Genomic DNA, 243793 nt, shown 5'->3' on the forward strand with positions numbered 1-243793 from the left:
AGCTGTCTTGAGATACCGTCGTATTCCTGGACCCAAACACGGATTAAATGTACCAGTACATTACACTGATACAGTATAATTCACAATTGCTCCCTCAAAGTAAGAAGAATCACAAGACATAATGTCCGCTGGGCCTGTAACAGTTCCCTTTATTCAATTTATTCATCAATCAATCTTTGGCTTCTTATGTCCACCTTTTACTTTCCTTTTTTAATTCTCTTGTGGTGCCATTGCAAGGTTTACTTTCTCAATAAGATATAATTGATAAACGATACGTATTTGTAAATGAAATCCAAAACTTTGAAGGATAATATCTACCTCAGAAAGAGAGGGAAGCACTAAACTTTGGATATGTTAAATAATACATCAGTTCAGATTGCATTTCTTTGGAAATTAAGAGAGTTTACAACTTCTAGATTTTCAACAAAGCTGAAGCATGTATGCATGATAAACATAGGTGTTACAGTAAGATTATGTATGGCGAATTCAACAGTATCCTAACGTTAAATACTTTAAGGCACTCTGTTATAGTACATAGTGTGGAGTCAGTTAGACTGCTAACAACAGGGAAGGACTCGTACCCACACGACTCATCAAAGAAAATGAATAAATACAGTAGTATCATGATACACTTTAAATAAATAAATACAGAGGGCTATAATCTAGACACTATTCACAAGGAACTCATTCACAACACTTGTGTTTTTTGTTCATACAATCTTTTTTGTGTCAGCTTGACCATTTTCCCATCAGTTATGATTTTGCAGTTACCTGTAGACTGCGACAGCATCTTTTGGGTGCCACAGAACTTATGTTTAAAGCTATAGGTGTAAATGACCCTTCCAGTGTGACCTTGACTACATGAATTGGGTGCTACACGCACACAGAGTAACATCACCTGATGCTTACATTTCCATAACCCATAATTTATCATAAAAGTCTGATGATCTATGACTCTTTTCAAGGTCATTATTATTAAGGCCTATCAGATGAATTAAGAATTACCGTAAAATCCGGAATAAAAAACACTGTCTGTTTCTTGAGGGTATTCCAGGTATGCATAAATAAAAACGTCCATGTTATTTCAACGGATATTTTCATTTGAAACACATTCAAAACACACAAATCATAGCCTACCATCTGTTTTCGCCATGTCCAGTTTGCAATCCTGCTAGTTACCAGTGCGATAGTTGAGCTCAGCCTATGGTAACGTTGATTGTTGCAAGAGTGGCGATTATAGCGCCATTGTCTGGGTAAAATACCATAACACAATAAAATACTTCTCGCTGCATTTTATACTGGTATGTTGTTCGCACCTGATGAAATGTATTAAAAGTGCGCCTTATACACCAAATTTTATTGTAGCTCTGCAGTACAACTGCAGCCCCGGAAGAAACTGTTGTGTTGCTTGAGCTTCTAACCTAAAATGATAAAAGTGAAGCTGGTGTGCAAAATGTTGTAAATAGGATTAATAGTCAAGACAATACAAATAAGAACAAAATGATAAAAATCCACTAAATCTACAAACTGCTAAAATGTGAAAATCTTTTCCTGCTTTGATGCAACTAAAGAAGAGTCCTAACACAAAGTGAACTATGTTGACATACAATCGTGAACATGAACACAATGAATTCTTCTGCTTGTCTGTTATCTTTAGTGTAAATTTCATACCAGACACAAAGGAGGTAAGTAGAGTTCACTTTTTTTATCCTTATAAAACACATTTCCAATTGTAAAAACATTTTATATCACTGATACCATTGTTGGAGGGAAATTGCAACATTTAATTCCCTCCCAACTCTCCTCTTTAACATTTCTTTCCAGCTCTGTAGAAAGTCTCTTCTTCAAAATTGTCCCCTTCCACAGTTATTTTCCTTCGATTTGCCAGATGCCATTGGCTTTACTAAGCGAGGTGTTGCTACCGTGTGTGGAACTTGTCTCAGCCTTCATGGCTTGCTCAACTGCATCTGCCAAAGGCAACTTGTCCTCTGCTTCCGTCTCTCTGTGGTAGAAGTAGTTGAAGTTGGAGACAATGACTGGAACAGGCAAAGCAATGGTCAGCACACCTGCGATTGCACACAGGGTGCCCACCATTTTACCCCCCATTGTAATGGGACACATATCTCCGTAGCCAACTGTGGTCATAGTAACCACAGCCCACCAGAAGCCATCAGGTATGCTGACAAACTGTGTGTTAGGCTCGTCTACCTCAGCAAAGTAAATAGCACTGGAAAAGAGGATGACTCCAATGAAGAGGAAGAAGATGAGCAAGCCCAGCTCACGCATGCTGGCCTTCAGAGTCTGTCCCAGGATCTGCAGCCCCTTGGAGTGACGTGAGAGTTTGAATATACGAAACACCCTCACCAGACGGATGATACGCAGAATAGCCAAAGACATGTTCTGTCCTGAGCTCTCCTGTGGCGTTGAGACCAATTCTGTCACCACAGTTACAAAATAAGGGATGATGGATATAATGTCAATGATGTTCATGAGGTTGTGGAAAAATTCACTTTTGCTAGGACAGACCAGAAATCTCACGCACAGCTCAAAGAAGAACCATGCGATGCATGCGGACTCAATGATGAAGAAGGGATCGGAGAAAGTTGTGGGCTTTACAGCAGATGGCGCCGCAGAAGTGTAAAATATGGACTGGTTGAAAGGCATTACCGCTGTGGGCACAATTGGATCACTGTCATCTCGAAATTCTGGCAGCGTTTCCATGCAGAAAATAATGATTGATATGACAATGACAAAAACAGACACCAGTGCTACACCTCGGGCTGCATTTGAGCTCTCTGGGTACTCAAACAGCAGCCAGAATTGTCTGTACATATCATTATCAGGTAGAGGGATCTCGACATCCTTTATAAATCCTTCATCTTCTCTAAATTGCTCCATGGCTTCGTTTCCAAGCTCATAGAACAGCATTTCATCTGCAAACACATCCAGGGGAACGTTAGCTGGCCGTCTTATCTTACCCCCGGACTGATAGTAATACAAAATCCCATCAAAGCTGGGCCGGTTCCGATCGAAGAAGTACTCGTTCCTCATTGGATCAAAGTAGTCCATCCTCTTTCGAGGATCTCCCAGAAGTGTATCAGGAAATTGGTCCAATGTTTTGAGCTGGGTCTCAAAACGAAGACCTGCAATGTTGATGATGACTTTCTGGTCTCCATCGTCCAGGCCTCTTTTATCTACAAAGAGATCCTCGCAGCACTCCTTGGCAAGCCGGCTGAAAATCGTCTCACTTTCCTTAGTGCCCTCACTGCTTAGCAGCAATTTCCAGTTGGTGATCATACTGGCGCAGCTACTACGTCCTTGTCTGTTTGGAGTTGGCATAGTTGGAGACTGTGGTACTCTAAGTGTCTGTGTCTGTGGAATGGGCGAAGATGAGGTGGACTCCCACATGTGGGAGGGCACTGGACTGTGGTGGGAGGGTGGAGAAGAAAGCTGAGGGACTCGCAGAAGGTAGTTGCTGCCAGGACTGCTAAGTACCTGGGGAATATCCACTGTGAGGGCTGTAGTCTCATCGGCATAGGTGTCTACCTCATCCTCAAGGCTGGCATCAAGGTCACCCAAGCTCTCAAAGTCTACCAGGGCCACCTCCATGGCTGCAGTTCAGCCAGTGTAAAGCCTTTTGGCCCCAGGATAAAACAATCACACACACAGATGGGCGGCTCAGTCACCAGAATCAGCAGCAGAGAACCAGAGCAGTCTTCAGCAGCAGTTACAGTAGCAGGGCGAATTGAAAGCCCCCTCTATTCTTGATTCCCTCCGACACCTGTAGAGAGACACAGAGAGAAAGAGAGTCAGTGTGTTCTCTCATTAGTTAAGGGTTTGATTTGTGGTTTTTGTCATGAGGTGATAACAGCGTGACTTTGGGAAGCAAATGTTTTATCATGACTCCTTGTTTCTTGTTTCTCTCTGGCAACAAGCGGTTGGAAAAGGATGAGGAATAAAACAACACGATGAAGACAAGGCAGCTAGAATATGGAAAGGAAGAAAAGAATATGACTGGAGATGAGTTTTTGCAAGAACAAAACTTCTTGCCACTTCTTTCCTGAGTTATTGTGGAGGCACTGTGATGAGTCATGTAACTGTGAAAGAGGCAAAGAGCAAACAAAACAATGGAGTAACTGGATTTGAGTGTGGCTAATGGAGGGTTTATTTATATTGCCTAATAATTACGCTATTTTAACTCCTACTCCAACTGTACATACAAGCATGTGCAAATACATACATCTTCTGTTACATAAACAGAACAGCAAACCTATCACCTGCTTAAAGGCAAGGAACTCAAGGTACACAGCCTGAAATGACCCCAGCGTAGGTTAGTGCAGGGTAACCGGGTTTGTGCATATATTAGTGCATAATTAACTGGCTGTTAGAGGCCTACCTTCCACCACTCACAAGGGCTTGTTTTTAAACTGCTCTGTGCCACATCACTTCTCCTAGGTAATCTACTTTTCTGTGCCATTGAGACCGGTGTTTTGGTTCAACGAGTGACCATGTTAACTGGTGACTTTTAGCCGAATGCGTCTGTGGTTGTTGCACTAATGGAGAGGGTACTGGGAGGGCTGCACATGCGCCCTGAACAGTGGGGGATCAAGGACACCTCAACGCAGGAGCTGGCACCTCTCCAGCTACCAGCCCCAATTCCACGCTTGGTCCATACCGGGACTTGAACCAGCCAGTTCAGCCAACCAGTTCCCAAGCCAAGTCCCTACAGACTGAGCTACCGTCTACCCCAACAGGAAAAAGACAGGAAAACAGGAAGAGAGCAAGTCGCTCGTTAAACCAAACCGCCGGTCCCCTTAAACTGCTCCTCATCGGTTGTTTGGGAGTATTTCAGGTATAAGGCAAATTATGTTGAGAAAGAAAGAATAATAAACAAAGAGCACATGAAACCTGTGTCTGCACTGCACTTTGGCCATAATCGTGCAGTCCTAGTGCTGATGAGGCCTGCAGATGTTTAATTAATGACTCCAGACATGAGTCACCACCTAAACCCAATCCCAGTAATACCAATCCAGCTGGGAGAGAGCGAGAGGGAGAGAGAGAGAGGGCCTGTTGAATGAATAAGGAGGAGGACGCAAAAATTGTTAGGAAGACGGATGTGGGTGGATGCATCGGGTGGGCTAAGGACAGAATGCAAGAGAAGGAAGGTGCCAATGAGAGAATGAGAATGGGAGTTGATGGGTGGGCGGATGGAGAGACAGGATGATGAGAGAGCAGCCATGAGGGGTGGTTTCTCAAGAGAGGAAGAAACGCATGTCGAGGAGGGGCAAAAGAAACAAGATTGCTAGAATGAATGTTGTTTTTAGATGTCGGAAATAGGACTGTAACACTTGATAAAAAGCAGACATAGTGTATAAATATAATTGAATGAAACCCTCCTCTCCTCCGCTGTTGAGCCACATGATCAAAGTGATGTCGCTTCACTCGTTGAGCAAACAAAACTTTCTCATGATCCTAAGATAGAAGCTACAAACCAATAGACACTCTTAAAGCTCTTCAATCAAAGCCTGAAATTGGCCAATGCTACTGTTTTGCACAACCAATTCTTAATGTTTTTCCAATAAATCAAGTTGCCATCAATATTTAATTTTGCTTAATGTAACTGAAAGAAGTGCCGACCCTCGAATGTCTGTCAATGAGAGTAATGGCAAGACGTATGACTGCTCTGGCTCTCCGAATTGACAAATGCTTCCCAAAACACATCAAGAAGGTTGCACTGATGCAGCTGTTTCTCTTTAAAGTGTAAACTGCCAAGATAAGCACATGCACAGACATCAAACAGGCAACACACACCTTACCTCCCTTAGCAGGAAGTCAGACAGAGTGCATCATTTGCTATAAAAAAAGAAAAAAAAGAAAAAACAGGAGGAGAAAGGGTCCTTCCCAAGTTCTGCCACTGCTGCAGCTTTCTGCCACCACCTCAATTGGCATCAGAACGACTAATCTATCATAGACTTCTTTGGGTAACCTTACGCTGGAGTAGAAACTAGAGCTGGGGCAAAGGCTACTAGTTCACACACACCAACACATGCAACGAACAAGCACACAAGCAACAGAAGAAAGAAACAGCAGGGAAAGAAATCTGGCATTGAATATTGCTACATTGTGTGTGTGTGCATTTGAGTCTCATGGTGTTTGCCATCCAGCCGTCTCTCACTGATGTGTGTGTATGTGAGGGAGTCAAGCATGGAGAGATCGGAGGATCTTATCGCACCGTTCCAGTCTACAGGTCATTGAACACATCACACACAAGGCGTATCTATATCGTACTTATTTACAGTATCACAATAAATAAGTGATGTTACACAACTCCATTACCATGTTCAACATGCAGGGGTGGAGAGATTGATAAAACAGTGTCCTTGTTCAGAGGAACCAAGGCTCCATTCCTCACCGTGCACAGCTTTCCACCTTTCACTTTCAGAGCAGACCTCCATCTATTCTTTCTTTCTGAGCTGCACACCATGACAACATGCATTTTTAATGCGGTTCAGGCTAGTCTTCCATCACCATCGCAGGGGAAAAAGAGGAGAAAGTGGACCTTTTAAGGGGCCAACAGTACTTGCCAAACACAGATGATCCTCTGTCCACGGAGCAGCACTCAGACGCACTGGACCATACCTCCCTGTCCTCACACTGTAAAACATATTTGTACACACAGGCATGTCAGGAAGCTTCCTCCCCACTCCCATACAACTACAGCATGTGCAGACAACTATTCAGGACACTCATGTCATCGCTGTTTAATCAGCATGTCTCGATCTATGTTATATATTATCTGTGTGTAATTGCTACATTTTAAATAATTCATTAAGAATTAAGAATGAAAAATCAAACTGTGCCTGCAGAAGGATTTAATGAGGCATTTTTTATGCTCAGCGTCAGTGGTGTCATTATAAGACTTTGTCATGAACACTCGTTAACATTATAACTCATCGAGCCTTTTAGAAACAGAGTAATAACTGTGTAACTGTGATTCTGCAAATATAAAATCACAAAAACAATGTAAGGTATTTAATCGAGGCCTGATTTTAAATGAATCCAGACATGTACATTAACGTAGTAATCTCGAAGATTTTCACTTGTCTGTTAAGTCACTATCTATCGCCGAATGAGGTAACACAATGGTGATTGGCCTTTGCATTTGCAGAATTTCGTACTTGGTCACAAGCAGCACCCCCATCACCCAGCAAAGGGTAGGCGGAGCTAAGCGGCTGCTTTTCCGGTCTCTGCAAGTATTGCGAGTAAACAGTAATCTTCTATGGGTGAACAAACAAAGAAAAGATCGATTACTACAGATACAACAAAAATAAGCGTCAAACAAATTCAACGCTCAGATGAAGGCAAACCGTCTAAAAAGGACGGATAAAATAAGATAATCCTTTATTCGTCCTACAGCGTGGAAGGTTACAGTGTTACAGCAGCAGAGGGGACAGTGCAACATTACAATAAACGGCATATAAAAAGTAACTAAACAAGTGTATCCTAAAAAATATGTACAGAGCTAATAAGATAAAACGTAATAGACCCAGTGAAAGCGACCGTCAGCGAGGAAAATCAAGAGTTTCAACTGGTACAACCGGAGCCAATCATGGACGCCACACGTGCAACACTGTCTGGATATCTGGTAAGTGTGCTCCCGCAGTTACCGTTTATCGCCACAGGTGCCGCCAAAGAGAACGAAGTCGAGATCTTAGAGATTACCACTTTAATGGACAATACATGATAACTTTGTTTAGATTTATGCATACTATATACTTATTTACAGTTGTTTTAATCTGGACTGCATGTGCAGTTGATAAAAGGATCAGCAAAACTAAAATTCTTCTTTCTGTAATGAGATTGAAATTGATCATTTTTACATTCAAAACCACACAATCAAATGAAATACACTCTTGTTGACATTGTGAAATTAATATAAGATAACCCTATCAATCCATTTCCATTGAATTAATAACATTATAACCGATAAATGCAGGCTGTCTATGCAAAAGTACAATGATTTGTCATTAGTGGACGATGGCCTGGTTTGGGGACGAACAGGTCTTACAATTCAAAAGAATAGAGAAAAAATGGGGCTGATAAATATATAGTGTAAATTATTATACATATACATTAAATTGTGTAATATAATACATCCACATATCCATGGAAAGACTGCAGTGTGGACAAAATGCTTCTTCGGGGGGCACTGTGACCTTGACTCGTGTTGTAACAGCGTTAAACAGAGGTGTCATATGGGGCCCACGCCACCCCATGGTGCTCGGACTATTCTTGCCATGCTATTAATACACAGGGAGAAGTGGGAGAAACCCATGGGAGAACAACTCTCACTACATGTCATGCTCTAATACACACAAATACAGACGAGTACTGCACAAAGTAGAAAAGATAAGTGTGATGGGAATCCGCATGAGAAATATGGTCTCGCATGCTGTGCTGAGCAACTGTACACTTTAGTAAGCTAACCGCTGTGACTTTACCACATGTGTGTAAACATGAACAGATGTTCAGGCAGATCGAGCTTAACTACAAGCCAATCCTTTGCTAGCTGGTGGGAAAGAAGAGCATGTCCGAGTCCAGTGTGGTTATGAGGACACAGTGTTCACCTTACAAATCCAAACATTCACTGACAGTTAACCTTTTATGGTTTGAATTAGAGTCAGGTAATTGCTTTATAAACCACTGCAACACAGATGTCTCAGCATGCATCAGTCACATGCAGTTATTCCTCATAATGATCTAAAACAAAAATATAGTGCAGGACATTAAATGCATCTTTTTATAATTCACATCATCACTAAGCATGATACTGTGAGGACTGATCTACTTCTGCAGTCCTATGCAAAGGTACAAAACACACAAGAAATGCACTCTGTGCTTTCACAGTGGACATAATTGTCACATTTATGCCCCAAGCCCATTAAGAAAAAGCACATCATGTTGTTAGTTGACTTAAAAGCTCTTTGTTGAGAACCATAAAGTCTGTAAAAGGCATCATGTTCCTAAACGTCCTGCTCTTACGTTAGCTGATGTGTTTTCATAAGTGTTTTTGTAACACATTTTAGGCCCTACAGCTTTCCTTCGAATTCCAGTTGGCCTTTTGTTTTCCACATTTAAACCTAAAATATGCTGCTTATCAACATGCTTGTTATTCTTTTCTATGAGTTTGTCAATTTTTGCACGTTTTTGATGGCTTTAATTTTACCTTTCTAATTCATTTAATACATGTAACACATTGTTCAATATTGAGGTATACTGTACGGTACTACTGCACTATATACAAATACGATGTAACTGTATAAACTTCATACTGTGCTGTTAAATGATGCAAATTTGCTTAAAACAGCCTCTGCTGCAGCTCTTCTAATTGCACATGCTTCCAGCCTAAAACACATCACAAACTGAAGCCCAACACACTTCGCTCAGAATATTCATCATCACATGAATAAATCTGTGACAGATGTTTGCAGCTGAGCAGAGTCAGAGACTCTGTAAAAAGGGCTCACACAAGTGTCCGGGCCGTACAGTTACAACTTTTCACTGCAGACTGCATTCTCACTTTGATTTACAGTTGAACCCAGGATGGTTGACCTTGTGTGCTGGACCCTTTGTTAGGCTCCCGTGATGTGCTGGTGTGGGGTTTCTGGCCGTGTGAGGGCATTGGTTGGTAGAGCTGGTATTTTTGGACCAGAGTTTTGACCCTATTAAGCAGATTAATACAGGCTGGGGAGCTCAGTGCTATAAGCCGAGGGATCTCTTCTGTCAGATCAACACAGATACTAGCGAGCCATCACAGATAGGCACACAAACACTAAAAGTTACACACACCCACACACACGCACACGCACACACACGGGGAATACAGTATAAGGCTGCTTCAGTCGCCTTTTTTTTTTATGTATCTGTTTTATCCTTGCAATGTAAACTAGAGTAAATCTAAGGTACGGAAGTGAAATGGTCAACTAAAAATTAATTTCCCCCTCATTTTTAATATATATCCATTCATTATATTCAGCAATTTTTCAAGCAGTAAAGGCAAACACACCCCACTTCTTGCTTCTTACATGTGAGGAAATGATCATTTGCTTTGTCATATATATTGGTGACTAAGTTTCTTTTAGTTTTCTGATTGTTGGTCAAGTCAAAAAATCCTTTTCATTTCAATACGTCATCTTAGGGGGCTGCGCGGTGGCGCAGTGGTCAGCACTGTTGCCTCACAGCTAAAAAGGTCCTTGGTCAAGTCCCGGTTCAGATGAAGGGGGCCTTTCTGTGTGGAGTTTGCATGTTCTCCCCGTGCATGCGTGGGTTCCCTCCGGGTACTCTGGCTTCCTTCCACGGTCCAAAGACATGCTAGTTAGCTTCATTGGTGACTCTAAACTGCCCGTAGGTATGAGTCTGAGCATGAAAGGTTGTCTGTCTCTATGTGACAGTCCAGTGTGTACCCCGCCTCTCGCCCAATGACAGCTGGGATTGGCTCCAGCCAACCCCGCGACCGAGGATAAGCGGTATAGATAATGGATAATTGGCTGGATGTCATCTTAGACATTCTCCACTATTTTCTTCACTTGACAAATAAAACAATTCATCAGTCAATCCTGAAAACATTCTGCAGACTCATCAATAACATGAAGTTTCAGCCCAAATAAAAATGTCATGCTCACCCACGTTTCCCTCAGGCATAGATGGTGATGTTGCATATTAATATAACACATAGAAGATAAGCGGCGGCTGTGGCTCATTGGTAGAGTCTGTTGTCTTTCAATCTGAAGGTTGGGGTTTCGATTCCTGACTGCTACAGTCACATGTCGAAGTGTCCTTGGGCAAGACACTGAACCCCAAATTGCTCCTGAAGGCACAGCCCTCGGTGTATGAACGTCTATAGATCTCCTGATTGGCGATGGGCATAGTGTCCTGTGCCGCGAGTGTGAAGGAATGAATGTGACATGTAGTGTAAAAGCACTTTAAGTGGTTGGAAGACTAGAAAAGCGCTACATAAGTAAAATCCATTCACCATTTGTTCTCCATTATGGTCATAAATCTTGAGTGTTTATAGGACTACATTTTTATAACACTAATTCATCACAGTGCCGCTGTGCACACTCAAAATGAGTCAGTTCTGTTCATTATTAAAAGCAACACTTTCAGACAGTACAGATGGCAATTGAGAGAATATTTTTAATTATCAAGCATCTATTATCCCAATAACAGATTTTTTGAATACCATCACCCTCTCCCTCTCTCCTGAGCTTTTAAATCACTTACTGAAAAATGAATTACAAATATCCATTTGGTAATGCAGTTCACACAACCTGAGCCAAACGCTGCTCCTTATTAATGGAGCTAAAAATAGGTCCATAACGGACCTTTCATTATTTTCAGTGTGTTGCAATCATGTGATGTTTGTTCTGTGTACGTGAGCACGTGTGTATGTGTTTGTGGGGAGGGTCATCCAAGGAGAAAAGAGAGCAACACACAGATAATGTGGCACGTTTTGAAAATGTGGGAGTAAGACAAATGTGGTAAATGTACTAATGTAATTGTTTTTTTTTTACCTTTTTTACCTTATTACATGCTGTTTTACCCATTTAAGTTATACCCTGTGGTATATCATATACTTTTAGAATAAGGTTATCTAGGAAATGTTCTGAATAATCATTTACTGTTGAATGGATACATCGTATCGTCAGTCCAGTAGTAATATCACAATAACTTATGACACTCTTGACATTTCTGAAAGTGAATAGCGTTTACCCCGCACATTATAAAGGCCTGTGTCCACTAACGACACTTTTTGCGCCCATGACCTCAATTATCAGAGCGCTCCTCACAGTGCTTACTGTTGCTAGGTTACGAAAGTTGTCTGGTGTCACTTCCGCTTCCCTCGTTAGTTAAAACATAAAAACAATGGAAAGGAATCGTGTCCTGGTGTTAGCAGCAGCTCTACACCTGGAAACTGTATCCTTGAAAAAACAAAAGGATTAGCTTAACCTCCACCATTGTTGACAAAGTTAATGTCCCGTCCCTTCTTGATTTTGATTGGTTGGTGAGGGAGAAGTGACATTGACGAGCATGACGGTGTTCCAAAAGTTTAACAATTTTTAACTGAGAGTGCTGTGAGCACAGCAACAAAAAACAGCGCTGTAATCGCTGTAATCGGTGAACTGAAACAGCCGTTAGTGGACACAGACCCTAATTGCCCCATTGTCATCAGGGTAATTTAATTCATATATAGGGTATTTGTATTGTCTTATAAATGATCCTTCTGCTTCAACCTTGGATGTTTTTAATCATCCTGTTACGTGTCGCTCTTCTGGTTTTGCACCGGTCACATGATATAACCTTCGTCACCCCGCCCTCTCTCGTGGTGAATGTTCCTGACTGTACCTGCTGTACTCAAACATCAGCTCAACTGCGACTTCTTGCGAAAATTTTACTACTACTGCTACTACTGCTGCTGCTAATTTTATTAGGTGGCTGGCAGGAGAAAGTTCACAAATTTGGGGTGAAAGGTTTGGCCGTTTCCGTTCACGCATGCAGCCCACCCAGGAGAGCAGTGCTTGTTTGAAAGAGGCTACTGATTAAAGCTCAAGTGAGGAGTTTTTAACTGGTTATGAAACAGCATTAAACGTGATGCCTCTAAATGAACAAAAAACACTTTCAGCAATAAGATTGACTATTGCTACATAGTTATTTTTAAGGCCTGTTACCGTTGCCACTCGGTCAGTGTTAGATGAGGTGATTAACAGCACGCTGCTGAAACAGCCTTTGTTTACATTTTCCCTGGCAAAGACTCACAGTAAGTGATACGTTTGACTGTTAAAAGAAAGCAGGAGGACATTTTTAGTCAGAAACAAAACTTCCACATGTACAGGACAACATAATTAAAGAGACAAGAGGCACTGTTACCGCTGACACTGGGTCGGTTCTCACAGTAGCTTTCAAGAAGATTAACCCAAAAGTAACTGTAGATTGGTTATTATCCACCGCCAAGCCCAGCGCCATGTGGCTGGAGTAACGGTTAAACACCAAAAATACAGGGAGTGAAAGTTCAAACTAAGTAACACATGATATTGGACGACTCATCACACTCAATTAAAGAAAAATCCCTACACCGTGTGTCTTTGGAGAGCAGCTTTCTGTCTATGTGCCGTCTCTCTGTGAGGCATTCAGAAGATGTAAGCTGCTGATGCTGACATGGGTGTGTCTGCAGGCTGCAGGCCAAGCCCCAGCGCACAGCAGCTGGGACCACAATCCTCACTTGGCCTTTTGACAAGACACACACACATGCACGCACGCACACACACACACACACACACACATGCACGCACACGCACACACACACACGCACGCACGCACGCACGCACGCACGCACGCACACACACACACACACACACACACACACACACACATCACATCCTGATGAATCAAAAACTTCCTGTGGAGCATCTAAAAACAGCTCATAGTACGGGCCTAGTTTAATCTTGGCTTTAGATTAGGCATTAATACAGCATGATCAACAGGTACAGGCTGCTGTCCTTCGCTTAGTAACACAAATATCTCTGTAGACAAGACTGACAAGACTTAAGGCTACTGTTTTCTATAATAATAAATATTCATGACTAAAATTGCAATATGATTCTTACTAAAGGTCTCCAGGATTCATCAGGACTGAATCACTTGATTGAAATCGATAAACAGCGACCAAACAACTGAACAACAGTCACCAGATACTGATTCACATGTTGCTAAATCCTTATTGGTGACATCACCTCTTTACACATTTGCCCCGCCCACTTCAAACAAGTGAGAAGAGAACAAAAAAACAAAAAAGAAAGTGTTATCAAATCTCCTAAAAGGTTAGCATAATCTGTTATAATTATGTTTGACCTCAAAAACAATGAGACACACTCTCCTCCCTCCCACCACCAACCCAGGATAACCCCCTCCGATCATAACCTTGGCATTCTTCCTCTACAGTGGGGATTAAGCCCGTCTCATTTACAGGAATATTATGTTATTTTTGTAGAAGCCTTTTTTTTTTGTGCCGCATCCAGACGAGGAAAATATAGCCATCTGGTCTGACTCTCTATTACATATCACTAATCTTAGGTGGTGGCGGACAGACAAAGTGACGCACGTGCACGCCATCCACACAAACACAGATGACTCGATCGCCACATCTGCTTAATATAAATAACATTAATTATGACGCTTTTGGTCGATAAGTCGCCTTTGTTCTGGCTCACAAACTTGGACATCATAGACTGACTCATTACAGTCCTCTTGAATGTTGTGTTTGTACTTTTTGTTTTTTTGCCCACTTCTGTAGATCAAAATTCCCTTTGGAGCACTATTAAGATCGGGCACGGATACTGGTGACGTATTTATACAAGATTTTAAATATGTAATCACTGGTGGCATTACATGCTGCGAATGGTCTGTGTCATCACAAGATAAACTATAAATGGCTTTTATATAAACTTTGCAAACTTAAGCTTAGTTTGTTATGTGTTTTGCAGGTTGGCGCTGGATGGAGGAGCAGTGGAGTGAAAATTAGAAGCTTTATTACTCAAGGAATTTTAATTTGGAAAGTTTGAGTCACAGTCAGAACCCGATATGTGCGAAGATGAGCGACGGCATCCGTTAGAGGTTGAACAACACCGCATGAAATCTTAACTCAAACAGTGCGGGCTCTATCACAGTGTTTTGGACGTGTGTACGAGCAGCAGCAAAGAGCAGTCTGCAGAGGCAGGTGATCTCATCAACCAGAGACAGGAAGTAATAAGTGGAGCTCTTCAATTTCTTTCATGTTCAAGTTCAACCTCCTCCTTTGACATATACTTTTGTGACAGCTGTGAGAGCCACTTTGCAGTTTAAGATTTTACATGAATCATGAGGTTTACTCATTAAACTCTGAAGTCACAAAGACAGACCTGTTTCTGGGTCATATGGGAGTTGCTGCCTTTCTTCAGTCGTGAACAGTTTAACAAGTAAAACTGATTTTAAAACGAGTTTGAAGAAATGTGTAATGTCACAGAACACCAGCCCCTCTCCAGTTAATATATTATTTGCTGTATAATATAAATGTATGATCATTATTTCATTGTTTAGTCACAGTACACGCCACTTTCAGTAGCACCACTGTCATTTTCGGCTTTATTGCCTGAATAGATTTAATGTGGGTACTTTGAGAGACTTTTAATAAGTTCATTAATGTTGACTGAAATCAATTCTACTGTCTAATTGTTTTTTATATTGTGTGATATTTATTATTTTATAATTATGTTTCTGTTTATATTATGTGTAGAATTTAATGTCATGTACATGTGTGGACCTCAGGAAGAGTCTATGCTACCTTGGTAGTGGCTAATAGGGATCCAAATAAATAAATAAAACGTCTTTGCAAACAACCGAGATATAAAAAGTGGTAAAAGACAGCCTGTTCAACTTTTATACACTTAAATCAGTGATGAAAATATCTCGAGATTTGGCAAATTTCTGACTGTAATGGAAATAAGCCACGCGCCCCTCCTCTCTAATGTACTTGCATACGTGTTAACTTTTCCCCTCCTTCATTCATTTAGAAACACTAAAGAGCTAAGTAACAGAAATAAGATGTGAATTCTCTGTTCTTAAAACAGGCAGGAGCATCGCGCGACCGCGCAGCAACTGGTTGAATCACAAAACGCGCGGTGACGATGCATCACTTGTTGCAACAGACTGTTCGAGAAGAGGAAAGTGGCCTACCTTTAATACCGTGTCGATCCTTCTCACTTCCGGGCGTTGTTGGTGAAAGTTCGGTGCTCCGGGCCGTGCCGGAGGCATGGTTAGTGCGCACTGGATCTGGATCGGTTGCCCACCACGCGCGTCCTCTCACCCCCTGGTTGACCGCACAGACAGCAGGCACGGCGGAGGTGCCCCCGCCAATCACCCTGGGGCCAGATGTGAGAGTGATATAACAACAGCATGGTTACGTTTAATTTGGCCAATTCCCCGCTTTCAAAATCCCTGTTTTTCTTCGTCCTCCAACCAAAGCTGTGTTTCTCTCTTTCTCGAGGGGAGGAGAGAGGGAGAGAGAGAGAGGGAGAGAGAGAGAGAGAGAGAGACACTAAGCAGATTAAAAAAAGGTTGTTTCCTAACCTCTGCCAGTCTGCTTTATGCTCTCTTGACCACCATCAGACATGAAAACTTGGTCTACTCATTTCTAACCAAAATCTGAAGCACAAGCTTTCTCTTTTTTTGGTCACATCAAATGCCCTTAAATGATTGGTGATTGATGATGGTTCACAAGTCATATTAAAACACTGCTGAAATGTCAGATGCAATAAAAGCGGTCTCTGTAATTCTTCCGTCTGTCCAAACTGTGGAGACATTTTGCCGTAAATCAGGTCTGATGTAAAAACAATGACAAAGTAAATCATTCACTGTGTTGGTGTCTGGTTGTCTCTCTCTTCCATCTAATGCCACATCTTTCTCAGCCCCAACCAAAGGTGACTTAAGTGACATCACTTGAGGCAATTCATTAGATTTTGCAAAGCTTCTCGAGCCAAAAAAGGCCTTAATTCAACTTTTTTCACGTATGCAGAAGTTCCTCCCCTCCCTTTTTAATATTCTATAACGGTATTTCACTTTTGACAATCCCACCTGCACCACTGCGTTATCTTTTCATATCACAAGATACCATATTGCATTTCTTACGGGCCGTGCGAAGGGCAAACTCCCCCTGGATTAACAGGATTGATTCACCGCATTGCTCACTGTCATTATATTAATATCCTCTCATCGCTGTTTAAACGGATGCGTCTGGCACAGATGCGACCACTGGCTGACCCCTGCAACAACCCTGCAGCCTCGGGCAGGGGAGGGGGCTGCCTCTGTGTGCCTCCTGCGCGAGCGTGTATCAGTGCAGGTCTCGTTGGAAGTAATGTTCTGTGTGCACAGGCTGCCCTCTGCAGGACTCTGGTGGCACTACAATTAGAGACATTTAAACCTCCAGCCTTTTGTTAGCAAATGTACGGTTTCGGTTTGTTTCGGACTTTCATGAAAGAATGAACAAGTCAAAAGAAAAACATGTGAACTCGTTTATTTTGATGTATCTCATCTTATATTATTTGGAAACATGTGCCCAGAGGCATACTGAGTTGACCTCTATATATTGACCTCTATGTTTTCCCAGTGCAACAGACATGGATCTGTTGACTGCAGTGCAGAGCCATAGATTATTTATGTAACAAATCTATTAAAAATTGTTAATTAAATCATTTGTTGTCTTGTTTAGGCCATATCCTCTAATTAATTTTGCCCCATCTTGCAATTTACACGTCCTCCTGGTTGGTCAAGTAGTAAGTAATAACCTTATAAATAGATCCGACATATTCCACTGCATGTATATATATCTCAATGACAGCTTTGCACGCTACGCCCACTGTTTATGTGCGTTTCCACCAACTCAATCTATATTCATGAGTAGCGCCGTCTTCCTCTAGACTGCGTGTCTCAACAGGCCTGATCTCCTGCTCTTCTCTCACTCGCTCACACTTGTGTGTTTTTCCTATCCCCCTCCAAAGCTGTTACCGCCAACACTCTGTTTCTACTCGGTTTTTTTTCATGTAGAGTCACAAAAACAGGAGGACAAAAAAACAGGGAAGGCAGCTACGAAGACAAAGCGGATAATGTGAAAGAGATTGCAGTGTCTAATGTCGTTATTTCTCATTAGGGGAATTAAAAGGCATACTTGTTAATACATACTTGTTGTCCTGTGGATGCTATTATGCTAATTCCAAATAAAGACTTTTATTTTCTCGGGTTTGGCGTTTGAACAGATGGTGGGAGAATAAATGAGCCCTTGAGTTTGAGATACAATTATCAAAGCTAAGTAACCATCGTCTGCTAATGCTCTCCAATACCAAACTCCATGATGTGATGCACTCTAGATGCATACTTGATCAATACACTAAGAGGTATAAAAACGAGAGCTTATTAGTGTGTTTATATGAGCGCTGTGAGGAAGCCAAACTTGAACCTACAAGATAGAAAACTAAAAACACACCTGGAAAGAAAGACACACGATACCAGAAGCGACCAAAGAATGAAAGACGCAAGAAAAAAAAAGGAAAAATGAGACAAAGAGGAATTGAAGAATGTGGTTTTTGATGTAATGAATTATTTATGCGGGTGGGATATTTTAAGACCCCTATATCATGTCTGTGAGCAATGAGTGGGTGGAGATACAGAGAGGAGTAGAGGAAGTGAGTATCATTCGCCTGTTCTCTAACTGAGGTGACTATAATTGTACTTAGCTGCACACAAAGAATTATAAAACTGTGATGTTTTCGTCAAAGAGGGGAACTCTCTGTCCTCTTGTGAAATGCTTGGTTATCTGGCATGAAGGGATTCAGATCTTGTCTGGTGAATCACTGTTAATAGTTTCTGACAGTTTTAAACGGCTGCTGAGCTCTTTTTACTTTGAGAAAGCAGGCCAAAGAGAAGTGAAACAATGCTTTTTTATACACAAATGAAAGCAGAACAAGAAGTATGTGTTTTTCATTTTTTACTCTTTTCATCACTTAAAGGAGCAATTCACCCCTGAAAAAAGCCACTGTCAGTCAAAGCTGGTGTTCTCTGTAATCGATAGAAGCAATGATATTTGAAATTGGCGCCATAGCTGTGGAGAAAGCTGTACAAACAGCTCATGGTTTCGGCCATTCTACATTCCTACAACACCCAGCGTGCATTGCGCCCCTCTCTCTGAAAGGAACAGCCCAGCGAGAGACGCTGGAGTGAATTGCTACTGTTTTCGCAGCAGGCAATGGCTCAGAGCGGTGCAGAATCCGAAATGAGACGAGAATATACCGGTGGATCGTCTGAAAAATCTACGGGTCTGCAGTCTACATTTCAAACCTGATTTTGAATGTGACATGAGATCGGAGGCGGGCGTCCTAGATTGAGGAAGTGTAGTTTAGCGAGTTCCATGGCCTCCACCAGATGACTCTTCTTGTGTAGTCTGGTGGAGGTTTTCCAGGGCCCATTGGAGAAGCGGATAGCATCCTCCAAAGGCACTTTTTTTCCTACCACAAAGGCATTAGCTCCCCATAATGGCATGATAGGACTGAGGTTAAGAATCAGCGAACTGGCCCTTTAACATTTTGTTGGCTTAAGAAGAAGAATAGGCCTACTTGAGAAGAAGACGTCTTCAAGAGGAAGTAAAACTTGTTGGATTTGGTTTAAGAAAAAAAGCTGCAGTTCCCCTCTAATGGGTAAAGAAGGATCCTAGCTTGTTATACAGACACATCTGCTCACATGCAATGAATCATGGACACTGCAGGCAGGCAGGATAACAGAAAGGATGAATGAAGGAGTGTGTGTGTTTATGTGTGATTCACTGCATCAATCCATGTGGTCCTAGAGGCGTAAAAAGTGAGTCAGAGCTCAGCGTTAAAGGCCACCTCAGAACAAGTCCTTCATCTCCTGTACACTCAGTCAATGAAAATCAACATGTGGCTGACTGTCGAGGGCATCTCTTTCCAGCGTCATTCATTTGACTGAATCATAGTACTGCTAAACCTTTCAGTTTTCATGCTCACTATTAGCACTGAAACCTTTTAGCTAAGTGGTATTTAGCCATGTTTTCATCCCTGATGTTAAAAGAGAGAATGCCATGTTTTCAGCAGCCTGCACAGAGATCGTCTCCGGTGTAACTGAGTCTCTGTACCTTAACACCTTTGTTTGATCGTGCATAATTCCTGGGAGTCTTTTCTTTAATGTCATATTTTCAGCAGCCGCACAGAGATCGTCTCCGGTGTAACTGAGTCTCTGTACTCTAGACAAAGTTTGCCTCTTTAAATATACAGTAATTTTGAAGACAGCATGCCAAGGGGCACAGTTTGTATTCCTTAACACCTTTGTTTGACCGTGCATAATTCCTGGGAGTCTTTAAAGGTCATTGTAGTGCTTGGTTGTCTCGGCTATGTTTATTAGCTTGTTATCTCTTTAAACTTGTGTTTGTTTTGCTTCCACGTGCTTAATCTGGTTGCTGCCTGAGATGAAGACAGACGGAGTACAGCAAAGAAACAGCATGCCCGAAAATATTTCCTGTCTGATTCATGGGAACTCATCTTATATTTCACACATGGATCTATTTCTGATTTATCTATTGGATTAACTTTCAGTCACCTGCACAGATCAGACAAAATAAAGAATTTAATGCCATAAATTTGAGTATTGTGCATGTGTCACTAATCTCACATGGTGAACAACACCTTCGCTAATCACACAGCTTAGTGTAGACTGTTGTTCAATGCATCTTGTAAGCTAAAATAATATTGAACACTGTTGCAGTGCTGTGTTTGGCTGTAAGTAAAGGTGTATGATGGAGAGCAGCCTGCAGAATGTGGGTCAAACTCGTAAATCAATGCAGCTCATTAAATACATCGACAGGCCGGAGCTCCCCAGTAGCCTTTTTCTTTTCTCATACGTCCACCTTCTGTGCTCCTCAAACCCTGCTCCCACTCCGCCCACTCTATTATACACATATTGTATTATGTTATAGCCTATATTTTATGTATGTAAACATTGTAGTTTGCATTATATTTTCATTTTCTGTTCAATAGAAACTATACTGGTGAGCAGAAAATCTCGACTCTATACCAGGTAACACACACAGTCCTGAAGGAGATAGTCCCATAAACACAGAGGGAACCTGCTGTATGTGCTATTAATAGCTCAGGTTAATACACGGGGCTTCCACTGTGGGGAGAGGGAAGTGATGAAAAAAAGGGCTTCCCCTCCTCCACATGTACAGATGTACACACAGTATGGCTCCCCCCTATGGAACCTGGTGTGCTATAAAGAAAGTTCAGGTTGACAGGCCATTAACTAGGCTGCGTATTAGGTTGCAAATCAGCTCGTACTGCAATGTGCAAGTGTTAACAGCCTGTGAGGCATTCACTTGGCCTATTAGAAACGGCTCGTACAACACACAAATACAAGTGCGCTCCATTAAACTGACAGGTCTAAGGAGAGAAGGTAGGCAGGAAAACCTATTGGCAATTTATTTTATCCTTTTCTTGTGGCCACTTTAAATCATTTTGTAAATGCTGCCTTCAAAATAAAAGCACAAGGCCTTTAGCGAGAAACGGGGCAGGAAACCTCTTTCAATTTCAATATTTTCTTTTGTCCACTTCAAATCATTTTGTAAATGTTGCTTTCAAAATAAGAAACCTCTTGTCAAAATGTCAATTTTATGTTTTTCTTTTGTCCACTTTAAATCATTTTGCAAATGTTGCCTTCAAAATAAAAGCGCAAGGCCTCAAGCAAGAAACAGGGCAGGAAACCTCTTGTCAAAATGTCAATTTTATGTTTTTCTTGTGGCCACTTTAAATCATTTTGTAAATGTTGCTTTCAAAATAAAAGTGGTGTGGGCAAAAACGTTCTGCCTCTGAGCCGGCATTGGAGATAGTAACAGAGGCGTAAACAGCGGAGCAGACAGGGTGGAACAGTGCCGTGTGTGTGTGTGTATTTGAAGTAAGCGCAGTTTGTTTACACTTCATGCATGTTTTGCTTCTGCAACCCCGAACGTAAAAAACACACAATAGGTCGGCTTTACGCCGGCGTTGCTTGGCCCAATGTAAGATGGCAAAGGCTGCGTGATGGCAGAGCTTCATTACGGCGCTGAGGCGGAACCGTAGTGTAAAAAGAGCTTGAGAAACAGGGAAGGAGACCTCTTGTCAGAATGTCAATTTTATGATTTTCTTGTGGCCCCTTTAAAACATTTTGTAAATGTTTCCTTCAAAATAAAAGCGCAAGGCCTTTAGCGAGAAACAGGGCAGGAAACCTCATCAAAATGTCAATTTTATGACCTTCTTGTGGCCACTTCAAATCATTTTGTAAATGTTGCCTTCAAAATAAAAGTCAAGACGAAAGCAGGGAAATATCTCTAACACACATTTTAAGGTGGTATAAACCACAGATGTGTGATATAGATGAAAAAGTGGCTGCCTGGCTGGCCTTAAGAGTACTTGTGTGAGCTCCTGTTTAATACATAGCTAATCAAACAGCAATCAAAGGATCAATACCCATCAGTTATCTGGAAGGCTGCCTGGATACTGTCCTGAGCCGACATACCGGAACCCAGCCAAATGAGATGGCCAGAGGGAGCATTATACTCCTGCTAATATCTGTCTGAGAGGAGAATCAGATCATCCACTCTGCATTACCCCGGTGCTTAGAGCTGATGGAGAGGCAGAGATGGAGACGGATGCAAACAAGAGAAGATGTGTGGGAAAGGAAATATGAGAGCGGCAAAAAATAGAGAGGGAGAGCGAGCGAGAGCAAACTCGAGCAGGGGCGAACGAGAGCAGAAGGGAAAGACGACGAGAGGTGAAGCGAACATGTCAAGCTGCAAGAGGAAGCGTTAAGACTCTCTGAAATGACACTGATAGAGAGAATGTTTGTACTTGTCCCACTCTGCGCTGAACCAGGAGTCAAGAGCGTTTCGTACTCCTCCTCTCTCTGCCTCTCTCTTGTTGGTTTTATAAATAGACCACTTGGCTTTCACAGCAAACCACGGAGAGAATAAGATCCACTTAAGGAGAGATGCGGGACATAAAACCATTGAGGAGGGCGAGGGTCAATTCCAAGATACGTTCTGTAATGGACCTCAATTTATGGTGCATGTGGAACGTGAGATATGAGACAAAGGAATGAAAATCCACTCACAACAGGTGAAGCATGCTGAAAAAGACACACTAGAAGCCTGAGGTTATCATAAAGATGTTATTATTCATTATAGTTTTTTAATTTACATTTTTTTGATAAAGAATGCATCTCTCTCTAGATATTCTCCAATAATCTATCTATACATTGGTCCTAGTGAAGGGCATGGCAAGCATTCACATCCTTATTCCTTGGTATAAAAAAACAAAGGCTTTATACAGACAGCTGAGTGCCAACATTAGTAGAGACCGCAACACACTGAAGAAGCTGAGCATGATCTAAATCTCATATACACATATGTAAGAGAGGCAAGTAGCTGCAGAAGTATGTATGAGGCGGTTGTCTGAGGATAAATGAGTCATACAGACAGATTCTATAGACCAAGGCCTGCATGTGTGTTTCAATCGAAGCTCAGCCCCTGCACGTTGTTGGGCTCCAAGGTGAGCTCACATTCAAATAGAAAAACATAGTGAAAAAAACAAACAATATACATACAGTGTCTGATGACACAAATAAGTTCAAGTTCTCATAGAAATCATATTTCCTTTTTTCATATATAATACACGTCCATTTGTATTCCCTGGAGCATATTATATGTTAGACATATTAACAGACTATACACCTTTAGTTTCTTGGATTAATCAGCAAGCATACACTTTGATCCCCTGCTACACAGGAATCTGTACATGGCAGAAGCTTGTTTTAAAGCTGAAGCTTTTAAGACATCATTGAAAGCAGCTGTAACTCTTAGATACATTGTTTACATGGCTACGTGTTTTCACCACCAGCAGCGGCTGTAAGTCCGTTCACTTTGTGGCCTTGAAGTTTGATAGAAACAAAATAAAAATGTCCGTCCTCACAGCAGACGTGGCCACAGAGGTGTATAATCAGGCAGTGTGTGTACACCGACTGTCCGGCGTGTGTGTATTTCTGTTTCTTGAAGTACAGCAAATGTGTGTTTTCCTTGGTTCAGATTGTCCTGATGTGCCGTCCTGTTGGTTTCTCCAGGAGAGGAGAAACTGACAGTGTCACTTCAATTATGTGCTTGGTAACGAGAGTGGAAAAGACGGCAGTAGAGACAGAGCTTTGGAGCCACATGAAGTCACATGAGTGTTCCAGTACACAAGGAGAGTTTAGAAAAGTACAAGTACACGTCAGAGTACAAAGCAAAGGAGGGCGTGGGCAGTGTTTATATTCACTGTAGTCTATTCCAAGCAACTTTCCCTGGCTGATAGTGCAGCTCCTCTGAGTGTTAAGATTCCTTAGTTTGATAAACTATATGCATGTGATCAGTATATTCAAAGGCCGTGAACGATAGCCTGCGCTAGGATGGAGTAGAATATACAGAGCACCATATAGTCGTTCTGGCCTGAAGAGGAGCACTGTGTCCAAATTGTTCTATAAGCTACACACTCAGCTTGTATGAACTGTATATAGAAGCTCTCTTCATCTCTTTCATTCTCTCTCTCTCTCACACACACACACACACACACACACACACACACACACACACACACACCGCAAATGTACACAAACACGATACACACAGTGTGATTGACCTACACATCAGCGATAAGGGCACTCAGACGGTCCCTCTGAGCTTTATGATACACTCGGCTGAGCAAAAACTCGTCTGTTTGAGTCTCGGTGCATCGGCAGGACTGGCAGCAGATACTGTTGTGCTTTCACTATGAGGCACAGTCACTGGGGTTGTGATTGCAACTGACTCTAAAGACTGAAGGCAGTGGGACATCAGTGAATATGTGACTATTGATCAGAGGTTAGGCTACTCATCCCACCTAGCTTTTCTTACATTAGCACTGAACAGCCCTCTCTGGGTAAATACTTCACATGGATCATGACTCGACAATATTTCAGATGACGCATATGCAAAGCTTGACACATCTTTCATACAGTATATTGCACACAGTGTTAGTACCTCTACAGATATAAGAGTATATTTATGTCAATTAGCTTTTTAAGTATTATTCATACTTACTCATGCTACAATGAATACTTGAAAGGACATGCAGCACTATGATAGCAGAAGAGCATCTGTTTGATAAAAAGCTGATGGACACTAAGCCTGCATTATGTCAGCAATACTGTTTGTGTTAGTGGAATGATTTTAGAACTTCAGGAGGACCAAAAAATGTTAAATAAATACTGAGACAAAATTAATCTCTTTTATGACGCAGGCCACAGTGTGCCAGGTGGCGGCACATTTGTCTTACAGACCTGATACCTGACAAAGAAACACTTGTTATTAAATCTAACAGTCAAATAAGGTAAAGCTCCAGAGGCAGGCAAAGTTGACTAATTGTTATCTATTGATCAAGGTGGGAAATAATAGAAAACAGGGCTTGTACGACTCATCGATTCGATTTTACCTATAAGCTAATGAGCTTCTTGATATCACAAGCACTCTTCCAGCTGCCGTTAATGCTGAAACCTGCTTTTTATCCAGCAAGACTGAAGAATACAAAGCTGGCATTGTCTTTCTGTATAGACGGACCTTAAAGGTAAGAAAGATAAGAAAGATGTATTTTCAGTTTATCACTGAGCTCTTTCTTTGGCAGTGGGCTTTTAGAAAAACACCATTTCAACATCTTTAGTTGTAAAACGCCTTCTTTTCAGCTACTTAAAGGGGGGGTGTTATGCTAATTTCAAGCTTCATATTTCACTCTGTGACACCTGTAGAGCAGCTTAGCATAATCTACAGTTAAAAAACTCATAATTTTTCTCACACAGGTGCTCTGTGCAGGCCCTCGAAACGAGTCAGTCAGCTCTGTCCCTCAAAGAAACCCCGCCCCTACAAGCCCGCTTCTGATTGGCCAGCTCTCCAACGTCTGCTGAGGCTCGTGTAGAAAAAACTGTGTGAAACCTGGCGTTCACAGCAAGTCTGAGCTGAGAAGCCTGGGGATTACTGCAACATACTTTTACCTACAGATTTGAAACTTGACCCATGTTTAGTTTGGACATCCAACATTGTAACATTATGTCTTAAAATGTGAAACAGCATAATACCCCCTCTTTAACTTTACTGCCTTCAAATTAGCTTCTGACAAAATAACAACAAACTAAAATCTCGCTGTCGTTTCCTGCTTAATCTCATTTGCTCTATTTCTACAAACATGGAATGCTATGAAGTCAAGAACATCATCAAACCGAACATTTCTCACTGCACGTCTGTTACAGTGGACCGGGGTGGCGGCTGGAGAGACACTTAAAGGTGCAGTTAAGAGAAAATGGAGAAATAGGCACTCAGAACACTACAGAGAAAATATTCACTATGTGTCTACATCAGGTATTTTACCTGTCGAAAAATGTGTTGCGAGGCAAACAATCATCATGTTGGCATCCATTACAACACAAATGAATGCACGTCAATAAATAAACAAGACATTCACTCTGTTTAGAGAGACGTTTCTTCTAGCCGGCATTGGCTGGAGACAAAAAAAAAAGGCAGAGTCATGGCGAGAGTGTACATACTGTAAATCCACTCGGACGTCACCAAGAGAAATTGGCAGGAAAAAGAAGGTGTTGTGCTGTTGTGGTCCAGGATTACAGCACAGCACTGTCGTTTATCTGTTGGTCTCGACAGAGCTTCTCCAAGACTCATATCTAGAAGTGAGGGCCAAGGGAGGAGCGCTCGTGCCCTTTTCTCGGCCAAATAACCACTTTGCCAAAAACATATTAGTATTGCTCTCTTGCTTTCTGTTGGTAATTCCCCTGACAGAACAGCTGTGATATTAGTGATTTGGTTTTTCTCTGAGTCAGGACCTTGGCAGTTAGAGCAAAAGTTGCTCAGGAATGCTAATAGTATGGCCTGCTATCAATCACAAGTTTACATGTGAAGATACATTTAAAAATAAAAGTTACATCGATCTATATAATTGTTTTTCGTGCATCTTCTCCCAGCGGCAGTATGGGCAAGTTTTCCCTTTATTAATATTGATTATTACTGGCTAGGCTACTACTTGGCTACTGTTGCGAGCAGGACGACTACTGGCACAATGGTAAGACTATCTCCATGCAGACACTGACAATGTCCTAAATAAGACGAGTGGCAGATCTATGGTATATGCCATGGAACGTGGTAGAACATGAGGACCGCTCTACCAACCTTTCTCGTTGTTAATCTGCTCTTGATTCCCAAACTGGGCGCCAGAAGGTCAATGCAGGGGGTCACACCTTCATCCTCCCATCACAGTCCCTGTAGACCCCAGCTGACTTGAACCACCTACAGTAGCTTACATTATACATCTGTACGCATCTTAGTGATGTTTACATAGTTAGTGTTGGCCAGGGTGCAGTTTCCTGTTTTCATGGCTTCTGGTCTGAAGTCCTCAGTGCTGTGGTTCACCGCCTCCTGGATCTCCACATAGTCCGATTTACTGAGGGTGGATCCACTGCCACTGCGACCGCTCTTCTTCAGATCGTCCGCCGAGCCGACTTTAGGCACACTTGGGATATTCAGATACTGCGCCTGCTCTTCGCCCTCCGTCTCCCTGTGGTAGAAGTAGTTGAAGTTCGACACAATGACCGGTACAGGCAGTGCGATGGTCAGCACACCGGCGATTGCGCAGAGAGACCCCACAATCTTTCCTCCGATGGTTGTTGGGACCATGTCTCCGTAGCCCACGGTTGTCATGGACACCACGGCCCACCAGAAGGCCTCAGGGATGCTGCTGAATTGGGAATGTGGCTCGTCAGCTTCCGCGAAATAGACGGCACTTGAGAAGAGAATCACACCGATGAACAGGAAGAAGATGAGCAGGCCCAGCTCACGCATACTGGCCTTTAGAGTCTGTCCCAGGATCTGCAGCCCCTTGGAGTGACGTGAGAGTTTAAAGATACGAAACACCCTGACCAGACGAATGACACGAAGGATAGCCAAAGACATAGCCTGTTGACCTGCCTCCCTGTCCTCTGGCCTCTCTGCTAGCTCTGTGCCCAGGGTGATGAAGTAAGGGATGATCGCCACGATATCAATGATGTTCATGATGTTTCCAAAAAATCCAGCTTTACTGGGACAGGCGAAAAACCTCACTAGGAACTCGAAGGAGAACCAGATGATGCAGAGGGTCTCCACGATGAAGAAAGGATCTGTAAAATATGTTGAGCCTTCATAGGTGTAGGTGGCATTGGACATGGACAGGAATGGGTAATTATACATTTCCTCTTCATCATTTCGGAAAACTGGCAGCGTCTCCAGACAGAAGCTGACGATAGAGATAAGAATCACCATGACAGAGATGATGGCAATGATGCGAGCAGGACCTGAGCTCTCCGGATACTCAAACAGCAGCCAAACTTGTCTCTGAAACTCGTTCTCTGGCAGAGGCCGCTCCTCTTCTTTTATAAAACCTTCATCCTCCCTGAAGATTTCCATAGCCTCCTCACCCAATTCATAAAAGCGGATCTCCTCAGAGAAAATGTCCAGCGTCACATTAACGGGCCGGCGCAGCCTCCCTCCTGATTGGTAATAATACAGAATAGCATCAAAACTGGGTCGATTCCGGTCAAAAAAGTATTCGTTTCGGAGAGGATCAAAGTACCTCATCCTTTTCTTTGGATTCCCAAGCAGCGTCTCTGGAAACTGGGAGAGCGTCTTAAGCTGCGTCTCAAAGCGCAAGCCTGAGATGTTGATGACGACCCTCTCGCAGCACTCATGATCCGGCTCCGGGTCGTACTGGTCATGAGGCTGACCCGGCTGTGCTGCTGCCTCGTCCACCGTGTCGCTGGTAGCAACCGTCATGCTGGAGGGAGATGGGACCTGCAGGATTCAGACAGGGTGGGGCCACGTCGGGCCGGGAGGAGAGAAAGCCTCCACGCAGTCGTGGATTGGGAACAGGCAGATCTGCCTGCAGCGAGCTACAAGACAGAAAGCAGAGAAAGACTGCAACAATGAATGACATTTGCAGGAAAACTCATTTTAAACATGAATTTAGATTTTGAGCATGCATATTCTGCCTCTTCACTGAAGCATTCGTTTGGTTAAACGTGACATCCTCCCTGAAATGCTGTGTTATCTCAAGACCTTCCTATAAAGCAGGACAGTTGAAAATAACAAGCAGAGGGGTCAGAAGCATTTGGGCGAAACTGGCTCCATTGTGTCTATGTGTATTAGGTTATGAGTTCCCTCTCATATGAGCACACTGAAGGATCAATATGCTAGCCAGTAATACTGTATCAGCTCTCACGGGGTTCAATTACAACCAACGAATCTGATTATATGCTGAGTGCTCCGTACAATCTCTGAGATAGATTTCCCTTCTCTGGATGTGCTATGCGACCAATATTCCCTCCCAAAGCCCAGAAAAACATCATCAAATCATCGATGGAAATAATAGTTTATCAGTAAATAATGTGTAGGGAGGTTTTTCATTGCCAGTGGATGATATATCTCTATCTATAACTCAGAGTTGTTTGAACAGCAGCCTATATCCTGACCCTAAGACGTCTCAGGCTACTGCACAAAAGCTGTAGGCTATGTATGAAGATGTAAAGGGGAGTGGATACTGGCCTTATTTGAGGTCAAACTATTTTACCTTCACACAGCAACAGATGCAACAAAAGCAACAAATTCTGAATACAAAATCAAAAAGTCCTACCTATTAGCTCTGGCACGTGCTAGACTTGTCCACACTGTGTCCGTAGGTGGTACAGGACCCAGCAGAAGTGTCCGGTCAAAAGTCAGCCTCCCCGGTCAAAGCAGCTCCGTCCTGCCGGCCATATATCACCCCAAACTCCGGCTCTGCAGCGACGCAGCGATGGGAGTGGGAGAGGGGACAAGGCGTGAGGATGCAGGAGTTACCTCCCTTCGCCTGAGTGACCAGCAGACACATGCTGTGATGCAGCTAGGCTACAGGTTGAAGCTGGCGGAGGGGGGCGATGATATTGTGATGGGAGTGAAGCTAGGCAAATCTTAAAATGCTGGCAGCGGTAAAATATGACGCCCCCGGTTCAGAACAATACGCCGCAGCCTGCAACAACAGCAAAGGTAATCCTGGTATCTGCAGACTTATTGTGGAGGGGAGCTGTTGCTGTTAGTAGGCTGTATTAGGGAGGCGCACATGCTCTGGTTCGTGATTCGTGTAAATCGAAATCACCTGTTTGAGCCCCCAAAACATTCATTCGTGTTTTAGCTCGTCTCAATCTAATTTTCTAATTTATCTCCACGTCAATTCCGCACTCTTTTTCCTGATGGGGAATATCCATATGAACACACCAAAGACGCACATTAGTAACAAATGAAGGCTTATGTTCACAGCCCATTCCATGGAGTAACGCAGTCCTCTGATGGCGTTCAACTATTTTCTTTCATCAATTTGAGACAAAGCAGCCAAGTTCATGCACTGGGATGTTCAAACATTAATTTGCGGCGTTGTTGTTGATTGGCAAGCGCGAGTGAGTTAGTTTGGAGTGGCAGGTGCCAGACATGCTCAAGCCATTTGCAGCCCTCTCCTGTGAGGATCACGGACAGCCACAATAGTCTCCATGCACTAAACAAAGCAGCATAGCATTATCTGTCGGACTACAACATTATTTCAGATAATGGCATGCACGGAATTCACCCTGATTCTCTCGGTGCGCTGACGCACGTATGTTTATCCAGTTTGTCTCCTCTCACAAGGTGCCGTGAGGTCGTGAGTCCATTCTTTTATATGTGTCCTCCTTCTTCCCTTGTTTGTCTGACCTCTCCAGCGGCTTTCATCTCACCACGACCAGCTGTTGTCGAGCAGCCGGATCTTCCCATGTCTCTCATATTTCACAATAATTCACCATAGTTGAGACGCGTGGGCTGCAGTAGGGCATCGCAGCGCATACTAACAGCTTCTTGCGCGCCTCGCCCCATCTCTGCGCCCCCCCCCCCCCCCCTTCCCCACTCCTGTCCTCAGTGCTACACATTAAAGGGGAAGAAGCATCTGGATGGAAACTGTTTTTTAACAAAACATAGGCGTATCAGTAGAGAACAAATAACAGCAACATTTAAAGGTAGAAACAATTACAAAGCCCCCACAGAAATAAGCATTTTAATATTGTTTTCTTCTGTTCTGGAAGGATCTAACAGGTCAGGAAAAGAAATAAAAAGAAAAAGTTTTCCATGATTCAAATGAGAGCATTAAATTGAGGAAATAATTACTATGAATGCCTTTACTCATTTAGAAAAGTACAGCATGCGCTCACTCACTACGATTTGACCTTTGTGTGCCACATGTGAGGTCCATAATATATGCATACAGAGGATGCAGAGGCAGGCTCAATTTGTTGAGTTGCTGATTATGCTCGGATCATTTACAGACCTTCATACTGTATCACAGCCCGCTAACTACTGCACAGTCCCATTAAGCACGTGCAGGCACACACACACATGCAGAGGAGTGATGCTAACAGCCTCTTAATGCAATGACAAACTAGACGAAGTTCATGTTGAGAGCCCGATGATTATACAGTCAAATGAGGTGATTTTGAAAGTTTTCCCTGCCCCGCTTTGCTTCGCAGGTTGAAAATGGGCCAGGTGGAAACCCAGATATGTCTGCAGGCTTGAGCGTATGAACATGAAAGAAAAACTCCACAACTCCCAGGAGAGTCCACGAGGAATACCACTCACAAGTCCTCCCCCTCATGTGTTCCCCTTGCTCTGCCGTTCTGCACTGCCCAAGGACATGTTCAACATGATATGCAATCCTTCTCCAATCAAAATGTCAAAAGTGCTGATTAAGATGATGACAAGGGACGGCAGGGAGAGCAGCAGTCGCTCGCTCAGAGCTGATAACCACTCTGCCACTGTGGCTGAAGGTCTCAATGAGGAGCTATCGACACTTTTACATAAGTGGGGCTGATTGATGACCAGGAACTCTTTGAGTCCTCGTTGTCCGTGAATGTAAATGAAGAGGGCCCAATTCTGCCAAGAGCCCGGCCACCAATATCCAATGCTGGGTGTCAGCGGAGTAATGATTTATCACCCACCACCACATTCACGGCAATCATCTATAACGCAGTTTTACTGGCGGGACGGGGCACTTAGAGTATGGGATATGGGATTGAGCTTGATTGGGTTGGGGGAGGGGTGAGTCATATCCTGTGTTAAAGGAATGGTTATTTCATTCTTGCAGCTATTTTGCATTTAAAATGTGCACACACTGGTAATGTTACATTCATATTCAGTTTCCACAATTAAGCAATATCACTTGAGAGGGAGTGCTGTTGTACTGAGCACAACTTCTAGTCTTATATTACTGTGTACAACAGTTCTACAGGTGGCATATGTTAGTAAAAGGTAATAAGAAACAACAGGTGTTTTTGAGTTTATTTAATCATTAGTTTGTTTCTATTTATGAAATAAGAGTCTGTTGACTTATGTGGCATGTAAGATGTCAAGGTACCACCAATCTACAAAAAACATCTGCTGTAATGGCGGAGTGATACGCATAGTAAAAAGTCCCAGTGTTGTTACACTCTACACTCACCGGCCGCAGCATTAGGTACACCTGAGAAATCTCACGTAATCCAACACACCAGCTCAGACAGAAGATTTACTTTTATGTTGCCTGTAATGTACAGGCTTTTTTCTAAGCCGTGTTTATTCGATGATATTTCAGCGTCTTCAGCGCACTACATTATATACTCTGGCCCCCTCGTTTATGTAAATAGGGTGGACAAAAACTTAGAGACACGTCTTAATATGATTTAGTTCAGTACTTCAGTACAACGACAACGACAACGACAACGACAACGACAACGACAACAACAGGTAAATAATAAAATCATTTTGCAGATAGATACAATATGTCTGATACAGTTAAGTATAATGTTAATCCATGTAATAAACAGAAACAGATTTAAATGTTTCAAATATGTTACGGACACAATTTGATACAGGCGATGTAACTGAGCCAGTTTCTCTGAATCACCGAGCATCTATCGACAGCATGAGTTTACAAACTGTGAAGCCAAGCCTTCCAACGCAGTCAGCAGACTGATCAGCAGCAGTGGCCTTAGAGTCAGTTGATTGACATGTCCAATGATGATAAAGTCATGCATTAAATTATGACTAAATGTCCATAAATCTGCTGTGACATTATAGAACAAAGACGGTCCTTGTCATTCCTTGATTGCAGAGGAATCAAACTTTTAAGGTTTTCGTCAGTGTCAGTGTAGTGCATTAATTGATCACTACGGTCATGGTTCATTGCAAACAGCAACGCTAAAGCTGCATGCTTTTCATGCTGCTAAGTTCACTAAATGTTACGAGATTTATGGTGCACGGTGCATTTTAAATTCACTAGTGTTATGTACATACTGACAGTTGACCTGGAGTTATTTAGAGCAATTAACCAGCCAGCCATTTAGGTCCTCAATTGTCTCCGGTTCCCTTCCACCTTCAGCTCGTGCCAAGTCTCTAAATGGCACCATTGATTCCGTTTAGTGTTCGACCGAGCAGACCAGATGGAACCTCACAAAGAAACTTCAGACTGCTCTCCAACAAATGACCCCACATGAAGGCTGCGACCACAGCTGCACGCTTATTTACTCTATAGACATCTTTTTTTAATTTCAGGGACCCAGGCTGAGAGGGAGGCCGAAAATGTCTAGACAGAAGTGATTGTGTTGTGTGACTTTTGTTTGGGCTGTGGATAAATAAAATAATGTAGGGAATAAAGTGCAGGGAGTAAACAGAACTCAATAACACAGCCAGAACCCATTATTCCCATGATCCAAGCACATTCAATTCACTTACTCAGAGAATCATTTCCCTGAAATCCCACACAAACCGTTCGGTTGGGACATTTTGTGAAATTATCTGGCCATTTGCATAGCAGTGTGTGAGTCAGCAGACCTGCACGCCTAAAATCTCCACCCTTTTCTATGCAGCAGAACATGTGGAGGAGAGAGAGAGAGTGAAGAAGAGACGCGGGTGTTGATCCAACTTATGACAGCAGACTGCAGGGGAGGAGCTTTTTCCAAGGATGACCTCTGCTGGCGCTGCAGCAGGTGATCACTCACTTACAAGCTGCTTCACACGCACACACACACGTCATAAGTACTGTATTGGCATGTGCATGCACACAGCACCAGAGCATGTGCACACCCTGAAGTACACATTCAGACAAAGTCATACTGACCTATGTTTCTTTATTGCTCCAAGACAAGAACCTTTAAAAGAGAAACGAGCAACCTTTATGCACACACACAAAATGACACCGATGAAAGCTTTAAAAACTCGCCAAACTTAAGTTAGCTTGCTTCGACGCTCCTCTCTCCCCCCCCCTACGTGTCCCCGTGGGGTCCCTCTATATTTAGAGACTGACCTTGGAAGTTGTCTACCTGCCTGTTGAGAGCAGCCGGGCTGATGATGATCACAGCTTTCATGATGAGATATGTCCTTACCCTCGCAGTAGAGTACTCGACTATTGATTCTGGATGTGGTTTCACTTTCTCTTGTTTTCCCAGCCTTCGAAAACAAGGAAAAATCAATGACCTAACTCTGGCACACAAAGGTGTGGCTTTGGTTAGAGAGGAAACTTTTGGGGCTTATTAATGACATCTATAATGCATGACTAGCGCGGCTCAATATGTACGCTATATGCAGAGATCTTTACAATGAGGCTAATGGTCATTTAAATGGGATAAAAGCTTGAAATGATGTTGGATGTGTGTCACAGAGAAAGAGGGGGGATATGAGGAGACTAAGGTGAATGCGGTCAGCAGGAAATGGAGTGTGTAGAAAATGAAAATGAAGGGGAGGGATGGAACAAAAGAGGTGGAGAGGGCAGCCGATAAAGGTCACACTGACAGAGTGATGAGTCATCTAGACGAGCACAGCAGCTTCTCCCTCTCTGTTTTACTCCATCACTCTCTCCTCCATCTGTCTGTTTGTTATGACAGCAAAAACTGAGACGACGAGCAGCAGATTATCCAACAGCTGACAAAAAAAAATCAAATGTGTGTTTGTGTGCCTTCATGTGTTGGTGTGTATAATTCTTTTTGCATGTTTAACACATGTCTCGATATTAGGATTCCCACCTTGTAGGGCATCTGGCTGCAAAAACTGGAAGTGGAAGAGACCAATCAGCATCCAGAAATAATGTGGAAGCACAAGCAACAGCATCATCATCCTGAGGAGCTGCCCTTCTGCAGCTGGCTCTGCGAGTGAATGTGGAAATATCACTAAACTGGAAAAGTCCTAAAACAGAAGTGAGTAACGTGTGCTGTAGGTGACAGGTGTGATGAACAGCATTTTGTCATCTTATTTTATGTTTGTAATTAAAGGCTTATTGTAAAAGATATTATGATGTTATTGTTTTTTTAAAGGCTTTTTGAACACCATCACTTAATACACCATTGAAAAGTCAGAAAAAGTGCATGTACCCTTTAAAGCTGCGATGATAAAAATCACCTCACATTGTTAGCTGTTCGGTTTACACTTCTTCTGGGTTGTTTCCCTCACATTGCTTTTATAACTCTGCAAGCCTCTAAAAACCCTCTGTAAGCTCAACCTTCTCAGCTCAAAAAGTAGAGCAACACGGTTAGCAGCTAGCTAAACATAGTTTAGCATTTAGCAGCTAAAGAACCACAAACAACCACTTTGAAGATGGTGGAGACCAAAAATAGAGCAAAATAAGAAACAACTTACCGTCTTATCTCTAAATGTAGGAGTCTAATAAATGCTAATGTTGAACTAAAACTGCTGGATGTACTTTTTTACTAACAAGTTTACTATGTTTCCAACACTTATATCAGCCGCCCTAAATGAAGGTTCTTGATGTCAGAGGTCATTTAAAGTGATAATCTCAAGATCTCAGTTTCATTCTCTTTGGTGGCACCTTATGGCGATAAAGAGTAATTTAATCATAAATCAATCAAATTTTATTTGTATAGCATCAAAACATAACCAGAGTTATCTCGAGACACTTTAAAAAAAGAGCAGGTCTAGACAGTGCTATTTGTTATTTTATTTAAAGAGAGGCCCAACATGAATCACCATGAGTAGCACTTAGCAACATTTGGCACAGTGGCGAGGAAAATCTTCCTCGAGGCAGAAACCTCGAGCAGAACCAGACTCATGTTGAACAGCCATCTGCCTCTGCCGAACAGTGGGATAGAAGGAGATGCAGGATAGAGACAGGCAAAGAGAGCAACAACAACAACAACATATGTCCTTGCTACGTCAACAACAACAGGTAATACATACTTATGGTTATGATGCCAATAATAATAGTGTCACTATAGTATAACTGAAACAGTGTCACATGTATCCACGGTTGTCACGCTTGTAACTCTTGATTTTCCTCGCTGACGGTCGCTTTCCCTTTTAAGACTGTTTGCCTTCATCTGAGAGTCGAATTTGTTTCTTTTTCTTTGGATTTTCACTTATTTTTGAAGTGGTATCTGTAGTCATCGATCTTTTCTTTGTTTGTTCAGCCATCAGAGGCCGGAAAAGCAGCTGCTTAGCTCCGCCTACCCTCTCTGGCAGACCAACCACTGCTGGGTGATGGAAAACATGTCACTAACTGGGCGCCGCTTGTGATTTTTTTCCGTGAAAGTCACCACTGACGGCCATTCCATGATACTGCAAATACAAAGGCTTTCGTCATAGGCTCAATCACCATTGTGTTACCTCATTCAGTGAGATAGTGACTTAACAGACATTCATTTAAATTAAAATCTTCGAGATTATCACTTTAAAGTCCTTAATCTTTACAGAGATTTTAGATTATCCTTTCATCACATTAGCAGTCGTTGGCTGGTAGCTCCGTAACCCTCTATATGCTACAGGCTGATATTGGCTCATGAAAGAGTTTTGTTGGCATTGTCATAACTCCACTCAGACCTGCTGTCCAACTAGACTCCCTACATGGTGGGACTTGATCTCCCTGTGGGAAAATACACTGATCCTCTGCCAGACTCACACACTCAAAAAAATGCATTTACAAGAACCCCCTAACACACAAGGACACACTGCCAACCCCGGCCATATGCACATGAACGCTGCAACAGTTGACACTAACACAGCTTGGTCCCTTCAATGCACCTGCAGAGGGCTGAATCTGATCTATATGTCTATTCTCTTTAACAACAACCCTCCCTTGTTGCTATGGAGACTTCCTGCTGTAGCGTGTTGGCTGGCGGTGAGCTTTGATGACATCATAGGGTTGTTTTTTTTGTTGAGATCTTTCAGGCAGTTGTATTTTCCACTAAGACGTGTAGTAATGAAGCCAGGAAGAGGCAGGAAATGGCAAAGAGCCAGAGAGAGAGGAGAGGGGTCTTTGTCCATTATTGTGCTGTACTGATAAACAGTGCGAGTATTGAGTCTGGAACTATCACATCATTTTCAATATGCCGTACAGGAAGGCGGTTTAATCCTCATGAACGCACAATAGCCTAGAGAGATGGCAGAGTTATTAGCGAGCTGGTGGGCTTAGTGTGGCAATAAAGCACACTTGCTCATACACAGGATGACAGTGTGATGGCTGTAAACCTCAGGGAGAATGTTAATATTTACCTCCTCTGCACAGGGATGATGTGTGCAGTTTTCCACTCGCCTCGTGCACAGCTCCGATCTCTGGAAGGCCCCGACACGAGCAGTCAAATGTTTTCGTAAGATACGTCCACCGTCTCTCTTCCAGGAGATGAAGAAATTCCCGGTGCTTCTGAAGTTGAATTCTCAGAACAGTGTCTTTGACCTTTAGTATCTTCCTTCTGTTTATTGATGTTGACTGTATGTCCTCATGAAGGACTGGCCCAGTGACCCTGTTTCAGAGAGCACTACAATGGAGGCTAGTGTTGAGCGATTTTCTGGAATTAGCGTTCAAAAGGGCTGCGAGGAAAACATCTTTGTTCACTTTTAAAAGACCGTCACTGTATGAGGCTCTCAGAAAAAGAGATAAAACACAGGCAGTTTTGATGCTGCTCATGTTTGAACGATTTTTTACGTTAAAATCAAGGACAGAATTACTTACTTACTTACTTTTAATTCTAATTACTCTATATGAGCTACAAAAGCAAACCAGACCATCAGCGACAAGATTGATTATTTCTATATAGTTATTTTTAATGGCTGAAGCTGCTGGCGGGTGGTAGGTGTCAGACAAAGCGATTAACTGCACGCTGCCTTTGTTTAGATTTTCCAGGGCAAACATTTAAAGTGAGTGGTACATCTGACTGTTAAAGAAAGCAGGATGAGATTTGTAAGCATGTACAGGACAAAATCAGCAAAGAGATAAGAGGTACGGCTTTGTCCACAGGGGGCGCCAAAATCAACACAAACCGAATGTTCCTCACAGGAGCTTTAAACTCTTGATTTTGTAACTTTTTTGTGCAAATCTTTAATTTTTTTTGCCCATAATTCACACTTATCCTTTAGAATAATGTAGCAAAAATTAAATTGTTACTAAAAACACTGTATAAGAGTGAATGCAGTGGATTGCATCTACAGGAACATCCACACAGAGATGGCTTTGTTGCCGATGCCTGTAGTCATATCTGACATAATCGAAGTGCACTATACATGCACTTGATGGGTAATAAGGTCAGTAATTGGACCTAGATTTTTTTCCCAGACATAAATGAGCGTCTCTGTAATTGAGTGAAAGCAGACTGCAGCTAAATAAAGACAGCACAGCTCGTAATCTGTTTATGGGTCATGTTTAAGACAGCACAGAATAACACAGAACAAATTCTGGTACACACAGCCTTCCCCCGAAAAACACCCTGCCCCTTGCCGGAAAACACCAGTGCACTCTGGGATAAAAGTGAGCCATTCACAGGCATGTGTGTGTGTGCGTGTTTGTGTGTACGTGTAATGCCTCAGTGTTGTTCTCTGGTCAGGGGGAAGAGCTGCAACCAGCACACGTACAGTATGTGTGCTTCACATATTAGCGACACAGAGCACACAGAGCTAAGAAAGGCATATGGCTAACAGTCTTTGATTAGAGTCACAGTTTCATATCAGTAAATCACACTTGGCCTCAGTTTTCGGCATTTTTGACTTGAAGCTGTTTGTCAGTTATTGTCCGTAATGAATATCATTACCTGGAAACATGAACGTAGAAATAAAGTCCAGGATTGAAATGTGCTTTGCAAAATTGCTGGCTGTTTCCTGAATCTGTTCATTAGAATTGTACATAGAAAGCGGTGTGGAGAAATGCCACACCGAGCTACAAAACTGTACGCAGAATATGTGTATTTTTGTCATTCCTGTGATTGCATTGTGTCGCATTTTGATTGAGGAAGGATCGACTGGATGGGGGGGACCTGCTAGGCACCGTTTGTTGGAGGTCCTGGTTTGGAGAAACCAGTCAGGAGAGGGGGAAGAGAAACTGATCCAGTGGGAGTTCTGTCTCATCTCTTGACTTTGGCCCATCAGGCCCGACAGGAAGACCAGAGTCATTGCATCCTTAAAGAGGAAAAAGAAAAGCATCACAGGTTAATGGATCATCTATAGAGCTCTAAAAGAGAAAACCTTTACAAGCCATGTAAAATCCAGAATATCAGTTGCACCAGAAGATATAAGATGCTCTGTTTTTGGGGTTATCCCAGAGGGAAAAGGTTTTCTATAGCTTTATTAATAATGACGTGTATACAAGTTATTTCAACACTATTTAAATTTCATTTAAAACGCGCACAAATTTCAGCCTACCATCTGTTTTCGCCATGTAGAGTTTGCTATCCTGCTAGCTACCGGTGCTGTAGTTAGCGGTAGCTGGCAGCCTACGGTAACATTGATTGTTGTGAGGTTTGCAGTGGCGATCATGATGGTGCATGTCCACTTAAAACAGCAAGGACAACACAAAACAGCTCTGCGGCATATTGTAAATAGGAGACGTTGTAGCAGCAGGAAACAGTTTAATGGTTTGACTTCACCACTTAACAGCCGACAACTTCAGCTGGATTATAGCGCCATCGTCTGGGTAAAATACCGTTACACGCTAACATACCTCTCTGCATTTTATGCTGGTATATTGGTCACACCGGTATATAGGGCACAGGCACTTTTTAGATGAAAACAAAAAGTATTGAAAGTGCGTCTTATACACCGAACTTTGCGGTAATTGTCAGTGAATGTTATAAGAGGTCATATTTACTCTTCTTATTTATTGAATTGTCTATTTACCTCAATGGGAGGCAGTCTAGTTGGGTTCATCAGGGGTTCCAGGAGGTCTGTGCAGAAAAATGGAACAACTTTCACCTGAGAGAGAGAGAGCGAAAGACAGAGAAAGAGAGAGAGAGAGGGGAGGAGGAGGAGGAGGAGGAGGAGGAGGAAAACAAAAAGCACAACTGTTAGAGCCACACAGCTTAGCCAGACCCATCACACAGCTCGGTGGTTTTATTAACAATGCAACGCTGCACCACTTCTCCCCGCCGTCTCATTAGCACTCATGCAAAAACCAAATCATCAACATTGTCAGTTCAAAAGGGGAAAGGAGGAAATGGATGAGACAGACTTTCCAGCATCAAGAAGGACACCATCTCCCTTTAACCTTCCCTCAGTGACAGCCACATTTTGTCCTTTAAGCTGTCTCTTAGTGGAGCAGATGTGCATCATGTTTAGCCTGTTTAAAAGCTTCAGCTAAATGTCGACACTGTGGTATACTTGAAGAAAGATGAGTCGGGCTAAAGAGAGGTTATAAGAGCCTAATGGAAACAAATGTTAGATCACATGAGCTGCAAAGAGGCACATTAGCAGCTGACAGAATCATAAATTAAAAGATAAAGCGTGCATGACGCAACGTTATATTATGTCTGTTTTTCTGTGCGTCTCATCCTGCACATGCCCACGAGAGTCGCCTCCAGACTGACCTGATCTAGTTAACGATAAAAAGTAGCTCCTCTTTCTTCCACAATATATCTTGCTTACTGATCAATAGACGAGGGTTTTCCTCCACTCAAGCTTTTATGTGACCTCAAAAATGAGCAGCCCGTTTAACTGACGTCAAATACGGAGCTATCACTGAAAAATATGAAGTCAAGGTCAGGGGTCAAAACGGAAAGGAATAATCTATGAAGAGGTCATTCTCTGGGACGTCCCATTTTGCCTTCAGGGTGCACCAGCTAATGAGACTGCCCTGATTATCACTCAACCATGACTGGAGAGGTGTCCATAGTATAAGTGTAGTACTGCACACATGTGCACACACACACACACACAGAACATGTTTGATAGATCCTCCGCCTCATCCTGCCTTTTTAAAGTTTTATTCCCCATCACCCTCGTGTCTGTTTCAGTTAGAGTAATCACAGTCTGGGAGGACACTGGACATAAATCTGCAGGGAGAGCAGCGCTGCAGTTTCAAAGAATATGGCACAGGAACAAAGGCAAAGAAGACGCTCAAAGGATTACTCACTGGGCCTTACATTTTAAGTTCAAACACTGAGTCTGTATATAAGCTATTTGCTTTAATCAGGAGCTATTTCGTATTGTTTTTATTAAATAAAATATAGCACAAACCCCCTGCATAAGAAAACTGTTTAAATTAGAACCAGCAACAGGGTGTATGCAGCAGTAACAGTGTGCTTCATGTTTCACTGAGAGAATGACACAAAGCTAATAGGAGCCACCTGTTTATTTTTAGGACAAAATATTGGCCACTAGTGGGCAGCACTGAGGCAAACTGGGTGGGCATGCTGTTAGTGCCCTTATTCAATTCACAGACAAAGTCAGCTGAAGGTTAAAGACATCCTGGGCACACTGCAGGAGCATCACAGATGTTATAGAAAATAGACTCACAGACTCAAGCAGTCTAAAGGTGCGCATACCCGCAACTGATGGTAACTATAATGTTAAGCATTAATGACAAAAATACTGACCCCTTAATTACATTATATCGTGTTTTTAACTATAAAACCCTTTAAAGTAATCTGTAAGGAACTGTTTTACCCTGCCCATGTGAGTGGAGACGCAATATCATGAAGGCACCCATCATTCTCTTGAGGGTCATTCCCTAGATTGGAAAGACCTGCTTGAATCGACTTGTCTATAAAACGCGTGTGTACATTTGCAAACAGTAAAAACACGGGCGTAATGGCTAATGGTAAAGAGATAATTCAAAGAGAAAGAGGCAGAGCTAAGAACTTACCAGTTTCATCAGTGGGAGAACAGCGCCCTCTGCCGGCCGCCCGGAGTATCACACTCCAGACAGCCAGACACAACGTGCTCCCCAGTCCATTCATAATTCCTGACGCGCTCCCTCTCCCTCCGCTCCTCCGGCTTCATATATATGGCTTGCTTCATTTATAGGGGGCAGTTCGTGGTGGTAGCTATTTTTAATCACACTCTCTGAGTCAGTGTTGAAGCCACTGAGGAAGCTTGTTGATTAGCGGCGGTGGCGCTGGGCATGTCTGGGCTTGTGTTTTACGCACGCCACAGTCTTATCACAGACTGAAGACAGACTTAGATGGGCATCTTCGATATAGCTCCCAAGCCATCTGGGAGGTTACTGTGGAAACAAGGGTGCCATGGCAACGGTGACCGGGGTTACCGCGGAAACGACCGTCTCCATGGCGACTGCATCACAGCGGGCTATATTTGAGGCATCCAAAGGGAAGTACGCGCCATCTTTGATCGCTGCGTGCGCGCCGTGTTTCTCCTCTCACGTGTGTCTCGCACCGATAATGAGACCCTGGCCCCCCCTGTGTTTATATGGCGCCGTTTACGCACTTAACAGCCCGCGAGGACAGTTCACATCGAGGAATTATGGGGGGTTATTTTAGTAAGACAGAAGCATTTGGACTAGACTTTAACGCACAGTAAAGGCAGAGCACAGAACGGTCTAATTGAATAATATATGCAGAACTGTGTTTTCAGACATTACATGTGTTTAAACACACACACATATTTAAATGATCCTGAATATTATACACAGGCTATGACTGACGAATCACGATTCATAACGCATGTTAATACAATGTGAGTGTCCTTACATATGTACTCATCTTCACAGTTATAAAGCTTCTATTACTACCTGTTGTGTTCATATTTTGGCTATTGCACAGTGCACAACAGGTCGATCGCCTCACTCAGACAGGGAAAGTAGGGCTAATACTTTAAGGAGCTCTTTCTCTCCAAGCGCGAATGGAGCCACACAGAATTATGGATTCAGATCACTGAAATGAAAAATCCTGATTTCTTTGAATGGAGCACAAAGCAGCGTCTCTGAACACACAGGGTTTGCCCTCTTTCTTTTTCTCTTTCTTCCTTTATTCCGCTGCTTCCACACGCTCGTGCGCAACGACTGTGCGTACACACACATCCTCTTCCTGTGTTCAGAGCCATGACTCGTAATGGGCTACACGTCTGTGAAAATCTTCTTGTTTATATTGACACAGTTCTGAGAGTTGTTTTGCTGCGTGCTGTTGGTGTTAGTGGGGAAGTTAGGCTGCTGTTTGAACGCGCTGTTGATCGCGTGCTCCTCTATCACCATGTACTCGCTCTTGCTGAGAGAGGAAGAGGAGCGAGTCTTCCTCAGCTCCTCTGTATCAGCGAGAGGCTGACAGCTGCCCACGTGCAGGTACTGAGCCTGCTCCTCGCCCTCCGTCTCCCTGTGGTAGAAGTAGTTGAAGTTGGAGACGATGACCGGCACAGGCAGGGCGATGGTCAGCACACCAGCGATGGCGCACAGAGACCCCACAATTTTCCCCCCGATTGTCACGGGGTGCATGTCCCCGTATCCCACTGTAGTCATGGTAACAACAGCCCACCAGAACGCGTCCGGGATGCTGTTGAACCCCGACTCAGGGTCGTCTGCCTCAGCAAAGTACACAGCACTGGAGAAGAGGATGACACCGATGAACAGGAAGAAGATGAGCAGGCCAAGCTCGCGCATGCTGGCCTTCAGAGTCTGTCCTAAAATCTGCAGCCCCTTCGAGTGACGCGAGAGTTTAAAAATACGAAACACCCGAACGAGCCGAATTACGCGCAGGATGGCTAAAGACATGGCCTGCTGCCCGTTCCCCTGCCTCTCTGCCAGCTCTGTGCCCAGCGTGATGAAGTAAGGGATGATGGCCACGATGTCAATAATGTTCATGATGTTTTTGGAGAACGTGGCTTTGCTCGGGCACGCGAAGAAGCGCACCAGAAGCTCGAAGGAGAACCAGATGATGCACAACGTCTCCACCACAAAGAAAGGGTCTGAGAAGGGACTGATGAAATAAGGGAGTGTGCCATTTATCACAGGCGCAATAGTGATCGGGTCCCTGTTGTCGTCCCTGAACTCTGGTAATGTCTCTAAACAGAAGATGACAATGGAGATGAGAATGACCAGGACAGACACTATGGCGATGCCCCGCGCGGGACCCGAGCTCTCCGGGTACTCAAAGAGCAGCCACACCTGTCTCTGAAACTCATTCTCCGGCAGCGGCCGCTCCTCCTCTTTTATGAAGCCCTCATCCTCCCTGAACTTCTCCATAGCCTCCTCACCCAGCTCGTAGAAGCGGATCTCCTCAGAGAAAATGTCAATGGGAACATTTACGGGTCTTCTGATGCGCCCCCCGGACTGGTAGTAATACAGGATGGCATCAAAGCTGGGTCGGTTCCGGTCAAAAAAGTACTCGTTCCTGAGAGGATCAAAGTACCTCATCCTCTTCTTGGGGTCACCCAGCAGCGTCTCTGGAAACTGGGAGAGCGTCTTGAGTTGCGTCTCGAAGCGCAACCCTGAGATGTTGATGACCACCCTCTCGCAGCATTCATGATCCGGTTCGTATCGGTCCAGAGAGTGGTGGCCCGGGAGAGCCGCCGACTCTTCCAGCATGTTATCACACGCCACCACCGTCATCACGTCGGCCTCTGTCTCGGTGTATCCGTGGTTCACCAGGTTGTCGCCCCGGGTTTTGGTCGCGCTCGGCGGGGGTGATTGCAGGAGGCTGAGGTGGTCGTCCATGCGCGGTTCAAGACGCATACAGGGGCCGCCGCCTCGCCCCCTCTGCGAGCCCCGGTCAACCACAGCCGCCGCCACAGCCTTGTCTCCTCCGCCGTCTCCCTCACTCTCTCTCCCTGCGCTTCACTTTCACTCTCTACTGTTGCTGTTCCCGCCCACAGGGAGAGATCTGGGTTTATAAACAGGCCTGCCACCCGCCCACGGCGCGCCAGCGCTGGGTACCTTTCCCTGTCCTCCGCCAATCGCAGGACGCACCGATGTACACAAGAAGCAACAGACGGGCGTCATTCAACCAGGGTTTGGGCGTGCCCGCCTCCCGCTGCCCCCCTCTCCGTCTCGTAGACATGCGCTCACACACATGTACGCACACACACCATGCGAGTCCAAAGAGTCTTCTTTATAAAACAAGGTCATTGCCCACAGATAGGACATTTTCAAAATAGGCTTCTCATTAATATATCAGAAGCTCATTTATTTCCGGGACTGTTTAGTAAGACCCAGCAGCATTACGCGTTACCTTTGTTACATCTTTTGTTCATCCAAGGAGCAGACCTGGGCGTGTCAGATTGAAATTAAATGCATTTGGAAATTGAACATTGTACATAATTCTTCTCTCGTTAGTTTCCTAATTAACGCACAGAGTAATGATGAGTGGAACAAATCAATGTGTAATCTGGAGTAGAATTGATGGCTGCTTCCCAAAGTGGCCATGCTACGTGTTAAAGTGAAGATGAGGAAACAGGGAGGGCGGGGCTGGGAGAGAGAGGTCGAACAGGTCAATGTGAGAGAACGAAACCTGGTGTTAAAGTAAAAGCACGTCCACATTTTTGCAGACAAATAGTACCATGTTCTTCATCAGGCACTGGCATCAAGGGGAACGCACAGTGCTACAGCATGCACACACTGGCCGCATGTAATATTTAAGAGCTAATATGGTGAATGTCAAAAGGGCAACAACAGCACACAGCATCACCGGTCCTGTGAGAGATCTGTTAAATCAAAATCACACAATCACACACTAAGACAAATACAAAACACATTACATTTAAATAGTGTGATAATTTCCCCTCACAAGCAGATATTGTAGGTTGGTGCATTTTTAAATAATAAACTGACTTCAAAATATTTTCTTAGTCCTCACTTTGCCCCGTTAGTCTCCTCTGAATGTTCCAAACTAGTTCAGTTAGCAGACTGTACCGTCCAGTGACTTTAGCTGCAGGGATTTTCTGGAGCGATGCCCCTGGGGGGGTGGTGCTGTCCAAGGTGCTGAAATGAAAAAAACAGAAAGTTATGAGGGAAAAGTTTTTCGTTTTCTTTTACCAATTACAATCTATGAAAGAGCTTACCTGCAGGTATAGAATCACGCTCATTGATTAAGTCAACATGAGTGGGAGGAGCCTAACTACCACTATAATTACACTGAGGCTGAAGAGAGCAAGTGAGAAAGGTCCATATCTCTCAGCTTTAATCAGTGGCATCTAGTCATCGGATCTGAGCTGTGGTTGAGACTTCATCCATCCATCCATTATCCATACCGCTTATCCTGTTAGGGGTTGCAGGGGGGCTGGAGCCGATCCCAGCTGTCATTGACCCTGCACAGACCGCCAGTCATTCACAGGGCTGACCAAGGACTACCTCATATTCATGGGCAATTTTAGAGTCACCAATGACCCTAACGAGCATGTCTTTGGACTGTGGGAGGAAGTGCCCGGAAGGAACCCACACATGAACGTTGAGAACATGCAAACTCCTCACACAAAGACCCACTTCTGTGGGATTCGAACCGGGAACCTTCTAGTTGTGAAGCGACAGCGCTAACCAGCGTGCAGCTTGTGACTTCATTGGGAAAAAAAGTTTTTATTTTAAAATAAGGTTGAAATAGGAGCACTCAAACTTCTTTATACTACATGTAGCCCATGCTTAATGAACAGATATTAGCACATGTGAACCTGATTACATGTACGGACAGAGAGTGGAGAGAATTTAATACTTATACAATACTCCAAGGATTCAAGGAAATGAGGACAAGGTGAAGACATTTAGCTGTTCTTCACTTCTACAAAGAGCTGCTCTGTGTTTAGGGATGTAAGTCAGTGGAAGGTCTAAGTAATTCTGCCAATGCCAAACACTTCAGTTTCCTCTGTGTGTGTGTGTGTGTGTGTGTGCGTGGGACGGTGTAGGTGTGTGGGAGGTGGTGGTGTATATGTAAGCCGAGAATAGAACGAGAGACGGGAAGCATGAAAGTTGACTGCTTAGTAGGCTGAATATGCTCAACAGTGTTATAAAGCCTCTCAGCAGCTCCCTTTAAGTCTGCCACAGATTGATACTCTGTGCACAACAGTTGCGCATGCAAACACGGTCTCAGACAACATATCGACAAGTGGTAGCAGCATCATACCAAAGGCAGAGAGGATGAAAGAGACGTAGGGCTAATTGTGAGGGACGACTGTGTTTACTGAACAGCAGCTTCCTCCAGATTAGATTAAAGGAGCAGTGGATGACCGGAGTAATCTGAGAAATCTCCCAGTGACATGGGTAATATGTGGCTACACCCAACCTGACACATGCAGCCCCACCCACACACGCCCACACATGTACACTTACTTAATTATCCATACAGGCTGACCTTACATTCAAAAACTGTTATCATAAATGCAACAAGACTAAGCAAAGTCCTGAGAAAAGTGAAAAGCTTCACTTACCCACACTGTGTTTTTGTATGTAACCACAAGGGGGAACCAGTACAGGTTAGCCCAAAGAAAAAAATAGTAAACTGTAACTTTGGTTTAGCTTGTAGAGACCAGTATTTATGAGTAGAGAGAGAGACAGAGACTGATATTCCACAACATTATATACGAGTCAGTTTTTTCTGTTTGTCACTCTTGAGAAAACTTCTAATAAGCAATATTAAAGGGATAGCCCGGATACTTTTAAGTAGGCTTCCGTAAACCACTGACCCAAACAGCTGATCTGATACTGTGTGCTGCATGCGTAGTGGTACAGAGCCGTTGTATGTATGAAAACAGAATCCCAAAGGAAAGGGCTTTCTGAAGTGAACTTTTATAAGTGTGTAAAGTAAGTGTTTCCCATGAACCTGTTTACACTACAAAAAGAAACCCATACAATCTACTCAATAAATGAGGTAACAATTAGAGTCATTTTTACCCCATGTTTTTGTTAACCGCATTTACTTACTAATATTCAGGAAAGTGAGCCAGTGTAACGACCAAGAGAAGGCTACAAATATACATTTTTTGTCATAGACAGTGAGGCCGACTACAAATCGTCTGGTATGTCTAACTTTTAAACACTTTAATTCATTCTATAATGGACTGCAAAATGTTGAACAGGAATCCTACCTTCAACCGATGATGGCGCTCAGACACTCCAACCCTGGCCTGCAGCAAAGAACCAACTTTGTGGTACAGGCCCAATTTCTTTGGGTACATTTGATTATGTTATTTTGTGTTGCATTTGTTACTGCTGAAAATTAGGTAATGCAGGTACACTTTTAATATATTTCACTTGCTGACATATACTTTTAGTATAATTATGCACTTTGCAACGATTTTAGTTACTATCCTTAAGAGCCGGCTGGCTAACAATCATCTGCTGTACATAGTACACTCACGATTGATAAGTACCTTCATACAATCCCACTTCAAAAAACGTAAACTATTTGTATGCTACAACATCAAAATGCTTCTGACATGTTCATGCATCAATATTGCTTTTATTCTATAGTATAATTAGTCTTGATGCATGGTCAATACTTATTCTACATGCTTTTTGTCGAGGATATTCTTATACTTGCTTGTGATTAAAATATTTTTACATTGTAAGAGTTGAATCTGTCTTCCACCACTGTGGCCTTGCACTATTTTTCTCTACTGGCACAGACGTTGACTCGAAAAGTGCTCTGTGTGTTCATCTGGATGCTGGAATCACAATTAATGGCTACCGTAAAACGATAACACAAACAGTTTAACAGAAGCTTTGCAGAGGAACAAATCAACATTATGTCCATTAAGAGGAGGGCTGCAGTGAGAGAAAGTCTGGGTTCAAGTGTTTACATTTTGACACTTGTAGGTATGGTGCTGTATAACTTAAATGACAATGATTGGTAACGACTGTGACTGAGACTCTGACTCTTTCAGTGTGGAGCCTGTTCTCCTATTGAGGCCACATTGAAGCTGTCTTGTATTAAAAGGGCCAGTCGGTCCACAGAGAAAAAGCTCAGGGACAGCCACAGGGCCTTTTAATGTGGTTTCCACTCCCTGTGTTAAATATAGGACCACCCCAACTCCCTTATTAACCTACGAAATGAGGCTACCTTGCACATTGCACTTGAATGCTTCAAACTGACTGAAAGGCATTGAAACAGGCCCAAAGAGCATGTGAGGGGGGGAAGTGGGTCATTCTGCAGGAAGAACAGCTCAGCTGGCTGAGGTCATGGACATCTGGTTGCACTTGAGAAAATGGGCTGGTTTGGATCTTCTGCGAGGGATGCTCAGCAGCATTTATGCACACAGTTCCTGGAAGAGGGGTGAAGTTAATGTCTTGAAGAGAACACTGAAATTGGGGATCACGTACCTGGCAGCCTGTCCCAGCGTGTACTGGTCAGCATGTTTGTGTGCTTAGAAGCTTCAACTCTGAAGTAGACAGCATGTGCATTTGTTTCTCTCAAAAAGTGTTTGATTTCAGGCCATCTCACCAGGTAATATCAACCTTCCCTCATTATCAGTCACCAGTCTTTTTCAATTATTGCTATAATGGAACATTGATTTAGCTTGTTTTGTTTTCCGAGTACCTAATGAGGCTAGGCTGCCCGTCTAGTCAAACACATGTTTCTTTAGTTTTTGTTCTTTATAGGATGTTTTTTCATGTCTTTACAATGGGTCTAACAAAGGTGCTATGCTAATACCTTGTGTACCAATCGTACATGCTGAACAAAGCTGGATCCATAGCAAAAACAAGGCTCACGCTAGCAGCTCTGTGAGGCTTTACTCGTGTGCTATGAGCTAAACACTAATAACATAACTATATCATACTCATAGCAACCATAGACCGTATAGAAGAAGGATGACATGACAGCTCGCTAAAAGTGAAGACAAAACATTTTGAGCGCCCCCTGCTGGTTGGCTGCAGTATAGGTCATAAAGCCCGCCTCCTCCATGTTAACAGATGGGACATGAGTCAAACTATAAAATCAAAATACACCCAAATACATTTTTCTCAAACATGGTTTCTGTCATTATAGTTAGTTCTTATCATGCTGGTTTACGTCCAAGTGTTAATTTTTCTGACAAGTTTAGTTGTAATTATTAATTATTAATTAATTATTTGATGCTGTAAAAAGGATGATGGACAGCTCTGTTGACAAATACGGCTCCTGCAGCCGATCTGTTCCGGATAAGCAGAGTAGAGGAGGAACGGCGAGAGGAGACGTACCTAAAAAAATCACTACAGTCATTGGAGTTTATCTGTGAACGTCTGCTTCAGACCAACACAAGAAGCTGTTCTGCTGTTACACACACCAGTGTGAGGGATCTTTGCTGTTTATTTTTGGTAAATTAAGTGTGTGTTTTGGTTAGCAGAAGTGGCTACGCCAGCTCCACCCGCATATCTCTACTGCGTAGTCTCTGGCTCCAAATTACGTCACCCTCGCAAGATGGCTGCGCCCGTCACGGGGGCTATTTTGGCATCAATTTCATACAATTAGAGCAGATGGAGAAGCGTCGTCCATCTTTATATACAGTCATTAATACGAACCAATTATATTCTTCTCAGGTAGAATGTTTTAGCATGCACACATTTGCTAAACTCATAGTACTGACTGTGTTACTGATCAAACGTCATTGGGTAGCAGGTTGGAACAAGCAAAAATATTAACGGACATTGGTGCGAGGTCAAAGGTCAGATGATTACAAAGTGCTTATGATTCATATCAGCACAGTGTGCATCACATTTATGGCCATCCAAACATGTCACTTTAAAAATAATTCATGAACTATTAGTTTAACCTGGAACGTTGTAATAAAGTAATACTGCTATTTTACGTGTTTCTGCATTATACCCGAGGAGGGAATGACGTGAAGGAGCACATGTGGAGAATAAATCTAAAAAGAATCTTGAATGTGGTGACTGGATGGAGCCGAGACTTCCCGTCAGTGTAGCTCTGGAAATAAATGTCAGTTGATCACATCTCCCCTGAGCTGTGGAGAAAGTTTAAGTGCTTCTCTGGTTATATTCCCCGGGAGACGCCTCGGGGAATGACAGGACGACTGATGTCAGAGAGAGCGAGACGGGCAGGCAGACAGACTCACTGCTGATATATTGTGAATTAAAGATATCTGTGTTCTGAGTCGAGTTTTGCAGGGTTTAAATAGAAAATCTTTAAAGTAATCTTTCATCTGTAGTGAGATGCAATGACAACCATACTCAGTCTTTGTAATTACCCCACAGACAACTCATTAAATCCTTGTACTCTATCGAGGTTTTAATCACTCCACTTTACAAGCAGTGTCTTCCTGTTACTCAGCCAGTCGCATGCCCTCAGCCATCCCACATCCTCTTCCTCTCCACATGCACATAAACAGTAAAAGCACACAGGGGTGCTGTAATCTGAATATTCACAAATGAAGAGGAGGCCCATATGGACAAAAGCACCTGTGTGTGTGTGTGTGTGGACTAATTAATCAACTGCTTATATTAGCATAACTATAGTTATCAGGGCCGGAGTGCAGCTGCACACGACGTAGGCACAGGGGAGGCAAACAGGAGGAGAGGCAGAGAGGCAGAGATGACAGGGCCATCTGCGGAACAAAGCCTGACTGGCCAGGAGCTGCACCAGGTCCTGCTGTAACCCCGGCAACAGAGAGAGAGGGATGGGGGAGAAAGGGTGGAGGAAGCGGGAGGGACAGGGCTGGCTGTGGCACTTTGTTATTGTTTGAGCTGGGAGACAAACAGATAAACTTATAATGGTTGTACGGGTGAGGCATGCACATGGACCACCACCACGCTGTTGCACAAACACAGCACAGTGCGGTTGCAGTTTTTTCCGCCGTCTTGAAGCTGACGTTGCCTCTTAAGGAATGTGCTTTTCAGGTTGTATGGGATCAAGCATGGGTTCCTGAAGAGTTCCTGCATGATTGGAGTGTCACAAATATGAAGATCTAGCTGCAGGCGATATGTATGCATTATAGATACAGTCCCACCAGAGCCCATCAGCTGGAGCAGGAGAGAGGGGCTTCCCTGCTTCACACACCAACCATCACTTCCATTTACAAACAGAATGAGGACAGAGACAGAAAAAAAAAACACCTCCACATTAGCAGGAGAAAATACAGCGAGGCTGAAGCTGATGGAAGTGAGAACAGTAATGTGTTATCCATACTGAAGCCCTGGAGACCACGCAGGACTTTGATGAATTATAAACCCTTGTAATTATCTATTAATTAGAGTGTTTGTCTCGGTGTTCTGCCCTACTTAGACACCAAATCTTTCTCAGACTGGAGAATCGGATTGAATACGAGGAACAACGACGAGAACAGCTGCTGAATAATTGCATTAGACGACAGTATGTCAGGCTATAAAATATAAACCAGAGAACGTATTCTTTGGCAGATCTTGGTAGTTAAGAGCTGGGGAAGACGTGTGCTTAAGAGTCACAAGATCAGAAAAACTGGAATGGAAGAGCCTCATCACATCCCTCCTCCTCCTCTCCACGTTGACATTGCTCACACTTAAAGTTCACGCATCATCTTCTCCCCCTCTGCGTCTCTCACCTCCACCTGTCCCTTTCCGCACCTTGTAATCTTTTCCTCATCTGCCTCGCTTTTTAACATTTGGGTTCTCTCCTCTGAGGCAAATACATCATCTACCTCCCCTCTGTTTGTCTACATCCATTTAAGGCCTGTCCGAGTTCTTTAGGACTAAAATCACATTATACAACAGTTAGTTCTGACCGAGTAATCTGATTGGACAAGAGGCATTCCATGAGTGCTCATATAGAGTATAACATCGCTGGGACTTTTCACTTTGTGTATCACTCCGCCTCAGCAAGGTGTTCTGAATACTGTTAATTAACATTACAGCAGACTGTGTATGTCTACATTAATGAAGCCGGTAATCACACAGCAGACTCTTATTTCACTGGTTGATGATGAATCAAAACATACAGATAAATGTACATGATAAAAAAACAGCTGATCTGTGGTAACCTGTAGACACAGAGTGTAGGAGAATGTTTGGGTTGCTTGGCAACAACAGTCCAATTTCAGTTAAGTTGTGGAACTAGTTGAGTTGTTGGAGCAAAAAACACACTGTTTACTAGTATTTGCTGCTCATATAACTGTTGCAATGTCACACTGGAGGACTTGATTTTATTCCTACGTCCGAATCACAGCCGTGATTACTTTCAGTCCATCACTCCCTCTCATGTGATATTGCTTAAATATCCTCTTGGATATTAGACCTTGTAATACATTATAAAAAGGACAGATAAAAAGGACATCAAAATTAAATATGTTATGCAATATCTTGAAACATACATTTTGTATTGAACTGAATGGATTGACTGTCACAAACACTTGTCAATAGACTTTTGAAAATATAAAAAAACGGAACATATTCATGCCCATCTGTGTTAATGGGTTTACCTCTGTGTGGCTTGTTCTTCTCTGCTCTGCTGTCTGAATGTTTATCCACCAAGTCTCTGCTCAGGAAAGCCACCGTATCCCCAGTTGGTCCAGATGGTTGTTGGGACACGCAGCGAAATATTGCATGCTCGAGTGCATCCACAGAGTCCCACAGTCCTCCACATTACAGAGTAAGTGTCTTCTCTTAGCCAACACACGAATCCATTTCAGATGTTAATGAAAAAAACATTGCCTGTAATTGTCGCCGGTGAGTTTTTGGTTTCGTCTTGGCAAACGGGTAAACAGATGATTCTGTTACAATAAAATACAACAAGAATATGAAAGTAGATTTTGCTTAAAATAATATTTATACACCTCAAACTAAATAAGAGATTGGGGTGAAAACAGAAGAGAGCAGCCTTTATGGACCACTTGGCCTCCACTACTCTGAGCGGAAAGTTGTGTTAAAGCCCCCCTCCAGTGAAAATCAAGTGTTAAACCTTGTAAACATCTCCATGTGGTGTTCTTCATGTGCTACAAGATACATCAGGGACAACATGAGCAGTCATCTCCATGGCTGGGCCTGTCTGCTTTTAAACTGCAGTGCACCAAGGACAGGCTGAACAAGACGTTTTCAGATTGGCAGGTTTGAGACGTCACAAACCTAAGGAGCCAATCCCGTTAATGGACGGGGTGACGTTATGCATATGTGCGACCTATGGCGACCACTTCGGCGATGCGCGAGTGTCGTCATAGTTTTTGCAATCTCACTACTGACTGCTAACGTTAACGTTACTACTACTAATAACATTTCAAGCTACGTTTCAACAAGTTGCCGCTAAACGATGGCAGAGACGTGTTTTGTTTTCAGCCGTAATTTTACGAAAGGAGACATGGTTGGAAATTTGCGTAGTGGGCGGGGACTAGGAGATAAGCCACTTCTCTTAGAGGAAGCAAACTTACGTTAAATGACCGCTGGGTGATGATGTCAGAATGTAACGCACCATCTTTGACTGCCAAACTGTCCATCTGCAGCTTTAAATACGTCTTGCAGAAAGAATCGCAACACCTGTTGAATACAGGCTGAGGCAAAGATGGATACACGCTGCGATTAACAGTCAGCTGGTGCATCACTGTTCTTCTGCTCCAAGGGACTCTGATCGAGCTTTTCTAATCCTCTCCAAGTGGCATATCGAGCAAAGAGTGTGTTGTTGTGCTTGAGAAAAGCTCAGCACATTGCATGGTAGCTCGCTGCCATCAGAGTGTGAACATGAATGGTGAAATAATAGCAAAGCAGCCATTTACCAGCCAGCTTGGGAGGAAGAGTCTGGGCATCACCAAAGACTTAAGGCTTCATCCTCTGGGGAAGAGGAGCGCCTGTAGGAATGCAAATCCAACAAGTAAATGTGGAGATTTCACAGGATTCCTTCCTCTCGATGCCACAACCGCTTCTGACTCATCTCTGGATCTTTCCACCGAGCCTTTTTGCGCGGTTATGGCGTCAGCAGGTGAAAGGTTACCTGATCCAATACTCCATGGAATGAAAAGAGGCAAACTGCAGCATGATGGAAGATGGCTTCCACTGTAGACCACCCATCAGCCCCATTTCCATATTTCCCTTTGGTGGCGTCTCCTCCCCTGCTGTGTGTTTTACTGATAGATGAAAAGGAAGGTGTGTGAACTCCAGGATGTGTGTGTGTGTGTGCTGGAGGGAAGGTACCATGGGAGGTCCAATACCTTGTAGAAAGACTTCCTGGACTCCACAGCAGCAGAGGCAATAAGTCATTAATAGAACAAAGCTGACACACACACACGCACTTTGTGGCTGGAGCTCCTTGGTGGCCTCTCTGGCCTCCATGTCCGCTCTCTCTCAGGCCGCACCTCCTCGCTAAGTGGGTCGGCGTGTCTTTGCTGACGGCGACTGCAGGATGGATTCACTTTTTTTCCTTAAGTTTGCGTCTTTCACCTCTGAGCACCTCGTAACATCGGCATATATTAATCTTGTGTCATCTATTTTTACAGTCGCCATCAAGTCCTGTATTCAGACATCAGACCTCTGCAGTGGATCTCGTCCTTTCAACTCCTGTGCGTGCATGAGAGTGTGTGTAGAGGACATTTGAGTAAACCCTAAAGTAATTGTTAATCCCCTTCAGTGCAGGGTAACGCAGGTAACATACAATCCTGCAGACTCAGCAGTCTGTTTAAGTGACAGTTTACTTTCATTAACATATTACAACACGTGTGATGAGTCAGCTCTTTGTCCCCGATAAGTTAAGGTCATTAAGGAGGTCTTTGCAAAACCTGCTGTGATTATTATATTTATGTAAATGCTCACGACATTTGACTTTATGTTCATTCGCTTTATTGATTGATACCGTCAAGGTTAAGTTTGCATGATGAGAGTTTATGGAAGGAAAGTATCGACAAGGGTCGACAGTGAGTCACTTCTTTTACATCTACTTTGCTTTCTTTGAAAAAAAATTGCAGATTAATGTCAAAGTAATAATCTTGAAGATTTTCATTTAAATAAATGTCTGTAAAGTCTCTATCTATCGCTGAATGAGGTAACACAATGGTTAAAAGCCTTTGCATTTGCAGTATTACAGACTGGGTGTCTCTGGCGACATTCACAGAAAAAAATCACAAGCGGCGCCCAGTTAGTGATGCGTTTTCCATCTCCCAGCAGTGGTTGGTCTGCCAGAGAGGGTAGGCTGCTTTTCCAGTCTCTGCAAGTGTTGCGAGTAAACAGTAATCTACTATGGCTGAACAAACAAAGAAAAGATGGATGACTACAGATACAACTTCAAAAATAAGTGAAAATCCAAAGAAAAAGAAACAAATTGGACGCTCAGATGAAGGCAAACAGTCTAAAAAGGAAAGCGACCGTCAGCCAGGAAAATCAAGAGTTACAACCGGAGCCAACTGTGGACACACATGCAAAACTGTCTGGATATCTGGGTGCTCCCGCAGTTACCGATTATCGCCACAGGTGCCGCCAAAGAGAAAGAAACTGAGATGTTCGAGGTTACCACTTTAATATTCATAAAAGCGTCTTCATTATTCATAATATGTAAGTATCCCTCTAGCAGTAATTGTAGAATTTGTAAAAAAATAGCATGGGGTATTATTTTAAAGCTGAAGTAATAAAAGGAGAATGTAGAACATTTGACTCGTTTTTTTTATTTTTTTATTCAGGTGCTTATTTTCTATTTCACACTTTCTGGCTTTGCCACTTTTTGGCTGTTAAAAACATCAACTTTGTTTGTTCTACTCTATGAACTTTATGGGTCATAGAGGCAATACATACACACTTAGGTGTAGACAAAATTGGATTGATTGCTTAACAAGATTACCAGATGGAGGTTAAATCTTTGAGACTTTTATCATAATTTGGAGGTATAAGAATACAGACACTTGACAGATAAAGCAGGTATGCACTCTTTGTAATATTATTTATAGAGACCAAACGTTAATGTACTCATGACCTTGCACTTGGGAACAGTGGCAAGGACAAGCTTCCTTTTAGTTGGCAGAAACCTGATTGGTCGAGAAAGACGGACAGAGAGAGAGGCAGAAAGATAGAAACAGACAGAGCACTCGTTTGCAGCCTAATGTGAGTGTGATGAAGAAGTTAACATTGTATTTGTTATAACTTACAGCACAATCAAATTAAGTTGTTTCATGAACATGTATAACGTATAGTTGTTACTCTTATTTAGTGCTGAATCTTTAGCTTACGATTATAATATATTACCTTTTATCCGTATGAATGGAACAGGAGGGTAAAAGGTTCAACTGCTGTATGTCGTGCACCACTGAGTCCCACTGAGACTGCTACAGATTAACCTGCGTGTCAGAATCGACTGAGACTTCAATAGCAGCTCCTTTCCTGAGCTGTCAATACACACAATGATTGTGCAGTCACACACACACACACTGAACACAGTTCCTGTTAGTTGTTTATTGTCCCCCCATTGTTTTCTCCTCCATCGTGCTTTCTCTCCTCCTTGACTACTGCTCGCTCATTCATCAGACTCATCTTCTTTCCATCTGTCTTCATCCCCCATCAGCGGCCTCTCTGAGGTGTCGCCTTGATGAATTATTCACTTGTGGCATTTAGAAATCTCTGCCCTTGTGAACAGAGAACACACATTTAAATGTGTGTGTCATATAAACCCTGCCCTCGGCATGTGATACATCCTCTCCCACACTGCTACGTCACATTTGGGTTTTTCTGGGTAAAATTTTCACTCACACATGGACTTTGGGACACTGCGGTGGCTTTTCAAAATAAGAAGATTATACACCAGGTTATTTGACAAAACATTACACTAAGGGGACAATATAATATCACAAACCTTTGCATCTATCCGGCTATCAGAGCCGTTTCCCAAAGCGATTCCTTGTGAATGCAGTGGAAATAAATGGACAGGAAGGTCTGGCACTAATTACAGTAAAACAGGAATATTGGAGGAAATTGTATTTCCACTTGGAGAGTTTGAAGGTGGAATTTGGGCAGTTAATTCCCACCTCACATAGCCGTCATGCAGCTTGACTTTTACTGGAGAATAAACGCATCTGTAATTACGTGTGCGTCTTTCCATCACCACGGCTTTACCACCACACAGCCGAATGTGAAACTGTTCGCTTAAAACAGTGAAAATTCTCAGCGCTGCTCTTTTGTCAGACTCTCTTTGTCCTTTGGCACATTGTGTGTTTGATTCTGGGCTTGTTAATTAGACACACAAGCTCCGTGTTCCCTGTTGTGAGAGGCGACAAGGCGATGAAAGAAGTAACCCAGTTTCTCACAGCTTACCGCACAAGGCTGCTGATATGATTATCTCATGCACACACACGGTTTTTATTGATATTATCCTAATTATTATCATTCTTATTGTTAATGTTATTGCAATTCATCACTCAATTACTTTGTTTTCATCCATAATTTGACTGTTGAGCTGATGCAACAAATGATTTATCCCCAGTGTGGCTCCGTCAGGAAAAGCCAACCGGAGAAACTGCACGGAAGCTAAGCTAATATATCCTACCTATGCAGCGCACGGTATCACAACAGCTTTTTGGGTCAGCGGTTTGTAGAAGAGACAACAAATAACAGAAAATACAATATTATGGAAACGATGAAGTGCCGTTCACAGTGGGGGCAAGAGGATATCGTTTTCCTACGCATGCCGTGACGCGTATTATGCCATATGTCAGCTGTTTGGGTCAGAAAGTGTGCTGGCTAGCAGAGGCTGAAATCAAACTAAGATATCAAAGTTGGTGCTTGTTTGTTTCCGGCCTGTTCAAACAGAGAGTGTCCTGATTACCTTGGAGATTACTCTGAGTTCTGTTGGGTGATAATGGGCAACACTGAGGCAACTATACGTCTGCACAGGATTATGCAAAAACAATGCCAAATAAGCCATCTAAACTCTTGCTAAAGAGCACTACTGTACCGTCAGGAAAGCTAACGCTTAACAAAGAAATGAATGAAACAACTCGCCAAACAGCCGCAAAAGTCTTCCCCTGTCTCTCGGTCAGCCAGTCTCATCTGTAAAAGTACTTCCTGTGCAACCTCTGGCTCCCCCCGTGAATGGCATTTTGGTGTTTCCGTAATATTGTATTTTCTTTTGCTTGTTGTCTCTTCTACAAACCGCTGAACCAAACAGCTGATCAGTTACGGTGCGCTGCAAGTGTAGGTATACAGGGCTGTTGTGCGGAGTGAGACGTGTGTGTAGTGCAGAGAAAAAGGGCTGTTGATGACAAGGTTAAGTGGTGAGAAAAATATACGACGCACGCTCAGTAACGAGTCCTACATATAAAAGCTTGTTAAGTGGCTAAAGTACATGATACTCGTGACCCCGTCTGCAGTGGTGCTTAGCTTAGCTGCCGTGTAGGAGCTCAGGCCATATTGACTGTTATCTACTGTACGTGTAGAATTACTATTGATAAAAATCTCATACAAGCCCACTTCAAAAAACCTGAACTATCCCTTTAACTCACTGTACGCTAATGAGTATACTATTTTCGTAAGTGGCATCATTCAGAGATGACAAAGTCAGTTCTGGTGGCCTCTGTCCTGGGACCCTGTGCTATTTACATCCAGATAAAGAGGAGGAAAGAAGGAGAGGAAAGAAGAGAGGAAAACAGTAGAGAAAAGAAGAGATGAGACAGAGAACATAAAGTAATAGTATAAGGCATCCGTGTTCTGTCCCCTTCTCAAGCAGGTCAAAGGGCTAATAGCATTGAGACTGCGGACGGCCCGAGCAACCGGAGGAATCAGAGCAAACAAAAACTGCAGCACAAAGAAACCCACATACACATACATGCTGCTGAGACACACGCTCACTCACCGCAGACCTCCCTGGCTCCCCACTTTGACAGATGACTTCCTCGGGCATCGAGGGGATGCAAGACTGTGAATTGAATTTCAGAAAAAAAAAGGAAAAGTACACGCGCACACTAATGCACAGATGTGCACGTCCACACACACAGCACACAGAATGACATTGACACAAAAATTGAAGCTACAGTGCCCTCAATCTCTGTGAGACCGAACGTCATTTTGTCCTCCATTATGCCGCTCCATCCTTCCTTCATTTCGAATCCGTTGTCTCTCTCAATTTCCAACTTACTCTCCACTCAACCGCTCTCCTCTCATCCCAGGCTTATCTCAAATGTATCTTGTGTGTGGACGCATGTGATTTGTGCATACGTATGTGATCGTGTTGTTGTTTATCTGAATGGAAGGACCTGCGTTGGAAATATTAAAATAAGCAATCTGCAGCACCGTACTGAAGCTGCAGGAAGCATGATTGTTCTCGGGGAAGTAATTTCAGACGCATGAAGCAGAACGGAGGCCTCAAGGTTGTAATTCGCACTTTCATATCTCTGCCTGACCCCATTTACATAAGGACATAGTGGCTTAAGGGTTTCACCGCTGAACTCGTGGGTTATAAAGGAGGGAAGTACACCTGGGAGAAAGGAGGCCAACAGGTTCACTGTTAACCGTTGAGATAATTCGGCATCCTATGCAACAAGTGCTTGTTGAAGGTGTTTGGCATGTGGAGTTGTATCAATTTGTCTTTGCACAGTTTAGAACTAGTTTCAATTTATAAAGGTGTTTGTCTTTATAAAGGTGTTTGTCTGCTTTTTGCAGATGATGTGGTTCTGTTGGCTTCATCACACAGGGAGGTATTCAGCAGACATTGGGGCGGTTTGCAGCCAAGTGTAAAGCGGTTGGGATGAGGGTCAGCACCTCCAAGTCTGAGGCCATAGCGCTCCATCGGAAAATAGTGGAGAGAGCCTCAAGTGAAGGAGTTCAAGTGTCTCGGGGTCTTGTTCACAAATGAGGGTAAAACGGATTTTGAGAGGGAGCTGAGTCTGAAGGCAAAGCTTTCGATTTACCAGCCGATCTACGTTCCAACCCTCACCTATGGTCATGAGCTCTGGGTAGTGACCGAAAGAATGAGACCGGGGATACAAGTGACTGAAATGAGTTTCCTCCGGAGGGCGTCTGGGCTCAGAGATAGGCTAGGGAGCTCAGACGTCCGGGGGGAGCTAGGAGTAGAGCTGCTACTCCTTCGCATTGAACAGAGCCAGTTGCGGCGGTTCCGGCATCTGATTAGGACGCCTCCTGGGCGCCTCCCTTTGGAGGTTATCCGGGATGTTCCAACTGGGAGGAGACCCCAGAGCTCGCTGGAGGGATTATATATCCAGTCTGGCCTGGGAATGCCACGGAATCCCCCAGGAGGAACTGGAAAATGTTAATAAGACTGGTCCAAGGACTGAACTTGGAAAGGGTGGAAATATACTGGCCTGAAACTAGACTTAAATTAAGTTATCATTTAATGACCGGCTCCACAGTGTGCTTGAGTTATAGCAGTCTAGCAGTCAACTAAAGATGCATCAAAAGGCCACTTGAAACCAATTTGCTCAGTGCCTTGTGAGCCTCTACCCAGCTGTGACCTTCAGAAGGACAACCAAAGAGGAAAAGAAATGATACCTATGGAATCAGAGATGGAGGGATAAGAGGAGGAAGAGATAAAGGGAGCGTGTTTGGGGTGGGGGCAGTCATTCCATTAAACTGCTGACTCTCCTCTGGCCTGTAATGGCCTTTACCATAGCAACAATGTCCAATAGAGGTATGTTAATAATGTAGCAGACAGGAGAATAAAGCTGCCAATCAAAGAGCTTCAGTCCCCACAGCACTGAGTGAATTATTCACCACAGGCACTGATTAGAACTGGGAGAGGGAGCGAGAAAAAGAGGGCGACAAAGGTGTGGAGAGCGTGACAAAGGAAGGGGAGGAAGAGAGACAGACGGAACAGGAGAGAGGAAGAAAGAAAGGTATTGTTACGTAACTGTGGAGTTAAAAGGGGGAGGGCAGTGGGTTGTGGCTCAATTCAAACAGCTGAGGATAAAATAAGAGTGTTGTCGAAGGAGAGGCTGAAACCTCATGGAACAAAGTGCGCGGCTCTTTTATGGATCCGTGTGTAAAAAACCTGTTGTTCAGACAATAACGTACTGACTCACCTCTGTTAACCTTTTCTTGACTGCTGCCATCTGTGCTCCGCTTTGTTCCTCTGCGCGCCAAGAGCTGCGACAGATGCTGATCAGTCATAGGTGGAAATGAACAAGAGGAAGCGTTGGTAAACCTGTCATCTTCTCGTCACTGAGAGGAATGCAGATCTCAGATGAGCAGCTGCAAGCACGGGAAGGGACAATGACACGTGTGACAGTCATTCACGCGAAAGAGAGAATGTTCGCTAATCAGACTCACAAAAACAGATACAAGTGCAAAAACACATGTAGGATCTATTTTTTCTTCCTCCGTATGTCTCTCTCTCTCGCGCCACTTCCTGCCCTTTCAATTCGCAGCGCTTGAAACACAACGCTTCCTGGCAAACCTTCAGTCATTAGGATGCAATTAGCGACTTAAATACGCCGAGCTCATGTGTAAATTTAGCCTTTATATGATCTCTTCATACTAGCGAGGGCAACGCGGGGATGGAAAGACGCTGGTAATTATAGAAGCCTGTGGCACTAAAGGAAATGTGCCACATAATTGTTTACACGTGCATGCACTCCAGACAGACATGCAGGAACACACACACACAGTTTTTTTCCACAGGCAGAGGTAAATTTAAGCTCAGACTTCAACAGAGTTTGAAACACTTTTGTCTCTTTTGCTTTCATTTCGATTAACTTATAAGAGGTTTGACTGGCGATTTATGAGCTATGAGTTGTCTAAACAATAAAAGTTAGATATTGTTCATTAGTTTTGACATTCTTCGCATGTGTGCGAAAACGCACCCGTCCACATGTGCAGCAGCGCTCCAGCTTTCATGAGCCAGTTTACAGTTTTTCCAGGATTGTGACGGAGCACTGTTGGATGAAACATCCTCTCCCCACATGTTGGGGGTGCGTGTGTGCGTCTGTGTGAGTAAGAGATAGAAAGAGACAGAGTGTGTGTGTGTGTGTGTGTGCGTGTGTGGGTGATAAGACGCTGCAGAGCTTTGTTTTTGTCATAATTACACATGGTGGAATAACGCCTCACGCAACCAGATGGAGTCTATGTTTGAGAGCTACACAATCAAACGCCCCTTCACAGTCCGACATTTATTTGTTATCAAGCAGCTTTTTTTGAGTAAATAAATCCAACACAAACTTTCCTGCTCACTTATTAATAATTCAAAATGTCCAACACAAGAAAAGGATTGTTTTAGATTCATTTAAGATTGCTCAACTTGACTCCTGTCTCAGGTGTTTTTAACTCCCCTAACAAGAAATGTCAAACCTCAGCATCTGTGTGAAGTTAGTATTTGACAGCATCCTGCAATTAACCTCACCAAAGGAAGATACAATTACAAACTCCTATAATCCATTTCACGAACTTCATGTGTAGTTATTGTTCTTTTATTTGTGTTGAGTACAGGAAGGTGAAGCTTGTTCTGCTGCAACCGAGGCACCAGTGCGGTGGACATAAAATATGATTGCACCAGGAGCATGTTTCACAGACTGATGCTAAGGTAGCATCAGTCACAAACTTTGTGATTTGTGTGTGTGTTTGTGTAGTTTCCCCCAGCAAAGGTATCTATAATATATTGGATGCATACAACCATGTACTCAGGTACAACCTGTAGCAGCAAAGAACTAGAATCAAGATACAAATGGAAAAAATTGACAAGAAAGGCCCAAATGTTTCAGAGCATACATGAAGAAGAAGCATGTCCTAAGTCCTTTGCACAATCATTTGCGGGACAGAAAGGGAGGACTGGTTTAATAACATTTAAAAAGTGACTTTTAAGGCATCATTTGATCCTCAATACGACTGGTTAATGTTTTTCGTGCAACAATAGCTTAGATTAACTCTCTGTGCTCCAAAAGATATTTAAAAGACTGAGCCGTTTGCATCATCTGCTTAGTCCTTGGATGTGTTTCTTTTAATGCAACAGCCTCTCTACTTTTTTTGTTGTGTACCTCAGATTAAAAAAATCCACTTTGCCTTCATGCCTGCAGCCTGAAAATGAAACCTTCAGAGCTACGACTTACAGTGCGTCTTTAGACATTAACCTGTAACCCGAGGAGTCAGTGTGTAAGATAAAAAGACCCTTAGTCAGATGACTTAGTCAGATGACTTAGTCTGTGTGGCCACAGCAGCCTCCACATTACTCAAATAACTGTACCTGCACTCAGAGAGCACATGCACAGCCTGAACTGGACCCTGATGTTGGGTAACACATTTATGTGTTTGCGTCATAGGTGTCACCTTGTAGCAGCCTCTGCAGGCCTGACCCTCTCTCCTGTTAGAATATTACCATTAATAAAGTGATAAGAGGCTCCATTAGGGGAGGCCATGTTATGACAACAGGAGGAGACGGATGGATAGGGAGATGGCCGACCCTGAGCCTGATGTGCGCATTAATGCGGCCGACCAGTAGTTTACCGAGTGAGGCCCGAGTGTCCCCCGCAGATGGACTGACGTAAATACACACCCCACAGAGAGATATGCACGCGCATGCACTCGGAGAAAGATTAGAGTGGAGACAGTTACCCTCTCACTGAACTCTATCGCAGAGACTCCAGAGAGATCAACAAATGCAAAACCTGTAGGCTGAATAAATCACATCAATAAAAGAGGAAAGCTCGGTTTTAAGAGTTTAGTAATTATCTTGTGGATTAAGAAGCTTAAACCAAGGCTATAGAAAGCACAAGGGCTCAGACTGACAGACTAAATCGTCACCTTTTTCCACTGAGGTTGACACAAGATCCACTGCTGCCCCCTAGTGGTCTAAAGGGGAACTGAACAGGTTACACTTAAAGTTAAGATTAAGTGAAAAGTGCAGAAGATATCTGCCATCAGTAAAAGACAAGAAGGAACAAGTTAAATAGAAAAATAATGGCATTAAGGAGAATGAAGGGGAAAATATGAAGGTAAAAAAACAACAAAAGAAAAGAGATGTAGAGAGAGAGACAGCCCGCCTTTGTACTCCACCACAAAAGCGCAGACAAAGAAGCATGGACACCTGATCACCAAGGTCTTGGACCAGAGAGAGAAAGCCTGCAGGAATAAAGAGAGAGACAGACGAGGGCATGAGGTGCATTTGAGTGTATGTGTATGTCTGTGTGTGTGTGTGTGTGAGAGTGTTTTATCTGGGGAAGGGGTGAAAGCCAGGAAACAGGTCCCCATTGTGCAGCAGGGAGTAATGAAGGCGGTAATGAGGGTTTGGGTTTCCAGAGCTGCCCATTACAAGCGCACCACGGCCGGGCCCGAGAGAGCAGAGGAGGGGTGGGTGCTGGGTATCAATGAAGACAGGGGAGCTTGATCTAGATAGCAGTGAACAGCCGCCAGGCTCAAACTACCACACAGGGAGTACAAGTGACCCCAAGGATTGTGATAATACAAGATTATGGATGATTATGATTGAATGATTTGAAAGTGTTAAAAATCACTATTGTAATATTTCTGTTTAAATCTCTCGTCTGAAATTGTATGCTTTCTGCAAATGGCATATTTATTTCATTGTGTATCTGTAGTAATATGATCGGCCACCTGGGGGAGGCAAACAACACTGAAAAATATGATAATGAACCTTCATAAGTAACATTATCATCATCATCAGGTAATAGCTTATTTATTGACCTAGCACCAAAGCATACACATGTACACACACTGACACTTAATATCACAGAGCGTCATCCCAAGTACGTCTCAGCGTCCCCCTAAACCCAAACCTTAACCATCACAACACCCAAACCTGTACAACAACTCAGTGATGCAAGATATACTCTTTTACTTTACATTGCAACAATGTGACACTAATCATTAAAAAGCAAAAGTCATGCACTGAAATATTCAGTAAAAGCATCAAAAGTGTTTCCTATGGAGCATGATTTTATTTATTTTTGTTAATGATGCATTAATGTGTTAGCAGCATTTAACTGATGTTTAAAGTGGAGCTTGTAACAAGCAGTGTATGTTGGGTGCTTTAAATTCCAACAAAGCATCTAATCTTCATGGTGATTAAATCTCTGTACATTGCGCTTTGTCTCTGAATTGTATACAGTAACATTTGGCACACTCCCTTGGTAACGTACTGTACTTTCCTGTACAAAATATGCAGCTCTGTCATACCAAATATGTACGTCATACATATTTTATATATGTTCTTAAGTAGAATTAAAAAAAACCATAAATATTGAGGTAGGACTGTTGTAAACTGCCATTTTACCATAAGGCACAAGTAACACCAAGTCAAATTCCTTGTATGTGTAAACCTTCCTTGGCAATAAACCCCCCGATTCTGATCACTGTAAATTACTACCTCATCATATGTATATACTGTATGTAAAATTGTAATCTGCCAAGTAAATAATTAAGTGGTCACATGAATGTTGTGGTGATAAAAAGTCTGTATTACTCTTTGAAATGTAGTCCAGCAAAAGTAGCCTAAAGTACCACACACATGTATTAAGTTAAATGTTTAATAAAATGTACTTGGTTAAGTTTTGGCAGCGGTGAACTGCAAGAAACTGCAAGATGTCCCCACTTTTACAAAATGTCCCAACTCCTAACATGTTAAATTTCACTTGGTCCTCTAAAGACAGGTAGATAGGAATGGGCCGTCTTTATCGTCCTTGTGCAGAGGATGATACCGGGAATACAAATGCAAACACGCCAGGGTTAAAGGGAATCAATGAAGAGTTGATGAACAGATAAAACACACACACATACACGCACAAAGCCACAACTTCCTCTTCCTCTTCAATAGATAAACAACCTGTATAATGCAAACACTATATTTTTCCTAATCTGACAGGCTGAAAGGCCATGGCAGACAAAAAAATAAGGCGTTAATAGCAAAGTGAGGATGGATTTATGTATAATACATGTGTACTTTCTGTATGTATACACAGTGAATTAGAGAGCTGTCATCTTTATGAAACAGGTCTGTGGGCAGTCGGCCCCGCTGGCTGGGAAATGATGAAAGATTCAACAGCAGCGTCGGTCGCTCACAGAGGATAATCTGACCTTTAGTGATGTCAGTCCGAACATGTGACTCTCTGACGGCTTTAAAGTCTGCCTCCTCTCTGTTCCCTCAAGGTGTGTGTCTTAGAGACAGTCCTAGGTTTACAAGTGTTTGTCCGGAGACACAAATTCCATCTGTTCCATCTGTGTGTGTGTGTGTGTGTCTGTCAGAGCTGTAAAGCCTTGGATGTCACCTTGTCATCCCCCAGCTTGGTTGTCTTTCTGTGTAAACTCAGGAGACTGACACTGAGACTGGAGCAGAAACAAGCGAGTGGAATGTAAGCATTTGGGAAATGTGAGAACTTGTCTGCGACTTGCTCTCCGTGTGCACTCCAAAGTACCTTTATGGTCTGTGCTTTTGCATGAGTGTGTCTGAATGTGTGTGTGAGCCTTAAAGTTTGTCTGACTTGTTTTTACATAGATTTTTGTTGCTCCTGATAAAAATCCAAACATGACGGTTATCTTTATGGTCACAATTTTAAAATATCAACATTAACACTCACATGTTTAAAATCAAAAGGGAGGGAATGTGACCTGGGTTACAAACAGGAGGTAAAAAAAGTTACACCTTTAGGTCATCTGGCATCCTGCCAGGACACTTTATATCACACTTCAAAGAAGACTGTATGCGAGTGTGTAAATCATTACATTGTGGGGACAGAATCTGTTCACGTCATCACATGTGCAGACTCGTCTACCATATGGGGACAAGACCTCAGTCCACATAAGGACAGCTATTTATTCAAGGATTAAGGCTGGGTTCTAGGTCTGCTTTTGTGCGCTTGTGTTCATTACACATTAAGGGTCTAAAACTCTCACAAGTCCACAAAAGACAGGACTATTTTAGCACTATTAAGGCTGTAGGGATGCCGTTGTTGGTCGTCGTGTTCAGAACTTTTCTCTGGACTGAAACATCTCCAAAACTTTTACATGAGGTTTCATGAAATTTTGAGAAATTCATTGTTTTGAGGATAAATGAATAAAATATATCAAAAACTATACGAGGGATAAATATGATATTGATACATCCATGCTTTTAACGACTCATTGTAATACTTCATATATATATACTATATTTGATCCCCTGACTCATAATCTCTATTTACAGATTCTACAGAGAAATGATTTCCAGGAAGGTAAGTGTTCTGTTTGAACTACGCTTGTAGTCTGAGTAATACTGACCAATCACGTATCAGCAGGCTGCGGCGTATGCAGGAAAAACAGTCCGTGAGGAGAGCAAAAGCAGGCGGAATGTAATGCACCGTAATGACATCCCTGCTCCCATCAGCGTGATCTGACGACAATTTAGCTTCTTATTAATCTCTATAAACAAACATCTGCAGCAGCTTAACTAACAATCCGTTCTAGATCTAACATTTAACTTGAGATGAATTCCCTTGACGCTGTTCAGCGTTAAGATTTCCCAACTTCCTCGAATGCATCAGATCGATCCGATCTCCGTTGAACAAACAAGCTTTTTAAAAGTTTTCTTCTCCTCTTGATGACAGACCTGACAAAGCTTGAATTTTTACTTTTTACAAATCTGCATCATGATGTTGAAATTTCGGCAAAGGTAAGACCCATTAAAAACAAGTAAATCACGAGAGAACAGTTTCTCTTTCTGTAACAATGCAACACGCGGAAAAGGAAGTCTTGACGGGAAGTCTATCATCGCTTAAAGCCCGGCACGTTCACCGGTGTCGCCAGAGGCTATATTGTCTCTGACTATAGCCAATGGGATTAATCAATTTGTCCTATATTCATTCTTATGTCCAGATACCTGCAAACATTTCCCTATAACTCCCTAATATACTGTACTTTCCTGTACAAAATATGCAGCTTTTTGACATCAAAAGCCATTTTAATATCTATGTTTTTATTTCATTCTGTTTAGGTAGTACTGTTGTTCACTTTGTTGCATTTTTTCTTCTTTTTCGTATTTTATGTTTACCATGATGCACCAGTAACACCAAGACAAATTTGGTTGGAATTTGACAAGATGTCCCCACTTTGACAAAATGTCCCCACTTTGACAAAATGTCCCAGCTCTTAAGAATCAAAATTTCACTTGGTCCTCATAAAGATAGGTAGATAGGAATCATTGTCATTATGCAGAGGATGAGGCCAGGAATACGAATGCAAACACGCTAGGTTTAAAGGGAATCAATGAAGAGTTGATGAACAGATAAAACACACACACTCACACACACAAAGCCACAACTTCCTCTTCAATAGATAAACAACCTCTATAATGCAAACATTGTATTTTGCCTAATCTGACAGGGTGAAAGGCCAGATACCTGCAAACAACTCCATCAGCTTCAGCTAATGAGCAAATGTTAGCATGCTTCTCACATAACCTTCTTAAGATCAGCATTTCAACATTGTAATTGTCTTAGCGTGTAGCACCCTCACTGTGCCCGAGTACAGGCTCACAGAGGCTCTAGCATTTCTAAGTGAGGATGTTTCAAGGCTTTAAGACTTGCTGTTTATATTACTGTAAGAATTAGGTTTTGGGTTAAGGTTGGGGTTTGGGTTAGACATGCAGTTGGGATGGTTAAGATTAAGGTTTATACCTTTGGAATGCATGCATCAAGACGGGGTCACCCATAAGTATACTGCACGAGTACAAACAAAACATAAATCTGTTCACATACTCACAGGAGAAGACTTGCCTCCCATATGAGGACAGAAATGAGGTCTTCATGAGGTGAACATTTTTGTTAATCACTCATAGTGTGTGCATGCATTGGCCTGCTGAAAGGAATCATAAATAACACATCATCAACCTAATACAGATATAAATGGTGACCTCGAGTCTACCATATAACATATTTTTTCCATAGAGTACAACCCCTGCTGCATAGAACAACAGAATGTCCCCACATAAAGCTCAAACTAAATATGATCTGTCTGAATCTCTTGATCTTTCCAGAGCTGTAATTTTAAATGTAACATGCCACGGTAATTGACCACAAAACGGTAACTAAATTGCAACTTCTACAAGCAGAACCATTAGTTCAGCAGAAATATTGGAAAAGGCAGAGAAAAACACCAACCTGAAAACAATTACTGAGGGCAGCAGAGAGAGCGGAACAGAAACAACATGGATTTCAATATATGGTTACTTAGCTTTTTGGCCACTGTCCATACCACCCATAATCCCCTGATGGCGTACATTTATATAACTTTGAAGCAAAGCCCGTCTGATTTGGTTTGAGCTATAAGGCTGCCTGGCTAAACAAAGCCATTTTGGGGATAAACAGTTTGATCAAAGGAAGTTAATTTATCATGGATTCTTTGTGATAAATAACTTATTCAATTATGGTGCGATTGGTAACTTTTTCCACTTTGCTTATTGCCTTTTTGTGTGTTGTGTCCATAATTTGATACGCTCCAGATGTGTGTCTGAAAGTTGCCACAAAATTCTAGCTAAACAAGACACCAACCTCCATGTCAGCCTATTAGCTCTAAAATAACCACAAACACTCAGATCCAACACCAGCAGCCCCACTAAACAGCTCCCAGTTATAAATGTCCCTCTCATTCTTCTCTTCAGTCATGCTACTCCTCTATTAAGGGTCCTTGTGGCAGAGGGGCTGCCCCATCCAATGCCTGCGTCCCGTTTGATCCCATCCTCAATTTCAAAGGGAGATACCTGATCCTCGCCCTGGGTGAGGTGGGTGAGGTAGGAGGGGGGTGGGCACGGGGGAAGGACAGTGGGCAGGGAATACAATGATTGTAATAGATGGGTATACGCTGGATTCAGGTCCCCTCTCACTGCCTTTTTCTCTCTGAAGGATTGTGTTTCAACAGACAGGTAAAGATGGACAGGCGGTCAGGTGGGTTAGGGTTGAGTTGGTGGTCTTCTCATGTGTCGAACCCTCTACATCGGGGGCCTTATTTATCAACCATGTGTATTCAGAAGCTGGTGTGTAAACATTTAGTTCTTGTGCTTGTGTTCAAAAGTCTTTGTGCTAGAAAAGTGAAATCAAGTGAACTTTGATTTCCAAATCAGACACAAACCCTCAAGATGTGGCTAAAATTTGTGGCTGCAGAAATTGAACACGGGAAATTCCAACATTTTTTGGTGAGTTTCTGGTTTCTCTTTCAAAAATGAAAAGACTTTGCCAAAGTCAAACACCCATGACTTTATTTCGAAAACAAGGGAATTTTTTTATGGTGAAATATTTTTCTTTTTGCTACTATGCAATGTGTCTTTGGTTAACCATCTTTTTCAACCACTCACAAAGGCCCTGAAAACATACTTTCACAATTAGCTTTTTACTACAAGTGTTGTGATCCCACATAAACACACAATTTTCTGCACAAATCACAACAGATTGGGTTATTCACATGGGAGTTGTCCGTTTCCACTGTGGTCAGGTTTTCATTACTCTCTGTGCAGATGCACCAGTCTGGATTAGGCAATATTTGAACCAAAATCTGACAACAGTTGTGAGGATGTTTGCTTATACGGCCACCATTGACATAAATCTGATCAAACTGCATTAAAAAAATGTTGATACAGATAATTTGGAGTTTTTGAGTGCAAATTGATTAAAGAAATAATATTAGGTACTCCCACATTAAGGCTAAAAAAATATAAATAAGATGTTGGTGACCATATATGGCATTTTGAGGGTATGGCTATTTTACATTACGACATGCTCAAGTAGCTAGATGTAAAATTGGTGTAAGTTTTTATTGCTTAATTGTAAGGAGGGTGTTTCTATGAATAATCCAACATACATTAGGCCGTTCCATGTGCCCAGAAAACTCATACACACTGTATTAAATGAGGCCCCAAAGATCACAGCTCTGCTCTCATTATGATTATCACATTAAAGTTTCTCCATTTCGCCTTTCCTTTTATTTTATGCCTTTTTCTTTCTCAGCATTTTCTCATAGCGTGTGAAAAGTGCTTTTAATGAAATTCTTGAGTCAGAGCGAGGTCAGGTTGGACGTGTTATGTTCCTGGACCCTAGGGGCCTAATGTGTTCTGGAGCAATGGTAGGAATTTTTACAGTTTCGAAAACAGGCCCAATCGCCTTCCAAGCAGGTGGAATTTCTGCCAGTGGATGTGGCTGTTTTTGCACTCGGGCATGATTGCAGTAATCTGAGGCGCTGGCTACATGTGTCAGACATGTAAACAGATGATTCACACTTGTTTGTTCAGACGCAAACACAAATGGTGTGCAATCACACAGCATATACAGTAAAACATATCCTTTACATTACATAACACAAGAGGAACTGGTTGTCTCCTACATTGTTTTGACATCCGAGCATCGGGAGTCATTCAGGGTCAAACAACATGACAGCTATGAAACCCCCCCAAAAATATCAAACTTGAATTAAATCGTTTCAGATGGACACAGACAAATTGTTTATTCCAGATAATCCCCTTGATTCATTATTTCCTCCATGTATATCCTAAATCAAAACAAGCTATAAGCTCTTCTTTCCATGCCTTATAAAGCAAAGAAGAAACCTAGTAGTTTATGAGGACAGGAAGCTATTCAACAGTGTACTGGGCATCAACATTACACTATGACCTAAGTGGTCCTACAAGGATCAAGAATAGAACTAAAGAAATACATTAAAAAAGATTTGTGTGTGCTCGACAGTTTCAAACAATCTGACTAAGATAAAGAAACTCCTCCAATATAATATCAATATTACACTCCTATATAAACAGCCATATTTTAGCCTTTGTAATCGCTGGGGTTAGACTGGTCTATAAAGGGATCATGAGAATCTGCGGTACTATGATTCCTGTAGAGTCTTAAATCACCCGTGCATGCATAAAAATTCTGAGCGGCCATCACATGGAAAAACTGTGTTGTTATTCCCTGTGTGCACACATGTGTGTGCGTTCGTGTGTGTGAGGTGCATGTGTGTGTTTAAAAAGGTAAATCATGCAGGGTCAGACCCAGAGGTGTCTCCAGGGCAGGTTGCACCACTATGTCACAGAGTCAGAGACGCCAAACATGCACCTGTGTCTGGAGCTGTGCCTGTAATCTGCACACAGCTGTCCTGCAGAAAAATGCATTTTTCTTTTACTCCAGTATTAATTGTATCAATATTTATGCAGAACCAAAGTCAGTTTGACACTTTGGATTATGCAATAAGCAGCTGAAAAGCCACATGTTGGCTTTAAGGTTAAGAGAGCTTACTCATGCAGCGATCCACGGTGGTCTGTTTCCTTCACTTTATGAGGTGAATTAATGAAACGCACAGCAGCTCATTACGTGAGGCCTTTACAACATTGGTTAAGTCGGCAGCAACTGGCTTCTCATATTGTACAGTATGCATTCTCTTTTACATGCACACACATGGCGTATTTCATAGAAGGTTAAGTAATTATCTGTGATTAAGTTGTGAGAAATTCCTCACAGTGGAAATATAATGTTACATTAATTATCCTGAACTCCCACCAAGCAATTACATCACTTCCATTTCAACTAATGACATTAACATCTTAGCTCTTTTTCATTGTGCTCATTGTGTCTGGTTTCTGCAGAAATTCCTTATGCAGTACCCACAAAGCATTGCGGTTTGACACGAATGCGCTTGTTTAGCTAAATAGGGGCAGTAATGGCATGACTGTGGCTAAGCAGGCAAACGCCTGAGCTTTACAAGACCCCCTCTGTGTCATTAGCATTGTAGTGTACCATATCACTGCCTGTCATGCCTGAAAGCCTTATGTTAGGCGTGACAGCGTGTGCATTCATTACAGCAGCGTTAAAACCATTAGGTCAGCGTGAGGGTTTATAAAAGTCTGATCACGATAAGAGCAAACAGATCGGTCTCACTTTGGGGTTTTATGGTGCTGCGTAATCGCGCCTTGTAAACAGTTTATTTATCCAATTAAAAAGGTAACGAGACACGCTGAACAAAGAGCAAGTTGGGGCTTTTCCAAAACTAATCTCATAATTTGTCATTATGGAGTATGTTTATTTTACTTTTGCCTCATAGTCTCCCCTCGTCTCCAGCTACATTCCTCCAGATGGGACAGGGTGTGTTTGAGTCAGTGCTCCAAGTTCTTGAGCAACTACTGCACATCACCTGACATATCAAAAGACACTGTTTTCTCCACGTTATCGTGCTCCTGAGACTTTTGTGGATGAATGTTGCTGCTGAAAAAAAATCAGCAGTTACAAAAATCCAGGTGATTTAGATTAACTGGGAAACAGGAAGTTCCTCGCTCTGCTCCGACCTGTGTTATGGTTTCCAAATTGAAACTCAAACCCGCAGAATGCCATACAGCAGCACAATGCAGCGCGCTGCCCATGCTGTGCTCAGCATATGTGGGCAGGATTGGTTTACTAGAGTCCGATGTTTTATTTAGCATGTGTCAAAGTGGTTGTGTGTGTGTGCGCGCATGTGTGTCAGTCATAAGGGCATGTACCCGTGTGTTTAAAAGAACATCAAGGAACACTAATCAACAGTCTATTACAAATGTGATTGATGAACTTTGGCAGACTACTGCAGCCAAAACTTGCACAGGCCACATCGCTTTTGTGCAAGTGTGTGTGTGTGTGTGTGTGTGTGTGTGTGTGTGTGTGTGTGTGTGTGTGTGTGTGTGTTTCTGTGTATCCATATGCTGATGATATTTTATTCAGCAGATGTCACTGCCCCTGGTCACACTCATCTGAACAAGAAGACACACAGATGCAACATAAAACCACAGGCTTGGATGGCTCTCTTGTAATAACCCTGACATCATTAAAAATAAAGGGTGGAACATGACAATTACCACCTATTAGAGTCCGTCTCACTCAGCCGCACACAGTCTGCATGGACTACTTAGCCATGGCCGATGGTTAGAAGGCCTTCTGTACAGACTGAAGGAAAAGGGAATTTTGCTTTTAAGGTTTGATGTCTGAATTATAGTGTGACAACTTTGTACATACAGAGATTTTGCAGATCACCTGAAAGCTTTTAAACCGTTTTCTCTTCCCTCTTGAGGACCTAAATAAAACTAATTAAAGATGTAACGTGGCCATAAATGTGTTTTACAACATGTTGACCAGAATCTTCGGAGCAGGAATCCTCCAGCGAGCCGCCTTAAGAGGAGGGAGGAGGCCTTTGGTTTGAAAGCTGTGCTCTTTGGCCAAAATGCTGCTCAGAGATGAATCTCTGGGTTACATTAGCTCAGATCTTTGTTTATCTCACTGTCCACTTCAAAACTGACTCTGATGGATATTTGTCTCTGTAGATATATGTGCATCAGGTATCTGTTATTTTGATCTTTGCTACTATTCTTCTTCTCTTGCTCTTTCTTTCTCCAAATCCACTTTTTTTGGTTTATTTGTTTCAACTTTTATGTTCTCGCTGTTGATCTTTCAGCACACTTAATGTTTCTACGGCTAGATACTAGACTGTAGGAGTTATTGAAACTTGAAAACCATTAACACCAGTGTTTGGGAAGCCGTGTAAACACTTGGTTCAAAGTTTATCTCACACACAGTGTTTGGTACCAAGCAGTGCAGTTCCACTGAAAAGGTTCATAAAAATGGTTTGTTATCAGAAAAGTAGCCACATTTCCAAGTTGTCCAGTGATGTTTCAGCCCACGCAGAGTATTAATTCCAAATTTACGATGAGCTAGAGGGCTTTAACAAGAGCCGGGAGTACAGCATGTGCCAAATTACTTACTCAGGACTGCAGCATGCCTGCAATTTGAGATACTGATACGACCATTACCAAAGCTCAAACATTACCAAATGCAATACCATAAATCAGAAGAAAGGAACCAATCAAACAACACCCGCTTATCCACTAAGTAAAGTTGTTCCATTACCGATATCTGTATTGGCCTCTGACGCTGCCAAAAATATGGTATGAGGTATCGGTAAGTATGCCAGTTTATGCGTCGCCCCCTTACCACAAAGACCCAAAAATCAACTGGATTTAGGATGGAAAAAAAGGTATTGGAACATCTCGACTTTAAGGGCATACATAAGCACATTTGCTTCTATTAATACAGTCAATATGGGAACATAGTTGCCAAGACTGTGTCTGGATTGACATATACCATTAGCGTCTGGTGATATGGAAAGTTACCAGCTCTGGATGGATGACAGCGCTTGTTAGACTTTGTTTAACTGATTGCCTCTGAGAACATTGTGGCAATGATTTTGTATGGCTGTCTACCCAACCGCAGACATCAGGAATAAGCTTCGGTACTTGTGAGTGTGAGACACAGCTATAAACACATGTTAATGGCCATGGACACCTGTGAATACTTCACTGTAGGGCCTCTTTCTCAGTATCCCTCCTCCAAAACTGCCCCAATCACATCTGCGTCTGTCAGAGTCGGTGGTTTTCCATGTGATTATTCTTTGCAGGATATTCCTTGTGAGTCATCTCCGTGTGTGCGAGCTCCCACACAACACACTATCCCTCCTGCAGACTGGAGATTGAGACCACCTGGTCACAATCAGTCAAGGCCAGGGGTTAAAATCATTGTGTCTTTAGCGTGGTGGAAAAGGCTCATGGAGGGATTGGCGAGGCAGGCAGGAGTATTGAGTGGGACTTGACTAAGCATGATGCAACCACACTCACCAGGCTTGAACACCTTCAAAATTCCTTCATCCGTTTGTCGAGTCTACCTCTGACACATGCCAGGCACTCAGCTATGACGGATGTGGCTACTATGTCATCCCAACTTTCCCAAGGTATAGTTATCAGGAAGGAATTTCTTGGCTCCAAGTAGTGTGGATTGAAAGTTTAAAAGAAACGATACTTCCTGTGAAGAAACTGGGCACCGAGCTATCTGATGCTAAGATATTACATAAAGCCTTTAAGTCAGGAAGTAACGCTCATGTCACAGCCTATGGTATCTGCTGTCATGACACACTGGTGAGCCCAGGTAATCACCTGCAGATGTCCTCAAATACATACAGAAAGGAACATTTGGGATTCCTTAGGATTTCTTTTCTCAAACCATCAGAGGAGCCATCAGATCGACGCCGACAAGAGCAGACAATGGAACAAAAGATAGCAAAACTGGAGTTGATCCCAACGATGGCAGCAATTTCCTGCCCTCTTTGCTGGCCTGTTACTGAGGCTTAGTCCACCCCCCGCAACCCACCATCCACACCGCAATGTGTCAATCTCAAGGTAAAAGCTGGAACTAGTCAACGACAACGAAAACAAAGATGGTCTTTTTGAGTAGCGCGTTTTCTTTTGGCAGATCTGTGATTCCATAAGTGCTCGTAGGTAGGATAAGTGCCAATGGAGCCTATATGGTTCTCTGCAGTGCGTGGAATGGTTTTGACAGCACCCAAGTCTCACCACTGAACATACTGAAGCAATGCTGATTACCTCTGTAGTATGGACCCTGAGAGTGTCTGTGTATCTGCAGATGCTTAACAGTTTGACAGTGCAGAACCATCACTGTTTGCACATGTACTTTCAGCCCCAGGTAGAGCTTTAGAGATTTCTGGAAGATGTTGGCTGAAAATAGCAAACAGTCCCTGTGTTTTATCCTCCACTTTCTTGCCCAGCTAAGCCCAGACAGAGACTCGGTGCCATATCTGATGTGGCAATATCAATCAGCCGGATTCTCAGCTGGTTTTAATGGCCACTTTGTCTCTGTGCCATCTCATTCTAAGTTAAGTTTTTGTCTGTCTTCTGTTTCTCACCATCCCCTCTTTTATTTGTTTCTCTCTCCCCTAGCTCCTTTTTCTATCAAGATATAAACCAGAGCTGGCACCAAAGGCAGCGCACAAGAGGAGGTTGTTGCTACAATAAGCATCACATTACAAACAAAGGAATAAATGTGTGAAAGCCAAGGCTGTTCGCTGTATTCCCCCCCACTCGACATGTGGCCGACACACTGCAGACCCTCGACGTGGCAGCAGGAACACGTGACATCATCGGCGAGTCGCAGGACATAATGCAAACAGGACATTTGTCATTCAGACACTGTTTTGTCAGGTTGATATGGGCCGAACTTCATTCACTAATTTCATTCTTTTGGGGGTGCTACATTGCTTGCTTAAAATATAGCTCTTAGTTTTTCATTGTATTAAAATGTTTATATCTGTACATTCTTGGTTTACATATAAATCGGTTCAACCTCATTAACTGACAGGCCAGATGTTAACCGGACATGTTTCAGCTCTTGTTACATCTTTTTCATGTTATTCTGAATGTGTCTTTGAACAACATTTCCCTTTACTGAAATGGAAAATAAAGTTGAAACTTAAATCTCATCTTTTGTCTGTGTTTTTAGGCCACAATTTGTGACTCGTTCTTTTGAATGCCTTTATTTTGGATTTGAGCGTCATTTTTGGCAAACAGAGGTGTGCTTGAACAAGAAGGAGTTATTTACTACAGCTGGGTTGCTGCTGAAGAGCTGACCCTCGCTATGAACTCCCCAACCATAAAACAAACATAAAAAAAACATTTAAAACCACAGGCCACAAGCTGTTTCTCATCCGACAAAGGCAAAATCTGCATCTGATTGTGTTGACATTGAGTTTGTGGGTCATCTAATAAAAGTAGGTCAAGATAGATTTCTGGTGTGTCCACTCCTCTTTGAACAACAGACTAACTGTGTGGATGATGTCACATAAATATATGACTCAGACCTGCGCATCATTATTGATCCGGGCACTTCTTATTTCCATCCGTCACTTTCACACGGACATAAACACACATATGCACATGGGCATGCACATACACAGGCTTCTATGTGCTTTGGTCTATGGTGATGTCATTTTACAAACATTCAGCCCTCAACGCTTGTCAAGATTGCAGAGATAAAAGCACAGGAAGTTGGTAAGAGACTGTAAATCTTGTCCACAGGCAGAGAAGTCCTAACTCTGGAATTCCATGCGCGACGATACATTGTTATCCAGGTTGCCCGTTTTATCGTGTGCTCTTCTGCACAGACCTCGAACAGTAGCTGTCTACAGCCGTGAAACTCTAACTCACTGTGAACTCTTGCTGACTGGAGAGTCAAGTTACAGACTGGTCTACTGACATGTAAAGCATTGCAAAAATGTCCATTTACAGATACAAATTATGAACGCAAGATTGATGGCTAAACGTGACATTTGTACTATTTTAGTGTCCGTTTTTCTTCGCCGCTGAGATGTGGTGAAGTTAGCATGGCTGAGAATAAAAGGTGTAAAATACAGCTTTGCAGTTGGTGGAAGGTAGTAACGTTTTGGCAGACTGTGGTCGCAGGGTGGTTGAGAAGTGGTCTTGTGTGGTCCCACCGGGTTAGGATGGAGTTAGTCAGGGGTTTGTGAATGGAGTGGAGGAGACATCTTTATGGCGCGGAGGCCCTCTCTCACCCCTGGACAACACTAAACACCGGGAGAGCTCGGTTCAGCAGACCGCCGGGAGATGCGGAACATGACGTGTGTGGATTTAAATGTGTGTGAGCACGCATGTGTGAGCCGCCTCCTCCATTAAGAGTACAGTCCATCTGCAGATCGCCATACTTTGAAAGAGCAGCATTAGAAGTTTGCTGAGCCTCCAGTCTGAAATGATAACGTTACTGTACTACCCCATATCACAGCAAATCAAACTTTGGACTTAAAGTGTTGTCTATGGCAAAGAGCGAGTGGAAAAACACAGCAGCAATTACTGCGAAAGAAAAGCTTGGCCATAAACACAGGCTGGAAATGCTTACCGCAACGTCCAAGTGTAACACGGTAAGCAGCTCCCCGCTCATCGCGTCGACGCAGGATATTGAAATCTCTTTGTGGTCCAGAATGAAATGATTATGAAACTGTCCTCATTTGAGAAAAGTGATGAACGGAGGGTGAAGCCGTGACATAATTTTCCAGTTAAAGAGGCTTAAGTCAGCAGCCATCTTACTCCAGTGACCTGCGCTGATTAGAGTATTGTCTGGCACGGAGGCAGGGTGGGTCTGCCAAGCTCTAACCACCCAAGAACCTTGTTACACACACACCACACACATACACACAAAGTCCAATGAAAACGGCTCCTTTTTATCTTTAAAGTTTGAGTTTAATCGGACTTCCTGAAGATAGAGCTACTCCCCAAATCCGGGAAAATCACACCTAAAATGGCAAGGTTGGATCAGTCTGGTTTCCACATCATTTCCCGTCATTTAGGATCAATTAGGTCCTTCATTCCATTCTGCTGACGTTTCCCCCATCGACATGGGATTCAATGGGGTGAGTAGGATATTGTAGGACGTTTGTAACAGTACAGACATGATCAGTATTTTCTGCAGCACAAAGCAGATTAGACTCAAACCGCTGTGGGACTTCCTCCACAAATACTCCAACTGAGCCTCCGCTGAGATCACAATTGTTTCTCAAATATATTCAAATCAGCCCTAATCCCAAACCAATAAGCCGGGATAATTGCAGATGGTTTTCTCACTCATCTTCCTGCGTGTTTCCATTACACTTTTTCTTGCCACCCCGCCCCTTCATAGTCCTCAGCGTAAAGAATCCTCCGGAGTGTCTGACCCCACCTCTCCCTCCCGTGTAAAAAGTACATCAAATAGCTCAGAAGAAGAACAGACAGATGTGTTAGAGGGGAACATCTGTCCAGAGATCTCCAAATGTCAAATGGAGGTGCCAAGTGCAATGAAACTCAAAGAAAGTTTTTCCTCAGAGGACTGGAAAAGAAATAAAGCCAGGTGAGAAGATACAAAGGATTCGTGTACACGAGGGCTCCTCTCAGCAGACAATTAGAAACCAATTTCCTCTCAAAAGGCTGAGTTTCTCCAACTTTGCCCCTTAATAACTTTGGATGCTGCGAGAGTATTTTTGGGATGAGTTTTCGAACATGATCCCGAGCTGACTTTTGGAGTCTGAAGAAAGAAGGATATTCTGGACTTAGACGTGAATGACGGCTCGAGGGATGACATTTCAACATTTTATTCAAGGGTTAGCATTTAGACATTCTGTTCAGACAGAAAAACATTCCACCGCTCCATTTCACTGGCTGACAGCTGTGGAAAATGACGCTCACCATAATAATTAATGAGAACAGGAAATGTTGTGATATCACTACGATGAAGTCCGGCAGGAATAAAAACACAAGTGGTCCCATGATCAGACAATCTGTTAACAAGCCAAATTGGAGGAGATCACACCAAACAATAACGCAATACTCTGAACCCTCACTATTCAGGAAAACAGTGTTTGTGAACCTCTTAGCAAGTGCGTTGGTACATACAATGTAATTATTAGGGATGGATGTTTGAGCCAATATGATGAACTTAGGATCAAAGTCAGTAAGACGCTGTTTCCATCAACACTGGCTAAATAATGATGCCAGAGTGAGTAGTTCCACTACTTCCGAAAGTGCTGCGTTTTAGATCACAGTGAGTATGACTAACTAAATGGATCACTAATGAGGTAATGTCTAGCGGCTCTTTATGGTTTTTGGAGATAAATGAGTATAAGTATAGTGTTTACCATCATAGTGTAGCGTGTTAGCAAAAGTTGTGAACCAACCTACTAACAGCAACATTTTAATCCCTTCAGTCACATAGCACAATTTGCAAAATAAACCACTCATAGACCAGAATTCATCTGTTTACTCCACCTGCAAGCTAACAGACTTGCTGCATAAATTATTCTGAGAAAATATTTTGGACTTTTATGGGTTTGTAGACTCTGATAATTTATGTTTATCTATTTATCCCATTAATGTAGCAGGATCAGCCTGAGCTTTATGCTTCATGATTTGTGCGCAATGCAAGTACGCTACAAGATGTTTTCCATGCTCTACCTTCTGTCACAACCAGCCTATAGTCTTTGGTAACATGTTTTACCAGACACATTGTGAAGAGTCCCTGAACTCTGGTTAGCTCTTCCCATGATGCACCACAGCACCAAACAAATGACATCCGCCTCAAGTCTATGCAGTACACACTGCATTTTCTGCATTTGTGTTTTATGGCTCGGAGATTCCTCTGTGAAAGACCTTGTCATCGAAGGCCTTCTTGCTCATTTCTCTCACTCCATACTTCTTTCTGTTCTCTTTTCATTCTGTCCCTCCTTCACTGTGGAGCTGTAATGGCTTCAGCAGATGCTGTTTTGAAGTAGCAGATAGTAGCTACTGTGTGACAGAGGATGTGTCCTGTGTTCTGGATTGTTGTTTATGGCTGTAACTAAGCCCTGTAGGCCTGTACCAGCCCTGCTGTCTGTCAGGTATCTGCTGCAAGCCGCCACACACAGAGGAATCAAGGAGCTTAAAGGGGACATACAAGTGGTTTTGCACAAGCAGCCAAGTAAATCCTTTGTGCGTATAACTTACATTACTGACACCCATTTCCCAATGCACCCAATTGGGTTTTTAGTTTTCAAAGTGTTTTTCTCGACATTCTAAGGGCCCAATGTTTCCTTTTTGAAAGCATACCAAAATTAGATTCATGTGGAGGGACTTGAAACCTGCAAATAAATCTATTGCAAAGAAAATAAAATGTCAACAAATGTTGTAGTTTGTAGTACTGTTAAAGTTGTGCTCTTTGAATTTTTCCTGTTGATGCATTTATGTACAGGAATGAAGTTGGAAATTGGCGCTTCACCATTCAAATCCAACATTGCTTTCTAAAAAGAAGTTGGATCATTGGATAAAGTACACCAACAATTCTAAGCAAATTGGAAGCTGTACATAGTCAGGATGCTCATGAAGAGTGATCCAATGTAGGTCAGAGCAGCCATTGGTAGAGTAGTGCTGATAAAAGTTGTGTATCCCTTCATAGTGTCTTGAATAAAAACTTGGCAGGCTAAAGTAAAGTGTGTCCACTCAGATTTACTTTGAGCGTATCTTATACTAAATCTTGAGGGTAGAGGGATCAACATTTTTATTGGTTTTCAGTGGAAGACTAATACTGTATAAAAAACAGTTTATTCCTCTAATTGTTTGGAAACATTCAAGAGTTTCGAATCACGTTTCTAAAGCAGCAGCGGCAAGAACACGTGCATTTACCAGAGTTCACAAGAATTCTTAATATTGCCGATGCCACTGTTTATCTCGGTGGCCAGAGCCTTTCCAGTAAACCCTGCGCTTGGTTAGACCTAAACAAATGACAAAAATAGTCCCGAAGCTTCAGCATGGTAGACCTGGTGTGTGTCCCTCTTCATTTCCTGTGAGTGTACGCTGGTGTGCATGAGAATAATTTGTCTCAACTCACAATTTATACCAGTCCATTGGCGGCTCCAGAGCAAGCTTGTGAGCTCATTTCTATTACATGTGGTGTGTTATGCTGGTATTTCCCATCTAATCCCCTTTGCCGACTCAAACTGACACTGATCTTCTTGTCTAAGCATACCAAAGGACAGCTCAGGACAGAGGAATGAAGCTAAAAGCCCATAAAACCTTGAGATCAAACACACTGTTCATTTTCAATATGTTTGTGTGAGTGATGAGGGCCATTTTGGATCTGCGTGTCCGACCCTTGTGCAATGTCATTCCTTCCCAGGATCGTCTTGTTAACTATCAAAGTTCAACACAGCTACACAGTCACTGAACTTAACTTCACCTTGTTTGTGTTGACCTATTGGAGATTTTTACATTCAAACATCGGACAAATGATGGCTGGCTTGCTTTGAGATTTATGGAACTCACTGGTCGTCCTAGAAGTCTGTATTATTGTAATTGTCTTTTGCACCAAGTAGCATGTATACTGGCTCACCATAGCTGGCTTGTGAGCCTGTTCAAGGTCTATCATATATTTATTTATTCATCATCCAGTGAATAGAAGCCAGGATTGTTGTTGGCTTTTCCCTTGGGAGGAATTTCTTTGGTCTCAAAGCATCACTGCAGTCAGTAACAAACACTCCAAGAATGTCCCCTGTGGGAAACAAAGTTAAACTAGTTCACTCACCAGCTAATGAAGCAGCCACGTGAGTAGACTGTTTAGCTTTGATAACTTGGCATTTGCTAACCCCTTGATCCTCTCCGGCAACACCCACGCATCCAAATACAATAACTTCGGGCTCCAAAAAAAACCCCAACATGACAGTGGCCAAATCCTGAACCCAAGCCCTCATTTACACAGTCGGAGAAACAAATGGGTGACAAATGTCCACTATTTGTACAGTCTATGGTTTAAACCCAAAGTCATTTCCAGATTTACATACATGATACAACATGATAGATCGGGGAACATTTCACATCTGAAGCCCATGTTACATTAATGGTCAGACAGAAAATCTGTCTGAATGGGAGCTGGACCAGACACTTCTGAAAGAGCAAATAAAACATGAGCTTGCAGCTCTGCCTGGTTGGTTTTGTTCCCATTGAGATTGGAGAGGGTGTGTCACACATCACATGACTTCATAGAGTGAGCGTGCTTTGACTGTTGGTTGGAGGTGTGGGGGGTCATGCCTTGAGGTTTTGTGGGGGTGGTAATGAAGCATTTCCTCTAGTGTGATCTCCAACAAGCATACCGATCTTAATTTCTCTCTGATGCATTCCAGCCCGGTACAGTAATCACCCTCAGGGTTTCTCGCACGGCTTTCACCTGGTTGGAAAACAATTCAGATTAGTCAGAGGTGGAAACACCCTGGGATCTCCGTGGCGTCATGAGGTTGTCATAAAGGCCGTCTGATCACAATTGTTCTCCAACAACATTTGGTTTAAACATTTATGTTCCTTAATTTTGGTGTTTTTTATGCCCTGAAAGAGAAGCTCTGCTTTATGTAACCTGAGATCACTGATTCACTTTGACATATTGGGATACTGTCCAATCAAGATGGCCAATTACTTTTGGCAGTAATGGCGTTTCTGGTTGGCCTGACAGATGCTGTTGGACAGTCTGAAGACAAGCTCAGTAGCTTATGTCAGTCTCAGACTTTTACTATACAGGTTGTGTTTGAACTTATGTAAATGTGCAATGCAATAGTGTACATGGTGACCCAGTTTAACCCTTTAAAAGACTCTCTGCGGGGATTCAGATGGAATAAGCCAATCCAGTTGCTGCTTTGTTCCTCTCCCAGGTGTCTTTTAACTCACCCCTCACAACTAAGTCTGCCTCCCCTCCTCACCTCACCCTTTACAATCCATCTGAAGCCCCAGCCTTGCCTCTCTGCTCACCCCGACTCTTCACCCGCTTGTCAATCCTCGAATCCACCTACAACTTGTCTTCCCTGCGATCACTTTCATATCGTTTTAAAAACACTGCTGAAAAGTGGGTGTAAGTTGGCCAGGTCGAAAACGTATTTGCCAATCTGCTTCCAACAAATTTCTATCACCTTCATAATTGGATGGATTCTGTTATCACTGATCACACGATAGGAGCATGAATAACGAGAGAGAGTGGATGAATGACGCCGACACAAAAGCTGTTATTATTTTGAATGGGTGTACATAACTCTTGTATAATACTGGCATAACTACTCAAATTAAGCTGTTACCAAATGCTCAAAATATCACGTTTTTTATTTGATAATGTAAATATATATCCCAGAAATTTTACAACTTGAAGTCAAGAAATTAAATTCACAGCAAACTTAATACTACAGTATTTAAGCTCTGCCATGCCATGATCATGCAATGTCCCCTTCATTCAAATGAAGCAAATGACAGTTTAAAGACAACATAAAATTTAAATCAGTTTTTATGGTACATCTATGCCAGCCTTACGATCATTCCTTTGTATGAACTGTTACTACCTTGGTATCCTGGGAGCATTTATGACACTCAATTAAATCACAATTTTTACATGTGCTCAGTCACCTGGCAGCAGATACTGATAATAGACAACGCCCATTATGTCATCAGCTAAACTGAGAGTAAAGCGGTCTTGAAATTGACAGATGACAAAAGAAACGTTTATAAAGAGGCAAACTACTTAATGAAATAAGTAATGCTGTCGTCATTAAAGTATCAAAATAACTTTACGACAAATGTGAGTTGCGGTTTTATTGAGACACGTCAGGATATCTAAAGACAGTAGTTTTTGTCCACTTGGGAGACAACATTCATTTGAAGTCTTGTTTGTGTACACCAATTAAAAGAAGACCAATACTCCCTCCTCTTTTAGCTCTGTTTTTGGTCTCAACCAATCCCCAAGGGAAATATCTGGCTCTTCAAGCTGCCAAGTGTTAAACTATGTTGACCATCTCGTTATATCTTCTCGCATTGATCAGTATGGAAAATACGAGGAGATATGTTTAGACATGAATGAAGACATCTGCTTGGTGTCATTTTAAAAATAGTTTCAGTAGTAGTCACGTTTGTATTTTGTGTGATGAGGAGTGTTTGTTGGCGACTGCACAAAAGGAAACACGTATCTGCTTGTGCTGGCAGTCAGAAGTTACGAGGAGTTAATGACCACAAACGTGAAGCGAGAGTGAATGGGGAAAATTTTCTTTGACAAATTGAAGGGAAACAATTATTAGTGTGTAGCGTAATGTGTAGACATCAGGCGACATGCCCTGGCATGTGACGAGGTAGGAGGTGAGTCACTGAAGTTCCACATATGGGAGAAAAGTGGCGACGTTGGAGACTCACATCTGTGGAATTTGTAAAAAGGGAGATGGAATTTGTGGGAAGAACTGATGGGAATTGGATTTTGCCAACAAAAAAAACCCATTAAGGATCAACGTCCTTGAGCTATCTGGTCTGTTTGATTGCCGCTGTAAAGTTGACAACAAAATACATGTTGCTAAGCGAGTGAGGACATGAGCCAAGTGATTTCCTGCTCATGGCTGCTTCCATGTTTTCGCTCTCTAATTCCACATGGCAGATGTAGTGTATGCAGCTCCATGCATCCTGGGTTTGTTCCCAGATTTATGTGACTTTATTAAAACCATAACTGGCTCCTGTCATTGACCACTTTTGTCAGACTGTATGCGGAATATACTGTATGCACTTTAGAATGATATCCAACCACGACAATGTGTTTTGAAGCAGAGATCTAAGCCTACATGTGTATGAGTTGCGAGCTGTGAAGTAACGTACCCTGAGGCCAGGGTTCCATTACAGGACACAATGCCCTCTGTGTGTGTGAGAAACAGCCAGCCGCTAAACAACTTTCTATAGACTTATTCGGACACTTGTAACCACCAATGGAGTCACAGTAAGACTGGAAAGCTGGCAAATGTAGTACATTTTCTTTTTCAGGCATTACAACATCATAAATAAAATCTTCGAAAGAGTTTTTTTCTTATTTTATCTTAATATAATTCGGAAGATAAACAGCAAAAAAAGTTGTTGAGAAAATGTCTGTATCCAAATGTGGACAATATGGGAGGTTTTACAATTTCGGTTAAAAATATGGAATTTTTTAACTTAAAAAATTGTGATTATTTTTGTCATAACAAAGAGTCAAAAAGGGAGTCCAGCTGTGGGACTCTGATATGATCTTAAGACTTGCATGTGATGCAAAGACTTTGCTCTCATCCCTTCACTCTGGCATGGACCCAGACGCGAAATTAAACCAAGATGTTGGTAGAGTTTGCCAGAGTCTCTGGGAACGGGTTCAGTAGCAGTGGGGCATGTCGCAGAAACAATGGTGAGAGAGGCTAAAGGTTAATACACTGAAATACCCAGCACACAGAACCACAGTAACAGACACAGGCGCACATAAACACACACAGGGACTTTGGTTTTAATGATGTGCTCGGTTTCCACTGAGAGGAGATTACGGTTGAAGGGCAAACTGTGGGAACAACTGCAAACTATTCAGCTTGTGAAAAACGTCTTGATATTATATGAGCCAAACGTGTATTAGAGGTTGTTTCTATAGGTTCAGGTTTGACTGTGCCTTTGAATCCATCTGCACAGGCGGCTGTGCACGCTGACTATGAGTGTGAGCGTGGCTGTTTGCTAGCCAGTGTGTATACCGCGTGGTGGGACAATAGGAGGATTCTGCCGAGCGAGGCCGTGGGAGGAAGGGGACAGAAGAGTCAATGAGTGAAGAGGCTTCTGGGATGCGTCAGTGCAAGGCCATGATGAGGGTGTAGGAGGACGAGCCTTCTAACTCAACAATGCGCAGAGGAGCAGCCATTCAGCCGCCTCGCAGGAAGACACGCACACAACCATAGGCACACACAGCCAACAAAAGGCGCAGGTGAAATTAAGCCATTCATCCACCTTTTCCTGTGACATATGGATAACTGGGCCAGAAAGAGTCAGTCAATGACTGATTCTTTGGCGCAGCTTTTCTCTGACTAGTCAGGAAAAGAGAATTAAGGTTATGGGAAATGTTAGGAGAGATGTGTCATTAATTATTGAGTAGAAAGGGAAAAAGAATAAAAAGGAAAAGGTAGGTAATACTTCGTGGATGATCTTATAATTTATATAAAGTACAGAGGAAGCAGGGCTAAAGAGACATGTCAGATTTACAGTGTAAAGGAGTTTACGATAGTTTCAATAGTTAATTCTCACATCATATCCTTTATAAAAGTGTAATGTACCAGATCAGGAGGCCTATGTGGCCATGTTGGACACGTTTCTCGTTCGCCCTCTAAATTAATAATTAAAATCCTTCAAAGTAAATGAATTAGAAACTTTATAGGACAAAGATTTCATGATGAAGGTCTCCACTAAAACACCTCAGCTTCACGTCACAGGTTTTTCAGGTTTGTAAATACTTGAATTAAAAAATGAATTGCCAACAATAGAAAGCAAGTGCAATTTCAAATGCTTTAAACAACCTTAACAGGCCCTTCAATTAACGTTGTTGTAACATTACGTTGTCAAACGTCACAGCGGTAGCGGACTGTGCGGATTTCTGTTCTGTGTTGCTTCACACGTAACTCATATTTGTTCCACTCTCGTAGCTGTTGTCTGGCGTGATGGTAACTTGTGCTCCGGCTCAATAAACGCCATCAGCTCACAGAAGCCTTCTCCTTCCACAACACTTAATGGGAGCATATCTCCAGTCACCATGTTCGTTATTAGCAGGCTAATCTTCTCCGCTCTGGTATCATCACAACGGTGTGTGCTAACAGGGCTAGCAAATGATGTGATGCGAGACTGCCTGTTGTCTGTTTAACACCACATATCTTGTACAGCGCGTTATGGTCGTCTTTTTTGTCGAACTACTTCCAGACATCTTTTCCTGGTCACAGCTGACATGGTGCATGTAACCGAGTTAAACTACTTTAGCCGAAAACAATGCATACGTGGGTGTGCGAGTTGTGTAACGTTACTCGAATAATGACGTCAACAACGAGTACTCGAGTACTCAATTATTCGTCCCCATCCCTACTATGTATATGGTTCACAAGGGTGGTCTATGCATTATCCCAGAACACTGGGAAGACAGGAAAAGTTTTGATATTTTTTTGAGTAACCTAAACACCCCAACCCTAAATGTCAGGGATAATGTACTTTAAATACTTTAAACCAAAACTATGAATGGTTTTAAACCACTAGGTGTATGAGATACAGTTTTTTCAGTTCCGGTGAACTGGCCCTTTAAGTTGACTTGACATCCTATCACCTGGATTAGAATCTTACTAAAGGCAGACACATGACACTCAAATTACAGTACTAAGTATGACATCATGGTTGGAACGATTGATATGAATGGGGATGTGTGCTTTAAACACAAGCGTGTGCGTGCGTTTCAGGAGGCCTGTGTGTCCCTGAGAGGCATCGTGTGCTTGACAGAAACCTGTCGGTCCACTTCCCTCAGATGTTATTGAGACACATATTGAGCGTGGCTTAGGATTAGCCTGTTGTTAAGTGCTTGGAAGAAAACACTGACGGTATTTAGATGTGGATTTTATGCTGGTGCGCTGCACTGGTGCCCTACGGCTGCACGTCAGAAAAGAATTAACTTGCATATTCTTCTGCAGATTATGTGGTATTGTGCAGAATGCACCTAAATAATTAGGCACTGCGGTAATGTCAGAACAAGATTTCAAGTCTTTGCAGGCATTTACTAGAATTTATAGAGCTGTAAATTGAAGACCACACATTAAGGCTGGATTGTGAGTCATGCCAGTTATTATAAACACACACACAAACACGTGCACTGCAATGATTTATGACACAAAAACCCTACAAACCACAAACAGCCTCTTTCTCATATCAGTGGGAAGGGTGTGTTAAATTTATTATTTTCTAAATAAAGAGTCGACAAAATTCTCGTCATTATTCAGTTGTCTCTCACTTATACACATTGGTTATGGGGGTTCACTTATTTCTGTAATTCAAACAGTTTAAAAAGTTAATAAAAAGATTCCACAACTTTTAATACCTTCACCCTAAACTTCAGAAAATCGCCTCAGGTGCAGAAACCTGATCAACAATGCGGTTTTAAAAGTCACCTGTGTTTAAGTCTCGGCCTGTAACAAGGTCAAACTCACACACAGATCCTACGAAGCCATCACAGTGTTGAAATGCCTGAAATATGAGGATATTTGTGCACTCCTGACCTCCTCTCCACCCTCCTCAGCATTTCTCACCCTTAACCAACCCCAGAGCCGGGTGCAGGGTCGGAGTTCACCGACTGGGGTTTCCCCTTTCAGACTGAGCCTAGATAACAAGGAGCGAGGCAGTTTTGACAGTGCCACAAGTTCGTACACACAAACACACACACACACACGCACACACATTAGAAATGTCAGAAACAGAGCTGCACAAGCTTTAGGGAAATGCCCATTCAGGTTTGAACTCATCAATTGGGGTCAAAATTCTTGAGCAGAGCGAGACCCCTCTCATGTTTTTACCTGTGTTGTTTCTGCCAGGGCCCATTTGCACCCAATAAAGTTCCCTCATTGACACCGCATTTGTGTTTCAGCTCAAGGTAAAAGAATTTCAATTTTCCCAGGAGGAGGAGAAAGGGATGGCACTGACACACAATCCTTCCTTTCTCTCGCTTTTTTTTTTTTTCTCCTTCCTTCTCTGTCTGTCGGGGCAAAGGGTGGGATGTCTGTCTGCTCAGCGCCAGGGGCTCTGACAGCGATACGGTTCAGGTCAGAGAGAAGCTGTGAAAGCGAGAGAAACATAGAGTCAGGAAGAAGGTGAAAAGGCAAGACGGGAAAATAAAGATGCATAAACAAATGAGGGAGAAAAATGACAGGCGAGAGAGTGTTGTGATACTAGAGCCTGGAGGCCTCGCTGAATGCAGGGCGTGGCTGATCTCCACCAGGGTGAGGGGATATCTTAGCAGCACGGTTTGCTCTATTTCACTTCTTCATTTGCCATTGACAAGTAGCAGGGATGAATTCCTGGTTGCAACAGACCATCAAAGATCTATTCTTGTAATTCCAGGAATTTCTTTGAACGAAAGACATTTTTTCAATGTTTGACTGCAAACGACGCGTATGTACGATATCAGCCGTAAGAAGTGGGCATGTACCACGTTTCTGAGATGGTTGATTAGCTGTTAAGATGATCTTACCTTTACAATCATCTTCAACATATAGGACGTTGGTGGTTGAACATTATGCACGGCAATCTAGGATTCCATCGGCTATCGTCTCACAATGTCACAATGGTAAAGCCTCTGTGAGCAGGGGCCACATTTTTGGGCCTTCCGGTGCAGCTAGAGAAGCAACAATGGAACTCCGTGGCCAAGACTTGTGTTTCCGTGCTGGTCATCGTCTACCGTCTGGCTAGCAACTCGATTTGGAATTGAGAGACGACCTCAATGACCGTTTGGTTCCGGGATTTCATTAAAGTGCATGATACAACGAGGCCTGTGAACAGGAACAAAAACGACTCTGATACTCCTGTCCCTTACCCATAGTGTGATAGAGATTACATGCATGGCCGAGGCACATTGCACTCCAACTACATGTCCAAGGATAGCCGTGCGAGTTTTAGCAATGACTCAGGTGTGTCTTGGGTGAGTTTTCCCTGCACAGGCCAAATCCAGACCCCACGATTAGATGATGTCAAGTCTGAAATGAAAAGAAGCTGAATCATCCCCGGGTGAAAGTGAATTTCCACAGACTTACACAAAAGAAACCAAAGTCGATGAAACTGGAAAGAAAGAATGAATAACAGCAGCTAGGTGTAAATTACGAGCAGCTGTGTGGTTTTTTTCCTCCACGCAGCACGTGCAAAGGGTAGGCACTAGGACCTGCAGTGAGCCGCACGGGGAGGGAGGGAGCAGCTGTGGGACTCCTCTACTAAACTTTTAGAACAATCCATTTCCCAAAGAGTGTGGGAGGGAGACAGACAGAAGTAGATGGCCCGAGACCTGGATTCACAGCTTTGAAAGCAGGAGCGGGATTTTGGGGAGTTTGGGATAATTCTGCCCTCGGCCTGGAGAGAGAGTGAGGTGGAATATAGCAGAGTTGATTTGGAAGTTGTCACCCAGTGGAGAGAGAAGGAGCATTAAGAGGGCGGTGAGTCCTATCTTGTTCTTTTAAAACTTTAATTAAACTTTGTGTTAATGCTTGAGGTGTGTGTGGGACAGAGAAATCAAGAAACAGTCTCTCTCAGAAGATTTACACTCAACTTTTCTCCTTACCTGTCATTAAGTGAAAGTGGAGCCTCTGAATTGAGACTGAGCAGCAGCAGCAGTCAGACCTCTGCTGCAGGGAGAAAACTCAAGTTGACTACCACGCGCAGGAGGTGGAGAGAAAAATTAAGCTGGGTTATGAATGTAAAGTTTGTTCTTTGAGTTTTCAGTCAGTTTCCGCAGTTTTCCAGGTGTACATGGATGGAGAATGAGAATGGAAGAGGGGGGAAGAAATAGAGACTAGAGGTGAGGATTAGGGGAAAAAGGGGTTCTCCAAACTTCAATGTGAACCAGTTCACTGTTCAAAACTCTCCTGGGACATCAGGTTACCTTCTTTCTCTCCCTCCCTCTCTCCTTTCTATCTCTCCGTCTCTCCCCCTCTTTTTCTATCTGTCTTTCTCTGCGCTCATGTTACACAACCCTTAAAGGACCTGTAGATTCTGATGAGCTCCAATGTCCAACATGAAGTTTGCAGCTGAGGTTATCCTTGTGTACGTCTGGGTGGGGCCTGGTGCTTGTGTGTGTGTGTGCAGCTGATCAATTCTTTAAACTTTTATGTATATTTGGGTGTTATTATGTGTGTATGTAAGCATGTGTGCTAAACACAGACCTCATGCCTGCCACTCCTACCAGGGAATTCCTTACAGGGCTTTGACAGGGGAGGAATGTCACCGCGGACCAACATTTACGCACACAAACAAACATCACACATAGAAGGCTTCAACAGGGGCCCCCAGTTGGTCAGCCGCGTTAGAACTTTATGTGCAGGTGTGTTTTTAACATAGTCTCTTTCCACATGATTGTGTGTGTACATCTGTGTTGGATAAGACAACGCATTGAAACTTTCAGCACAGGCCGGAGAGCGAAGCTCTCCAGAGAAATGTGCTCAGTTCTCCACAAAACTAAATTGTCTAAATTGTTTACGAGCTTCAGTTTTGCTGCCAGTGTGTGCCGTTGGGGAGCCAAGTGTGTTTTCATCACCTCTCTGTTGGTCCACAGAGGAAGTGGGAAGAGAAAGCTGCAGCGGCCCGGCTGTATATCATACATGACATCCCAACAGATACAGTCCATGTGGTTAATACTTGACGATTTAGATGATAACCTGTTAAACAAATAGATATGCAAACATTTATGTGTTGATACGCTTAATAAATTGATGTCCTGTGTCCTTAAAAGGCTTTGCACAGTCGAAGCATACAGTCCTTACCATGTAAGAAAACATCACTGTTCTGTCATTATCAGGCAGCTAGCAGCAAGCAACACCAACAACAGAGCGGCTATCACATTAAATATAGAGTATATATGCAGTAAATATAGTAAACTTACCACATGCATCTTGTCTCACACATGAAGGTGCACTTTCATGTCACATTTTTAGGGCATACCTACATGTGGCTTGGTTTGTAATTGCATTGTCTCCCGTCGCTTAAATATAATTAACAAAAAAAATTGTTTAACATTATTTTAAAATCACATTATTTTTAATGCTTTGATTTGAGTTTCAATGAAAGAAACCTGATACTTTATATATTCTTCAAACCAGCGAGTTGACCCAACAATACAGTTAAAAAAAGCTTTGTCATATAAACTACTGTATGTGTGTGTGTGGAGGGCAGATGGACAGTGCTGTTTTCCCCCCACAGACAAAGATGTCTGTGATTATTCATGACCCTCTCAGGTTTCCCTTTGAAGCTGAATTACAGCTTTCCCTATGTTAGCACCTGTGTGTGCATGAATGTATGTATGTGTGCGCGTGCATGTGTGTTTCTGACTGAGAGAAGAGAGAAGAAGGGAAAGACTATAGCTAACAATAGCTACATATAGTAATAAGTAGTTACTGTATGAAAAATATATCAAACTCAGTTATTATTGTGTTCGTGTAAACGAATGCCTTTCTATCGAGTTCACTTTACCCAATATCCATTGGTTATTTACACAAACAAAAATATGGAATTCTAGATCCAATTTATTTAAACTTTTTTTTCAAACTTCAACGTCTGTTTCTAAGTTATTGTTCATTAAATGTGTATGGCCAAAACGACCCACATTTACAGGTTAAAGTTAGGTCATTTTCTTTATTAAAAGTATATAACCATCCCACCAAAGTATGACATAGCTTCTGAGTTTTAAGTGGAAGTGCACCATTTATCAGCCATTACATCATTACCACTGCACCATTTTTAGCCAGCCTGGCTACGTGCTTGTCAGCTGAGTAACTGATGGATGCGTTTCCTTTTCGTTCTGTGTTTCGATGCGTTAATGGACTGAAATTATTCATCATGGGTCTCACAAATTATTGTTCTCCTATAATGGCAAAAATCTGGTAAATACAAGTTGTGCTATTCAACACATTTTTACTTGATGGCAGTTTTCCTACGTAGAGTTGTGAGATTGTGTCATCGTCCAAGCACGTATGCACATCTCTGAGAGTGTACTGACTCAGATTATGACAGGTCCAACCCCCCCCCTTCTTAGACACATAAAAGGATGTAAAAGTGTGAGCTGTCTAGACTGAAGATCGTTGTATAGAACACCTGTGCAGGGGAGAGGCTGTGACAGCACACCTGGGTTGTCAGTTTAACTGTGGCTACTTAACCTGAGGGCCCGACGCTGACCGCCCAACCCTTAAAGTCAGATTATAAACAACAAATATCCTAAAAACCAGGTTTGATTCTCTAAAGATATTAAATGGTCCTGCAGTTGTTTGTCTATTATCACTCTCAGAGGTGTATCGCACACATTGTCCGAACACCCTAACTTTAAAGCACTGTGCTGGATTCTGTGTGTCTTATTTTCCACTTTTGTAAACCTATTTTTATTGAACTTTTAGTCCTAGATTAACCATTAAAAGTAGTGTTAAACACCACTCACTTGCAGCATATGAGACCTCATGTCTACAGTGATTAGTAGTGATTGGATTTAGGGATGGGAATCACAGGGTAACTCACGATACGATACGCGATACGTAGCCCACAACAACAATAATATGACGATACAGCGATAATTGACAAGCCAATCACATAATGATACATCACGATATCTGATAAACATCTTTGGCTAATTAATTTCGGATCATGTTAAACTTATTCATGTCATAAGCGCCACTGCGAGGAGGTAGTTCACGCAGTGAGTCAAAATGAGCGCCATTTATTTTTTAATAAAAATATATATACTTAGTGTCAATACTTGTATTGCAAGTCAGGATGACCATAAACGTATATTGCCACATTAGATATTTTGTCCCACCCCTAATTGGAATTATGTGAAGTGATTTAATAGACATGTTAAAACACATAACTACTGATGCCCTGGAGAAAGTGGTTGGTATGGTAGATAACATACCACATAATGTAGTAATACTAGTGTTACTCGAAAATCTGGAAAAATGCCAGCTGGCATCAAAAACACTAATTAGGGGTTAGCGCGCACAGAAACATGATGTCTGATTATTTCATCCTATTGAGGTCTCATCTTAACAAAATAAAGTCCCATTTGTTTCTGAGCCGAGGCCCAAAAATTGTATCTTCGAGCACGTACTTTGCGTTAACCCATTACATTAGCAAAAGTGTCATAAGCTCCAAGAGCTCACCGAATGATAGAGAGGCTTTTTTTTTTACCTGAAATGTATTCATTTCAAAATAAAGCTAATGCGTTTTGCTGAAAAAAAAGGCTACAAAACAAAAGCACACATTTCATTTTTAGTCTTTACTTAGTTCCTGAATTAACACCGTAGAAGAACAAAACATACCGTTAAGGAGAAGAAAGAATCTTTCTCTCTGTCTGTGTTAAATGGTGTTAATGTTTGAACATCCAGAACAAAGCTTCCCTGTTTGGGGGAAAAAAGAGCAGATGATAATCCGTGGGTCAAAAACTAAACCCAGGCCCTGCTTTGGTTGTCTGAAGGGTCACTAGCGCTGCAGTCTGGCGCAGGTCAGAGCACAGAGGGGGGTAAGAACATCTGGTGTAAAGTGAACCAGCTGAAGTGTTCAGTGGGAGAGGTAAGAGGTCACAGTGTGGGCCTGGGGTGACGTCTGTGTTTTTGGAGGAAAACTGGAGGTCAGCGCAGGTCACTATCCTGAATCTTGTGGCACAGCAACAGAGAGCAAAGGGAAGAGTGAAGGATATGGAAACGTGAAGTCACCTCTAGAGTTTGTTTCTGCAGTAATTCTTGTTGACATTTCCTTTACAAACAACATCTCACAATGTTTAGGGAAAAAAAGAATTCAATGGAAATCAAGCTAACTTTGTTTGACAATTGTAACTTTCAAGGTTTGGACAGGATTGTTGTCAGACTTGAGCTGGATTGTTTTGCACCTTTTTTCCCCATGTGGACCTGGTTTTAAGCCCCTTCACACAGCACTGGATCAAGCATAATACACTCCTGTGTTTGGACTATTCCATACATTGAAAAGTGAATCCAGGTCTGTTAATGCAAGTCGGCCTTTGTGTTTGACTGTTGAAGATCTGATTTCGACAGGTGCTCGATCAAAGGGTGTAATGTTTGCCTGTGACTGCGTGTTTCTGTTTCAATGTCTGTGCACATGCGCGTGTGTGCGCTGTATATGCTTTAAGAATGACATCTAAATGTGCAGACATGCCTGCTCATTCCACATTAAATGCCTCTATGACTTTCAGCTATGGCTGTCTCTTATGCATGTTCACGCAGCCCAAACACACAGTAGCTGATAAATCACTGAATTACCCGGGCTTTTCTTACTGCAAGAATAACAATGTTGAGTTCTTAATCTGTTGATTTAGTGCAAGCCTGATGTTTTGAATTTACCGCAACTCCTTTTTTATGTGCGTGTGTACACATTTGGATTGATGTGATGACACCGTCTCACTCTCACTTTTCTTTCCCTTTATCCCGATTGGGAGGCTTGTCTGGACATGAACCTCTCCCTCGTTGCCATAAACAGAGCAAGAAAACTTTTGAAATTGTCAAGGCCTAAACATTTAAAAAGCATTTGCTCTCAACGGGATTTTTTCGGCCAGAAAATATGTTTATTACAACTTCTTCCAAATTGAGAGGCAAAAATTTTACTTTATTAAAATAATTTAAGAGATACAACCCACCAATGTTGGAATGTGGTTCGTACATTGGTCTGAGTACGTGTGTGTGTATGTATACGTGTCTGTGTTGGATACTCATCAAACACTTAAACACGCCTTAGCCCCAAGGATACAAGTGAAGCCACTTATTATGCACTTATTCGGATTATGTTGATTGGGGAATGCACAGTATGCAGGAAGATGAGCCACTGGCCGCAACAGATTGGCCTCCTACACAATGAGCAGAAATTTATGAGTAATTCTTGTTGTAGTTGTTTCAGTCAGACCAGTCTGTCACCAAGTTTTTCTTTTAGTTCAAACTTCAGGACTGATGGTTTGTGATGAGAACTTTTGATAAAGATGCTGCCTTAGGAGGCAATTTCTCTTTCCTGGATTCTCTGTTAAGCCTGCGCATTAGGCTCCACAGTAAATATTAATTCATCTAAATCCTCGCTGCAGGTCACATAAACACACACACACACAAACACGCAGACGTGCTGGAAAGTAGCCACTCTTATCTTTTCACCATAGCTCTGCTCACACTCTGAACATGGCATGCTGCTAACAGACAGAGGATGGGCCTGGGAGGTCCCACACAGACAGGTGGTTGACATCAGCCACAGAGGGGAAAAAAGAGGGAGAGGAGGAAGATATGGACTGAGGGAGGTGGATGACAGAAAGACGTGGAGACCACACAGAACAGAAAATGGCCGGGTCAAGTCTTTAGTGAGAGGGGTGAGATGGTAATAAAAAAAAAAACAGTGGGCGCGACGACAGCATCGCATTTTTAAACTCTTTGGAGGTTTAAGTACAGTTCTGACAAGGCCAGCTATAACAGTACAGCGGTCTGTTTTATATGGTTAAACAAAGAAGACAGCTGAAACCTTGTTCGGTACACTTTTAATTAGAGTTGTTCCATTATGGATACCTGTTCTGATATCCGCATAACATACTGCCTAAAATGCAGGTATTAGGTATATCAGGTATTGGCGAATAGTGTACCAATTCCGATACCATAACGCATTAGCCCTCCCCCAAAAAATCAACAGGTTTCAGGTTAATTATTATGTGATGGTATCAAACAACAACATCGCAATGTAGTGGAGAGTGTAATGTTAGTCATGGCTACTAAATCAGTGTCTATCCTGATGGTATCTGAGGGATTCTCTGTATTGGTCAACACATGGTGGTATTTGAATCTGTACCAGGGAAGGAAAACATGGTATGGGAACATCCATACTTTAAATCTTGACTGAGAGCAGCACAAAATGTATGGTCTAACCAATAGTTGTTGCAATATTCTGGTATCAGCTAATCAAACAGCATGGATAAAAAAACAAATCAAACAAAATTAGGATTTAAGGTTAGTTGAAACATGGCGGCAGGATGTCGTTATGTGAGTGAGGTCTTCTCCTATTTTGGTTCAGTCCTAGAGTGAGATCTTCATGTCCACATGCTTCAGAGCTGCCACACTGGCTGGTTGACCTTTAACCCAAAAGACGTTCAACAAATTTGATCCATATGACACCATTTCAAAATGGAAGGCCTGGCTCAATGCTCGCTAATAGTCAGAGAACTTTAGCTGTTCTGTAACAGCCACTCAAATGCTGTCCACACCTTTATGTCACTTTGATTACTTCATCATAATATGCCTCAAAAAAGGGACTTGCCCAGTACCTTTTTCTTATTGATTAGCTCTTCCTCCAAGATACCCATACGAAGTGGACAATATTTATAAGCTTACCGTGAAGCACAAACAGTTTTATTACAGTGTACCAGTTGGAACAATAAGGGAATACCAATCATGCATATTCCAATGTCTGACGCATCATATACCCAGTTTGCTTCTATGGGCCCACACCCATGCTTATGGCGTCAGGCAAGAGTGTAGCACCAATGAAAAACTTGGGTTTCTGAGTGAGCCGGTCTGTCTCTATACGCCCACGTGTCGCTCTGTTCTGTAGCAAATTTACCTGGGTGACTCATTCACGATCGCTCCTCTGCTGTTTTGTTTGCAACTGCATGTAGTCAAAGTGTCACATGCAAATCCATACGCTTGATTTCTTTGAGGGTACGATCTGTAAACGGCGCATTCAGAGTGGAGATATCAGAATGTAAGATGAGTCAAATCACGCTCAAGATGATGAACTGGATGACTCATACCAACATTAGTCATTGATCTTAATCAGAAGCACTGCTGAGATTTATTTATGTGTTTTAGGCAATAAAGTTGAACTCCCCTGGATGATCAGTATCAACATGAAAATAAACCTCTGCTTGGACAACAGACATCCTTTTGAAGGCCTGTGGTCAATGCCCTAGGAGTAAATAATCATGAGCTACAACAATGACATTTAGTTTTTTGCCTTGTCTTTGTCTGTGAACGCTGTTGTGAAGAAAGACATAATTGGGAAAGTCTTGTGTGTCTCCTGATCCCCAACTATTTGCAACTCCCTGTAGTCTTCAATCCTCCTCCCTACTTCCTTGTCCTTGAATTCCTCTTTGTTTCCTTCTCTGCTCCCCTACAACCTTATCCTTCCTTGCCCTGCTTCTTCCTTTCACATGCTCCTTTATGTTCTGGATTCCCAGGACATCTCATTGCCCATCCATACCCCACCCTCCATTACTTGCCTCTCCTCGTCCCTTGATGTCCAATCCCTCCCTCTCCATCCCTCCATCTAGATCTCTCTCCGTGGCCAGACAGACATTTTTGTCTCTGGTCCTCCTCCTCTCAATGCTTCTCTGTGGGATCATAGATTCTCACAAGGAAGGGGGAGTTACAACTACGTCCATGCCAAAAGATTAACCACTTGTCATGAGAAGATTGTTGAATGTCAAGGTCATAAAAACTAGGGGTCTGGAAAACATGTTCATCATTGTGTTCATCCTGCCTTAAAGGCCTGGAGGACCGGCCTCCCACGTGTGCTGGTCCAGTGCAGGGAGAGGCTGGGTTGCCTGGGGAAGGGCCAAGTCACAGAGAGGGGTTGAATAGGGAGACACAAACTTTAAATAACAAAGGCACGGTGTTCTGGTTGTGGTTTTGCCTCATTGCCAAAAGAACCTCATGTCTTGAGTTTTGCAGGGGTCCAAGACAGCAGGCAGAGTTCATTAAGAGGACATTAAGCAACATCACAGCAATGAAATTCATTGACTTTGAGGGCCATTTTAAAGTAGACATTCAAATCAACTCACAGCAGTTGTGTCAGAAAAGTGCTCGGATGTGTTCACGTTAATGTCTACAATTAGAAAGTGTTAAACTTTAACCTGAGCAGCACTGACTTTTGGAGGTACAGACAATCTTGGTTGACCAATGCTTGAATTGCAAGACAAACCAATCAAAACTGAACACTTGTGTTTCTGAATTTCAGGAACTGTGCAAGAACACACCTGCCTCTTTATCGAACCAGACAAAAGACTTGGCAAAACATCACCTTGCAGATGTAGGTACCATGTTTGAAAGCCTGAAACAGAGCCATCTACTGCTAACAACATTTGCATGGTAGTTGATGTGATGATGTTTGGTACATTGGGGAGTTGTGGAGCAGTAAATGCTGCCACTAACAACATGGAACACAGAAAAAGACCCTTGCTCTGCCACTGTAATGGGGTGAAATATGTCAAGCCAATTGTATCTGAAGATCTAAAGGAACAGGCTCTTTCATGTTGCCATAGTGTCTTAACTACACACATTCAGTTCTCTTTCCCATTATAGTACAACTTTGAGCACACCTTTTCAGGAACATCCCCAGAAACCTTTGTAGTGCATTACATACTGTAACATATCAAGTATCGAATTTTCTGAAAAATGCAAGTAACCATATTAATAAACAAAAAACTCCCAGAGATATTTGTTGGTGTACAAAGAGCAGCATTGTTTCACTTTACAGTTTCTATTTGCCACTCATCCCGTTTTCCTCTAAATGCAATTACCACTGAAAGTTTGCTCTCAGCTAAAAATGTTGTGTACTTTGGATTTCCTTCAAAAAACACCACAAGGATTCAATCTTTCTATTATGATGAATCATTGTTCCACTTACTGTAAGACAATGTGTGACAACAAGGGAAAGTCTGAGGTTACACTGTAGTCACATCTCTGCTTTGTCTCAGGGTTGCCCTTGCACGTAAAAAGACAACTCTGGAACAAATATTGTGCTAAGAGTTGACGCCAAGTATTTACCACATGTGGCGTTATGTGTAGCTGAAGATGTGTGCAATGTCAGCTGAAAACAGATAAAATTATGTTCTTTGGGGCTGAGAGATGCAGTGAACGCCAAACTTAAGGCCTGTGGTTCCTGGAACTGTGTTCTTTAATCTTAGATGGGAACGTGTGACTTGTCTATGACAAAGGGCTGTCCATCAAAGAGAAAGAAGACACAACGATGACAAGGAGACTTCAAATTCCCATGTACTAATTGTCTGAAAGGTGCCGAGGATTAAAATTAATGACAAGGTATTTACATTTGGCTACGATGCCTGGCAATCTCTCCCCTCTTGACTCAACACATTAACATCTACTTTTCTTGTAGAAGCCAAAGTGGAGCCATATGTAGACGCAGGTCCAACTGTTTTAATTATCCCAGTTCCAAGGCAAATTCCTTCCACAATGAATTGAAGTCCTATTGTCTGTGTTTTTGGCATTTCTGTAGAGAAATCCCATTACAGCTTCTGAAGCAGTAGCCAATTATTTGTATCCTGCATAACAAAACAATAAACAAACAAAAACACAGACTAGGTTAGAGATTGCCAAGTTGGAAAAGAGACAGGACAATCATTTCCCCAGTGCGAGGGCTTATGGACATGATCAGAAAATGGTTGTGTAATTTTCCTACAACACGAGGAACTGATAAAGGATCCACCAGAGCAGCCTTCTGCACCTGCACACATTTGCTTGCAAAGTGTTGAAATCTGCTTTCACTCTAAGATACAGAAATGACCATGTACCAAGGAAGTTACCCGTTGATTTGAACCGTGAGAAAGGACAAACATGAGGTTAGATTCATGGTGCAGAAAGGGAGAACTTGGATCAGTGAAATCAGACTGACAGACAGAAAGACAGAACCAGAGAAAGTCACAAAACTGCAGAATGAACAAATTGGCTATTTGCCAAAGTCTGTTCCCGTTTTAGTATCCACACCTTTGCTCCCTGCTCCCCTGATATTCTCAAGATACCCTGAACAGATACAAAAGCTTATTCATTATCCCAGCTGATGAATACAAACTCCAGTATAAAATGATGGTTTGTGCTGTACATTAGGGCTACGAGCATTGAGATTTTCGTAGTCCAGTAGTTGTCATAAATTTAAGTCGACTTTCTGACTAGTAGTTGCAGTTTTTTTTATTTTAAAATCTTTTGTACTTTTTGGGACATTGTAAAATGATTTGTTTTAGGGCTGAAAAATAATGTTTCAAGTTACAACAATTCAGAGAAATCGACGCCAAAAGCATATTACTAAACCTTTGAGAAATAACTTTTACAAGCGCACATCTGAAGCTAGCCGCCCGATAACGACAACGCTAACGGCTAAGTGGTAAGAATTCTAAAAAAGCTCAGAAAAACCAACAAAGTGACTGAACATTTAATTTAACACGGCATAACATTGTCTCGAGAGAGCATTGGCCCTCTGAACCATAGTGGAGAAACTGATTGTTAAGTTGGACGAATCGGTTGGCTCTAGCCTGGCTTGGAACTGCTGACTAGCTAATTATCAAACCTGTGAAGACGTTGTGGTAAAGTGGCATAAAACTGTTACTTTATTCACTTTCTGCTGACTACTGTAACTTAACAACCAATGGAAAACATGCGGTTCACCATGTGTGTTGTACATCCTAGTACTTTTCTTGAAGACGCACCGGGGAGAGAGACACTTCCGAGTCACATGGATATGTTACCCAAAAGGCATTTCACTTAAAGGGAATGTCTTGGATGGTTAAACTACACGCAGATCAAATAAAGGCTCAGACCAGAGAGAAGGTGCAGCTACTGGATGGAGTTCAAGGGCCTTTTTCCTACCACTAAACAGATGAAAACTTTGTGGGCTAAGAATATTATCATCCACTAAAGTTTGGTTTAGCCATATTAAATCCTAAAAGGCGCCAATCATGCATATACCTTCTTCGTATCTGCACTCTCACTTCTTTGTACCAAGTCTTGATTGGTTTTATTAGAGGTATGTTTGTTTAAATTGCTTTCCCATAAAACCTGAGAGCACAGGTATTTTCAGAGGTCTTGTTGGCATTGCTTCACTGAGCTGTGAAGCGATTAGTGACCGAGTGTAGTTCCTGCCAGTATCAGCCAACTACTGCATGAAAGTGGTCCGTCTTGGAAATGCATATACCTGCCTGTCGTGGACTCCAGGCATATTTTATTGCTGCACCCAATGAACCCATCATGATAATACAAGCTGATTTCAAGAACTGCACACACACGTTCTTTTCTTCCATATTGTAGCAGTCGGTCAGTTCATGCCATAAACGTACAGTAAATGTCCTTTTGTTCTGCATCTCTTGCATCATTTGTCATCGCCCCGAGGAGTCAAGTGCTTTAACAGGTTGTGTGTGTCTGTCAGTTTGACGCTGCCTGTCTCGCTCTTCCTGTGTCTCGAGGCCGGAGCAGCACCGTTTACTTTTTGAAGTATCCCTGATGTACAACAGGTGCCTTTGTTCCCTCAGCAAATGTCTTTTAAACATGAAGACGAGGGGAGAGGACAGGCCAGGAGCGGATCTCTCTCATCTCTGGTACTCAAATTACAACTTTCTCATATTCGCTTTTAGTTTTACCCCCGGCCTGAAACCAAAGTGTTAGCAGATTGAAAAACAAAGGCACAGAATAGCGACACTTATGACTAATCAGTTATTTTCAAGAGTAGCTAAAGCAGTATTTGCCATGTTTTGTTGTCGACCCTTGCCGTGTATCCCATATACAAGACATTGTAAGCGTTTCCAAGAATAGCGAGATCACTGACAGCCTCTCAAGAACATTTGGAGAGTGCAGCTTCATTGTGCTTTTAACGTCTACTGCATGACATCAGTTTGCGTGACAAAAACTTGATTCATGGCAGAATCTTGGCTGTTGTATTTGTTTCCCATGGCGGCTTGTCTATACTGTGACGAGGAGATTGTCTTCCTGTAGATGAGAAGCTGCGATTAGTACAAACGCGACAGTGACAGAACGAGAAATGGAGGCCTTGTTGTCGTAAATACGGCTCTGTTAAATAAAAGGCATCTAAAGCACAATTGAATGCTGCTGCGAGACTAACTGAAGAGCTATTATCCGATTAAACCTTCACCAAAAGTAAGAATTATTTGGTCCTTAAAGACAGATGCTTAAGAGTCATCCAGATTGTCAACCATTGATTAACAAGCATTAAGCACCGTTTTTAAAAAGGAAATATTTCACAACTAAATGGCTCTCACATTTGGAAGTGTATAAAAGAGAAAAGCGAGCACGTCGACCTGGCAGTCCACCCTCATGATAATTATTTCCAGTAGATGACAGCAGGAGGAACTGCACTACACTGACATGATGAGAGACGCAGAAAAACTGTTTACCTTCCTCTGCATCACCCTCTCTCCGGCTCTTTTCTCTCCATCTCTGCAGCTGTCAGTCTCTCCCTCTCACCCGTTCATAATCTGGCTCTGCTGTCGTCACCGCGCGAGAGAGGTGTGTGTTTGTTTTTGAGGTGTTGACACGGCGCTCTCGCACATCTTTTAACAAGGACTCGTATCTAATGACTAATGTGTTGCACAGATAGGAACAAACGCCGTGCTGGATGTAAACTAACCTCCGTCTGATGGCAGGAAACGCTCTCTCGAGCTGCACACGTTTTGGCCCACCTGCCTTGCCAGTCAACACGCTTCACTGCAACCACATGCAGAAATTTGGCAGCTTGCAGCTACCAGATTCCGATCAGTTTAGCATCTTGTACGCTGGCAGACTAAAAGAGAATGTGTTACAGGCTAACACTTCCAGTAAATGTGTTGCATGGCTCCGCTGCCTTGGGCTAAGCAATTAGTCTCCGTCTGAAGTGTTTAACTCTCATGCTGCCTAATGATTGGCTTCCCAGGTCACAACCTCAGCAGCTGCGTGACTTGTGTCTTCGTTCCACATCCTTTCATCACCTTTGGCAATCTCGTTTAACCAGGTAGTGCCATGTGGTGCCATGAACGCTCCTGCCAACTGAAAGGGATGGTTGAGTCAACAGAAAACGTCTTGATTTACAGTTTGGCAAAGACGTCGACTTCGCCTTCTGTGAGAGGGAACCTCTTTAGAGCATCCACATGAGGCTGATTTACAAAGTCTGCTCTCATAAACATCCTCCTTGGTGCAAACTGTACGAGGCATGAATCATAATAGCAAATAGGATCACTGCTTTGTTTATCCCAGAGTGTATTAATACAGTATGTTGAGTGTTTGAAAATTTGAACCATACTGCAGCTGTCATTTCTGTGGTGTTTGCTGTAACTGTTTTGGAATACCTTTGTCATTGTTTGGCTGGCACATGAGAGCAGGACTGTCTCCGATTCTGCTGGGCATCTCCCATGTGTGTTTGTGTACTTTGATTTTTCCGCCTGGATACTAAAGAGGAAAGCAGCTCACTGTCTGACCTGTGCATGTCAAAGCGCAGGGAGCCTCACACAGCACTTCCTGTCTTATCAGTACCATATGGATCCCCACAGGTTGATATAGGACATATGCAAGCATGTAAAATCCATTGGTACATTTCACCTAGCATTTTTTTTGCTCCAAGCCCAGTCAGTAACCCCAAACTGTGGCAGATGTGTTTTATCTTTCCAGTGAGCCTAGTGCGCGATTGTGAAGCAGTGCATGGTTTTGTTTACAACACAAACAAACAGCATTGGGAGCAGATCCAAACACTTTTCACTGAACACTTCAAACTTCCATATGCGTGCATTCGCGAGGGGGTTGGCAGGATCACCAGACAGATTCTGATCCAGTGCTGAAGTAATCCGGTAAATCAGAGGTGCTCTGTAAACTGCCCTGACCCCTGTGCTCCCGCACCGCAGTGTTTACGCTGGCTCCACTGGCATTAAACACTAGCCACATATTTTTACCATTAGGATCCTCCCGTCTCTCCCTCGGCCATGTAAATAGTGCGCTGCCCGTCAGCCGGGATCAATCAACTCGCTGCCTGTTTGGACCAGCTCCATGTGCGTGTGTGCATGATATCAGCAGCAGGTCAGTTTCTCTGAAGTCTCAGACAATAGTTCATCTCCAAGATTGGTTGATTGTTTTACAGATGCAATGCCAAACTGACCCTGCGGCAGCAGCTGTATTGATGTAAATGCTCAAATACAACTATGTTGAAGTATTTCAATACATGCTTCAGTCCTGCAGATTTTACTTTGGTAAAAGTGCATATGATTTTAGCAGTTTTAGACTCACAGAACATTATAACATTGGATTATTATTACATGAAAATACATATAATCAGAATCAGAAATACTTTATTAAACCCTGGGGGGAAATATATTAGCAGCATTTAACATTGTTGCTGTGTGAAGATATTACTTTAGACCTTTTTGGGTCATTTACATAACATATTTTAAAGCTCATAATTATATTTTTACACGATCAAAAACCTAAGTCTTAAAAAAAAAAAAAATTAACAAGTGACAATAGGTAATATAAACATTGTGGAGTAAAAAGGTAGATAAAAGAAGTATAAATAGAATTAAATAGAAGCTCCTAAAAATGAGGGATGCCACTTTTTTTCAAACAAGTACTTTAATTCTGGTACTTGCAGACACCAAGTACCGATATGAGTACTTAATAATATAGTTACAGTTCTCATAATGACTTTGAAAAGATGTTTCATTTTCATCAGATATTCCTAACTTTGACTGTAACAAAGTAAATAGATAGAATGATGCAACTGTTGCTGACATTTTAACATTCAACTTTGCTTCTCCGCCTACCTGCTTAACCAACGGGAGGCTAACGTCAAGCCGTAAAGTGCTATTCGGGTGCGGTACTCATCGTAGTTTTCCGAGTACAAGTACTTCAGCTCCGATACTGGTATCGGTATCAGTACATCCCAACTCTCCACATAGACAGATAAGTACAAAAATGTGGTTCAAAAACTCTCATGCATCCAAGCTGCCTTTCTTATGGAAACAGGCCCAGTGACGTTTTGATATTTCTCAGCTGCTTGACCCTCTCTGTCTGTGAATGCTGGTCTATGCAGCACATGCAGGCAACACTGCCCTCTTCTGGTTATTATGTGCCACACAGGGGGGGATTTCATTTATCAAGAAGATGTGTGTGCCGTACAAGATTAAATACAACCTTCATAATGTTTCAGCTTTGCAAACAGGACCATGAATCACTTCCTAAGCTTTCTAAACACCAATCCAGGATGCTGCACCCATCACAACAAAGTTATATTTAAAGTGTTAAGCTCAACATTAACAACATGAAATTTCCACACCGTAGCAGCCAACCAAGACAGGTTTAACAGAACATTGAAGATAAGTCTAAAATACTGACACGCCAGTTTCAACTCAACCTCGGTGACCTTTTGAATGTTTGTGTGGGAGGAAGGGTGTATACACGCAACAGGCATCCAAGCATTTACCTTTCATAAAAACAACCTCACATCACATGCAGTCTTACATGCTCATGTGTCAAAGAAAGACACCTTTTGCACATGTATGCACATCCCGTAATAATGATGCATGCTCGAGTGGTTGTGTTCAAATAAAAAAAAAAATATATGTAACATCTAATGAGGTGTGAAATGCCGCACATTCCAATGTATGGCAAGCCTGAGCTCTAAGAGATAAACATGGTGAGTGTGTGTGTGCGCTTTGCATGAGATAAGGGGAGATAATAGTAAATTGTGTACGTCTGTGAGAGCAGAGGTGGTCCGATGGGAGAGATTAACGCTTTCCAGCGCTTGGTGAAACTGCAAAGTATGAAAGTCTGATGAGGATGACTAGATATGTCCAGCTTTATTTCATATTACACCAACTTATCTTCACACCTGCAATTCTTTAGGCTTTGCATTTTTGTTGTGAGAGGATGTCTCGCTGTATTTTTTATGTTTCACAGACAACATTGTCTTCGTAAAAGCATGTGTAATAGGCTCATTATATGGGTGTGACCCAGATACAATAAACTCATTGTGCGTTCATGACAAATGAAGCTGTTGTGTAGTTTTTATTGGCCACATAGACGTGTCCTTTCCGTCAGTTAAACTTCAGTCTTGAACTGTATTGACAGGCATTCATTAAACCAACGGTATTATTTACTTTAAACAGTGAATATGACTTTGTTGTGAATCCATGTGTTAATGTAAAGTATTTTGCTTGCATGTGTGTTTCAGAGCTGTGGTTCAGGGGGTCCAGATGGCAGGCATGAGGGGCCCGGCCTGCACTGGAGTCTGGCTCTAGAGTCCACAGGGGCTCCCACTTCAACTGGACACATTCCACAGGTACACATAAACACTCGGTACAGCAACATGCAAAGCAAGACACACAGAGTACCAAAGATGTTCCTGTGATGGTGGTAATGGACAAAACATTTGTTACACAACCTTAAGTGTGTGAAAATACTTCTTGAATATTCAGTGAATCTGACAATGTTCTCCAAATTTAGCACTTAGCTTTTAAAGTCAGTTCAATCAGAGGATTTGACCGGTTATAGCAAAGGGTTAAAGTTTGCGTTTGCAAAACAACAAAACAAAACTTTAGCTCCATGCATGCTTTAAAAGTTTTAAATAAACATTCGGAACCAACTAAATGAATTCCACACAGAGTGCAAAGCAACAGCATGTAACTCAATTATATTAAATAACTACCACATGAACATATGGTATTATACTTATCTAAAATGCACCTTGACTGTCTAGAAATGCATGTTGCTTTATGCAATGCAGGCCTCCACTCCTCGCTTCAAGGTAGCCAAAATAGCAATGAGCAGTGGTTTAGCAATTGATTCCATTATAACATGAACAACCATGTAACATGTTAGTGACCAGATAAATACTGAAGGCCTACATAAAGGGAGTAAACCAAACTGCTAGAGGAAAATATGTCCAGACCATGCAGGAGCGTGATAATGCTATCTTTTTAGCAAGCACCTGTAGTAGTAATGCAATGTAATGCACATATTCACGTACAAAACCCATATTCAGCAGCAAATTAAACAGCCAGTTGCACAACATCACCTCAAAGGATGCACCAACCATTATGACAATAATTAATCCAAATTGACTCAGCACAGCAGCAAGACTACAGCAAGAAATAACCAACTAGGCAGCCACAGCTAATTAGCAATGCCAATAAGTTAGCAAAGAACTAATTAGCAAGTCATTTCAGTGCAGTTAGCAAACAGACTGTAGCCTATTCGGCCAAATATGTGACGTCAATTGTCATGTAATGAAAGCTCAAGCAGCACAGCAGCGGATACTAACCTTAGACCCCGGCATAAAGATGAGTAGAATCCCGGTGAGTCCTCTGATAGAGTTGTTGCCATAAGACATGAAAAACAGGAGAACTCTGCTTCTGTCTTGCATTGGAAGTGTTGGCTTTTTGGCACTTTTTTAACAGCTTTTCAACAGCTGGTTCCCGCGGGGATTGAGCAACAAAAGACTTGCACCTGCACTGTTTATTACTTTAATTAAATAATCCAGAATGAGAAACAGACTTTACACGGTGAGAGCGTTAGCGTAAACCGAAGAGCGACAGGTTATAATTTCCGCGCTATGCACCTGCGTAAATATGATTGGACGTGACTAATCACATGGCTGTGAATGTGCCAATCATTGTTGAGCAAAATGGAAACAGCTGAATCCAATCAGGAATACAATTGCGACCTTACATTGTGCTACATTGAGTGAGAAATGCCCATCTCAGGTTTCCAGAGTTTAAAGAAATGCTGTCAGATAGCTTATTCTTTTATGTGTGAGTTAAAAAGTTAAAAAACCAATCCTCTAGTTTAAACGGGCATATTTGAATTTTTGTTCTAAACCTATTGGTCTTCTTTCCTCATAAAACTTTTTTTTTCAATCTGTTTGCAGTTTCAAAAACAATCTTAACAGTATGTATACCTTAAACAAGCATGACATGCCTTAACTTTACTTCTTGTGTTGGGCTCAGGACGTGTGCCCATGAGGTCGTCACCACTGGTCCTGCTCCTCCTGATCGGCGTCCAGGCTGTACTGAACATGTCAGGTGGATTGGCCTGGAGCGCCGGGGCGGCCAACCACAGAGTAGGACAGCAGACGGCAGCCAATCACAGAGCAGGACAGCATCAGACAGCAGCAAGGGACCACCTTTCTGAACATCATTCTTCACATGAGCATCGTAGGAGCAGCCACCACAGGACCAAGAAGCCCCATCGGGCAGCTTCACACACCCAGGATATGAGCCCTGTTGTTGGGCACTCTACATCGGATTACCCCCCTGACCCCTCCATCCCCGTGGTGGACCCAAAGCTCTTCTCTAAGAGACGTTACCGCTCCTCGCCCCGTGTTGTCTTCAGCGAGGTGGAACCATCCCATGACGCCCTGGAGGGTGAGGGCTATGACATTGACGGGGTGAGGGGAGTGAGGGTAAGGCGCAGGGCAGGATCGCACACCATGCACCGAGGAGAGTACTCTGTGTGTGACAGCATAAATACCTGGGTGGGCAACCTGACACGAGCCACAGACATAGCTGGGAACGAGGTGACAGTGCTGCCCAATGTTACAATCAACAACGTGGTGAAGAAACAGTTCTTCTATGAGACAACCTGCCGGTCCCCCACAGACAGAGGCTCCGGGATCGCAAACGGGGGAAGGTCGGGGGGACGAGGGGGCAAACAGGGCTCCAAAACTGGCAACTCAGGCTGTTTGGGCATCGACAGCCGCCGCTGGAACTCCTACTGCACCAACACACACATATTCGTAAGCGCCCTGACCATCTACAAGGAACGGACAGCCTGGCGTTTCATCCGCATTAATGCCGCGTGCGTGTGCGTTCTCAGCCGGAAGTCCTGGGCCGGACGACTGGGGCACTGACCCCTGACCACTGAACTCTGAACCCAGCACACACATTTCTACAAAAACAGCCACTGCAGCTTTATTGCCAATACTGTAATCCTCCTCCCCAACTCCAAACACAAACAAACTGACCATTCAATCAACACACACATACGCACACACACACAAACAGCTTCATCAATCCAACCCTTGGCCCCCCTGACCCTACCTCAGTCCGAGAAGTTCTGGTTGTTTTAAGTTATGAGGACTGCATGTCATATTTATGGTTTATACAGTCAAATATGAAAGTATATACAGTATGTGTATATATACAAAATGAATTCAAGCTTTTAATGTTGTTGTTGTTATTGTTGTTGTGTTGTTCATGCTGTTATTTATTAAACACCTCAGTACTTGCCTGGTTTCTTGTGTCAGTTTGAGACAACGTTACAGTCCAGATTTTGGTTTTAAAAAAGCCCTATTTTAAAGTTTTTATATTTATTAAGAGCACCAGGTATTGAAAAACCCAAATGAATTATCATTCGGCTTCGCTCTGTCTTCTTTAGCTACCAGCAGCTCGCTGTTGGTTTATATGACCGGCAAATTTGATGTTTTGGGTCGGTCTCACCGCCCAACTCGACTTTGTATTCAACTGAAAAAGGCATGGTAGTGTATGTTACCTTCACAGCACTAAAAACAGACAATGTTAGCTTTTAGCTTAGCATTTAGCTGCGAAAGAATCACTTATTTTCCAAATGTTTTGTGATAAGATCAACTGAATTAGAGTGGAGAGTCAGTTGTGGACATTTATCTGTTGGCCAGAGACACAACTCCAAATAAATGCTGATGCTCCTCCTTGTTAGCACGTTACAGTTTGCTAACAAGCACTCCATAGTAAGTTTATGAGGTGATAATATGTGATTGTGTTTACTGCCTACAAGTGGCGAGAAATCTATTAATGCAAGATTTGTAAGGATTATGCAGTAATTGTGCTCTAAACAGGTAAGAGCTCCATTTGGGGTCCCAAAGTCAATACAAGATAGGGGACAGGAGCCAGATGTAGAGCAGGACTGACTTCAGACAAACGCAGCACAGACCGACCGGCCATTCCTCTCATACCTGTGCATCCATTGGCCAGGATTTTTCCAGGCTGCAGGAATGTCGTTCACACCACGAAGGCCTGAGAATCCAGCTCTGAACTGTATACACACACAGACAAAGATAGATTGCCTGTTTTGTTTTGCAGCAGTGTGGCTGAACTCCTCCCACTGTCACCTTGCAGACACAGCTGTGGGTCATGCCTTTGCGTCTTACAAAGGAAACATCAAAATACAACAAAATACGAATATGACAAAACCGGTCATAATGAGCTGATCTGTTCTCATCAGTTGGGTTGATTTTATTCTTTATATGTTCATATAGCTCCAGAGAAAATATTCAATAGAGGTCCTCAGTGTCTCTTAGGACGTTGTCAGCTTTGTTAGGCTGGTTGTGTTTCATTAGAGCCATCACAGACTTCCAAAAAAGATTATGCAATGGCAGAATTTTGTTAAAACATGCCACCCTCTTGTGGTAAAGCTGAAAACTATCCATGATAAATGTTGGGGCCAAATGAACAGGAGCGGTAATGGAGAGCTGTTACAGAAAGTTGATTTCTTCACCTTTCCTCACATCCTCACCCTCCCCGGGTGCCAGGCTGCGCTCTCACCTTCAATACTTCTGCTGCTGCTTCACAGATCATACACCATGTTATTCAGCTCTGCATGTGTTGCCAGGAAACCTCATCGCGGCAAGGCCACATGTTTAAAAGGTTTTTTCAAGAGGTGAAAGGAAGTGTGGTTTGTTAACTGATTCCCTTTTACTCTCAGCTTTGCTGCTGTAGCTGCGACTCAATAGGAGACGGTTAGCAGCATTTAAAGAGAGAAAGACGGAGCTGAGTTCTAGCTGCAAAATGGGCACCTTCACAAGAGACATGAGACAGCCAATGCATTATTTATTCTCATAAATGTATCCTTTTTTATAAGCAATTTCCAAGTCAGGTATGCAAACATGGACCTGCATAAATACAATTAATATATAGCACTCAAAAGCTGTGTCAAAGCACCTTAAAATCAACTTACTACTCATTTGTACATATCTAAAACCCTACTTCTACATCTTCCAATACATAAATTAATAACACTGCTTCTCAGACCTCTTTCCCTGAAAACATATTAGTGCAGGTTTTCAGTGTGACCAGTAGATGGTGCTATAATGCCACTGATAGAAGTCTCTTTCACTGCTAGTCTGTTCGATGATGTCAGACGCGATCACCAAGTTGTATGATCACAGATTAATTCATATTATTGTCAAAAACCACAAAAGCATAAAATATCTAATCAAAATGTTACACTCTGGTTACAGCTTAATTGACCTCTTGACCTCTGCATCCAACCGATATCAAAGTCTGCCATCAATAATGACCTCAGAGCAGAGGAAAAGCTCCAGGCCGTGACCCAAACATGGGTGTAGCAGAACAACAGCTATTACTGATCCCACCCAGTTATAAAGGAAAGAGAAAGCAGGGACTCTTATTTTGAAAATACTTACCAACACAACTATGTTAGTATCTGTTGGCTGAAAGAACAGAGCCACTGCACACGCCATGGATGGATCTGTTACGTATCATGCTGGGATGTATATAATGTTATGACCTGCACGCATTTTTCTACTTCAAATGTTTGGACACACGTAACAGCTGAGCCACCAGCAGCCCCCGATAACCGACAAGCTGGGACACAGTGGCCTTTTCCCAGTCTTATCAGCCTTTCCTCTTTTGGCACTACTCTGGTTAGTGTCCAAACTAAACCATGTTGTTTTCTCTGAGTCCTCAACTATTCCCTCATGAGTCCCACGGTACAAACTTAGTTGCTCTGAGAGTTTTTCATGGATCATTCCAGGACAGACAAATGTGCAAAGTGCTGAAAAGAGCTACATGTCGGTGATTATTCACATGATTACATCCGTTGAGTATTTGTTCTGGCCACTTGCTCCCTTTTCTCGCCGTCATGTCATTCCTGTCCGGCTCCGTCTTCTCTCCAGACTTCAGCTCGGCAGACGGCTTTGTTTCTCAATAAGGACATTTTCTCAGCAGGGCCTGATTTCCCGGTGATAAAATGAATTGCCCTTTGGATGTTCCCTTCTCCTCTCCATGGTTGTGGGGGAAATATTTATGTTGAACATTTATGATGCTGCTGCTGAAGAAGACACTGAGGGGAGGAAATCCAGGAGAGGGGCTTTCAATCTCATTTATAGTAGATTTAGTTTGTATCGTGTCTGTGTGTAGTTTTTACTTTGCACAAGGTTGGACAACGAAATTAGAAATAAGACGTCAACTGTGCTTTTAATTCAGAGAGATATGAGCACCACAAAAAAATCATTTTTTTTCCTCAAAGAAACTTTGTCATCAGTTCGGATAAAAATAAGACTCTGAAGTTGAACGAGGAGGACATTAGCAATCAACCGAAGCTTTTGAACTCATCACTCAAGACTTAAATTAGAGGCACAGGCAGCAAAATGAGAGAAGCAGAAATGATTTTTGAGAACAAGTTCTGTTGACAAAGTAATAGGTAATTTCCCCTTTTTTTCTCTCTCTTTTTTTTTTTTTACACTTTTAGTTTTGGTTTACAGTTTATTGCTGCACAGACAACTGGTTTAAATGCACAGAGGCAGTTTGGGGAAGGGTGTTGTACTACTGCTGTTGGGAAATACTTCAACACCTCACCATTACAGTTTATCTTCTAAAAGGAAATTGAGTAAACCCTCTTATCTAATATGATTATACATTCCTGTACTGAGGCTTGTTTTTTACTTTACTCTACCTTGTTGCCCTGTGCATGAGGTTTGACTTTGTAGTAAGTCTGTAAAATGATGTGGGCTGTAATCTCATGATAAACATGATCAAGATTTACTATCGTTACAGCTGTTTGTCCCTTTTCTCCTTCTGTTGTTTCAGCTCAGCAGGGATTTTGTGTTGTCGTGTTTTGTGTTTTGGTCGGCCTTCAGGTAATGATTTGTTTGTTTATTTGTACTCTAATAAATCCCATGTATTTGAGTGTTTTAAGGTGTTTCACACAAGCCTAAACTGTGCATATCTTGAACAAAGATTTTGGTGTAAAATAAAATCCCATTGGTGTATAATCCCAGTTATTTAAATATGATGCATTAAATATTACTTTAAATGTAAGGAGTGACTTTTTGTCACAAGGAAACAACACGTTGGCAAAACATTTGCCAAGTCCCCATCGTGTAGTCACAGCCCCCCTTCGGCCCCCCTCCGTATTATTGAAAGGGGCGGTCTGGAAAGAGTTTAAGCGGATACCGCCGGCGTTTGTGCGCGCCTGCGTGCGTGTGTTTGTGTGTGTCTTTGTAAGAGAAAGAGAGAGAGAGAGAGAGAGAGAGAGAGAGAGACTCTTAATGCACAAGTGTTGTGACCAGGGTGGACCGTTATTGTCAAAGTGTACGGAGCCAAAACAACCGTCAGAGCAACATTTTGCGTGCTAAACTGCAAAACACAGACACATCCAGCCGAAATGGGGAAGGTGGAAGGAGGAATGAAGTGCGTGAAATACCTGCTGTTCGTGTTCAACTTTATATTCTGGGTAAGTGCGTGTTCGCTTTGTGCTTTTTGAGATGCAAGTTGTGCGTAAAGGTAGCTCACACGCACGGAGCAAGTGCAGCAGTGCAGAGCAGCCATTCCTCACAGCTGACCTCCACACCCACGTGTTATTTAAGTTACGATGCTGAGATTGTTTACAGTTTTCGCATTCATGCTCTTTTCGGACTCCTGTGTGTTGTATTTAGTTGCAGACGGCGTGGGTTTACTTACTTACTCACTTACTGTGCGTGGCGCGGAAAGGGTGACAGCTAGAGTGTTTTTTTTCTCTTAGCTCACCGGACTCAAATCAGATTTTCCACAGAGGAAAAACCCGCCCCTTTTTTCCCGGGGAAGCGTGTTTTTGAAAGGAAGACTGAATGAAAAGACAGAGAGAGGGAAGGGATTGAGAGACAGAATGGAAAAGAAGCTCAGTAGTTACGACACAGCTTCATTAACAAACGGTGCAGAGCTGATTGATAAGTTAAAGCCACCCTTGGGGGCAAGATCACCCACCTGCCTCTTCTTCTACTACAGTTGTTAAAAAGCAGCACTTGTCAGAAGGACACAAAAGAGTTACTTTACGCAAGACAAACTGTCAGGTGGATGTGAAAGGTGTGTGTGTGTGTCCTGCATACATGCCCTGCACATGTGTCTTATAAATAAAACCTGACATCCAATTAGAGGAAAAATAGAATTTTCTATAAATACACACACTAATTTCAAGTCTACAAGAAGTTGGTGGATAACCTTTGTGGTTGTATGTGTCCCCCCTGTTCCTACTCCTCAGAGGGGCTGTTCTTTGTGTGTATCTGTGTATGTGTGTGTGCGTGTGTGTGTGTGTGAGAGAGAGAGAGCGAGAGAGAGGGAGAGGGAGCGATTTTCCAACAAGCATCTGTGGAGTGGATCAGGCGCTGAGTGCAGCGTGAATGGATCCATTGTGACAGCGGGACAATAGCATAACTTCAGTCTGCTGCTCCTGCCTGGCTGAGCAGCAGAGCCTGCAGGGACCCTGAACGCAACAGCAGCCCCACCGGACTTCATCATTAAGTTGTCACGTCTCTCACTCAGCAACTGCAAGGGTGTGGCTTTAGCTGGAATTTTATTGGGAGTGTGGATGGACACATGACAGACAGTTGGACAGAAGATGATCGGTGGAAAGAGTGAATGATCAGAGAGAGGAAGGAAGAGAGCGAATGTGACAGGAGGGAAAAGGGTCATTGGGAGATTGAGAGGGATATTCATGTGCGTGTGTGCGCTTCCCGCTCACATGGCAAAAGAGGGACAGTTGGCATGAACTTGACCCAGATAAAGATAGAAAATAGATCCGAATGGGGATGGCGGGATATTCTGTGGGAGCGTGTCAAACAGGAAACTCCTTTTTGGTACCCGAGTTCTGCACATTCCCTGAACTCTTTCACCTACAAATGAACAGTTATCTCTCCCTCTGCTCATTATCAAAGCCCCTCTGCTGATGGTGTAGTGAGGGATGATGAGAGGAGTGTGTGTGATGATAGCCAGTGATGGAGGAGGGGCAGATGTGTTTGCTGTCAAATCCCCCCTAGAGTAAAGCAGGACAGGCTGGTGGCTCTGCTGTTGGAGTGTTGGGTGATGGAGCTGTGGGGCATGCTGACACTTTAACTGCAAAACTGAAGTTGTTTTAACCTGCTGATGGAGCGTGTGATACACTTAGGTAATAACCATCCTCATTTGAGTAAACATGGTCATCAATCAGTGCTTACAAAGTGGCTCTGTGTTTATAAATCTGTCGGACTTCGTGTCACAGCATCATGATGTAGTGACATCCCTGCAGGGCTTCCTGTCAATAATAGAATGCAGGCTTATCTCTTGTATATGTTACACGGATGGTTAAAAATACAAAAGCTTGCAACAGTAAATCAATACCTCGCTGGCTTGTCTGGTCTATATGCGTGCGCTATGGTTCACTGGCTGCCCTATTTAGTCAAATATTAAGCCTGTGAGATAAACAGTGAGGGGTAAACATCGCGGTATGAAGCAGCTTTCCCACAGTGTTCATCGGGCACATGTAGGAACATGTATTGATAGTGTTGTGACTCTCATTAAAGAATTTAGTGAGTTAAAGAAAAATAATAAGTCACTAATGGAAAGCAATGTCTAACCATGTGCAAGGCTCTTCTTGAAAAACAGTTCTCCAGTTGTTAACAACTTTTCCACTGAGTCTGCTGGTCAGTTTTTTTGTATTTAAATTGTATCCAGCTAACACTGCATGCCACATGGAAGAGATTCTTTGTTCTGTTTTATGTTTATTTTCACAAAGTTCAAAAGTTCCTGCCCCTTAAATACAATATATAACTTTATTGAAAAGGTTCCCAGTAAAGGGGTTCTGTCTTAATATGTATCTGGTAAGAGCCTTCTACTTGCGACTAGTGTGATTTGTGGCATCCCCCCCAGGCACCGTCCTGGGTCCCCTGTTGTTTCTGTTGTATACCAGTGATGTTTATGTCTGACCATTTCTGTTGTGGACAATAAAGTTCACGACAAAAAAGATTGATGAATATTTATATATTAAAATAATAAAGAGGTAGCTTTTTCTATTGCAGGACATTTGTTCTCTTTTAAAATTGACACATTTCAAAGGTTGGTAATTCAGGTTCTTTCTGTAACTCTCCACAGCCAATATAGAAAAGATATTACTTGTGACGTACGCCGACCGAAAAATCAATGTGGACACAAAATATCACTCCACTCTTCAGCCTTAAAAAGACACTTGTCTGTGTTGTGGAGGTAGATGTGACCACTACACGCCCCCACTTTTGCCTGTGGCAGAGTACAATGGGATTTACTCCACCCATGACTGTCTCCCTCCTATTTACACTTTCCCTCTGCCCGTCATTTTTAATGTGCGCTTGCATCTGTTTTCCAAACATACGCCAGACAGAGGCCTATTTTTGAAAGCTTGAATCACTCACTAATTACTGCTGGATATGAAGAAGTAATTTACAGTTGTTTTTCTCTCAGACACTTATTTTGTTTTAATTTACATGAAGGCAATTTTTCCCCTCGAAACGGGGAAAGTGAATGATGCCACAGACTGTCTCTGACCAAGACCACAGCTTTGTGTCAGCTCAGTCCCTGTTCTCATGGAAATTCCCCTCACAAAAACACGATTTAACTGCACTGTTTAAAAGTTGGCCTTGCACTGTAAAAGAACCTCAATAAAGCTTCAACGGAGAGATTTCCATCGCTGTCTAGAAACATCCAGACACACAAAATCTTTCATAAGGGGTGAGGACAGAAAAATGTTGAGTTGCTGGTATTCTCACTTTCTTTAAGAGATATTTAGTCCATACAAGACCTCTGTGGGACACATGTCTCTGCACATGATGCTTCTACAGTGTCTGTAGAGAAAGTAAAAAGATGACAGATCCTCTAACGTCTTCTTTCATTCTCTCTTTCGTTGTTCCTGCCTCTTTCCCTCCTTTTGTGCGCCACAGCGCAGGGACACAGTGGGTCTTTGTCCTTTGGGTGAGGTTGGTATAGAGGGGGGGGAAAGAGGAGGCGGGGGGAACACGGAGATAAGTCAGGGGGCGAGCTGGGGGGTGTAGATTTGTGAGGTAGAAAGGCACGGAGAAGGGAGGGGTGCGTCTGGTGTCAGACGGGGTAATGATGGTGGACTAAAGTGGTGGGGGGGGGGGGGGTAAAAAAGGGAGGTATGTAAGCAGGGAGGTTAATGGGACCTTTGGGATCATCAGGCTGATGAGTGCCAGAGTTGAGAATGTACTTAGCGGGAGCTCGCAGTGTGGTATCCATGTATGGACCTAATTTTGAAAAGGCTTTTAAAAGTAGCCGTAATTGTAATGAGGTTTGGTTGAGCTCTGGTACAACCACCTGCTCCTGCATACAGCGCGAACAAAGTCCTTGAGCTTTATATGATTATAGTGCACAGGGACATTTACCAGTCTGAACAAGATGTTACTTAATATCATACTTATACTGTATTATCATGAATATAGTTTTTTATTGCTAATATTAGTCATTTTTTTACTCAATCTATTTTTTGGCATCTGCTATTTTTATTGCTGTTTTTATGTCTGCCTGCCTGAATGTCCGTCTGTCTCTTTCCAACTTTCTCGCGGCTTTTCGCTCACGAGTCTCCAGATTTCTGCTTGTTAATTTGACTTTTTTCCGTCTCATTGGTGGATTAATGTTGGGTAAAAATAAATATGTTGGGTAAATAATATTATACAAGAGCCAGGGGCTAACTTTTGAGTTGAGTGATTTTGCTTTATTTATATATATTTATAAAACATTATTATATTTCTTTCTATTATTATATTCTACTTCCCACACGATTCAGTAGGCAGCAGGCCTCACTTCACACCTCCACCAACACCATGGCACCATCAGGTGTTCAGACAAATACCAGTGTTAAACAGATCCAGAGCTCCTCTCCGCTCTAATCCAGACTGGGTCAGTAAGTCTACATGAACAGCCCTCACTTCACTGTGCTTTATCACTTTGGACCTGCTAATCCTCAAACCCCGAGGGCTCAGCTGTCCCATACATCACCACGCATGACACTAAATCCTCAGTTTGGGAGGAAGCCGCCTTTCCAACACCTGTCCCATTCAGATGCTTTACAACTGAGCTACTGGCTTTACTTCAGACCGGCACTGTAAAATATAACCTGGAGCGGAGGAGGAGAGGAGTGGCGGCAGGGAGGATGAGGATGAAATACAGAGGATGAGGAATGAAAGAGAAATTGCTAAAGCAGAAAAGGGCAGGTTTGGTAAACAAGAGGTCGCAAAGTAAAATTACAACACAAACGTGAAACAGTTTGTTTTTGTCTTAACTTGGCAAACGGGTTTGTTTCTCTGAATACATTTTCCGAACAGAGCTCGAGGACATAGCAACAAACAGTCACGCTAAAAACACTCTAAACTCTCAGATCTAGGACACAGAGACCATGTGACTGTGAAATACTCTCCATTTAGTCAAATCATTTTATTTCCCCGCACACACACACACACATAGAGACTGTGTTGTTGTTTTGATGCTCAGCTCAGAAGGTTTTTAGGCTGGATTATCCTCAGGGGGCGCAGGCTCAGTGATCATTAAAACCTCTCAGTATTGATCTGTCAGTGGAGCGGCCACCACAGACTCCGTCCTTGAAAGCATCTCAGATATCAGGGAAAAAAGAACTAACTTCAAGGTCTTCTGACCTCCTCGGAGAATAGAAGTTTTGCTGTATTCAGTTTGCCTCAGAGCAAGAGCATTGCAGCGAGTGTGATTTGAGTTGATGTATTACTGATGGTGGTTTAGATGAGGGAAAATATGAGCAACAAACAGGAGAGCCTGTTAAAGCTCAAGGTGCCACATTGCTGCCCGCAGCCAAGAGGGTCATTTTATCCCCAATGGGAGGCCTGAAACTGCTGAGAGTTGTTTTAAAGTTACATTTTCATGTGCTCTTTTGCTTTTTAACACACAGCAGATCAATTTATTATGACAATAGAGACAAAATATTTAGTTTTTAGCCTAACTGAATATGATTTAAATTCTGCCTCCTTTGCCCGAGTGCAAAGGGTGGAGGGCCACAAGTGGAAACTCCACGGCACCGTTTGCTTCATTTATGTGGAAAAAATCACATTTATGCAGAGCAAGAGCACAAGCCCTCTGACGGCCTGGAGAACATTCACGGCCATTGTCGTGCTTGAGATGAAAAACAGCGTTGCGTGTGAGATGAATGCTGGAACCAATAAACACCAATGATGTCAGATCTGAAGCAGGATAGAAACGATAAGAACATGCAACAGCATGGAACAACAAAATATCAATAGTTACCGAGTGTGTTTCTCAAAACAAGGACTGTCTGTGCAATTTTAATGATTATGGTAGACTGTGAAATATAAGCATGAGTGAAGGCCAAATTGTCACATCAGTCGTATTACAAGTCATGCTGTCTTTTCTCTCTACAGTTGATGGGATCCTTCGTTCTAGCCGTGGGACTGTGGCTGCGTTTTGACCCAGAAACTGTGTCTCTGCTCAATGGTGACAAGGCACCAGACACTTTCTTCATTGGTGAGTACCAAAACACATGTCAGCTGACCTCAGCAGTTGAGTCTTCACCGATGTCGCAAAAACATTTTTTTTATCTTAAAGTTGTAATCTCGAAGATCTCAGTTTCGTTCTCTTTGGCGGTACATATGGCGATAAATGGTAACTGCGGGAGCACACTTTCCAGATATGTAGAACAGTGTTGCACGTGTGACGTCCTCGGTTGGCTCCGGTTGTAACTCTTGATTTTCCTCCGACGCTTTCCTTTGTAGACTGTTCTTTTCTTTTTCTTTGGATTTTCACTTATTTTTGAAGTTGTATCTGTAGTCACTAACTGGGCGCCAGTTGTGATTTTATCCGCAAAAGACGCACCACACACCCAATCCAATAGAGAGTGACTTAATAGACATTTATTTAAATAAAAATCTTTGAGATTATTACTTTAAAACACCTGCAAAACGTTGTCTTTGTTGCAGAGAAACCGTTCTAAACTCATCATAGAGAGTTCAGTTTTATTTTGAAGTTTCATCAGTTCCACTTTTCGTACCACCTGGAAATCAGAACACCATGTTCCTCTTATCTCGGTCGTTCTGAGGCTTCACGGGGTGCTGAAAAAAAGCTAATTGACATGTTACAAATTATTTTGCCTTCCAATTTTCAAGTGAAACAACAGGCTTCCCTCCATGCAAACACACATAATACACTCTGCAGAAGTGCACGGAAATAGCTACAGAATTTGTGTTCTGTGGAAAAGTGTTCAGGGTTTTTTTTTTTTTTCGATCATTAGGTATGTGTGTGCGCCTTCAAACCGGATATGAGTGTGAATAACAGCAAAATACTTCAGTACACTGAGCGTAAATGCACAAGGGAAACCACAGGGCTGCTAACCACCCTCCGCTCACTCAATCACCCTGCCCAAATGGAAAGAGAGACGAGAGGGTGGGGAGGACTTAATGTGGACTTATATGGAAGATGAGACATCACATGAAATCAGTCTCTGCCCTCAGTAATCTAAATGTTAGTCTTCAAACAGGCTCCAGACTAAACTGTCCTCCCTCTGATTGGTACTTGAGTTGCTTCTGTTAACTGACAGGGGTGTGTAATGGTAGGCAAGTGTTGCATGTTTTCCTACAACAGCTATTTCATCACTTCTTTCTGGGCATGTCTAGAGGGTAACCAAAGGTTTGTGAAACTGTCACATGCTGTATGTGTAACGCAGGATTATGAGCCAGGAAGGGAGCTGGTCAGGAATGAATGAGCAAAACTCCGGACTGTTACCCAGGAGACTTGCATCTATTTTAGCCCAAACTATGATCTTTTCCCAAACAGGTCGTTTTTGTGACCAAATCTTACCAAAAGTTAACATTTAGTTTGGTTAGGTGCTGGTTAAGTTAAGAATAAAATAATATGCCAAAGGTGACTGTTGGTTTGACACACAGGACACAAACAGTGATCTCCTGGGTGTAAGAGAAAGAGCAAGTGTGCATGTGCAAATCTAGGTTTACCATTTCTAGCTTTCCCTCTGTGTGTGAAGTAAGACTCAGCTGTCCATGTGGTTTGCCCCTGGACTGGTGGCTTCTGTCAGGTCCTCGGAGAGATTAGAGCCACACATGGCTTTGACAGTGAGAGTTTTGTCCCCACAGATACAGCAGAAGGTGCTCAACAGTTGCTATGCCTCGTACCTATTGCGTCAAGCCCACACAAAACTACTCTCTTTTTTTTTTAGTTCACACAACCACAGATAAAGAGCAAAAGGAAAACCAGAGCAGTGGAACATTTGACACCTTACGCAACTCATAACGTCAAAAAGAAAAGACTCAATTATTGTGTCACATCAAGTCTTTCCGTCTTCCTCTTTCACTCCCACCTGAGCCCACATCACCGGGGGGCTGCTGCATCCTCTCTCGCTCTATCCTCTGCAGAGATGTCGCCTCGCAACAGGCCCCACCTGCACGATTTCACTGGAGGAGGGAGCCAGTCTGTTGTTGAATTCCTCCCTGCAGACCTAAACATGATGTACCTTTCGTAATTAGATGCTTAACAGGAGAGCAGAGCGTCTAGGAGGACTTGCAGGATTCTTCTTAGAGTCCCACCTAAATCATGCTACCGCTAACAAAGCTAGCTACATCGCATCTCATTTGCGCCTAAACAAAATCTGATGTGCCGCCTTTTACTTAACTGAATACAGAAGACATCTGAAATGTTAATGGAAGTGTATGAGCTCTGTTTGGCAGCCTATAGACTGTGACTGTTTCAGCTTACATTTGCAGATATATGCTGCCCCCTGCTGCTGACTGTGTAAACTAGCTGATAAATCAACCAAGATAAGCACATTAAATGCACTTTCTTCATAATTATGTTGATGGATTGATATATATGGAAAATGTTTGCCAAAAATGTTGCATTTTAGTGGTAACTTTCTCTCCTCCTGTTCCTCCAGGCGTGTACATCCTGATAGGTGCTGGCAGTCTGGTGATGTTGGTGGGCTTCTTTGGCTGCTGTGGAGCTGTTCGGGAATCTCAGTGCCTGCTGGGTTCAGTGAGTAAAAATAAATACATGAGTGAGACTGAACTTTTGAAAAAAATAGGCATATATTTTAACTCTATCCTATTTACATAACTTCTTGTCATCTGTGTTTTTCCAGTTCTTTGCCTGCCTGCTGATCATCTTTGGTGCCGAGGTAGCAGCAGGGGTGTTTGGATTCTTAAACAAAGACAGGGTACATTTATTATTTTACAGCTTGAGTCGTGAAATGAGTGTGATTCATCCAAGTGGCTCCGCGTCATTCACTCGTGTCCTCTCTCACATAGATTATCGAAGACGTCCAGAACTTCTACACAACGACCTACAATGAGAACAATAATAGCACGTTGATCATGTCATACCAGAAAGTAGTAAGTAAATCTTTCTTCCAAAACCAGAAAAAAATTGCAAGTTAAAAGCTATTTGTGTTTACATGTGCTTCCTGTTTTTATCTTCCCGCTTTCAGCTGAACTGTTGTGGGACCAAAGTGAGCCCCTGCACTGATCCCAAAACAGATACCAAGGTAAGATCCGACACCAGCTCCAAAATAAGGACGGCAATAAATGTCTGCCCCTTTCCTTTTCAAATAAATGAGTCCTAACTTCTATTGTCTTTGGTGTGCAGGACTGTGAAACAGGCATCAAGGACTTCTTCAACAGTAAGCTCTACATCATCGGGTACGTGGGCATCGGCATTGCAGGAGTCATGGTAAGTCACGATCTGAGATGAGTCTAAAACACACACAAATGCATTCTTCTTTAGGGAATGTTTTTATTTATGTTTTTTTCTTTCAACAGATTATTGGTATGATCTTCAGTATGGTGCTCTGTTGTGCCATTCGCAACAGCAGGGAGGTCATCTAAGCTCGATCGCTGACTTCTACCAATCACAGCTCCCCAAAGACTGTGCAGCCTTCAGGTCAAATGTCATCCTTTGTCCATCATCCACTCTGGGACCCAGGAAATAGACCGTGTTCAAAATATTTCTTTTTCTACTATGGTGCTCCACCCAGCTGTCCTGGCCTGATCTGATCATTATTTTTTACAGACTTTGTGTTTCATTTATTTTTAATCATGGCGCTCCATCTTTTACCACATTTTAATAAGACTTAGATCATTCGCTGGGAACTGTATAATATCTGATGTTGGCCTGACAATCAGTCAAATCAGTTTTTTCCTCATGGCCGTTTGACAACCACTACAAATTTGAACCCACATACTGACGCAGAAGTGTCAATGCTTTCTCACACAGCCTTGACACTGACCCCGGGGCTGTGGGAAACTTTAGCCCGAGAGAGCAATCCAAGGTGAAAGCAGCTGAGTTTGCATATCTGTGCGCAGAAAGGAACACACACACACACACACACACACACACACACACACATGAACGCGCACAGACACACAAGCACAGCAATGTTGTGTCACACGAGACCACAGCCTTAAAAAAGGTTTTCTGGAATCGAAGGGAATCCTGATTGGTGGAGTCAAAGGAGGGTGTCAAGAGAGGGAATGGCCAGTAAATGTTTCGAGAGCGCAGCCCAAGCACTCCACCGTCACACATACAGTAGACACACTTTAGAGTAGAAACTGTACAATCAAAACTCTCTTACGGGATTAGTTTGATATGTTTGGAAAAAGCCAATTGGCCTTCTTTATGTGAGTTACTTGATAGCACTCTCATGTCAAAATTAGCTTAGCTTAGCACAAGGCTAGAAACAACCAGCCTGTCATTGCTCACAGGAAACACTAGGGTAATGGTGAACTAGTTTTGAAACCTTCTGACAATTTACACCCGATTTTGTTCCATTTGGACAGAGACAGGCTAGCTGTTTCCCTCTATTTGGTCTTTATGCTAAGCTATGCTAAGCTAACAGGGCTGCTAGCTGTAACTTACAATACAATGCAAGTATGGTATCAATCTTCTCAGCTAACTCTCATGAATAAGCATGTTTCCCAATATGTTGAACTATTTCAAACAACTTAAACATTTTATCTTTTGGTCAATGTGCAACAATGAATACTTAGAATTTAGCAAATTATGCTGTTTGTTATTTACTTAATAACAGAAATTGATAGAAAAGCAGCCTGCTTTTAGAAATAGTCAGCAAAAATCTAAAGCGTACATGATTTGTCATAAAGGAGTTAAACATGCAGACATCCTGGTAAGCTTTGAGACAAAATAACTTTGAAAATGACTAAATAATTTCTTCCCTCTTTCTGTAATATACTTCACATGCTCTCTTATGTAAGAGAGTGCCCCCCAGTCTGTTGACTGTGTGTTAAGAATATCATGCAGACGTGTGTCGATGCTAAATATAAACCAGCCGGTCAACTGAGAACAGGCACTGAGGCTGTGAAAATCAGTCATCCACACCGGGGCTTTGAACTTCTTCCCACTTCCATCTTATTTCCCTCTCTGTGCCTTAAAGTACACCGCTCACAACTTACAAAAACCAGAAACAACCCCTGTTTTACTCTCTGCCATAACTTTCCCAGCCTGGACTCACCTCCATTTAGTCCAGGTTCAATCAGGCCACTGTTAATGTTTCTTCCTGGTGTCAGGATTTTGGTATGTAAATATGTGTGAGTTTTCTTGTAGTTGTACATTATTTTGTAGCTGATGTGATACTATTTAAACACGCTGTGTGTAGACAGAGGCTTTAGTAGTTGTACAGTGTTATAGTCATGACAGTGCTTGCCATAGTCAAAGCAAATCCACACAACTAAAACAGCTCCTTTTACGTGCCTTTCTTTGATAACAAGCTCTTTCGGAACCACAGGCTGTCTGAACATAGCACGAGATATTTGGAAAAGTTGTGCATAAGTTTGTAGAGTTGGACTGCGTTTAATTGTCACACACATCAGACGAGTAATTGCTGTTTGTTTGTTTTAAAGTGTCGCACTCGACTGTGTCGTCTCTGCCAAGAGAGCTGACGAGGTGAAAGCAAAGATTTCTCTGCCAGATATTTCAAAAGTCTCTTGTGCTGGAGACTTAACACAATTATCTTAATGTTGTTTATCTCCGAGATATATGGAGCAAAAGTCTGTTTTCTTTTACATGTAAGTGTATCGAGGCACGAGTAAGGCGACGTCAACAAATTCGTTATCAATGAGGCTGTTAGGATGACAGTAGGCAGTGTTTACTCTGACGAGTAAAAATAAGATAAACTGGGAACATTTTAGTGCAACCAAATCCACAAAGCTGTTGTTCTCTCCCTCAGTTATATTTGTTTGTGCAAATCTGGAGATGTAAAGTACTGTGCACGGAAAAAGACACTCTGTACACAGTCGAGCCTTTTTGTAATTGATTGTGTGTTAATTTATTTGAATACCATTCCAGGCTTCTCAGGAAGATAGGTGTTTAATAAGTTTAATAAAGGTTAAAGTTTTACACCGTTTGTTGTGTTGTTTTTCATTCCAGAGGTTTACATTCTGATATTTTCAAAGTGATTCCCAAACTGTGGGGCGCGCCAATTTTGTGTAAGGTAAAGGTCAGCCAGGTAAACGTAAGGCTGATGATGAATCTTTACCAAACGTTACAGCTACTAACCCAAAGACAAGGGAATATGACGAGTCATATCTCTCCCTCAGCTTCACCTGTACAAGGCTGGGTAATGAAGAGAGACCACAGTGTGCCTCTAAGTATTAGCGTCTGATAGCATGAAGCCGAACAAGTTAAGATGTCACATCCTGCACACAAAGATAAGCATGTTGATTTTTTCAGATAAAAGTACAGTGAGGGGTAGGGGGGCTTAAAAGTATTTTCATCTACCTGCAGAAAAAGTTTAGGAACCACTGTCCTAACCCCGTCTTTCACTGGAACCGACACAAGAACAAACGTTTGCTTTATTACAAGGTTTTCAAATCAAACAAGTACATGGAATCTATATATATGTCCTACAACTTGTTAAGTTATCTCTTTTTCTTCCACCATTACACACACAACCTTGGTCACATACTCTTTTGGCTGCATGTTTCAGGTGCTGGAAATACACCAGTGTGTTAACACACACTCGGTCCTTTCTAGGACTGCATTACACCCTCTGTTTGTTGCCAATGAAAACAGGTTGGTATACGTAAAAAAGTAGGCATTAAACACTTTGTCTATTCTTTATAAAGGAGCATAAAAAATAAATCCCCTCAGCACACATCTATGACTGTTAAATATATCTACTGTAGCAGCTTATACTGTAGTAGTAGGTATATATTTAGAAGGAATCAGGTGATCCCCCTGGAACCCCAATCCTACTAATTACATTAGTACACAGTATGAGGAAGTATCTGCTAGACTTTATGAGAGTTATAAGCAAAGTGTGGCTTTAAAGCAGCTTGTGAAGAAAAGAGACTTGTTTTAGAAACGATTCAAACATATAAACTGAAGGGATTTCTCTTGGATTTCTTCCCACCTGATTATATTTGATGTCTCACGCGATTATGTAGGTTTCCAGGATTAGCTGCATGAGTTTCATGTCAGAGTTTCCTCTTTCTGCACTTGAGCGTAACAGACAGCTGAAGATGTAGTCGAGAGGATAGTTATGCATGCGATGCAGCAGAGGCTCCAGGATTACCCAGGCTACAGTTACCCCAACACTGCAGCATGAGCGCTTTTACCGCCACAAACGTATCCATGCCAGTGAATCATGTTTAGAGGAGTAGAGTAACATCTCTTAAGCTTGCATCAGAAAAAATTAGACTTTGTTAGCAAATGAGTTCCACCTTTGTGACTGTAAAATAGAATATGCCATTCACAAATAACACAAGTAAACACTGCATTTAAACATATTTATTCAGGATTGAGAAATCTGTATTTACACGTGTCATTCTAAAATGAACTGCTTTCAAAACTGGTTGAAACATTTTGAACATGTTGAAATGTTTCAACTTATTTTGAGAAAATAAAAAAACATGATAAATATTTACAGTGATAAAATCATTGAGCGAACTTTGACCGATGACATGTCAAGAAGAGAGAGAGAGTGCAGCCCATTGCCAAACTCTTTTCTGATCAAGTTGCCTACCAGGATACATTCATACGGGCTCCTGTGTACTTAAACTGACAAGCGCAGTCATTGACAACCGCAGTCAACTTAGAGACAGTGGCTACTTGTAAGTCATGTTGCACTTTTTTCAGAAGACTTGGTCCCAAAAGCACAACCAATCCAGCTAGTAAAGTCTCGTCCAGTAAAGTCTGGCCCTTATTGAGCTGTTTAGCTGCAGAGGCTTGCAAGTTGCAAAAACATTGAACAGGCTGCCACGGGAAGATTCCCAGTGCCCAGTGAAAAAGCCAAACACCGAAACCACAACTTTGAAAAATAAACAATAGAAATCCTCTCAGGTTAGCTACAGTCTTGTGACCACCTATAAAGCAGTGTAGATAAGGAGGTTTCCCATTCAGAAGCACAGAAAACCCCTGCTTGAAATAGTAAGTGGTACAAGATAGGATCCCTGTGGCATCCCGTTGGACAGGAAGTCCAAATGTTTCTTCTGTTCAAAAGCATCGACCACCTGAACAATCCGTTTTTCCGATCTTTTACCAAACAGGCAGTTTTATCATTTGACAATCGTGTTAGGAGAGAAATTATTTTCCTAATGATATCTGCTTTAAAAATAAATACACTATGTACATTTACAAGGACCAATATCCATTGCCCTGTTTCACATGTAACCCTGTAAAGGATTGAAGCTATTCAAGTAAAGTGTAACAGCCAATGTCTTGTGGTTACCAAATGGAGCAGTTGAAGGGAAGATACAGGTTAGGGTTACATTGGAGGGTAATTGATACAGAGGGATAGGGACTTAATATACAGAAACAGGGGGAAAGGCGTGATGCCACAAGAGAACAGTAAACATTATCCTTTGTAAAATGGTCAATGTTAGACTAACACTATTTTTTTCTTAGAATAAGCTCCAATAAAGTCCATATGTACAGGCAAGTTTCAATTTCTGTCTCTTAAATAATTAATAGACATGCTAAAGGTATAAATTGAAACCATCTTAAACAAAATGGTATCTGTGTGGTCCCTTTAGCGTTTTACTCAGAAACCCTCCAGCAATAAAAAAGGTACACAGTAACAAAGAGCTGGGTCCATGGATATACCCAGGGCATAGCTGCCTGTCATTTAATGAGGTGGTAGACTCAGAAACAGCTTGTTTATGCAGAGTAGATGTTGTAGGGGGTGTACCCCAGCAGGAACTCTCCAACTCCTACAAAGTACACAACCTGGGCGATGCCAAAGAGCGGTGCGATTACCAAGGCGCGGCAACTGGCACCTTTGAGGAAGGCTCCAGGACCCTCCTTTCTCAGGATATTTCTGCAATGGAAGAGAAAGCGCAGTGTTAGCATGTAAACTGTGCCATTCGTGGTGAGCTAAAGGTATGTTTCATTACTGTATGGCGAATTTACCTGACACAGTCCACCACTCCATTGTAGGTTTCTTCGTTAGCTCCTTTTCTGAGCGATTGCAGCCTTGTCTTGACCACTGCACAGGACATGCCAAAGAGTAAAACTGAAGTTCAGTTCACTGTTCCCCAAACATTGACCAGTTATCTGTTTAGATTCACGTATATATACAATCACTCACCGTCACAAGGGCTGACAGTCACAGCAGCAACACATCCAGCCAGGCAGCCGGACATGAAGGACCAATAGAAGGGCACAGATGGGTCTTCAGAGGAACGCTGGCCGAGCTGGTGCAGATGTGCAAAAAGTGGGAAATACACCATGGAGAATGGGATGTCCCTGAAAGTGCCAAGAAATAAGTTAGCACTTAAGAGACCATTGACCAATGATGGAAAACCAGTTAAGCAAAAGCAAGCTTTATTTCACCTCATCAATGTGGCTCCGAGACCCCTGTACAGTCCTGTGACTCCTTTGGTCCTCAGCAGCTCTCTGGTGATCTCTGTAGCCGACACTCGCATGACTTGAGGCCCTGGGCTGGTGTTGTAGGAACGGCTAAGGACAGCGCTGGTCCCTCCCATCTTCAGAGTCGTTACTACACTGGGTACCACCCTCTGCTGGGCCGCTATCAGACACAGGAGGCACGCTTTAAGTTAACACTTTTTCAGTAGCTTCTAGCTGCAGTGTCAGCAAGGACGTACAGTTTCATGTCATCTGTAATACTTTTTCTTTTTGATGTAAGTTTTGAACCAGTTTTACACAAGCAGAAGGGCCATTCAAAAACTGCAAACTCCAAAAGAACAGCAAGTAGAATGGCAAAAAAAAAGGTTAGCAAACATGGGCGCTAACTCGCTAGCTGGCTCACTGGTCCTGTACTCCGGCCCTTTAAAGAAAGGAATACTAGAAATAACTTTTTACAGATTTTGATCTGCATTTACAACAGCCAATAGCTCTAAAGTGTGTCACATCCCGCTGTGATTTGGCACTCTCAAAGAAGAAGAAGTAGAGTGTCCAAAAAGTTAGCAAACACGGGTGCTAGCTCACTATCTGGCTCATGGGTCCTGCGCTCCGGTACATTGTTTGGCTTGATACTGGCATTTAGGGGAGGATCAGTGCAAGACACGTGATTAAAAACTCTTAAACATTTAGTTTGATACGGTGGGGACTTTAACAATGGAGTTTATTTGCCCTGAAGCTACCCTTAGCCTAAGTATCTCATAAGTAACTGCCCATAGCTGGTCAGTGCATTACTATGTAGGACTGGTTTCTTTTCTAAGGGTTATAACGAGGCAGTGTATTTCTAATCTTGAAACACTGTTGAACACCTTCAAAACAAGCTGTAGGCAGAGGGCTGGTAGTCTATTCAGATGTGATTACCTAGCCTTCCAGCATCCTGCAGCTGAATCTTGAGCATCTCCATGGGTGTGGTGACGATGACTTGGCACATGCCTGCACAGCATCCTGCCAACATTTCCTTGAAAACTGTCAACCTGCTACTGAGAGAAAGAGATATGAGACACATAGGGAGTTGAAAACCAATGAATGACATTTCCAAAAAAAAGTATCTCTTTCAGTGCTGCTACTCACCCATCTTTGCTCAACTGGTGGCGGAAGAAGTCATTAGCTGCTAGTTTGATGGCCTTCTCTGGGGTTACCAAGGTGAGATTTACTGCAGCACCTGCAACATCAATTATTCTTGTTGACAAACTCTAAAAAAACACATAGAAATGATCAGTTTGGAGAGTGTAATTAGTCTTACCTCTGTACATGCCAAAGTAGCCTTCAGATTTCACTGTCTTTATGAGGCAATCCATCCTGAATGCAAAAAAAAAATGTTATGAGAAACACTTCAGGGCTTTATGCAAGGAGAAGGTTGTCTTATTATGTTCAGCTATTACAAAATAAGTTGAGTGTATAAGGGCTTTCAATATATCTTAAACAAGGTCTGGGACAAACCATCAGTGATCTTTTCAATGGAGGATGTGGTTCTTACATGTTCTTGTAGAGTTGTTGCCCGCTGCGTTGGTTCTGCAGGCGGGTCTTGGCCAGGTCGATCGGGAACACACAGGTGACTCCCACCATGCCTGCAATCCCTCCATTGATCAGTTTGGCTGGGAGGCTGTCGAAGGGCAAGTCAAAACAGACAGGCGCAGAACAGTCATTCATTTTCTCACCACATTTCTACAAGCGGAGTAAAGTGAGGCTCTGCCAGGTGAGGTGGCTAACCTGCTGAAAACGTGGCTCGGTCATTGAAAACACAAGATCAACGATCAAAGATATGATATGCACAGGGAAGTAATTCATCATGCTTTTTTAAGTGTATGCATACTGTATGTGAGGCATCAGCATTTCAACAGTTCTGCGTATTGGGTGACTGCCTCTGGGAATCTGGTCATCCAAAAATAACTTGTCCACAGAGTAAATCAAAGCTTCACATTTATGCAGGAAGCATTATTCATACTAATGCATCTATAATTTAGCTCATAAGCGGCGGAGAAGAAAAATATCACAAACCTGAACTGTTTACTTTATAAAATGATTGAAATATAAAACATAAAAGCATGCTATATTCCTATAATTTTCTCTGAGCAGCCAGTTCACGCAAGAGGATTAACTGTCCCGATGGAAAGGGCAGCTTCTTACCTATACTGCTGTTGCTGGGCCATGGTTCTTGGATGTTGTGGGTGCAAAGGTTGGTCGGCACAGACGAGGAGGACGCGGAGGGAGAGCAGGCTTAGGGTCCCCAAGAGACTCTGAGCAAGGCAAGAGTAGAAAGAAGCTGGGGGTTATATATATAGAGGCAGGTCCAGCCCTGCAGATACAGGGATAAAATTCGACTTTACTCTCCACCCACTGCATCGCCAGCCAAGTGCTGCAGCCTGCACGTCTTCACCCCTCTGAAAGCAAGTCACACAGCTTCCAAGGACACAACTTTTAACTCTGTGAGGGGGGAAAGTGCCAGGAGCTATCAGTTTCTGATCAGGGTTAAGTCAGACGTGTTACATCATTTAGAAATCGGATAAGTTAGCTGACTGCACAATGTGTGATTAGTTTTACTCATATATAAACCTCTTTGTTTCTTAAACGTATGGAGTCATTGAAGTCTTTAAAGGTGATAGAAAATGATCTTGTGCCCACAAGATAACACTTATTCAAGTATAATAACTAAAATAATAACCTGTGATGAAGATTAGATACATAACCTTACAGCCCAAATGGTAATTGTGTACCTTTGACCCCCGAATTCTACATCAGTTCCTCATGAGTTCAAGTGGACAAATTGGCCAATTTTGACAAACTTGAGGTCATAATGAATTTGACCTTTGACCTCCAAAATTTACATTTGTACAACATTTGAAAGCCCAAAGTTAGAGTCTACTCTCGTCAGAGATATAGAGCATTCGGATTCACTAATGTACCAAACAACTGAAGATCCCACCATCCAGCGTTTAATCCAAAGAGCAAATGGAGTTGGTTGACGTTCTTGAAGACGTTTCACCTCTCACCTCTCACCTGAAAGGCTTCTTCACTTCAATTTTTGAAATACATACAATGGTTGTTTACTGGCAGAGAAGCATACAAATGTACCTGCAATTAGAACAATGTGTCAAAGTTAAGGTTGTAGTAGAGTGACATTTTATAAAAATATAATCATCAACTTGAAAAGTAGAAAGTACAACCAGCAACAATACTCAAATAAAAAAATATCTGAAACAAACAACAACAACAACAACAACAACAACAACAACAACAACAACAACAACAAGACAGAAATAAACAGCAACAAAAATAAACAAAACAAAACAAAAATAAATAAATACATATACACATACATCAGATATTATAAACATAATGAAACCTGCAGTACTACATCACCAACATTTCAATAAATAAACAACTATCACCCTTTCAAATAACTAATTCACTATGGGGGAATTTAGTTCTTTTGACATATTGGAAAAAGGGGCCCCAGATGTCATCAAATTTATTAGATGAGCTATGAATTGAAAGCCGAATCTTTTCTAATTTGATGAAATATAGGATATCTCTTATCCAGTTGGTATGGGAAGGAGGTGTTGCTGATTTCCAGTTGATCAAAATTAGACATCTGGCCAATAAGGTTGATGGTGGAGGGAGGGCAATGATGGAGCCACACCAAAAACAGTGCACTGAAAGCATCAGCCTCAATTTTCTCCCTGATAACATCAGACAGGGTATCAAAAATGTTCATCCAATATCTAGATAGCGATGGACAGAGCCAAAATGTGTGAATAAGATTTGCTGGAGATTGTTGACATCTATCACAGGCTGGGGAATGATCTCATATATTTTCGCTAAGCAAGCTTTAGTATAATAGGTACAGTGTATAAGTTTACACTGAATAAGCCTGTGTCTTGTACAAATTCAGGATTTGTGTACCCTTTTTAAGATCTCCATCCAAAGATCATCTGATATTTCTTCCCCCAAATCCTCCGACCAAAGATCTTTTATGGAGTTCAGTGATTCTGGGCGCAGTAGCTGAATTTGGTTATATACAACAGAAATTGAACCCTTTAAAGTTGTAATAGGTATGAGGAAACTATCCAAGGGTGTAGCGCTGGGTAGGTTGGGAAACCCAGGGAACATATTGTGGACATAACTGCGAACCTGTAAATATCTAAAAAACACTGTTGTTTAGGGAGTGAGAATGTATTTGAGAGCTCCCGGAAGGATGCAAAGACATTATCGCAGTACAGATCTTTAAAGGTCTTGATTCCCAAATTGGACCAAACCAAAAAGGCATCTACTAGAGATGGAGGAAAAACATGATTAGCAACCAGCGGAGCATTGATAGATCCTGACTGGAGGCCAAAATGTCGTTTAAACTGACCCCAGATCTTGCAGGAGTTTTTAACCAACATGTTCTTGGTATAGGGAGAAATAGATGATTGAATAGGTGCATGTACTAGGGCTTTAAGTGAGACCGGATTGGCAGAATTGGCCTCCAGAGCCAGCCACGTAGGGGGGGGGGGGATCAAGGGCTTCAAATATAAGCCAGTATTTCAAAATCCTAATATTGGCAGTTCAATAATAGAACCTGAAGTTCGGAAGAGCCATCCCTCCAAGTGGTCTTGGTCTCAAGGCTTCTTCACTTCTAAATTGACTGGTGGACCGAGCTAGAAATGTAACCCTCTACTGGTCTTTAGTGTGCTAATAGATGTAATCAAATGAGAGTCGTTAGCCTGTGCTGTTGGCCTAGTAACAATGAGAGTCGTTAACACCCTCCGGTGTTGGTGGGTTGTTGGAGTTCTCATGATCCAAAGTATGGGTGTGGTTTCTGCTGTTTGGGCAGAGAAATGAAATCTGAATTGCTCTGTTAAGTGAGGGTTGTCCAACCTACAGTAGATGGGTTTCTTAACACCTGTTTCAAACCAGTGGTTTTCTCTGGCCAGGATTTGATTTGGTCTTCAAAGGAGCGTCCTTTGTCCTTAAGATGTAGGTGGACAGCTGAGTCCTGACCTGAGGAGCTGGCCATGTGTTTGTAAAGGGGAAGTTTTGTTTCCCCCGATATACAGGTCTTCACATTCCTCATTGCATTGTACTGCATACGCTACATTGTTCTGTTTGTGTGTATCGGTTTTGTCCACTGGGTGTCTCAAGCAAGTCTCGAGTCATTTTTTCTTGGGCAAGGGAAGTCAAGTCTAGTCCTTAGTTAAGTCAAGTCAAGTCCCAAGTCAAGTCACTTTTTTTCCACCCAAGATACAGCACTCTTACCTCTCGTATCCAGTCTTTATAAAGAGAAAAGACAAGATATTAGTAGCTCGTCTAATAATGATATTATTATTGGCTAATTCATAAAACCTGTTCAAAAAGTATGACAATTAATTGTATCTGTATTATCTTGGCACAGACGCAGCCATGATGATGGTCTGGTCTGAGACAGTATTGAGTAGTAACAAGTACGACTGATGAGGCTTCTCTTTGGGGAAAAACATCAGGTAGCGGTGGGCTTTGATGTAGCGTGTTGCCATAGTGAGGAGTTTGACTGAAAGCTAGTCATCCAATCATGATAACCACATACCGGGGAGCTTTTTGAGTCGTCCAATCATGACTCCCAGTTTGCGCTGCATACATACTCGATTCTTAGACAGAAACTTTGAATTATATAATTTTATGTTTAACAGCTATCTTTCAAACTTACGAACACATGCAAGTCATCCGAGTCATCATGCCTAAAGTCAAGTCAAGTCTCAAGTCATTAACTTGCAAGTCCAAGTCGAGTCTCAAGTCATATATTTTTTGTCAAGTCAAGTCGCCAGTTATCAAAACAGTGACTCGAGTTGACCCGAGTCCAAGTCACCAAGTCTCTAGTCCACATCTCTGACCCACAATGCAATGCAGAGACTGAGCCACTGTGGCCCCTGTGCGCAGGCGTTTCAGAGAAGATTTTGGTGAGTAAAATAGCCTAAAACTCGTAAGTTTTTAGTCAACAGAACATCTGAAAATCAAACAAAAGAAGATCTTTCTCCAAAAGTAAAATTGCAGAAATGAGGCTTTAGGCTATTTGACATGAAAGGGTGCTTATTATACTCATTTATCTCTGTATAAATGAGTGTTAGTATCATATTATTCATTTCATTCATTTACACAGGCAATACACTCAAAGCTTTAATTCAAGCTCAGTAATGTTTTATTGCAATATCTTGCCTAACAAACTAAAATAAAACACATGACCATCTGAGGAGCTGAGATGCACAACAATAACATATCAACAAGCAGAAACATCTCTGATCCATCAAGTCCAACAGCCGTTTCATTTGATTTGCAGGTGCATGGCATGTTGTCAGGTTTCCAAAGTAGGCTTGTTGTTCCTCTTCATGCTGCCAAGGGTCGAGCTGCAACTGTCATAAGAGATCCTGGGCGTGCGGACACAGTGGTGTAAACGTGTGTTGCAGCGCCTGCAGCTGCACCGATGGGCCGAAGGATAATACAGCTGTGAGTTTACATTCTCAGGGCAGCCTGGCAGGTGGGCAGGTCGATACACCAGGGAGAGGGGCACACAGCTCCGCTGGATCAGGAAAGTCCTCCCGAAGCGTCCCTTCAGATTGGTGTCCTGAGAGAAGAGAGACAGGGCTGTTAGAGGCACAGATTTCAACCCAAATTATTAAACATAAAGTTTCTGTGAAAAGTGCGAAGCAGCTCTCACCTGTGTGTAGCAGTAGCCGCTGCAGATGGTGGTGTTGACAGCCACACACTGGGCACAGTCGTGCCTCTCGATCCATAAGGTGTGATTCTTCACTGTGCAGATGCACACAATCCAACCCATCATCACACACAGCAGCAAGCATTTTACCACTACAGATGGCATGCTGAAAGACACAAACAAATGTGCAGTGAGACAAAAGATAGAAGATGCATTCAGGACAAAATAATGAGTTATATTAGTTTGTTAAAGTTCATGCAAACATAAATTAATAGACAAATAACACACCTTGAAATGTGTCTCTATGTAACAAAAAGAATATGTATCAAAAGGCAAAAAGTGGGACTTAAATGTGCCCCTGAGTTAATTAAAAATGACAGAAAATATGCACCCAAGTGTGAAGAATTGGATTGCAGGGGAAATTATTTCAGGTATCTAATAAATCTCTGCTCTCTTTTGCCAGAGGGAGGATTTTTCTCCTCTTGTTAAGTCTGCTCTGTTCCCCAACTCTCCCTATTCCTCTCCTCTGTGCATTTCTGAAACAACCAAGAGTGTCAATCTGCTTTTATGGAAACACTAATCCCCCTCGACTTCAGTCTGCAACATCATTCCGCAAATCACATGTCAGCTGCGTACAATGTTTGGAGTTAAAAGTGGTCTAAAAACCCACATACGCACAGGGATGGAGACATAACGTGGGTCTGTTTGGTGTTGCCGTGGATTTGAAGTGTTCTTTCTCACAGGTCATATGGGCGAATATGGGCTCAACTATTTGGGATGGTTTGGACAAAAAGCAACAACAAAGTTATACAACTGTGTCCCCGACCCTCACACGGTCGGGGCTGGTGAAAACTGATCCATGTGGTTGAATCAGCTCGTTTTAGGTCAGGAGCGCGCCCACCATATGTTTGAATTGTGAGTGCGTCCTCCTTTTACATCCACATCTTTAAGTCTAAAGGAAGACTGTATGGGCTATATGTGCAAATAACTGATACATTTATGAATGAACTATCAAATCAGAGAAATGAAGATGTTGGTAAAAGTGTTATCATATTTAGATAAACCTGAAATAACATTAAATATAATATTTTCCCTCTGGGCCAGGATATATGTCACCCAAAATACTGATAAGCAATTAAAGAATTGGAGAAACGCTTCATTAAAGAATATTAACATAAATAAAATCTAATTATTATTTTAAACATTTTTTTTTGAATAAAAATGTGATTATTAGCATGATCTGATTTGGCTGCTGCTGGGTCAGCACTCACATGTTTCCGTCAATCCTTTGGAAAATGTTACACTCATCCCTCATGTAAGCCATTAATGCTTCCATTACTCCCATCTGTTCCTAATGCGAGCGGTCATGTGCCCGCAGACTTTTCTCTCACAAAGTCATTAGATTAGATTAGATTAGTCATTGATTTTATTGGGAACGATTTAACCTTTTTTTTTTAATAACATACATTTATTAAAATTTGACGCAATAATATATAGTACTGCCAGTATGGTTATGGCCCAGAATTCTTTGTGACACTCCTGGTTACCGAGAACTTAGTAGTAGTTATTGTATTTTACCTGCTGCAGCAATGTTTTGTTGTTTTTTAATTGTCAACCTGCCTGATTGACTTAAAACATAATTTAAGTGGCTCAGGTAGTGCTAAATCTCACTCTAACTGTGAAGGGTCTTTTTCAACATGAAAGCTATAAGACAACTGTTGAGGATGCTAGGAAGTGGTTTGTTTACACGAGAACTGGTTGTAAACATATTTTTGATCATTTGAGAAACCCCAAATAATGCTTTTTTTTTCATCCTAAAGTCAAATTTTTTTTGAGAACGTATCTGCACCTAACTGCATTATCAACAAACATAAAGATGAGCCATAGACCAAATATATTGATCTTTAATGAAATACATAAATTAATGCTGAAGACTTGGACAATATTTTTTGCTGCTGACCCGGCCTTTGTTTCTGTTTTTGCTTTAAATCCTTCATGTCGGGTCGCAGTTATGCAACAAATCCATCAGATAAATAGAACAAAGTGGGTCGTGGGCAGTTCACAAACTACCTGCCCTGACACAGATGCAGCGTCTCTGACGCGGATGGATTATTATTTGCGTGAGGAAGCTTTTTGAAACATGGATCTATACATCTCTGCAACCAGCAGAGCATCAGCTTAGTGTTCAGCAGTGTCAAAGGACAGCAGAGCAGGTGTGCAGGTTAGAGATGTGGCTACAACTCTTTATACCTGAATTTGAAGAAAGAGCTGAGATCTGTTTCTTGTGCTGACAAATAAAAAATAATAACACTTTATTTGACCCTAAAAGGCAGCAGTAAAACAGAGACACGGGATACAGACACATTGATAGAAAGGTCAAACTAACAGGACAGGTCATTTGTCCTTCTGGTCAACCCTTTCCTTTTCTTGTTGTACATGATGTCTGAGGTTTTAATTCTGTGGCTCTCATCACGCTGTGCCGGTAACTCTACACGCTCTGATAAGGCCGTGGAACTGGGTCAGACAGAAACATGAGGCCCTTTTGTTTTATAGGGGCCGTGCCCCAGCGTGCCCCGGCAGGTCAACAGGTCACAATCAGAGAATAACAAATCCTTTTTCAGACGATTAGCCCAAGAAATATTCTCTTTATTCTCTCCTGTTTCATTTGATTTTAATGTATTATGATAATGTGCAAAATTAAACTTTATTCCTAAAAGCCGCCTTGGATCCAATCTAAATTTAAATACACTATTTGTTAAAATTCAATGAATACTTGTTACGTGTGATTTGCCATAATTTTCCTTGAAATTTTGCACTGCACACTTGACAAACAGGCCAAAGGTCAAGTGTATTACGCTTTACAACCCTCATCATTCTTCTGTATTATTCCACTGTCCTTTGTTAAATAGAACAGTGGCATAGTGTTGATTTTACTCTAGTTTTAACACTGAGGGCATTGATTCAATTCAAATGTAAAAGGTGAAAATCAGAATATGGATGGGGTTTATTCTGATGTAGGTTTACACATTTTAGGAATTGGAAACTTGGAACTTGGAAATATGATAAGAATAGAAAGCAAGTAAGCAGCAGTACTCCCACTGTCAGGAAACGAAATAAAATATAATAACAATAATAATAATATTAAATACACTTACACAATACACTTACACTGACTAAACCAGTCAGTTTCATACAAAAATAAATCAAAAGTGGGAGGAGAGTAGTCTGAATTGGGTTCTGGAGCTGTGCCCCACCTCATACATCGCACTCATTTGCCAGCCGCGAGCGATTCCAAGCCAGAGAGCGTCACATCCACCGGAGCTGACAAGTTGCAGCCACTCGGCTTCTCCTGCTACAACCGCTCACATTGGCCCATGCTTTCTGTTCACTCGCTCACCCGAATCAGGTGATACCCTGCTAGGGTAACTATTGGCTCTTGTCTCAGACCTTCCCCGAGGTGATTGGTGGAGTGACGAGCACTCAGCACGTGACCTCTACAATGAGCTTCCACCCACGGAAGTAAAAGAGGGGGACTCGACGTATTAATAACACCTCTTATGTTCTTGAACCCTTTGTAGCGGTGCAACTAACAATAAACTGTTGTATATATTTTTAATGGTTAGGTTTCCCATGACAAAAAAGGCTTAATATCGACATCATACAATAACTAATTTCCACGTCTTGGTATTTATTATAGTGTTGTTTTGGTGAAGCGCGACTTCCAAGCGCGAAGCATGCTGGGTAATGAAGCCGTCCCTCCTATCACGTTGACCAACTTTCCACAATTAAAACCGTATGAATCTGGCGACCAAATGCGTCTACAAATAATGTTATCCGTTTAAGTAATCAGCAATCTTTCACCTAAAGACAATGTAACCATATGTTCAGTAATTTATTTGAAGATACTCGATTTTTAATCGAAACTACGGATGGTCTTCTCGTGTTATTTTTACACAAGGAAAAAAATTAAACCCTTTTGTTTGGTCTGCAAAATGTCTGTTTTGTGATTTTAAGGTCCTATTAAATGTTATGTCTAATATTAAATTAGGAAAGACAACAAACTGAAGTTTTAAACTGATCAATGCAACACTTTCTTTCATAACACATTAAATCATCATGTATTTTTTAATTTGCTCTACTCTGAACTTTTAACTGGAGTTCACAGATCAGGCAGTCTGTGACCTCCTTCGACCAGTAGATGGCAGACAAACACAATCTCACATCCTGCTCTGGATCATGATTGAGCTCCTGTGTGGATGCATCTTTTGTTTGTTTGTTTTCCACAGGCAGATGTAACCTGAACAGCTGAACAGCATAACTCAGCAGAGCAGAAATGTTTTATAACACTCCCAGCCCCAGAGGAGACAGTCATTAAGTCACAACTAAAATGAACATGGCCAGATGTCACAGCTGGCTCTTTGCCCCACAGCCCACAGGTAAAGGTGTTATTGACCCCTTTTATTTTGAGTGAAGAAATTCAGGCTGAAAGGCTTGTGAAACTGCATAATCTTTGTGAACACACACACAAATGGACAGAAAAGTAAGTGTCACTGAACATCCTGTTTTCTTGGTCACATAATAAGTAGCCGAGTCAAGGCCCTCTTCACGTGCAGAGACAAAGACAGAGTGGATGAACGTGTTTGACACAGGATTGTTGTTGAGACATTTGTGGAACCTGTAGAAAATGAAGCATCTCCAAGGACAGTCAATCCTTTTGTCTCTTCTCACACCAGTTGCTAACACATTTGTTCCACCCTCTAATATGGCAAAGAAAGGTGACATTCCTAAAAATTGATGATGAACCTGCTATTTTTATGAGAATATCAAACATTTCATCTTCTCCTGCCATCCAGGTTTTATTGCTCCCAACAAAAAACAGGAGCCTGTTTCATTGTGTGAGAGAGAGAGCAATATATCTGGGGCCATTTTTGCCCTTGGTGCACCTCAGGAGGAAGAAGAAATAGTTTGACCCAAATCATCATCGGTGTCCTTGAAGACACCTTTTATTAATAACCTCAGGAATCTGGAGACCTCCTCCTCCCACCTCCTCTCCGTTGTGTTATTCCCTGTCCTAACTATTATCCCACCTCCTTTTTTTTGGTTTGTCTGCACCTTCACGTTCGCTCACATAGACCCGAAAGGCCCCCACAGGGCCTGGAAATCAATCTCACTGAGCTTAAAATAATCAACCTAGTTGTGGAAGAGGGCTTACCAGTAACATGTAGAGTATCCTCTGTTCTTCCTTGGAGGATGAGGAGTGTCAGCCATCTTGGGTTTTCTTTAATTTCAATAACATAATGTGTAAATGACAACCTGCCTGTTCTGAAAACAGGAGGGAGATAAAGGTTGTTGTCACTCCCTAATTGGTGACCCCTGTCTCGGTGAGATTTGACCCCCAGACAGCTGCAGAAATATCATCGATCAGCCAGGGTAAGAATAGCATCTGGAAGCCGGCTTGTTGCCGTCACTGCAAACGTCTCCTCCTCACCAGTTTGGGTAATTAACGACAGCGGTCACAGCGACGCATCCAGCCGAAACTTCAAACAATCTTCACCCCTGCCTGTTACAACCTTTAACTAATGAGTCCTTCTGCCATTTAAGCCGCCTGTGTGAGGGAACAATTGGGAAACAGCAGCGTGACCCAGGTCTGATATAAAGGGACACATTTAATGAAATACAATCCACTGAAGTATTGTTTTTGTCTTTCTGCTCTATTTTCCTTTTCATGTTTTTTTATTGTGTCTGCTGAAGTTTGTTTTCAGACTGCTATTGATTTTTAAAGGGATGCAAATTTTTTTCCCAAGCCAGTGCTGAAGTCAAGGAGGCATTGCCCGCCCTACATTACAACTCAAATATAGCTGTAGCAATTAAGGCCAACTCTCCTATGCTACATTAAGCATGCGGGAGAAATCAGTCTTTATTACTGTATTATTTATCTGTGAATGTCAGACTGGGCAGACAGAATAAGACATGGGGAGCACTCTTAATTTGATTCTGCATGAAAATGGCTGCAGAGATGACCCAAATGCATCTGATTCACATTGACTTTTGCCCTTTAGAAGTACAGGGATAACAGGGTTAATATTAGCAGTGATAGTGGTCATTTCTCTCCCTTCTGCTTTCATTCTCTCTCTTCCTTCTTCACTATAGCTGCCAGGAGGAAGAGTGAGGTAATTACAACCTGCCTCTGACCCTCGCTGGCCTTCAGCCACAAAGAGGAAGGCCACAAAAACAGAAGACGATGGAGGAACATAAAAAAAAAAAAGAAGCATTAAGGGGCAGAATGGGAGAAGAATAAAGAGGAAGAAGAGATGGCAGAGGGAAAGAAAAAACAGGGAAGAGAGTGACTGATGAGTGACAGAACGAGGATGAAGAGGGCAGGCGAGAGGAGAGGAGAGGGGGGCGAGCAGGATGGCAGAAGGAGAAAGGGAGGGTAAGCTTCCGACAAAAGGAAGTGGGAGACAATCCAGTAAAACACATGGTGTGTGAGTGTGTGTGTGCATTCCCACACATGTTGCAGCAACAAACATGGTAAGTGAGTGCAAGCGGTAGATGGTCACAGCCCTAATAGCATTATATTACTTGATGCCAAATTTGAAATATACGCTAGAAGGCCAGATTGCAGGCTGTTAGGGATTTAATTCTAAATTAAGCCTCTATGGAGAAAATTTGCATGTAAATCCATGTACCGAAGCATTACTCTGTGTAAGCACAACAATTAGAAGCATTTAAATCAGGGAGTTAAGACATCTGAGTGGGTGCCATAAAGATGAGAACACATGAACACACACAAAGGAGTGTGCTCGAGTCAGGATGATAATTATTGAAATACATTTGAAGCGTGTGAGGTTTATAATAGCTGGTATCTAAACTCACAAACACACACACGTTGACTAAATAACAGCAAATGTGAGAGAAAGGGAAAAGCAAAGGAGTGCAGATAAACAGTGTGAAAGAAGGGAGGCACATTGTGACAAAGTGAGTGAAGGAGAGCCAGAGCTCTGAGCCCTCCTTCGACACGGCTGCTGGCCTTGAAGCCTGTCTGCTCCGAATGGCACATTTGGCAGAAAAGGGATGTTTGCGCTGAGTTCTCAAAGCGACAAAGCATTTTACTTTCATCCCAACAGCTGTGCAGCCCGCTCTGCTTTTATGGTAGTTGACCTCTTCACTCCGTCGCGCTGGAAAACAAGCTTTGTCCAGCAGCGTAAGGTCGCCAACAGAATGTTTTCTAGCTTAGTTTGATGCACTTGCAGAGGTGAAGGTCGGTGATTAACAACACAAAAACAGTGACTCATGATGATGATTCATAATGACACATAATGGTCATCTCACACCTCTGTGTGTGCCGGCCTGTGATCAACACCTGGTACCTACATCCTACTAGGTTGTTAAGAAGACTTCATCGTCTGACCTGAAGAGCACGCACTTTATTTGATCATTTCAATACTTAAAGTAAGTCAGTAGACTTACTGAAGAAGAGGTTTATGGTACTTGAAGTTTCTTGTGCTGCTTCCTCTTGATTTTAAATCCAAAACAAGTGAGAAGGAACTACTTTACATCTAGTTGACTTAAGTTTCGAATAACCATGATCTGGATGAGAACTTTCGCAGTCTTATTCCAGTGATTGTTTGAGGTAAACATCTACAATATTACACAATATAAATCAGTAAATATTCCATAAAAATAAAGTCAAAATATGCGCGTCAGGATTTTTGAGTTGCAATGTTGGCAAAAGAAATGTAAATATTCCTTCCACCACTGTCAAATATCCAGGAGGCAGCCAAAAGAACAGGAGCACCTGAAGCCTAATTATAGTATTATTCTGACACAGTCATTGTTAGTCAGACTTTATGGTAATATGTGGAGCGGTAGTTACCCCAACACTACAACACACACATACATGATATGTATGGTGAGCGCAAGCTTACAAGTCATGGTCGCATTTGCCTGTAAACATGCATTAAACCTTCCCTGATGAGACTTTATAATGATCTTTTTATTATTCGTGGATCTTTAGTTTACTCGTGTCACACACACACACACACACAGAGATACACACACATGCGCGCACCTTTGTGAGAATATATTTTCAGCAAATGGAAGCTGCAGCAGACTCAAGGTCTCTTGTGAATGTCTGAGGGAACAGACTGTAAGCACCTGGACAAAAAGGGAAAAACCATATTGCCACACAGTGTGTGTGTGTGTGTGCGCGCGTGCGGGGGTGTGTTTGTGTGTGTGTTTTTGGTAGACGGCAGCTAGAACAAGAAAGATATGTTTCTTCTGCACAAAACTTAACTTGCTCTCTCTCTCTCTCTCTCTTTCTCTATCTACCCCCCCATCACACACACGCACACACACACACACACACAGAAACACACATACGCACAATCAACTAACAAGCATGTGCACAGGCATGCAACCTCGCAGACACATAGAAACCCAGTAGTTAGTTCCTGCGTCATTACAGTAGCCATCTGTCAGTATGCAGGCACACACACACACCGACTTGGCTGTGTGTGCATCCACTACACACACACACACACTTACACGCACACAAAGGGCAGCATGCATTTGCACAAACACACATTCACCCTGGCAGTATCTAACCCCTGTGACCCCCCCCTGCCCCGCATGCCCTGCTAGTATTTTGATGGATTTTACATGAAGCTCCAGATTTGAGTGAATCTAAGAGGTGAAAGGTTTCCTCTCCCTTCTTCTCTCGTTTCTCGTTATCCTTTTCTCTTCTTTCTCTCCATCCCTACCCACATGAATCTGTGTGTGCATCTCTGCCTGCCAAAGGCTGATGTCATTGTCCGGCAGCAGTGTGTGCTTTCCAGTGTGTGAGATGAAATGATGAATGTTGAGGTATAATCCCAGGGTTTAATCCCGGACCACTCCCAATCCGCTGCCTGCGCGCACACACACACACACACACACGAAACAGCCGGAGTAACTCTACTGACAGACAGCACACACACACATAGACAGTTTTATTAAAGCATAAAAAAACATGCAGGGTTTGGGAGGAGGGGGGCGGAGGACACATTTGGGCCTCCAGCAGCCTTTAATAATGATCTCACATTATTCAAAGATGCCCACCTGCTAGGCACAGAGAGAGAGACATAGAGGGAGAGAGAGAGAGGGATGAAAGATTATTTATTTCTCATGGGTGGGAGACAGTGAGTGAGTGAGAGTGAGTGGGAGGGAGGGCGGCAGTCAGAAACAAGCAAACTAATTCTCACCGAGGAACAGACAGTCGTGCCAGAGCAGGAGCTGCGCTTAGTTCACCTCCCTCTGACGCTCTTTGTACATCAACAAAGAATCAGTGCTTTTTTTTCTCCCTCTCGAGTCCAGGTACAAAGTCGGACCAGAGTTTTTCATTTTGGATAGGGGGGCTGCAGACACACGCACCCACACTTCTCCAAGCCGAGACAAGTCAAGGTAAGGCTTTGAACGCTGTAGAGCTGAAGGCGTGGTGAATTAATTTCGCTTTAACTACTCGGTGTAATCCCTGCTGGCGGTAGAAAGCAGTCGATGAAGAGATAAAAAAGCGATATTTTCGGTGTGCCGTGCTGCTTCTGCTGATGGTAACGCGCGCTGTGCGGCGGAGTCCGCGCGTAAAACAGCTGCAGTGAACAGCTCCAACTGGCTCAGATAATTTAGGCAAAAGTGCCTGTCTGCTCATCGTGCCAAGAGAAAGTTGAAGGAGAGATCCAGTCGGTTATATTTAACAACTGACTTGTTGAATTTCGTGAGAATTTGACCATATCTGTGTACTATAACTAAACTGTCTGTTGTCAACAATGGAGCGATTTTATCGAACCTACTGTACGTTGGTGTTGTCGTCCTCATCTCAGCGTATGAGTAATTTTATAATAAATGTATATTTTCAGGCTTCTTTGAAGAATAACAATAGGCTAAGATGCTTTTATTTTGGTAGTCACTCACTCTTAAGTGGCAGGTTCAGGATATTTGAAACTTCATACTTGGCATACTAATGCATCAAAGGCAGTTTTTTTTATTGGTCCACTTGAGATAGTAATTTTATTCTTTAAAAGGTTCCTTTATGGGAGTTTCTCGCTGTCTCTTCTATATTTTCAGGGGAGGGGGGGGGAATTATGTCCTCTTCAAAGTAAAAGCAAAAATATCCTCCTCACACCTTCTGCCTTCACTGCCTGATTCTTCTTCCATTTATTCACGTGTTAATTATGCATAAAACAGTAGGCTACAGAAGCATCGGCCACTTTACCTCTCCATACTAGGTCAGCATATTGACTGCAGGCTTCTGTTGAATCCAGACTGCTGCTATTAGGTTGTAAGTGGGCTTTTGAAATAACCACTTACCCAAATGATCTCTTATTTTGAAGGAGAAGAACCGAGACTACTGCTAAAAGGTTGTCGTTAGTTATTGGAATAACTATTAAACTAATGAGCTTTTATTTTGAAGGAGAAGAACCGAGGCTACTGCTAAAAGGTTCTCATTTGGCTTTTGAAATAACTATTAACCCATAATGAGCTCTTATTTTGAAGGAGAAGACCCGAGACTACTGCTATAAGCTTGTCACTTGGCTTCTGTTGGCCCAATGAGCTCTTATTTTGAAGAAGAATAACCAAAGCTACTGCTATAAGGTTGTCAGTGGGCTCTTAAAAGAACTATTAACCCAATGAGCTCTTATTTTGAAAGAGAAGAACTGAGACTGCTGCTGTAAGGTTGTCACTTGGCTTCTATTAACCCAATGAGCTCTTATTTTGAAGGAGAAGAACAGAGGCTACTGCTATAAGGTCGTCAGTTGGCTTTGAAATAACTATTAACCCATAATGAGCTCTTATTTTGAAGGAGAAGAACCGAGACTGCTGCTGTAAGGTTGTCACTTGGCTTCTATTAACCCAATGAGATCTTATTTTGAAGGACAAGAACAGAGGCTACTGCTATAAGGTTGTCAGTTGGCTTTTGAAATATCTATTAACCCATAATGAGCTCTTATTTTGAAGGAGAAGAACAGAGGCTACTGCTTTAAGGTTTCAATTGGCTTTTGAAATAACGATTAACCTATAATTAGCTCTTATTTTGAAGGAGAAGAACCATGCTACTTCTTAAGGGTTGTCAGTTTGGAAATAACTATTAACCCAATGAGCTCTTATTTTGTAGGAGAAGAATCAGGCTACTGCTATGAGGTTGTCACTTGGCTTCTATTGGCCCAGTGTGCTCTTATTTTGAAGAAGAAGAACTGGGACTAGCCTATTGTTATTGGGTTGTCGCTGGGCTTTTGAAATAACTATTAACCCAATGAGCTCTTATTTTGAAGGAGAAGAACCGAGGCTACCGCTATAAGGTTGTCACTGGGCTTTTGAAATAACTACAAACTCAATGAGCTCTTATTTTGAAGGAGGCGCTCGCTGCAGTTAAATGTGGAAAAGTAGCAGCAGAAGAAACTGTAGTTTGAATATTTCTATCTAAACACATCAAATTTGATTTGCTGTTTATTATAGCCACAATTGAAAGTGTATCATCCTTCACTTTTTTTTGCAATGAAAGCAGAGTCCACCCCCTGCTGGCCTCATTAACTTGTTTCATATGAGTGTGTGTGCAATTTGATAAACGAGGAGTGCAGAGAAACATCACAGACAGAATCTAGTGTAGGCTACTACACCACGGCACCCCAGAGAGACACTAAAGGAGGCTGCCGAACCAAGAAAGCCAACAAAGTGGCGGAGGAAAGGAGGCTGGGGATGACAAAAGAGGGGCAGACGAGGGAAAAATGTGGTCGCTCATATCTTCAACTCATTTGAGTTGTGAGGCTGCTCTGTATTTCACACCACACTCTTTTAGGGTTAGAAAAACTTGATGTGATTTGATGTAACAGTGCGAAGAACCTTGTCTGACATCAATCGATCTATCTATCTATCTAGCTAGCTAGTCTCTCCCCACCTTCTTGGTAGATGCTGTCCTTTAAGTCAACCTGTAAGCTGCAGTATTTCACGTTTGAACTCCTCTCTCGGGACCTCATTTGGAGTTTGTGGAAAAGCTGCAGCCTAAAGGACAAAAGCCTCTCAAATCATCTGTGTGCTTTTTCATTGTGTACTGTACAAAAAAAAAAGATGCTGTTATCCTTGGATTTCACTGGACCAGCCAGATAACTGGTATAATCCAAAAACCACACACATAACCAAACAAAGGTGGTTTCAGTGATACGCCCCATGAGTGTGTTCAGGTGTGTGTGCACATTGACTTTCTGTTGTTTTTGGTCACTAACCTGCTTTTCATGTGAGACAGGAACATGCAGTTTACGTTTACAACCTTCGTCCGCACAGCTAAGCTCGCCGCCTTTTAAAAGTCTGAGATTCATTTTGGAGATTTTCAGCAGATTGACCTCTGATGTGCACTCACGCAGCAGAAGCATTTGGAGGATAAAGTGTATCAGCGGGATATTAACGGACAGAGGGATGGATTTGGGAATCATATTATAGTGATATAATAGAGCAGATACAAATTGTGTAAGATCTGTATGATTGGATATGTAGATTTATGTAACATTCATTTTGTAGAGCAAAGATTCGAGTCGCGGTTGAATTCTGATTCCTTTTGACCTCCTTTTGCAGCCACAAAGCCTTTGAGGGTTTGCTCAAGTTTATGCGGTTCATTGAATTCAGGCAAAGTTATTGAAAAGCTACTGTTACTGTTTTGGTGCGATTAATGCTTCGAGCACCCAAAGATTTTAGGCATGTTATGAACCTTTTTTTTTCAACTCACTTGAGTCGGCATCATTTTCACACTGTTGCTTTTAACTGTGTGTCATAACGGCATGCATTTCCCTGCAGTTATAAAACATTTCACTGCAGATAAATTCACTCTTATGCCGTTAAAGATGTGAGCGCAGGCTATTCTGCTGACTGGCTTCTCACTTCTACATGTTTAAATCAAACAGCAGGGTGGATTTATTCAGCAAATAGGAAAATGCTGACACAGTTTTATGGTAAAAAAAATAATCAAAGATGTTCACAAGTGTTCACATTTCCACGCTTTGAACTCAATTAAATGGAAGAGTGAGCTTTGACTGCGCACACCAGCCGCTCGACGTCACTTCTATTGATTACCAAACGAGTCATCAAGGGTGATGAATGTAGTTTTTACACTGGTGATCCAATTCAAATACAGTAATGCCTTTATAATGAAAGAAGAAGGGATGAGGATGGTGGAAAGGACGCTCATGTTTACAGTAACATTGGCGGTATTGATCAGCCCACATATTTCTCGGAGTTGACTCACTGCAGTCTGAAGTGCGAGGTTGAAGGAAATGTACTGTTTAAAATAGAAAGTCCAGAAAACCAGAGACATAAATAACTCGAGTATTGCTTATTGATTGGATTGGTAAATGCTGGAGAGAAAGAGCCCCATACACAGATTTATGATTCCATCAATAGGAAACCTGATAACGAGGTTTGTGCAGATGCTGGTGCAATGCAGGCATCAATACCCCATTAAAACATAATGGTATATCATAATAGCTCATGATAGTAGATGTAGTAAATGCCCTCTGATTCTTGTGTGGTTGTATGTGAATGTTTCTCTGCTGCAGTCTGCGCCACCACGTCCACATCCTCTGAGATTTTCCATCTCAGCAGCTGGGATCGGTTACAGATGGCGGTCGTAAGAGATTAGGAAGTGCATCGATCCTTCATTATGACTTTTCAAACCCTCCATGTAGTGTGACATTTGCTCCCTGCCACCATATTTGGTGGCCTGTATAATGATCCTTTTGTGCCCCTGAGGCTTGGAGACCAAGATTTGCCAACAACCTGGCAACAAAAAAAAATAGTGTGTGGAGGCAGAACAGGCGTACAAAAGTAGTAGAGCCAGCAGTGCAAGAGTAAAAACTCAAACATTTCTTGTTTATTTCCGCACACATGCCACCTATGTTACATAAGGATGAGCTTGAGGATAAACTGAACACACAGCATATGTTTGTTTTTCCCTTAACTGACTTTGGTGCCAGAGGTTTCTCATGTCCTGCCCTCCCTGCTCATCTTCTGCCTCCTTGCTCTCACACACTCCCTTCTCATCTGCTCGCTGCCTCCTCCAGCTGAGCCCTCTGTCCCCTTCTGAACCCCCAGTGCGCTTTCTGTCTCAATGTGTCATAATATATATTTATATCAAGAGAGTGAGAGTGAGCGATTATTATCTGGAGATCTGTGTAGTAGAGGTTTAAATTCATCTGTGTAAATGGAAGAATCATTTACAAGTATTGTGCCATCAGTACAGTGTCATCTGCAAAAGTGTTTCACTTTACATCTTCAAGTAAATAACGCATTATGTTTAATATGCTTACACTGTCCATGTATTACAGTTTCTCTCAATTGCTTTGGGAAACTTCTCGAACTGTGTCTAAAGTTCTTAGCACTGAAGATGCATTTTCCAAAACAGCGGTGACTCACCCAAAACTTTGAATTCATGTGTCAAAATGAAGCTATTGTGCCATCAAAAAAGTAATTCGACTCTGCTGGAAGTGTGTCCTTATCTGCTAGTTCAACAGTCTTGTCCTGCATGTTTTCACTGACACTGAATGTGTTCTGTACCAGACTGTTGTTTCTCTGAAGCCAACTGACTGCTATTGTGTATCAAAGTCAATTCTCCTCAGATTTCAAAAGTCCAAGGTTCCACATATCACTTAGTCGCTTTCTGATCAATCTGAAGACAAACAATTAGAATTTTCCTGCAATGATTACACAACAGAGAACAATACAGTAAACAGACTTTAACTGTCAGTCAAGAAAAGCCAAATCAACCGAGAAAAACTGTAATAACTCAAAGTACTACTGATGCTTTTGAAGTACTCCCACACTACTAGCTAAAGCTAAAGTTAGCATGTCTAACATTCAAGTGTTCATACCATTCCCATACTGATATTAATGGTAGTGTATTGTGCAAAAAGTCAAAACCATTACCAGACCTGCCAACACTCCTGATTTGGGCAGGAGTTTTACCTGCCCGCTTTACTCCCGATTTGTAATTTCCCCGATTATCTCCCTACTTCGCATTGATTCCAATCAAATGGGTGTTCTTCAACCTCTATGGGATATGTGTCTAAGACCTGGCCACCCAACTGGCGGTAGCGTCAAGCATGCGCAAACCACTCTACCTGGCGTGCGTATGCGTCACTCTTCACTGCGACGGCTCGCTACCTCTTTACTACTTAGCTTGCCACTGAAAATGGCTGAAACAGTCCCAAAGAAGAAAAAATACACCTCCAAATTTAACCCCACCTGGTGTGAGAAATTCACCTTTAGTGCCGCTAGCCACATTGATACATAACATGCGGTGCATGCATAAGGTGTGTAGAATGGACTTTAGCGTAGAACACGGTGGGAAATATGATGTTAACAAGCATGCTAACTGTGCCAAGCAAGCAAAACAAATTTTCCAATACCCCGGAAAATCTCCCTCTTTTTAACATCCTTATGTTGGCAGGTATGCCATTACTTACTCTTCATCAGTTTGGCTTGTTTATGCCATTAACCTGGTGATTATAATTTCAGAGGAATATCCCAAATGACTTTCCTGAATGCGAGCAGTCTGTATAGGCATGTAATTAGAAATGTAAACTGACACCATAATGCCCCAAAAATGCAATTCAAGACAGTTCCCACAAAGGTTGTCTGGCAGTTGATGAAAACCATCCTTCATATCAGAGACAAAGTCCTGATATTTCACATAAGGGAACTGAAAAGGTACAGTTAGCATTAGCTTGGCTTTAGGTACATTGTCCCTGGGAGGAAGATACCTTGGCAGTAACAGAAATATTAGCTAACATAACTAGTCCCAGCAGGCTTGAAGAGCCCAAATATTCTCTGTTAATCATTGAGACAGTTGTGTCACTAGCTTTGTGTTCACCTACAACGCTAGAAATGGGACGTTAAGGCTAAAAAGCCATTAGCTAGAAGAAGCTAACAGTTGTAACAGACAGAGCTATTAGCAGTAAGCAGCTAGGAATTATCAGTAGTAGTGAGCGGATTGTTAGCCAATATAAAATTAATGAAGCAGCTCTTGAGCAACAATAGGCAGTTGAATACTGAGTGAATACGTAGAAATTGTAATGCTTATTAAAATGTTATATTTTTATCTGAGTAGCTAACTGCTAACCTGCTAACAGTATACATTAGCATAACACAGTAGCCTATAAGTATTAAGTGTTGCTTGGCTTCCTCAGCCCCACTAAAGAGTAGCCTATATAGTAATTGTATTGTTGCTGGAGTTTGTACAATATAATGTTGGACAGTTGCCAAACTCTTTCCGGTTGTTGGACTTCCCCAGTATATTACATAATACAATATTAGCTACAGTTTAAGCAATACAAAAACTACAAAACATTTACAATGGCAGGAATCCCAGATCCGGGACACTGCCAAAATTATTTTTGACTGATCCTTGGGCCAGCGATCTGCTCACCAAATTCCAGCCAAATTCCCTTGTAACTTTTTGAAATATTTTGTAGACAAGAGAGTCAAAGACGAAGAGAGCACATGCACTGAGCAACTTCACTGGCAGAGGTAATGAAAGAAATCCGGCATGTGTTACTACAATAAGACACGGAGACGTCAGCAGCTCCTGCTCACACAAACACACACAAACACGCACAGTAAATGTGTTTTTGACTTGTGCTGTTGCAGTGGGACAATAAACAGCTTTGAGGCAACCACAAAACTACAAACTCTGATTAAAGCGATGAATCAAATTCTTCTAAACTCTACCAATGAGCAACCTGTACCAGCACAGCGCAGCATGGGTGAAATTAAACTCCGGAAATCTTAATTTGCAGAACTTAACATCATTTACTGCTCGAATTTAGCTATTGAAAATTAGAACTCTCAGCTCCAGGTGCTAATAAGGAAATATATTAGGTTTACAGTCATTTTTATGCAAAGTAATGTTTTAGAGACAGAGAACGGAGAAAGCAAAACCCCCAAAATATTTCTTCCTATACACTTGAAAGGTTGTAGCTCATGAAATAAATAACTGGTTTATTTCACATTCATGAAGTCTATTTATTTCATCCCAGGTGTTACAGTAAAGCCACACATCATTTTTACTCCACATTTATTTTCAGTGTTTCAAAAGTTCACCTAAACTTCCCTTTACAGCCAGATAAGAAAAGTATTGATCACTGACTGTTACTCATGGGTGTCAGACTTCCGCTCTCGGGGCGAGAGATTCTTCTTTCGAGTTAAGAGGCAGCTTAATCATACTGATAAAAGATGTGTTTTTCCAGTAATCAGTAATCACGGCCTTGTACATACATACTCCGGGAGAAATAATGAGTTCTCCTTTCCCCTCGGCTCGCTGTGATAGAGGAAAAGAGAGAGATTAAAAGTGACAGAGAAACAAGGAAGAAAAGATAGATTAGCGAGGAAAAGAGCAATGGAGATGGAGAGACAGAAAGAGTACTTAATTAAAGTGACATTCATTACCACAGTCTGTATATGCCTGTCTTTATGCCCTCATCTGTCATTTCTCAATCTCCTCTTCCTCTCCTTCTTCCCGTTACGCTTTTCCTAATGCTTAATCTCCTCTTTCTTTCTGTCACCTTTCTCTTTCCTCTCAGGGCCATCTTTCACTTTCCCGTGCGTCTATCCTGTCATCGTTTCTCCACACGGACTTATTTATCTCCGTCATTAGACAGTTGGGTGAATGACTGCGGTGGCCTTTTGTAAGGGAGGAATTGGGAACAGAGACGGGGAGACATCATGACGTAGTTTTCCCCACTTTAAATAGCACTCTGGAGGCCGAGCAGCAAACTCTTAACATACTCCACCTGGCCCAATTTCCACTCACCTGTTAAGTGGGGTTTTTTTCTCATGCTGGTCCAGACTGGGGAGAGCAAATCTCGGAGCGCTTGGCTGTTCTGGCTCGACGTTTCTTTGAGTTCAGCCAAAAAAGTGTGCTAGAATCTGGGCCAGCATACGGCTAGGACACAGATCAGAAAATGACATAAAAGGTGCAAATAAAACCTGTAAAATACTACAAGCGAGGGCAATCCTGCTGATGTTATAATGATGAAGACAAAATAGAAGGAAGGAAGTAATTATAACGAAGTACACGAGCTATCATAATGAGTAACAGTCACTTATTGCTTGCTCATTATGTTCGTCAGTGGGATTTATCATTTGTTCCTTCTCCACCAGCCCCGGCTACATCACCCCTTATGTAACACCCCAAGCTGTTGTAAAGATGGATCCAACAAGCCACTGCTTTATCAGTCCGTCAACTGCGGCTCCCCATCCGATCATAACCACAGCTGCCAAAACTACTACCCCTCATCTTCTGCTAGCCGTTCCCCTGAATAGCGATACAGCTAATGCAAGCAAAGGACAGCTGCAGCACAGCACTTTGTGATTGAAAACAATTATGTTAGGGAGCAGAGGGAATGGCGAGTGTACAGGGAGACAGATACAGGCAATTAAACATACTGGGAAAATAAGGTACATTGAAATGCCTTCTACACTGTAGCAGTGGGAGAAAGTGTCAAGTGTCTCCACTTGGGTTTGAACGCTTGGATGCATACAAGAGACGAATCTTTGTTTTTTGTGACGCTGCTCCGAGAAGCAAAGACAGAAATAGGAATCAGGAAGAGTTTCTGGGCTGCCCGCGCTGAAGCAAAAGACAACTGAAGAGAAAGAGAGAGGAGAGAAAAAAGAGGTCACAACTGATCCGGATTTATTGGCTCAGCTGGTCATAAAGGAGGCTTTATTCTCACATTGCATTATGCAAGCCAAGATCTCTGCTAGCTACAGGTGAAAGATGAGCGCTGTGCAGACGCCCATTCTCTCATCTTCCTCCTCTCTCGCTGCTCTCTCTCTCTCTTAGGATGGATGAGTTTAATACTGAGGTGGTTAGAAACAAAGGAAGATTTCCTCACTAAAGTGCATTCCTTACTTTGTCTGACTCGTGGAATGAGAGTCGAGCTTCTCCTCTGATTCTGCCGCATCTACGCCATTTACCCTTCTATTAACTCCGCTTTTCTTCTCCCTGCTCTCTTCCTTCCTCCTCTTCTAACTCTGTACCATTACAGAGACATCCCATCGACTCCGTAAATGCATTTAGCCATCCATAAAAGACAAGCAGATTTGGAGAGGAATTGGAGCTCCTTCACCTATTCTCTCACTTTAAGCCATATGCTAGTACACACAGTACCGGCCCTTCCCCTGGCACACTAGGTGGGATCTAAAAATGTCTACTAGACAGAAAAAAAGTCGTTTTCTGAGAATAGCTTCTCAGAAAAAAATAATAGAAAAGAACTCCTATCTTGAGCAGCAATGGTGGGTAGAATAGCTTTATAGCCAGAGATGGTTTAAGGCACAAAAATGGCGCCATCTAAATTGCCACGTAACCGTAATGTTACTAATGGTAGCATGCATGGTTTGTGCTCTTATTACAGCAGAATTAACATTTATATCTAATATATCCACCTGACTAAACACTAGCGAGCATAAGCAGTTGAGTAATTGAATTTATCAGCACGCTTGATGGATAATCCGCTCACGAAATTCGAAGCGCTTAGAAATAGTGACAGGTGGTCTAAATGCTTGCCTCTGCAAAAAAGACGCGCTACTGAGAAGTTTGGAAACAAGTGTCAGAGGAGGAGCAGGATTGTGTTGGATAAATGGAGATAACCGTTCCAGTCTGCTTCATCACAAAAAGAAGAGCCCGGGAAGCGATAGGAAGAGAAAAAAAAACGGCAAGAAAAGCAGCTAAATGGGAGAAAAGCTGGAGCATGCTCTGCCTTTGCTCTGACCTGGTTCCAGTTAATCCGCCTACTTTACACGATGAACATTACCTCCACACTGTATTTATAGAGCCTTTTGGTGTGTGTGCTTCTGTGTGTAAGCCTGTGTGTATATGAATGTGATTTTTGTGCGTGGCAGTGATTGTAGAGTAAACGCAGTCAGTCCATGCCACGTAATGGGTCTGATAGAAGAGCTTAAAGAAAAGAGGACTCATGTTTGAACGGTTTTTTTTGTGCAACAAGCAGCAATCCCCAAAAGGCTGAATGTTGGAGCCATTGTGGAGGCGCCATCTGACACGGTGCCTCTGTTATCCACAAGATGTTTGTTTCAAGACAGCGCCAAAATTGAATTAAATTTAAACTTCTCTCTTAAAACACAATGTCAGTAATTTAGTCCACAATATGTCATTATGGTTAACAGAGCTTATTGAGCATTAAAGAGAGCTTTGGCGCCAGCTGGCTTGACTGACAGGTGCTTTGGGCCGCGTTGGATGGTTATGGTAAAGTTTTGGTTCAGTTATGAACACATTATCCGTCACAGTCTGTCTTCCTTTTCCTTCTCAATAGCCACTTCAGGTGCCCTGCCATTCTCCACCTCTCCACCAGATGCCCTTAGACTTCCCCTCCTTTCTTCAACAACACACCTGTTCCTTTTACAATCAGTCTATCAGTGTCCTGACCTTCCCCGCAAACTCACACACCTATCTCCACTAGCACAAATCAGTCACTCTCCATATATACCGGACTCTATCCATTGTTGAGTCTCAAGTTCATCTTCATTACTCTGCTTACGTGATAATTTGGCTAGTTTTGGCTTTCTGGATATAACGAACCTGCCTGCTAAGCTACCTGCCTGTTTCTTGTTCTAAGTTTTCCTGCTTCCCTTTTCTCTGCCTGTAAGTCATCTGTTCACACTAATTTGCACAAAGCCGCATGCTATTCTGTGCACTTGAGGCCTACCTTCCTGCCTGCTCTACAAATCGTGACCATGTAACTGCCTCTAGAGGCCTTTTTCACAGCGGACATTTTTACATCCAACAGGAGGAAAAGCGCAGGTGTTTATGAGTAGCATTAGTGATGGCTGTATTCCATTTAGCTGCTTCAATTTCATGGTCCTGCCTGTCATGGCTTCCTCAGACACCTGAATACAACAGAACCATTGTTAAAGTTCTTATTAACGCCTGTGCTTTCCTGCTGTTGGATGTAAAAATGTCCGCTGGGAAATAAGTTAATGCTGCTTTGAGCTAATGTCAGCATGCTAACACTTGCTAATTTGCTCTGAAGACAAAGTTAAGCACATGCTAATGGGAATGCTATTAGTTTTGCAGATATATAGTCATCAACCAAATAAATTTTAACCTGATGGCAGCAAAAGTTGAGGGCTCACCAAAGTTGTTACAAATATACAGTTAGCATGCTATGCTACATCAAAAGGTCAGAGAAATAGAAGAAGTACCTTGAATGTCTGTGCAAAATGTTATGTCAATCAACCCAGTAGTTCCTGAGATGCTTAAATGTGAAACAAAGTGATTGACTGACATTATCTTTCCTAAAGCTGCGCTGGGAAACAAAATCGACACTTGAATCTGAAGACAAGAAATTCTTACCTTTTCAGTATTTTACCAAAACCACATTTGTACCCTGACTAAGTGTTTGACTATAGTGTCTGAAGGGTATGTGCCCTTTTCTGTATGCACATGCACACTCCCCAGCCACCTCCCAGTGCAGTATAAAGATTTCTCGAATTTCACAGTTGTTGAATTTGAAAAAAGGCCAAAAAAAGTCTATCCAGATTGTGATTATATAAATGCATTAAACAAAGCAAATAATTAATAAATGAACCCAATTACAAAATGTATTTTTTTTTAGGGGAACTGCATGCAGCAAACCCAAACAGAGGCTTTGAGGAAATGAAGAAACCAGCTCCGTAGATATTGTAGTTGCATTTGCACTTTTGACTCCCAGAGGAATGGAGCCAGTGGAAAGACAATCTCCATTTCAGGACAAAAAAAATCCTCTCTTTATTATTTGATAACGTCTTCCTCCTCTTCTAAAAATGGCAACCCAGTCAAATTCTACATAATCTCACCTCCAGCAGGCTCCACAGGTATACTAGATGCTATAAGGTGTGCGCAGTATACCCACACACTGTTTAAAAATAGAGAGGATCTTGACAGTCCTACACGAAGCTTCACAGCAGAGACCTCTCTGTTGAAATGGTCTCTAGCCTTATGACTCTTATCCAAAACTTCAATCACCGCTCCTTTCTCCTCCTCTTCTCTGCTCCTCCTCCCTTCTCTTCCTCTTCTCTCTCTCTCCAGGGAGGGGATTTTGCTTCTATAAGTCTTCTATCACACTGAATATTTCACAAAAGCTCTTTTTTTTTTACTTCCAGCACACACACATACACACACTGCTGGCTTTCTCACGGAAGTCTTCTCGCTTTCATTCCCTCACGCTCTTCACAACTGTCAACCTCCATGCTTTGTCTTTCATTCTTTCTCTTTCTTGCCATCTTCATCTCAATCTTACTTTCCCCCTTTCTAGCTACAGTGCACACATTTCATTCCTCTTTACTCTCTCCTTTTCACTTTCTCTATACCTACAGGAAACCTCTTTGCTCCTTCCTCTCTTATTTCTAAAACACATCTCCTGCTTTTACTTTCTTACATCCTCTTTTATGACTTTTCCAGGAATGCATTAGAGTTATAGAGGCCTTAAAAGGATTAAGTACCTTTATAATCAATATACTATCTATTTGGCTATGCTAACCTCCTGTTTTGTTTATTCATAATGGAACCAATTCATCACATTCACACAGCGGTACTTTTTCCTCTGAAAGTACCTCAGGATGGGAAGCTCAAATGCACTGTCATACTACACATGAGTGCTTAGTGTACAACTAGGTTGTGTGTTGTTTAAATGTAGGGTGACAGTAAAAATAAGGAGTGATATGTATTTCAAAGTTTAAAAAAACATATTTGATGACCCATTTGCTACTTTTACAAAATTCAAGCACTTCCTAGATAACATTGTGTTTGCTAACTTAGCATTAGCTAGTAAGTATGTTGACCGATTATTTGTTCCACGCCAAAATTATGTAAGCTAGGAATTAAAGCCTTTCCTTTGGGATCTTGTAAAACTACCAAACGATGATATAAGCTTGCAGCAGCGTCCCAGCTAACAGGCTATAGCTGGATGCTAACGATAGCTGTTGTCTGACCATAGCTATGGGTTATCAGATATGTTGCTAGCATTAAAGTGCTACCATTATGTAAGCTAGAAATTAAAGCCTTTCCTATATGAGCTTGTAAAGCTACCAAAAGGTAATATAAGCTGTCAATGACTTTCTCGCTAATAATAAGCTATCTAGTAGGTTGCTGAATGCTAATGTTAGCTGTTGTCTGATCATAGCTTATGGGTTGTCAGTTACGTTGTTTTCTTTTCAAACAACCAATTTTAGCATTCAAGCACTCCTGAAGTAACATTATGTTAGCTAACTTTGCGTCAGCTAGTAAGTATGTTAACCGGTTATTTGTTTCCAGCTAACTTTATCTAAGCTAGGAATAAAGCCTTTCCTATAGGATCTTGTAAAAAGATACCAAACTGTAATATGCTTTCAGCCACTTCCTAGCTAACAGCATATCTAGTAGGTAGCTTGATGCTAGCATTTGCTGTTGTCTGACCATATCTAATGGGTTATCAGATATGTTTTTTTTCATTGAAACCTGATTTTAACTGCATCGTCTTTTCAGTTGCTTGTCAATCTGGAAGCTGTGAATTGATAGGCTAACAAATGTCAGAAACCTTTAATCGATACGATAATCGATCGAACAACAAAACTGTTGACGCTCAGTTGTCAGGTCAGTTCATCTACTTTGCTGTAAATTAACTGTGATATGGTTAACTACAGGGGTCATTAAGGTTGACCTTAAGATGTCACAAGTATCTTCAGGACAAGCTGCACAGATCGCCACAATAGGAAACTGCTGCCCACTAAAGTAGCCTATATAATCAGACATGTTTAAGCAATTTTCTCTGCTGTAGTAAATTTTCATATGGGTATATGCGTAATGTTAAATGAGTCAGTGCATCAATGAAGATTGCATGGGAATTTTGCTCATCTATGAATTATTTATGTGGCGTGCAGGATGAGTCTATTTTGTTCCCTTAGTGTTCTTGTGTGTGTACCGTTGATTCACCCCCCTAGAGTTTTAATAACGTGCAATTCGTCTCAAAATTAGATTCTTCGTTTTATCATCATTGTCAGTCAAAGCTTGTGTGTTTTGCAAAGTCTCTGAGGCCCTAAAACAGGTGTCATTCGAAACCACAATAGCTGAACTACCGATTCTCTTCTTCTCCTTCCTATTCATCGTCTGTGTCGGATTTTGACGACATGCGTACAAATCAGACGTTTTATATCAGGAACACAATGCAGTTGGAGACGTTTGAAAAGAATTCCCATTAGAGGACGTTGTTAATATTTTATACATAGCTGGATACTGCACAAAGCATACTGTTGATCTAAACAACAGTCCAGAGTGTACAGGCGCCTGCAGTAGCCTGGGGCTAATTAAACCAGAGTCTGCACTCACTGTGCATGCAAGACTGAATGGGAACTGTGAAATTGTAATGTCAGCCAGTTTTTTTTTTGTCTATTTATGAGTAATCAGAGATACAGACTATATCTGGAGTGTAACCCAACGAGCAGCATCAAAATATTTCCATTCCTCTGAAGCGATAACAAAGTGCAATAGCTCTAAAACCTCCACATTTTCACAGGATGTTCTGCATTAATATTAAAAACTTAAACATTTGGGGATGACTTTAACTGTGATGTAACAAAAATTCATTTATAAATTTTGCAGAATATGAAATTATTTAACGTGGAACTAAATTAACTGAAGCAGACAAATTGAAAAAGGCACACAAGATCAGTGGCAACACGGTGGAACTTAACAACAGGGATATGATGAACACAAGATTATACTTTATAAGAGGGAGTTACAAATACAGCCAGATTGCATTTAATAAAATATGACCCAGACCCGCCCTTGTTGACGTGTCTGTACGTCAGAATAAAAGTCATTTTAAGGTGTGTTTACTTTGTTTTTCTCAGTCCTTTAAGTTTCAAGTTTTTTCCCCCCCTAACTTTATTGCCAACTTGTCAATGTCCTGTCACTTCAGGTTGTCGTTAAACTTCCTGTCGTCTTGCGCTACTTCCTGCTACAGATGGAATTCGACCACGACTCTCTGGATAAAGCATTACAAAATAGGATAAAGAAGCAGCCATAAGTTGACCACTTGTGCAAAACACTGCTTTGAAAGTAATTCTCTGACCTGTGTATGTGTGAGGAGGCACCATCTGTGTCCGATTACGTGCGCGCGCTGCCGACATGCCCAAACTAGCTCATGCCCATACAAGCATTTGTTCTATTTCCTTCCGCTCCTTTTCTCTCTTTTTTGTCTTCATGTTTTTTTTTTGTCCCTTCTCCTTCTTCCCCTCTCTCTCTCTCCGTCTCTCTCACTCTAACTTTCCCATGAGACTAAATGACCTCATTTTCATCCTAAGACTCGTGCTCGAGCAGGCTTGCTCTCACACAGACATGCACACACGGCGAGGAGCGGGTGCAGAAGTGTCACGATTCGAGACAGTCAGGTGCATATTATGAATACCCCGAATACATGCCTGTAAATCAACGAAAGTGTGACTTTTTCTCTGCTTGACACCTCATAATTTAAACACCTTTTGTCACGTGACTTGTACTATAAGAGTCGACATGTGTTTGTGTGCAATAGCAGCTGTGTCCTCGGCCCCCTCCCCCCTTCTTTTTACAGTTTTTTTCAATTGTTTATACGCAATTTTGAAAAGAGGGCTCCTTTTTTCTAAATATTCACACAATTATCCAAACACCACACTCAATTTGCATAACTCCTAGATTGTTTGCAAAATGACACACTTCAGTCAAAACATATACACATATTTTAAAAACATACACATATTTATAAAAATACTGTTTTTTTTTCATCTCACTAACACAGTCTTCAAATGATCAGACACTATTGCAGTCAGTTACACACTACTGTGATCAGTACAAAACACATTTGTAAAAACCCCTATTTTAGGAAATAGCATGTGCTACTTTTTTGCCAGACATTTTTATGTAAGGGATAATTTAGATGACAAAAAGAGATTGACAAACCCACGACATTCTTCATGATTACTTTGAGGTATACAGAGAAAGTGTCAGGGTTCAATGTTCCCAAAAAGGTGAGGACCCAGATGCAGATTTAAATGATTTAATAAAACAAAAATCCAACTGAAGAGTCAACAAAAACAGGTGAAAACACAAGGAGCCAGGTAATCCAAAAATCCAAAAATCCAAAAATCTAAAACGAGACATCAGCAAACACAGGAAGACATGCATAACGTTATCACAGACAGAGACAAAGACAATGTACCAGCACAGAGACAGGGGAGCACAAAGACTAAATAAACTTAGGAGGTGAGGCTAATCAGACACAGGTGAGACAATCAAGGGCAGGTGAAAACAATCAGGGCAGGGCACATAATCAAACAAGCGGGAAACACAAAGGCAGGAAGTGGATCAACACGGGATACAAGGTGACAAAGTAAAACAGGAAATTATCTAACCAAAGAGACACAAGTGAAATACTTTCCCCCCATTTCTGACTAAATACTGACAAGAACACAGAATAAACCAAATACAAAACTAAACGATGAAAACTCATGACAAGGGACAAAGTGACAAGTTAAAACAAGAACTAATAACTGAACACCGAAATACAAGACAAAACCAGAACTAAACTAGAAACTCATGACAGAAAGTACACAAATACTATAAACTTACCAAGCACTGTACAAAACTGATGCTGCAGACTGAAAATATTTATTTCTTACCATACTCGGTTACAGTAACATATCAATCAACAATGAAAATCAGAACAAAAGAGTAGTTTTTCTTACTACTGTAAAGTGTGGACAAATAAAAATCTGTAGACAAATAAAAATTACTGCATGAAGTACATACACTTACAGCAACTCTGAAGATAAACTAAAGCAGCAACAACAACAAGAACAATACTGTAACTCTAATCATTATCTCTCCGTCTGGCTGGATCAGGCCATAGGATTTCATCCACATCACAGCCTATGTCTTCATTGGCAAGGCGCCGTTGGAAGAATCGCCCTGTGTGACGAATCCACCCCTGCACAGAAGCCGCTTCGATAAGATCACAGGCCTGCTCCATGGCCTGACGGTCTGAGGGGCAAACGGTCGTAGGGCCAAAGGTCGTATACCTTCCACCGCCATGCAGAGAAAAACTACTCTATTGGGTTAAAGTCGAGGTGAAATGAAAAATGTAATTTTAATCCTTTTAGATCACATCCCCGGTAATTTTGTGCATCATTTTTTCTTCCTGTAAAAAAAAATATCCTGTGTGCTTACGTAGGCTAGCACCAAACAATTTCAACCAATCAATCTGCAACATTTAGCCGCAGAGCACCAAGAACGCTCGGTCAGTTAGCTAGCTACTGCGCTGTGGAGAACGTCTGTCTACGCCCACTTCTCAACGATCAAATCAGATCCCTCCAATGATATGTCCCGTGTGCACATCAGGTTTCACTCGGAAATACGTCACGATATGGAAGCTAGATACTCTCAAAATGACGTTTCAGCTCGACTTTAAGGATGGGGGAGTATGGTGGAAGGTATAAGACTGCAAATTCAGGGTGCTCATGTCACCAATTCTGGACCAGAGATAGAAGATAAGATCCCAAACGACAATGTACTGCATGTGGTCCACTTGGTTTAATGCTGTGACGATGTCGTGTAATCTGTCAAGAAATGCAAGTATGAGATTGGCGTTATAGGGTCCCAGATTCGCATGGCGGTGGAGGACCCCATTTTGGGTAATGGCAGCGCAAAGGGTGATGTTACCCCCTCGCTGCCCTGGCACATTGGTAATTGCCCTGTGTCCAATTACAGTTCTCCCTCTTCTTCTAGTTTTTACAAGGTTAAATCCAGCCTCCTCAACATATATAAATTCAAGTTGGATTTCTTCAGCATCCATTTGCAAGACTCTCTGAAACACAGTAAAAGACAATAGGACGCTGTTCAAGATCTATTGCATATCTATTGTGATCATTGATGACATTGGCTTGGATTTCTCTCAGCCTGATACAATTGTTGGCCGAAACCATGTTTACAATGGCTGTCTCTTGTGCCCGAGTGAACATGGGGCCCCTTCCACATTGGTGTCCTCAACCCTCAATCCTATGTAGACAAAAAACACATGTCACAGGAAAGGATGTCAAAAGTGATGACAAGTACAGTAAGCTGCAGTTTCAATGTACTGTGCAGTTAGTTTACCTGTTTTCTCGATGACATGTTCGAATTACTGTCGCTACAATATTTCTGCTGAGATTTGGCTGAACTCTTAGTACATGGTTGATAACGTGGTCAATAAGTGTTGCACGGATTTCTTGAGTTAAATTTGGTCCTCGTCTTCTTTGTTCAGGTTCTATCACTTCTTCAGGTCCCTCTCTACCTCTTAGGCCTCTTCCTCTACCTCCTTCTTCTCCTATTTGAGCTCCCCCTCTCATTCTCACTCTTCTTCTTCTAACTCCTTCCATTTTTGTTGAAGACAGGTGAACTCACCTGCTGCCTTTTACAGCACCTACCTGAGTGCTGTATTTTCAATTAAGCACATGTGTGCTTCCACACCTGGTGGATGTGATTATCCAATTCGTTCATTAGTGTGGTCATTGGCAAGCCGGGGCTTTGTAATGAGAAGGAAGTAACCTCACAATCCTTATCTGTGTCTAAGGTGTGAACATGCGTGTAGAGTTTTGCAAATCACTGTGTGTAATGTTTTGCAAAAAGTGTGAAGCTGAGTCTGTGCTTATTGTTGTGCAACTCTGGACAGGTGTTTTGCTTCTTGAGTGTAAAGATCTGTTAATTGTGTGAAAATGTTCATTTTAGTGTGTAAAAAACTGTAATAGCAGAAGTGTGTGTGAGGCCTTCAGGTTTCAGATGACTGCAGATGCGACAGGTAAAAGAAAATCAATTACCTTTTCCAAACTGATAGAGGAAAAAAAATCACCTATTAGAGTTATCCTTTACACCCCTAAAACTCAAGGGCAACTCACCGGAAGATTATAATGAGCAGCCAAATTATAACGAAGCAAAAAAGCTGCATTGTGTTTGATGTTGTTAAAAAACTTTCAGTGATTCGTCAGCCTTGGGTTCATATTCAATCGAGAGAATACACTTTTTTAGTTAATGAGCTTACAAATTAATGACTTTTTCCATTTAATGAAAACATATTTTGCACAATACTGACTGCTGTTTGACTCAAACGAAGCGTTTACTCTGATTAAATGCTACACCCACATCCACATTGGAAGGCATGAGCAACAGGTAGTAGTCGAAAGCATCAAAACACTTCCCGATCTGTGCTTGCTCTTTTATAAAACAGACAAAACAGAGTCGGATGCAGCTTCAACTCTTGTTGTCTAATGTTTTGTGTTTTTCTCGTGTTGCAATCGATGGATCAGTTCAGGCTCGCAACATTTCCTCTTCCACATTCCCCGCTGCGGGTCTTATCGAAGGAGGTTTGCCTCCGCTGCAGAAAATAGGAATCCGTGCTCGTCTGATTGACAGGTGTTGAAGGACGAGCAGGAATAGACAAAAATACAGTAGAACTGCTGCACTCTGTTGGCATTAAGGTGCTTTTACTTCGAGCTGAGATCCTTGTGTGTGACCTCAGTCAGCAGAGGCGTAACATCCAGACTTAAACAAAGAGACAGAAACGGGCTTTTATTGTGGAAAGGGAGTGAAGGAACGGTGGAGATTTCTTTGCTGCTGATTACCGGAGAAGCTCGGCTGGGGAGATACGGCGCTAGAGGGTTGTATGACAGAGTGTCAGGAACTGTGAAAGCTCCTGTCTGTGTGTTACATTGTGTGTGAGACTTTGCATGTGTGTGGATGCAAACCAGGGGTGTCGATTAAAGTCCAGGTTTTTGGAGAGGCTCTCTGCGCGGTGTGTCTAAAGGCCATGTTTGGCCACAAAGGGAACGGATTAATGCGGTCGTGATCAATAGCAATTCGCAAATTCACATGTGCATGGCCACACACAAACACACACACGCTAATGGATGCTGGGAAAGAAGGCTTTTCCAGTTTAATTTATTCCCCCGAGAGTGCAAAGCTAACAATGAGACCAGTGGCTAAACACATGTACAAGTGTGTGTGTGTGTAGGTGGCTCGTGGGTTGGTGCATTACCGGGTCTGTGTGTGTGTGTGTGTGTGTGACAGAGAGAGTGAACAGAGGTGTGTGTGTTTGTGTGACAGAGTCACAGAGAGTTCTCGCTTCACATGAGTGTTTCTCAGTCATCTAAAAGTGGATTAAGTGTAAAAAAAGTGCCACGTTAACACACACATACACACACACACTTAAATTAAGTTGCTTGATAAAAGCAGCATCATCTCAGGCCCTGAGGGGGGTTGCATTTGAAGTCAGTGATATACCGTGTGTGTGTGTTTGTGCGCACACTCTTCCTGTGCTGCACATTTTTGAGGAGGAAACCACTTGACAGAGAATTTTCTCTCCACACTGACCCCCCCGGTAACAAACACACATGTTTATTACACACACACACACACACTTATAGGTGGAAACAGCCCTCAGCTTTCCACACTGCGTCCCCTGTGTATTACATATCCTCTGAATGTTTCATACGCTCTCACACTTCTGAAACATTAGCAGCATTTCCTCCTCCTCCTCCCCCTCTCTGTCCTCTCTCATGTCTGCCAAAAGCGTTTATGTTGCGTTCTGTGAGGTGTGCGTGTGACGGAGCTGACAGGAGCCGTTTTAATTCAGTGGTTTTTATGTTTGACACGTGAGCCATGTGCGACGCGGTCGTGTCTGCCTGGCATGGCAATATCTTCTGCACCACAAACTTTTCGCATGAAGTCTATTTTTCTCCAATCTGCATGCATGAGCAAAGTGCGAAGAAAGAGTTTTGTTTTGGGTGTTTTAAACTTGCGGTTGTAATTAATAAGGAGATATAAGAAAGAGCGCCATTGTTTCCCATTTTGCTTTTACATTGATTTGTGATTGACGGTCAAAAAACAAGATAATTTGAAGTTGCTGCTCTGAGATTTCTTGATGGATCTCTGTTCTGTTGTCACAGACATTACTGTGGTAACAGGAGGCAGCAGCAAGGTGCCTCCTTAACATTGCGTCTATGCAGACATGCTGTGTCAAGTCGAGTCAATTCAAATGTTATTTATGCAGCCCAAAAATCACAAATCACAATTTCCTTCAGGGGTTTTTTACAATCTGCATAGCGTGCATCAGCCCTCAGGAGGAGCCATGAAGAAGACAGATAGACATGCGAGAGATGCTGCGTGTCCAGAGCAGACCAACAAAATTACAGAATATTCAAATTATGATGACAGAAGAAAAACAAACACAGATGGTTAGAAATGGAAAATTATTGAAAGATCACAGTTTGCTTTCATCAACATTCTCAAGGTTTCTTCACATCTTAATTTCCAGGGTTAGAAAACACCAGCTTGGTGAATAATAAAAGATTAAATGAAGAAATTAATTTAATACACAATATTGTAATATAGTCATACAATACAAAAGAAAAGCGTAAAACAAAGCTGGCTGCTGCAGCACAGGAGCAGAGCCGGTCAGTGGTGGACATCCTCACTAAGTTAAGCTAAGAATCCACCAGTACACAGAGAGCTGTTCTGTTACACACTTGGGGTTACACAAGCTTACAAACAATATTGACCCATTAATTAAATTACATCCACTCTTGTACACCGGCAGTACTTACTGTAATTCTTGCTTCAGGCAAGAATCACACAATTCCCTGAAGGGCCGTGTGCTCACGGCCCGAAAATGATTAGTGTTGTTCATTTACAGACTGTGGGCCCAGTAAAAAACCACCTGTGCAATGTTGTACAATGCAACGCAATAGCTCTAGTATGTTATTGGATACTCCATTTAACCAAACCCGCAGTTAAAGAACAAACTAACTGTATGAGTAGGACAACAAATAAGGTATCAATCAGTCAAAGTTTGGCCAGAGACACGAGGGAGGTTCTGATTGAAGAGATAAGGCTGTTTCACAGTTTCAGGGCCATGGCTGCACAAGTGCTGTCACCTTTAAGTTTAAGAGACAACCAGAACGCCTGTGTCGACATCTGAGAGGCCAGGAGGAAGTGTCAAGGTTCAGGAGACCTCTGATATAGGAGGGAGAAGGCCATTCACAGCTATGATAATAAAGAGTGCATGCTATTCTGTCCAGTGCACACAAAACCGATAACGATGGCTTCAGGAGTGAAATCAAAACTTCTCGCTGTCCAAAGGCTTACTGCGCCAGCATATTTCCTGCAGTGATGTAATTTGTATTTCAGTCAGAATAGAAACCACGTCGTTGAGGCACAGTGCTAAACTATAAATGCTCGCACTGGACCAGGCTACTTGTGTCGGCTACGTAAAGGCCCTGTGTGAATTCAACACAGGGGTGTAAAGCTTCAGCTTTAGACAAGCTTTAGTTTGAACTTTATGCATAGCTTCGCCCAACGGTGGGGTAGCATCTATCTGATATAAAAATACTAAGAGCTGGCCAATTATTCTGATGAAAAATGTAACTCAACGGTAATAAAATGTGCTAGTTTCATGGTCAAAAATCAGAGGAATAGGGAGACACGCTGGTTTAGCTCAGTGGGTGGCGCAGGCGCCCCGTATACACAGGTGACAGTCCTCGACACAGCGGCTGCAGGCTCGACTCCCAACCTCGGCCCTTTGCTGCAGTTCATCCCCCACTCTCTTCTCCCAATATTTTCTGTCTCTCTTCAGCTGTCATATCTAATAAAGGCAAAATAGCCAGAAAATAATCTTAAATAAATACATTTTAAAAAGGACAGAATTAGAGCCATCAAGTTAATTAGCACACTAGCACCCTGTTTGACAGTTAATCCAAACTTTGGACCAAACTGAAATGTCTGAAAAGCTGTGGATTGCCATTAAAAAGTTGCACTTAAGCCGGAGATATTGTTGCTTTTAACTAAACGTTCATGTGTGCATGATGGCTGCCATGTGTTCCCTGCGTCTTTTTGGAGCATCACGGTGTGGACCCACTGCACCCGAACCAATGCGCCTTCACTCGTGTCCGCCCAGCCTCGCTGGTCACTTGGTGGCGTTAATTGAGGAGTCTTTCAATCAAACCAACACCCTGCAAGGTTTATTTACTAAATAGTATATCATCGTTTTCTTTAAATGCTTATGACTTGATGAGGGACAAAAGCTGTTTAAAAGTGATGCCACTTGCCTGGTGCACGTTGCCAGGTATCCCAGCATGCTTTGAGCAGCGAATCACTCAATTGCAATACACAATGAATGGGGGAGAATTTTCAGTTTGCGTTCAGTGGGTACACACCGTTACGGTGCAGAGCGTCTGGAGATGTGTTAAGCCTACGCGAGATGCAGTATGCATGTGAACGGTAACAAAAACAATGGTAGAATGTTGACCAGCTGCTAAACCAGTCTGCAATATTCACATCTGTATGTGCCATTACCACTGCACACCAACAAACATGCCAGTCAAAATAGCTGCCAACAGATAAGTTCCATTTTAGAAGTCGACGGCAAACCTTCAAAACTAAATAGAAACAAGTCCAGGACCGTTACGTCAGTGCACGGAGGAAAATGTTGGAGAAACGGAGCGGGAACTGTCATGAACTCAGAATGAACATCAGAGTAACCTCCTCGAGTGTCACCATGTCTGTTGTTTACATCCTACACATACGGTAGTTGCATACAGCCTGAGCTCTCTGGTGTGCCCTCTTGAGTTATCATCCAGTATTGATGCTATATAGCAAAGTTTCAGGAGCAGGACCAAACCTCAACCGCGCCTCTTCCGGCATTCCCATAAACTAAACTTAACCCTCTCCTCCCCTTTCACTCTCGTATCATTCTTTCTGTCCTCTTATCTGTAGGGCCCTGAGGGGGTTCGTCGTGCCCGGGTGCTACGGCGGATCCCCAGTTAAGCTTCCCCAAAACGCTAACCTCAAGAACTTCGACCTCTTCAGCATCATTATCATCAATCTCATTAATCTATAAATTGTTAAATCATATCCTGTTGATGTTGTGGTCCTTGCTAGTGTAGCACGCGTAGTGCATAGACACGTATGTGAACAATTATGTTCATGACGCAGCCGGTTGTGTACAAGAACGCCAGCTCTAAAAGCAAGTCGTGCCCTGTATTTTCCTTTAGCTACATTTTCAGGTAGAACATTTGCTGTCTCAAGTGAAAGCTTTCAACAACTATATGATGGATTTCCCTGAGACTGGTGACAGATCCATGTTCAGTAGTAGTCTTTCAATACAACACATTTGATCTTCTGTCGTGATACATTCCTGTCAGGCACTTACAGACACAGCAACCTCTCCACAGTTCTCCCATCTGATCCTCATGTTGTGGACTAAACATGACAACAGAATGCTTTAACTGCACAGGATAGAGAGTGTTAGACAGACAAGGCAGTACAACGTGGAAACAGCGGAGAGAAATCACACTGTAGAGAGATTTAGAGTCGAGAGAGAGAGAGAGCAGGCTCATGCTTTTGTTCATAAATATTTTTACAGTTTGCCACTTACAAGAGAGAAAAGCTCTAAACGTGTAAAGCACGCATGCTTTATGCAATAGATTTACATAATATATTTATGATTGTCTTCCTTTTCTCCTCGCTTACGATCCCCCGCTCACCCCCCCTATCGCTCTCTCCCTCTTTCTCCCTCGCTATTATGAGGAGCACTGATTTCTAATTTGATTTATCGCATAACTTGAAGAGAGCGCGCCTGTTCCTGCTTCTGTCTGTGCGTTTTTTTAAACTTATGCACACAGCCTTCAATCAAGTCAAAAACGTACGCGCACACAAAAGCACACACCACCCATGATACAGTCTGTGTATATGTGTGTATCTATGTGTGCGCCTGCAGGTCTCGCCTCAGGCTATTCTGGTCTCAGAAACAGCAAGCCTGTCAGCCAGACGTTGCATCATTCTACGTAAGCAACAGACGCACACATGCACACACACACACACACACACACACACACACACATATATAAAAAAAACTCTGTGGCCCTTCTCCCTGAGGACGCATTTACTGTGTGAGACCGGCACAGATCCAGTCTCCTAATGAGGGGACAGGAGACACAGGAGGGGTGAGGGAACAGGGAGGGAGGGAAAGGTGAGGAAGGAAGTGGTGGAAACTTTAGAGATACTTGATTCAAAACTGTATGTGCGTGCAATTCACACTACATTGATTTTGGTACATTTACAGTGTGTCTGCATTTGGGTTCATCCTTCTTTCCCTCTCTGGGCAGATGTGATGAATTTTCATTAGAGCGTTTCCTTATTAAGCCTGTTTCTGGACTTGTGTATGCCTCGCAGTCTCACACACACACACACACACTGTCTCCTTCCCTTACACACACAGGCCTTAGATGAGAGCCGCTCTGTGAGCAATAAGGGAATTAGTGTTTATAACAAGCTCGGAGGAACGACCCCTTACAGGAAACTTAGAGGAAGAAGCAAATGTAATGGGTATGATTGCAACACACACACACACACACACACATGTAAGACTCATTAGGTGGTATCCTCACACGCCTAACTCTTAATACTTCAACTTTAGTGTATTAAGAATGGTAATCCATTCACGCTTGTATCCTGTAGCACACTTGATTGTAACCAGCAGAGTAATTCTCATAATTGGCCTTTCATCTGCGTCTCCTCTTCATCTCTCTCAGATCTTCTCTCCTGTGTGCGCCGCCGTGTCCTCACAACTCTTTTATTTGTCCCACTTTCACGTCACAGCATCCCGATAAGGCCTGGGACCAACCTCGGGCTGCCGCGTGCCCCGCTTAATATCGAACACATGCTCGTCAACAGAGGCAGTGAGCTCAGCAGGAATGATTTCTGTTTAACGCCATTAGATTCTGCTGGAAATATGTTTTGTCAGCCAAAGTGATATTAATGAAGATATGAAAGTGCTTTCAGCTGCGTTTAGAATATTCATTGTGTTACAATTTCCTAATTACACCCAGTGTAAGTCTTACATAAGGTTGTAAATCTTATGAAATTTCCTCAGAAGAATTGTAAACCTGTAGCTCTACAGATGCGGCATAAAAAGTCAATTTTTGCCCTTTTTTTATGTGTTCAGTCAAGTAAACTATGGAAGGTCTTGACTGATCAATATGGAGCAGGCTGCAACTGTCATGTCTTGTTATACACAGATGAAGAGACACACACTGATTTGCACGCAAGAAAAAAACAAGGCAGGAGCAAATTTGTGGTTATTGCTAATCTTATTAAAGGTGAGGAACCTGATGGTAATGATAGGCTTAATTACCCCTAAGAGGGCTTTTGGGACACAGAACATTTCCTTCCATTATCCTGTATTCGTGTGTGAGCGTTTCTTTAATGTATTACCTTAATTTACTTGCTCCCACACACACCGAGGGGCAAGTGCGAAAGGATTAGTGGTTGTATAGTCAAGAATCCTCTCTGTTATTCCCATTAGTGTAACAGTTAGAACATCAGGGTTCGCAACATCATCCGTAACCTCGGACGTTCCCTCCCCGCATCTTTAGTGAGGAATTGCCATGATTAAACCTTTCAGACTATGAGAACGAGGAGAAAACGATGAGATGAAAGTCGAGCAGAGGCAGGAGGGAGGCAGATAAAAAAAAAAGGGGAGAGAGAGAAAGACAAAAAGGCTTTTAAAGGGAAGTGTTCGAGCTGCTTTGTTGAAAGGAAGACCTCTTTATACTTTAGATTCCTGAGGAAGCACACACCTGAGTCCATGCTGCTTTGTTAACAGGTATTCCCCATACTCACATTTTCCTCTGCTGTTACAAAGTCTTACTGCTGTTGGCTATTCCATGTTTGCAGACAAATTGTTCTAATTTCACCATTTCACAATTGATCACTAACAAAAAAATACAATAGATAGTAAAATTGAAGCCATATTTCAAGAGAAAACAACACATTTTCTACGTTTTTTAGCTACTGACAGCTTTGCCAAACCGTTGTATTCAACCAGTTCATAGCTAACAATGTTGTTAGCTAACATAGCACTGATAGCTAGCTAATATTTTCGTTAGCTTGAAATTTAGGACTTTTCTCATGTCGTGTACTACTATCAAACAGAAGCCTATTGTTAGCAAGAGGTGGTTGAATGCTAATATTAGCTGTTATCTAGCTAACGGTATTTAATGACTCATCAAATATGTTGTTTTAACTGAAAATATGACGTCATTGCCCTCAAATCTTCACTATCCATCGTGTTTTCCAACAGTGAGCTACCACACTGGAATATAAGATGCAGACTGTTTTGGGGGGTTATCCCAGAGGGAAAAGGGTTTTCTATTGCTATTTATTAATAAAAATGTGTATACAAGTTATTTCAACACTGTTTTAAATTTGTTTTCATTTAAAACACATTCAAAACACACACAAATTACAGCCTACCATCTGTTTTTGCCATGTAGGCTAGAGTTTGCAATCCTGCTAGCTACCGTTGCTGTAGCTAGCGGTAGCTGGCAGCCTACGGGAACGTTGATTGTTGTGAGGGTGGCGGCTACAATGGCGATCATGACACTGTATGTCCGTGACTAAGCGTTAGCAACCGTTTTCCTCGCTTAAAACAGCGAGGGAAATGGCACTGTGGCTTATTGTAAATAGACATTGTAGCGGCTTTGACATGGAAACAGTTTAATGCAGAGATTTGACGTCACCACTTAATAACCGGATGGTGGCATCGTCTGGGTAAAATACTGAAACACAATAACATAACTCTCTGCATTTAATACAGGTATACTGGTCGCACCGGCGCAGCCCACTTTATCGTCTTATACACTGAATTTTACGGTACCTCTCCTGAGTGTGACGTCATAGGAAAATGGCCGCCATATGAATATGGTCTATTGTGACATGCAAACAGTAATGAGGGACAGATATGCATCTCTGTCACGCAAGGACACTTCTACTGTATAGTGACGTGCACTGAGCTGTATGATGTGTGTGCTTACACACCTACATGCACGCTTTTTGTGTGTGTACGTGTGTGTGTGTGTGTTTGTCAGATGGTCAAAGCTCACATGAGTCTGACATGCGAGTGCTGTCATCTCTTGTTCACACAGGCAGAAGTAACCTGAGGTCAGCCGCAGACCCTCTGCTGCTCCGACTCTCCTCCTGAGGCAAACACTGACACACACACACGTCTTGTTGTTAATCTTATCTTACCGTCGATCTAGTGTCACCTTTTAAAAAATGCGATACTGCATCACTTAATCACATTGTGCTGATAGCAGGATTTGATAACGATAACGACATAAGTTGTTGGTTTAGAGGCGTCGTCGTGCTCCATCTCTATGACAAGGACACAGCAGCACTTAGACTCTTGACTGACGACACTGTAAAAGCAGCTCACACACGATTGTTGAAATATTTACATAACATACATTCACAATCATATTCATCTGTCTGCAATGGAGGAGCATCACAAGACAAAGTAGTCACGGCAGCTTCTCACAGAGAACATATACCTACTGTAATGGATTGTGTTTCTGTGGTCTGTCAGTCTGTTTGCATATTGTATCTACTGATGAGCTGCAAAACATTTCTCTTTCCTTTTTTCTTGTCGGACTGAGCTCGGGCTTAATAGGAAAGAGCGTCTGAGGAGAAGAGTGCCAGCAAATAGCAGATTTTCTCAGAATAACCTTGACGCCGTGAACCTCTGAAACACTTCCCCTCTGAGCTGATAAAAAGAGATTCTATTCCATTTGATTCATTTTGGAGCCGCGCGCGCAACACTTGTGAACAAGCGCACAGACACACTCAGATGCAGAGACGTGCACAAGCAATTTGATTTAAGGTGCCGCAGATAAAGTGTGATGTCTCGGATAGCGCGGTGTGCCTTCACACCTGGGCCTGTGTGTACCTGTGTGCGTTTATGGGTGTGCATTTCAAAGACATAAGCAAGATGTAAATCAAACCGTGCAATTGTCTGCAATTCTGCATGTGGTTTTGCATGACAAAACAACAGCTCGATCCATATTCATAAGGATATATGCATTTTTACAGATTTGCATGCATTGTAAGGTAAGCAAGGGCATGAAGATCTGTTAAACATCTTTCATTTGAGTTTTGTCCTCTGGAGCACTTTAGACGACAGCAATATGGGCAGAGTGAGATGTTTAAGCACACACACCTGTTACTTCATGTGTCCTGTAGGGATCAAATGAGGGCCTCAGTTAAGGGACAACGGTAATCATGGGCAGTGATTATAAAAAATAGTGAACTGCACACTCAGTTATTTTCCGAAAATATGAATGTTAGACGTCGTTCCTTAAAGCTTCTAAGGGACAAAATGCGAAAAGGTCATTTTGTGTAAGCTTTTAGTAAGCACTTAGCTCCTTTATTTTACATCCTCAGATGGATCCCAGATTTAGTGACGTAACCACGACCTCTGTTTTAAATCTGAAATCCATAATGTTAAAGAGGGGGTATTATGCATACACATTTTAAGATACATATATATATATATATATGTATATATATATATATATATGTATATATATATATAATGTTACAATGTTGGAAGCCCAGACTAAACGTGGGTGAAGTTTCAAATCTGTAGGTAAAAGTATGTTGGAGTAATCCCCAGGCTGCCCAGCTCAGTCTGCAGGCTGCTGTGAACGCCGGGTTTCACACTGTTTTTTCTACACGCTCCGACGTCACAAAGTGCAGAGCAGGGGCGGGGTTTCTTAAAGGGACAGAGCTAACTGAGTCGTTTCAGGCAGAGGCTGTATGAGGGCCTGCAGAGAGCACCAGTGTGAGAAAAATTAGGAGATTTTTTAACTGTTAATTAAGCTAAGCTACACCACAGGTATCACAGAGTGAAATATGAAGCTTGAAATTAGCATAATACCCCCCCCCCTTTAACCTCTTTCCATATATATTATTAATATATCCGAATATGGCTCAAGTCCCTATCTGACCCCTTGAAAGTGCAGATTGATTGATGATGATTGTTTTTCTTAATCTGACACAAAAGCACTAAAAATGGCACATTTACTGTGCGGAGATTCTTCATCATCTCAGACAATAATGCGTCCCCTATCAAATTACGTGATCGATCAGTGACAGTCGCACTAGGGGCCAACAATGATGATAAATGAACTACTTAACAAACATGACACAGGATGCTCCATCATGCTCCTCTGCAGCATGAGTGTGCAGATTACTGTGGATTTTATCTTTAAAACCCCGATGACCGGAAGGGGTGAGATCCGAAGCAGTTCCTTCCTCCCGAGCGAATGTTGCATTGTAGTTTAATGCCTTTATTTTACTGTATTTCCCTCACTAACATTCAGAATGCGTGCTTTGAATTTACTTTGCAGAGAGGTGGCCCCGTCAGCATGCCTCCAAGTGCTTCCTTACTTTGGGGACAGCCCTTTAAACCCCTAACAAATATGAGTCACACAACACATTATCACATACCTACATGCACCCACATACACAAACACACACCTTCACCTGTGCAAACATTCACACACGCATAGTCGGGAAGCTGTGATGTCGAGATGCAATCTCAAACTGCCTCTGCACTTCTGCGTTTTACACATTGTTCTCATGTACACTATTTTCTCCCTCCACCTTTTCACTTAGTCACGGTGTACCTTTCTCCTTCCTTCTGTTCCCAGTGTTTCTCACCTCTTTCCTTATCTGCCATCTTTTCCACACTTCCCTTTTCATCTGCTTTCTTCTCATATCCTCCCATATCGCCTCCTACTCTCTGTCAACCTCAAGGTTCGTACTGACTCAGCGCTCTGCAGGTTGGTTGTTTTAAAACTGATTCTTTAAGGTCGAGAAACATTAACCGGTGACACCAAGAGAAGACGGACACACATCTTAAAGGAAGGACGGACCGTGAACTGATTTTCAACACGTAGATATATTCCATAGTCTTAATAAAAACAGCTTTCCAACAAAGTTTTAAACCCACTCTCACTGGGGAGAAACAGGAGGAAAAGTTTGGAAAGTAAAGTAAAAGCTTAAAGACACATTCACTGATGTTTTAGCAGTGCCCAGAAGCTCCAGCAAATCCCCAACACGAGTCCAAGATCACTGCTGATGTTTTTAAATCAGCTGTGGTCTGTGTTGCGCTTTGAAACATCCATAAAGGAGCCATAACAGTGGAGAATTGGAGGGCTTCTGATTAAAGTTAGAGTGAGTACGGTGGCCGGCAGGGACCAAGCTTCAGAGCAGGTGTAAAGCTAAAAACTGTAGAACCTCGGCGCTCTAAAACCAACATCCAAAGAAGTTAGTGGCGATGGACGTGCTCCATTTGCATCCATCCAGCATCACCTTCACTGCCCTGGGAATGTTGTTGTGCTTACATAATCTCCTGGCAAAGCGAGGCCTTTTCAATCCACCACTAAATTCCCCTCGGCCTAACACATGAGTGCGCACATATGGACACACGTGCACACACAAACGCGCACGCTTCTGCGCACATGTGGCATATTCACATCCACCTTTGCACTTGCTCTGAATCACTTATATGCACACCAATACACACACAGTGTATCCAAGCACTCTGGATTAGGGGTACAGATTAGAGATTAGGGCCAGCACTGGGATTACACAGTGCTCTCCAGCCCCGCCTCCATTATAAATGTAGAGGAAGGGAGAGGGAGAGAAAGAGAAGATCTGACATCACTGATATTCACTCCTTAATCCTAAATTAGCAGCGGCAAAACGCTGTCACCTCCGAGGATTTCTTTTGTCTTTCCGTTCTCGAGCTGAAATCTCAATTTTCTCCGTTTTTCTCATTTCCCCTCGTTCTCGCTCGCATTAATCAAAGCTCCCGCTCAAACATCCCATTCCCTCCTATCATATAATTCCTGACTCGGTCAATTTCATGGATTTGTCTCGATGAGGTCCCAAGCCCCCACAGAGGCAGAAGATAAACTGTAGGTAGGAATCTGCTCTGTAAGAGGGTGTCAAGAAAAAACAATAGAAAAGAATGATCCAACAGGGTTTGGCGGTGAAAGGGGAAGGGGGGGTTGTCAGGTATTTAGGGGAGGGGAAGGATCTTGAGGATGGATGGCTGAAGCTTCCAGGGAATGTGTCTTCTACAGTAGATGGAGTGTTAAAGGATGTGGGTGAGGATAGCCTGAGGACTGTGCTGAGATGGTATATCGATTGCTGATTGATTCACTATCTGGATCCTTGATTTTTCTACCTGGGCGTTTGGGACCTCCTGTGGGGTCACACGCTATTTTAGGGCGGCCATGAAGAAGAATGTGATTGCATGTATGTCATCATTTGAATGTAGGTTGTTCATTCCCCCTGTCAAGCACATTCAGAGTTACTACGAGATGAAAAAACAAATCATTCTGTTTTATGTTTACAGCGAGTTTAAAAGGTCATGAACCAGTGATCTAGATCAAACACACCCACACACACAGATGCAGACTACAAACAGAAATCTAATTTTCCTGTCATTAAACCCCCCCGGTCCTCTCAGCGTTGCTCGGGTCTCCAGTGATTGCCGAAGACGGCAGCTGCTTTGGGGACACAGGGACACTGCCCTTTATAAATAAAGTTTAACTTGAACTTGACAGACGTTGCACAGAATCTGCAGACTTTAGCAGAGTGGAGAGAAGCTTAGTGGGTAGCTTAGTATCTGTTGACAAGGCTGGCACGCAACCAGGCCGCCAGAAGCGTTAGTATCCAGATTCGCTCATGAGTCGACTTGGCTGTATCTGTGGTTTTTCCAATGTTCCGTTTATTTTCAAGGCTAATAGTAACGGCGCTCCCTCTGTGCTTTGAATGCAACCACTGGAAGCTTTCATAATGTTTCATCAGTACCTCTTTTCCTCTTTAACATGCCTGTCCATGCTGCTCCGCGATCCCTTTATCTGCCTGTTACCTAAAGGTGTCATCAAAATAATTCATGCTTTACTTTCCCCCTTTGTGGTGCAATGATGGAAATGTCTTTTTACTCGCTTTAAAGAAGAAGACGTACTTTATAAATCCCTCAAGGGGGGATTCCATTTGTCTTACTCTGAGGGTATTTTTCACACACGTCTTCTTCGCTTTCTCTTAGGTGAATGCCGTCATGCCATTTGGGTGCCTTGCCCTGCGAGATGGGCGGTCTTACGATAGCATCTCCGATGTCACGGACAAATATGAGATTGGACAGGTCCTCCGAGCGTAAGTAACTTAAAAATTCATGCATGGATCTTTGTTACGTCAACCATGTTCAATTCATGGGCACATTCCATTACTCCCAATTGCTCTTTATTCACTTCATGAATTATTTCAAACTCAGTTAGATCCCTTTTCCCTCCAGATTCAGTTTGGCATATCAAACTGTTACACTTTCCGCACGGCAGACGGTAATATGGTGAGGATAGTGTGACCTAGCAGACACATTTCTCAATTTGAAGCCAACCAAACGTCTGTATATTTCTGATCAGTTCATGAAACACGCTCTCGGACATATTTTCAAAGAGCTGTGAAAATCACACTCCTGCTTAACAGGCCGAATACTGGATGTTTTCTTCCCTCAAACACCTCTCATTGACACATTGTAGGCTCACACACACACTCCAAACACACACACACACACACACACCAATCAGTGTAAGAGGCCATATGGCAACATCAGCATCTGGCCTCAGAGATTTCTGCTCATCTTTTATATAACACACACACAAACACACATACACATTAACGCCAAATTAAGCGCACATATGTACGCATCTGTTTACCACACATTTAATGTGTGATCAAACCTACAATAAGGTAAGAAGTAAGAAAGATAGAGCGCCATCAAAATGTCTGATGGTATTTATCGGGCATGAAATATGTAATGGGAACCGTAGTTTAATTTTGCATCACACAGCTTCTCAAAATCCATTTGGGTGAAGTACTGCATGCCTCAAAGGCTCACGATGCTCAGCCGATGTCAGCAATCGCCCCATTTCAGATCTGTTTTTATGACCCTTTTATTCTCTCCAACGACTCTCCACCCAATTAAATTCTTTCACAGTATTTCACCAAAACAGCCCGTTAACTTTGTCTCCCTAATTTGAATATTATTCCGTGTCTCTAAAAAGCATGCACGTTCTTTTTGTGCTCTAACATTATATTCACCTTTTCGTGCCTCTTCTCCCCGTCTGTCTGTCGTTCTATTTTCTTCTTCTTGCGTAGGAAGGAGTTCTGCGAGCTCTGCCTGGCTAAGGACCGACAGACAGACAAGGTGTTTGTCTGCAAGAAATTCCTCAAGAAAGACGGCAGGAAAGTCCGCAAGGCTGCCAAGAACGAAATCATGATCCTGAAATTGTACGCAGTCAGTCGGTGGACGGATGGATGTTGTGATTGAGGGTTGAATGAGAGGCAGTCACATGTAGTAACGCTTGTTGATAATGTTAGTTCTTCTGTAAGCTTCGACCCAGCTAAAGACACTTACACCAACCTTTCTTTGTATATAAGCCAGAGATAGTCAACACCCTTCAATAGCATGTGAGACCTTCACTATTGTGAGGTCAGTCTGTGACCTTTAGTGCGTTTCCATTCCAGGGTCAACCACCCAAACATCCTTCAGCTGATCGACACGTTCGAGACCCGGAAAGAATATTTCATCATCCAGGAACTGTGAGTGTTTCTTTTACTCTTTCACTATTTATCCAACCTGTGTAAGCAGACCGACGAAGTGTACTTAAGTGTGTGTGTGAGTGACTTAATTGCGTATGTGCCGCCATGTATCTTAACACACAGAAATCCATCAGCTTGAGGGTCGGGCTTGAGTCTACCCTTCTTATTACTGTGTGCTCTGTTGCTCCCCTCAGCACCAGAGGAAGGTGTTAGATTTTATGAGATATTTGTTCTTAGTAACGCTCAACATTACTCAGAGCTCCTGAAGCACCGCTTTGCCGTAATAGGGTCTCTACAGAGAGCGAGGGATCGATAAAGTAGAGCGAGACCAATCAGGATGCCCTTTTTCAACATTTGCAACTTTATTTGAAAGCAATAAAATTGATTGAAGCTGAGTGGACGAAATATTTCCCGTCTGTGACTGTTACTCAGAGAGACAAACTGCACTCAGAGTGGCGTCAGTCTGTTTATGCGCTGCTGTCTGTTCGTGGCTCACACTTCTGCCCAGGCAATAGTTCTCCTGCTGCGGGCGATATGTGTTTATCACACCCATCGTTTACACAGCCTCCGATGTTAACCAAGTCTGTTAGAGTAATGACCAATAGTCTAACTTTTAATTGCTCAGCGGAGCTAGCTTAAGGCTCGTAGAAGCAGATTGCTTTGCTAATAGAGCAAATAAGAAGAGCACAGGGCCTTTGGTAACTGTGTTATCGGAAGCTTCTAGTGAATGATTGTGCAGCAACATGTGGTTAACAGTCGCACCAACTTGCATTCATTTTTATTAGTGTACTTGGCAATATGTGCACTGACGTTTCACTCTTGTGTGTGTGTGTGTGTGTGTGTGGGAACCATGCAGCGCAACAGGAGGAGACGTATTCGACTGGATACTCGACCAAGGGAATTACACAGAGAGAGACGCCTCCAATGTCATCAGACAAGTCCTCGAAGCTGTGGCGTACTTACACTCGCTCAACATAGTTCACAGGAACCTAAAGGTACACACACACACACGATGTTTCCCTCTCCCTACATTAGAGCAGGTGTTTGTTAGTAACATTACAATAAAACGATACACAAAGTCTGGTGACTTACCGCTAAAGAGACAGGAAGAAAATCTCACAATAAGATTTTTAGAGTGAGTTGCCTTTATTGCCGTCACACCCCAGAAAGCAATTTCCAGTATATAGTCTTCAGACTCTCTATGGAGAGATAAAAGCATTGCATACATTAGCATATGAGTTAATGAGTCAACATTTGATAACATTTTTTTGGCAAGGGAGTAAGCACTGTCTTTATGGCTTAATGCAATCTCTAGTGATGCATGTATATGCAGACCGATTCATATCTTTATCCCTCATTATGAAGCCATTAGGATGCCATTACTGCATCTCTTGGGCTTCAGACTCCCTCTAATGGCAGAAGGCGGGAATTTCTTTCATTCTGGACTCATCCTGTTGACCAGAGGAAACTGAATGAATATTACATTTTCAGATCAGAACAGATGCTTCCTATACATATATAGATGGACCATTATTTTCCATGTCAGAACATAACTTAAAATTCAGCTTTAATTTAACCTCATTGTTCCCAGGGCTACGTTTGTCTTCCAGCCAACACAAAACAAACACAGAATTGAACAGAAAATACAATAAGGTACATAAACCATCTCATACAATGTCAAGGCATTAGCTGAAATTCCCCCCACAGGCTGTGGTTAAAAAACTATGTACTGTATAATGGGTAATAGCATCACATGCAACTGTGTCTACATTATGCCTTCATCATCCTACCCATTCAACAATGATTTGAACAGCATTACCATCATCCCTTAAAATGTTATAATGAGGACTGATATTCGCTGGTAACTCCTGTTCAGCTTAACCATTTAAGAGTATGATGGCGGTGATCTACAATGGCCTTAGTGGCCACTTTGCTATGTGACGCAGTTTTCTGTACACCAGACAGAGATTGTCTTATAATCTAAATAATGATAATTTTTGACTCGACCGTGGAGCTTTAGAAGGGTTTTTACACAACCAAAACCAAGCCTACGAAGAATCTGCTATTGTTTCTGTGATTTTTTTTTTTCATGTTGTAGTAGTGGGCTGCACAGTGTTGCAGTGGTTAGCACTGTCGCCCCACAGCTAGAAGGTGCTTCAAATCTCGGTTTGGACATATGGGCCTTTCTGTGTGGCGTTTGGATGTTCTACTCCGGCTGCCTCCTCAAGGTCCAAAGACAGGCTCAATCTGTGACTCTAAATTGTCCGTAGGTGTGACTGTGGGCGTGAAAGGGTGTCTATCTCTACGTGTCAGCCCTGTGGTTGGCTGGCCATCTGTTGAGGGTGTACCCCACCTCTCGCCCAATGATTGTGAGTGTGTTTGTAAAAGAATACTTATTCTGTTCCTCATTTCCTTTAGCTGGAAAACCTGATGTACTACACAGAAAACAACCACAACAAAGTAGTTCTGCGAGATTTCTACCTGTCCAGGTTTGAGAACGGGCCCATCACAGACCCTTGTGGAACACCAGAATACCTGGGTAAGATACTCTCCCTTTACCACTATCTTCTTTCTGTTTCATATATAACTTTAAATCTCTAAATTCTTCGGTCTGTAATCCACTTCCACGTCCTTCCATTAGCCTTACCTTTTGATGTGAATGTAGGCCCACGAGCATACTTTACCTTTTGAGTTCTTTTTTTGCGTTTGAAGATCATAATCTGTCAGGGGAAGACTAATAATAAAACCAGTCATGAAACCCTGTGAAACATGTACACAGAATTGAAAGCACCTAACTCTCACCCTCCTCCCACACCTCTCTTTTCATATCCACTGATCTCTTGTGTGCTGTCTCGCGCCTCTCTCGCGCTGAGGTTTATGCGAGGGCAACTTGGAGTGCAGAAGTGTGCTTCGGCCTGGTTCTCTCCAGTGAGAGGTCAGGACAGTTATTCATAATGCTGAGCCGAGTAATTAGACAAATAAATAAGGGAAGGGAGCAGAGGAGGAATGAGAAGCAGAGAAAGTTAAAAAAAAAAGAATAAAGGGGAGCTCTTGTCAGTGCAGGGAAGACTTATGAATGTGGTGTGATGGTTTATAAATGAAAACACAGGCCATTCGCATCTCTCTTCCTCTCTCACTCTCTCTCTGTATATATTTTCTCTCCTCTTCGCCTCTCTCAGCTCCAGAAGTGGTCGCTCGTCACCGATATGGTCGTCCTGTGGACTGCTGGGCTGTGGGTGTCATTATGTTCATACTGTGAGTCTCCATCAGTTATTAGAAATGCTCTAATTCAAATCAGAGGACAGTACAAACTGAGCTGCGCATAAAAAGCAGCTGTATAATTTATTAGATTTATAATTCACATTTCCATGAATTATTTGAGTTAGAAAACTTATATAAGCTTCTTGACAGCAGAAGACAAACACCAAGACAAATTCCTTGTTTGTGTAAAGCCACTTGGCAGCATAACCCTGATTCAGATTTTCTTCTGAGGAATTATACGCATGGTTTTGAAGACTTTCCTTCATCTGAATGTGTTTGCAGCTTATCAGGTAACCCCCCTTTTTATGATGAGACAGAGGAGGAGAACACAGATCTACATAATCGCATCATTTTCTGTCGCATTGTTGCTGGGGACTTTGAGTTTGATTCTCCGTACTGGGATGACATCTCACCTGCAGGTACACAGGTCCACCACATGGTGGCTCTAAATACCAAGTTGAATTTTCAAAGGCATGAAGCATTAGAAGTATTGGTAGTCATAAGAGATATTTAATGTCACACTGTTTAAAATACACATCTTCTATGACACTCTTCTAAACCAAAAGTACCACTATCATCCATAATTCATGGCTTAAAAACCTTACTTTATATTCTCTGTTTTAAAAAAACAAAATGTTATGACTGTAACTTCTGTTCCCTGAAGCAGAGGAACGAGACTGAAAGGGAACATTATCTACTGATATATAACTTCATTTTCCTCTTACAGCTAAGGAGCTTGTGTGTCGACTCATGGAGGTGGACCAGATGCTGAGAATCACCGCGCAGGATGCACTTTGGCATGAATGGTAATTTTGTTGCACATAACATAGACTATAATAAAGAAATGGATGTAGCCATGAGGTCGTGACCGTATTTGGAAAGGAGGGTGGAAAGGCATTGTTTCCTATCTACCCTGGTTGACAGGCCGCCGTGGTAGCGACATTTAATCAAAGGTGAACTGCAATAAAGCATTCCCTGCTTTAACACCAACTGACTCTAAATGGGAACATAATTAACAATCAACATCATGCTGTATTGAAAAACAGTTGAAACTAACATTTCAGGAATTCATTAGGAAACTGATACTGATGAAATACACCGATCAGCCATAACATTATGACCACTGACAGGTAAAGTGAATAACATTGATTATCTCGCTACAGTGTCCCCTGTCAGTGGGTGGGATATGTTCGGCAGCAAGTGAACATTTTGTCCTCTAAGTTGCTGTGTTGGAAGCAGGAAAATTGGACAAGCGTAAAGATGTGAGTGACTTTGACAAGGGCCAAATTGTGATGGCTAGATGACCGAGTCAGAGCATCTCCAAATTGCAGCTCTTGTTGGGTGTTCCCGGTCTGCAGTGGTCAGTACCTACCAAAAGGGGTCCAAGGAAGGACAACCAGTGAACCAGCAACAGGCTTATTGAAGCGCATGGGGAGCGGAGGCTGGCCTGTGTGGTCAGATCCAACAGAAGAGCTACTGCTGTTCAAATTGCTGCGAATGGGGTTGCGTAGCTGCAGACCAGTCAGGGCGTCCACAAAAAGTGCCTTCAATGGGCACCTGAGCATCAGAACTGGGGCAATGGAAGCAATAGAAGAAGGTGGCCTGATCTGATGAATCATGTTTTCACCTTCAGAGGTCCAGTGGAGTCCATGCCTCGACAGGTTAAGGTTGTTTTGGTGGCAAAAGGGGGACCTACACACTGTTATGGCTGATCAGTGTATATAAACTATTGTTTCACATAACGGGACTTCTTTTTCAAAGCAGCAGAGTCTTCCCCTGCTGGCCATGAGAAAGAATGCAGTTGTAAGGCACTTGTGCATTGGCTTCACTTTTGACACCAGAAGCTACATCCACTTCTATACGGGCTATGGCATATAATCATAGGACAAGGATGAACACTTTGGCACACATCTACTGGGTTTGCCCTAACTTGTATGTTTTCTGTCACCTGTGTCAGGATCGCGGGTAATGGTGCATCAGAGAAGAACCTAAAGGATGGAGTTTGCGCCCAGTTTGAGAAGAACTTTGCAAAGGCCAAATGGCGGGTAAGAGTTCAATGTCAGTTCAGTATGGGATTATGAAGGTTTATTGTAATGATTTGAACATAATCTGCTTTGAGCTTTACAACTCTGAAGAGGTATGTTGATTTGGTCATGAGGATGTAAAAGATGCAGAAGATGGAGAAGGAAGAGGTGGTAACAGTTATAACCCTCTTCTCTCTTTTCCCATGTGGTTCCCAGGAGTTGAAGGTATTGTAGTCCAATATGAGGGAGAGTGGAAGGACAGAGCATGGGCAGACCCTCACTTTCTGTCAGGCATGATTCAATAACAAAACATCTCTAAGGGCTGGACATCCTCTTGAATTAAAAGGAGGTTTTGTCTATGATAATCAAGCAATCAGGAGCACTTTCAGTCTCAGCCTTGAGATGTATTGATCATGTTTGGCTGGTGAAACTCTTCCCATTAGCTCTGTTCCTGCCCACTGTCACTCTGCCTGTCCCAGAAGAGATCCATCCACTCTGCCCCACTTTTTTTCATTGGACTAGACCCAGATGTTCAAAGTGGCCCACTCTGCTCCTTTCTTACTCCTCATCTGCACTAGTATATAAAACCAGAGTGATCAAAACATTATTACTATCAGAAACAGGGAGGATGGTTTGCTCATAGTGTTTCTAGATTTTATATTTGTGTGGATAAGGAGAGGGAGAAATAGAAAGGATATGCGAGATATAGGCCACTGTGGACCGTTTAACTACTAAGATTTGAACAATACAGCCCTCTGTCATCCCTCTAACGTGAATCCTGGCTCATTGCCCCATACTGTATCTTGGTGTTACATTCAAGTCATACTTGAAGCTATACAGAAGCTGCTCAGTTAAGCCATATTGTATTCAGTGACATTTCTGCGTCCAAATGGCTTTTCACTTCCAGAGAACTAAACCCCTGGTTTAGAAACAACTTCCAAGCTCACACATTTCTCCTTACTCCTTCAGCGTCTGCAAATCTAAGGGAGTCAGATGCGTTTACGAATGACCAAACCCTTATCTGCTCTCTTAGCTTTTCCAGTCAGCGAGGAGTGGCCTGTTGAGAGTGAGACTTGAGATTGATTTAAACCAGGGTACGATATGTCATAGCCTCTTGGAAGTAAACAACCGCCACTAATCTTACTGCACTGTCCACATTAAACCAATCACATCTCAGCGCTTAGTATGTTGATGCTAAATCGTGGTGCCTTCACAGGCTTTTTGTCAAATGTTTGTCTTCTAAGCTTATCTTTTATGCTTTGCCAGAACTAACTGTAGTATCAAGGGTTTTTTTTCTTTTAGGGCAACAAGTCAATGTGGGTGTTACTTAAAACAGAAACTTCAAAATCTAATTGTCTTTACACTGCTGTCCTCTCCTTTTTCTTTACCTCTGTTTGTTTCACAGAAAGCGATCCGTGTCACCACCTTCATGCAGCGTTTGAAGAACTCAGAGGCGCTCATTGACAGTTCAGCTGAGGGTCAGGGTGGTGAAGAGGCAGTAGATGGTGAAGGGGGTGTTTCCCAAGGGACAAGCGATGAGGGAGACAAAGGGACGAGTGATGGAGGGGTGACGTCAAGTAGTGTGTCTTTAGAGGTTACTGTTGAGAGTGCACCAGCAGGTATGGATCAGGATAAGAGTGGAGAGAAACAGGATGAGGTAAAGTCAAGCGTAGGTCCATGTGTTGGAACTTCACCATCCGATATTCAGGAACCTCTCTGTCAACAATCACATGCAGCACCCAAACTCCCGCAGGAGGAGCCTGGTAAGGTTAGTGCAAAGAAAGCAGCAGGTGAAGGAACCAGAAAAATGGCTGCCAATTTGGGTCAAAATAAAGTTGCGCCAGAATCAAAACCGTCCCCCATGAAGACGGCTGACCCCTCCAAGCTGTCAGATGGTTCTTCAGAAAAGAAACACACTTCGGCCTCCCCTGATCCAAGCAGCAAACGTAAGATGGCTGCGACGCTCCATGGTCCACCACCTACAGGCTCTGCTGCTGCTGCAGCCTCACCGGAGAAGAGGCCAGGGATGCATAGGGATGAGTCTGATGGAAGCTGGTGTCAGACACAAGTACCTGAAGCAGTGGCAGAGAGGTCGGTGGTACCATCCATCACTCCAGCTATTGGGCCTGCAGCTGGGACGGATGTCGGATTAGGAGTTAGATTAAGGGGTGATGATAGCCCTATGAGTAGAAGGGATAGGGAGGCCAGGAGAACAGACAGGTACAGCGCAGAGTTTAGCATAGCAAGGGCAGCTCCTGCGACAGGACAGGGTTGTTATACAGTGGGAAGCTCTGCTAGTTTGGGCCGCCATGCTACGCCATACAACCCAGATGTTGGGTCTGTAGGTATGGGGATAGCAGGGGGTTATGGGAGTCCATACAGCTCCCTGTATACGAGTGGAGCAGGGTTAGGGATGTACGGGACTGGGCTACCTCATGCAGGAGGCGGAAGCAGCACTACAAGCGACTGGCAAATGGACAGTGTCATCGAGCAGATAGAAAAGCAAATGGCCGCCGTGCTGGAGAAGATTGAGGGAGACATGCCCTCGCTGCTGGAGCAAATCAGTGACTGCCCTATTGACCCACCACGTGCCCGCAGCACACATGCCTCGCCTGCCAGCTCCCGCGCTTACTCCTCTCAGCACACCTCGACCGCGACCTCGGGCACTCCTCCACCCCTTCCAACCTCTCCCAGGCCTGCGCTACCATCTCTCCCTCGCCTTACTATCCCTCCTCCCTCCTATCCTCCGCCCTCCCCTCCCACACAATCCTCACCCCAGGCTGCGGGAGAGCAGGACGACAGGGATGGACAGAGGGATGCTGCTCGTTCCAGCCAGTCCCCCAGAGCTGGGATGGGCAGGGGGCTATGAAGCAGGTGTGAATGATGCAACATCGAACATTGGTTTATAGTTTCAACTTGAGGGTTTGAGGACTCTGTTTCACTCAGAAATATCATTCACTTGCTCCTCAGAAGAAAAGTAACCATGCAGTTTTTGTTTGTTTTGGCTGTGTGTTCATATTGGGAATACTGTATAAGAGAAATCTCCTCATTAAATACTCTTATGACTGGAGCATAGGGGAAGTAGAGTACTGTATCTATCTGTATGACAGCTGCAAAGCAAAAAATCCCAAAGGTTTATTGCAATTCAAATCTTGATTGTGCGCATGAATGCTCACCACAAAACCTCTCATACCAGATTCTAAGCAGTCAGCACAGTTTGCTAATTATAAATCTACACAAGTGAGAACAGCATGTTCTCAGTTCTCAGCTATTGGTGAGAGCCAACAAAGTGTTATGATTAGCATTATCCCCTAAACTGTAAATACATGCAACAGCTGGGTTCCTCATTCCAGTTCTTTACTCCCATGTTGTAAACTTCCCCACATCCAAACTGACATTTACTTTTTTAAATCAGCTCATCCTATTTAATTATTTTCTGTTCATTTTTATTTATGTAGCTCTGCATTCTACATAGCCAGGCTGCAGTCACACCCTTGTACAGAAGAATATGAAACTGAACAGATGAAGCCTTTCCACTGGCCTCTGGAGATTGAGAGATGTTTTTATTATATAATGTATTTTAACTTGAACTGCCACTTAAAGTCTTGTGAGTTGCCCCACACCTTCTGGAGAGCTACGGAGAAAAAAAAAGGATATTGTACAAAGGCTTTTCAATAAGACATGAGCTCACACACATTTTTTGTGTCTTTTTTTTCAAACTTGCCCAAATGTTTTCACCAGAAAGTTTGTTTTCATTTTTCTCCACCTATGTCGACACATTCATTTTGTTTGTTATTTGGACAGTGCGGTCTATATTTGCATCTTTTGAACATGTAAAAAAAAAGTCTTGCTGAATTTCATTATGCTTTTGGATATATGTAATACCAGGATCTGTGCTTTTATCCCGAACAAGTCAAGACATCCACTATTCGGTCCCTATGTAAACTGTGCTCTGTTTGCAAGTCTTTCAATAAAAGTAAAAACAAACTACATCTTGAGTCGTTTTAATTGATAAAGTTTTAAACCTAAGGTGTTGAAAATGTGTTTCTTTCGGGTGTACATGGAATTACAAATAACCTGAGCAGAAAGAACCCTTATCCAATGATTTCTCAGACAGTCTTTTGTGTTATCCCGCCATGCCTACAAGCCCCATCTACCATTGCGTGAAATTCGGATCAGTCTATTCATGTGAATGCGCGGGGGTGAAACATGTACTCATGGTTCTAAACAGTAAAAATTAGATTAAACCACGTCTTTGTGTAGAATTTCATACACTTACCCTTCTATGTTGTGCGGTTGAACATGCAAGATGAATAATTAAGTCTTCTTTGGATAAATTAATCACATTTTCTTTTCGTTGGACCCTCTGGACCGGAATGATGGACGTGCCTGTAACGTGCACATGTTGCTGCTTTGCTTTGCTTTCAACTGAAATAGAGTGAGGGGAAACGGTTTGGGAACAGCCGGGCAGGCAGCCGTCCAGCGGAAAAACTCACAGAGCCCGCCACCCTGACACACTTTTCAGTTTGCAATCAGCGGCAGTGTTTAATTGTCACGTTGTTTGTTAGGTTTCTTGCTTAAATACAAGCCGATTTTAATACTACAGAACAGGCCGAGTAATATCGGATGTGGTAAGTTCTGCACACTTGTGTAAGATCCCGTCTTGGTAATGTTAGCGTCAGCTAGTTGGCTAACGTTAGCTAGTTAGCTTACATAGCGGCACAAGTAGGAAAAAGTCGTTGGGTGGCTAGATAGCCTGAAAGCTAGCCGCACACAGGCTAACAACTACGCAGTCGTTTGATCTGCGTTAGTGGTAATCGTTAACGTTAGTTTCCTTCGGCTATCTGAACCGTTTGAGCTGTCCATCTCGGCTAACCATTGCAATCAAGCCACTGTCACGTAGCAGTTAACTGTTAAACGTTAAATTTGCATTTGCACTTTACTGTGCACGAGAATGCTGTGTTCATGTGTGTTCTGTTATAAATAACGTGAACGGTAGCTTGAAAGCTAGTTGGATACAAACATTAAGTGGACGAGAGGCAGACACTAGCTAACTTGCAACGCGCAACGTTTGCTAGAACCTACTGGCAATATCGATTGATGTATTTGGTTAACGGTACGAACGTTCGACAATCGATGTTGCCACAGTAACGCAGTATTCGCTACTTTCTCCTCTTAGCGTTCCAAGTTAGGAAGCATGTTAACGTGACATGAATGATATTATTACCCTTTAGCTCAGGCAGAATGGTGGAAAACAGTGTTTTTATCATTTCGCAGTTAGAAGATGAGAATGGGGACCCCCTCGACATGTGTACCCGAGAATATGCGGCCCACTCTTTTCCTGGGCCTTTGTCATTTGCCAGGCACCCCCTCCCCCAATACTCCTCCTCTGCTAGGAATGCTCACCCCTAACCTTAATGTGACTGAGGGCCCAGACGCTCAGCATCACAGCATCTCTAATGTTTACCTGACTAAATTATCATTGTAGCACTATCAGATTTGACTAGTGGTATGTTTCGCTTAACTCGGAAAAAGTATTTAATCTTTAAGCCACAAAACACCAATTGGCATATTTACAATTCGCTTAAAGCTGTATTTCTTATTATTATACATTGCGGCATGTATTGTGTAAGTTCTGTGTATGCCTTATTGTTCCTCAACGAGACAACAACCTATCACTGAGACAAAGATGCTGTTGGTGATGGACTTCTTTCAGCACCAGTCAATGGTTATTTTCTGCCAAATGGGTCACGAGATACACTGTACTTGAAGGTTGCCTTTATGGTCTGTGCGTTTTTAATAGAATTGTAAGAGGTTTCTTACATGGACTGCTGAGGGTCCTGCAGTTCATTGTACAGTAATATACATGGCATGCATCTTCTGGTAGCAGGGGCGGGATGAACGCGCGTGGGCCTCGGTAACAGCCAATGAGCGGGACGCCTGGCTGAGCAGCACGCTCACAGCCACCCTTTCCTGTTGAATATTTTAGCCCATGCGTCACAGCTCCTCCGCCCCTTTCTCCCCATCTGCCATTTTGGTTTTGTTCCCGTCTGCAGTCGCAAAGCCAGCAACGCAATTACACAGAAGAGACTCTCAGCTCAACGACATAGTGACTCGACAATATAGTGTAGACCCTCCTAATCCCGCATCGCGTTTCTTCTCTTTGTCCTCACCGTCGACTTTAACACCATCGTTATTACTGACATCTAGACACTGCGGGAGAGGAGCGGGTTCGCATTGGGAAGGGACCGAGAAGGATTATTGGTAAGAAAAGAGATATCAATGGAGCACGAGTGTAATGGCTAGTCTTTCATTCCCACAAAATGTTACATGTAGTGACAAAGTTGGATAGTTGATTTTCGGCGGTGAAACACTAAACCGTAACATTAGAGGAGCTGTGTTAGCTAGCTGTCAAAATAAACCCGTTGCTGTCTTTTGTGAGCAGGTTGCATTATAGCTATAGCTGCTAGCTTGTAAAGTTGTGTTGGGGGGTAATGCAGGCCTAGGCCGAGCCGCTATTCGAGAAGCTGCAGGGCTGCTGTTTTCTCTCCTTTAAGTTATTAATGTTCCGTCCGTTGCCAAATCACTTAACTGATTAGTGTCACGCTACCATCTCAATCTGTTTCCTCTTTATGTCGTTAACCGATAATTGATCCACCTTTCCGAAACGTTGAAAGCTTACAATTGGTTTAGCAGCTAGGTATTAGGTTTTGCAAATAAGGTACAGTAACAGTACTAGCCGGGCGGCTCGATGCTTTGCTGTATCATGCTGGATGCCTTCATTTTCCTTTTTGACGAACAGCAACCGTTCCCATTACCGTGCACTGTAAATTGTTTTCCACTTCGGTTGATGGTTGTAAGATGAATATCTGTCCACATTAAACGTATAATTTGAATGTGGCGGAATGCTTAAAAAAGCTTGGATTAAACTTCAAGGAGGCAGATAATTTAGCTGCATTGGATGCGGAAGCTGTGATCGTGTTTGCTGTGAGGTGGGAATGTGTTCGCGACATTGCGGCCTGTTTCACTTCCCGAAGTGACTGGGTTTGGTCGGATTATTTCGTTATGCAAAATGTACTTGGATTTCATGTTTAAATAATTCTTTCTGCTAATAAACGCCCCTTTGTATCTTTTGGACCGAGACTAGTTGCAATGGTATTGTATGGTGTGTCCACACCTGCAAGCCACCGTGAGGTGTCACTTTACCGCAGTGAAGTTTTAATGATTCAGCTCTTTTTGTTGGAACCATGTTGACCGTCCTTAAACACCGGTATAATGAACAATAGAAGTACATAAACAAGCCAGCGCTGTCTCTGAGCATGAAAAGAACTGATAATGCTGCTATTCATGTCTCTTCCGAGGCTCAGTTCGTTTTCTAGCAGATTTGTGTTTGGCCTGCAGCCAGCCCAGCTGCTCCCTCAACTAGAAATCCTCTCTTCAACATGAGGGGGATTGGGTAGCATTTACCTTGGTTTCTCATAATGGAACCATAGCAGAGAATTGTATGTTTTTACACTTTCAGCCTGAATTTGAATGACTGCCTTTCGAAAGTCTCCATGAAATATTTGCACGTGAACACCTCTGTCTGCTAGATTATTTAATTGCTGAGGCTGTCAAATTTGATCAATTTCCATGTATAGACATAACCTTATAAAGGGGAAATGTTAAGTGCTTACACAGGGCAGCTTATTGTGCCCAACATGACCAGTCTTTAATGGTGTGTGTTGATGCACAGATGTCCAGCTCGCCGCTGTCCAAGAAGCGTCGCTTGTCAGGAACAGAGACGAAGACGGGATCCCATTGCTCCTCCTCTAACTCTGTCAGAACTGATCTGTCCCACACACCTGCCAACGTAAGTGATCACACACTGAGACAAAGACACACTGTACACCTTTGGTAAAAGTTGTTTTATAAAACTGACTGGATCCCCCGTTGTCTCCAGGGCATGGCTAAGAATGGCAATGATGCTGAGATTGATGAAGGCCTGTACTCAAGACAGCTGTAAGTCTTAACACCTCAGTAGAATTTCATAATGATGGAAAACTGACAAACTTTCAGTGTTATTATTTGGCTGGTTGTAAAACAATGCAATGGTGTCATGATTGTACTTTCTGTCCTTCTGTAGTTACGTGTTAGGCCATGATGCTATGAAGCGCATGCAAAACTCCAATGTCCTCATCTCTGGTATGAGAGGTCTTGGAGTGGAGATTGCCAAGAACGTCATCCTGGGAGGAGTTAGAAGTGTCACTGTGCACGACCAAGGAGCTGCAGAATGGAGAGACCTCTCTTCCCAGGTTTGTGGAAGCTTGCACTGATATTCTAACTTTGCTATTATAAATTGATGTTTATTTTTTATTAAGTTGGTTATAGAGACATTGTTACAGTCACTGTAATTGGAGATTTTTTTAATTGGAGATTCATCCCATCACCCATAGCCTTTTAGTCTGATCTAAAGTGCAGAGGAGCTTTATCTGTTATGAGTCACTGGTGCTATATTGTTGCCATCCAAAAAGAGAACTGCAGCCACCCCCACCCTTGCCAACATGGGCTGACCCAGATTTATCAGTGGGTAGCCTCTCCCTGGGTCATAATCATAGTAGAGCTAAAGCCTGTTTTAGGACATTACAGCAGAGAGATTGTTTTGGGCTATCTGTCTGAGACCCTGATTTCGAATGTGTATTTAAAGCCAGCCAGATAAATGTGTGAATATACTGTGCAGGTGTTAAGTCAGGATGTAGTCAGAGACCCCCTTTTTTAAAACAAAGTGATATGATTGTGAGTAAGCTGGATCTGTGATCATCCAGTCGGAGTTTAACCTTGTGCTCTCATTTCTATTTCCGCCACTGGCATTTGCCCCAACGTCCTTTCTCATTCAAGCTCAATTGAATAGCCTGTGTGTATTTCTGTCACATATTTGACATGACTTCTATCCATGTGCACCAGGCTTAATTTTAATTTTTGAAAGCCAATCACTTCCGCTCTGATGTGACCCCTTTTTCACACAAAGAAAACAATTATTTTACATCTGTTTTAGATATTTAAATTAAAATAGTTTTAGATTAAATAAAAAAGACTCTAAATGCATTATAAACTTGATAGTGTCAGTTTTGAATCATCCTAAAGAATTAAATATTCCTGTAGGACATTGTTGGGAGTTGTGCAACATATTTTTGTCTGTTTATACAGCCAATTACTTGTAATCATGTTTTCGGCTTTATTGAAACAATAAATCATCATGTAGAACAGGAAGTGACAGAACGGATGTTTACACTGTGAACCACAGTGCAGTTACTAAATTGTCTGTCTCTTTCCTTACTAAATGATGGTCTACTGAAAGAGGAGATGAAGTGGGTTAATCAGTTTATATATTGCGGTACCTCAGTGTCTATGCAGACGGTGTCCAAAAATAACCTTTGGAGTTATTTATAATTTTTAACAGATCGAGTCTTTGTGTGGTCTCTCGTCTCCTCTACAACTGTTATTGTGTGGTTATCGTTTCATTTACTTGGTATCAAATCCGCCCTGACATCTTGTATATTTTTGTGTGTTTAGTTTTACCTCCGGGAGGAGGACCTGGGGAAGAACCGAGCAGAGGTGAGCCAGCATCGTCTGGCCGAACTCAACAACTACGTTCCTGTGACGGCCTACACCGGAACACTCGCTGATGACTACCTGACCAAATTCCAGGTATGAATGAATAGGAAATCATGTCCTGATCATTCATCAATGAAAGAGGAAAGAAAAGTTGGTGTTTAAATTAGTCTCTTTTTTGCGACCCAGGTGGTAGTGCTGACCAACTCCTCTCTGGAAGAGCAGCAGCAAGTGGGAGAGTTCTGCCACAGCAAAGGAATCAAGCTGATAATCGCAGACACACGTGGTCTGTTTGGGTAAGATTCAACAATTCTTGTGAATTAACAGGTTGTGTGCAGTGTATACCATATACTTTTTCTATCAATGTCTAATGTTTATGTTCATACGTTCTGTTTTATAGCCAGCTTTTCTGTGACTTTGGTGAGGAGATGGTCGTGTATGACACCAATGGAGAGCAGCCGCTGAGTGCCATGATTTCCATGATCACCAAGGTTGGTCCTAAAACTTTGCCCAGAATGTTTCTCTTACTCCTTGCTGCTTTTTAAGAATAAAGACAAGCTTCAAGACCGTTTCCTTTTTTTTTGACGAACATTTTCTCACTCTTCTTTTCTCCAGGACAATCCAGGGGTTGTGACATGTCTGGATGAGGCTCGTCATGGCTTTGAGAGTGGGGACTATGTCACCTTCACAGAGGTTCAGGGTATGACAGAGCTCAACGGCTGCCAGCCAGTGGAAATTAAAGTTCTGGGTAAGAACGCTGTCTAGTTAGGAAAAAGAGATGGTTTTCTTGGTCTGGGTTATGACTGTTACAAATAAACATGTCATCCTCTCTGTCCAGGTCCTTACACCTTCAGCATCTGTGACACAGCTGGCTTTACAGATTATGTAAGAGGAGGAATCGTCTCCCAGGTCAAGATGCCCAAGAAGATTGCTTTTGTAAGTGAAGGACATTTTCCACACCAAGTGATGTCATTGGGCAGTGACCCTTTCATTTTATGGCATTTTTGTCATCCATTATTGCCACTGATTAGCAAAACAACCTTTGATCTAACCACAACACCCTCTCCCACTTTATCTGCTGTTCCTCTCACCTGTGTTTTTTTTTCAATGCCGAGTCCAACCCGACTGTTTTGTATCGTTTTTGTGCAGAAATCCATCTCTTCTTCCATGGCGGAGCCAGAGTTCATTATGACAGACTTTGCCAAGTTTGATCGCCCAGGGCAGCTGCATGTGGGCTTCCAGGCTATCCACGCCTTCCAGAAGAAACACAACCACCTTCCTGCACCTTGGAACCATGTAAAACACTCAGTTTGCAATAATAATATGGCTGGAAATTTCTAGATTTACTGCTAATTCCAGATTATGGATTATGCTGAAATAATTGCTCCATTTATGATAACCATTAATCTCATTCTGTTATTACACTTATTAGTTGTTATTTGAAAGTGTAAGAATAAACTCTGTTGTATAGAATTTAATCTCTATCATTGAATACAAATCTAAAACCAGTGTAGTATTAGTCATGAATAATTGTGCAGCACTGCATTGCAACCCTTATACTGAATTAGACCTGTCAGTGAGTTTAATTAGCATTTTGTATCATGTGACCTGTTGTAACATGCTGAGCTGTGTGTGTTCCAGGCTGATGGTGATGAGTTCTTGGCATTGGCAAAAGAGGTTAACTCTGCCCAGACGGGTTCAGCCAAGGTGGAGCAGTTGGATGACGCACTTGTCAAAAAATTGTCCTATGTTGCTGCTGGTGACCTTGCCCCTGTCAACGCCTTCATTGGGGGCCTGGCTGCACAGGAAGTGATGAAGGTCGGTCACTCTAACAGTTTCTGCTGTATTGATTTGTTTTTATGGGTTATCAGTGTTTTTGAGGAGCGTGTGACTGTTTCTGTAATTAGACATGTACTGCAATAACCTCATCAATGTTCTTTGTGCTTCTTGAGATGTTTACACGATCTTTGTTCTTTCAGGCATGCACAGGAAAATTTATGCCCATAATGCAGTGGCTGTACTTCGATGCCCTGGAGTGCCTGGCAGAGGAGGAAGGAGTTGCACTCACAGAGGAAGAGTGTGCCCCTGTAAGACTTTAGAGCTATTCATCCGCTAATACTGATGACTGATGCACATGAAGGTGACAAATGTGTTAAACCTGTTCCCCTACCTCTATCTCTTCTCCTAGAGGAACAGCCGATACGATGGGCAGATTGCTGTGTTTGGCACCAAGCTGCAGGATATGCTTGCCAAGCAGCGCTACTTCCTGGTGAGTTGGCCAATGGAAAATATCCGAACACCTCCTCTGGCATCCTGTTGCTTAGGGAGATGGAAAGGATAAGTCCGGTGATGCACCATCTTTTTTAATGTCAACCAATCTTATTCAAATCCATGAATTGAGCCAACTACAAGTGTAGTTAGTGTATCGGAAGCCAAATACCTCCTGTTTTTTTTAATTATTGATTTGTGTCTTTAGTGCAAAAAACATTTTTGGTCTGAGAATATTTTTGGATTGACAAATATGTAATACAGCCAGCCGTATTCATCCTCTACTGACCAAAGCTAATGGACGGTGTTTGTTGGATGGTAAGTGTTAACTGAGAGCTTTTATCTTTCCAGGTGGGAGCCGGGGCCATTGGCTGTGAGCTGTTGAAAAACTTTGCCATGATTGGACTGGCAGGCGGTGAAGGCGAGGTCATCGTGACAGACATGGACACCATAGAGAAATCCAACCTCAACAGACAGTTCCTGTTTAGACCCTCAGATGTCACGGTCAGTATCATGTTTGCTCGGGCAGTTTATGATGTAGCTCATAAGTTTGCCTTTTTTTATTGATTGATTTTGTGGTCATAGTAACTACTCCAGAGGGCGCTTAATCTATCCCCTGATGATAGATGATGTTATAGTACAAAATTAGAGTTAGTAGCACGCCTGGGGTCATACAGGCTCACTGTTGTATTAGTTATTTCATGGGCTGAAAAATGAAATGCAGTGACCTTTCGAAGAACAGACTGATATTGAAACACCTATTGTATTACATTGTTCTCCTTTGTTCATTGAAGGGCGATATTATGTTTCATAACACATTGGGGTTGGAAAAACCCTCAACTTCTTTTGTGCCAACAACTGTAAATACTGTTGGATTGTCTTTATTGAATTAAGTATAAAGAGCCACAATGCAAAGAAATCCAATATTTTTTTTGTGAATGTTTTTCTGTATCTTGTAATTTTATGCTTTTTTTTTCATGCCAAAATTTTGATGAGAAAAAGAAATGACTGCTTTAAAAAAACATTTGCTTTTATGTGGTAACAGAAAATGAAGAGTGACACGGCTGCTGCTGCAGTGAAGCAGATGAACCCCTCCATCAGGATCACAGGTCACCAGAACAGGGTCGGCCCTGACACAGAGAGGGTCTATGACGACGACTTCTTTGAAAGCCTTGATGGAGTGGCAAATGCACTGGACAATGTTGATGCACGTAAGAGAGACTGCAATTTAAATCGGATTTAGATTCTTAACTGTAAAATGCATGACTCTTTAATTGAAGCACTTTCTTTTGCGGCCCATTTACAGGTATGTACATGGATCGGAGGTGTGTGTACTACCGTAAGCCCTTACTGGAGTCTGGTACTCTGGGCACCAAAGGCAATGTGCAGGTTGTGATCCCCTTCCTCACAGAGTCATACAGCTCCAGCCAAGACCCACCTGAGAAGTCCATCCCCATCTGCACCCTCAAGAACTTCCCAAATGCCATTGAACACACACTGCAGGTTCGTGCAGAGTGCACACACGCACATATTTACAATTTAGATGAACACAGGCGAAAGAGTGGGCCATTTGATATTGCAATAATTATGAATGCGTAAAATTGGTTATTGTGAAAGCATATTTAATAATAAGAATTCATGAAGTATACTTAATCTGTTCATTATATTGTCTCCTGTTCAGTGGGCCCGTGATGAGTTTGAGGGACTATTCAAACAGCCACCAGAGAACGCCATGCAGTACCTCACGTGAGTTGCCTTTGATGCCATTCCAAAATGATCAACATCACTATAGTTAACGAGCACGATCCCTTATTAATTTAAGTGTTTGATATTATCAATGTGATGCCTTTTGTGATACTATAAAAAACACCTTGAAGAACCAAAATCCAAATCTTAAAACGATTCTTAAACTGCTGCCAGAAATAAAAAGTGTCAGCTCATCTGACGTTTATAACTAGCTCATGAGGTTTATGATCGTTGTCCTTGCAGAGATCCAAAGTTCATGGAGCGCACTCTGAAGCTTCCTGGAGCTCAGCCCGTTGAGGTGCTGGAGGCTGTTTACAAGAGTCTCATCACAGACTGCCCCCACAGCTGGGCTGACTGCGTAGCCTGGGCACGCAACCACTGGCAGTGCCAGTACAGCAACAACATCCGCCAGCTTCTGCACAACTTCCCCCCAGATCAGGTACATATTGAGCTCTTATTATGACTAATATCCGATTGCTTGCTGTCAGTGCTTTCCACCTTTTTTTTTTTTTACACAATGTCGTATTCTGTTTCATTTAACTCATTTTATCTATCCAGTTTTTATTTACAGCTATAGCATCTTGCTAACTTTCTATCCATCTATTTATTATTGACTTTGAGGCATAGTCAGTGATTAAGGTGTGTTCGGTTGTAAATATTGGTCTTGCGACTGACATGTACCTAACAATGAAATAACTGCGTGTTAATGAGAGGGCATTGTGTACATGAGTCTTTTGAAACTGCTTCTATTCTTCAAAGAATGTAGATCAAATTAAAACTTGCTCTTATGCACTAAAAGTTAAGTATCATCTCCAAAAGACCTGAATGTAGTCGCTAGATGTATGGTGCTCCGATGATGATCCAGCCATGCTAATACTGATACACCAGGCAGATCGTTTGTCTGCCTGGGTGTAAGTGAGTTCAACTCACCATCTCACCCTGATGGTATCAGAGTGTGCTGAGGAGAAACTACATACTTGTAGCTATTTTCGCTACCACCCAGCTGTAGATGCATCTTTGCTCATATGCTGGTTGGGGGGGTAATGGAAACTGACCTTAAACACCAAAACCACTATCATGTCTCACTCTCAGTGATGAGGCCTTTGTTGCAGGTTTATCACATCTCTCCTCACCTGCTATTTCACCTTTGTCGTCTTTATACAGTAGGCATACTGTGATCCAAAAGTTTTTTGATCTTTTTGTTTTATATATTTAAAATTCCTAACATACTGTAAATTCTCAAATAGTGGGCGGGGCCTTTATTTACCTCAGCTGCAGAGGTTACCAGGCTTTTATATGAAGCAGGCTTATGTTAGAGACAGGCCATTATTTCTAATTATCTCTGTACATGTGGTCATATTTTAATATGAAGCCTAATTTTTCTATGATCTGTAGTTTTTTTCCCAGCACTTGATTCTTTTCGGATCAATGTTAAACGCAAATCTAGATCTAAAATTCAAGTTGAGAAAAAATTCCCCAAAGACAAAAATAAAAGCTGTTTAGCGTTCAAGTTTCCAGGCTTCCTTGAATGCATCAGATCGATATGACCTCCATTCAACAAATTAGCATTTTAAAAGTAGTTTTCTTCTCCTCTTGAGGACAGACCTGACGAAGCTTGCAATTGTAGTTTGCCAAAATCTCAAATCTCAATCATGATGCAGATTTTTAAAAAGGTAAGACCTGTGAATTAAAGTAAATCACAAGAAAAACAGTTTCTTTTTCTTTAACAATGCAGCAACCGGAACAGAAAGTCTTGACGTCGTTCATTGCCACTATGGTTAGATTGTACCCACAGTGACTAAAACAGTACACAACACTTATGATGAATAATCAACAATAACAAAGTGTTTTGTTAAAAGTAACACGATTGCATGATTATTGGCCCGTATTTGTAAATAAAAAGTGATAAAATTCATCACTCATAAATAATTTAAAAAATGCATTTATAAATGATTTGATTTGACTTTTTTAAAACTTTTTTGCCGGCTATTGATGGAGAGCCGGCTTTTATTTGACCACCGGCTGTTATTTGACAATTTACAGTTGGTTTTTTTCCTGAAAGGTTTTCTGTTTTGATGGTCCCAACATGTTGTTTTTTCTTAATCTGTCTTTCAGCTTACCAGCTCTGGTGCCCCCTTCTGGTCTGGCCCAAAGAGATGTCCTCACCCCCTAGATTTCAGTACTAGCAATGTAAGTATTGGCTTATAATGCTTCTTATGCACACCTACACACTGCCCACTGTCGGCTCTGAGCCCGTCTATCAATCCCGAAGATAATGAAAGAAGTGTTTTTTATTGTAGGAGCTGCACATGGACTATGTCATGGCTGGAGCCAACCTGTATGCCCAGACGTACGGCGTACAAGGCAGCACTGATCGTGCAGGCGTGGTCAAGATCTTACAGGAGGTCAAGGTGCCACAATTTACCCCTCGTTCAGGGGTTAAAATCCACGTGTCTGACCAGGACCTGCAGAACAGCAATTCCTCTGTTGGTAAGATGATGAATTGTTCATGGACAAGAAGGCATTCAATGCAATGTCGTATTTATAGTAAGGTATATGGAGATCTCATTTTGATAGCTTGTACATTAAAGTCAGAAGTCATGTACAACTGACCTGTTTGCTCATATAGATGACTCCAGACTGGAGGAGCTGAAGGTCCAGCTGCCTACCTCTGAGTCTTCACAGTTCAAACTCTGCCCCATTGACTTTGAAAAGGTACGTTACCTTTCCTTCTGTATCAAAATGTCACTGTAATGGTTTCAATTTTACTGTTCTTAATACAACCTTAACATGCACTAATTGTCACCCACTGTTAACAGGATGATGACACCAACTTCCACATGGACTTCATTGTAGCAGCATCCAACCTGAGGGCAGAGAACTACGACATTCCCCCCACAGACAGGCACAAGGTGTGGGGACACATTTTAGAGATTGGCTTTGGAGTGAAATATTAACACAAAACAAAATGTCGTCTTTTGCTGTTGAAATAATTTAAAATATGACCCATCTCTCATCCCTATTCAGAGCAAACTGATAGCTGGCAAGATCATTCCTGCCATCGCCACAACCACGGCAGCAGTGGTCGGCCTGGTGTGCCTGGAGCTCATCAAAATCGTGCAAGGACACAAGAAGCTGGAGACATTCAAGAACGGCTTCATGAACTTGGCCCTGCCTTTCTTCGCCTTCTCCGAGCCCATCGCTGCTCCCAGACACAAGGTAGGCAGCTGCACATGCATCACTACTATTTTTTAAGCTGCGTTATTTCCAAATGATGTCATGAGCGTAGAAAAAACATTTAAGTGTTATGTCTAAAAGACTTCCCAAATGTAGTCATAAGATGTTTGGTGCTCCGATGATGATCCAGCCATGCTAATACTGATACACCAGGCAGATCGTTTGTTTGCCTGGGTGTAAGTGAGTTCAACTCACCTTCTCACACTGATGCTATCAGTGTGTGCTGAGGAGAAACTACATACTCTTTGCTATATCGACTTCCACCCAGCTGTAGATGCATTTTTGCTCCGACCTGACACCGGGACTGCCATTGATCCTTCCTCTTTGTCTTTGCAGTACTATGAGATTGATTGGTCGTTGTGGGATCGCTTCGAGGTCACAGGGTTGCCGGCCAACGGGGAGGAGATGACACTCCGACAGTTCCTGGACTACTTTAAAGTACGTTCTCGTCCGCTTGTCTTTGCACTATGCTACCATGTTGTCTTTGGTGTGTAATTAACCATTTCTTCCTCTTCTGTCCTTTGTCAGAATGAGCATAAGTTGGAGATCACCATGCTTTCTCAGGGAGTGTCCATGCTCTATTCATTCTTCATGCCTGCTGCCAAACTCAAGGAGAGACTGGACCTGCCGTGAGTGCTTTATTTACATGCACATGCCTGACTGCCTGACTTAAAATTAGTATTTTATTCAGCTTGATAATTGTGTTCTTCTGTTTGTTCATAGGATGACAGAGATTGTGACTAAGGTGTCCAAAAAGAAGCTGGGCAAGCACGTGAAAGCCCTGGTGTTTGAGCTGTGCTGTAACGACTTGACAGATGAAGACGTGGAAGTGCCCTATGTCAGATACACCATCCGCTGAGCCCCACATCGAACCCGCCCACAGGAGGGTGGGGATTGCAGGGGGGCAGGGGGGAGACGGGGTGGGGTGTTGAGATGGGGGATTTTTGGGTGGGTGAGTTGATCCAGATCAGCTCTACTGGATCAATCAGTTTTTTTAGGCCTGTGGTTTGTGTAAACCTGTGCCTGAGTGTACATAGCCCCAGTAAGCTGATTTAAGGATACCTGTATGTGTGTTAGGGATCCAGCTGGTGCTCGGCTGTGGGAACAGGGCCGTCAGTGGAGGAAGGGAGCATGTATACTGGACCTGATGTTTCTCAGTAGCAGAACCTCTCCGCTGAGTTTAATTTAAGCCTTAGTGTTCTCTTGGCCCTCGGCAGCCAAGCTCGTGTCCCTCTGAAACATCCTCACGCTCTTACTAGCCTTCAGCACTAAAGGAGGGATATTTTAATCCAGTCAAATGTCTCCCCTCCACTCTACTTGCTCCCTTCCCTCCTCTGACCCCTGTCTCGTAGACCTGGTCCCACATCACTGTTTTTCTTTTTTATTTCAAAGATGCACCTCATTCAGAAGAAGTTCAGCCAAGAATCCCTGAAATTGTGTCACATTCATTAAGTATCCATTGTGCCCCCCCAAGGCCATATCACTGCCCTTAACTCTACCCGACTCCCCAAATTTGAACGTGTAAAAGCACCTGAAGATGCCACCAACCCAGATTCAACGGCCTCTCCTGACTGAAAAATAATCTTGAGTATCTCACGCCGGCTAATTAGGAACCACGGCCGGTTTGAAGCGCCCCTACACCCACCTCATCCAGCACTCTGTAGTTTCGGAGGGGCTCTTGCACATGACATCAGTTTTATCTTTATTCTCTTTATACTTCATGTGTTATGTTCATTTCTATTTTATTTTTTGGCGGGTGGGGGGTGGACAGGGTTTCGGCACACACCTTCTACATCATAAAACTGTCTTCTTTCTACTTTGTTAACTCCAAATGACATTACAGTATAAGAACAGGGCAATGAGATGTATCTTGAAATGGGAGCACTTAGTGTGATAGTGAATAAACATGTAAAAACATCCCTGAATTTGTGTTTGTTTTGTTTTGTGATGGTGAAAATGTCATAAATGTGTCTGATTTAAATGCATCACTTCTGGTTTAACACGTAACTCTAAACAGGAATTTTAAACATGTCAGATGTTCAGGGTTTTTTAGCTGTCTGACCTGCTTGCGGGTTCTTCATCAGAAGTTTCATTTGAGAGCATATCCGGGAAGTACAGCCTGAATCAGCTAAACGCCTACCTGACAACTTCAGATAAATCTTTTTTTTTTTTTTTTTAAATGCAAGAACAGTGCATCAATAGTTTGGTACAATATTAATATTTGCTTACTTCCTCTTGCGCCGCACATTATTTTGGCTGGTTTAAAGTTTGATCCGACGAGTTCAACCAGGTTGAAGTAAAAGTTTGCACAAGCTGAGGTCTGAACCCGCCTCTCCGTGATGAGCGGATACATGAGTATGTGCAACTCGAAAGGATGTGGTCGACTGTGAGATGAGGAAGAAAGTGAGGAGGAAGAAGTGCACTGAACTCTGTTGAGCTCGCTGCAAACAGCTTGCTGTGTGTTCACTGGAAACAGGAGAGCCGTGTAAAATTGGATCGTGTCGACGTTTCTCATTTTGAGAATGTTTCGAGTTTGTGTGAAGATGCACTGAAGACGAGATGGAAGTGGAGGAGAGTGGTGAAGCGAGGACTTCCTGGTATGATACCTTTAACATGTCAATGTATTTCTGCCTTACGGGGCTGTGTGCTGTATGTCGTTGTTGAGAACTGACGGTGGCCAGAGTTTAACATCATGTACGATGGTATATTTTCTAAGAGGAACACATCTAGCTTATAGGGACAGGGTTTAGAACTCTAATGCTGCTGTTATCAAAAGACAAGAAGAGCAAAATCTCAACTGTTCTGTTAATTTGATATTTTTATAGAGCTAAAGACACAAAAATGAGTCACTGTGCTGGACACTAGAGGTTTTTTTTATTTAGATTACCTGTATGAACGTTTGCGGTTTCCCTTATTAGGTCTGCAGCACCAGAAGAGAGACCCTCCATCCCCTGTGACCATGCTGGGGTAAGCTGCACAATTCGCATTTTAATTCTTTAACCTTCTCCTGTCTTAAACCTACGTGGGTGTTCTTCTAAAAAAAACTACCTAAACTTCTTTACATTTCCGCTTTTAGAAGAAGAGAAAACAAGATCCGGCCCCTGAACCTGTGATCAGAATCACAGAGGTAAGTGTAAAATCTGAAACACACCGTCAAACTCTCTGTTGTATCTTAATGTCTCTCTCTCTCTCGGTGTGTCTCTCTGAAACTAAGCGGAAGTTAGTCAACCTTACCTTTGTGACCACAAAAACTGAGCTGATGTGAGAACATCACGTTCGGCTGTGCAGCCACAGACTCTCTAAACGCACACGCAGTTTAATCTGCTTTATGTGACACCATGTCATTTTCAGGTTTTCCCTTTATCATCTTAATTATGTCTATTATCACAAACACAGAGATTTTTCTGCTGAACACCTTTCCCTCTGAGAGTACGCTGAACATGCAGCTGATGTGGTTAGTGAGGCACAAACAGGCAGACATCTTGTATTTTACTACAGAGGCACAGTTTCAACCTTCTTCCTCTTTGAAAGTGTCACACAGGAAACGAGAGATCTGCGCCATGCAACATCTCATCCCCCTCCGCAGCTCGCTCTTTCTTCACCTCTTTATATTTTACCTCTAAATTCTTCTCTTATGTAACCTGTTTCATCAGGATGAAGAGGACGACGAGGAGGGTGAATTAATGTCCGAGCACATGAAGGATTCAGAGGTAAGGAGTTCCTCGTTTGCAGGTGACAGACGTGTGTGCAGGTGTTTTAAAGCCAGTAGTAGTTTGACCCAGTTTAAGAGGCTTTCACATTCACACTAATCGAAGCTGTTCATGTTGATTACATTGCAGGAGCCCAGCAATAAAAGGGTCAAACCAGTGGTTAAGTCCAATAGCCTAACAGGGGTCATAACCCCTGTGAAGACCCCTGCTCTGAAGCGCATTGGACAGTCCATTTCGGTAACACAAACACGCTCAAACACCTGCTGTTACACAGAATAGGTTACAAATATCTTTAGCATGCAGGCGTTCATCTACTCTGCTCTTTTCACAGCGCTCCATCAGTTTTCGCACGGAGGCTCGACCTTTGCCCCCGGCCCCCCTGCGCTCTCGCCCCAAGGCGTCGTCGTTTCCACGCCGGCGCAACAGCCAATGCTGGAGCGACACCGTCGAGAGCCACGACCTCACTGCCAAGGAGATCAAACGCCAAGAGGTGCGAAGGGTGTTTTATATAGGCTAATTTAAGATGCTGCAATGTTTTTAGGGGGGTATGTGGGTCAAGCTGCGGGGCTGTGGTTGTTGCATTGGCAGGGCTTACCAGTGCCTACTCTGTATGTCTGTGAAGAAGCTCCACACAGCGATTATGAAAGAGGATGTGAGCTGGCACTTGAGGCTCTACTTCCTTTATTGAACAATCAGCTGTGAAAGCTCATGCTGTGTATTTCACATTGTGTGCAAGGGTGTGTTGCACGTTGTCCTGTGTATGCAACATCATCTTTGTGTTTCTCTTCTGCAGGTGATCTACGAGCTCACTCAGGGAGAGAGGCAACTCATCGATGACCTCAGTCTGGTCAAGAAGGTACAACAGCATTTTACACCTGTTACTTCATATCGATTCACATATTAGACAGTCTCTATCCAGTTGTCCTGACACATTTAGTCTTCCTTCCCTTTCTCATGTGCTTCCAGGTGTACTATGAGCCCATGCTGAAGTTGGACATCCTGACAGAGAGCGAGCTTGGACAAATCTTTGGCACACTGGACTCTCTCATTCCTCTCCATGAAGGTAAACAACCTCTCTACTTTGCACACTCTTGCATGAACACAACAGAAGTAAAGGAAGTTGAATGAGTTTAATGTGATATTTCAGTAACGCTGGCATTCAGTCAGCAAAAATCAATACAACTTCTACAGTTCGTTCTGTTTTTGTTTCCTTTCAGATCTCCTGAGTCGTCTTGAGCGGCTGAGGGGATCAGAGAAGACAGTCGGAGAGGTGGGGCCGACTCTGATGGACTGGGTGAGTGTCTTCAAGAAGGAAAAAAGGGCACAACCCACCCTTACTCACACCAGTTCCTTCAGTGTCTTTGTTTTGTTCCTCTTTAAACCGATGACACAGAGTTCAGTCTGTGTGCGTCTCTTCTTTTCTCTAACTTCAGATGTCTTGTCTTATTGCTCCTCCCTCCCTCTCCCCTCTTCCTCCTCCGTGCAGTTCCCTTGCCTGGACGCCTATGTTACGTACTGCTGTAACCAGGTGGGGGCCAAAGCCCTGCTGGACCAGAAAAAGCATGAGAAAAGAGTGGAGCACTTCCTGCGCCTGTGCCAGGAGTCTTCATTTAGCAGGAAACTTGACCTGTGGAACTTCTTGGATCTCCCTCGAAGCCGTTTGGTCAAATACCCGCTGCTGTTGAAAGAGATCCAGAAGTGCACGCCTCCAGATCACCCGGACGAGGACACGTTACCTGAAGCTGTGAGTTGGTGTCTTACATATTCCTGCACATGTGTGTTATTTTCTGTTAATTTGAAATGAGTCCCGCCTTATTGCTTAAACTAGTATGTCCATTTTAGTGTCTAAAATAATCACAAATTGCCGCCTCCAAATGGCAACTACAGGGACCAGTGATTCCTGTGATGTGACATTAGTAAAACTTGAACGCTTAACACTCTACATGTTGTTGCGGTTACTTACACTTTGCATAAATACAGAGTAAGAGTTATATCCAATTCAGAATTTCATCTAGACTATGAGAGATCTCAGTGGGAGGAGACGGGACACTTTCTTTCTTCATCACCAAAGGGACACATTCATTCTGCGTCACGCTTTGTTGTGTTCAGTTGGACCTGATCCAGAGCATCGTGGGGGAGGTGAACAAGAAGACGGGGGAGGCGGAGTGTCAGTTCTACAGGCGAGGTCTCAGCTACCTCGATGAGAGCCAGAGACTACCAGAGATCCAGCAGTCGCGCTTCCTGTACTGCCACGGAGAGCTGAAGAACAACAAGGGCCAGGTAGCTGCTGTCTGATGCGTTTCCTCTTTTAAGGCCCTTTTTTTAAATACAATATTTATTATAGTTTGAAAATGTCATCTGTTTGACTTATAATTGTTATAATTAAAATGTATTTTTATGGGAAACCTGACAAAGATGTTACTGTGATATCTAAATATTAGACGAGTTTTATTCTGATCCTCTTAATGTCAGTTTGAATATTATTAAATATTACAAATATGTCTTTCTCCGTTGGCAGCGGCTGCACGTCTTCCTGTTTGAGCTGGCTTTGGTGTTGTCCAGACCGGGGGAGGACAGAGACGGGGGTCAGGTGTTCAATGTGTACCGGCAGCCTCTGCCCAACGCCCTGATAAACCTGGAGGAGATCCCAGATGGGGAAGCTGCAGGAGGGGGCACCTTCAGGGGAGCGTTCACTGGGAATGATAAAGGTAACATCTACACACTATGAATACATGTTGTATCTATAAATGTATCGCTGCTTGTGTAGAAAGGGAAGCATTAGTTAAATTTAGGCTACAACTAAGCCTATAAATTGAGAGAAATTATGCCACTCCAACACATCTGTTGAAGTGAAACCTACAACTTTGCTTCCGCTCATCGTACTTCCTTCCCTTCTCTCTTTCTCTCCATCTCTGTAGTGAGGAACTGTTTCCGTGTGAGCAGCAGAGGGCGCTCCAAAGTCAACCCTTACAGCCTGCAGGCCAACGACTCCTTCAGCAAGCAGCAGTGGATCACCTGCCTGCGCCAGGCCATCGTCCAGTCCCGAGACAGGACGGCTCAGACCAGCCAGTCGCAGCTCTCCCTGCACCCTGATCCCGCCCTGTATCACATAGCCGAGCTCAGCCTCAGCTCGGACACAGAAATGGCGGACCACACCAGCCGCTGACTGAGCACAGGGGGGCCTGGAGAGTGTGCATAGATCCGTACAATGACTTTGCATGAAATAAAACATGGACTCTTTGTGAGAGATGAATGTGTCTAGACACACGCGTAGAACTTTTCCACATGGATGCTTTTATTTTCTTGCATTTTTTGATGGATTGCATGATTGTGGTGATGTGTGTTGCACAGCTTGAACAGTGTTACTGAATGTGAATTTCCCGTGTAAAGTTTCTTTGTTGTTGTTTTTTTAAATAAACTGACACTTAAAAGTTTGTCCAGGTACTCTTGGCAAAGTACGCAAATACACGTCTAAGTATAGCCAAGAAGATCTACAAAGAAAAGATTAGTGATGCTTATCCTCCCTCTCTCCCTCTCTCCCCCTTTCTCTCTCTCTCTCTCTCTCTCTCTCTGACACCGGTGACAGGGCATGAGAGAGCGAGAGAGAGAGGTAGACTTTCAGTTCTAGCTCACAGCCACACAGTGTAACAGTAGACGTCCCCTTATGCATTTTTAACAGCTCAGCAGGTGATGGGAACAGTTCGGTTGGGACAGTTTGTCCGCAGATAGAGTGACCAAGTGTTCAGGTGAGTCCATACTGCTGTGCTTATTTGAGAATATTTCTCAGGCTTTATTTGCAAAGTAACTTTGTTTGCAGGATGTCTAACCTCTACCTGCACAAAACAGCTTATACCTGAGTAGTGAGAGTGGACTGTTGTGCTTCATAGGTAGATTTACTTGACTCTTTATTCAGTGGAAACTTGAGTTTCACTCTTTAAAAACCGTCTCTTTCTTGTATTATATTCACTGAAGTCTCTGTCAGACTTTCCGGGCTGCTCTGCAAGCTGTAATTATGCGAGAGAAAAGTGAGCCAGAGTGGATCAGCTCGATCTATTCAAGACCAGGATTTACCTTAAAGGGATGGTCATTCACAAATTAATCCTGTTCTTTTTCCCTCAGCGGTGAATGACATCCCTCGTCATTTTCCAGGAAAGAGAGGATAATACTTCATCATCTGCTTCCTACGTTCATTAAAAAAGAGGGACTATTTCTTCTCCGTCCGACAGCTCATGACCCTTGCTTTGCATTCACCTTTGACTGAAAAAACTGAGGTGGTGCAACCTACCCACCTGGCTTTTACGTCTTCGGGAAGACTATCATTTTAGGCTTCCTTTGTGGGTATACACATGCCTGGAGCCAGTGGCGTCAACGTAGAGGGATCTTGCGAGGCCTTGTGTCGTACCCTGGTGTCTCAGAACGGCCTGCAGAGAGAGACCGCTGACATCTCCCAGTCTGTCCTCTACACCTCACTGATGGGCCTGCTACTAGTCGCTGACAACGAGGTGGGCAAAAACATAAAATCATTTAACCTTTAAACTTGCTCAAACCTTCGACTCTCTTAATGTGGGATTGAAGGGATTAACGTAACGAGCACAAACACAGACGGAGAAATTGTGTAAAGGAATTAATGGGGAGTACACATCGACACACACGTGTTTAAACACCTGTCAGCAGTCCCTGCTCTCTAATAGGATGAGTGCGTGGGGCTGACCTGCTTTTAGCCTCTCTTGTTATGATAATGAGATAAGAAGGCTAAATCTGTCCTACCTGTGCAGTACACACACTGACATGACAGGGTTAAAGCAGGCAGGCTGTAACATGCTGTACGGACATAGCCAGGGGTCAAATCATAGGGCACATGTGCATTAAACTAATGCACATACAGAGTCCTGTAGGTTATATATAGAAGATGTAACCGGTCATTAGCTCCTTGTGTTGTCTTTACTTTCTAGAAGGAGCAGCTTACCTTAGGCGCTGGAAGGGTTGGCCTTAGAAACATAGGAAACACAGTAAGTGCTTAATGATGCAAGAAGTGCTTCATACACAGATACTTCCAAGATACATTTTTGCATTAACACACTAACTTACCCCTATTTTTCAATTCCAACGTAGTGTTTCCTGAATGCAGTAGTCCAGTGTTTGTCTCACACGCACGGCCTCCGGGACTACTGCCTCCTCAAGTCCTACAGGCAAGAGAAGTTCTCCAAAGAGGATGCAAAGCTCATGGAAGGTAACATCCTCCTCTGTTCCCACCTCCTCCTATTATTCCTCCCATGTAATGTTTTCATCCTCTCTCATTGCATGGTGCCTTCCTGTCCCCAGCTTTCTCCCAGGTGCTGTCGGGCCTCTGGGATGTAAACGAAAGAGACTTGGTTGTAAATCCGCGACAGTTTTACAGTATTTTTAAAGAAGCAGTGCCTTACTTCAGCGGTTACAGGTGAGAATGTGGATGATGTTTGTCTTTTGCGCCATCAATTTAGACTTTTGTGCTGTGAGAGAACGCTACTAAACAATAAGCACTGCATTTTAATCCTAAAACTGTTTCAAGACCGAAACTATTTGAATTACTTGACATTACAAAGACTTGTATTTGAATAGCTTTCTGTAATTGTGACATGAATAATTGTCCCTGTGCCTGTGCCTCTGTGTGTTTAATGCAGTCAACAGGATGCACAGGAGTTTCTCAGGTTCCTATTGGACAAGCTGCACACAGAAATCAACCGCAGACCCTACGTCCGCCGAACAGGGAAGGATCCCGAACAGAAATATGCCAGATTCAGGTGTGTATCAGAGCTGAGTATTGGCAAGAATCTGTAGATACGATACGTATCACAATATAATGTTTATCGTTCAATAAATTGTGATACTGTTAGCAAGATGATATATTATGATTTGTTATAATCTTATTTTAGGAAAACTGCCTAAAATCTGATTTAGTCCTTGAAACTGTGATGTCATCTTTCCTTCCAGGATTTCAGAAGAGGCAGCTGCCATGTGGAAGAAACACTTGGAGAGAGATGACAGCAGAATAGTAGGTGAGTAGAGCAATCTAGTCAGGGTGATCCATCAGTCTCACCTGTATTTTAAAGTCTGATGAAGAGAACCACTCATAATTCTTACCGCCCTCCTCACAGATCTGTTCTCAGGCCAGCTGCGGAGCTCGCTGCACTGCTCCGTGTGCTCCCACTACTCCAACACGTTCGATGTTTTCTGTGATCTGTCGCTGCCCATCCCCAAGAAGAGCACTGCTGGGGAGGTGACGCTGAGGCAGTGCCTGGACCTCTTCTCTCAGGAGGAGAAACTGGACAAGGAGAACTCACCAGTAAGTTAACGCAGAGAGTGCCAAACATATGGATCACAATACATTAATGTATCTCTGACTTTAGGGTCAAAGGTCACTGACAAGAATGGTTTAACCTGAATGTATTTTTTCTTTTGAATGCCATATCTATACTTTCAAAATGTATCCACTTAACACATTATATGATCACATATTTGCTGTTGACAGTGAGTAAATCTAAAGTCCCTGCTGCTGACACTAAAAAACGTGGCCAATAATGATTTTTTTTCCTGCAGCAAACATCCATAATTACACACCTTATTTGCCTCCTGTAAAATCCAAGTTCACTTCCAAAAAGACACAAAAGTAGGGCTATCTTTTCCCACAATTTAAACATCGTCATTAAAGAAATACAGTAACAATGCATCAACAGATGTGTGCAGAGGAGGAGGAAGCCAAAGTGTTTATACAGTGTCCTCCCCAATACAAAGCAATTCAGTCAGTAATCATAAACATCAGGCTCTGTAAATTTGAGTTTTGTAGACATATAATGCAATAAATTAGATTCTATTTGATTCCTATCTTTTACAAAAGAGGGACCTCTTTATTTAATGCTATATTAATTGGAAAAAGCGCAACAGTAAGATCTATAATAGTCCAACTGATCCTGTGTATTAACTAACTTAATTAGTTTTAATAATGTTTGGGTTTGTGTGTGTGTTTCAGATGTGTGAGAGGTGTAACAGGCACACAGAGTGCACCAAGCGGCTGTCCATCCAGAGGTTTCCCCAGGTTATTGTGATCCGTATCCTTGCCACCAGCTCTGTATTAACCTTATCAGCCAGTACAGGAAGTTGTGATGAAGCTTAACCGCCTCTATCAGATCTGAATCGATTCACAATGTCACGGTGGTCCATCAGTAAAAGCACCACATACGTGTCCTTCCCACTCACTAACCTGGACCTCGGACCATATGGGCCTCTGGAATGCGGTAACACATCCAAACATTTCTTTCAGCTTATCCTCCTATAGGCTATATCTCATCTTTTCCTCTAACCATGGCTTATATTCTTTTACGAGCATCGATGTGAATTATATTCTAAAATCTAATCTCTAATTATTGTACATCCCTGCAGGCCCAGTTCTGTATGATTTATATGCAATATGTAACCATGCTGGGACAGTGAACATGGGCCACTACACAGCCTGCTGTTCAGATGAAAATGGCTGGTGCTTCTACAATGACTCCAGGTGAGACTCATCCTGCTCTAAGCTCATCATGTTAACTGTATGTCTGATACAGTTTTAATAAAAGTCTACTGTGTCTTCGTGTCATCTGTACGGTGACACCGTCTATATAAATCTGCAGCTGTTACTTACGATCACTCTCCATCTGCCCTCCTACAGTGTGACTCCAGTCTCAGAGAACCAGCTCCAGACCAATCAAGCCTATGTGCTGTTCTACCAGCGCAGCAACAGCACCACCACAACCACCGTCAGGAAATAGACCTGAGACTGGCTGATCCAGAGAGCCAATCAGAGCGACTTTACCTCCAGTGTCCATAGAAACAAATAGAAGCAGCAGTGCTGTAACACTGGCATCTGTGAACTTCTCAATCTCATTAGCTCAAATAAACTCGGAGGAGGAGAAGGAGGAGGAGAAGGAGAGGGAGAGGGAATACATACTCACTTTAAGGGGGCTTGAAGAGATGAGCTATTCTCCTAAATCATGGAGATGCTTTTGAAGAGTCTCTGTCGTGTGAGAGCTGAGACGACTCAGACAGACTCTGTGCCCTGGTCCTCAGGTACAAGTGAATGGTGTAAATGCACATGATGCAGAGCTCATAAACTAAAATAATTGATATTCATGCTGGCAACATAAACACAGCTAAATCATGGATGGAATAGAATTAGACATCTTATTATGACTCTCATGACAAAGGACTTCAAATTCTCTAAAAACAATTTTAAGCTACAGTTTTGTGGAAAGGTACTTTTATTCAGGAAAAAAAAATGTCTGTAGCCTGTATCTATGCTGTCTTTTATTTTTTGCTTTTTTAATCTCAAATCTCCCTCCTCATGGATACGTAACTCTGAAACGTGAAACCTGAAAATATGGACTATATTTCCCCTCTGATCTTATTACAATTTATCTTTAATGCATTTAATCATATATATGTATGTATATTTATTTTTTACATTTGTGTCTACTGCTATTGTACATATGGACAAATTACAGAATTTACTCTATTGTATTATTTTTATTTGAAAATGTCAATAAAGGACAAATGACAAAGTATTACAATCATTGTTATTATTATTATTATTATTATTATTATTATCATTAGTAGTAGTAGAAATACTAGTATAATGTTGATGGTTTTAATTTAATACTATATATATTGGTAAACTGTTTCGCATATTTTGATATGTCATAAATATTACTCTGGAGCTGAAAATGTGCCGCAGCCTTCTGACAAATGACGTAATCGTGCACATGCGTACAAGCTGTGGGCGGAGTTTCCAGTCGGTCAGGAAGAGGAGAAAGGCGGACACAGAAACATCAAGCGGTAATCATTTTCAGCGATAGCTTTTAAACTTTAAGCCTGCTCTTGTTTCGCTCCCAGAAGTTTCACAATAGTGCGTTGAGTACTGTAGTTGTGATTTCAGAGAGAATACCTTAAATGACAGCAGTCTAAACCATGGAAACACCGTTAGCTTTCTTGCTAACCTAGCTAATGTTAGCTGGTTTGACAGGCCCGGACTGTACTGCACAGCTTTCAGCAGGAATGGGAACACAGCACGGAAATGTTATATGTTTACACCCTCTACCTCCGAGGAATATCCCTGTTTGGCAGCCCTGTCGTTTTGGTTTATATTTATTTAGTAAATCTGGATCTTTTCAAAAGATACTCCAACATATAAGAGGGCCTGTTTGTAAACGTTTCTAACGTTGTCTGAGCTTTTAACGTTACTTCTATGTGTCAACCAGAGGGAACTGTGTCCACGCATAGCAAGCGTTCAAAATTACTTACACTTTGCTCATCAGTATACGTTTGGTAAAATTGTGTTAAGTTATACTATTAGTGGGGAGACGTGTGGTGACTTGTGATGATTTTGTTTAAAAGTGTAACCTTGTCTTGGACTCTGTTTTACAGATGGCTGCTATCAGGAAGAAGCTGGTGATAGTTGGGGATGGTGCATGTGGGAAGACTTGTCTGCTCATCGTCTTCAGTAAGGACCAGTTCCCAGAGGTCTATGTCCCCACTGTGTTTGAGAACTATGTGGCAGACATTGAGGTGGATGGGAAACAGGTGAGACATAAAACTGAAAATTATTAATAATAATATTGAAACTAGGGGTGGGGATAGCAGGGTAATTCAGGATACAATACGCGATACGAGGCCCATGATAACGATAACATCACAATACAGGGATTCTGCGATAATTGATATATTGCAAGACAATCATATACGTCATGATATTTGATTAACTGAAGAGAACAAAATGCCCCTAAAAAGATAACGTGCAGGATTAATGTATTATTTATTGCAATTGGGTGTCAGGTTCACAGATTTTGACACAAATTGAGATGAAACAATGATGCGGTGACTCAAATTGGCAGGAAAATCTGTTTGAAATATTGATATTTGGCGCCAGCGATACGATTATTGTATCACACCAGTTGGGATGACGATATATTGTCCCACCCCTAATTGAAACTGCTGACATGGTGTTTTGTTGTCAAATTTAAAAATGCTATGAATGTGGGCTGCATCTTTTCTTTATCTGTTTATATGACAATTATTTTTTCTCACTTGATTTGTACCACACTATGAACATTGTAATGATTTACATCCCTGTGATGTCTTGAATGTCTTGTTTTGTTAGTCCAGCAGTTGATTGAGTTGAGAATTTTGACTTTAATTCTCTTTCTGTTGCAGCTCTACTTACAATTCTATTTTTTCTTACCCATAATATACACCCTAAAAATATTCAGTTTCCCTGTCATTGAAGGCTAAGAAAAATGGCACATTTTAATGTTTTATGCGGTGAAAAAAATGACTGATTTTTTTTTTTTTTTAGATGACCATTGCTAAAAAGTACTGTAATAGGAAATGTAATAGGTGATTGTAACAGGTGTTGATACTGTGAGTTGTCTCTATTTAGTCTCTGCACTATCAGCAGCATAATTATTCTCATAATAATAATAATGTAATAAAGTTTGGCTGAATCATGTAGATTATAATCTTAACCTTGTTACTTACCTGTAACTCTCTTTCTCTTCCCAGGTAGAGCTAGCACTTTGGGATACAGCAGGTCAAGAAGACTACGACAGACTGCGGCCTCTCTCCTACCCCGACACTGATGTTATACTTATGTGCTTCTCTGTAGACAGCCCTGACAGTTTAGGTATTGTCTTTGCAACAGTTACAACGCTATGTATTGAATGCCTTGCAATAGGTATGTGACTAATTACTGCATTCTTTCCTCCTACTTCCTGCAGAGAATATTCCAGAAAAGTGGACACCTGAAGTGAAACACTTCTGTCCCAATGTTCCCATCATTCTGGTGGGCAATAAGAAAGACCTGCGCAATGATGAGCACACCAGACGAGAGCTTGCCAAAATGAAACAGGTCTGTTTTTCTTTTGCTCATAATTGTGCACATTTGTTGATGTCAATGTCAAAATCCAACCCTTCACTCTCACCTGTGTCTCTAGGAGCCAGTCAAATTTGAAGACGGCAAAGACATGGCAAGCCGCATCACAGCCTGCGGCTACCAGGAGTGTTCTGCCAAAACCAAAGATGGTGTGAGGGAAGTCTTTGAGATGGCAACTAGAGCAGCACTGCAGGCCAAGAAGCGTGGCAAGAAGTCCAACTGCCTTCTTTTATAGGCTCTGGGAGAGGTGGGAGCTGCCGTCAAGCACAGATGGAGAGGGCAGCTTCCATTAAGATTTGACATAGGGGAGAATATTGGGGAGGGCCCAGAGAGGTTTTGCAGATGCTCAATTTGTCATCACCCAGTTATCCTCAGCAAATTAAAGCAGGTCTTAAATGATTTGATAAGCTTCTACACCTTGGTCCTTGGTCTGTACATTAGGTTATGTACCATTTTGCTTGCTTCTATCAAACACTTTTAGATCTAGAAATCTGTAGGGCAGGTGGTGGGGGGTGTTTCGAAGTTGAGTTGATGTAAACTTGTTGAAATGTGCCATGATTGGAATGAAGATAGAAAAGGTCATTACCAGGCCAAAGACGATGGGAACATGCAAGAGACAGACAGAGAAAAAACATTAATGTAAAATAGGTTTGAATTAAGACCATGTCTAAGTGGATTTTACACAGTATCGCCTACATGTAGTGCCTTGAGAGCAGCGGTCAAGAAGAGTAAGTTGTGGGGTTGGGATTCATTACTTTAGATGGGGTAATTTTTTGTCATTTGTAGTGTCCACACATCACATTTGTGAACGCTTTCTCCCTGTCATTGGCTTGGCTCCTTCAGGCTCATATTCTGACTCAGGCGCTATGCAGGGGTATGCCTAAACTAGATTGTATGAGATATTTTTCCCATATGGAATTACTTACCTGTACTTTAGAGTGTGTGTGTGGGAGTGAGTGAGTGTGTGCAACTGTATGGTGGTTTGTTTTCTCCAGTGCAGGTCTGCATGCAGTGAATGTGTGTATATTTGTGTGGGTGTGTATTAACACGTGTCTACGTACTGTATGCATGGAAAGGCCTTCTGCGTCACTGACCTAACCCCTTGTTTCCATGCCAAAGTTACCCCTGATGGCCACATTTTACGGCTCAGATGGGTAATGGAATTAACAGCTACTCAGAGTGACATAGAAACCTTCACTTTACTGGAAGACATTGTACTATACCTAGAGGCACAATCAGGTTAAACATATTACGAGTTTTTAGGACCTTTTTTGTGTGTACAAGAGATTCATTTGATTGTGTTAATCAGTGGGTCAAATCACGAGTGGTGTAGTTGATAAGTTGAATATTCTTTCTCTAGATGATAGGCTTATCTTATTACTATAATGTCCATTATGTACTGTATGTCTTACAAGGCCTTGTTAGGACATGTTATTGATGTGTATTTCAAGTTTGCCTTTTACTCAATTCTCCCCATCTCCCCTTTTAATGATATTGTCATTATTGTACTATAACTTTTTATTGTTGATGTCTCTAATTTTCTTAGTATATTTTAATCATTTTACTTAATCCTGCTGTTATGATCAGCTTATGTCAGTTAAATGATAAATAAATTGTAACCGTAGTATTGTTTTGTTTAATTAATTGAAGGTCAACCTTAGGGTGCATGGCTGGAAGGTTTTGGGGGTGGGATGCTAGAGCAGTTATTTTACTTTTTTTTGTTTTTTGCTTTTTTTTGTACTGTGACATATTAGGATTTTTTTTTCTCCAAATAAAGGTGATATTAGGGTTTTCTGTTGTAAGGTATTTATGTGTTTCTTGGATCCATTGATTCATTTATAATTACAACAGTTTTCACTATATTTCTGGCATTAATTTACTTTTTTCCCCAAATAAAACATTCATAACCTGTCGAAAAATCTTGTTCTTTGCTTTTCCTATATGATATGAAGATGTCTACAGTGTCCTAGTTTAACTCGGCTGCCAGTGAAGGGCTGGCCTGTTTGTCTTGTCCAATCATCGTCGTCGTTAATGTTCTCGCTCTCCACGCACCAATCACGTAGCAGAGTCAGGTATCGGGCCCGCCCATATTGAAATGTCTTGCTGTGGCCATTTTACACAGTATCCCTGAAAAATAACTACACTTGGCTCCTCGGAAAAAAAATAAAACTGTTCGGACCTTGTCTTCGACGTGACATTCACAGACATATTGTCGGTTACATTTGGCGTTGGTAAGTGGTTTTCTCTTTTCACATTATAAATGCAGTTGTTGTGTTTGTAACCGGCTGACAGCCGTATGATGAAAGCGTCTCACTTGACGAGCTAGCCAACATCAGGCTACAACAGTTAGCCTGCCTGCTAACCTAAATGACCGCCGTACGTCATTGTTGAAAACGTCTTTTTTAAATGTAACTTTATGCACGTGCGTTGCGCTTACACGTGTTTATAAGCGGTGCAGAGTTATATCGGTTCATTTTGGTGAGTGGTGTTATAGATAATGTCTAAAGTGATGACAGTCTAAGTTGAAGAAGTCTTCACAGGATTGAAAATTGCAGCAAACCAGGTAAGAAGCAATGCTGCCTGCTTCTGGACTAATTTATATGTAAAGAACTCGCTTATTAAGGCAATGTATATGTACATACAGTCTGCAGAGCTTACTTAGTTTCTTATGATAATTTCATTTCGTCTAAAATAAAAAAAACATCTGATTTACTTCCAGGTTCTCTAATGCTTTAACTACATAGAAAAAGGACAGAGACCTGGAGCAGAGTCCGTGGATCAGCATGGACTATGAGCGGAGGTGAGCTAAATGGTCATTTTATTTCCCCCATTAAGAGTACATCTGCCAGAAAAGTCCCTCACAGTGTCTCTCATGGTCAGCAGGGGTGGGCGAGGGGACCGCACAGGTCGCTATGGCAACACCCAAAACGATCACAACTTTCGGGACATGGACTATCGAGGTTATGGCCAAGAGGATGAGGAGGCAGGAGCAGGATATGATATTGGAGCAGAAGGGGACAGACCATACGTCCAGGAGGAGCAATTGCTAGGTGTTCATGACTTCTCACCAGGTCGCCACCAAGAGCGCCCAGGGTTTCAACACAGAGGAGGTGGACGAGGGGACATCAGGCGTGATGGGAAGGGGCTCCCGTGGTCCCCTTGCTCTCAGTTGCCGCCTGATCAGCCTCTTCCCTTGCTTCAGAGAGAGGAGGAGGGATCCAGACGGGAGTTTGAGCAGTTACAGACTGGTCCACAGGAAAGAGGTCGGGGGAAAGGTCTTAGAGGCATTCCCGAGAACAGTGTCCCTCATTTGGGAAGTAGGGATGGAAACTGGGGTCATGGCGGCACCCATTCAGAACAGATGGAATACAACACGGCAAGACAGAGAGAGGAGGACAGGTTCTCTCGTGGGGCGTTGAAGAGGAGGGTGAGTCATAACAAGTCCTTTTTCCTTTTAGAGCTGCTACAGTTTTATTTTGCTCTTGGCATATGTTGCTAATCTATGACTGTTCTATGCAGGCTTTTCCAGTGGGGGCAGAGGAGCATAGCTGTGGGATTTCTGGTCCAGACCTGTCCCCCGAGGAGTTAGATCAGAGGGACCAGGACTACCGTGCAGATCTAGACCACAACCAGAGGCCAAGCAACATCATAATGCTTCGCATGCTGCCACCAAATGCCACCGCCAACGAGGTAAGTGTATGCCTCTTGGGCATGTTTGTGTCTACGGTGGTCTGTTGATGCATCTTGTTGTTAGTAGGCTTAAATCGCAATAATGCCTCTGTGTTTGTAGATCCGTGCACAGCTTCAGGAACAGGGGATCCAGCCAAGAGAAGTTCGCCTCATGAGGAACAAATCTTCAGGTGAGAATTTGTCCATTGGTCTAATTTTTTTTGTTCTCCCTTTTTGTCCCACTCATCCATTACCTTTCATTTTTTTGGCTCTTCCCTTATCTGCTTGGTCTTCTCTCTTTTACTAATAAGCACACTCCCTTTCATTGTCCTCCTCTCTTACTGTCACAACCTTTCTTCATATAGCTGATGCAAAGAATACATAGTTATGTACTGTACTCCTATAAAAGCTTCCGCTTAGATAGCTGCTTTGATTCTTCCCTGCTGGAGTCTTAATTCTTGCTAGTGCGCACTTTGCAACAAATCATTCATGCACGCTTCAAAGGAGAGCCCTATCAGTGTTTCTCTTCAACACAAGAACGCATGCAGTCGTAGGTTAAAGATCTTTACTACATGGCTTTGATTTTCCTTTTCGCCTTGGCTATCTTATTGTCTTTACCCTTTCATAATTCTGCCTCATCCATCTTGAAGTGAGATCTGTCTGAGTAGATGAACAATGCTCACGGACTAACAGTGTCAACTGAGAAATGAGCAGTGGAAGCAGACTTTGCTTGACTGTGTTTGTCATTGTAGCTATTTTCGAATGTGTGAGTGTCCGGATATAAGTGTTGCAGCTACGTTAGCGTCATCCATACCACTCAGAAAAGCTTGTCTTTTTCAAAAGGTTTCCTATTAAGGTCATCCTATTTAGGCTTCCTCCTCTGCTAACTCACTGGTTGTCTGTTAAGTGTGCCTATCTCACTCAGGCATACTTACAGTTCCCCCGCACTGCTCCGTCTCTCTCACCCCTACATCACTGTTTCTCTGTTTAAATGATGACCTTTTCTGGTTACATGTTATACCATACACAGTGTTGCTAAAAATAAATCTAAATGTGTTGTATAATGTGTTGTCAATCAGTTATAGTAATGCATGGACAGGATATGGTGTGTTTAAGTTGAGGCTTTACACCTCAGTGCTACATAGTTCAGACTGCACTCTGACTCTCAGAGTATCAGAGATGTGCATGTGTGCGTGCGTGCGTGTTTGTGTGTGTCTGTTCTGCCTGGGTGCTTCATCATTTGTAGCCACAGAGCTCAGACTCAAACTAATGAGTGGGTAGGATTCTCCCCCTCTCTCCCTCTTTCCCTGACCCTGTGGAGATACTTGACATTGCGTCCTCCCACCCTTGCAGAGAATTTGACAGCAGCTCTCCAAAAGGCTGTCAAGTGTGTTATTCCCAAGGGAGAGAGGAGGCAATGATTGATTTTATTAGTGCTGATACAGGGTCTCTCTCTCCACTGGACATGAAGCACTAACCCCTCACTGCGTTGTTGTTATGTTGTTGTTGTTGTTGTTCGGTTACCATGGCGCTGGGCGGTGTCCAGGTCAGAGCCGAGGATTCGCCTTCGTCGAGTTTAATGTCATACAGGAGGCCACCCGCTGGATGGAGACCAACCAGGTCACTCTCCCCTACACAGACACACATACACATATACATGCATACAATGGGATAAATGTGTTCATATGAGGACAGAAGTACAGTCACACCACGCCCTGTCATGTGCACATGATGCATTCCAGTATGGCATAGACACACAGAGTGGAATTTTTTTGTCCCTGAGGTAGGAAGGTAAGTCTTAATACTTTGAGGGAAAATCCTTTTTTTTTTCTTTCTACTTAAACAGTTTTCCACAAACAGGCAAAATTCATGTTACATCATGCTGACGTCTGTCTGTGTGGGGCCCAAAGACATAGTTTGCATACCTGGACCCTCCCAGTCACATGTGCATATCATTCATCCAGTATAAGCTCCTCTTTGATTAGAGGACTCGTGTTTCTTCAGTGACATGTTCTCACTCTCTGTCCTAAGTTTACAGTACCATCTCTCCAAAAGTACGAATATTATTTCTCATATGTTCTGTTTTATGATGAGCCAGGACCAATATAGTGCTTCATTTTCACTATTACATTCATTATTACATCTTTAGGAGAGAGTTATTGTCTATGGGGGGGTCAAGGTGGTGACAGTGGGAAGGGATGTGTGGAAAACTGTGAAAAGGTTTCCCCTTAAGGGGGGAGGGATGACACAATTGAACTAAACACATTGTGTCCTTAAAAATGGACACCCAAAGACTACACATACACCATCTCAGTCCGTCCCAGTTTCCTAAAGCTGAAGGTTGCAATTCTCTGGTGTCCTCTTTCTTTCCGCCTCAGTTCTACTCTTTTTCTCTCTGTCCCATCTCTCTCTCTTCTCTCTCGTCCCTTTCTCTCTCTCATCTCTTGTGAGATGAGGCCTTTCTCTGGCATGTGTGGCCTAATTATCGCTGATAATCATTCTTTGTTTCCCTTCCCTCTCTTTCTTTTTCTTTCAGGGAGTGCTGTTGATTCTGGGACAAAGAGTGTCGATGCACTACAGCGACCCAAAACCGCGTGCCAACGAGGACTGGCTCTGCAACAAGGTTGTGATTGTGTGTTTGCATTGTATGGATACGTGGAAATCTAAAATTGGAAACCGTTTAAGAAACAAAAAAAGTCTTCTAACAGTTTGTCTTGTTACATTTCAACAGTGTGGTGTGCAAAACTTTAAAAGGAGAGAGAAGTGCTTCAAATGCAGCGTGCCTAAATCAGGTAATGTTTAACCAATCTTTTTCAAATATCACTGCCAAAGCACAAGCCCTCTGTCACCATGTGATGATAAATGCATGGCATGCTGTCATTCCCCAGAGGCTGAGCTGAAGTTGCCACAGCTGCAGAGGGATTTGCCCATCGGTCTCCAAAAGGAAGGAGCCCAAGGTTTATTGCCGCTGCCTGCACCCTACCACTCCTCTGGCCCTACTGTCAACCCAGGACAGGCTGCACAGCAGGCAGATGTTGCCAATGACAGTAAGTCTATTTCTTGACATGATTCACCACCATGGCCCTCTATTATTCTATTCTAAAGCAAGAAGGGAAGGGAATCATTGGCATACTTGACCCCAACTCTTTATATTATCAGTTCCTGAATTGTTAATTGTTGTGTTTAAGATTATAATATTCTGTCGTTCTCTCCTGCACCAGCTCTGATACTCAGAAACCTGGGCCCGCATACTTCCTTGGATGCCATCTTATCTGCTTTGGCTCCATTTGCCACTCTCTCCCCTTCCAATGTTCGACTGATCAAGGACAAGCACACGCATCTCAACAGGGGCTTTGCCTTTCTTCAGCTGTCTACCATAGTGGTGAGAAACTAAATGAGGCAGACACACAAACATGCATTAGTGCTGAAAGGATGTAGAATTAGAGAATAAGAATTAATGTGTATTTAACTAAAATTGAACAAATTAAATGATTATTAAACAATTTGTAATTTTTGTTTACTAATGTTTTTTTATTAAGCTTGGTCTGACTCATACATACCCACGCACAAATGCACCCACACTAACTCAGAGGTCTCGGTATGTTTTATCAACAGGAGGCATCTCAGCTACTCCAGATCTTGCAGGCTCTTCAGCCAGCTCTCTCTATTGATGGGAAGACTATTGTGGTGGAGTTTGCCAAAGGCTCCAAACGGTAAATAAACACACACCCAAACTTTGCGCACACACAATCCCTATTGCACAAAGAATAATACTGTGGCTCCACATCAGCTGAAATAGCTTAGAAGAAGATTACCTAAAACAAATTAGCAGTGAAAAACATCATTGAGTGTAATATTTTACCATCAGAAGAAAAGCTGTTTTGAAATGTAGGTCACAAGACACCCACTGAAACCGTCTTTGTCTCTTCTCCATGCTAGTGATGTGTTCCTGACAGATGGCAGCAGAGTGAGCGCTGCTACAGTAGCCAGCACAGCCATAGCTGCCGCACAGTGGGCTGTCACTCAGGTAACCTGTCTGAATGACCCATCAGTACAGCACAACATGAACGTGCAACGCATCTTTAATTTCACATGTTATAAATATGATATAATTCCTGCAATGTAACTTTTTAAAATCCTTTTCATTTCCAGACAACTCAGAATGGATCAGGTGGAGGCCAGAGTATAGATACAGCAGTGTATCAGCAGGGGGCAGCAGTTACATACAGTCAGGATGGAAGTGAATACTCCGGGCTAGACGGCACAACTTTCAAAGCCCAGGCAGATGTCAGGGTTGCTGCTTTGTCCAGTACAGGAGGAGCCCTGATGGGGGCGTACACCGGAGGAGCAGCCTCAGGTTGGTGTCATATCTGTTAAGTATAGAGAGCAATAAACCGATAAGATCTATATAGATCAATAAAACGGTATCAAACCTGAAATGCACTTCAACTTAAGCCACCTTGTTTTGTGTGCTTGCACATGTGCAGCTGCCATTTCCTCTGAGGCAGTGACATCCGGATCAGCGCAGCAGCCTCTCACTAAAACACAGACGGCTCTCATCACCACAGCGACAACCACACCAGTCACACAGGTACCATGTTTATTTTTACTTTATTTTTGCCTTAAGTCTTCACCCTCTTTTATTCTTGCATTTTTGCATGCCATCTTTATTTGGCTGTAATACCTCTGTGTCTCCACAGGTAGAGATAGTGGGAAAACCACAACCAGCTGCTCCAAGCCAACCTGCGACCCCGGGGACTGAACATGAACTCCAGCAATACCGTAAGCTTTATGTTTAATGTTCCCTTCAAATTAAGAATTTATTCGCTGTTTTTTATATCACACTAAATGAATATCTTCACCAATAACTGCATTAAATTTGATATGTGATTTCCTGTCTGTTTGACTGCAGCTGTGCCCGATGTGTCCACATACCAGTACGATGAGAGCTCTGGCTACTACTACGACCCACTCACAGGTCTCTACTATGACCCCACCTCCCAGGTAAAGACTCGTGATTGTGCTGAGCCAGCATTTCTGCCCTATTACAGCATTGAAGTCATGTTTTCTTGGCCCCTTCTCTTTGCAGTACTACTACAACCCTCACACTCAGCAGTACATGTACTGGGATGGAGAGAAGCACACCTACATTCCTGCTGCCGCCGGACAGGCAAACAGCGAAGGTGCTGCCACAAGTGTTGGTGCAGCCCCCTCAGACTCACTGTTTGCTTCCCCTGGCAGCAAGGAGAAAAAAGACAAACCCAGGAATAAAACTGCACAACAGGTACTCTCCTACACCTATATTATATTGCTAGATGTTTTTATTAGGACTATAAAATTGCAAATCTTCCTCAGTACATTTCCATTAATGTCTTGTCTTGGGGTTTTTATTAATAGATTGCCAAAGATATGGAGCGCTGGGCAAAGAGTCTCAATAGACAGAAGGAGAACATGCGCTCCGTCTCCTCCTCCCCTGCCATCGGCTCCACAGCTCTACCACCTGGTTACACTAGGACACCTGGCCACAGTCGCTTAGATGACCGCCGCGAATCTGCCAGTGCTGATGCAGGTTATGCTGTCCTGGAGAAAAAGGTATGCGGCCCTCACAGAAACACGTTTAGCTGTATTCACCTTCATTCCTTCAGGGCAGCAGGTTATCATACTGACTAGGGAGAATGTCCATCAACCTGAGGACAGCAACTCAAATTGCACCAGTCTACGTAATAAGACAATTGCTTTTTTTGTCCTGCAGGGGGCACTCTCTGAACGGCCTCAGATTTTCCTGGACCAGATTCGACAAAGTACAGAAGTAAGGACATGGTCACAGTGATTTTGAACACTTTTTTTAATTTCAGCATACTATCTTTATTACATGTGTCTGTTTGTTTCTAAGTGTCTGATCTTACATCTTTTTTCTGTAGCGGTCCCCACCCCAGCAGCAGGGTCTGGTCCCAGCCTACAGTGGAGAAAGTGACAGCGAAGAAGATGGAGGCGACAAAGACGAGAAGGAAGGGAGAATGACAGACTGGGTTAAACTAGCCTGTCTGCTGTGTAGGAGGCAGTTCCCCAGCAAGGAGGCCCTTATCAGGCACCAGCAGCTGTCTGAGCTACACAAGGTGCTAACACTGTTTGAAAATACATTCACACTGTTAGAAAGATGGCATAAATTATCAGTAAAGATCGTCTTTTCCCTTTGTATTTTGTTATCGAATGGATGTCCAAAAATTCCTCTTGTAATCAACTCATGACCTCTTTACCTCTCTGCCCTCAGCAAAACTTGGAGCAGAGGCGAGTCCAGCAGGAAGTTGGAGGCAAAGAGGTGGGTCAAGATCAACATTTCATAGAATACATATGTATGTTGTTGACTGTTGTTTTAATTTCCTTCTTATGTTTTGCTTGCAGAGACTTATGGATGGACCTGAGCCTCCTGATGCTAAGAAGAGGAAGTTCAGCCCCATGTAAGCATCATTGAAGAAACAAACAGACTCTCTATGTTCAAACTAATAAAGTTATTTCAGTTTAACAGTTGGTGTTAGATGTATCAAAGTAGCCTGTGACTGAATACGACCATGTGCTGTCCCTCCTGTACTGTTAAGGTTAGGGTTTTTTATTCGGACTACAGCTACACATATGTAGTGATGTTTTTGGTTTCTTTGTTGTGTGCTCAGTGTGGTTTTTTTCTCTTTTCGTCTTTAGTGATGGGATCACCGGCACTAGTCTTGGTGCCAGGATGCTACAAGGAGGTGTGAAAAAGGGGCTTCTATTGCGCAATATGCAAGTGGAGTGAGCATCACCCTGAAATGTCAACTTCCTGACCCTGAGAGGACAATGACAAAGCCTAGCACGCAAAACTTCACCATTAACATCATATCGCTATCTATAGATAAACCTCTTAGTTTGGTTTGACATCACAATTACCTCAACAGTGGTAATACACTCATATGAACTGATCCTGTAGTTGGATTACAGGATTTTGCACAGAATGCACTTTTTGCTTTTTTCCTGAATGATGCAGTTTTGAGTTCTCACTTGCTTCAGAGCTTGTATGTGATAAACAGGCTCAATGTGGTTGGGAAACATTTGCTGTTGGAGAATGGAAGATCAGCGTCGATCTTCAATGCAGCAAATGGGATTTTCTAATATTACTGTCTATGCACCATAGATTTTTTTATTTAAAGCTGTATGCCTTGTCATTCAGTGAATGACTGATCTGGGCATAAACTGTGTGTACATTTTAGAAGAGTTGTGGCCCTTATGTAGTGGACTGGGTCACACTAACATTAGTGTGTAGATGAAAAATGTCTGACATATTGCAGGTATGAATTCACATTGTAATACATAGTAAGCTTGAGAGAAAGTTATTTTTTATTTCTGTATTTGTTCAATAATGTGACTGTGTTTCATCAAGCTCATGTAAATGAATCTAGAATAACACATTTTCATCATTATCAATGATTTCTGTCTTTTATGGGCGAGCCAGTAAACAGTAGCTAATTATTTCGACATTTTATCTTGACATTTCCAAAGCTTTTTTTTGGAAATGTGTGGTTTAAAAAGAGGAATATAATGCAACTCTTGTTATGAGGTCTCTACTGCAACAACTTGACATGCAGAAATCGTATAGCTGTTGCACAGCAGCACATTGCCCCTAAAATTAGTTTGCCCCATCAGAAAAGCGGCAGCAAACTTGTGTTCATGTTGAGGCTGTAAAGTTTCCATGGCAACAACAAACGCGGTTCCTGGTTAGCTCGTGGGGGACGTCAGACATCTGTAGTTAGCTTTATAACAGAGTTACACTATCTCCCACTAATTGTTTTTCCTCAGTTTAAGTCGATTGTTTTTGCTACGTAGGTTAACGTTGGTTGATACATTTCGATATTATTACACTGGTATTATAACGTTGCAAAGCTAATGTCTGTTTAACAGGTGAGCTAACGTTAGCTACTATAACTTGGCAGGCCTTGCAAGTCCTATTTAGTACTACTAGTTTAACCAAACCCATTTTTAGTTTAGCCAGGTCTAAGCTAAGCATATCAGGATGTCTGACATGGAGGAAGATGTTGTCTTGTCGGATGTAGAGGGAGATGAAGAAACTCATCAGGAAGGAGTCGGGGAGGACGACAAGGTAAAGTCTACGAATCATGAATTATCTAAGGAAGTATGACGTAACTCAACGAAACATGCCATCTCCTTACTGTAAGAAAGGTAGAGATAGTCACCTGGAAGTTGGACTCCAGCCAGTTTCGTGCAATTAATACTACATTTATACATTTAATAAGCTGGTGTACCTACCCTTTTCTCTCCAAAGTTCAAGAAAGCTATGGTAAATGCAATTACTTTCATTTTCAGAAAAATTGGATTACATAAAGGGGGATAGTACCAGCGTATAGGACCGTTGTGTGGAGACATGTATTAACATGTAACCACTTGTCAAGAAGTTGTTTAGCCTGAAGGCTGCATTCCTCAAATTTTTGAAGATTCAGTAAAAATTGTTATGGATATTTATGTAAAAAGGGCATTTTTGTAAAACATTTTTTATGTAGTTCTACATGACAGCAAAAATGTTTTGTAGCTCTTTGAACCTAGGCCCCTGTCACAACTGGGTCATGTACGATATAGCCTACAGTATAATCCTGTGTGAGTTCCCATAACAATTTTCTGCAGAGTCATCCTTATGATGTATTCCCTCTCCCAGGTAAAGGTGTGCCATTTGACCCAAGAAACCATCAGTCAGGGTCTTTCATTACTGTGTCGAACAGGAAATGGACTTGGACATGCTTTTGTTAAGCTGGACCTAAAAGACAAGTAAGGGTTGCAAAAATAAATGAAATGCCAATCCTGCCCTGCAATTTTAAATTTAGGTTATCCTTGTTGTCCTTTCTTAATGTATCTCTTGAATGTTAACTTTCTCTTTGTCATCACTGTAATCCTCAGTGGACTGAATGACATTGCCGCAATCAGCAATTATATCCACATACGTTTTCTGGATGTTTCCAACAACCACCTCACTGATCTTTCTCCTCTGGCATCTCTGACCCAGCTACTCTGGCTGAAGGCAAGGATCTCTTTCCTTAATTCATTTATAAAAGGACATCTCTGAGGCTGTCGATATCACTCACTCTTTCTGACGCTAACATTTGAAAACAATTGTTCCTTTGCAGGTTGACAATAACACTGTGGCATGCTTCAAAGGGCAACCTTTCACCCAGTTGACCTACCTGCAGTGGCTGAGTGTGGCAGGGAACCAGCTAACAGATATGGATGGCCTGGTTGGGCCTTCATTAGAGAGCCTCAATCTGACAGGTTGGTCTTGTGGTTTATGTCAGGATGTGTTGATGTTGAATTTCCCCAGTAAAATGAAGAATAGTTACTGTCACTTTGATTAAAGAATTAAAGTGATAACAAGACATCAACGGTTTGTTTACGGCTAGATTTGGGTTAACTATCCAATGTCTTATCATTCAGTCTTAGGTATAAGAAACTCTTTCCTTTAGCACATTTTAATAAAATATCTGAAACCTCTCTGGCAGGTAACAGTATCCAGAGAGTGAATGGACTTCAAGGTGGCTGCTTTGCCAACCTGGTAACTCTAGAGCTGAGAGGAAATCACCTGGATACCACAGATGGCATCAATCTTCCCAACCTGCAGCGTTTATACCTGGTAATAAAAGTACTATAATTTTGTTAATAGCACTGACACACTTTATGCTTAAAGAGATGATCCATGTAATAACCCAGAGAACACACTTCATGTAACAATTCTTGCTCTCCACCATTCAGGCTCAAAACGTTATCAAACGTCTGGAGGGTTTAGAGCGATTAAAGTGCCTCACCACCCTTCATCTTCGAGACAACCAGCTTGATACTCTGGAAGGCCTCAGCCCTAACATGAAATGTCTCCAATACCTCAATGTCAGGTAAACTGTTGCAACAAAACAGGACAGATCAGAGCCATAATGGAAGTTCCCATCATCAATTCACTTAGACACCACACATGTAAAATGATACATGTCATATATTTTTTGTCTCTCTACCTTAGAGGAAATGCAATCTTAGACAGGAATGCCATTAAATCCCTTGGGCGTGTTTCAAAAACTCTGAGAGCTCTGGTCCTTTCTGACAATCCTCTGGTGGAAACAACAGACTACCGGCTAAGTGTGCTGGTTCTCCTGCCACAGCTGGAGCGACTTGATAAAGATTCCTTCTCCCCTGAGGAGAGGACTGAGGCTCTGGAGAGAATCGAGGTAGAACTAAGGAACATCTTATTCCCTCTGTGGCATGGTCAGACAAGAACTGCTCTTTTACTTTTGTTCTAATGGCATGTATGTCATTTCAGGAACTTAAAGAAGAGGAAATACCTGGGCCATAAGATTTGTAAAGATGGCCAAAATGAGGAAGTAATTCACTTCCTTGAAAAGTGAGGCTTGGTGTATGTATAGGGTGGTGTAATTGTGTTGAATGAAAAGTATTATATATCTCTATAGAGCATCTTGTATTATTCATTTTGCCCCAGCAAAAATTAATTACGTTAAAGTTCCTTGTACATTGTTCTTACATTTTTTCTATTTTTTCCAACAATATAATTTTAAAAATGCTTCTGATGCTTTCATTAACATGTAAAAATGAAGATATTCCACTTGAGTTACAAAGCAATGTTTCACTGACTAATAAATTAGTCATGAGGGATTATTTGAACCCTTTGTTGTCGGCCAATCTAGCCTGTGTGTGTCGCTGAGTAAGGATGAGAGAGCAAAATCTGCCTCCATTTCCCTGTTGGCAGTGGTCCAACTGCAGATTTAAAGAGACAGTGACAGGCGCTGTATATGTATAGAAAATCAACATATAAACACTGGGTTATACTGTACTAGTCTGTGCTCTACGTACAAAATATGGACTTTTTATGAGATAAAAGAGGTCTGAGATTCATTGTTGCAATCTGAATTTAATATCATCAATATCAATTCTGCCACAAACAGGAAGTAAACTGCCCTATCCATCAGTATTAGATTGCATACTTAATTAAGTCTTCAAAGTAATGTTCAGTTCACTGTCATATTTCTTAAAAAATCACAACAATAACCATATAACACTAACAGTTATCTACCTGTTATCTACTATTTCAGAGTTATGCCGACATAGATGGTACGCTCATGAAAAAGGAAGTGATAAGCATGATTTGAGCTCAGATCGGTATCTTTCACTAGCTGAAAAGGATTTGTGAAAGCGGCATCACCTGCTAAACTTGTACCATAACTCTTCTTCCAATGATTGGATTAGGTGGGAGTGGCTGCCAGAGCACAGATAAGTATCCCTCCTCTCTCGGTCCTCCTCCTCCTCGGCTGTACATGCACTGAGCAGCTAGCAGCAGCGTAGCATTCAAGTTACACACCGGGAAGCAGCTGTGTCATTGAAATAACCTTCTTTAAACGTCTTACGCCGACGCGTTTTTCAAGAAACAATCAAGAAACCATGACGAGCTACCACAAACCCGACGAGAAAACTCTGCAGGGGCTGAAAGACGTCGCGAACAAGCTCAGGATCAACTCCATCAAGGCGACATGCGCCTCCAACTCTGGGTGAGTTATTTAAAGTTGTGATTTAAGCTTTTAAAATCGTATGGGGCTACAAACGAATACATTACGCCATACTTTGTTACTTAACTATAAACCAGTCGACGCACGATATACCTGCAGGGCCCGCTGCACGTGCTGCTGATTATGTTCACGCGGTGGAGAACGTAGCCACAGCAGACAGCTAGCAAGTAAATGTGCAAACTGTCTAATCATTACGAGTTAAGCTCGTCTGAGTCTACAGACGAGGCTAAAACTAGCATAAGCTGACAACATGAGAAATATTTGACGCTTAAAATAATGAAAATATATTGCAATAGCTGGTCGACTGTACTGTTCATGCAAGCTAGCTGAGAGTTCATGCTTTCTAATTACTCAGTTACTAGTACATTATGAGGCATTAGCATGGGCCTTCTGTTACTATCTCTATAGAAATCACATGATCACGAGGGTTTAACCTCGCGTTCAGTTTAAAGTTGCAGCTGCATCCTGAAATGCTAAGCACATGCACACAATTTGATTTGCTTACAGAATACGTCTGTACTCAAGTACAGAAATGGCCGGTCAAAGGGCACCTGTAGTATTGCTTCATCCCAACTGCCAGGTTTGGCAACCTGACTTCTTCCTCTTCATGTAGGAAATGCCACTATTAGCTGAAACAGGTCTAGTAATAGATGAATAGTTTCCTTGTTGAAAGGGGTGTAACTTCACAGCTGCGTTCATAGAGAGATTATTCTGACCGCCCTTTGCCTTCCTAGTATTGTCAGAATTATGATTGGGTAAAGCCACAAGTTACTAAAGAAGTGTCAGAAATTTCTGTAATTGAAATAATTTATTGTGGAAGCCTCTCAGTTGGCTCTAATCTGTAGGCTGTCACGTGTATCCTCAAGACTATCTGTTAAATTTGTTAAAGGGGAGGCAGTTCTTCACTTAATATTGTCCTGCTATGGAGCTTGTCACAGAAAACGAGACGGTACATGCATAATAGTCTTCAGTTCCTTATATTATTGGTATACACTTTTTTGCTTCCAGAATAAACTACAACATAATGTGGGGAAATTTGTTACACAGCATCTGTCAATCATCTGAGTTGGATGTATATCGTTCCTGTATAATCACACTGTTTAGTAAAATGTCATACATCCTCCTAGAAATCCGGCATTGCATAATGTTCACCTTAAGGCAACTGCAACTTCCAAATAAGAGGTTTGTTCGAAAACCTGTTTTTGGTCTCTTCCTTGTCACTCGACAAGGAAATGGATGAATTCTCTTCCTTGTGTCCTCACTATCAGGCATCTGATGATCTGATACCGTTTTCACCTTAAACAAAAGATGTCTTATAGATTTGACACTCATCATATGTTGTTCCTCATTATTTGACTGATATGGATCATTACACTTGGATCTGATTTTTTTGAATTTACTTCAGTTTATTTCCCAGCAGGTTATCGCTCAACACAAGGACAAGGAGTAAAGAGGCACCCTGTTTTTTTTATTTTAAAATGCACCAGTGACCATGTATGTTTCTGTTAGACAGCTTGTTGTGTTCCCAGCATGGTTGAAATGATGCTATTTGTGATCTAACCCACGTAGGGAAGCTGTGGTGCTGTTTAGTAATATGGGGATTTCTAAACATGTCTATTACAAGACTTGGACAACTATGCAGCAACTAACAGTTTCACAAGTGTTCTTTCCCTTTTTTAAAATGTTTTTTAAGGTCTCTTGAGTGTGGAAGCCTGGTTTGATTAACAATCTATTGATATGAGTGATATCTCTAATCCCAAAAGATAGGAGGTTATCTTAAAGACTCATTGCTTGCCCAATAAATCATCAGTAATCACTCTCCTAGAGTGACTCATTGTCAAACTAAAAACCAAGTGCAAGGATTGTAGCAACACATGCATGTTTGAGCATGGTTTGGATATGTGTCTTTTTTTTATTACTGGCATTGAACTGCTATTAACTATCTCCTCCTCTTCTCCTCAGTCACCCCACATCATGCTGCAGTGCAGCGGAGCTCATGTCTGTGCTCTTCTTCAACACCATGCGCTACAAAGCAGAAGACCCTCGCAACCAGTGCAACGACCGCTTTGTGCTCTCAAAGGTCGGCATACATCCTTTTTTTTTTTTTTGTCTGAAATATTCCGAAGTTGGTCTGTACACCTGAGATTTGTGGGACCTGTTGTCTTAAAAGACTCTTTTCCCACTTGTCTCTTAGGGTCATGCTGCACCTGTGCTGTACGCCGCCTGGGCTGAGGCAGGTTTTGTGAAAGAGTCTGATCTGCTTAACCTGCGCAAGATTGACAGTGACCTGGAGGGCCACCCCACACCAGTAAGTAAACAATGTTGTTTTCTTTGTCAACAGAACATGATGTACAAGTTACTTTTTATACTGAGTCACTTTTTCTTCATCTCTCCTCGTCAACAGAAACTGCAATTTGTTGATGTGGCTACAGGATCTCTGGGACAGGGTCTTGGTGCTGCCTGTGGCATGGCCTACACTGGCAAACACTTCGACAAATCCAGGTAAAATACTGCAGAACAATATTAACTAATTGAGGCTTGCGTAGGGATGGGTGCTGAAACCCGGTATTAAACAGGCCTCGGGGCTGAATTAGGAAATATCGCAGTATTGATAGACTCATGATACTTCAGAAATTAAGAAACGAGTACACTTGAGGAAGAGGGTTAATTGATAAGCCCCGCCCACTACCAGCTAGCCAAATTAGTTTTTATACTTCCATCATCACAACATTAGAGTCTATAATAGTGATCAGTTCTAAACATTGCAGTTTATTTTGCTGTGAAAAAAATACAATTTTTATTGTGTTCTTAATTTCTTTCTTTTCTCTTAAGAAATAACAAAAAGAAGCGATAAGAATAGAGTTAAAGTACCGGATCGTTAAGCAGCATCAATAAAAGTAGTAATACCATCTTAAAAATACCCATCCCTAGGCTTGCATTTATCCTGCTTTTGAAACATCTTTGAACAGTTGTCATTCGTCAGCCTCAGTCTGAAGCTAACACTGCAGCAGTGTGAAAGATTACTTGAGGGCACTGCTTGTCTGTTCTACAAGTAGACTTTGTTTTGTTTGTTTTGAAGGGGGAAATGTCATACCTGCTGTATTGACTCAGCATTATTTTAACAAGCTTTGTTTAACGGTAGTGTAATGCCTCGACAGGTAGGTGAGGAACAGCTTTCTTTTAAAGATGCGACTCGTGCTCTGTAATCGTTTAATGGATATACCTGGAGAAGTGTAGTTGTCTATCTGAAGTCTAATGTCAAACAGATTTTAATTTATCATGTTGTCACGTTCGTGTGATTAATTATCCGGACGACAACAACACTAATAGTCCCCTTTTCCCCTTCCTATCATGTGTTGTAGTTACCGCGTGTACTGCATGCTGGGTGACGGAGAGTGCTCCGAGGGCTCCGTGTGGGAGGCCATGGCCTTTGCTTCCTACTACAAGCTGGACAACTTGGTGGCCATCATGGATGTCAACAGGCTCGGCCAGAGTGAGGCTGCACCCCTGAAGCACGACATGGAGACCTACCGCAAGCGCTGTGAAGCCTTCGGGTCAGTAACAAACTTTAAATTACTCTCCTTTTTTTTGTATGGTTATCTAGGAACATTTCTACACACTGGCTTTTTTTTTAAACACTTCTTTGCAATAAAAATTAACTAAAAAATAGTGGGCACATTTGTATTAACCAGTGTAATAAAGATCTTACTATCTATTAGTTATTTTTGGGTTTTAATGTCGTCTTTACACTTAATCAGTTTTTCATTTGCATGCTGGTTTGTCTCTACTGTTCTTTGACCTCTTGACCTTTTTGTATTTCTACTCAACATCACAGGTTAATACATTTTAACTTTTAACATGCTTGTTCAGCAATTATTTTGGGTTAATATTTGTTGGTTAAAATTGAGCAATGTTTGTGCAGGTGGAACACGTATGTTGTGGACGGACATGATGTGGAGGAGCTGTGCAAAGCTTTCTGGCAGGCTCAGCAGGTCAAGGGCAAACCCACTTGCATTGTTGCAAAGACGTTCAAGGGCAAAGGACTCAAAAGTATGTGTGGTTTTCTTATGCTTTTTGGGCGAGAAAAATAATACAATTCTTTTTTTATGAGTTTGATTTATGAGACCTTTTCCATTCCTTGGCTGCAGATATTGAGGATCTTGAGAACTGGCATGGAAAGCCCATCCCCAAAGACAGGGTGGATGAAATCCTGAAAGACCTTCAGTCTCAGATCCAGGTCCCCAACAAGACCCTGAGCCCCGAGCTGCCCAAAGACGACACAGCACCTGCAGACCTCAGCCCAGTCTTGCTGCCTTCACCCCCAGCATACAAGAAGGGAGAGAAGGTACCCTTTTTTTTTTTTATGGACACTAAGAATAAATAGAATGCCTCTCCTCTCCCCATACCCCTAATAATTTAACATGCATTTGGAGCTTTTATTTACCTTATCTGCCTGATTTAAATCCTCCCAACCTGTCAGATGGCAACAAGGCGTGCATACGGTGTGGCACTGGCCAGGCTGGGCCAGTCAAGCAAGAGAGTGGTGGCCCTCGACGGAGACACCAAAAACTCCACCTTCTCAGAGACCTTCAAGAAGGCCTTCCCTGATCGCTACATCGAGTGCTTCATTGCTGAACAGAACATGGTAAACAATATTTGCGTCTTCATTGTTCATTTGAAAATGCTGTTGTCTTATTTAAAGTTCAGTGACAGAAACATGATGAACTGTGACTTATGAAAGCGGGATAAACTTGGCTCAGTTCACTCTTCACTACCATAAGCTGCTCCAAACTGGTCTAATCTGTTACTATTAATTCTCTAGCATGATAATCCCATCCTCCCACTGCTGCTTATGTCCAGTTTACGTGCACTTCTGCTGTTATTAAGACTAGCCCCTAATGCAAATGTCTTTGCTCCTTGCTGCAGGTGGGAGTGGCCATCGGCTGTGCCACCCGCGACCGCACTGTTGCATTTGCCAGCACGTTTTCTGCCTTCCTGTCCAGAGCCTATGACCAGATCCGCATGGGAGCAATCTCCCAGACGAACGTCAACCTGGTGGGGTCCCACTGTGGGGTCTCCATTGGTAAGCTTCATGCCATAGCCTCACCTGTTTTTATATAAGACAGATTGAGTTTACTGTCTCTCACTGACCATTATGCTGCTTCTAGGTGAGGATGGTCCTTCCCAGATGGCCTTAGAGGACTTGGCCATGTTCCGTGCTATCCCAACCTGCACTGTGTTTTACCCCAGTGATGCAGTGTCCACTGAGAGAGCTGTTGAGCTGTCAGCCAACACAAAGGTTTGCAGATGGCCTTATTTAAGGGTGCTTCCAATAAGTTTACCTCACAACAACATCCTTATGTTTTATTTCTTCTGTCTATTCTCAGGGTATCTGTTTCATCCGTACCAGTAGACCAGACACTGCAGTCCTTTACTCTCCAGATGAGAAGTTTGAAGTGGGCATAGCCAAGGTAATGATCAATCCCATGATTTTACATTGCTGTTGGCAACAAAAAAAGCAACACCAGAATAATATCTATAAATTTGTGTGCTTACCAGGTGGTGCGCAAGTCTGACAACGACAAGGTGACTGTTGTTGGTGCTGGTATCACTCTCCACGAGGCCCTGGCTGCTGCTGACATGCTGGCCAGTGAAGGTAAACTCGCACTGCCCTCTAGTTGACAGAAGTAGGTATAGAGGCCTGCATGTCATAACCACCACCCACAACTGAACTGTAGGGTTGTTCAGGGGATTGAGTCATCAGCTGCTCTTTCATCTAGTATAGCCTGATAAAGATCTCTAGAGTAATGATCTCTTAATGAATCCTATAGGAAAGAACATCCGTGTGATTGATCCATTCACCATCAAGCCCCTGGATGCTGCTACCATTCTGGAAAGTGCCAGAGCCACAGGGGGACAGATCATCACTGTGGAAGATCACTACAAGGAGGGTGGGTTGTTTTCTGTTTTAGTTGAGGTTTGACTGTTGACTTTCTATTGCTGGAAGATACACCAGGAACTGTTACACAAATGTGTGTAGTGCTGCTATTTGGCCCAAAGTAAAAGTGTTACTTAGTTGTAGAGTTTCTCCACCTGTTTATTGATGCATTGTTGCCCTCTCTGATGACCCGTCTCTTCTGCCCAGGTGGTCTTGGTGAAGCAGTGCTGTCCGCAGTGGGCAAAGAGCCCGGCATAGTTGTAACCCGGCTGGCGGTGAGCGGCGTTCCCCGCAGCGGAAAGCCTCAAGAGCTTCTCGACATCTTCGGTATCAGCGCCAAGCACATTGCTAACGCTGTGCGTCAGACCTTTGCAAACTAAGGACCGCACCTGATCTCTTGTTTCCTGCTTTGTTGCATCACTACCAACTTTCTACTGAACTTGCAGCCACCTGACGTGATCACATTAAGATGTAACTAAGTTAACTTCTGAGTTCTCAAGTGCCATCTTGTGGCATTGACCTGAGTGTAGTGTTCTCACTCTCACAGAGTGGAAATAGAAGTGCAATGTGCTAATATTTCCCCCTCTTGTGCACCTTCATGTACCTTCTCCTCCCAGTGGATTTTACTGTTAGTCCACAACATTCCTTTCTTGTATCCTTATGTTGTTTCAAAATTGAGTTTTGCAAGTGGCCCAGTCAAGCATCACTGATTACTGCAAATACAGCTTCAGTTTGATTTAAATCTGTCACCAGCAGCTCATCCAGGTTCTCCTCCATTGTGATCTGTCAGGCCGTGACTTCTGTTCCTCATTCCAACTCTCATTTCCCTTTCACATTCCCTACAACCATGCCTCTCTTTTTCTAAGAAGCACTGTTACTGTTAGTCATTCATATAAACTACTAGATCACCTCTTTTTTTTTAAGTTGTGTTCAGTCACAGCTTTAGCACTTAGCTGTGGTGTAAAACAGTATCTTAGGCCTCAGTAAGGAAATCACTGAAGTTACGAACTGTTTGAACATTCCTGTGGTGATTCCTGACCAAATGAGCATCACACCATGTTACTGGCGTTCCAGGTCATCATGTCATCCTGTTGTAGCTGTGATGTGCTGAATTAAAAAAATTAACCAAATTCAACTGTCTTTTTGTTTTACTGTAGCATTTTTTTCCAGCAGAGTCTTGGCTTGGCTCTATAGTTGCCATTTTCAATTGGGCCACCATTCTGGTCCAAAATATCTCAACTTTTTGACTGATTGCAATCAATGATTTTGCGCAGATGTTCCCATAAGGAGGACCCCTAATGATTTAGCTGTAGTGATGCATCAGTCTGACTTTTTCAGCCCGAATACAGATGCCTGTGCTTTGAGCATTGGGTGATACCAGTACAAATCTTTTGTTGTAAATTTTGGAAATACTTAGCAAGTAGCAGAGCTTTTTTCACATAACCTGTGAAATGTCTTAAATCGCCTGTGAGGAACTTTTGTATTGATTTTGGCGACCCCTGTGGACAAAGCTACCTCATTGCTTTGCTGATTTTGTCCTGTACATGCTTAAGTGATGGTTTTTAACATAAAATATCTTATGCTTTCATATCACTCACTTTAAATTTTTGCCCTGAAAAATGTAAACAAAGGCAGCGTGCAGTCAGTTGCTTCATCTGACACGTACCCTCCACCAACGGTTTCAGGCATTAAAAATAACCAAGTCAATCTTGTCTCTGATGGTCTGGTTTTCTTTTGTAGCTCATAAAGAAATCAGAATTAATTTCAGTCTGTTTCATAATCAGCAAAACTCCTCACAGGAGCTCTAACATATATATATATAGATATATATATCTATATATCTATATATATATATCTGCTGAAAAAGAGCATTAAATTACGTATTGAAATTAAATTACTAGATCCCAGACAAGCTAGCACCCCCATTAGGTTGGACATTTTCAGATTTTTCTTAATGTCTCATCTAGAAGGACTCTATGGCATTGTACAGATTTCCATATTAACTTCTAGTCTAATGTCAGTGTGTATTTGTAGTTTTAAGTGAGACGTGTTGTAGCTGTACTTTCGACTGTACTGCTTATTAGCAAGTGTTGGTATGCTAACACACCAAACAAAGATGCTAAACATTATACCAGCAAAACATGTTAGCATGCTGACTTTAGCATTTAGCCTTAGGCAGCACTGTCGTGCTAGCATAGCTGTAGAGTCCTGTTCTACTTTTATTGAATATTAACTACATGTGTCTCTGACAGATAAACGTCATACATATTTAAAGCTGTCACTGGTCGCACTGTCTAGGCTATTATTGCCCCGTGGTAACAAGTTGGTTGTGCTAACAAGGGCCTAAAAGAGAAGGTGAAGTATTCGTGGTGGATGAATCCTCTGCCTGTGCACCAGTCTGCGCAGTGCTGGAAACACAGGGTGTTGTCTGACTGAGGTTTAGGAAGGGGTTGAATGTGGTCAGTGGATTACTGCATGTTCCTGTCAAGTTTTAAATGAATAGTCTCTGGACACATCACTATTGACCTTGGAAGTACACATTAAAACCTGAGTGTTTCAGTGTTTAGTGTTAAATTATCCAATGTGCCATTTGGAGTCTGGATTTCACTGCTGTCTCTGTCTCATCAACTGAGCTTCAGGTGCAGAAAAACAAAAAATGAATTCATGAATTTGACTAAATTGATATAATTAGAAATGATTGTTAAGTGATTTTGTCGTTCACAGAAGCTGCTGTCTTCTACATGACAATATGCACACATATTTTGACAGATTTAGTGTGTGTATGTGTGGTTTCTGACCAAATAAAGAGAGGCTGTCAGCAGGTTTCACCCCACAGTGAAAATCCCAGTTTGGCTCAACACTCAGCTAGTGGCACCTGCTTGGCCTAGCAGTAAGTGTGATGCCCACACACTCACACAGAGTACATGTTAAAGCATCTCAGTCTATGTGCGTCCAGACAGTATGTATGTACATAATGTAAAGACGGGCTCATTGTTCATTTCTCAGAGGTCGTATTTGTTTTCATACATAGATGCTAGTGGAGCTTTGCCAAACATGGTTGACTCCGACCTGAACTGTCTACCAACCCCTCTCTGTCTCGTTCTGGAAAATGTCCAGGATCAGTTTGATTCAGCCAGGAGAAAAACAAACCTAACAGTTGATCACAAATTCATTCAACTCGAATCTATCACAGGTGTATGAAACTTATTGTGTTCAAGTTTGTATGTTTTGCTATTTTTGTCCGTCTCTGCTGTCCATCTCATGTCAGCAGACAGTTA

At 42.4% G+C, this 243793-nt stretch overlaps 14 protein-coding genes and 2 non-coding genes across 17 annotated transcripts; 12 read left to right on the forward strand and 4 right to left on the reverse strand.

The window, feature by feature from the left end:
- Positions 1 to 1806: 1806 nt before the first annotated feature.
- kcna10a (potassium voltage-gated channel, shaker-related subfamily, member 10a) lies at positions 1807 to 3609 on the reverse strand. The gene has a single exon (XM_069659794.1). The coding sequence runs from the start codon at positions 3607 to 3609 to the stop codon at positions 1867 to 1869; it is 1743 nt and encodes a 580-aa protein (XP_069515895.1). The 3' UTR covers positions 1807 to 1866.
- Positions 3610 to 26886: 23277 nt separating this feature from the next.
- Positions 26887 to 28495, reverse strand: kcna2b (potassium voltage-gated channel, shaker-related subfamily, member 2b). The gene has a single exon (XM_069659831.1). It carries the CDS (start codon positions 28493 to 28495, stop codon positions 26993 to 26995), a length of 1503 nt encoding a protein of 500 aa, XP_069515932.1. The 3' UTR covers positions 26887 to 26992.
- Positions 28496 to 42895: 14400 nt separating this feature from the next.
- LOC138589855 (potassium voltage-gated channel subfamily A member 3) lies at positions 42896 to 44694 on the reverse strand. Its single transcript, XM_069660322.1, has one exon. The coding sequence runs from the start codon at positions 44634 to 44636 to the stop codon at positions 43029 to 43031; it is 1608 nt and encodes a 535-aa protein (XP_069516423.1). The 5' UTR covers positions 44637 to 44694; the 3' UTR covers positions 42896 to 43028.
- Positions 44695 to 91885: 47191 nt separating this feature from the next.
- Positions 91886 to 111526, forward strand: ngfa (nerve growth factor a (beta polypeptide)). The gene is made up of 3 exons (XM_069660707.1): positions 91886 to 92054; positions 108568 to 108675; positions 110342 to 111526. The coding sequence occupies exon 3, from the start codon at positions 110353 to 110355 to the stop codon at positions 111241 to 111243; it is 891 nt and encodes a 296-aa protein (XP_069516808.1). The 5' UTR covers positions 91886 to 92054; positions 108568 to 108675; positions 110342 to 110352; the 3' UTR covers positions 111244 to 111526.
- A 4161-nt stretch (positions 111527 to 115687) lies between these two features.
- On the forward strand, positions 115688 to 127786 carry LOC138590279 (CD9 antigen-like). The gene is made up of 8 exons (XM_069660891.1): positions 115688 to 115844; positions 121795 to 121897; positions 124314 to 124411; positions 124518 to 124592; positions 124684 to 124767; positions 124863 to 124919; positions 125021 to 125104; positions 125194 to 127786. Exons 1-8 carry the CDS (start codon positions 115776 to 115778, stop codon positions 125257 to 125259), a joined length of 636 nt encoding a protein of 211 aa, XP_069516992.1. The 5' UTR covers positions 115688 to 115775; the 3' UTR covers positions 125260 to 127786.
- A 2760-nt stretch (positions 127787 to 130546) lies between these two features.
- Positions 130547 to 133505, reverse strand: slc25a55b (solute carrier family 25 member 55b). The gene is made up of 9 exons (XM_069660493.1): positions 133436 to 133505; positions 132786 to 132911; positions 132552 to 132607; positions 132380 to 132470; positions 132170 to 132288; positions 131222 to 131417; positions 130977 to 131134; positions 130799 to 130874; positions 130547 to 130706 (listed from the first exon to the last, which is right to left on the reverse strand). The coding sequence occupies exons 1-9, from the start codon at positions 133456 to 133458 to the stop codon at positions 130547 to 130549; spliced, it is 1005 nt and encodes a 334-aa protein (XP_069516594.1). The 5' UTR covers positions 133459 to 133505.
- A 13824-nt stretch (positions 133506 to 147329) lies between these two features.
- Positions 147330 to 191807, forward strand: camkvl (CaM kinase-like vesicle-associated, like). The gene is made up of 11 exons (XM_069660223.1): positions 147330 to 147416; positions 180983 to 181089; positions 182092 to 182223; positions 182461 to 182535; positions 183392 to 183530; positions 184954 to 185074; positions 185715 to 185790; positions 186079 to 186215; positions 186524 to 186602; positions 187754 to 187841; positions 189226 to 191807. The coding sequence occupies exons 2-11, from the start codon at positions 180995 to 180997 to the stop codon at positions 190687 to 190689; spliced, it is 2406 nt and encodes an 801-aa protein (XP_069516324.1). The 5' UTR covers positions 147330 to 147416; positions 180983 to 180994; the 3' UTR covers positions 190690 to 191807.
- Positions 191808 to 192269: 462 nt separating this feature from the next.
- On the forward strand, positions 192270 to 206587 carry uba1 (ubiquitin-like modifier activating enzyme 1). Of its 2 annotated transcripts, none has more exons than XM_069659925.1 (26): positions 192270 to 192451; positions 195556 to 195672; positions 195763 to 195821; positions 195946 to 196114; positions 197373 to 197507; positions 197601 to 197707; positions 197812 to 197902; positions 198027 to 198159; positions 198250 to 198347; positions 198561 to 198707; positions 199053 to 199229; positions 199391 to 199498; positions 199600 to 199680; positions 200031 to 200183; positions 200725 to 200890; positions 200986 to 201182; positions 201361 to 201425; positions 201669 to 201864; positions 203541 to 203615; positions 203726 to 203915; positions 204055 to 204140; positions 204245 to 204337; positions 204453 to 204644; positions 204999 to 205100; positions 205191 to 205291; positions 205386 to 206587. In XM_069659925.1, exons 2-26 carry the CDS (start codon positions 195556 to 195558, stop codon positions 205519 to 205521), a joined length of 3174 nt encoding a protein of 1057 aa, XP_069516026.1. In that variant the 5' UTR covers positions 192270 to 192451; the 3' UTR covers positions 205522 to 206587. The 2 variants fall into 2 exon arrangements, with proteins under 2 accessions (XP_069516026.1, XP_069516024.1); XM_069659923.1 differs by lacking the exon at positions 192270 to 192451 and adding an exon at positions 193882 to 194084.
- LOC138590441 (small nucleolar RNA U6-53/MBII-28) lies at positions 202274 to 202392 on the forward strand. The gene has a single exon (XR_011307961.1). It is a non-coding gene; the product is annotated as a small nucleolar RNA U6-53/MBII-28 (small nucleolar RNA).
- LOC138590440 (small nucleolar RNA U6-53/MBII-28) lies at positions 204776 to 204894 on the forward strand. Its single transcript, XR_011307960.1, has one exon. It is a non-coding gene; the product is annotated as a small nucleolar RNA U6-53/MBII-28 (small nucleolar RNA).
- Positions 206588 to 207065: 478 nt separating the features above from the next.
- arhgef3l (Rho guanine nucleotide exchange factor (GEF) 3, like) lies at positions 207066 to 212577 on the forward strand. Its single transcript, XM_069660017.1, has 14 exons — positions 207066 to 207259; positions 207581 to 207629; positions 207739 to 207789; positions 208316 to 208372; positions 208502 to 208609; positions 208704 to 208862; positions 209166 to 209228; positions 209339 to 209435; positions 209590 to 209666; positions 209859 to 210116; positions 210482 to 210652; positions 210891 to 211080; positions 211291 to 212118; positions 212492 to 212577. Exons 1-13 carry the CDS (start codon positions 207222 to 207224, stop codon positions 211536 to 211538), a joined length of 1566 nt encoding a protein of 521 aa, XP_069516118.1. The 5' UTR covers positions 207066 to 207221; the 3' UTR covers positions 211539 to 212118; positions 212492 to 212577.
- A 122-nt stretch (positions 212578 to 212699) lies between these two features.
- Positions 212700 to 216876, forward strand: usp21 (ubiquitin specific peptidase 21). The gene is made up of 11 exons (XM_069660018.1): positions 212700 to 212874; positions 213325 to 213381; positions 213485 to 213602; positions 213695 to 213809; positions 214033 to 214152; positions 214343 to 214407; positions 214507 to 214694; positions 215379 to 215457; positions 215536 to 215643; positions 215789 to 215903; positions 216060 to 216876. Exons 1-11 carry the CDS (start codon positions 212719 to 212721, stop codon positions 216157 to 216159), a joined length of 1221 nt encoding a protein of 406 aa, XP_069516119.1. The 5' UTR covers positions 212700 to 212718; the 3' UTR covers positions 216160 to 216876.
- Positions 216877 to 217172: 296 nt separating this feature from the next.
- On the forward strand, positions 217173 to 221227 carry LOC138589621 (rho-related GTP-binding protein RhoA-C-like). The gene is made up of 5 exons (XM_069660003.1): positions 217173 to 217222; positions 217811 to 217966; positions 218945 to 219065; positions 219160 to 219290; positions 219376 to 221227. The coding sequence occupies exons 2-5, from the start codon at positions 217811 to 217813 to the stop codon at positions 219547 to 219549; spliced, it is 582 nt and encodes a 193-aa protein (XP_069516104.1). The 5' UTR covers positions 217173 to 217222; the 3' UTR covers positions 219550 to 221227.
- Positions 221228 to 221433: 206 nt separating this feature from the next.
- Positions 221434 to 230410, forward strand: rbm10 (RNA binding motif protein 10). The gene is made up of 23 exons (XM_069660002.1): positions 221434 to 221545; positions 222034 to 222114; positions 222198 to 222741; positions 222834 to 223004; positions 223105 to 223174; positions 224530 to 224603; positions 225520 to 225606; positions 225715 to 225775; positions 225872 to 226030; positions 226205 to 226365; positions 226599 to 226696; positions 226923 to 227010; positions 227136 to 227340; positions 227471 to 227574; positions 227684 to 227765; positions 227896 to 227987; positions 228073 to 228267; positions 228381 to 228575; positions 228736 to 228792; positions 228905 to 229099; positions 229255 to 229302; positions 229386 to 229441; positions 229680 to 230410. Exons 2-23 carry the CDS (start codon positions 222098 to 222100, stop codon positions 229768 to 229770), a joined length of 2850 nt encoding a protein of 949 aa, XP_069516103.1. The 5' UTR covers positions 221434 to 221545; positions 222034 to 222097; the 3' UTR covers positions 229771 to 230410.
- A 611-nt stretch (positions 230411 to 231021) lies between these two features.
- lrrc23 (leucine rich repeat containing 23) lies at positions 231022 to 233473 on the forward strand. Its single transcript, XM_069660958.1, has 8 exons — positions 231022 to 231108; positions 231679 to 231788; positions 231918 to 232038; positions 232145 to 232286; positions 232514 to 232644; positions 232764 to 232900; positions 233023 to 233227; positions 233320 to 233473. The coding sequence occupies exons 1-8, from the start codon at positions 231022 to 231024 to the stop codon at positions 233350 to 233352; spliced, it is 966 nt and encodes a 321-aa protein (XP_069517059.1). The 3' UTR covers positions 233353 to 233473.
- Positions 233474 to 234293: 820 nt separating this feature from the next.
- tktb (transketolase b) lies at positions 234294 to 241645 on the forward strand. The gene is made up of 14 exons (XM_069660353.1): positions 234294 to 234559; positions 236540 to 236657; positions 236772 to 236885; positions 236982 to 237079; positions 237940 to 238131; positions 238500 to 238627; positions 238726 to 238922; positions 239058 to 239222; positions 239504 to 239660; positions 239746 to 239876; positions 239965 to 240048; positions 240137 to 240233; positions 240409 to 240528; positions 240723 to 241645. Exons 1-14 carry the CDS (start codon positions 234453 to 234455, stop codon positions 240893 to 240895), a joined length of 1881 nt encoding a protein of 626 aa, XP_069516454.1. The 5' UTR covers positions 234294 to 234452; the 3' UTR covers positions 240896 to 241645.
- The last annotated feature ends 2148 nt before the right edge of the window (positions 241646 to 243793 follow it).

This window comes from Semicossyphus pulcher, unplaced genomic scaffold (genome assembly GCF_022749685.1).
Source record: "Semicossyphus pulcher isolate SPU_LCO1_2020_fin unplaced genomic scaffold, fSemPul1.0.p SCAF_13, whole genome shotgun sequence".
Classification (NCBI taxonomy): domain Eukaryota; kingdom Metazoa; phylum Chordata; class Actinopteri; order Labriformes; family Labridae; genus Semicossyphus; species Semicossyphus pulcher.

What these genes read in the sequence shown, in the direction of transcription:
- kcna10a (XM_069659794.1), bottom strand. Translation starts at nt 3,609, where the DNA reads ATGGAGGTGGCCCTGGTAGACTTTGAGAGCTTGGGTGACCTTGATGCC.
- kcna2b (XM_069659831.1), bottom strand. Translation starts at nt 28,495, where the DNA reads ATGACGGTTGCTACCAGCGACACGGTGGACGAGGCAGCAGCACAGCCG.
- LOC138589855 (XM_069660322.1), bottom strand. Translation starts at nt 44,636, where the DNA reads ATGCGTCTTGAACCGCGCATGGACGACCACCTCAGCCTCCTGCAATCA.
- ngfa (XM_069660707.1), top strand. Translation starts at nt 110,353, where the DNA reads ATGAGGTCGTCACCACTGGTCCTGCTCCTCCTGATCGGCGTCCAGGCT.
- LOC138590279 (XM_069660891.1), top strand. Translation starts at nt 115,776, where the DNA reads ATGGGGAAGGTGGAAGGAGGAATGAAGTGCGTGAAATACCTGCTGTTC. An exon ending in TGTTCAACTTTATATTCTGG is followed by an intron (nt 115,845 to 121,794) that starts GTAAGTGCGTGT and finishes TTCTCTCTACAG; the next exon opens with TTGATGGGATCCTTCGTTCT. An exon ending in TCGGCATTGCAGGAGTCATG is followed by an intron (nt 125,105 to 125,193) that starts GTAAGTCACGAT and finishes TTCTTTCAACAG; the next exon opens with ATTATTGGTATGATCTTCAG.
- slc25a55b (XM_069660493.1), bottom strand. Translation starts at nt 133,458, where the DNA reads ATGGCCCAGCAACAGCAGTATAG. An exon ending in CACCAGTTGAGCAAAGATGG is followed by an intron (nt 132,289 to 132,379) that starts GTGAGTAGCAGC and finishes TCTTTCTCTCAG; the next exon opens with TAGCAGGTTGACAGTTTTCA. An exon ending in GACTGTCAGCCCTTGTGACG is followed by an intron (nt 130,875 to 130,976) that starts GTGAGTGATTGT and finishes TGTCCTGTGCAG; the next exon opens with TGGTCAAGACAAGGCTGCAA.
- camkvl (XM_069660223.1), top strand. Translation starts at nt 180,995, where the DNA reads ATGCCATTTGGGTGCCTTGCCCTGCGAGATGGGCGGTCTTACGATAGC. An exon ending in TGGAACACCAGAATACCTGG is followed by an intron (nt 185,075 to 185,714) that starts GTAAGATACTCT and finishes CGCCTCTCTCAG; the next exon opens with CTCCAGAAGTGGTCGCTCGT. An exon ending in GATGCACTTTGGCATGAATG is followed by an intron (nt 186,603 to 187,753) that starts GTAATTTTGTTG and finishes CACCTGTGTCAG; the next exon opens with GATCGCGGGTAATGGTGCAT.
- uba1 (XM_069659925.1), top strand. Translation starts at nt 195,556, where the DNA reads ATGTCCAGCTCGCCGCTGTCCAAGAAGCGTCGCTTGTCAGGAACAGAG. An exon ending in GGAGAGACCTCTCTTCCCAG is followed by an intron (nt 196,115 to 197,372) that starts GTTTGTGGAAGC and finishes TTGTGTGTTTAG; the next exon opens with TTTTACCTCCGGGAGGAGGA. An exon ending in GACACACGTGGTCTGTTTGG is followed by an intron (nt 197,708 to 197,811) that starts GTAAGATTCAAC and finishes TCTGTTTTATAG; the next exon opens with CCAGCTTTTCTGTGACTTTG.
- arhgef3l (XM_069660017.1), top strand. Translation starts at nt 207,222, where the DNA reads ATGGAAGTGGAGGAGAGTGGTGAAGCGAGGACTTCCTG. An exon ending in TCTCATTCCTCTCCATGAAG is followed by an intron (nt 209,436 to 209,589) that starts GTAAACAACCTC and finishes GTTTCCTTTCAG; the next exon opens with ATCTCCTGAGTCGTCTTGAG. An exon ending in AGGACACGTTACCTGAAGCT is followed by an intron (nt 210,117 to 210,481) that starts GTGAGTTGGTGT and finishes TGTTGTGTTCAG; the next exon opens with TTGGACCTGATCCAGAGCAT.
- usp21 (XM_069660018.1), top strand. Translation starts at nt 212,719, where the DNA reads ATGCCTGGAGCCAGTGGCGTCAACGTAGAGGGATCTTGCGAGGCCTTG. An exon ending in TTAGAAACATAGGAAACACA is followed by an intron (nt 213,382 to 213,484) that starts GTAAGTGCTTAA and finishes ATTCCAACGTAG; the next exon opens with TGTTTCCTGAATGCAGTAGT. An exon ending in TGGACAAGGAGAACTCACCA is followed by an intron (nt 214,695 to 215,378) that starts GTAAGTTAACGC and finishes TGTGTGTTTCAG; the next exon opens with ATGTGTGAGAGGTGTAACAG.
- LOC138589621 (XM_069660003.1), top strand. Translation starts at nt 217,811, where the DNA reads ATGGCTGCTATCAGGAAGAAGCTGGTGATAGTTGGGGATGGTGCATGT. An exon ending in TTGAGGTGGATGGGAAACAG is followed by an intron (nt 217,967 to 218,944) that starts GTGAGACATAAA and finishes TTCTCTTCCCAG; the next exon opens with GTAGAGCTAGCACTTTGGGA. An exon ending in AGACAGCCCTGACAGTTTAG is followed by an intron (nt 219,066 to 219,159) that starts GTATTGTCTTTG and finishes TACTTCCTGCAG; the next exon opens with AGAATATTCCAGAAAAGTGG.
- rbm10 (XM_069660002.1), top strand. An exon ending in TTCAGCTGTCTACCATAGTG is followed by an intron (nt 226,366 to 226,598) that starts GTGAGAAACTAA and finishes TTTTATCAACAG; the next exon opens with GAGGCATCTCAGCTACTCCA. An exon ending in GGAATAAAACTGCACAACAG is followed by an intron (nt 228,268 to 228,380) that starts GTACTCTCCTAC and finishes TTTTATTAATAG; the next exon opens with ATTGCCAAAGATATGGAGCG.
- lrrc23 (XM_069660958.1), top strand. Translation starts at nt 231,022, where the DNA reads ATGTCTGACATGGAGGAAGATGTTGTCTTGTCGGATGTAGAGGGAGAT. An exon ending in AGAGAGCCTCAATCTGACAG is followed by an intron (nt 232,287 to 232,513) that starts GTTGGTCTTGTG and finishes CCTCTCTGGCAG; the next exon opens with GTAACAGTATCCAGAGAGTG. An exon ending in AGGCTCTGGAGAGAATCGAG is followed by an intron (nt 233,228 to 233,319) that starts GTAGAACTAAGG and finishes ATGTCATTTCAG; the next exon opens with GAACTTAAAGAAGAGGAAAT.
- tktb (XM_069660353.1), top strand. Translation starts at nt 234,453, where the DNA reads ATGACGAGCTACCACAAACCCGACGAGAAAACTCTGCAGGGGCTGAAA. An exon ending in ACATGCGCCTCCAACTCTGG is followed by an intron (nt 234,560 to 236,539) that starts GTGAGTTATTTA and finishes TCTTCTCCTCAG; the next exon opens with TCACCCCACATCATGCTGCA. An exon ending in ACCGCTTTGTGCTCTCAAAG is followed by an intron (nt 236,658 to 236,771) that starts GTCGGCATACAT and finishes CTTGTCTCTTAG; the next exon opens with GGTCATGCTGCACCTGTGCT.